Source organism: Mustelus asterias, chromosome 24, assembly GCF_964213995.1.
Source record: "Mustelus asterias chromosome 24, sMusAst1.hap1.1, whole genome shotgun sequence".
Taxonomy (NCBI): domain Eukaryota; kingdom Metazoa; phylum Chordata; class Chondrichthyes; order Carcharhiniformes; family Triakidae; genus Mustelus; species Mustelus asterias.
The window spans coordinates 32,011,657-32,300,014 of NC_135824.1; the positions used below are offsets into that span (position 1 = coordinate 32,011,657).

Below are 288,358 nucleotides of genomic sequence, written 5' to 3' on the forward strand. Positions count from 1 at the left end.
AATAGATAGCGTTAAGCTGGCAATAGACAGCAATAAACTTGTAATAGGCAGCAATACCAGAGCTTCAAGGTGAACACGGCCAGAAAATCCCACCCAGTGTAACTGGATGCATAGAGCATTCACAATAAGATAGACAAATTAACAGCGCAAATGGATATGACATGATTGCGATTAGAGACATGGTTACACTGTGACAAAGGCTGGGAACTGAATAGTCTAGGGTCCTGGATATTTAGGAAGAATGGACAAAAAGGGAAAGGAGGTGGGGTGGTGTCATTAGTTAATGATGAAATCAATGCAATGGTGAGAGAGGATAATGGCTCAGAGAGGTAGAGATAGGGATAGAGGATCAGCCATGATCTTACTGAATGGCGGAGCAGGCTCATAAGGTCCTACTCCTGCTCCTATTTTCTAAGATTCTAAGTATTGTGTTCCCATGCCAACTGAGTAATAAACAGACACTTTGAGCTGAAATTTCCTGGCTCGCTGGGACGGGATGTTGGGTGAGCAGGGGGAGGTGGGATGATGGTGTTGGTGGTCCTTAATTAGCATGCCAGAAAGCTGGATGTAAGTACTGCACATCCAACACCAGTGTTTTTAATCCTGCCATTATATTACTGTATCATTTCCAGGTTTCCCGACTAATTAGTCTGAGTGAATGTGGTAACAGCTCATGTGAGTCGCTTTCAACACCATTATTTGATGGGACACTTCGAACGTGCAATAGGATGGAGTTTGGAGTTGAGAATACAACAGAGGGAGTTAACAGAATGGAACTCAGTGCCACCTTGGCGTGCTGCAGGGAACTGGAAGAGGCCGCTGGGGGGTACTGGAGACATGAGGAAGAAATCTGCTGGAGAAACCATGGCTAGAGATTGCCCATGAGTTCAGCAGCTGGTGTGTGTGCCATGGTCATGCCTTCAGAGCCACAGCAGCTTAATAACCCGGGGAGTACAGTAACACACTCACCTACATCTTGACATGCATTTTGGTAGAACTAATGTAGGGAGGAGCTATACGATAAATGGCAGAACCATAAAGGGTGTAGATACGCAGAGGGACCTGGGTGTGCAAGTCCACAGATCCTTGAAGGTGACGTCACAGGTGGAGAAGGTGGTGAAGAAGGCATATGGCATGCTTGCCTTTATAGGACGGGGCATAGAGTATAAAAGTTGGGGTCTGATGTTGCAGATGTATAGAACGTTGGTTCGGCCGCATTTGGAATAGTGCGTCCAGTTCTGGTCGCCACACTACCAGCAGGACGTGGAGGCTTTGGAGAGAGTACAGAGGAGGTTTACCAGGATGTTGCCTGGTATGGAGGGGCTTAGTTATGAGGAGAGATTGGGTAAACTGGAGTTGTTCTCCCTGGAAAGACGGAGGATGAGGGGAGACTTAATAGAGGTGTATAAAATTATGAAAGGCATAGATAGGGTGAACGGTGGGAAGCTTTTCCCCAGGTCGGTGGTGACGTTCACGAGGGGTCATAGGTTCAAGGTGAAGGGGGGGAGGTTTAACACAGATATCAGAAGGACATATTTTACACAGAGGGTGGTGGGGGCCTGGAATGCGCTGCCAGGCAAGGTGGTGGAGGCGGACACACTGGGAATGTTTAAGACTTATCTAGATGGCCACATGAATGGAGTGGGAATGGAGGGATACAAAAGAATGGTCTAGTTTGGACCAGGGAGCGGCGAGGGCTTGGAGGGCCGAAGGGCCTGTTCCTGTGCTGTATTGTTCTTTGTTCTTTGTTCTATGTGCATCACTCCAAATACCTTACTCTGCTTATCAAGCCTATTCTAGCTCCTGACTTCTCACACCAACTCACCTAGCTCATCTCTCACTGTCATATTCCCATCTGTCCCTCCATCACCGCCGGGAACTCTCACTTTGATGCCATTATTTATTTATTTATTTTAATTCAATGTTAGTGTCACAAGTGGGCTTACGTTAACAATGAAGTTACTGTGAAAATCCCCCAGTCGCCACACTCCGGCGCCTGTTCGGGTGCACTGAGGGAGAATTTAGCATGGCCAATGCACCTAACAAGCATGTTTTTTTGGACTGTGGGAGAAAACTGGAGCACCCGGAGGAAACCCATGCAGACACGGGGAGAATGTGCAGACTCCGCACAGACAGTGACTCAAGCCAAGAATCGAACCCAGGTCTCTGGCACTGTGAGGCAGCAGTGCTAACCATTGTGCCACCGTGCAATGTAATGTCCCTCCTTCAAGATCATCCTCAACAAATGGTCTCCATCCCTCCATTCCCAAAACAAGCCATTGCTCTCGTTCGTTGGTCTCTTCTTTCCCTCTTGTAGAAGAGAGCAGAGAATATGAAAGAAAGGCAAAAGAACATTGAGACGCTCCAGCTATCTCTCAACTCACTGCTGCAGAGGGAGGGTGCTGGCCACAGCAGAACTGTCTACTTGACTGTCAGAGATGAGAATCACCAGGTTACCTGCTAACTAAGTTAAATATCAGATAGCCGCAGGTCACACAACACTCACTCATGTTAACCTGACAGTCAGCTGTGAGTGATATATGATCATATGGATATTTACAGCTCAATAGAAGTTTGCCTCAACAGTTTTAATTCATCATCGAATCCCTACAGTGCAGAAAGAGGCCATTTGGCCCATTGAGTCTGCACCAACTCTCCGATAGAGCATCGCATTCAAGCCACTTTTTCCCCGAAATCCCATGTATTTACCCCACTAATCCCCCTAACTTATACATCTTTGGACACTAAGGGCCCGATTTTACCATTTTCATTCTTAGTGCTGAATCTGGGCGCAATTCAGATCCGACTTGGAAACCTGCTTTCAGGCGCCCCCATACACACTTAGCCTGAAAAAAAAAATTGCGGGTCTGTATTGCACTGTGGGCGGGGCTTAGCGCGCCTGAAGCGATCGGAGCTCTGAACTGCGCATGCGCAGTGAGGAAAAAAATTGAAAAACGCGCCCCTGTCACATTGCTCCCGGGCCGCAAAAAAACGGATAAAGCGGCCCGGGAGCGATGGCCCCCACAGATATCGCCCCACCCCTACAACATAACCTTCCCCTGTATCCACCCACAACCCCCCGCTACCCAGACCGATCGTGACCCTCTGCCCCCTTTCCCCCCCCACCGATCGCCCACAGAGTGGCAGCAGACCCCCCTGTCCCCTCCCCCCATCCCGCCCCCGCCCCCCCTCCCCACACACACACCGCCCACCCCCCCTCCCCCCACCAGAGATCCATCTGGCTTCTCTCCCAGTATATTTCACATACTCACAGCCGAGTACTTTATGTGTAATGAAACATATAGGTGTGAGTAAAATAACCGTTGCTTGATTCAACAATCTTTGCAATTGTGTTTAGCAACAGCCAGTAAATTCTAAGAGCTGCATTTCCAAGTTCAGAAGATAATTTGGGAAATGGTAATAAGATAATTTCTACTTCTTCTGAAGTTGCTGGTGTCGGGGAAAAAAACAACTTTCATAGCAAGTGAAATATAATCTAAGTAGCATTTATAACAGGAATGATCAGAATTAGAAATGTGATGGGATAGAATTAACTCCCCCCCCCCCAGAATGATCGGGCCTCCCCCCCCCCCACCCCACAGAATGATCAGGGCTCCGCCTCCCCCCCAGAATGGTCGGGCCTCCCTCCACCAACCCCCCCCACCCCCAAGAGAATGATCGGGCTTCCCCCCCACTCCTCCCGAATGATCAGGCCTCCCACCCCCACCAAAGAGAATGATCGTGCCTTCCCCCCCCCTTCACCTTCCCCCCCAACCGCCCCCCCCCCCCCCCCCCCCCCCGCCAAATGATCAGGCCTCCCTCCCTCCACCAGACAACGATCTGGCCTCCCTCCCCTCCCCTCAAAGATACATCTGATCTGCCTCCTCCTCCCTCTCCTCCACCAGAGAATGATCTGGACCGCCTCCCCCACCCCCACCCCCACCCCCTCCCCCCCCCCCCCCCCCCCCCCAGCACCGATCTGAGTCAGAGAGCCGCTGGAAACTCTGAACTTTCCTCTTCAGAAGCTGGAGCGCCCAAAACAGACCTTTGCCGAGCATGTCTGTTTTGTGCCGAATCTGGACGCGCGAACGTGGATAAAGGGGCAAATGCTGGTAAAGTTGGGCGGGCAGTTCATTAATTCAATTTAAATGCATGCAAATGCACTTAAATTGCCGTTGCTCCCGTTTCGGGTTTGAATCGGATTGCGGCCATTTTCGGGCCTTGCTAAAGTGGGCATCTGCGCGGACGCGGGCGCAGATCACGTTAATGGCCTCACACCCGACTTTACCAAGTTTTTGCGCCCGATAACGGGCGCGACGCAATGGTAAAATCGGGCCCTAAGAGACAATTTAGCTTGACCAATCCACCTAACCTGCACATTGTGGAGTGTGGGAGGAAACCGGAGCAGCCGGAGGAAACCCACGCAGACACGGGAAAAACGTGCAAACTCCACACAGACAGTGACCCGAGGCCGGAATTGAACCTAGGTCCCTGGCACTGTGAGGCAGCAGTGCTAACCACTGTGCCACCATGCCACCCGCAATCTTTAATGACCCATGATGCCACCAGAAGAAGGACCAGGAGGACAATGACAACTCCTCAGAGGAGCTCACTCATTCGGGATGCACCATAACATTTATTATTTCTTTCTGCCTTGCTCCTGCATTGCTTATTATTGCCTGCTGCGTGACTAGTTGCGTTTTCTCTGATGAAGATGGTAAGACAAGAATTGATGCCAAGCAATAGGGGCTTGTGAAAGGGGTGCTTGGTTTCTTTACGGGACTGCTTTGTGTTGGGAATGGGAACCAGGGTGGGGGCAAAAATAACTTTCTATATGTTTGATAGATGGGTGCCCAGTGGAACCAAAGTGAACCTCACGATAATGAGGGCATTGCAGGCTGTATTGGACATCACTGCTGCTGCAGTGCCAAAACATTGAATGTATTCAAGAGGCGGTTGGATATAGCACTTGGGGTGAATGGGATCAAAGGTGATAGGGAGAAAGCAGGATTAGGCTATTAAGTCGGACGATCAGCCATGATCGTAATGAATAGCGGAGCAGGCTCGAAGGGTCAAATGGCCTCCTCTTGCTCCTATCTTCTATGTTTCTATGTTTCCATGCATCAGGTTACACACTCTCCTTGTTCCTCCTACTGTTTAGAGGACTCAATTAACTAGCAAGCCGCTCAGTTCAAGGGCAATTAGGGAAGGGTAAATGTTGGATATGCCAGTGATGCCCACGTCCCATGAGGAAATAAATAAAAGCCGAGATGCGCATTGATGGAATGGAAGTCTTTGTGGTTGATGGATGCTCCTGCGTGATCTATGGTGCTTAAATGCACCCTGTGCCAATGGAAAGCCAGCACGCTCATTCTGACTGGCATTCTCACAGGCGAAGCTCACAGCTCATTAGCCTCGTGCCTTTGTGGGTGGCTCACTGGGAGATCTCATAAATGTTGCCAGGACATTAAGGAAGATGGTGGCTTTGGCAGGCATTGGTGCAGATTGTGTCCATCATGTTTAGCTGGCAGCAGGTCTTGTTCCAGACTGTAAATGCTGACGTGAGATCCTGAGCTCCAAATGTTCTGACAGGATGAGGAAAGTTGTAGTTTCCCCCTTAAGATATGTGCGCATTATTAGCAAGGATGGTATTTTTAGTGAATCCTTGATTTCCCTTGAACTGGATGGTTTGCTAGGCCATTTCAGAGAGAATTTAAGATTCACAGAATTCATTGAAATCATAGAACTATAGAATCCCTTCACTGCGGAAAAAGGCTATTCGGGCTACCAAGCCTGCACCGACAACAATCCCACCCAGGCCATCCCCCTGTAACTCCACGTACCCTGCCAGTTCCCCTGACTCCAAGCATGGCCAATCCACCTAACCCACACATCTTTTGGACTGTGGGAGGAAACCGGAGCACCCGGAGGAAACCCACTCAGACACAGGGAGGACATGCAAACTCCACACACACAGTGATTGGAGGCTGGAATTGAACCCGGCACCCTGGTGCTGTGCTGGCACGGTGGCACAGTGGTTAGCACTGCTGCCTCACAGCGCCAGGAACTTGGGTTTGATTCCCAGCTTGGATCACTGTCTGTGTGGAGTTTGCACGTCCTCCCCGTGTCTGCGTGGGTTTCGTCCGGGTGCTCCGGTTTCCTCCCACAGCCTAAAGATGTGTGGGGTAGGTGCATTGGCCATGCTGAGTTGACCCTAGTTTCAGAGGGATTAGAAGGGTAAATATGTGGGGTTATGGGGATAGTGCCTGAGTGGGGTTGTTGTCAGTGCAGGCTCGATGGGCTGAATGGCCTCCTTCTATACTGTCGGGATTCTATGATTCTATTACTGTGCCGCCAGTCAACTGCATTGCTGTGGGTCTGGAGTCACATGTAGGCCAGACCGGGTAAGGACGACAGATTTCCCTCCCTAAAGGACATCAGTGAATCAGATGGGTTTTTGCAACGATCAATGATAGTTGGCATGCTCGCCATCACCGATGCTAACTTTATTTTCTAGCTGCTGTGATGGGATTTGAACCCATGTCCCCAAAGCATTAGCCCGGGCTTCTGGATTACTAGCCCAGTGACATTCCCACCACAACACCGTCTCCCCTGTGTTTCACACACTGTGCTGTGGGTGTGCGAACCTCACCTCTATGCTGGTCACCTCTCTCCTCTGAAGCTGCTCCTGATATCATTGGCACTGCTCCTGTAGGCCACCTTGATGCCCATCCAAGGTTTTAGGTAACATTTAGCACAAACAACACCCACTGCTGCCCTGATAGTTCAGAGCTGCAAAGTGCAGATCAGATGTACAAACCTCCAAAGCTGTAAAATAAACCTCTCAGCAAAAGTGCACCGTGAACAAGGCCTCTCACTCAAGCCGGCAAGAAAGCAGCTGGGAGCTTTCCGTATTTATTGGCACGGTTTCATGCCATGCCTCCAGCTCTCTCAATTGCCACTGTGTTCTCATCTTGTTTTCCCTGGCGTGTTCCAGGAAGCCGGTGGACCCACAGTTAAATTGCAAAAGTCATGTTAATATCGCTGTAGCTGAGTGATTAACATATTGGTATTGACAACCCGACTGTCCCGAGGGGGTTGCTCAAATACCGCCCGGCGCGCTGCAATCAGATGTGGATATTGACAGATTGGCTGCTAGTTTCTCAGGTTTTAACCTCCCACCCGCTCCCAAACATTCAGCCCCATGTTTTTTTTATCAGTGTCACAAGTAGGGTCACATTAAGGCTTTGTCAGGCTAAAGTGGGCTTTGACAAAGGGTCACCTGGACTCGAAACGTCAGCTCTTTTCTCTCCTTACAGATGCTGACAGACCTGCTGAGATCTTCCAGCATTTTCTCTTTTGGTTTTTGGCTTACGCTAACGCTGCAATGAAGTTGCTGTGAAAATCCCCTAGTCGCCACACTCCGACGCCTGTTCAGGTACACTGAGGGAGAATTTAGCACGGCCAATCCACCTAACCAGCACGTCTTTCAGACTGTGGGAGGAAACCGGAGGAAGCCCATGCAGACACGGAGAGGACGTGCAGACACAGTGACCCAAGCTGGGAATCGAACCTGGATCCCTGGCGCTGTAAGGCAGCTGTGCTAACCACTGTGTTGCCCATTGGATGATTTATGACTCTCAGTCAAATTAGATCCTTGCTGCCCCATCAAAGGGCATTCAATCAATACCGTAAGACATAGGAGCAGAATTAGGCCATTCAGCCCATCGAGTCTGCTCCGCCATTCAATCAGCGGCTGATATGATTCTCATCCCCATCCCCAATCAAATACAATTTGCTTTCCGCCTTGGGACGGTTCTGCTCCTGAGCTGCTGGCCGTGGTGTCCCGGAGACTGATCTTCAATCCCGAGGTCCCTGCTGGGTCAGCCACGTCCCCCTGAGCAAGGCACGCCGTACAGGAGGCAATGCAGGAGATGAAAACAGCAGATTTTGCAATGAGCGTGGAGGAGCTATTCATTTATTTGTCTGCTACTGAACGAATAATTCAATGTGGTCAGGAACACAGTTAGCAGGTGTTACGTTTCACATTTTGTTGAATGACCTCAGGGATATTATAAATCACCTCAACGTTCTCAGGCCACCCAAGTACCTCATAGCCCATTTAACTGTCAGCAGAATGTTAATGCTATGATTTAACATCGAAGGCCTCGCCACTTGACCCAGATTGCAAAATGAAGTACTTTATTTGGTTGCAGCCTGATCATACGGCAGATTTCAGTCCCCAACAAACAATAGTCAACAGAGATTAGAGCAGTAATTAAGTAATAAGGAGAACTGTTCTTCATTTCCTCCTGCACGTTTCCTTCCCTTCCACCGGTTACTTGACACCCCTGAGGCTGCAACCTCTGGTATCTTCAGCCAACTTAGAGAATATCAGCAGCCTTTTCAATCGTAAAGAAATGCTTACATTTGTATAGTGCCTTTCCCAACCTCAGCACCACTCAGTGTTTCCCAGCCAATAGAATGCTTTTTGAAATATAGTCACTGTTGCAATGTCGGAAGTGTGGCAGCCATTTTGCACACAGAAAGATCCCACAAGCAGCGATGTGATAATGAGCAGATAATTTTTTTTAAAAATGATTTTAGTTGTGGGTGAATATTGGCCAGGGCACCAGGGAGAATTGCTCCACTCTTGAGTGCTGTGGGATCTGAGGTACCAGGCAAGTCCTTGGCTTACTGCTGTAAGACAGCACTTTGGCAGTGTAGCATTCCCTCTTGACTCCTACTGGAGTGTCAGCTGAATTTTTCTGTTCAAATCTCTGGTGGGGAGATTGATCTTTTTTAACGCCGGCATTACGGCCTGCAGATGGAATTATCCAGTCCTGCTTCAGTGAATGAAAACTTGGCTGAGCGCCAAATTCCCCATTCCCTGGCAGTGAGAGTGGGCCATGTGAGACTGCAGTATTCCAGCCTATTCTTTCATTGATTGTGAGTGTCAATGGCAAAGCCAACATTTGTTGCTCATTCCCAATTGCTCCTGAGGAGGTGGTGCTGCCTTTCCGAGACACTGCAGTGCAATTTGTCCAGCTCACAGCTCATCATGACTCAGAGTGCTACTCATTGAGCTACGGCTGTTCACGGAGGCTATCACAACTAATTCTTGTCCCTGACATGGGCAGCACGGTGGCACAGTGGGTTAGCACTGCTGCCTCACAGCGCCAGGGACCCAGGTTCGATTCCCGGCTTGGGTCAATGTCTGTGTGGAGTTTGCACTTTCTCCCCATGTCTGTGTGGGTTTCCTCCGGGTGCTCCGGTTTCCTCCCACAGTCAAAGAACAAAGAACAGTACAGCACAGGAAACAGGCCCTTCGGCCCTCCAAGCCTGCGCCGCTCCTTGGTCCAACTAGACCAATCGTTTGTATCCCTCCATTCCCAGGCTGCTCATGTGACTATCCAGGTAAGTCTTAAATGATGTCAGCGTGCCTGCCTCCACCACCCTACTTGGCAGCGCATTCCAGGCCCCCACCACCCTCTGTGTAAAAAACGTCCCTCTGATGTCTGAGTTATACTTCGCCCCTCTCAGCTTGAGCCCGTGACCCCTCGTGATCGTCACCTCCGACCTGGGAAAAAGCTTCCCACTGTTCACCCTATCTATACCCTTCATAATCTTGTATACCTCTATTAGATCTCCCCTCATTCTCCATCTTTCCAAGGAGAACAACCCCAGTCTACCCAATTTCTCCTCATAGCTAAGACCCTCCATACCAGGCAACATCCTGGTAAACCTTCTCTGCACTCTCTCCAATGCCTCCACGTCCTTCTGGTAGTGCGGCGACCAGTCCAAAGATGTGTGGCTTAGGTTGATGCTAAATTGACCCTAGTGTCAGGGGGATTAGCAGGGTAAATATGTGGGGTTATGGGGATAAGGTGTGATTGTTGTAGGTGCAAGCTTGATGGGCTGAATGGCCTCCTTCTGTACTGTCGGGATTCTATGATTCTATGACACCCATTCGCAAACACCTTGATGTAAACATCATGAGATACTGTTCAGTACCAAGGGACTAATCCTTCTCCTTGGCACAAGGATACTGAAGCCAACCGCAGTACTCTGCAACCTTGTTCAACAGAGACCAGAGGAATCAAACCTGGAACTTTCTGATCTTAGAGCAAACCGTGGGTCATAACAACCAGTACATTTCCGTGCAACAGCGTAATGTCAAAATTAAAAGATGCGACTGTCCAATGATATAAATCCTATGGTGGGCAGGAATGCAAGTCTGCAGTTTACACAATTACATCATTTTACACAATTCTGAGACTGGGAGGATTTTTAAAAAGGTGCATGTAACAGGTTAGAAAAAAAAGTGTTTTTTAAAAGGAGCAATCAAAGACTTTGGGGCAAAGCAGCGTCGCCTTTGAATGTGATCTCACTTTGCCTGGAGTGTTTTCCATGCAGAACTCAAATCAGAGTCCAAATCGCAACGTTAATGTATTCATGCAGATTAAATATCTGACTTGAATTGTGCGGGAGAAGCAAGACAAAGGAATCTTTATAACTGGACAAATTATATTCTAATGCACCAATCTATCTTCAGCAATCAGGAGTTCTGTTAACAATATATAGTTGGATGATACTTACAGCCTGGAAAAAAGTTAATAGCTACTGTAGATAGATAGTTCACACGAACGCAGGCCACAGAAAAAGTCTCTCAACTTCCTCAGTATGGAAATTCTTGCTGCGCAGGTGGTTATAATTATAATCAGTTCTCGAAGCCACTCTGAAGGTTCATTTGGTTATTTTCATGTGTTTCGTTTCCACGTTTATGTGGACTTGGCTTCAGTGTAAGCTGTGGAATGTTGGTTGTATTTATATTTAACATGCTGGAACATTGGTGTTTGATGTCTTAATGAGAGGATTTTGTACAACTCCCTCCTCACAGCGTTTAGATGTTACAGTTTGAAATAAACCTTGCTGGGAGGGCAGCTACATCCCAAACCATGTCAAAACGGGGGTGGCACAGTGATTAGCAGTGCTGCCTCACAGCGCCAGGGACCCGGGTTCAATTCCAGCTTCGGGTCACTGTCTGTGTGGAGTTTGTACATTCTCCCCGTGTCTGCATGGGTTTCCTCCGGTTTCCTCCCACCAGTCCAAAGATGTGTGGGTTAGGTTGATTGGCCACGCTAAATTGATCATAGGGCAAGATCACCCAGCTGTTCATGCTGGCAGGATCTTCTGGTCCCATCAATGGTGCACTCCCACCACCGGATTCCCAACAACATGGGGTGGATTCAATAGGAAATCTCATTGACAGAGGCAGGACCAGAAGATCCCGCTGCCGGCCAGTGGCGGGTCGCCTTTTGCGGTTGAGAAACACTCTGCGGGGGGCAGAGGGGTAAAGGGAACTCCCCCCCCATAGTAAAATACCGCAAAATCAGAGTCAAATCATCATGTTAACATATTCATTCTTCACAGGTTCATAATTACTCAAAAAAAGGAGACATTCAGAAAGGTGACCGAACACTTGGGATGAAGTTTTCCCATTCTGCCCACCACGGGAACCATATTGGGCGGAGGGGGTGGCAGGGTGGGGGGGACACACAGACCATGCAAAGGTGCGTTGACCTTGGGCGGGATTTTCTGGTCTTGGGACGAGTGTGGCCGGAAAATTCCACCCTTGGCCACTCGGTTTTAAGCAGTATCTCAAAGGAGGTGAGTTAGAAATGTTTGGAGAGGGAATTCCAGAGCTCAGGGATCAGATAGCCCAATGGAACAGCCGGCTGAGAGCAGTGTGGGGGAGATGGGGGTTGCGCGTGTGGGCAGAATTGGGAAGTGGTCGGTCTGGAGAAGGCGACGGAGATAGGGAGGGGCGAGACCACAGCGAGATTTGAATACAAGAATGAAAATTTTAGCACGGGCGCACCAGAGGGGGGCAATGTCAGTCAGCGAGGACAGGGGCGGTGAGTGACCAGAACTTCATGGTGCGGGTGAGGGTAACGACACCCGAGCTTTGGATGAACCTGGGTTCATGGGGGGGTGGAAGATGGGAAGGCAGCGAGGAGATTATTGGAATACCAAAAGCTCAAAGCAACCTTTCAACAGCAGAGATAGGCAATGTTACAAATGTAGAAGCTTGGGAGGGCTTCATGATGGAAAGAATTTCAGCTCAGAAACTCACCTCAGGGTCAAATAGGAGACAAGGGTTAGAACTTTCCAGCCATTCACGTCCTGCCGCCACTGCGAGTGAGGACGGAGAACTTGGTGCTCAGCCAATTTGGAGAATTCCTCCTAAGGTTATAAACATTCTGGTTCAGATTAGACAATGACCAGGGGAGTGACTGGAACCAGTGCCTGGGGAACCGAGTTGTAGACAATACACATCTCTTTAACCTGTGCTTAATGCTCCCTCCACCCACATTGTCTGTATCTTTAAGATCTGGCTGGCTGTAGGGATTCACATTCTAATCAGTATTCTGTAACTTGATTTCTGAGTCTCTGTGCCCTGTTTGAGAGCAGATTTCCACTCCATCTGACGAAGGAGCAGCGCTCCAAAAGCGAGTGGTGTTTGCTACCAAATAAACCTGTTGGACTTTAACCTGGTGTTGTTAAAACTCTTACTGTGTTAACCGAGTTGGTGACAGAAATTAAAATGTTTGGCTTTGGTCTTTGCAATGTTTCATTTAAAGTTCGGTTTAGCATCATAATGCAGGAGAGATTGATAGTAACTTGCTGATAAGTTATCAGTAGAAATGGTTTAGGCATTGGTTTACTCTCTGCCGAAGCACCACTAAAGCGGAATATTATTGATGTCACTCGATATAATATTACACGTAAATATTAATATTGTATGTCATGTGTACGCTGCTTAATTTCCAAGCACGGAGCACAAGAATTGGCGACACGGCGTACTAGTGGTACCATGTGCCATCCTTCATGAGTTTCAGATCTCTTTGGTAAATTCGCCACCAAGGGAAGGGTTTTCCAACCATGCTTGTCCCAAGGCCAGAAATTCCCACCCAAAGTCTATGGAGTTTTGCACAGTCCGCTGAATTTTCTGTCCCGCCTGCTGCGCTTCACGTGGAAAGCGGGATGGGAAAATCCCATCCCAAGTATGAGTATGCATAAGACCAATTTTAACTGATAGAGAGGTCAGGTGGAGTTAGGTGGACAGGAAACTCTCGTGCAGAGAAAGTTCAGTATGAGACGCAGGCCATTTCAATACCTGGACCTCATTTAAATGCAATAGCATCGTGTCCTGTCCAAAACCTGTGACATCAGGGCCCTAGCGGCACAGTGGTTAGCACTGCTGCCTCACAGCGCCAGGGACCCGGGTTGGATTCCAGCCTCGGGTCACTGTCTGTGTGGAGTTTGCACATTCTCCCCGTGTGGGTTTCCTCCGGGTGCTCCAGTTTCCTCCCACAGTCTGAAAGACGTGTTGGTTAGGTGCATTGGCCATGCTAAATTGCCCCTCAGTATACCCGAACAGGCACCGGAGTGTGGTGACTAAGGGATTTTCACAGTAACTTCATTGCAGTGTTAATGTAAGCCTACTTGTGACTAATAAAAAAACTTGTTAACTTTACCCCTGAGCGCCAGATTGGACCCTAAGCCCTCGAACGCAGGAAAGTGAGGCAGGATCGCGAGGCTGCCAGTGGATGCTGGCACTTGGAGGGGAAGGGCAGGTGGTGGAAAGGCCCAAGCACCCCTTGGAGAGCCCAATGAAGCTCCCTGGTCCTCAATGTATCCTCTGAAACGTTAATAATTACACACTTTCCTTAGCTTCTTTCGACCACTTTGCTTGGCAGAATCTGCTTTCAAATGTAGTTCTATTTGGACCTCCAGAATTTTAATTTTAATTGGAATCTTGGCTTGATGACATCAACGTAAAGTTGGTTCTTCCCCACCTGTCTCCACTTCTTTCCTGTCTTGAGGTGAGCTAGAGTCCAAAGATGTGCGGGTTAGGTTGATTGGCCATGCTAAAATTGCCCCCAGTGTCCTGGGATGCGTAGGTTAGAGGGATTAGTGGGTAAATATGTAGGGATATGGGGGTAGGGCCTGGGTGGGAATGTGGTCGGTGCAGACTCGAAGGGCCGAATGGCCTCTTTTTGTGCTGTAGGGTTTCTAAGATTTCTAAGATTTCTAAGATGGTGTGGCACACAAACCCTCAGCTGTCTTAATCCCTCATCCACACTGCACAACATTTAATGTTCTCCCGTGAGTGGGGGCTATATGATGGGAGTGGAAAGGCTCAGACTGTAGAGCTCATCACCTTCCTGATTTCCCTCCCTCCACTCCCAATTAAATCTGGGATAGGAAATGTTGGGATCTCTCGGAGGTCAATTCCAAATCCTGCCGTAAGGAAGCTGGGAGGGCTTCCCAGCCACCGAGGCTGTGCCATATTGCCAAACCATCAGGTAAAGTCTGATGGGTATGTCTGTGGCCTGATTGTAGAGGACGGTCCCTCCTCGTGTACCCTGTGCCCAACAGATGGATTTGCTGATGGACAGGGAGGGACAGGCAGGAAGATACACAATAGGCAAAGATAGTTCAGACCAGTATTCTTATTTTCCCATTTTTGCTGTTTATCCCCCTCCTGGTGCTCTTGCCCTTTATACTGACCACTCTGCCCCCCTCGCCGGGGTCTCCCTGACCAGCCCGGTGATCCTGCCTCACTTTCCTGCGTGCCAGGGCTCCAGACACATTCCTCACCCTTGGCCTTGCTGCAGTGCCCACCACCATGCTTGGTGCCGCTGCTGGTATTGAAGAAATGTTAGCCCCTGATTGGACAGCAGCTCTCGGAGGCGGGTCATCTGCCTTGCGGAAGGAATTCCTGTGGAAAATCTCCCCCCCCCCCCCACCCCCCCCAGTCCCCGTCCCCCATCCCCACCCCGTGCAGGAGCTGGGAACCCTGATGGCAGCCAGCCCACTGCCTGATTGGGACTCAATCCTAACAGCATTCCTGGGAATAGCTGCAGTAGGATTGCTGCTGCTTCCCCAGCCAATGGGTGAGGTCATGCACAGGGACCATTAATTTCCACAACCTACCCAACGTGCAGAAACATTGTATTATATTGGAGGTGGGACTCTTTGGATAAATTCGTTTTTATTCATTCACGGGACACGGGCATCGCTGGCTGACCAGCATTTATTGCCCATTCCTAGTTGCCTGAGGGCAGTTGAGAATCAACCACATTGCTGTGGCTCTGGAGTCACATGCAGGCCAGACCAGGTAAGGACAGCAGATTTCCTTCCCTAAAGGACATTAGTGAACATGAGTAACAACTGACCAGAGAGATGGAATGGATATTAAATCACTAGTAATATATTAAAATTTACAGCTCATTCAGGACCCTAAAGTATCTTCATTTTAAATTATTTTCGAGAGAAGATCATAGAATTTCTACAGTACAGAAAGAAGCCATTCTGCCCAATGAGTCGGCAGCCACTCTCTGACAAGAGTATCTCACCCAGGTCCTCTCCCCCGCTCTATGCCCGTTAATCCACACATCTACCATGGCATGGTTAGCTGCATTGACCCGAACAGGCGCTGGAATGTGGCGATTAGGGGAATTGCAGTGACTTCATTGCAGTGTTAATGTAAGCCTTACTTGTGACTAATAAATAAACTTTACTTTAATCCATGTAACCCATCCATCTTTTGGACACGAAGGGACAATTTAGCACCCAACCTGCACACCTTTGGATTGTGGGAGGAAATGGAGCACCCAGAGGAAAAGTATGTGGACGTGCAGAGAACGTGCAAACTCCACACAGACCCCCAGACCGGAATTGAACCCGGGTTCCTGGCGCTGTGAGGCAGCAATACTAACCACTGTGTCATCTAGAACCAGGTCCTGGTGTATTTGAATAAAATCTGAAACAGGTGGTATTTCTTAAGAGTAATTTCAATAATGGTCCTCTTTTAAAAAAGCATATTTGGAGATTATGATCGGTAAGTTTAACACAAACCTGGTGTGAAAACCTAATTTGATCGATGCCCTGGTGTCTGAGTTTGATTATTAATCACGATATATTTTTGATATCGCAATGTATCACATGAAAAATGTTTCTCGCCAACCTAAACAAATTAATTTAATCAATGTCAATCCAAGTTATGGGCGTAATGATGATGTCATGTGACTGTGAACAATCGCAAGCAGCTGCGCAGATTATTTCTTTAATTAAAAACAGCTAATTTCCCAAGAAATCCTTGTTTTTCCTCAGTGTTTGAAGTATCATTTTCTCTCGGCTCCCTTTCTGCCAAATCACATGATTGAAACCCTGAGGAGAAACAGAAAAAAACTGGAAGGTATTTTCAAGTTCGATGTGAAGCTTGAAGAATTGGAACAGCGCAGTGTGCACAAAACAGCGCGAGACCAGAAAAAAAAAGGTTAGCTAGGGTTGTCACGCCACCGTGAAAATGTTAGTCACTTTTTAAAAAACGTTTATTATTGCTATTAACAAAAAGGAGGCAGTGAGCGCCAACAAAAATGCAAGCTTAATTATAACTGGAGGTTTAATTGAGAGGTCACTTGCCAGCCAGTTGTGGCACTGTGCTGAGGAATTTCTAGTTATGCTTATTTAGTTAGAAGTGGAACACTTGCTCCCTATTTTTGAGTGGTCAACCAATTTTGCAGAATTGCATTTAATAGCAGCCAATTTCAGATCATGGAATCCCTACAGTGCAGAAGGAGGCCATTCGGCCCATTGAGCCTGCACCGACCTCAAGCCCACCCAGGCCCTATTCCAGTAACCCCACATATTTACTCTGCTAATCCCCAACACTAGAGTCAGTTTAGCCTGGCCAATCAACCTAACCTGCACATTTTTGGACTGTGGGAGGAAACCGGAGCACCCGGAGGAAACCCACGCAGACACAGGGAGAACGTGCAAACGCCACACAGACAGTGACCCAAGGCCAGGAATCGAACTTGGGTGCCTGGCGCTGTGAGGCAGCAGTGCTAACCACTGTGCCACCGTGCCGCCCGATGATGACTACATTTTCACGCATGATAGAATCCTTTTTTAACAGCAAAAGGGGAGAAAAAAGATTTGCAATTTCCCACAAACAGAAATGTGATCGTGACAGGGCGGTTTGCTCTTTTAGTGATGCTGTTCGAGAGTTAAATATTGGCTCGGGTATCAGGGAGTGTTCTCCTGCTCGATTTGGAATCGTGCTGTGGCAACTTTCACCAGTACCAGAGTGAGCAGAAGGGGCCTTTGTGGAACATCTCCTCTGAAAGACAGCACCTCTGACAGTGCAGCACCCCCTCAGTACTGCGCTGGTGTGTCGGCCTAGATTCTTCTGCTTAAGTCTCTGGAGCGGGACTCAATCCACTGACTTTCTGCCTAAGAATGCTCTTGTGCATTGTGGCATTCGTATAATCGTCAGCACTAGCGGGTTTTATAGAGCCAGGAACAAACTAACAAGCAAAAGTGACTTTTCAACCCAGCAGTTATAATTAAGTTCAGATTTTTTCCTTCTTAAATAATTGGATACAACACATTTACATACATTAAATAGAAACAGCACATTTTAAAATCGTACATCGTTCAGTCTTACAAAGCAATATCTGGAATTAGCAAAAAAACGATCTTATTATTTCAAACAGAATTTGTTGCCAAGACTATTACTGGTTGATGTTTTTATTTACAGATTAGCACATTGGATACATCTTTGGCAAGCTGTGACGTTCAGGTATCTTGTGAGCAAGAGGATGCCCCAGTACCAAATATCTTTCAATATCACAAAAGCAAAAAGGTTGAACATTTACATTGTTATGGAATAAGTTAAAAAAAACCAACCAGAAACACATGTAACATTCTTACTTTCGACATACCTCACAAAGCCTTACGAACAACCTGAAAAAACTGTTCCAATTCAGTTCTTTCTGAATCTTCACCTTGCCAAAACACAACCTAGGAAACATCATTCAACAAAGGGACTTTAATTCAATGATTGTTTTTTGTGAGTGTGTGTCTATTGGGAGTTACATTCACAGTAACAGGATTTCAGGAAAACTTCCCGACGATAACATGATGGAAGTAACTCGGAATCGGAGTCGCTGAAGCCGCGAAGTGTTGTAAAGAATTCCACTCGCGGACACAGAGACGCGGGAGGGAAGTTCAGTGATTTTCTTTGGAGATACAAAACGTGCCTTTGTGCAAGTTGGGGTTCTGACTGTGCCGGTTTCGACTGCGAACAGACGAGAACATGGTGCTGCAACCGGGCACCTTGCACATGTGAAGCTGGCGAAGGTGCACAGTTTTGTAGTGAGCCCGGAATGTCCCTTTGTTGCTGTACATCTTCTGGCAAATGTTGCACATGATGGGCAAGTTAGCAGAAGGGGTTTGTATTAAACAGTCAGCAGGCTCCTTGGCCGCAGCAGCGAGCTGGTACAACTTATCTTTCACCATTAAATCAGGACGCTCAAAGCCGTCCTCGTCATTCAGGGGCACTCCTTGGTCGCTCCCAGCATCCGAATCCCAGGAATGGATACTGCTTCCTGACTTGACACTGGACGCGGTGCTAAGATCCAGCACAGTCCCATCGTAAAAACCATCCCCTCCATGGGCATCGCTGGACTGCTCCTCAGCATTGTTGAGGGAAAACACAAAATGTTCACTTTTGCTTTTTCCTTTCAGTATTACTGGAGTCTGTCCCATGTGAGTTCTTAGCAGAACATCTTTGCAAGGTTCCTTTGTTATGGGGGTGCTGTTGAAGAAGGTTTGCGTCTCATATGAGCCTTTGGTCAGAAGTTTGTGATGAAGATTGATGTTCGCACTATGTCTAAAGATGAGGAAAAGGAGACACCAAATAAATTAATCTATTTTCCGGCACTGGATTAAGACGCTGTTCTAAAAGTTGCAAATCATCTGCTAATCTGGCAAATTGGAGCCACAGTTACATAATCCCCTTTTGCATGGGTATTTCCCTTCAGTTTAATTAGAAGGTATTATTTTAATGAGTGGATCTCCGGTGATACCATTCACTAGTTTTAGAATGCACCCTTTATAAGTGCATTTATACCATGCAACACCATGTGCTACCTAGCCTGTCACTGCAACTGGGCAAAAGGCATATTCATTGTGCAATCTCCTGGATAATTACAGTTAGTAAATCATCAGGACAATAGAGGCTTTCCTTTTGAAAATTAAAGTGACACATGAAGTGTAATGGACAAAGGTGAACGTCAGATGTATTTATGCACTAGTGGATCTCCCCTGACACTGCATCTTGTTGTGTGGATAACTATTTGGATGGAGTGTTCATAGAATCATAGAACCCTACAGTGCAGAAAGAGGCCATTCAGCCCATCGAGTCTGCACCGACCACAATCCCACCCAGGCCCTACCCCCATATCCCAACATATTTTATCCATTAATCCCTCTAACCTACGCATCTCAGGACACTAAGGGGCAATTTTAGCATGGCCAATCAACCTAACCCGCACATCTTTGGACTGTGGGAGGAAACCGGAGCACCCGGAGGAAACCCACGCAGACACGAGGAGAATGTGCAAACTCCACACAGACAGTGACCCGAGCCGGGAATCGAACCCAGGTCCCTGGAGCTGTGAAGCAGCAGTGCTAACCACTGTGCTACCGTGCCGCCCGTGTTCTGACGCACAATGTACTCCATTAAGATGACAATAAGACTTTCGTCTGAAGTGCTGCTGTATAAATAGAGACATAGGTCTATCAAAGTTTAATTGTTTCATCAGGGAATTAAGTGTGAGAATCAATTTCAGTCTGTAGTTCAGGAGCCAAAATCAAATCTGTTTTGTAATACCCAGTAAACAGGGAAATTTTATTTGTGTGCTGGGGACTGAATTCTGCGAATGCCCATTTTGCCATGGAGAATTATAAAGTTGAAAGATTATTCTTTGTGTCACAAGCAAGCTTACATTAACACTCCAATGAAGTTACTGTGAAAATTCCCTAGTTGCCACACTCCGGCACCTGTTTGGGTAACACTGACGGAGAATTTATCATGGCCAATGGACCCTAACCAACACGTCTTTCGGACTGTGGGAGGAAACCGCAGCACCTGGAGGAAAGCCACGCAAATACGATGAGAATGTGTAGACTCTACACAGACAGTCACCCAAGGTGGAAATTGAGCCCAGGTCCCTGGTGCTCTGAGGCAGCAGTGCTAACAACCGTGCTACCTAGCTACCCTATAAATGGACTTAATTAAAGTATGTTCCCATACTTTTGAATTTAGCTTTCATATTATCTTTTTTCTTTAGGTTCAAAGATTTACAGTAGCCATGTGCATTTAGAAACTGTCAAGAAAATAACTTGCATTTATATAGCACCTTATTACATTCTCAGAGTGTTTGGCTTTTCACCTAAAGGATTGTCTTTGAAGTGCAGTCACTGTTATAGTGTCGTTAAATATACCAGTCAATGCTATGGGTTTTATTGTAATTAAGGCAGAAGGGTCACTGAATGTTGCTAATAGTATCACAGAGGAAGACTTGAGGTAGCTTGAGAAGAGGAAAAATGAGGTTTGACTTACTAGGTGAACACTGGGATCTGCTGATACTGGAAGAGATTCCATAAAAGAGTGGGAAGAGAAAGGGACTCCTGGGGAATGAAAATACAAAGGGGTGCGCTAACCAAAGGTCCAAGAACATTGCAGGAAGTGTTGGGGAGGGAGTCAAGATGATGTTACTGCCTTGAACACGAAGGGAATTTCAACTTATCCAGGAGCCATAAGTAGGGAATCTGGACTAACGTGATCCTGGGGAGGAGAGTTGGGAGGTGCGGTAACATTGGGCAGCAAAGACATCCTGCAGTGGGGGTGGTGGGAAGGTCTTGTATTCTAGCAGTATTGGATGGGGTAATAGGGTATGAAGTACTAGTGTCAGAAATGGAGGGGGAGGGCATTTCTATTGATTTTGTTGGCATCTCATCACCGGGAAGCTCCACCAACCATTTGAGTGAGATTTCAGGGGAGGAGGTAGCTTGATCAACCTATTCCCATCATATCAAGTTCCTCATCAAGCTATGCTTCTCTCATCAGCCTCTACACGAGGTAACTCCATGATTTAAATTTTGCCTTCACTTACCTTTCCTTCTCCATTCTAAATTCACTGACCTCCAGTCCTCCTTGAACCTTTACCTCCCTCTATGGTCTCCTACCGAGATTCACAAACTCCCCACTGAACTTGTCAAAGCCAGTGGCCTCTTTACTCCCATGGTATTGATCATTGACCATTTCCTGGTATTTTTTTACGACTGACGTTGAAGTTTAAAATTTATTTATTAGTGTCACAAGTAGGCTTATGTTAACACTGCAATAAAGTTACTGTGAAAACCCCCCAGTCGCCACACTTCGGTGCCTGTTCGGGTACAGTGAGGGAGAATTTAGCATGGCCAATGCACCTAACCAGCACGTCTTTCGGACTGTGGGAGGAAACCGGAGCACCCGGAGGAAACCCACGCAGAGAATGTGCAGACTCCACACAGACAGTGACCCAAGCCGGGAATTGAACCTGGGTCCCCTGGCGCTGTGAGGCAGCAGTGCTAACCATCGTGCCGCATTCTGCATCCTCCTGTGGGGGAAGAAAACCTCTGTCCCAAATGATTACAAGTGCTTGTAATCATTGGCCCGTATTGCAGTTTGTAACCAGTACTTGAAGCTTTTCTATGTTAATTCTCTGTGTGTCAGTTCCAAATGATGTGGAGGTGCCGGCGTTGGACTGGGGTGAACACGGTGAGAAGTCTCGCAACACCAGATTAAAGTCCAACACGCTTATTTGGTAGCAAATACCATAAGCTTTCGGAGCACTGTTCCTTCGTCAGATGGAGTGAAAATGTGCTCTCAAACAGTGCACAGAGACACAAAATCAAGTTACAGAATACTGATTAGAATGCGAATTTAGAATGCGAGTTCCAAACACAGAGAGATGGATTGGTGGGACAGTATTGGCGATGTGGGCAGGAAATGTTGGTAACAGTTTAGGATGGACACCGCAGATTTCGGGCCACAAGGTGATGAGCGAGGGCATATATCCGACAGGACTTGCACAACATGTGTGTAAAGTCTGACTGATCTTCTGTTGTAAGTGTATTATGGTTGTACAACATAAATTGTATTTTTTTCCCAAAGATAGTCAGCTAGCTGAGGTTTAAATAAAACACTTTGATTGATTTGTGTGTCTTTCTTTAAAAAAGTACAAACGACTGATACAGTTGTTTGCAATTTTTCCTTATTATTCATTCATGGGATGTGGGAGTTGCTGGTGGGGCCAGTATTTATTGCCCACCCCTGAGGGCATTTAAGAGTCAACCACATTGCTGTGGCTCTGGAGTCACATGTAGGCCAGACCGGGTAAGGACGGCAGATTTCCTTCCCTAAAGGACATTAGTGAACCAGATGGGTTTTTCTGACAATCGACAATGGTTTCATGATCACCATTGGACTATTAATTCCAGATTTTTTATTGAATTGCCCTGGTGGGATTCGAACATTACCCTGTGTCTCTGGATTAGCTGCACAGTGCCAATACCACTATGTCCCAACTCTCCTCCCCAGGATCATGTTAGTCCAGATTCCCGACTTATGGCTCCTGGATAACTTGAAATTCCCTTCGTGTTCAAGGCAGTAACGTCATCTTAACTCCCTCCCCAACAATTCCTGCAATGTTCTCCTTGATATTTGAAACAAATTTGAACTGAAGTTGAACAAATTGCAAGTGCAAGAGCAGGTAGAATACCAGAATAGGACACAAGACGGTGGCACGGTGGTTAGCACTGCTGCCTCACAGCGCCAGGGACCCGGGTTCAGTTCCCAGCTTGGGTCACTGTCTGTGCGGAGTCTGCACATTCTCCCCATGGCTGCATGTGTTTCCTCCGGGTGCTCCTGTTTCCTCCCACAGTCCGAAAGATGTGTTGGTTAGGTGCATTGGCCGTGCTAAATTCTCACTCAGTGTACCCGAACAGGCGCCGGAGTGTGGCGACTAGGGGACTTTCACAGTAACTTCATTGCAGTGTTATTGTAAGCCTCCTTGTGACACTGATAAATAAATTTAAACTGGAAATTTGAAACATGAATAAAAAGACACAGAAGTGCATGACATATATGAAACAGTCGGTCCAGTATTAAGCAGCTGGAGCCTGCTGAATGTATCAGTCTTCATTCCTGAATGTTCAAGAATGGCTGTGACATTGACTTCAACCCCTGCTAAGAACATTGGGATGGAGAGAAATAAATAAACATCCAGGCTTCCTGTCGTGCTGAGCCTTGACACGAAAGATGTGTGTGTGGCTGTGTGTATGAAAGAGAAACAGAAGACAGACTGAGACATTGGATATTGCAACAGCAATCGTCCAGCTCCTCTGTTATAGGGGAGGCTGTGGTGTAGTGGTATTGTCATTGGACCAGTAATTCAGAGACCCATGGTGACGCTCTGAAGACCCTGGTTCGGATCCCACCACGGCAGATGATGAAATTTAAATTCAATAAAACAATCTAGAATTCAAAGTGACCATTACTTGATTGTCGTAAAAACCCATCTGGTTCACTAATGCCCTTTAGGAAGATAGGAATTAGGAGTGAGAGTAGGCAATCGAGCCCATTCTGCCATTCTTTAGGGAAAGAAATCTGCCATCCTTGCCCGGTCTGGCCTGCATGTGATCCAGACCCACAACAATATGATTGACTCTTAATTGCCACTCAGTTCAAGGGCAACTAGGGATGGGCAACAAATGCTGCTTGCAAAGTCTCCCTGGCTGTCCTGTCTGGAGACAATACAGATCTCTTTAACCTGTGCTAATGCTCCCTCCACTCACATTGTCTGTACCTTTAAGACTTGATTAGCTGTAAAGGCACGCATTCCAATCATTATTCATTATTCTGTAAATTGAGTTTGTGTCTTTATATGCCCTGTTTGCTGCTTATGAGCAGATCTCCCACTCACCTGACGAAGGAGCAGCGCTCCGAAAGTTACTGGCGTTTGCTACCAAATAAACCTGTTGTTCGACTCCTTACTGTGTTTGCCCCAGTCCAACGCCGGCATCTCCACATCATGACCTTGCCATGGATTCAGGCCCAACCTTTCTTCATAAGATAAAAACCCCCATCCCAGGTATCAGTCAATTGCACCTTCTCTGAACCACATAGAATCCCGACAGTACAGAAGGAGGCCATTTGGCCCATCGAGTCTGTACCAACCACAACCACCCAGGCCCTATTCCCATAACCCCACACATTTACCCTGCTAATCCCCCTGACACTAGGGGCAATTTAGCATGGCCAATCAACCTAACCCGCACATCTTTGGACTGTGGGAGGAAACCGGAGCACCCGGAGGAAACCCACGCAGACACAGGGGGAAAGTGCAAACTCCACACAGACAGTGACCTGAAGCTGGAATCGAACCCGGGTTCCTGCTGCTGTGAGGCAGCAGTGCTAACCACTGTGCCACAGTGCCACTCATGCTTCTAATAGATTTTTATCCTTTTTTAGAAAAGGGGAGCAAAACTGTACACGGCAATCCAGATGTGGTCTCATCAGTGTACTGTACAACTGTAGCAAAAGATCCCTACTTTTAAACTCCATGCCACATGCAATAAATGACAAAATTACATTTGCCTTCCTAATTTGCTGTACCGACATCCTAACTTTTTGTAAGTCATGCATTCGGACCTGGATCCCTCTGTACTTCAGAGTTCTTGGGGCGGCATAGTGGTTAGCACTGCGGCCTCACGTCGTTAGGGACCCAGGTTCGATTCCTGGCTTCGGTCACTGTCTGCGCAGAGTCTCCCCGTGTCTGCGTGGGTTTCATCCGAAAGATGCGCAGGTTAGGTGGATTGGCCATGGTAAATTGCCTCTTAGTGTCCAAAGATGTGCAGGTTAGGAGGATTGGCCATGGTAAATTGCCTCTTAGTGTCCAAAGATGTGCAGGTTAGGTGGATTGACCATGCTAAACTGCCCCTTTGTGTCATGGGGACTAGCTAGGGTAAATGCATAGGGTTATGGGGAACGGGCCTGGGTGGGAGTGTGAGTCAGTGCAGACTTGATGGGCTGAATGGGCTCCTTCTGCACTGTAGGGATTCTATGATTCTGCAATATCTCTCAATTTAAATAATATGCTGCTTTTCAATTCTCTTGCCAAAGTGGACAGGTTCACATTTCCCACACTATATTCCATCTGCCAAACCTTTGATCACTGGTACACAGGTCACTGAAATTGATAACACAGGTGGAGAAGGTAGCCAAGAAGGCATAGAGCATGCTTGCCTTCATCGGCCGGGGCATTGGGTTTAAAAATTGGCAAGTCATATTGCAGCTTTACAAAACTTTAGTTAGGCCGCACTTAGAATATAGTGTTCAATTCTGGTCGCCACACTACCAGAAGGATGTGGAGGCTTTGGAGAGGGTACAGAAAATATTTACCAGGATGTTGCCTGGCATGGAGGACATTAGCTATGAGGAGAGGTTGGAGAAACTTGGTTTGTTCTCACTGGAACAGAGTTGGAGGGGCATGGACAGAGTAGATAGTCAGAAGCTTTTTCCCAGGGTGGAAGAGTCAATTACTAGGGAGTATAGGTTTAAGGTGTGAGGGGCAAGGTTTAAAGGAGATGTACGAGGCAAGTTTTTTTACACAGAGGGTGGTGGGTGCCTGGAACTCGCTGCCGGGGGGAGGTAGTGGAAGCAGATATGATAGTGACTTTTAAGGGGCGTCTTAACAAATATATGAATAAGATGGGAATGGAGGAATATGGTCCCCGGAAGGGTCGGGGGTTTTAGTTCAGTCGGGCAACATAGTAGGTGCCGGTATGGAGGGTCGAAGGGCCTGTTCCTGTGCTGTAATTTTCGTTCTTCTTTGAATTATATCTATACACCTTTTCTTTTCATGCCCTTTTCACAACTTACTTTCCCACCTATCTTTGTGTCATCAGCAAATTTAGCAACTATACATTCGATCCCTTCATCCAAATCATTGATATAGAATCCATGCATACAATGTAGAAGGAGGTCATTTGGCCCATCGAGTCTGTACCAAAAGAGCGTCTTACCCAGGCCCACCCCTCCGTTCTACCCCCATAACCCTGTGCATTTACCATGGCTAATCCACCTCACCTGCACATCTTTGGACAGTGAGAGGAAACCGGAGCACCCGGAGGAAACTCACACAGACACAGGGAGAACGTGCAAACTCCACACAGACAGCCACCCAAAGACGGATTCAAACCCAGGCAACTAGTGCTGTGAGGCAGCAGTGCTAACCACTGTACCACCGTGCCACCCATATAGAGTGTAAATAGTTGAGGATCCAGTACCGATCCCTGTGGCCCTCCACTCACCACATTTTGGCAATCTGAAAATAACCCATTCATGTTTATGTCTAAGCTAACCAATCCTCTATCCATGCTAATATGTTAGTGAATCACAAAACGTTAGTTTGCAGGTACAGCAAGTAATTAAAAAGTCAAATTGAATGTTTGCCTTCATTGCAAGGGGAATGGAATATTTAATTATGGAAAAAAGCAAAATACAGCGGATGCTGGAATCTGAAACAAAAACAGAAAATGCTGGAAAATGCAGGTCTGACAGCGTCAGTGCAGAGAGAATAGAGCCAAAGTTTCAAGTTTGGATAACACTTCGTCAGAGCCCCGTCAGCTCTGACGAAGGGTAATCCAGATTCGAAACGTTGGCTCTATCCTCTCTCCGCAGATGCTGTCAGACCTGCTGAGATTTTTCAGCATTTTCTGTTTTTGATTTAATTATGGAAGTCTTGCCACAGCTGCACAGGGCATTGGTGAGGCCGCACCTGATGTATTCTCCACAGTCTTGGTCTCCTCACTTAAAGAGCAGTGTACTTGCATCAGAAGCAGTTCACAGAAGGTTCACTAGGCTGATTCCTGGGATAAAGGTGCTCGCTAATGAGAAAAGGTTGAGCAGGTTGGGCCTATAGTCATTGGCGTTGAGAAGAATGAGGGATGTTCTTATTGAAACATATAAGATTCAGACAGGGCTTGACAGGGTAGGTGCAGGAAGGATTTTTCCTCTTGTGGGGAATCTAGGACTAGAAGAGTTCTTTCATTTATGGTGGCGATGAGGAGGAATTTCTTCGACCTAGGGCGGCACGGTAGCACAGTGGTTAGCAGTGCTTCACAGTGCCAGGGACCCGGGTTCGATTCCCGGCTTGGGTGACTGTGTGGAGTTTGCGCATTCTCCCTGTGTCTGCATGGGTTCCCTCCGGGTGCTCCGGTTTCCTCCCACATTCTGAAAGACGTGCTGGCATTGACCCGAACAAGCGCCGGACTGTGGAAACTGGGGGAGTTTCACAGTAACTTCATTGCAGTGTTAATGTAAACCTTGCTTGTGACTAATAAATAAACTTTAAACTTTTCTCTCAGAGAAGATCGTTAGTCATTGGAATTCTCTTCCACAGATAGCAGTGGAGGCTGGGTCATTGAATATACTCGAAGCTGAGTTAGATAGATTTTTGATTGACAAAGGACTTAATTGTCATGGGGAGGGGGGCAGAGTTAAAGCCACAGTGAGGTCAGCCATGATCTTATTGACTGGTGGAGCAGGCAAATGGCTTACTCCTGCGCTTAATTCTTATAATGTGCTGTGTTCTTACAAGGCAATACTTTTCCATCAATTCCCCTGCCCAAACCACGGGGTAGCACCATGGCCCTTATCACTCAGTCACATCTTGGTCGGTCTCTCTCTCTCTCTACTTTAGAAACTCTTCTTTTTGACCAACTTATATCATTCTTAGGATGTGGGTGACTTCGGCAGGGCCAGGACTTATTGTCCGTCCCGTAATGTTTGAGAGGTTGAAGGTGGTGGACCTTCTTGTTGAATCACTGACAGTGTGTTCTATACAACTGAACGGTTTTAAGACCACTTCAGAGAATGCAGTTAAGAGTCAACCTATAGGCCAGGCCGGGTAGTGATGGCTGGTTCTTCCTCAAAAGCCATGAGTGAACCAGTTGGGTTTTGGCATCAGTCTGGCAGCTTCATCTCCTTTTTTGCCCTTAGCATCTTGTGATTTTCAACTTTAAAAAAAATCTGCATTCAAATATAACTTTCAGCCAATATAATGGTGAGATTTCAACGGAAATTGACTGGATCAATACCCCAGGCCTCTGGATTACGATTCCTATAACATAACTACTCTGCTACTGTATCCATGTTTCATCCCTTTTATCCCTCCTTCAAAATCTTCATTTCCTCTCATGCCCCAAACCCAATCCAAGCTCTTCATCAAGATACGCTTCCTCCGTCAGCCTCTGCACTAAGCAGTTCCAGCCTCGACAGCTTAAATTCCACCCTCAACTCACCTTTCCCGCTCTGTTCAAAATTCACAGACCTCATCCTCCCTAATTCTAAATTTTAAGTTTAAATTTAAGCTTATTTATTAGTGTCACAAATAGGCTTACATTAACACTGCAATGAAGTTACTGTGAAAATCCCCTAGCCGCCACACTCTAGTGCCCTTTCGGGTAACACTGAGGAAAAATTTAGCATGGCCAATGCACCTAACCAGCACGTCTTTCAAACTGTGGGAGGAAACCGGAGCACCCGGAGGAAACCCACGCAGACAAGGGGAGAACGTGCAGACTCCACACAGACAGTGACCCAAGCCGGGAGTCGAACCCGGGTCCTTGGCGCTGTAAGGCAGCAGTGCTAACCCACTGTGCCACCGTGCTGCCCCCCCCCCCCTTGAGCTATATTAACAGTCAGCCTGTGGCTTCTTTATTCCGGTATTCTCAATTACTGGCGAAACCACCACCAACATTCCCATATCCCATTCCAAGCTGACTTGCTTTCCTTCTAGGACAAAAAAAACCATTCCTAAGCAATGCTTCTCCGAACTTCCAACTACCAGACTTTGACTTTTCCATTCACTACAGCATTTTTAAAAATTCATCTGTGGGACGTGGCGTGTCACTGGCTGGCCAGCATTTATTGCCCATCCCTAGTTGCCCTTGCTCAGAGGGCAGTTGAGAGTCAACTACATTGCTGTGGCTCTGGAGTCACATGTAGGCCAGACCAGATAAGGACGGCTGATTCCCTTCCCTAAAGGACATTAGTGAACCAGATGGGTTTTTCCGACAATCGATTCATGGTCACCGGTTGATTCTTAATTCCAGATCATTTGTATTGAATTCAAATTCCACCATCTGCCGTGGCGGGTTTCGAATCTGGGTCCCCAGGACATTAGCTGAGTGTCTGGATTAATAGTCCAGCGATAATACCACTGGGCCATCACCTCCCCCTCTTTCTGCAGCTGTTTATCTGCTTGCCCACTCCCTCACCTCCACCTTTGATGCTCTTGCCTCCAATAAGATCTTCACTCCATTCAGTCCCGGTCACTGTCAAGGGGAAGAAAAGGAAGAGGAGAAGATGCTGGTCCGGGGATCGGAGGAGGCTCGCGTGGAGCATAAACCAGCTGCTGCTTGGTGTACTGTGATGTAGCTCCCTCTATCAATCCTCCCATTCACATCCTCTGGGCTTGCTGGCCTGGTGCATATGGTCAACAGCTAACTTAGGCAGCCATTGAGACATCCCCTCTGTCAAAACAGCTCACTACTCGAGGATCAACCTGGAATACAAAACTAACCCCCCCCCCCAGTCCTGGCTCAAAACAGAAAATGCTGGAAAATCTCAGCAGGTCAGACAGCATCTGTGGAGAGAGAATGGAGCCAACCTTTCCAGTCTGGATGACCCTTCGTCAGAACTGATGACAAAGTAAAAAAGATAAGATTTATAGATTTATACTGGAAAGCTGCGGGGTGGGGGGTGGGGAAGGGGGGGGGGGGAGCTGAAATTGATAAGGATACATAGACAAAAAGACAAAAGGAATTGAAATTCCTTGTCCTATTTTCTTTGTCTTCAGCTCTGACAAAGGATCATCCAGGCTCGAAACGTTGGCTCTGTTCTCTCTCCACAGATGCTGTCAGACCTGCTGGGATTTTCCAGCATTTTCTGTTTTTGTTTCAGATTCCAGCATCTGCAGTATTTTGTGTTTCTCTCCAGTCCTGATGATCTCATCAATCCCTTCTCTGTGCCCCCTTGTTCATTGACTCTGGCAACAAGTGTGACAAATTGTTAAATGTGATCAGTCACTAGGATTGAGATAACCTGCCATTTCTTCACCCACCAACACAACCCTCCTCACAGGGTCCCATCCTCCCTCCTCAAATTGATTTTCTGTCTCTCCCTACACCCTCCTGAAGCTCATCCTGTCTCCAAGATCCACCTCTGCCCACTTGTCCCCTTTCCCACTCGAACTGCTGACATCCAACTTCCCTATCTGACCGACATGTTACCTGACATAGCATCATGGAATCTATGGTGCAGAAGGAGGCCATTTGGCCCATCGAGCCTGCACCGACAACAATCTCACCCAGGTCCCATCCCCATAACCCCATAAATTTACCCTCCTAATCCCCCTGACACTAAGGGTCAATTCAGCATGGCCAATGAACCTTACCCGCACATCTTTGGACTGTGAGAGGAAACCGGAACACCCGGAGGAAACCCAAGCAGACGCATGAAAAATGTGCAAACTCCACACAGCCATTCACCCAAGGCTAGAATTGAACCTGGGTCCCTGATGCTGTGAGGCAGCAGTGCTAACCACTGTGCCGCCGTGCCGCCCCGTACTTCCCCCTTTGAAAACAGCTGGCATCAATTCCATCTTCGAAAACCCATTCTTTGCCTTTACAAACTACTACCCCATTTCTAACCTCCCCTTCCTCTTCAAAGTTCTTTACATGTGTGTTATATATTTAAGTGGTTGCAGATTGCTTTAAGAGCTGATCAGATGATTTGATGTCATTGGGGTGTTGCACAGGCTGTTGTTTTACTTTCAGTTTGGAATCTGTTCAGGCCAGAGCTCCTGGAATAAGTCTGTTGTTGTTAGTTTGAATCTGTAGTTCGAAACCACATCTTTTCCTTTTGTTAAAACCCACATCCCCAAACATCATTAGGACATTACAATGTCTGTGCCCCTATTTCCCGCAACTGCACATTTGAACCTCTCCAATCAGCTTTCTAACCGACGTCACTGCGCTGAACCCGTCCTAAATATAAATCACATTTTTTTTCTCGTGGAGGTGCCCCCTTTCTTGATCTCTATCATCTTTTACAGCGTCAGCCACACCACCTTCTCCAATGCCCCTCCTCTGTTGTCCAGTTCAGTGGAATTACCCTTACGCCGCTCCATTTTAAATCATAACTAGAGAGATTCCAGCAATGGCTTCTTCATAGTTTCGTAGAATCCCTACAGTGCAGAAAGAGGCCATTCAGCCCATCGAGCTGCACCAGTAACTATCGCACCCAGGCCTTATCCCCGCAACTCCACGCATTTACTCTGCTAATTTCCCTGGCTCTTAGGAGCAATTTAGCATGGCCAATTAACATAACCCACACACCTTTGGAGTGTGGGAGGAAACCGGAGCACCCGGAGGAAACCCACACAGACACGGGGAGAACGTGCAGACTCCGCACAGTCACCCGAGGCAGGGAATCGGACCCGGGTCTCTGGCGCTGTGAGGCAGCACTGCTAACTACTGTGCCACTTTTTCTCAATGCAAGCTTGTTCGAACATCTTCCAATTGGGACACTTTACCGCCTTCTGGACATACCGTCATGTTCAATGACTTCAGGCCATGAACACTGCCCTCCACTTTATTCTTTTGTTTATTTTGTCAACTGCCAGTCTTACCTTGTTTTCATGTTTTTGACTTCCTATAGGGCCGTTCATTATCCTACCATTACCACGAACTCTGGACCAATAATTCTTTACAACCATCATCCCTCCCTTTGTCTTTTGTCATTTAATCTCTCCCACCCTCTACCCGATCCCAGACTTTCCCTTTATTCCTCTTCCCCCTCCCCTCCCCTATTTCCATCGAACCATAGCGACCCTACAGTGCCATTCAGCCCATCGAGTCTGTACCGATACTCCAAAAGAGCATCCCACCCAAACCCTCCTCTCTGCCCTATCTCCGTAACCTGGGCATTTACCATGGCCAATCCACCTAATTTACCCATCTTCAGACACTTTAGCACAGCTAATCTACTTCTCCTGTACACTTTCAGACTAAGGGAGGAAATCAGAGCACCCGGAGGAAACCCACGCAGACACGGGATGAACGTGCAAACTCCCCACAGACAGTCACCCGAGGCTGGACTCGAACCTGGGTCCCTGGCGGTGTGAAGCAGCAGTGTTAACCCAATGTGTCATCACGCTGCCTGCTCCAACAACATAAAACCCATCACATTTCTACCTCCCTTCAGTTCCGAAGAAGAGTCACATTCAACTGAAAAATTTAACTGTTTCTCTCTCCACAGATGCTGTCAGACCCACTGAGTATTTCCAGCACTTTGTTTCTGAGCTCACTTGTCTTGCTGCACTTGCACTGTTTTTTTCTGCCCCCCGCCCCACTATCTTATTCTTGGCCCCTTACTCCATATCATCTGCCTCCTCGCGACATCATCCAAAGATTTGGGATCCGCTTCCACATATTGCTGCTTTGCTTCTACACCACTGTCTTAACTCGTTCACTGCCTCTAAGCAGTCAGACTTCAGGGCTTGGATAAGCCATACATTCCTCTATTTAAACACCGGAAGGTCTATTGCTTTTGACCCCTGTCAGAAATTCCACAATGTGGAGATGCCGGCGTTGGACTGGGGTAAACACAGTAAGGAGTCTAACAACACCAGGTTAAAGTCCAACAGGTTTACTTGGCCAAATAAACCTGTTGGACTTTAACCTGGTGTTGTTAGACTCCTTACAGAAATTCCATAGCCATGCTGCTCATTCCATCCCTCTCCTCAGCCACTGTCTGAATTGGACAGATTACTAGAAACCTTTGTGTTCGATTTGACCCCGAGGTGAGCTTCTGATCTCAGATTGTTGTCCAGGGCAAGAATTGCTAACTCTGTCTGCCTCTGATCTTGCTGCTGAAATCCTTACCCCTAACCTTGTCCACCTCCAAACACAACTGTTTTGATGTTGACGCCCTCCTGGCTGGCGTCCCACTCCCTATGCTCTGGAACTTCGCACCTACATCAGGGTGTAGCTGCCTACGCTCTCGCCTGCACCAAGCCCTGCCACCCACCATGACTATTCTTACTGACCCTCTCACCCACACAAGCCCTGTCACCCCCTGTGACTATTCTTACTGACCCTCTCACCCACACAAGCCCTGCCACCTCCCATGACCATTCTTACTGACCCTCTTGCCTGCACCGAGCCCTGCATACCCACCAAGACCACTCTTACTGACCCACGCAATCTGCCCACCCAGAAGAAAACAAAAAGTTCAAAATTTTCAAAAAGCAAGTGTTCCTTTTTAAGGTATACAAGGTCAGTTTGGGAAAGTTTTGTTGGTTTTTCCTTCTGGGCATCCTGCGTTAATTCCAATTTAAATTTCTTATCCCCACGTTTAAATCTCTTCACGGTCTCATGCGCTCTATTTCTGTAACCTCTTCTAAACCTACAACCACTCAGCCTATCACTCCCTTGGAACTCTCTGTTCTGGTCTCTTGTGCACCCCTCTTCCCTCCATGGGTAGCTGTGTCTTCAGCCAATTAAACCTCTTGTTCTGGAATTTGCTCCCTGAAGATACATGGCTCTCCTTCTCCCCATTTTAGTCTCTTTGGCCTCCAGCTTTTTCTTTGTCCCTTCATTCGTTTTTGCCTGAATACATTTCTGTCAAGCACCTTGGGATCAATATTTACCCACGCAGCTCCAAATTTCTGATACCCTCACTCTGGCTGAATCTCACTCAGACTGCAGTCTCTCTCCCACTGGCGTGCACAGGCTCACTGGTCATGCGCTTGCTAAAACCACTGCCTTATATACAGCTGAGGTGAGCTGAGATGACCCACACACCATAACTATTGGTAAATCTTTCTCTTTTTTCTCTTCCAACTCGGGAAGGGGCTATCTTAGACCTGGTCCTGGGAAACGAGTCCGGACAGGTGATTGATGTCTCAGTGGGGGACCATTTTGGGAACGATGATCACAATTCTATAAGTTTCAAGATACTTGTAGAAAAGGATAGAAGTCGTCCCAGAATAAAAGTACTAAACTGGGGCAAGGCTAAGGAATGTAGACTGGGGGCGGCTGTTTGAGTGTAAATCTACATTTGATTTTCGGAGTCTTTTAAAAGTCAGTTATTAACAATTCAGGACAAGTATGTCCCTGTAAAAATGAAGGACAATGATGGCAAGATTAGGGAATTTCAGGAAATTGAAAACGGATAAAGCTCCTGAGGAATACAAAGATAGCAGGAAAGAACTTAAACAGCTACTTAGGAGTGCAAAAAGAGGCCATGAAATGTCCTTAGCAGGCAGGTTTAAGGAGAATCCCAAGACTTTTTATGCCGTACATAAGGAGGAAGACGGTAGCTAAGGAAAGGGTAAGTCCACTCAAGGACAGTGGAGGGATTTTGTGTTGGAGCCAGATGAGGTGGGTGAGGTCCTTAACAAGTACTTTGCATCTATATTCACAAAGGAGAAGGAGATGGTGGATGGTGAGTGTAGAAAGGAGGATGTTGACATTCTAGGACATGTTGAGATAAACAAGGAGGCGGTATTGGAGGTTTTGAAAAACATTAAGGTGGACAAGTTCCCAGGGCCAGATAGGGTCTTTCCCAGAATACTGAGAGAGGTGAGGGAAGAAATTGCTGATGCCTTGGCCAAGATCTTTGTGTCCTCTTTAGCCATGGCCTAGGTACCAGAGGATTGGAGAGTAGTAGGTGGGGAGATTATTGGAGAAGATTCTTAGGGACAGGATGTACTCACATCTGGAAGAGAATAGGCTTATTAGTGATAGGATCGTGTCTCACAAACTTGACTGAGTTCTTTGTGGAAATGACAAGAAAAATTGACCAGGGCAGGGCAGTAGATGTTGTATACATGGACTTTAGTAAAGCCTTCGATAAGGTTCCTCATGGCAGGCTGATACAGAAGGTGAAGTCATATGGGATCCGAGGTGAGCTGGTAAGATGGATACAAAACTGGCTTGGGCATAGAAAGCAGGGAGTAGCAGTGGAAGGGTACTTTTCTAACTGGAGGACTGTGACAAGTGATGTTCCACAAGGATCAGTGCTGGGGCCTCTGTTGTTTGTGATATATATAAATGATTTGGAGGAAAATGTAGGTGGTCTGATCAGTGAATTTGCTGATGATACAAAAATTGGGGGAGTAGCGGATAATGAGGAGGATTGTCAGAGGATACAGCAGGATATAAATCAGCTGAAGACCTGGGCCAAAAGATGGCAGATGGAATTTAACCCGGACAAATGTGAGATGATGCGATTTGGAAGGTCTACTACAGAAGGAAAATATATAGTAAATGGTAGAGACCTTAAAAATATTAGCATACAGAGGGATCTAGGTGCACAGATCCATAGTTCCCTGAAGGTGGCAACTCAGGTGGACAAGGTGGTCAAGAAGGCGTATGGCATGCTGGCTTTCACTGGTCAGGGCATTGGGTATAGGAATTGGAAAATCATGTTGCAGCTGTATAAGACTTTGGTTAGGCCTCATTTGGAGTATTGTGTACAATTCTGGCCGCCACACTGCCAGAAGGATGTTGATGCATTGGAAAGGAGAGATTTACCAGGATGTTGCCTAGTTTGGAGGATATGGAGTATGAAGAAAGGTTGAACAAACTTGGATTATTTTCATTGGAACGTCGGAGGATGAGGGGGACCTGATAGAGGTTTACAAGATTATGACAGGCTTGGATAGAGTCAGAGTCTTTTTCTCAGGGTTGAAGGGTCAATTACTTGGGGGCATAGGTTGAGAGTGAGAGGGGGAAAGTTTAAAAGAGATGTCAGGGGCAAGTTTTTCACACAGAGGGTGGTGAGTGCCTGGAACGCGCTGCCGGAGGAGGTGGTGGAAGTAGATTCTATAACAATGTTCAAGAGACACCTGGATAGATACATGAATAGGCAGAGATTAGAGGGATATGGACCACATAGAGGTAAGAAAGTATTAGATTAGAGAGGCATCTGTGTTGGCACAGACTTGATGGGCCGAAAGACCTGTTCTTCTCTGTACTGTTCTTTGGTACATTTTTTCAATGTTTTATTTAATTCATTCATGGGTGTCGCTGCCAAGGCCAGCATTTATTACCCATCCCTAATTACCCTTGAACTGAATGGTTTGCTGGGCCTTTCCAGAGGGCAGGTAAGAGTCAACCACTGTGCATCCGGAGTCACATGTAGGCCAGAATGGGTAAGAATGGCAGATTCCCTTCCCTAAAGGGCATTAGTGAACCAGATGGATTTTTAATGACAATCATGTCATGTCATCATTAGACCTTAAGTTCCAGATTTTCTTTATTGAATTCAAATTTCATCAACTACCATGGCAGGATTCAAACCTGGATCCCTGGAGTATTACCCTGGATCTCCGGAATACTAGTCCAGTGGTAATACCATGACACTACTGCCTCCTCTCAGTCCCAAATGTACAAATAACAAAGTGTGTGAGTGAGAGACATAAAATAGATGTGGGCTATATATTAGGCTTGTCTGTAAAGCCTTCTCACTGTTGGAAAAGTTCAGCAGTAGTTGCCCAGGCATTTAAATACAAAAAGACCACTGGGGACATCCAATTGTGCTCACCAAAATGACAGAAATCTAGTGGGCAGTGAGGTCAAATGGGGCACCTGTTAAGGTGTGCCAGTGTCCAAAATGGAAAAAACAAAATCATTGCTACAAATCTGACAGGAATTTTACCACCTCGCCCGCACAAGGCTCGTAAGATCCTGCCCGTGGCCAACAGAGAATGCCATTCTGCGAGCCTCGCCCCCCCCCCCAATTCTGGGGCGGGTGAGCCGGTACAATTCCGGCCAGTGGGTCCAACCTTCTCCTCACGGAATGCCTACGCAAAGATCCCACTTCCCAGACAAAAACTGCAAAAAAGAATCAATGCATGAGAGGCATTTCAAAAGCGATTTCCCTAAACTTGGTTAAATGCTGTGGGCCGTGTCAATAACACAACGGGCATTCTACACTCCAATGACAGTGTCGTGGACAAATGCCTCAGCTGTACCACCCCAGATTTCCCACACAGATTGCTGGGATATTGTCCAACAAGGTTCCAGGGGCCCCTCAATTCCCTGCACCCAAGTGGCTAGATTCTTCATCTGAGAGTCGATGTGGTTTCAGCAAGCTAGTCAACAGGGAAGGGCATCACACCAGTGGTGCAGTGGCACAGTGGCTAGCACGACTGCCTCACAGCGCCAGGGATCTGGGTTCAATTCTGGCCTTGAGTGACTGTCGATGTGGAGTTTGCACATTCTCCCCGTGTCTGCGTGGGTTTCCTCCGGGTGCTCTGGTTTCCTCCCACACTCCAAAGTTGTGCAGGTTAGGTGGATTGACCGTGCTAAATTGTCCCTTAGTGTCCCAAATAAATGTGTAAGTTAGGGAGATTAGTGGTGTAAATACATGGGGTTATGGGGTAGGGCCTGGGTGGGTGCTCTGTTAGAGAGTTGTTGCAGACTCGATGGGCTTCCTTCTGCACTATAGGGATTCTCCTCCAACAGGAGACTGTGTTTCTCTCTCCTTATAGTAAAGTTTATTTATTAGTCGTAAGTAGGCTTACATTAACACTGCAATGAAGTTACTGTGAAATCCCCCTCTGGCATCTGTTCGGGTACACTGAGGGAGAACTTAGCACGGCCAATGCACCTAACCCGCACGTCTTTCAGACTGTGGGAGGAAACCGGGGCACCCTGAGGCAACCCAAGCAGACACGGGGAGAACGTGCAAACTCTACACAGACAGTGAGGCAAGCCGGGAATCGAAACTGGGTCCCTGGCGCTGTGAGGCAGCAGCGCTAACCCGCTGTGCCAGCGTGCCGTCCCAACACGGGCACTAAGGCTGACACAGATGATCAGACTGGATATATTCTTGGGCTCAAATACTCATTCACTGAACTCATTAGAGCAGCAGGGAAATCTCTCTAAGCTTTGATTGAAAGCTGTAATTCTGCCCCCAAATCATCCGTTAGATATTATTTTAAGCGGGCACTGTGCACAGCATTGTACATTAGACCCTCCCAAAAGTATTGGTGATCTTTGTTGGAACGTAACAACTAGAAGGTAAAATTGAAAGTCAACCACTTGAAGGGTCGATCTCCCCTCGGCCATCATTCCCTCCTGACCCCCCAGTTTTATTAGCTTCCCGCTCCTCTGCACCTCTGCAGCTGCAGCTCTGCCTCCCCTGGGCCAACGCAGGTGGAGCAGCCAAAAATTCCAAGAGCACCGTCTCAGACATAACTGTGCTTTTTGTCGCCATGCCAGACACGAGCACAGCTCGCCAAGGAGAATCCAGGCAAAAGGTTTTCAAAACATGCAAATGTGTGGACCAGTTTGAGAATGCAAGATGAAGCGAATCAGAACATTATTGAAGCAAGTGCGTTCAGCTTTTAAAAGACAAAACAAGACAAGAAGCAACTTTTCACTGACCTGTCCCTACTGCGCCTTGAAGGGAAAGCTGCATTACAACCTCCAACTGTGCACACGTGCATCTCCTTTAGATGCACATTTTTGTAATGCAACTTAACACTGTAAGAGCTTTTAAACACCTTCTTGCAGACATAGCAATAGTTAGGATTAGATGTACCCTGATTATCTCCCTTATCTGCAACGGGCTGTGGACATGTGCAGCCATTGACTGCTGGACTGTCGGAGCATGGGGAACCACCTCTCTGATGCAGTAATGTACTGCTGAAGCCTCCATTCAGCCTGCACTGAACTTCCTTATAAACGTCCGTCGGCTGCAACCAACCTTCTGCTTTAGATACCAAGCTCTCGCCACTGTCCGGTTCAGACTCGCTTTGTTCTTCCCCATGGGCTGAAATGATTACAGTTCTTGTCTTCATGTAAGCATCTCCATTTTCCAAGTAGAGCAGGCCTTTCTCTGCCTTTCTGCCAACACTTGCTTGGCTATTGTCAACCATCAGGTCTTCTTGCTGCACTTTGAGGCTCTGTTCCTCTGTGTCAGACAAATAGCTCGTTCCGCTTTCCGTCCCCTCAAAGCCGTTCCTCATACCCTTAAACTCGCTGTTGCTTCTAAGCGGTGCCCCCGTGCAGCAGTCACCAGCTCCGCTGTCGGGGTCCTCCAGTTCCTCCATGGTTTCCTTCTCGATCTTGACAGGCATGCTGGATTTGCGAGACTTCTTCTTCGGCACAGGGTCTCTTGCCGGGAGCTGCTCCGGGATCGACTGGGCTGCGGCAGGTAACGGAGGGAGGGCGCCTGGAGAAACGGCAAGCTCAGATGGTGTCACCAGGCTACGGTAGAAAGGGAGAACGGGCTGAACAGTCTTCAGGTTCTGAAACATGGTCCCATGTCCGACATTGCAAATGTTGCTCTGAGCACTATTCTGAAGGTTTGACTCCGTACGAGGATTATCCAATCCTGTGAGAGACCGGGGGTCCGTGCCAGGGCAGCTAGTGGCTTCAAGCCTTTTGTTACTGACTTGGATAACTGTTGCCAAAGAGCAGTTCCTCAGATCCTTGTCACGATTGTTTTTCATGGTTGGCACATGAAGCCTGGGGTTAGGATTGGAGCTGTGACGATTACGGCTACGCAGGGAACTGAAAACCATATTGCAACCCTCGACGGTGCATCTGTGTTTAATTTTCAGGTGAACCGCATTGTAATGAATCTTCAATGTGCCTTTATCGTAAAAGGTCTTCTCACAGGCGCTACAGTAGACTCGTCCCTTGGTTGTGAGGCAACCAGTCTTTTCCATAGATTTGACCCTGGTATGGGAAGGCACATGAACTTGTTCTGGCTCATGCTTTGGTGTCACACTGAGTGAAGGAGATGCCACAGCGCTGGACTCATTGGTGGAGCTATTCTTCAGATCTAGGTTCATGTCATCTTGGGAATTCTGGCTGTTCTCCTCAGCGCTCTGGAAGGAATCAGCGTGAGCGTTTAAAAGAAAACTTCTGCTGATAGGAATGGGAATTTCTTGCTTTGTTTCTCGTGGCCGGTCTTGGGATTGATCGAGGAGGAAGCTGTTCGGAGATGTCCCCAACAGGGGCATGGGGATAGGGTTAAAGAATTGGAATGGCAACATGAAAGCCAGGTTGTTCACAATGTTCTCAAAGTGATGAATACTGCTCACGTTGACCTTTTCCGAGTGAGTGGCTAGGCCCGGGTTTCGGGTCTGGTTGCTGCTCTCAATAAACGCCCGGATGTCGGAGTTGGCTTTGGTAGGCGGGACCACAACAGCATGTCCTTCCTTCTCCTGAATCGCCATGAGTTCCACGATGGATTTGGTTTCTCCGAAACGAAGGAATTGGTGCAGGGAGACCATTTCTTCCTCGTAAGTCATTATGCTCCACCGATCAAGCACTTTTCCCGAGGCATCCTGCAACACAAGAATCAGTAGGGAATAAAACTCTATCACAGTCTGGCACGACTTACTTCACTGATAATGCCTATAAAAGTGGTTTCATTTTTTTTCTCACTGGTGGTGGGGACCTTCTCAACTGAAGGGCAGGTGCTGGGATGCAAAAGAAGCCCAAGATTTTCATGGATGTCAGGATTGACATATGAGGAGATATTGAGGAGATTGGGCCTGCTTTCTTTGTCATTTATGACCACAGGTGACCAGTGTTTGAACAGACATTTCCGATAATCAGAAGAGAAAATGCTGGAAAATCTCAGCAGGTCTGACAGCATCTGTAAGGAGAGAAAAGAGCTGACGTTTCGAGTCCAGATGACCCTTTGAGAAAGAACAAAGAACAAAGAACAATACAGCACAGGAACAGGCCCTTCGGCCCTCCAAGCCCACGCCGCTCCCTGGTCCCAACTAGACCATTCTTTTGTATCCCTCCATTCCCACTCCGTTCATGTGGCTATCTAGATAAGTATTAAACAGCTTTGACAAAGGATCATCTGGACTTGAAACATCACTTCTTTTCTCTCCTTACAGATGCTGTCAGACCTGCTGAGATTTTCCAGCATTTTCTCTTTTGGTTTCAGATTTCAGCATCTGCAGTGGTTTGCTTTTTAGACATTTTCTATAGTTTTCTGGCAAGAAAGGTGAGCTTACAAAATTCTTAGAGGGCTCTTCAGGAAGGATGCAGGAAGGATGTTTCCCCCTGCTGGGGGGCAGGGATCTCGAGAGGGGAGGAAGAGTCTCAGAATAAAGGGTTGCCCATTTAGGACTGAGAAGAGGAGTGCATTCCTTCACTCAGAGGGTGGTGAATCTTTGGAATTCTCTACTTCAGAGAGCTGTGGAAGCTCAGTCATTGCGTATGTTCAAGACTGAAATCGATAAAGTTTTAGATTTAAAGATATCAAGGGATATGGGGATAATGCGGAAAAATGGCCTTGAGGTAGAAGATGTTGAATGGAGGAGCTGGCTTGAGGGGCCAAATGGCCTATATTCCTGCTCCTACTTCCCATATTCCTCTGCATGTTCCTATGTTCTTTATTATTAAAGTTTATTTATTAATGTCACATGTAGGCTTACTGCAATGAAATCACAGTGAAAACCCCCTAGTCGCCACACTCCGGCACCTGTTCGGGTACACTGAGGGAGAATTTTGCATGGCCAATGCACCTAATCAGCACGTCTTTTGGACTGTGGGAGGAAACCCACACAGACAAGGGGAGAATGTGCAGACTCCACACAGTGACCCAAACCGGGAATCGAACCCAGGTCCCTGGCACTGTGAGGCAGCAGTGCTAACCGCTGTGCCACCGTGCCACCCAGCAGTGAGTGAAGGCCCCTGTCATCAGCACAGACTCAGAAAATTGCCCCCATTACATCAACTACAGCAAACAGTTGATCAACCTTTGAACAAACATTCCCTATAGCTCTCACAGAATTTATCAACTGATTAATAAGTGCGAGGTGATTCATTTTGGTAGGACAAATTTGAATGTGGATTTCAGGGTCAATGGTAGGGTTCTGAGGAATGTGGAGGAACAGAGAGATCTTGGGGTTCATATCCACAGATCTCTGAAGGTTGCCACTCAAGTGGATAGAGCCGTGAAGAAGGCCTATAGTGTGTTAGCGTTTATTAACAGGGGGTTTGAGTTTAAGAGCCGTGGGGTTATGCTGCAACTGTACAGGACATTGGTGAGACCACATTTGGAATATTGTGTGCAGTTCTGGTCACCTCACTATAAGAAGGATGTGGAAGCATTGGAGAGAGTGCAAAGGAGATTTACCAGGATGCTGCCTGGTTTGGAGGGTAGGTCTTTTGAGGAAAGATTGAGGGAGCTAGGGCTTTTCTCTTTAGAGCGGAGGAGGATGAGAGGCGACTTGATAGAGGTTTATAAGATGATGAGGGGGATAGCTAGAGTGGACGTTCAGAGACTATTTCCTTGGGTGGATGTAGCTGTTACTAGGGGGCATAACTATAAGGTTCATGGTGGGAGATATAGGAGGGATGTCCGAGGTAGGTTCTTTACTCAGAGAGTGGTTGGGGTGTGGAATGGACTGCCTGCTGTGATAGTGGAGTCGGACACTTTAGGTACTTTCAAGCGGTTATTGGATAGGCACATGGAGCACACCAGGATGATAGGGAGTGGGATAGCTTGATCTTGGTTTCGGACAAAGCTCGGCACAACATCGAAGGCCGAAGGGCCTGTACTGTGCTGTACTGTTCTATGTCTTTGTCTATTATTAAATCCAAGGTTTCAAATGCTCCAAGAGACAATCAAACATTCTTTGCTTCAACTGGATGAGGTCTAACTGGTTTCACTCAAGCTGTTATGTGGAACAACAATGTGGAGCAAGATAAAGTCAAAATCAAGTCTTAATTATCCCATTGGAGGGATACCTTTAATCTCATCATTCGACGTAACTCGGGTAAGAAGAGGGATAGTTTTTCCTCAGAGTTCATGCTTGTTCCCAGTTGAAGCAGTATGCTTAATTTGTGATGGCAATCATTAGGACAAAAGAAGATACTTCTTTTGGGAAAACTTACCTTTTCAAGAGTAAAGATGTTCCACCCTTAAGAGTGAAAAAGGTACCAAGTCAAAAATAAGTACTCATAAATAAATAAACATTTGTAAAATGACCTGGCATACGTAAAACCCTGAGCAACTCTACTCATATAACAATGGTCATCATGGTTCCTCTCTAATATATACTCAGAGGAGCCACTAACCACGGTGGCACAGTGGTTAGCACTGCTGCCTCACAGCATCAGGGAGTTGGGTTCGATTCCCGGCTTAGGTCACTGTCTGTGCGGAGTCTGCACGTTCTCCTCGTGTCTGCGTGGGTTTCCTCCAGGTGCTCTGGTTTCCTCCCACATTCCAAAAGACATGCTGGATAGGTTGAATGGCCACGCTAAATTCTCCCTCTGTGCACCCAAACAGGTGCTGGAGTGCGGCAACTAGGGGATTTTCAAAGCAACTTCATTGCAGTGTTAATGTAAGCCTATTTGTGACACTAATAAATTAACTTTAACCCAATTTGTATCTGTAACCTGATCAGAGGCTTTGAGGTGACTTTTGAAACCAGGGAGACGTAGCAAACCCAAAGGGTTCAGGAAGAGAGTTTGAGAGCACAGGCGTATGATAGTTAAAGCTGCCTTGCTGATGATGGAGTTGCCGATGATGTTTGCGGGTGGGGAGGGAGAGAAAAACAGGGCAGGCCTGCGTCAGAGGATTGGAAGATGCAACCTGGAATGGAGAATGATGCCGTGGTCGGGTGCGGTGGGAGCAAGAAGGGATTTGAAAATCAGGACCAGGATTTTGGAAGTGAGGCTGTGTGCAAGACCGGTGGATGGCAGAGTTATGCATTAGTGGAATCTGCGCGAGGCTGGGTTTGGGAAATTAGCAAAGCATGAGCTGAAGACGTTTAATCTAGAGGTAATCAGAGGTAATAAGCAGGATAAGGCTACTGAGTTGGATGATCAGCCATGATCGTGATGAATGGCGGAGCAGGCTCGAAGGGCCGAATGGCCTCCTCCTGCTCCTATCTTCTATGTTTCTATGACTGTGGGATGGCACGCTGTTGCAGGCTATCTGTAATGGGCATTGCTTAAGGAGAGGGTCTTACTTTAACTGTGGCTTCTAATTTCCTCCCCACCCTATACATGGGAGGGAGCTACAGCCATCAACACGAGTTTCTAAATACCTCTTCTCAGATCTCACAAGAGAGCATCTGGGGCAAATGAAAGCAGTTTCAGCTCCTTTGTTCCCCTGCATGTTCTCGTCATTTTTGTCTTCAGGGATGCTGTTGAATTGGAACCGGGAGGGAGAACGAAAGGCCATTGTCCGGTCTGGAGTTAAGGGCCACAGCATGAAGTCACTGAGTCAGTGAAGCCACAGAGGTCTCTCATACCTCTATGCAGAGGCTAGCACCAGCCCCTGGAGAGGTTGGTTGAAGGTATCAGATGAGGCAAAGAGGAGTCTCTTCCTCACTGCAGCAGTAACAACTTGCATTGCCATAGCACCCTTAATATAGCAAAGCATCAAAAGGAGGTTCACAGGAACATTATCATCACATCAAATCTGACACTGAGTCACTCAAGGAAATATTAGTCACACAAGGTGACTAAATGCTTGATCTAAGATGTAGGTCGGAATATTATGGCTGTTCATGCCGGGGGGATTTTCCCATCCCAGTGAACGGAGGGCGGGCGAGTGGCATTAACAGCCAGTGAGGTCACGCCTGTGGGCTTCGAGTACTGTCTTAACAAAGGAGATAGAGATAGAAGTGAGCAGAAGGTTCAAAGGAAACCATTTTGTCACACAGCTAGTGTGGTCTGAAAGGCTGGTCGAGGCAGATTCAATTGTGATTTCCAAAAGGGAATTGGATAAGCACCTAAACTGAAGGAAGAATTGTAGCACTGTGTCTAAGGCCTGGAGGAGGCTCTTTATGCTTCTCTGATTCTTTCACTCACCCGAGACTGAAGCTGCATGTTTCTCAGTCAGACTTCAGACTCAGGCCTGTAGCACAGCAGCTCTGGGAACAGCTGTGTCGGGGGGAAGGTGACATCACACCCCCCTTTAACACCATTAGCTGCCGTAAAGTGCTGTAAAATGTTCCAAACGCTTTGATGGGAGAGAAGTTAAGGGACGGGGGAAAGAGGTTAGTTAAATATCGGGCGTTAGTAGACAGGAGAGTCGGAGGGGTCACTTGGTCATGGGGCCCAGATGATCCGGAGAATGTGGGGTAGTCAGGGTGTTGAGAGGTAGGGGGCCGTCGGATAGTGGGCAGGAGTTGCTCAGGGGGAAGGGGGTCTGGATGGGGAGGTGTCATGGAATCCCTACAGTGCAGGAGGAGGCCATTCGGCACATCGAGCCTGCACTGACCACAATCCCACCCAGGCCCCATCCCCATAAACCCACATATTTACCTTGCTAATCCCCCTGATACTAAGGGGCAATTTAGCATGGCCAATCAACCTAACCCGCACATCTTTGGAGTGTGGGAGGAAACCGGAGCACCCGGAGGAAACCCACGCAGACACGGGGAGAAAGTGCAGACTCCGCACAGGCAGTGACCCAAGCCGGGAATCGAATCTGGATCCCTGGCGGTGCAAGGCAGCTGTGTTAACCACTGTGCCGCCCATGGGTTGGTACCAACGTTACCCAGGAGTTAACAGCAGTTTTCTGGGTGGCTATTCTGCTCAGAGAATCACAGCCATCTGGTTTTGTTCCCCTTTGAAAAAAAAGGGATGTAGTTTCTTGGCTGCATTTGTTTTTTTAAAATTCTGTTTGAGTGAGTTGTTTTCTGTTGGTGGGAAAGGTTCTCCATATCCAAATGATTAGCTTCCTTGCTCTTTCTGTGGCAGTTCTGGAATAAATTGGCCTAAGGTTGTCTATAATTCAGTAAGTGACATGATGGCAGGAAGTTCACAAATGCAGACGTACGATTTGTAAATATTCCTGTCAGCTTTTGGCTACAAGTCAGAACTAACTAACAGTTAGTGATGATTTTGCATTTGTCAGACTTCTGGAGTGTTGCACCTGTGAGCATTTGAGCATCATTGCTAATAGGCTAGCAAATCTCCTGTGGCACTGCTCATGGTGATTCAGACGACTTGATAATTACAGCAGGACAATCAGCCAGTTTCCCTATACTACTGGCAAACACTGTGTTGTTAGCTTCCCTGATATATTTGCAGGGAACAGCAATGTCATCTCCCCACAGCCATACCCCCCCACCCCAAGTCTCTCTCTAAGGTTGGTGGCCTGCACGATAATTTCATTTAGCTTGCAATGCCTTTATCTATTATCATTTCCCAATCCCAAGTAACACTTACCACTCTCAGCCTGTTGTACATATTATATATCTCAGAGAAACTGGTGCCAACATTGCTGCATTGCAAAATGAGCAACAATTGTACTTATTAGCGTTTCAAAATATCTCTGCGATCTCAAAATGCCTGCACCATTGTAATAAGTGTTCGGAAGTTCCTTCACCAAAGTCTCTTTATTTACAAACTCTAACAGCAGTACACAGAGTGCTAGCAGTCAGCAGTCTACCTCCGGGGGTGTCAGAGGAACTGACACTCCCAGTTAAGTACAAGGCAAAGACTCGCTGATTGGCCCATCAATTGGATCCTTAATCAGGTACCTCTTCGAGGGTACCAACCAAATAAATAAAATCAAATTAACTCAGGGACAACTCAAAAAGGGCAGCTCCCTAAAAGGAGGGGAACAGCCCGAAACAAAAAACGAAGTGGAAAGGAAACTTAAAGCATCAACTTAAAGTGTGATTAAAGGGGTCAATAATACACCCCAGTCCCTGCGGTGCCCAGCGGGCATAGAAGGCATCAACTGTGCCCTTGAACACCGCATGCTCCCTCTCCAGGGACGCCCGGCCACGAATGTAGCCACGGTAGAGGGGCAGACAGTCAGGTTGGATGACCCCCCTCGGTCGTCCGCTGCCTGGACCTGTAGATGGCATGCCTTGCCAGGCTCCGGAGCAGGTTCACGAGGAGGTCCTCCTCCTTGCCCGCCCTCCTCCGCACCAGGCGACCGTAGATCAGAAGCGTGGGACTGAAGTGCAAACAAAACATCAATAAAAGGTCAGTAAGGAAACTGAAAGGGTTGTGCAGCCAGTGACATGCAACATAGACATGGTCCACAGACTCCACAAGGTTGAAAAAAGGGCACACTTGGGAGCCCGTGAACCGGAAGAACCTACGGTTGTACAGTACTGCTGCGTGCAGCACACTCCACCCCAGGTCCCCAAAATAGTGTGGGGGGAGGGTCCCTCCGTAGAGGGACTTCCAATGGGGGATCCTTAGTCAGAGAGTTCATACTCCAATAGGCCAACCTCAATGGCCTGATTGAAGTCATTACAACCATGCTTACCCCAGCTCTAGTTTCCACTAGTTTCTGTGATGCCTTTTTCCTTTGCTCTGAGTCCACACCCAAGCTTAACCAATAAAGCACAGTGAGCATATCGATCAGTTAGTAACCAAACTCACACAACCAAACACAGGACTATTGAACAATTGAACACAACCCAGCCCAACTCCCCAATATACCCAAATACTTTTGTATTTGATTCGTCTTTTTTCCATATAGTTGGCAGTTCCTCACAATTTGATATCTTGCACTATACAAAATCCCTTCCCAACAACCAGTTGGTGTAAGTGGTCTCCAGTATCAGTTACAGCTAAACAATGAAGGGAAAGATTGCTAACTCGTAATGTGCAAAAGCTTCATATTAAAGTTGGAATAGTTGGAAGGAAGAAAGGAAATTATATGAATCATAAACTAAAATGTGAAAAATGTTTGGATCAGTTGACAAAAATTTGGTCACTTTTTTTCTAACTAACATTTTTTGTTTTGCTATGTCATAAAATCATCCTTAAAGTAAATTGGGAAAATTCTAAACCTTGCCTTAAAGACAGATATGAAGAGAGTTTCTGGCTTGGAGTATTGATCAGACTATAAGGCTACCCTACAATGGTCCCTACAGTGCAGAAGGAGGCCATTCAGCCCATCGAGTTTGCACCACCAACAGTCCCACCCAGACCACACATACTTACCCAAAATAATGTCTGTTGGAAAAATAAGTGATCAAATTTTTGTCAACTGATCCAAACATTTTTCACATTTTAGTTGATGATTCATATAATTTCCTTTTTTCCTTCCAACTATTCCACACCAACCTTCGAGAGGAACGTGGGGGGGTGGGGGCGGGGGTGGGGGATGCCGGGGGAGGGGGGTGGGTATGGGTGTGAGGGGATTGCGTTGTTGTTCCCTGCAAATTGATCAGTGAAGCTAACTGCACAGTGTTTGCTAACAGAATAGGGAACCAAGCTGATTGTCCTGCTGTAATTATCAAATTGTCTGACAGTAATGTTATCTTACAACGGAACTTTAGGACAAGAACTTGGGTTTCTTAATGCCCATTTTTTTGGGTGTGGCAAGTGCCCACAGAATTCCAAAATGGCGCCCGTAGTGCACATGCACCCTTGGGTGCTGTACTGCATCGGCCTCCATTTTGTGTCAGTGTGCGTGTCTGCCTAATCTTTGCATGGCAGATGTAGCATAAGATTAGTGAGTGTATAAAAGTTTCCAGCTACTATCCTCTCTTGACTTTATCCTAGCTGAACACACAATTAGCCATAGGAAGACGCCCTACTTTCTGGTCCAGCGTGATTTAAATTACTTACAGGTTAGATCCTGGTTGGTGTCTTCGGGGTTTTCCTACAATTGCTTAAGTTTTTTAAAAATGTATTTATTAGTGTCACAAGTAGGCTTACATTAACACTACAATGAAGTTACTGTGAAAATCCCCTAGTCGCCACACTCCGGCGCCTGTTCGGGTACTCTGAGGGAGAATTTAACATGGCCAATGCACCTAACCAGCACATCTTTCAGACTGTGGGAGGAAACTCACGCAGACACAGGGAGAATGTACAGACTCCGCACAGACAGTGACCCAAACCGGGAATCGAAGCCAGGTCCCTGGCGTTGTGAGGCAGCAGTGCTAACCACTGTGCCACCGTGCCGCCCCCTTATCTGACAACTGTCATGAGGGAGGCGGAGGGTTGGGGCATGGGGGGGAAGGGTTTCCCACTCGCTTGCAAACGCACCCAGGTGAAACCTGATGGAGGGTAGATGACATTGGCGTCTCGGCCTGACATTATTATCAGGGGCCTTAAACTCCCCACGCCCACAGAGGTTGGCCTGCCACTGGATGTAAAAATACATCCTCCTGTGTCCTCCCTGTAGATCACTTTCCCAACTTGCTTCAGCAAACTAAAATATATTGCTTGGTGACAAAGTTAGACAAAAACCATAGCCAAATAAAGTAGCAACTATCTGAAAGTACACAAATTTGCAAGTTTATGCAGTGAAATCTGCATCTGATCTCCAAGGAATGTAGAGGCTGTAAATGCCTCTAAATTAAATCAACGAGAACTTACCCTGAGCCATTGATGGAATAGCATCCCATAAAAGGAACTTTACTGAAATATTACAATTTGGAGCCAGCTCTGGATAATGTTGGCACCATTCTGTTTAACTTATTATTTTGCCTTTCTAGTAGGCAATGTTTTTGGTGCCATGAATGTATTCACCATTGAAAGTCACACATTTCGATTGAATTGTTTCTTTTTGTCTGGCGATGAATCATCGACTGCACTCACTGAGCACCTCCTGTGAAAATTCCTTCGTGGAAGATTACTGAGCGAAACATTATCTAGTAACAAGCACTCTGTCTTTAGATGGTCACAGAAGCAGCTGTCCCAAGCTCAACTGTGAGTCAAGATGGTGATTTGGGCTTGTGAGGAATATTTGAAGCTTGCAACACCAGCTTTCACCACTGAAGGTGATGTGGGGCAGGATTTTCCGGCCGTGCTTGCCCCGAAACTGGAAAATCCCGCCCAAAGTCAACGGATCATCTGCCCCTCGCCCGCTACGATTCCCGTGGTGGGCGGGATGGAAAATTCACTCCATTGTCTCACTTAATTGGTGACTGCTTATTCGAATCATTCACTCCCTGAGGAAGGCAAGGTCAAATGTTAAAACTTTTTAAAAGTATTTTTTATTCATTTACGGTATCTGGGTGTCGCTCGCCAGGCCAGCATTTATTGTCCACCCCCAATTGCCCTCGGGAAGGAGGGGTGAGCTGCCTTCTATAATCGCTGCAGTCCATATGGTGCAGGTACACCCACAGTGCTGTTAGGAAGGGCATTCCAGGATTTTGACCCAATGTCAGTGAAGGAATGATGATATATTTCCAAGTCAGTGAGTGGTTTGGCGGGGAACTTCCAGCTGGTGGTGTTCCCAATAATCTACTGTTCTTGTCCTTCTAGAAGGTAGCAGGCATAGGTTTGGGAGATGCTGCCTAGGCAGTCTTGGTGAGTTCCTGTAGTGCACCTTGTAGATGGTACACACTGCTGCTACTGTGCGTCATTGGTGGAAGGAGTGAATATTTGTGGAAAGGGTGCCAATCAAGTGGGATGTTGATGTTGTCAAACTTCTTGAGTGTTTTTGGAGCTGCACTCACCCAAGCAAGTGGGGAGTATTCCATCTCACTCCTGACTTGTGCCTTGTAGACGGTGGACTGGCTTTGGGGAGTCAGGAAGTGAGTTACTTGTCACAGGATTCCTAACCTCTGACCTGCTCTTGTAGCCACAGTATTTATATGGCCAGTCCACTTCAGTTTCTGGTCAATGGTGATGTTGAGCTTCCAAGCAGACTCATGCGGACTCGAAACGTTAACTTTCTTTCTCCCTCCACAGACGCTATTGGACTTGCTGAGTTTGTCCATCATTTTCTGTTTTTATTTTAAATGTCTAACAGCCAATTAATGGAGGAGGTTCAATTTTAGATTTATTCACAAAGCGAAGCATTACAAATATACTAACTCCTAATTTTAGCCCATAGCATCAGTGTCAATAAGTTTCCATTCATTTGTGTTCAAGCAATTGTCTAATGAATGTCCCCCCACCTTATTCTTATTTTGTACAATTAACATCAAAGTGCTATTCAAAGCCCTATTCGTTGGGTGGCACAGTGGTTAGCACTGCTGCCTCACAGCGCCAGGGAACCGGGTTCAATTCCCGGCTTGGATCACTGTCTGGGCGGAGTTTGCACATTCTCCCCGTGTCTGCATGGGTTTCCTCTGGGTGCTCCGGTTTCCTCCTACACTTCAAAGATGTGCGGGTTAGGTTGACTGGCTGTGCTAAATTGCACCTTAGCATCAGGGGGACTGGCAGGGTGAATAGGTGGGGTTATGGGGATAGGACCTGGGTGGGATTGTGGTCGGTGCAGACTCGATGGGCCAAGTGGCCTCCTTCTGCACCGTAGGGTTTCTATGGACACAGAAGTGATGAGTGAGAATTCCGAGATGTATCTGGGTGAGTGCCTGCATCTAACAGAATAGTTACATCAAGAAGAATATTTACAGTCTGTAAAACTTTCTATAACAGAGAAACTATGTTAGCATTTGCAGGCAGTTGGAGTCTCCTGGTATTGATTCAGTCAGTCACCATTTGCTGATGGGTGGACATTTACAGGATTTAATGACATGTATCAATCCGTCACGGGAAATGACCGTGGAAGTATGTCTCCCTGCCCCAGACATCCAAATTCTCGGACTTCTTGGATACAAACAGGGGTTCTTTCCCAGTCTGTCATCTGCACTTCAGTTGCCACTGACAAAACCAAGATAGTGCAAAGCAGGAGAACTCACCCTCTGGGATTCTGGGAGGTCTAGAGGCTGAATTTAACCAGTGGCGTGGTATTCCTGACGGCACTGGAAGAGGATGCCACTTCTGCTATGATGACGGGAGTCAGTACCCACGTGATTCATAGAGAAACGTAAAGAGCTGGTGTGGTGGGCCTGTGAAACACAGGCAAACGCATGGCAGGGTGGGATTCCAATGGAAGACCCTGCCATTAGATTACTTTTCAGTAAATCTGGGTGGGCAATAAAACCAGGGAAGCTCTGCATCAAGGCCATAGGTTGTTCACCTTGAAGTTTACTCCATTTTTATTCTCCAAAACATCATAACCCTCAGCTGCCTTTGAAAGCATAGAAACCATAGAATCCCTACAGTGCAGAAGGAGGCCATTCAGCCCATCGAATCTGCACCGACAACAATCCCACCCCAAGCCCTATCCCCACAACCCCACACATTTACTCTGCTAATCCCTCTCACCTCCACATCCCAGGACACTAACGGTCAATTTATCATAGCCAATCAACCTAACCCACACATCTTTGGACTGTGGGAGGAAACCGGAGCACCCGGAGGAAACCCATGCAGACACAGGGAGAACGTGCAGACTCCGCACAGACAGTGACCCAAGCCGGGGAATCGGACCCAGGTCCCTCGCAATGTTAACCACTGTGCCGCGGCTGCATAAGAGGTCACGTGGTGGGAGTTATACCTGAGATCTGAGGCAGGGCACAAGTACTGCATTGAGCTGATGTTGGTGATTCAAGGAATCCACAATATTATGCAACATTTAACTCAAAATCATGAGAAAAAAGTGTTGCAAAACACTGCCGAACTTAACTGGCTCATTCAGCCAAAATGTTTGACTGGAAACTTGTGGGGGGAGGAAACATTTTAAAATGAATTCTTTTTGCACTTGCGTTGCCAATTGCATCGAGAGTGGAAGTTAAGTTAAAGCTTAAAGTTTATTTATTAGTGTCACAAGTAGGCTTACGTTAACACTACAATGAAGTTACAGTGAAAATCCCCGAGTCGCCACACTCCGGGTACACTGAGGGTACACTGAGGGAGAATTTAGCCTGTTCGGGTACACTGAGGGAGAATTTAGCATGGCCAATGCACCTAACCAGCATGTCTTTCGGACTGTGGGAGGAAACCCACGCAGACACGGGGAGAACTCGTGGACTCCACACAGTCCCCCAAGGCCGGAATCGAACCCAGGTCCCTGGTGCTGTGAGGCAGCAGCGCTAACCACTGCGCCACACTGAAGAAGTATCTCAAATGGGTCCAACTCTCTGTAACTTTCAGTGCTGTGTTACCTGCAGAATGTAACCGCGGATGTAATCCTGAAGTGTCCATCCCAGAGAATGTAAGATCTGGAGTACTTCTTCTTGCTTGAGTACGCTAAACAGACGATCCAGCAGGATTTTGAGGCGGATGGGAATGGCCTGGGTACCGTAAAGCATTAGGCTACTAATGTCGAACACAACGTTAGACTGGACAAGCTCCACTTGACTCTGTGGGTAGAGGTGATTCACTCGCAATTTGTCCAGGGCTGCAAGAAGAAAACCAGATATTGGTACGCCATGAAAAGAATCAAAAGAAAAAAAATCACCTGGGACTTTAAACTGTGTAGCTCAGCCAAGCATCATTTTATGAAGCAACCTACATAAAATCCCTGCAGTGCAGAAAGAGGCCATTCGGCCCATTGAGTCTGAACCAACTCTCTGATAGATCATCCCACCCAGGCCCTATGCCCATAACCCCAACTATTCACCCCACTAATTCCCCCAACCTACACATCCCGAGACACTATGAGACAATTTAGCATGGCCAACCCACACAACCCGCACATCTTTGGACTGTGGGAGGAAACTGGAGCCTCCGGAGCAAACCCACGCAGACACGGGGAGAATGTGCAAACTCCACACAGTCACTCAAGGCCAAAATTGAACCCGGGTCCCTGGTGCTGTGAGGCAGCAGTGCTAACAACTGTGCCAATGTGCCGCCCTGATATTCAATCGTCAAATCCATACAGTGCAGAAGGAGGCCATTCGGCCCATCAAGTCTGCGCTGACTCTCTGACAGAGTTTCTTACCCAAGCCCTCTTCCTTGCCCCTGTGACCTCTCACTTTCCCCTTGGCTAATCCACCTAACTTACACATTTTTGGACTGTGGGAGGAAACCCTGGCATCCGGAGGAAACCCACGCAGACACGGGGAGAATGCGCAAACCCCACACAGTCCCCCAAGGCCGGAATTGATGCCTTGACTTTCAAGGCTTTTAATAGCCAAATCCTTATATCTATAGTCAATATTTCCATATATATTAAAGGAATTCAAAAATGTTCACTTTGAGCAGATATTCAGTGACTAAATACTCACACCACACATCACAATCATTCTCAGAATTCCCGATAAAAGGATCCTTCACTAATGTTACAGCAGAGGTTCTGGAAAACCACTGCAGAAATTCAATCTCCCTGTATCAGCTTTGAAAGGGGTTTTAAACATTTATGGGCATTTATGAAGAAGCGATTCAAGTTGAGTATCCAGCCTCGCTACAATAATTCGATGTATTAAGAAGCTATTCAATAGCTCACCATTCTAAACGCAAAGTAAACCGCACGGTGGCACAATGGTTAGAACTGCTGCCTCACAGCGCCAGGGACCCGGGTTCAATTCCGGCCTTGGATGATTGTCTGTGTGGAGTTTGCACGTTTTCCCCGTGTCTGCGTGGGTTTCCTCCGGGTGCTCCGATTTCCTCCCACAGTCCAAAGATGTGCGGGTTAGGTTGATTGGCCAGGCTAAATTGACCCTAGTGTCAGGCGGGCTAGCAGGGTAAATATGTGGGGTGACGGGAACAGGGCCTGGGTGGGATTGTGGTCGGTGCAGACTCGATGGGCCGAATGGCCTCCTTCTGCACTGTAGGGATTCTATGACTTATGCAAGTTTGTGAGATCTAACTGCACTCCGACTGAAACCAGGGACAAATGTGAAGGCTAATTCTCTAAGGGATTGGGTTGTGCAAAAGAATAAATACGCGGAATAATTTATCAGCAGAGTCCACTGCACAATAGGAGGGATCATCTATAAAATTAATCATAGCTTGTCAAATTCTGAAAAATGTAAAATACCACAGGAAATATATTGATAATTTGAATTATTAATTGCTTCAACCATGGATTGACATTTACATCAGTCCATCAGATAATTAAGTAAGAACTTTTCTTGCAGACTAAACACAGCCACATATTTCACTCTACATAAGACAGAAGGAAAGAACAAAAGAACAAAGAAAAGTACAGCATAGGAATAGACCCTTCAGTCCTCCAAGCCCGGGCCCATCATGACCCCCTAACTAAACTAAAAAAAAACCTTCTGCCCTTACTCTGTCCCTATCCCTCTATTCCCTCCCTACTCATGTACCCATTCAGATGCCTCTTAAATGTTGCTAGTGTACCTGCTTCCACCACCTCCTCTGGCAGCGCGTTCCAGGCACCCACCACTCTCTGCATGAAAAACTTCCCCCGCACATCTCCCTTAAACTTTCTCCCTCTCACCTTGAACCTGTGCCTCCTTGTATTTGACACTTCCACCCTAGGAAAAAGCCTCTGACTATCCACCCTGTCTATGCCTCTCAAAATTTTGTATAGAAATATATAAGTTTATAGTGCAGCTGCTGGAAGATGTAATGTTCTAATTATGTTTGGGTTTGTGGGTTTTAACCGAAAGGAAGACTTGGTTTGCACACATAGATTCAAAGTAACACACAACAGGTTTTATTGAAAGAGATGTTCTCTGCACTGCAGGATACAAAACTGAAAGTAAAACAGTAGCCTCTGCAAACACCCTAATGATATCGCCATCAAACCACGTGATCAGCTCTGAAAGCAACCTGCAACCCTTTTAAATATATTACAGGAGACTAGGATGTTCTCGGTAGCTGATTCATATTTATGCATATCTTTAAAAGTGGTACCTCAAATAATTTCACAATAGACTCTTATGCATGACATCCTGCACTCAAAACTATTGGCTATGCTTGGAGGAAATAATATTTAGGCTGCCACATCTATATGTTAGCACGGCTGCCTCACAGCACTAGAGACTCAGGTTCAATTCCAGTCTCGGGTGACTGTCTGTGTGGAGTTTGCACATTGTCCCTATGTCTGCGTGAGTTTCCCCCGGGTGCTCCGGTTTCCTCCCATGCTCCAAAGATGTGTAGGTTAGGTTGATTGGCCATGCTAAATTGCCCCGTAATGTTAGGGAATTAGGAGGGTAAATATGTGGGGTTACAGGGATAGGGCCTGGGTGGGATTGTCATTGGTGCAGGCTCAATGGGCCGAATGGCCTCCTTCTGCATGTAGGGATTCAATGATCTACCCTTTTAGAATCTCATCAAGAACTCATCATCTTCTTGAACAAAGCCTTAAGGATATCTGATGATGATATTCATAATGATGATAATTAAGCATCTGGGAAGGTCACGAAAATGAAGGATTGAGCAAAATAATCTTCAACTGGACTATAAGAACATAAGAAACAGAAGCAGGAGTAGGCCATCTGGCCCCTCAAGCCTGCTCCGCCATTCAATAAGATCATGGCTGATCTGATAGTGGGTTCAGTTCCACTTACCCGCCCGCTCCCCATAACCCTTAATTCCCTTAATGGCTAAAAATCTATCTATCTGCGACTTAAACACATTTAATGAGGTAGCCTCTACCGCTTCATTGGGCAGAGAATTCCAAAGATTCACTACCCTCTGGGAGAAGAAGTTCCTCCTCAACTCATTTCTAAATTGACTCCCCCGTATTTTGAGGCTATGCCCCCTAGTTCATGTTTCCATTGTAAGTGGAAACAATCTCGATGTTTCTACCCTGTCTAGCCCCTTCATTATCTTAGATGTCTCTATAAGATCTCCCCTCAACTTTCTAAACTCCAAAGAGTACAGGCCCAGTCTGCTCAATCTCTCCTCATAAGCCAACCCCCTCATCTCCGGAATCAACCTAGTGAACCTTCTCTGCACCCCTTCCAAAGCCAATAATCCTTTCTTAAATAAGGGGACCAAAACTGTACACAGTACTCTAGGTGCGGCCTCACCAGCACCTTGTACAGTTGCAGCATGACCTCCCTGCTTCTATACTCCATCCCTCTCGCGATAAAGGCCAACATTCCATTTGCCTTCTTGACCATCTGCCCACCTACCACCTATGAGCCCACGGGAGAGTTCCCGGTTTCTGGGGATGGTTTTCGCGTCAGCCATCTTTGAATAGCCCCAAACTGGCTGGAAAAGTCTCCGAATCAGAATTCCAATATTTGACCCCCCGCGCAGGTGCACGCACCTGCACAAACACAGACACACTGTTGACTACTACTGGGGAGCACTTGTTAAATAACTGAGGCCACTTCAAATATCAGGAAGCAATCTCATTCACTCAAACACAATCCAAGAGTTGATTGACTCTGTTCATTGTGTCTCTGATGTGCTTTGAAATCTCTGAAGGTCAGAGTCGGAGCTCTGACAAAGGGTCATCGAGACTTGAAACGTTGGTTCCATTCTCCCTCCACAGATGCTGTCAGACCTGCTGAGTTTTTCCAACCTTTTCTGTATTTGTTTCAGATTCCAGCACCCGCAGTATTTTGCCTTTGTCAGGTTTCAGTGCGACTGACCCTGCTGCAACATGAGATGTGTGACTCTCTGTAGAACCTCCGGTTAAGTGGTGCAGCAGGTCACTCAGAAACCATGCCTGTGCTGAAACCTGCTAATGAGTTGTTTCTATAAACATACTTATTTTACCTGGGTCTTTGCTTCCATGTTTCTTGCTAATCTAATCACTGTCACTGTTTCTTTTGCCATTTTTCCATTCCCATTGTCTGTTCACCTTGCTCCAGCCCTCACTGTTTCTGGAACACATCAACGCAAATCCTTTTTTTCTACTATGTTGTGTTTTCATGTAAAAGTTTGCTTAGGCCAGTTGACGTAATTTAATTTTCTGCATAGTAATCATTGAATTTAGAGTACGGGGGGTAGTGGGTGGGTGCGGGGGTGGGGGGGGGTGGGGAGGGGCGGGGTGGTGGTTGGAAGCATTCAAGTGGTCGGGCCCAGTGCCAGTCTATAATTGAATTCCAGGCCGATCCCATTTACTTGCCTTTTTCATGTAACCTGTTTTTATTCCCTTATCCAGTTCCCTTCTATAAAGCATCAGAATGTCTATCTCAATGGCAAAGCATTCCATCTCCTAATAAGCCTCTGTGTAGAAAGGTTCATTCACATTCCTGTCTATTCTTCCGATGGTAATCCCAAATCCACTTTCTCAGAAGACTAAGGAAATTTGGCATGTCAGCTACGACTCTCACCAATTTTTACAGATGCCCCATAGAAAGCATTCTCTCTGGTTGTATCACAGTTTGGTCTGGCTCCTGCTCTGCCCAAGGCCGCAAGGAACTACAAAAGGTTGTGAATGTAGCCCAATCTATCACGCAAACCAACTCCCATCCATTGACTCTGTCTACACTTCCCGCTGCCTCGGCAAAGCAGCCAGCATAATTAAGGATCCCATGCACCCCGGACATTCTCTCTTCCACCTTCTTCCTTCGAGAAAAAGATACAAAAGTCTGCGGTCATGTACCAACCAGCTCAAGAACAGCTTCTTCCTTGCTGCTGTCAGACTTTAGAATGGACTTACCTTGCATTAAGTTGATCTTTCTCTACACCCTAGCTATGACTGTAACACTACATTCTGCACTCTCTCATTTTCTTCTCTATGAACGGTATGTTTTGTCTGTATAGTGCGCAAGAAGCAATACTTTTCACTGTATGATAATACATGTGACAATAATAAATCAAATCAAACATTCCCTTCCTGCAGATTTTAAAATCTCTGGAAACAACATCCAGGATTTTTAATGGGTCGGGGGTTGCGATTTGGGGTGGGTGGGCATGCAATTTGCTGGATTGGTCTCCATGCTGTTCCACCATCACCGTTCCGAGTCTGGGACGTTTTCCTTGAGGGGAGCAGGAACCAGGGAGCAGAATTTCACTTGGTAATGTAAGCAGCCCATGTGACCCAGACTACCTCCAGGCCAAGATGGTGGGCAGAGAGCAGGGGCGGAATGAAAGATCAGGAGAGGGACTCTCCCTATTCTATGATCTACCCCTTTAGACTCTCACCAAGAACTCATCATCTTCTTGAACAAGGCCCTGAGGACAGGGGTGGAACGAAAGGTCAGGAGACTCTGGGTGCTCCGGTTTCCGAGGCAGCGGGAAGTGTAGATAGAGTCAATGGATGGGAGGCTGGTTTGCATGATAGATTGGGCTGCATTCACAAGGTCAACTGTGCCCATGATGGACATTGAGCTGCATCTGTGTCTACTGGCCATTCCCTGGAGGGATTTTCCCTCCCGGATCCCAACCAGGCACTGTGGCTTTTTCAGACAGCAAAAATCACCTCACATGCACCCCGCCCCCACGCCACCACCCCCCCCCCCCACATCCCCGGCCACTCCTGGCAGTCTCCATGTTGAGATTGGCAGCTCCCACCTCAGCTGGTGGGGCTGCCAATTACTGATTGCTAGAGGGTCTCCCAGTAGCACTGTGGCATCTGGAGCCCAGGCATTATCCTTTATTGGACCATGATTGAACCAGCTCCCTGTCTTTTAATTAGCTGGAGCATTAAAGGTTGAGACGGGCGTGTCTAAAGCACACCACCCAGGCTCAGGGCCCAGAGCTAGCCTCCAATTTTGGATCCTAAATCCTGATTGAAAATCCAGCCAATCTTTCACGTCATGAAAATGTCCTCTGTGTCCAATAATGACTTGAGGTAAGAGGTAAAGATAGATATTCCATTCCACATTCCAATCCATTGGGATGGAATTAGCATGTCTGTAAAGACCCCTCAAGGACAATGACTTGGGGATTATGAGTGAACCACTTATCCCCATTTGCAAAGCATAAAGACAATTCAGCTAAGGTATTCAACTGGTGGAAACAAACCATCAAGCCTAATCACTTTTACAATAAGATCCTATCGGAATGGGAGACCCCAGGCACGCACTCATGGAGCTACAATGGGAATGTCTTAAACCCAATCGCTTGAACAACAGGATCCTTGCTGTGGGAGGAGGATTTCCAGACATGTTAGGTCGCAAAGGGGAATACACTAGTCATGACCATATTTGAATCACTGGGTGATTGTCATGTGACAGGCCCACCAGTAAGAGGGCAAAGAGTTGAGGCACTGCCCAGAGAAAACCCAAGTGGGGTTCTTCCTTCCTCTTTCTTTCTCCAACCCATCTTGAAAGCCTCAAATGCTGGTTGCTAACCATCAGCATCCGCCAACCCCTGCTGTAGACTGAGGCCTGTTAAAATAATTCAAACCAACACTATCCTCTCCAAGAGTACAGCAAAATCAGCATCTACAACGTTAAATCAGAAGCATTGGGACAACTGAAGAGAAGTTGCAAGGCTGCCTAATTAACCGTGAAGCCAGCTTAATCACCAAACTACAGACTACTAGCATCGGAGGACTCTAGGTCTGTACTCGTTGGGAAGGAGGAATCTCACTGAAACTTACAGAATACTGAAAGATCTGGATAGAGTGGATGTGAGGAAGATGTTTCCACTCGTAGGCGAAACTAAGATCCAAGGGCACAGCCTCAGAGTAAAGAGGCAACCCTTTAGAACCGAGATGAGGAGAAATTTCTTCAGCCAGCCAGAGGGTGGTGAATCTATGGAATTCATTCCCACAGAAGGCTGTGGAGGCCAGGTCATTGAGTATGTTTAATACAGATATAGATAGATTCTTGATTGGTAAGAAGATCAAAGGTTACGGGGAAAAAGTGGGAGAATGGAGTTGAAAAACCTATTAGCCATGATTGAATGGTGGTGCAGACTTGACGGGCCGAATGGCCTAATTCTGCTGCTTTATCTATAGTCTTATGGTACAACCCCTTTGATTTCTCTGGACTCTTTCTCCTTTCTACTGGTGTGCTTGTGTGAACTTCGAATGTGTGTTTAAGTACAACAAAATTCCTCCCCATCTCTATTAAACTTCAGAAAATCTGTCTGCTGGATGATGTTATGATAACGGCCTGTCAATAATGAAACACTCACTGAAATGGCATGTGCATCCTTTTCATAAAAACATTATGGCCATCAAACAAGGAAAAGGAAAAGAGGGAAGCTATTCATCCACTCTTCACCTGACTATGGGTGGGATACTCCGATCTTCTTCGCCCTGTCTCCCCCCAGATGCCAGCGAGAATGGCGTATTTGGCACTCAGCCAAAATTCCATTCGCTGCAGCGGGACCGGTTATTCCCAGCCGCAGGGCGAGTTCGGAGAATCCAAGCCCCTGGCGTGGTCGGAGAATCCCAGGCACGGGCGAGGTCAGATAATCCCAGTCATGGGCGAGATCGAAGAATCCCAGCCACGGGTGAGGTCGGAGAATCCCAGCCACGGGTGAGGTCGGAGAATCCCAGCCGTGGGCGAGGTCGGAGAATCCCAGCCACGGGCGAGGTCGGAGAATCCCAGTCCCTGGGTGAGGTCAGAGAATCCCAGTCCCCGGCGAGGTCGGAGAATCCCAGCCACGGGCGAGGTCGGAGAATCCCAGCTGTGGGTGAGGTTGGAGAATCCCAGCTATGGGTGGGGTCGGAGATTCCCAGCCATTGGTGAGGTCGGAGATTTCTGGAGCATAACTCACTATTTACTTTTCACAATTTTGAAATTCTCCGACTTCCCTACTTACTCTGAAAAATATCCCAAATTTCTAGGCTTTTCCAGTAAACTGCCATCTGTAGGCTTAATGTTATACAGTGAACTGTTCCAGTCCAATTTTCATGCTTCTGAAATCCTTCACTTAATGAGGTGCCCAGAACTATACGGACCCCCGTATGGCAAAGTCTGCAAGACATAACAGGCTACAAGATGAAGGCATGTCGAATCACCGGCACCAATGCACCTCTCCCTGATGAACTCAACGCATTCTATGCCCGTTTTGAGCAAGAGGTCAGCGAGAGCATACCTTCCACTCTGGAAGCCTCGTCCAAACCCGTATCCGAGGTCAGATGACAGATCAGCCCTCTTGGAAGTCAACACACGGAAAGCGATTGGCCTGGATGGGGTACCCAGATGAGCATTCAGATACCGCGCAGACTAGCTGGCATGGGTATTCATAGACATCTTCAACCTCTCTTTACAACAATCTGAGGTCCCTATTTACTTCAAGAAGACAACCGTCACCCGATACCAAAGAATAACTAGGCAGTGTGCCTTAATGACTATCGCCCGGTGGCTCTGACATCCATCATTATGAAGTGCTTCGAAAGGTTAGTCATCACCCTGGCTCTACACTCATTCCTGGTACACCTAGATAACAAAGACACCTATGTCAGACTCCTATTTATTGACTACAGCTCAGCCTTAAACACCATTGTTCCTACAAACCCAATCTCCAAACTCCATGGCCTGGGGCTCAGCTTCTCCCTCTGCGACTAGATCCTAAACTTTCTAACCCACAGTTAGCAATCAGTAAGGATAGGCAACAACACCTACTCCATGATCATCCTCAACACTGGTGCCCCACAAGGCTTGTTCTCAGCCCCCTAATATACTCATTATACACCAATGTGGCCAAATTCCCCTCCAACTCGATTTTCAAGTTTGCTGATGACACCACAGTAGTGGGTCAGATCTCAAACAATGATGAGACGGAGTACAGGAAAAAGAGAGAGAGAATCTGGTGAACTGGTACGATGACAATAATCTCTCCCTCAATGTCAGTAAAATGAAGGAGATAGTTATCAACTTCAGGAAATGTAGTGGAGGGCATGCCCCTGTCTACATCAACGGGAATGAAGTAGAAAGGGTCAAAAGCTTCAAGTTCCTTGGTGCCTAGATCACCAACAACCTGGCCTGGTCCCTCCATGCTGACACCACAGTGAAGAAAGCCCACCAATTTCTCTACTTTCTCAGGAAGCTAAGGAAATTTGGCATGTCAGCTACGACTCTCACCAACTTTTACAGATGCGCCATAGAAAGCATTCTTTCTGGTTGTGTCACAGCTTGGTATGACCCCTGCTCTGTTCAAGACCGCAAGAAACTACAAAAGGTCGTGAATGTAGCCCAGCCGATCACTCAAACCAGCCTCCCATCCATTGACTCTGTCTACGCTTCCCGCTGCCTCGGAAAAGCAGCCAGCATAATCAAGGACCCCACATACCCCAGACATTCTCTCTTCCACCTTCTTTCCACCGGAAAAAAGATACAAAAGTCTGAGGTCATGTACCAACCGACTCGAGAGCAACTTCTTCCCTGCTGCCATCAGACTTTTGAATGGACCTACCTTGCATTAAGTTGATCTTTCTCTACACCCTAGCTATGACTGTAACACTGCATTCTGCACTCTCTCCTTTCCTTCTCTATGTACAGTATGCTTTGTCTGTATAGTGCGCAAGAAACAATACTTTTCACTGTGTACTAATACATATGACAATAATAAATCAAATCAAATCAAATCAAATCATCAATGGCAATAGAACTTCAACATAACTTTGGTACTCTTATGTTCAATGTGTCTCTTCTCTAGTGACATTCCCACTATTAATCATCGCTCTGTCCGTGTCATTAGGTTTCTCTGTCCTGGCTAGGTAAACATGCATTGGAAAATGAGAGTCAAAGCCTAATCACTTGGACAATAGGATCTTAGCCGAGAGGGAGACCCCACACATGAACCCTAAACTGATTGTTTAAAATCCAAAGCATCTAAGGGCCTGGAGGGAATGGATGGGCGGAAGGAAGAGAATTGGGTTCTATGATGGTTCTTAAGGTGAATAAGTGTCATTCTACCAATCCCCAGGGACCATACAATGTGGGGGCCAGTTTAGCTCAGTTGGCTGGACGGCTGGTTAGTGATGCAGAGCGACGCCAACAGCGCAGGTTCAATTCCTGCACCGGCTGAGGTTATTCATGAAGGCCTCGCTTTCTCAACCTTGCCCCTTGCCTGAGGTGTGGTGACCCTCAGGTTAAATTGCCACCAGTCAGCTCTCTCCATCATAGTCCCCAATGGTCATCTGGGACTATAATGATTTTACCATTGGATTAGTTATCAACAGGGTGGGTAGATAGCTCACTCTCCATCTTTGCATTAGTCCTCAAACTGCTTTGGGGTGCACATCAACATCTTCAGTAGTTCTTACCATGTACCACCCATCCATGTTTACACTGGTCGCATTGACGAATATTGATCTTCCCTGCCTGAAAGCACTCGCAGTTACAGTTCACCAGTGTGCAGCGAATGGCCTGAAAACAGAGAAAGAATGAAGCGTTATCTACATTGGGTGTCCATTAACACAGCACAAACCACCAAATATACGAGTATCTCGCACACAATTGAACATGTCTTAAGCATTAAACGATAGGAAATGTATTTGTTTCACTCATCATTTCAACTAACTGGAATACTGAGAGTGGCAACTGGTGACCTTGTATTAGCATTCAAAAGAAGTAATACACTTTGCGGCAAATCGTGGAACACATCAACCACCTTGTTGAAATGGCTGCAACACGTTCTTACGTCATGGCTCAAGGGAACACTGAGCACACATCTCACTCCCCAGTGCAAGGAAACACTTCAGGTTTTACAGAACAAAAAAGTTGGAAAGAACGTTGTATTTGAATTTCAGAGTGACGCTTGTATTTTGGCAGGCACGATGGTGCAACATTTGGTCCAATTATCTTTCAACTGCTTGTTTATGGACTTTACAAGTATGATTTTGGAGTTTATATTTATGCAATTTTTCACTAAACATTTTAGGAAAGTGTTTCACCTCCAATAGTTACGCCACAAAACATTAAAGTAAGTACTGTCCTTACATATCAAACTTACTGCAGATTACTTGCAACACACCGCAACTCTTCAATTCTCAAGACCATAAGATATAGGAGCAGAATTAGGCCATTCGGCTCATCATGTCTGCTCTGTCATTCAATCATGGCTGATAAATTTCTCAAAGCCATTCTCCTGCTTTTTCCCCGTAAACTTTGACCCCCTTACCAACCAAGAACATATCTATCTCTGTCTTAAATGCACTCAATGACCTGGCCTCCACAGCCTTCCGTGGCAATGAATTCCATTGATTCACCACCCTCTGGCTCAAGAAATTTCTCCTCATCTCGGTTCTAAAGGGTTGTCCCTTTACTCTGAGGCTGTGCCCTCGGATCCTAGTTTCTCCCACTAACGGAAACATCTTCCCCACATCCGCTCTATCCAGGCCTTTCAGTGTTCTGTAAGTTTAAATGAGATTCCCCCTTATCCTTCTAAATTGCATCGAGTATTGACCCAGAATCCTCAAACGCCCCTCATACGTCAAGCTTTTCATTCCTGGGATCATTCTCGTGAACCTCTTCTGGACCCTCTCCAAGAGTCCGCTATCAACTTTCCTACCACAACCAGACACTGAGTTTATATTCTAAACAGTAAAGCGATGTGTAAAATTATGCCTCTAAAAGTGGTTAAATTCCATTGTTACTCAGTTGAAGTTAGGTGGGAGGCAGCTGGGTGTGGAGCATAAGAAGACACCAACTTAAAGCAGTTAGACTGAATTGTCTGTTTTACATGGAAAATTCAATGCAATAAAATGATCCCAGTCCAATTAATATAATCCCACTCTCTTCAGAGGAGTTCTTTTGCAATTGCTTTTCATACTGGGCTGATTGGTCGTCATTCAAAAACAACACAGTTTTCTGCCATCGATACTGATTTTGGACTCAAGTTTCAAACAGGACCAAAAAGTGAATGTAACGAGCAACATGGAAACATGAGTAGAACATATGGATGCTCGAATCTACTTGGCCATTCAGTGTTCGGTGACCTGACTCCCCTATCTCTTAATACCTTTACACATCCAAAATCCATCAATCTCAGATTCCCGATGATCTAGGGTGGGATTTTTCCGGCCTCACTCGCCCTGAAACCGGAAAATCCTGCCCAAGGTCAACGGACCTTTCCAAGCCTTCCGCCCTTCGCCCCCTCCGATTCCCATCGTGGGAGGGATGGCAAAATTCATAGAATCATAGAATCTCTACAGTGCAGAAGGAGACCATTCAGCCCATCACTGACAGCAATCCCACCCAGGCCCTATCCCTGTAACACCACATATTTACCCTGTTAATGCTCCTGATGCTAAGGGGCAATTTAGCATGGCCAATCAACCTAACCCGCACATCTTTGGACTGCGGGAGGAAACCGGAGCACCCAGAGGAAACCCACGCAGATACGGCGAGAAGGTGCAAACTCCACACAGACAGTGAGTCAAGGCCAGAATTGAACCCAGGTCCCTGGCGCTGAGAGGTAGCACTGTTAACCACTGTGCTACCACAAAATTCCAGCCCAAGTGTCAACTGTTAAACTCCTGCCATCGTTTGCGTGGAGACATGATTCCTCCCTTCCCCATGGAAATGTCTGGCTCAAGAGTTTAGATTTTTAAACTATGCCCCTGAATCCTGGGCCCCTAGGTTTTCTACTCCCCCTAATATCTCAAAAACTCTGATCAAATCATCCCATAGCCTTCTAAATTGCAGGTATTATGACTCCAGTTTGTGCAATGATTATACGGTTGTTTTGGATAATCTTATCAATTAAAAATTTTAACATGTAAACTTGTGTATTGATTTACCATGCGTTCCTTGTAAGGTAATGACAAGCTTAGCTCAGTCAGCTAGGCAACTAGCGTGTGCGTCAGATTACTGCCACTTTCAGGGGTTTAATCCCCATTCTGGCTGTGATAGACTTGGGATCCGGAATCTTAAACAAATCATGGGACTTTTCCAAATGTGTGGATAATTGCGAAATGCCTCTCTGCAGACAGAGGGCTAAAGAGGAAGAACAAAGAAGCTGCTTTCAGCATTTTTTCTCCCTCTCCAGATCCTTCTGTCCAGTGAAGAAGAAAAGAGGCCAAATGGAAACTGGTTACGTTTGATTCAAATGTGTGCTACACACCTGGGTGCTGGGGGTCTCTGAGTGATGGGGAGTTGGGTAAAGTCGCCATAGCCCCAGATGATCATAGCCTACTCTCCCCTTTTGAGGGGCAAGAGCTGACTGGTACCTGAGGTTCACCAAACCTCAGGTGAGGGCTGGAGAGCTCACTGCAGCCATACGAACAGATACTGAGGGCAGAACTCTACGCTTCCCCGTAGGAGGGTTTTTGTAGGCAGGGATGCACATAAAATGCTGCCTTTCCGGGCACCTACTCACCCACTCCTGCCCGCAGCACAATTTTACAATTGGCAGACAAGGCATCAGATGGTCAGACCTGCCCTTGTGCCAACTGAGCCCCTCAGGTTGCCTATTAATGGCCACTTAGGGGCCACGTCCCATCCCCGATGCTATTTCACAGGCACCCGAGCTGAGGCTGGAAATGGGTGCGAAATACTCAAAATACTGGTAATTCTGCTTGGGCACGTGGTGGGAAGGGTGGGGGAAATTGTGTCTTCTTTACAAGGCCTCCTGTTTCCATTGGAGGACTCCTTCCCACGCTTTGATCGACCTCACATTTCCCCTCCTTTCCCCATTTCTTTCTAAGCCAATCCTCGCCTGGCCCTGGCAATGTGCCCCTTCACTCCATTCCCCCGAACACCAACTTGCCTTTTCATGCAGCTCCCATGGTGAACCTCACTGAGGATTGCAGCAGTGGCCACCATTCTGTTAAATAGTTCTTACATGAGATATGGGAGTTACTGACTTTTTTTGCCTGATTTGAATTGAAGTGGCTTACAGAGAGCAGTTACCATGGATCCGGAGTGAATCACATGCAGACCAGACCAGGTAAGGACAGCATTAGTGAACCAGATGGATTTTTATGACAATCAACAGTGGTTTCAGGATTTCATGGATTTTTACAAAATTCAAATTTCACCATCTGCCGTGGTGGGATTCAATCCCAAGTGCCCATTGCATTACTCTGGGTCTCTGGATGAGTACCTCCCCAAAAGGAAAAAACATTTCAGACCAGTATTCTTATTTCCGCATTCTACTATTTTTTCTTTCTGGTTCTTTGCCACTGCCTCCCCTAACCTAATAACCTGGGTTGGGACGGCACGATGGCGCAGTGGTTAGCACTGCTGTCTCACAGCGTCAGGGACCCGGGCTCGATTCCCGGCTTGGGTCACTGTTTGTGTGAAGCCTGCACATTCTCCCCGTGTCTGCGTGGGTTTCCTCTGGGTTCTCCGGTTTCCTCCCACAGTCTGAAAGATGTGCTGGTTAGGTGCATTGGCCGTGCTAAATTCTCCCTCAGCGTACCCGAACAGGAACCGGAGTGTGGCCGACTGGGGGATTTTCACAGTAACTTCATTGCAATGTTAATGTAAATCTACTTGTGACACTAATCAATAAACAATAAACAACAGGGTTTCCAGATTACTACTCAGTGGCTGGAATTCTCTGGCCATTCACGCCCTGCTGCCGCTGCCAGCAAGGATGAAGAATTTGGCACTCAGCCAAATCTCCATTCACCACAGCAGGACAGGAGAATCCCGGCTGAGAACGAGGTCGGAGAATCCGGCCCAGTGACATTACCACGAGACCAACATCCCAATTAAGGGTTATGGCGAGCGGGCGGGTAAGTGGAGCTGAGTCCACAAAAAGACCAGCCATGATCTTATTGAATGGCGAAGCAGACTCAAGGGGCCAGATGGCCTACTCCTGCTCCTAGTTCTTATGTTCTTATCCCCCCCTAAATTGCTGTCGGATGATAGGGCTGGGTGGGAGTGAATGATACACCCATTTCCATCCGTGTCACCTGCTTGCTCCCCGTAAAATTCTGCCCTATGTTTGGTTTTCATTCCATTAACTACTCTATTTGCCAAAAGTGCCCAAGTTTCCCTCATACAACATCAGAGCAGTGGGACCTGTCTTCACCGAATATGTTAGACTTTTGGGGAGAAATCTCAATTGTGTTCATTCGCAAGACTCCAGATCAGAAGCGCAACAATCTAGCTCCAAAATGGGCTGCACAGTAAATCGTCAGAAACCCGGGTTTACAAACAGCTACGCGCCAAAACCGAAAGCAAAATTGTCAATTGATCGCGTATCCCGATAAACTCCTGCAGCATCTCAGAGATACCAAGTTATTATACATCGGCAGGGGAGAAAAAGAGTTGACTGAAGTTCTAGCGCTTTAATGCGAACTGCAGGTTTTCTGGTTACTTTTCAATGAAATTTCAAACAGATGTGGCTCTTAAGAATGTCCCTTCAGAAAGCAATCAACGCAAAACAATTCAAGACAGAAACCCCTCCAATAATTCCACTTATTTTGATTAGTAATAATAAGTAATGACATACACACCAACCTTTAATCTAATGCAGCGTACATTACTGTCAAGTACTATATGTAGCCTTAATTTAGAATTAAGAATGACACTGCATCAGTTTTATCTCCTCACCAAAAATGGCCCTTACCCGTTGCTCTGTAGCTTTTGCATTGCTGAAGTTTGGTTCCCTACGGACTTGCTGTACAATGGGAATATTTCCTCAATAAAGCACATAGTTCACAGTCTGAACTGAGTGAACACTCACCTTCTGGCACCAGATTCATCCAAAAAGAGACAATAAAAATGGTTTTCTCTCCAAGACTTACTAAGGCCCACGAGTAATGGAGCTCCCAGCATTTCCAAGTCTGGGCCCTCCAGTAGTTTGCAAGAACGGGGTTACAATGTAGCAACTCAGATTAAAGTCAAGAATGGTGGTTGAAAATACAGACCATTACTAGTAGCAGAGAGGCAAGGAACAGCCGTCGCATAATGTAAATGTTGCCAGGACCATAGGTTGTTCTCCCCTTTTGAGTTTAAAGTTGAAAGTTTATTTTATTAGTGTCACAAGTAGGCTTACATTAACACCGCATTGAAGTTACTGTGAAAATCCCTTAGCTGCCATACTCCGGCACCTGTTCGGGTACACTGAGGGAGAATTTAGCATGGCCAATGCACCTAGCCAAGCACATCTTTTGGACTGTGGGAGGAAACCGGAGCACCCGGAGGAAATCCACGCAGACACAGGGAGAATGTGCAGACTCTGCACAGACGGTGACCCAAGCCGAGAATCGAACCCAGGTCCCTGCTAACCACTGTGGGGCTGCCCCAGCTTTTAAGCAGAGAGAGCTGATTGGTGGTGATTTAACTTGAGGGTTGCCACTCCTCAACTGAGGGGCAAGGTTGAGAATAACCTCATGAATAACCTTAGCCAGTATGGGAATTGAACCCACGCTGCTAGGCATCATTCTGCATCGCAAACCAGCTGTCCAGCCAACTGAGCTAAACCGACCCCCGACATTTCACAATGACTGGCACTGAGTTCCATTTTGGGTTTGATAGACAGTTTATGATGCTTGGACTCTGGGTATTAAATAAAATGATGCTTTGAACTTTTACGTAGTCAGTTACATGTCATAAAGCCACATTCCTACATTCATTTAGTATCAATACCTTGCAGTAGATCTGAACAACAAATGATGGTGGGGTGTTTGATTTTGTTGCAAAGAAACAAGTTTATTCAACTTAAAGAAAGGCAATTACAAAAGTATAAAGTCAGAGTTGGCTATTTGGAAAAATAGTGCCTGCCCGTCTGTCATATCTTGTGACAGATTAGTATCGTACAGTGGTTAACACTGCTGCTTCACAGTGCCAGGGACGTGGGTTCGATTCCCAGTTTGGGTCACTGTCTGTGTGGAGTTTGCATGTCCTCCCCGTGTCTGCGTGGGTTTCCTCCGGGTGCTCCGGTTTCCTCCCACATTCTCAAAGATGTGCTGGTTAGGTGCATTGACCTGAACAGGCGCCAGACTGTGGCGACGAGGGGAATTTCACAGTAACTTCATTGCAGTGTTAATGGAAGCTTTATTTGTGACTAATAAATAAAAATTTTAAACTTTATGTTAGCCTAAATGACCTGAAGTATTTTGGGTTTTGTATCAGAAGTCTTTAGAAGCATAGAATCATAGAATCCCTACAGCGCAAAAGAAAGGCTATTCAGCCCATCAAGCCTGCACCAACAATTATCCTACCTGGGCCCTATCCCGTAACCTCATGTATTTTCCCTGCTAATCCTCCTGACTCTAAGGGGCAATTTAACATGGCCAATCAACCTAGCCTGCACATCTTTGGAGTGCAGGAGGAAACCAGAGTGTCCGGAGGAAACCCACGCAGACACCGGGAGAACGTGCAGACTCCACACAGACAGTGACCCGAGGCCGGAATCGAACGCACACCCTGGCGCTGTGAGTTTGAAACATTCTGCCAATGAAAAAACTACTCCACGAGTAATCCCTTTGAAGGTGGATCTCTATTTGTCTATATTTGCTGACTGGGTAGCTTCACTGATGAAATATCAAGAAGAGTCTCATTAAAGAAGTCGCTCCTCCTTTGTCAATGAATACAGCATTCGCACTTCTGAGCAAGAAATTTCTGGGTTCAAACTCCCAGTTTGAACTCCCAGATATCGATACATAACATAGGGTGAAACATCTCTGCAGTACTGAGGGGGTGCTACATTGTGGGAGGCTGTACCTATCAAATGAGTGGTTAAACTGAAGCCCTATTTCTTCCAGAACTAATGGATGTTCATGCCAGTGAGATCTTCTGGTCCTGCTGATGGTGTACCACCACCACGGGTTTCACGGTGGCGAGGGGGACGGGGGGCATTCAACGGGAAACTCCATTGACAATGGCAGGATCAGAAGATCCCCGCCATCGGCCAATGGTGGGCTCCCGCCGCTGTGAAACACGCAGTGGGTTGCATGGTAAATCCCACCCCATGTTTCTCCCTTAACCAAAATCACCAGAACCGGTCAACAGGTTACTCACCCCGTTTGCTAATTAGGGAACATACTATTTATCAAATGGGTACCATGTTGCCCAATCTACATGACAATAGGAACTATTCACCTGGTTCGAAATGCGATTTATCGATGCCAGATTTTTCTCTACCAGTATTTAGTACAACTTGAAAGAAACAGAAGAGCAGAAAAACTTAAGGAGCACAGAGCTTTTGCTGGGACAAGGTGGCACGGTGGCACGGTGGTTGGCATTGCTGCCTCGCAGCGCCAGGGACTTGGGTTCGATTCCTGGCTTGGGTCACTGTCTGTGTGGAGTTTGCACTTTCTCCCCATGACTGGGTGGGTTTTCTCCGGGTGCTCCGGTTTCCTCCCACAGTCCGAAAGACATGCTGGTTAAGTGCATTGACCCGAACAGGCCCAGAATGTAGCAACTAGGGAAATTCCACAGTAACTTCATTGCAGTGTTAATGTAGCCTTACTTGTGACTGAAAAAAATAAGAAAATAAAAATCATAGAAAGAAATCATAGAAACCCTACAGTACAGAAAGGGGCCATTCGGCCCATCGAGTCTGCACCGATCACAATCCCACCCAGGCCCTACCCCCATATCCCTCCACATTTTACCCGCTAATCCTTCTAATCTACACATCCCAGGACACTAAGGGGCAATTTCAGCACGGCCAATCAACCTAACCCGCACATCTTTGGACTGTGGGAGGAAACCGGAGCACCCGGAGGAAACCCACGCAGACACGAGGAGAATGTGAAAACTCCACACAGACAGTGACCCAAGCCGGGAATCGAACCCGGGTCCCTGGAGCTGTGAAGCTAAACTTTAAGCTTTTAAACTTTAATAAAGCTGCCAAAAAATAAAGACCAGCCCAAGAGAAGAAAAGCAGGAGTAATGCCAAGCCGAGACAAACCATCAGCTAGGGAGCAATTGGGATATTGGACAGGGTTTTTCCAGAACTGGTGAGTTATGCTGGAAGACAGAGCAGCAGGAAATTAACGGGCAGCCACATTAGGATAACTCCCTGATGCAGCTCTATCGCTGGGGAGGTTTCCACTGGTGGCACTGATTGACATGGTATGGAAAAGGTGGAAGCGGAAAGTAAATTTCAGTAACTAAAGACATCATAAAAGGTGATTTTCTCAGGATACCCGTCATCTGCCATTAGCAGAGTGGGCACAAAGCACTTCATGGAGGTGGCATCCATGTGGCCAACTGGGACTTCAATGTGGGGCTATGAATACAAGTGTTTGTTTTTATACAGGATTAAGTACTTGAAGGGGTTTAAATGTCTTGAATGGGCTTTCATCAATAAATGTGTTATTGCAATATAAAGAGAAATCTCTAATGAATACTTAATCTTACATCTCACCATTGCTCCTGAGAGTTGTCCATGGGTGGGTACTGTGTGAGTTGGCATGAAGGGCATAAGGGGCCATGTGGATGAGTGAAGGGGCATGGAATGATATAAGTTGGCACTAATTTGGCATAAGTGCTGTCAGGGCCATGTGGATGAGTGGGTGGGGGGTGTTCATGAATTTGCCTCGGTGGCTGCATCTGCTCTGTTTCAGGGGTGCATCGGCACAACCCAGCACACATCCCTGTACCGCCCCCCCTCTCCCCACACTTCTCTCAACCCCACCTTTGAAAAAAAATCCAGTCATTCCAGGCTGTTTCTCCATAGAATCATAGAATCTCTACAGTGCAGAAGGAGGCCATTCGGCCCATCGAGTCTGCACCGACAACAATCCCACCCATGCCCTATCCCCGTAACCCCACATATTTACCCTGCTAATCCCTCCAACCTATGCACCCCGGGACACTAAGGGGCAATTTCGCCTGGCCAATCAACCTAACCCGGACATCTTTGGACTGTGGGAGGAAACCAGAGCAGGCGAAGGAAACACACGCAGACATGAGGAGAATGTGCAAACTCCACACAGACAGCAACCCAAGCCGGGAATCGAACCCAGGTCCCTGGAGCAGTGCTAACCACTGTGCCACCGTGCTGCCCAGAGGCAGAGGCAGATGCACGAAGCTGGGTGTTTTTCTACTCTGCACGTCTGTCTTGGGAATGATAATCTGGGCCCGAGTGTCTGCAACACAGTCGAGTTGAAAACATTTCATTCTGTCTTGCCAGAGAGTGGCAGGCGGAGCAAACACGTGGTTTCAGCTGAATGGCAGTGTGATTGACCGCACAGGTGTTACACGTCAACTCTGAGACATACGGCAAGTGCGTAGAAGTCTACTCTCTCAATGTCCAGCTGGTTTGTGAGCATATGTAGCATGTCATGCAGATCAATACCCAGTATCTTTACAGCAGTCACAAAGCCTTCATCCTGGGTCAACCCACTGTGTCATTTACATCTGAGCCATGACAAATCAGAGGGTGTCTACCTTGGATAATAAATGGCTCTTCACTCTGGCACGCAACCTATGCACACCTGGACTGGATGTACACGGTGAAGGTTGTGTTGCCAAATGAAATGGGACTAAGCGCACCGTTATGTGTGAACAATGCTTCCCCTGCCTGGGCCAGTCTGGAGGAGTCCTGTACTACTAAGCAGAGCACATGTCAGGACACGTGGTGCTTTGGTTTTTGCTGTACAACCTCACCAACTTTTAAAATTTTTTTTACTCCATCCTTAGAGTTAAAAAGCCAATGTGCAGAATAGAACATAGAACATAGAACATAGAACATTACAGCGCAGAACAGGCCCTTCGGCCCACGATGTTGCACCGACCAGTTAAAAAAAAACTGTGACCCTCCAACCTAAACCAATTTCTTTTCGTCCATGAACCTATCTACGGATCTCTTAAACGCCCCCAAACTAGGCGCATTTACTACTGATGCTGGCAGGGCATTCCAATCCCTCACCACCCTCTGGGTAAAGAACCTACCCCTGACATCGGTTCTATAACTACCCCCCCTCAATTTAAAGCCATGCCCCCTCGTGCTGGATTTCTCCATCAGAGGAAAAAGGCTATCACTATCCACCCTATCTAAACCTCTAATCATCTTATATGTTTCAATAAGATCCCCTCTTAGCCGCCGCCTTTCCAGCGAAAACAATCCCAAATCCCTCAGCCTCTCCTCATAGGATCTCCCCTCCATACCAGGCAACATCCTGGTAAACCTCCTCTGCACCCTCTCCAAAGCCTCCACATCCTTCCTGTAATGTGGGGACCAGAACTGCACACAGTACTCCAAGTGCGGCCGCACCAGAGTTGTGTACAGTTGCAACATAACGCTACGACTCCTAAATTCAATCCCCCTACCAATAAACGCCAAGACACCATATGCCTTCTTAACAACCTTATCTACTTGATTCCCAACTTTCAGGGATCTATGCACACATACACCTAGATCCCTCTGCTCCTCCACACTATTCAAAGTCCTCCCGTTAGCCCTATACTCAACACATCTGTTATTCCTACCAAAGTGAATTACCTCACACTTCTCCGCATTAAACTCCATCCGCCACCTCTCGGCCCAACTTTGCAACCTGTCTAAGTCTTCCTGCAAACTACGACACCCTTCCTCACTGTCTACCACACCACCGACTTTGGTGTCATCAGCAAATTTGCTAATCCACCCAACTATACCCTCATCCAGATCATTAATAAATATTACAAACAGCAGTGGCCCCAAAACAGATCCCTGAGGTACACCACTTGTAACCGCACTCCATGATGAATATTTACTATCAACCACCACCCTCTGTTTCCTATCCGCTAGCCAATTCCTGATCCAATTTCCTAGATCACCCCCAATCCCATACATCTGCATTTTCTGCAGAAGCCTACCATGGTGAACCTTATCAAACGCCTTACTAAAATCCATATATACCACGTCCACTGCTTGCTCCAAAAAACCAAGTTCAAAATCCAACTGAATCCAATTCATGGCCCTCACAAGGGAGACAAATAAGATAGAACATAGAACATAGAACAGTACAGCACAGAACAGGCCCTTTGGCCCACGATGTTGTGCCGAGCTTTATCTGAAACCAAGATCAAGCTATCCCACTCCCTATCATCCTGGTGTGCTCCATGTGCCTATCCAATAACCGCTTAAATGTTCCTAAAGCGTCTGACTCCACTATCACTGCAGGCAGTCCATTCCACACCCCAACCACTCTCTGAGTAAAGAACCTACCTCGGACATCCTTCCTACATCTCCCACCATGAACCCTATAGTTATGCCCCCTTGTAATAGCTCCATCCACCCGAGGAAATAGTCTTTCAACGTTCACTCTATCTATCCCCTTCATCATTTTATAAACCTCTATTAAGTCTCCCCTCAACCTCCTCCGCTCCAGAGAGAACAGCCCTAGCTCCCTCAACCTTTCTCAAAGTCTTAAACGTTCCTAGTGTGTCCGCCTCCACCACCTTGCCCGGCAGCGCATTCCAGGCCCCCACCACCCTCTGTGTAAAATACGTCCTTCTGATATCCGTGTTAAACCTCCCCCTCCTCACCTTGAACCTATGACCCCTCGTGAACGTAACCACCGACCTGGGAAAAAGCTTCCCACCGTTCACCCTATGGGTTTCCTCCGGGTGCTCCAGTTTCCTTCCACAGTCCAAAGATGTGCGAGTTAGGGGGATTGGCCTTGCTAAATTTCCCCTTAGTGTCAGGGGGACTAGCTAGGGTAAATGCATGGGGTGGAGGGGATAGGGCCTGGGCGGGATTGTGGTTGGTGCAGACTCGATGGGTCGAACGGCCTCCTTCTGCACTGTAGGGATTTTATCAAACCGGAGCACCCGGATGAAGCCCACACAGACACGGAGAGAACGTGCAAACTCCACACAGACAGTGACCTGAGACTGGAATTGAACCCGGGTCCCTGGCGCTGTGAGGAAGCAGTGCTAACCACTGTGCCACCCATAAATGTTAAGTAAAACTTGTACCGTCACTGATCTGCATTAAACAAAAATTACTGGCTCTCCTCCCCAGATGGCCCTGCATATAACCGTAAAATACAAAACCAACACAACACATCTGTTTTCAAATGGTCTGGACGATTATTTTCTGCACCATTATTTATTTCCCTGTAAAGCTGCAGACTTGCTCCAGAACAGTTGAGCTTTCAGTCCCATCCTTAGCCACAAAACAGTTCACCATTCCACTCGGCTGTGATTTAGTGTTGAGGAGGGTTCTGTGCGATTAGGAAAGTGTAATCCCTTGGTATCTCTGTTTGGCAAGATTAGCAGTTGCTGTCCCCACCAGCACCCCACCCCCGCCAAAGATCCGCAGGGCTGTTTTATCTCATTTACTCCGGCAAGGAGGAATGCTCAGACGCACATCGCTGCCAATGATGAGAACACTAGCCATGCTTGCAGACCACGTTCGTAAGACTTATTGCAGGCAGGTTCCTGCTCCAGTTGTGGTCGGTCATGGGACACAATGAATTTGTTACCACGTTGCTTTCGACTGAAAGAGTGCTATTCTTCACGGCTTCACAAGCAGCTCCTGGATCACACTGCGGCTTTTAAAGGGAGCCAATCTCTACTAACTATACTCGGCTATGCAGCTGGAAACGCAGACCATGAGTCAATGGGGGGTCCATGCTGAAGAGAGGGTACTTTGGTACTTTTAAGAAGAGTAGAATCAAGGAAAATGGGCCATTCAAGAGGTTCAAAGCCAAGTGGGTGTCTCAAATTTGCTGCCCAACTGGTGGTGCATGCAGAGGCCCTAAACTCTATTAAAAGGTACCTGGATCTACACCTGAAGTACTGTAAGCTACACGGCTATGGGCCAGGTGCAGGAAGGTGGGATTAGAAAGGATGTGGAGACACTGGAAAGAGTGCAAAGGAGATTTACCGTGATGCTGCCTGGTCTGGAGGGTAGGTCTTATGAGGAAAGGTTGAGGGAACTTGGGCTTTTCTCTTTGGAGCGGAGGAGGTTGAGAGGAGACTTGATAGAGGTTTATAAGATGATGAGGGGGATAGATAGAGTGAACGTTCAAAGACTATTTCCTCGGGTGAATGGAGCGGTAACTAGAGGGCATAACTATAGGGTTCATGGTGAGAGATATAGGAAGGATGTCCAAGGTAGGTTTTTTACTCAGAGAGTGGTTGGGGTGTGGAATGGACTGCCTGCAGGTATAGTGGAGTCAGAAACTTTAGGAACATTTAAGAAGCTATTGGATAGGCACATGGAGTACTTCGGGATGATAGGGAGGAAATAGCTTGATCTGGGTTTCAGACAAAGCTCGGCACAACATCGTGGGCCGAAGGGCCTGTTCTGTGCTGTACTGTTCTATGTTCTATGTTCTATGTGGGTGTCCTCGGGCTGGCATGGACAAGATGGACTGAATGGCCTCCTTCTGTTCTGTAACTTTTCTGTGGTTCTACGTAACCCTTTCTTCTAATGAAACTCCCTCTCCCCCAATAGGAATAATATCCTAAACACAATGATATGAGACTAGAATAAAACAGGAATTATTTTCACTTGTAAAACAATCAAAAGTGATCATGTGATGTACTGCAACTGACCAAATTTTCCACCCTCTTGACAAACTGCTGTGGAGGCTGGAAATTGGTTTTGTAAATTGGAATTGTGTTATTCCCAATCATTTTCAGTTGGCTCTATGGAAATTTGAGCATCTTCAAGAGAAACTATTTGCTTCGCCAGCGTGCAATGCTGTATTGGGAAAACCACCTCGATCATTAATCAACCAGCTCCTGCAACTCTCATCAAACGTTGACTTTTTATGATTACTTTTTGTCTCCCTGGATTGCTCGTAGCCGTGCCCTGCAGACCCCCAGGCGAGCCTGTAGGGTTGGGAACCACAGCCCTCAGAAGTCAACTTCTACAGATGCACCATAGAAAGCATCCTTTCTGGTTGTATCACAGCTTGGTATGGCTACTGCCCTGACCAAGACAGCACAAAACTACAAAGGTTCGTGAACATAGCCCAATCCATCACGCAAACCAGCCTCCCATCCACTGACACTGTCCAAGCTTCCTGTTGCCTCGGAAAAGCAGCCAGCATAATTAAGGACCCCACTCACCTTGGGGGACGTTCTCTCTTCCACCTTCTTCCGTCGGGAAAAAGATACAAAAGTCTGAGGTCACATACTGACTGACTCAAGAACAACTACTTCCCTGCTGCCATCAGACTTTTGAATGGACCTACCCTGCATTAAGTTGACCTTTCTCTACACCTTAGCTATGACTGTAACACTACATTCTGCACCCTCTCCTCTCCTTCTCAATGAACAGTATGCTTTGTGGCAGGAAACAATACTTTTCACTGTATACTAATACATGTGGCAATAATAAATCAAATCAAATCAATAAACCACTGGTTCAGCCGCAGGGCACCATTTCTGGGCACCTCACATTCAGACGGAAAACAAGGGCTTAGAGAGGATGCAATGGAAATTTAACAAGATGATACCAGGGATGAGAAATGCCATTTCAACAGAGAAATCGGAGAAACTGGCAATTTTCCTTAGATCCCAGAAGGTAAGGGGAGATTTAAGGTTAAGGGGACAATTCATAGAATCATAGAAACCCTACAGTGCAGAAAGAGGCCATTCGGCCCATCGAGTCTGCACCGACCACAATCCCACCCAGGCCCTACCCCCATATCCCTACATATTTTACCCGCTAATCCCTCGAAGCTACACATCTCAGTACACTAAGGGGCAATTTTAGCATGGCCAATCAACCTAACCCGCACATCTTTGGACTGTGGGAGGAAACCAGAGCACCCGGAGGAAACCCACACAGAAACGGGGAGAATGTGCAAACTCCACACAGACATTGACCCAAGCCGGGAATCGAACCCAGGTCCCTGGAGCTGTGAAGCAGCAGTGCGAACCACTGTGCTACCGTGCCGCCCAAATTAATAGAGGTAAAGTCCTGTCATTCGCAAACGACAAACATGACTTACAGTTGGAGTCCATTAGATTGGTTGCAGCCTTCTGTAATTTGGTATGTTCAAAGGGTCAAAGACAATTAAAACTATGGCTGGGATTTTCCAGTCCCCCCGTGGCAGGTTTTCTAGCAGTAGAGGTGGCTCACTATTGGCTCGCTTGTGGGATTTTCCAGTCCTGTTGATGTCGATGTCGTTTTGTACGGCTTTCCCGCCCTGCTGTCAGGCAGTTCACCTTCGACGGTACCGGAAAATCCCGTCGGCGGGAGGGGCTGGAAAATCCCACCCTATGTTTTTAATAAACTTAAAAAAATTTACTGGAGAAATTGTTTAATAAAACAATAAAGAGAAAAGTAATTGTAAAACTTTTCAGACATACAGGGCTTTATTTGAGAGTGGCAGTGGATCAGGAATTGAACCCCAGCAACAAGGAACACTCACTTGCAAATGTGGCATGGTGGCACAGTGGTTAGCACTGCTGCCTCACAGCGCCAAGGACCCAGATTCGGTTCCCGGCTTGGGTCACTGTCTGTGTGGAGTTTGCCCATTCTCCCCGGGTCTGCCTGGGTTTCCTCCGGGTGCTCCGGTTTCCTCCCACAGTCCAAAGATGTGCGGGTTAGGTAGATTGACCATGATAAATTGCCCCTTAGTGTCAGAGGGACTAGCTAGGGTAAGTGCATGGGCTTATGGGGATAAGGCCTGGGTGGGATTGTGGTTGGTGCAGACCCGATGGGCTGAATGGCCTCCTTCTGCACTGTAGGATTTTATGAAACAACAACAGGCGACACACACGCATGTACTCTTTCTCCTGCAGAAAATACATTTAGTGCCTCACAATGTCAGGTTCAGTTCCGGCCTTAGGTGACTGTGTGATGTTTGCACCTTCTCCCCATTTCTGTGTGTGTTTCCTCCCAAGGTCCAAGGTTAGGCGGGTTAGGTTGATTGACCATTCTAAATTGCCCTTTCATGTCCACACATGTACAGGTTAGGTGGATTGGCCATGGCAAATGCAGGGGGTTACAGGGAAAGGGCAAAGGGCTGTGGACTTGAGTTAGATGATTTTCCAGAGCATTGGTGCAGCCTCGATGGGCTGAATGGCCTCCTTCTGCACTGTACGGATTCTATGGTTTAGGCCTTGCTTTTTGGAATTTTCCACAGTTGACTTCCACTTTTTTATTTTTAAAACTGCACATAAACATTTAGGCCCACAATGTATGATCAGGTGTACAAAGATCTTTACGCGGATAATCAGATTCATGAAAGAGGAAATCGCGATTGGTGGCACTTTACTGCAGTCAAAATCATGAGGGGTTATGATAGGGCAATTAGGGACAACTATCTTCTCTGGTAAGTAATGGTCACTGATTTTAAGTAATTGGCTAAAAAAGGAAAGGGAACAATGAGAAATTTATTCATGTAGAGAGCTGTTAAGATCCTGAACACTATATGAAAGAACGGCGGGATCAGATTCCATCGGAGCTTTGAACAGGCAACTGGAGATCTGCTTGGAAGAGGGTTAATATTCAAGGCTACCAGTATAATGTTAGGTTAACAAAGAGAACAACAAACAAAGAAAAGTACAGCACAGGAACAGGCCCTTCGGCCCTCCAAGCCCGTGCCAATCATGATGCCCTAGCTAAACTAAAAAAAACTTTCCGCCCTTACTTGGTCCATATCCCTCTATTCCCTCCCTATTCATGCACCCATCCAGATGTCTCTTAAATGTTCCTAATGCGCCTGCTTCCACCACTGAACTTCCACCACTGTAACCAAATCAGATAGCGGTGTCGAAGAGCTGGCATAGCCATTACAGGTCGAGCAACATCCTTCTGTGCTTGAGAATCCATTGTTCGATGATTCTACCTGTGAAAGGTGGAGAGGGGCTAGCGATGGTTATGAGTCCTCTGTCAAAAACTGGCTGGAGGCGTGAACAAAACCCAGGACATCATAAAGAGCAAAATGGTAAAGCATAATAATTCAAGTAAAATAACAACACAGGACATAGATGCAGATGCTAAAAGCTGCAAGAGTAAAGAGTGTACTGTAAAAAGATTAATATTATGAAGAATGCAGCTGGTTAGGTATTAGAAATCAATATGCTTATGTGAATGGAACATCCCAGCATTGAAACTGTCCTTTCAGTCCATCATATGTGCATTGAAACCAAAAGGGAAAATGCTGGAAAATCTCAGCAGGTCTGGCAGATCTGTAAGGAGAGAAAAGAGCTGACGTTTCGAGTCCAAATAACCCTTTGTCAAAGCTCAACCCAACTTTGCCAAAGGGTCATCTGGACTCGAAACGTCAGCTCTTTTCTCTCCTTACAGATGCTGCCAGACCTGCTGAGATTTTCCAGCATTTTCTCTTTTGGTTTCAGATTCCAGCATCCGCAGTAATTTGCTTTTATTATATGTTCATTGATATGTTTTTCTCCACATGTTACTGAGTTTAATCTCAGGCTTCGGCTTGCTTCCCAATCCCTCGGGATGTATAAGTTAAGTTAAATTGTGCATGTCTTTGTGGTAGAAAATTTATGTACAATTTCCATGGCCAAATCATTGTGTCCAAGAGCACTAAAAGCAAAACTCTGCGATAGTTGGAGGATGCAGGGTGAATAAGGTCAAAAACAGTTTGTCACCGCCCATGGGAACCGATGGTTGATTTGTGTGACAGGGAGGTTTTGAAAAGAAAAGGTCTGTGGAGACTAGCGGGAAGTTCAGAAGTTGTGGTAGGCCCTATATTATTCAGATGTTAGATGATTTGCACAAGGCTTTTTGGGTGTATGATTCCCCCAGCCAATCCAGGAACGCTTATCCACTGAAGCGCTGTCTCTGGAAGCAGTCACACAGATAGTGATGTTCAAGAAAAATGCCTTGATGGATTAGTGAGCAGGGGTAAGGCAGGATTATCAATGTTGTTTGATAAAGGACCAGCAGATGTAGAGCACAAGCATAGCATACAGAATGTCCTTTCTGATTTATATGGAGATATGGACTTCACTGGCCCTGCTTTTAAACAGAAGCTGATACAGTAGCAGAACTACACAGAGGAATGACTTGTTCCTTCATTCAGAATAGTAGAAGGTGGTCTGGCTCCCGTGGGAGAATCCGTCACCTAGACATGCATTGCCTTCTCACACATGGAGCACTGCTGTGTGTCAATGAGCATATGGAAAGCCTGCGGTGAAGATCTTGGCCACTCTTCAGTCTGATGGAACAATTTGCGTAATTAAGGAAGGATGTAAAATGTTGGCTAGAGCTTCTGTTATCCTTCAAGATCCCACGGTGCAGCCATCAGATCCTGGTGTCTTATTTACCTTGGGTTCTACCCATTTCTACAGAACAAATTTCTTCTGCAGAGTTATCATAGAAGAAGAATCATAGAACCCCTGTAGTGCAGAATGGTGGCACAGTGGTTAGCAATACTGCCTCGCAGCACCAGGAACCAGAGTTCAATTCCCGGCTTGGGTTACTGTCTGTGCGGAGTCTGCACGTTCTCCCTGTGTCTGCGTGGGTTTCCTCCGGGTGCTCTGGTTTCCTCCCACAGTCCAAAGGATGTGCTGGGGTTAGGTGCATTGGCCATGCTAAATTCTCCCTCAGCGAACCCAAAGAGGTGCCGGACTGTGGCGGCTATGGGATTTTCACAGTACCTTCATTGCAGTGTTAATGTAAGCCTGCTTGTGACACTAATAAATAAACTTTAAAAGGAGGCCATTTGGCCCATCAAGTCTGCACTGACTCTCCAACAGGGCATCTTACCCAGGCCATAACCCCACATATTCACCCCACTAATCCCCCTAACCTACACATCTTGGGAACTAAGGGGCAATTTACTATGCCCAATCCACCTAACCTGCGCACCTTTGGACAATTGTTCCATTTCCTTTTTGACATCTTCTAGTTATATTCTTCTATCAAACAAAAGCCAATGGAAAATATTTGTCTCTCTCACAGCTTAATCCTTTATAATTCAAACCCTTCTTTCACCCCCCAGTGCTAACATCCTTGAGCAGTTCTTTTACTTTTCATATCTAATTACTATTTCCTTTTAAAAAACCATACCAACAAAACACGTGAAAAATATATGGCGCCAGAAATTTTTAAAATTATTCTTTCATAGGGTATAAATGTTGTTGGTAAAGCCAGCATTTGTTGGCCATCCCTAATTGCCCTTGAACTGAGTGGCTTGCTAGGCCAATTAAGAGGGCAGTTAAAAATCAACCACATTACTAAGGGAAGGTGATGGTCTAGTGGTGTTATCGGTAGACTATCAATCCAGAAACTCAGCTAATGCTCTGTGGGCCCTGGTTTGCATCCCGCCATGGTAGTATCCGAATTCAAGTTTTTAAAAATGGAATTAAGAATCTACTGATGACCATGAAACCATTGTCAATTGTCGGAAAAACCCATCTGGTTCACTAAAGTCCTTTAGGGAAGGAAATCTGCCGTCCTTACCTGGTCTGGCCTACATGTGACTCCAGAGCCACAGCAATGTGGTTGACTCTCAACTGCCCTCTGAAATAGTCTAGCAAACCACTCAGTTCAAGAGCAACTTGGGATGGGCAATAAATGCTGGCTCGCCAGCGACGCCCGTGTCCCACAAATGAGTAAAAACAAAAAAAAATACTGTGGGTCTGAAGTCACATATAGGCCAGACCAGGTAAGGATGACAGACTTCCTTCCCTAAAAGACGGGGTTTTATGGCAACTGATGATAGTTTTAAGGCTAGCTTTCAATTCCAGATTTCTAGTGCTAGGATTTGAACCCAAGCCCCCACAGAATCTGGATTACTAGCCCAGTGACATTACCAGCTACGATCACTGAAGGAATACAGGTAGAGAGGGAAAGAGATTTGATGAGGAAATAGAGCTTTGGCAGCTGATAGGTCGGTCTCAAATGATGGACTGATAGAAACTGGGAATGTACAAGAGGCCAGAATTTGAGAAGCACCAGAGATCTCAGAAGAGATTCTGGGCATCATACAACAGAGAACAACATCATTGCAAATCTCCCCTGGGCTAAAGCCTAAGGTTGCTTCCTCTGCCCAAGCTGAATATCTAAAGAATTGCTTTAGCACCCCATGCATATACCTAGAACCTTGGTGTTTAGGACATCAGTGACGATAACTGCAACATATTTCTGCAAGTGTCTGTGTTCCTAGTCTTCTTCAACACATTATGCCATGCTCAATTTTTTTCAGAATGAAGATCATAGAATCATGGAATCCCTAACGTGCAGAAAGAGGCCATTTGGCCCATCAAGCCTGCACCGACAACAATCCCACCCAGACCCTATGCTCGTAACCCCAAGTATTTACCCTGCTAATCTCCCCGACACTAAGGTGCAATTTAGCATGGCCAATCCACTTAAACCACATGTCTTTTGACCGTGGGAGGAAACCAGAGCATCCAGAGAAAACCCACGCAGACACGGGGAGAACGCGCTGACTCCACACAGTCAGTCAAGGCCGGAATCGAACTCGGATCCCTGGCGTTGTGAGGCCATTTGTCTCCTGTGAGAACTACATACTGAAGTGTGTACCACTAGCACATGAATGGAATAATACTCCTCCTATCTAGATATGCGATGGGACGGATAGGAATTTGACAGTCTACACTGGGAACACCATCAATCTGGAAGAACTGACAGATTATTTTACCGAGACCGTCTCCCCCTAACCCCACACATTATCCAGGCCTAATCTCTCTAACCTACACATTTTGGGGCACTAAGGGTCAATTTAGCATGGCCAATCCACCTAAACTGCACATCTTTGGACTGTGGGAGGAAACCGGAGCACCTGGAGGAAACCCACGCAGACACGGGGAGAATGTGCAAACTCCACACAGACAGTGACCCAAGCCGGGAATTGAACCCGGGTCCCTGGCTCTGTGAGGGAACAGTGCTAATCACTGCGCCACTGTGCCTGGAGACATTCATGACTGAAAAGGGGTAATTACACCAGTCCAACACAAACACTCTTATTTCACTTTTAATATGTCTTATATTCTGCCATTTATTTTTATTGTGCTGTCAGCCTCTCAGAAGTAAAGCATATTTAATCGATTCAATCCATGTTTGTGCTTCCCCGGTGATTAACAAACTTTGACCAAAAGCCATTATGTGTTACTATTATGTGCTTTAAATGAGGTTATGAAACCATTCTTCTGTTCCACAGTTAAACAGAGAACATGTTCCAGCTGCATTCCTGCAAGCAGAAATTTCACAAAATATCGTCTACTCCTAATTGTTCAAGTCATTTCTTCCGATAAAAATGCAAATCATCAAAAAACTTTGAATCATAGAATCCCTACATTGCAGCAGTAGGGCCATTTGGCCCATCGAGTCTGCACCAACCACAATCCCACCCAGGCCCTATCCCCGTAACCTCACTTATTTACCTTGCCAGTCTCCCTGACACTATGGGGCAATTTAGCATGGCCAGCCAACCTAACCCACGCATCTTTGGATTGTGGGAGGAAACCGGAGCACCCGAAGGAAACCCACGCAGACACGGGGAGAATGTGCAAACTCCACACAGTCGCCCAAGGCCGGAATTGAACCCGGGTCTGGTGCTGTGAGGCAGCAGTGCGAACCACTGTGCCAGTGAAGAAGGGGCTTGCAGCTCCGAAAGCTTGTGTGGCTTTTGCTACCAAATAAACCTGTTGGACTTTAACCTGGTGTTGTTAAACTTCTTACCAGTGAATGAAACCACACATGCAGTAGTGCAATAATTTGGTCTTCATGATATTGCGTTCCCAGGTGATGTGAATGAAGTGGCTTTGAATTGAGGGTAGTGGGCTGTATGAATACTGGAATGGTCAGGACATGGGAACAGCTCAGTGGTCCATTGTACTGGTCTTAAATGGGACATCCTGAGGGAGGAGGAACAGGAGGAGGAGTGAAAACAAAGCCAAGGGAACTCTCAATCCTAACCAGTGAGTACACTCATGGATTCTCCGTTCAACTTTGAAAATCAGCAACCAGGAATGGTGGATTCTTCACGTCTGAAAGGGTGTGAGAATCCTGCCGGAAACATTCTTTCCACAATGAGGAAAAGGAGAAGAGTGCCTGAGGACTAACCTTTCAAAAGCTGCGATTTCTGACACTTTAATCATTGCACTTGGCAGCACTTTAGAGGGCTGGGCAATTACATTTTCGCTGTCAGCATTCGGAGCTCTGGATTCCAGGCCACAGATGTTCCAATACTCTGCACACACTTTCCAAAAAAGCTTCAGGCCTCACACCATTTCACGATGCTACTTAAAGTCTCCCGGATAAGCTTTCTTCAACAATTCTTTACCAGGGAAAAATTCAGTCTTCCGACATTTCAATTGATCCCACCTCACTCAGTTTATAGACTACATTTGTTTTGATGTGTCCTTGGTCCTTGGAGAGGCAATGGCGTAGAGGTATCGTCACTGCAGTAGTAAGCCAGGGCAATGCGCTGGGGATCCGGGTTTGAATCCCACCATGGCGGATGGTGAAATTTGAATTCAATAAAAAAAATCTGGAATTAAAATTCTAGCAATGACCGTGAAACCATTGTCATAAAAACTCATTCACCAATGTCCTTTAGGGAAGGAAATCTGCCATCCTTACCCAGTCTGGCCGACATGTGACTCCAGACCCACAGCAATGTGGTTGACTCTTGAATGTTGTCTGAAATGGCGTAGCCAGCCACTCAGGGCAGAAAGTTCTCATCCCACCCCCCACGGGAATCATAGCAGGCGGGACAGAAAATTCGGCAGACCATGCAGAGGTCTGTTGACCTATGGCGGGAATTTCCATTCTGGGGGGGGGGGGGGGAGCGCAGCCAGTAAACCCCGCATTCAGTTTAAGGGTAATAAGGGATGGGCAACAGATGCTGGCCCAGCCAGCGACGTCAACATCCCATGAACAAATTAAAAAAAAAACAAAAGCACTGAACACCCAATTCTTAAAACTGAAAGCAACTAATTCAAATTGAGAGTCCGGGTGCTTATTATATCACAAATAAGGATCACATTCGCAAACATAGTGACAAAAGCCGTCTCTTTGGTCTGTCATTTATTGTCCATTCAGGTTGTTTAGAAGTAGTTCCTGAAATTACATCTATTGAAATAGGAGGTATCAGGGTAACTAAGTATGGTGAGCCAGTAAGATACTAATTAGCTTTTGATAATACAGATTAAGAACTTAAAGGTATCGGAAATAAGTTAGACTTTTGCATTTTTCCATGACTTTAGATGTAAATGTAGAACTATTGAACTTTGTAGAACTATTTTACCATATGCATTTATACAGAGTAGAGGAAAAGACAAAATATATGGCGGAAGTTTCTGGTCTTTCCCACAGGTGGGATCTTCTGGTCCCGCCAAACGCAAACCGCACCCCACCTCCCGTAGTGGGTTCCCTGAGGGTGGGGAAGGTGAGCCATAAAAACACCATAGACCTCAGCGGGACTGGAAGATTCCACTGGCAACCAATGGCCTCCACCGCTGAAAACACACCGCGGGCTGGAGTGGAGTGGGGGGTGGGAGCAGTGCAGAAGCCCGGCCACGGTGTGGGGACACTGCACCGAACATACTAACATTGAGAACCTCAGCCTAATACCTGGTTTCACATGTATTCTAGGCATAGGCCTCTGGTCAGAGAGTCAATATTCTGAAGTTGAACTTTGGCACCTTTTATGTAAGAGGTCGGAGGTTTCAGCAGAGCAGAAGCGTCAGCCGTGAGGTCAACCAGTTAACAAATAGGCCGGAATAGCAGCTTACAATGTCCCTAAGAGCTACTGCGTCATCCAGCAGTTTGAAGTTAATTGTCACCTAATCTACAATTGCGCCTCCATCTTAAAGTATCCCGTCATGATGATATAATCGCGATCTTTGTCTGATTTTCAGCCCGTCAATTCCAATGGGATGAGAATGCAGCGAGTTCAGCAAAGAGCAGCTAAACTGCTTCACCGGATTGTAACCCACGTGTCTGAACAAGCAAATCTATCGCGTGAAATTTTACATCACGATGAATTACGCATTTATCAAAGCTGATTATACAGAAACTGCAGACAGTGTTAAAAGTTAATGTCTCGTTCAAAGCATTCGAGAAGAATGAAGAGTTCTGTCAATAGGGACATTTCCTTGGGGGCAAAATGGGATTTTCCTCCTGGTTTTCCGCCTCGCTTGCACAGAATTATGTGCTTCACAGCCGGATGAATGAACTTTCTGACACTTCCAACAGTTATGTTGCATGTTAACTGATTAAGTATGAGAAGGCCATTACTACCGATGCCTCACAATTAGCCACAAGTTCCTCATTTTCAGGAACAAAACCTCACAAGCATTAAACCTTCTGCATTTTTTGTCTGTGGATCAGGAATACTGAACAGGGGAAAGAAAGGGATTCAGCTCCCTGACCTGCGGGGTGCCGGCGTCAAAGTCGGAAGTTGCATCAGTAAATTAGAATCAACTTCCCGCCACCAGGAAGTCAGAGGTGGAAATGCCGCTGATGGTTCGACAATGTTCAAGACCATTCACAACTCACAACATCAAGATTCAGTCGAGTCTTGCATTTAAAGTTTATTTATTAGTGTCACAAGTAGGCTTACATTAACACTGCAATGAAGTTACTGTGAAAATCTCCTCGTCGCCACGCTCCGGTGCCTGTTCGGGTACACTGAGGGGGAATTTAGCATGGCCAATGCATCTAACCAGCATGCCTTTCGGACTGTGGGAGGAAACCGGAGCATGGCGGCACGGTAGCACAGTGGTTAGCACTGCTGTTTCACAGCTCCAGGGACCTGGGTTCGATTCCCAGCTTGGGTCACTGTCTGTGTGGAGTTTGCACATTCTCCTCGTGTCTGCGTGGGTTTCCTCCGGGCGCTCCAGTTTCCTCCCACAGTCCAAAGATGTGCGGGTTAGGTTGATTGGCCATGCTAAAAAAAAAAATTGCCCCTTAGTGTCCTGAGATGCGTAGGTTAGAGGGATTAGCGGGTAAATGTGGAGGGATATGGGGGTAGGGCCTGGGTGGGATTGTGGTCGGTGCAGACTCGATGGGCCAGATGGCCTCTTTCTGCACTGTAGGGTTTCTATGATTCTCCCTCAGTGTACCCGGAGGAAACCTACGCAGACACGGGGAGAATGTGCAGACTCCGCACAGACAGTGACCCAAGCTGGGAATCGGACCCGGGTCCCTGGCGCTGTGAGGCAGCAGTGCTAACCACTGTGCCACCGTGGCTTCACACTGCATAGTCAGAACCATTCTGTGGTAAAAGCTGGGCATGAAACAAGGCTATGCAGTAAAGACAAAGGCCGGAATTCTCTGACCTTGCCCACGACTGATTTTCTCCAGTCCCGCTGCAGTGAATGGAGTTTTGGCTGAGCGCCAAATTCTCCATTCTCGCTGGCAGAGGCGAACCCCAGCCAAAGTCATCCTGTTTATAGCATCATAAAGAGAGTGCCAGATTTTTTTCCCCATGCTCTCGGAATCCCTGTAAATTGGCCAGGTGCTTTGTGATCCCACGAGTCATCCAAGTTCGCAGAAGGTTGTTGGCAGCCACATCCTCCTTCCTCTGCATTTAATGTGAACTATCACCATGCTCTGTAGTAAATGAAACAATTTAAATGTTGTGTCTTGTTCCTGGACTCCATTACCTCAAACCTGTTGCTTGTGTTGGAGCAACTGCAGTTAGAATCCCTACAAGTGCAGAAAGAGGCCATTCAGCCCATCGAGCCTGCACGGACAACAATCTAACCCAGACCCTATCCCTGTAACGCCACGTATTTACCCTTCTAGTCCCCCTGACACTAAGGAGCAATTTAGCATGGCCAATCCATCTCACCCATAGATCTTTGGAGCGTGGGAGGAAACCGGAGCACCCCCACACAAACACAGAGAGAATGTACAAACTCCACACATTCAGTGACACAAGGCAAGGATTGAACCCGGGTCTCTGGCTCAGTGAGGCAACAGTACTAAACACTGTGTCACCGTGCCGCCCCATGGCAGTTGATGTTCTCCAAGTTCCATGATGCCTATTACAGTCATGTTTTTAGTGGGTATGGCACATTTTTCAATCCCCCTGCTTCCAAACTTCACAAAATATTTTGCTGGGTCCTTTTGACCCTTCAGATCACTCTCTGGAACCACTGATCTTCCTCTGTCTCTGGATCTTTTGGTTTCCAACACTCCTTTTGATCTCATGACCTGTCCATCAAGTTCTTGGGCCTTGTTGTTAGTCATGTAAAATAATTCCTGTAGAACTCCGAATGGCAAGATACGAAGATTTATCAAACAAACCACCTTATGAGAAGCCAGAAGAAATTTCAAATATATTTTTAATAAAACAAAAAAGGCAATTAAAGATGGGCAGCAAATTCTGGCCTCGCCATGAAAACCCTTCATTCTGTGAAGAAAAATTAAAAGTTGAATTTATGGAAAAAGCAGCTGGGAGGTTTGATTCCTCACCTTTCCTTCCCCTCTCTCCCTCCCTGGTAGATCACACTGCAATTAGAAGGAAAAAACCCCACTGAAAATCCCAAATATTAAAAAATATATATTCTTTCGTGTCATGTTGGCAGGATTTATTGTCCATTCCTAATTGCCATTGGACCGAGTGGTTTGCTAGGACATTTCAGAGGGCAGTTAAGAGTAAACCACACCACTGTGGCTCTGGAGCCACATGTAGGCCAGTTCAGGTAAGAACGGCAGATTTCTTTCCCTAAAAGAACAAAGAACAATACAGCACAGGAACAGGCCTTCGGCCCTTCGGCCCTCCAAGCCCGCACCGCTCCCCGGTCCAGGATTGAATCCTGAATCCAGGATCCCCGCCCAATTTTCCAGCCTATCTACATCCTAATATCCTATCCACCGAGCTATCCCTCACAGCTACGATGCTTTGTTCATCACAACCTATTAACTCACCCCCACCCCCCCATTCCAGCGAATCAGATGGGTTTTTACAATAACTGATTATAAGGTTCATGGTCACCATGACTGACCAAGGCTTCATGTTCCAGATTTGATTCACTGAATCTGAATTCTATCAGCTGCCAGAGTGGGTATTGAACCCATGACCCAAGAGCATCAGCCTGAATTACTAGCCCAATGATATTACCACTCCAGCTCTGTCTTCCCTTAAGATATAGGGCCATCAAGTCTGCTCCACCATTCAATCATGGCTGATAGGTTTCTCACCCCCAATTCTCTCACCTTTTCCCTCGAACCTTTGATCCCCTTACCAATCATGAACCTATCTATCGCTGTCTTAACTACACTCAATGACCCGGCCTTCACAGCCTTCTGTGCAATGAATTCCATAGATTCACCACCCTCTGACTGAAGAAATCCTTCCTCATCTCAGTTCTAAAGAGTCATCCCTTTACTCTGAGGTTGTGCCCTCAGATCCTAGTCTCTCCTACCAATGGAAACATCTTCCCCACTTCACTTTATCCAGGCCTTTCAGTATTCTGTGAGTTTCAGTGAAATTTCCCCTCATCCTTTTAAACCCCATCGCGTACAGAGTCCTCAAAAGCTCCTCATACATCAAGTTTTTCATTCCTGGGATCATTCTCATGAACCTCCTCTGGACCCTCTCCAAAGCCAGCACATCCTTCCTCAGGTACAGGGCCCAAAATTGCTCACAATATTTCGAACGTGGTCTGGCCAGAGCCTTATAAAGCCTCAGCAGCACATCCCTGCTTTTGTAGGTGGGAAATGTAGCAATGAGCCGGCTATTCATTTGGGAAGAGCAAATTGATGAGTGGGATACAGCACTTTGCTCACGGGCCCAGCGGTTAAGTGCCGGAAACAAGTAAACTAAACAAACGCGCTCTAGGAATATCAGTGGAAACCAGCTGTATCATGCAATGATACATCAGTATGATGGGAGCAAAAAGGCACTATCTTGGATAGAGTCATAGAGGTTTACAGCATGGAAACAGGCCCTTCAGCCCAACTTGTCCATGCCACTCTTTTTTTTAACCACTAAGCTAGTCCCAATTGCTCACATTTGGCCCGTATACCTCGAAATCCATCTTACCCATGTAACTATCTAAATGCTTTTAAAAATACAAAATTGTACCCGTCTCTACTACTACCTCTGGCAGCTCTTTCCAGATACTCACTACCCTCTGTGTAAAAAAATTGCCCCTCTACACCTTTTTGTATCTCACCCCTCTCACCTTAAACCTATGCCCTCTAGTTTTAGACTCCCCTACCTTTGGGAAAAGATGTTGACTATCTAGCCGATCTACGTCCTTCATTATTTTATAGACCTCTATGAGGTCACCCCTAAGCCTCCTACACTCCAGAGAAAAAAGTCCCAGTCTATCCAGCCCCTCCTTATAACTCAAACTATCAATGGTGGAGAGAGAGAATTATCAATTCTTTAATGCACACAAAGGAACAGCTACCTTGGCACAAGATGTACCCCTCAAGCCTATAAGGCTCCCTAGCAAAACAGCCAGCCAGGCAGGACCAGGCGAAGGAGACAGGATTGATCCGATTGGACAATTCCACTTCATTTCCCATCAGAAAATCTCAGCGAAGCTTGGGTACCAGGTCAATGACTAACAAATTGCAAAGTGTACAGAAAAAGACCCTCAGCAACCACAACCTTCAGAAAAATACGTAAGCACCAATTCGCAATTATACACTTCACGATTTGCACTGCGCACAGCTTCAGAAATTCCACCTTCCAATGTTGGAGCAAATGTGGCATTTTCCCACTTACATTTCACTCAAGGCCAGGCAGAGAGCTGTTCTGCATTCTACTCTGAGAATCCACAATGATCACAACCAGCCTCTCAATTTAAGGTTCAATATAACGCTTTCCAAGCTCACTCATTGGAGGATGAATTCCTCACATCGAATAGACTAGTATGGCTTTCAATCATGTGACCAACTGTTCCTTGTTTTAAAGTTTCAGTTGGTTTATTAGTGTCACAAGAAGGTTTAGATTAACGCTGCAATGAAGTTACTGTGAAAATCCCCGAGTCGCCACACTCCGGCGCCTGTTCGAGTACACTGAGGGAGAATTTAGCATGGCCAATACACCCTAACCAGCATGTCTTTCGGACTGTGGGAGGAAACCGGAACACCCAGAGAAACTCACACAGACATGTGCAGACGCCGCACATACAGTGACCCAAGCCCGGAATCGAACCCGGGTCACTGGCGCTGTGAGGCAGCAGTGCTAACCACTGTGCCCCCACCCTAGTTTTTGCTTTGCTCATTCATGGGACATGGGCATCACTGACTGGCCAGCATTTGTTGCCCACCCCTAATTGCCCTCGGAGGGCAGTTGAGAGGCAGCCACATTGATGTGGCTCAGGCCAGGCCAGGTAAGGATGGCAGATTTCCTTCCCTCCAGGACATTAGTGAACCAGATGGGTTTTTCTGACAATGGTTTCATGGTCATCAGTAGACTCTTAATTTCAGATATTTTTTATTGAATTCAAATTCTAATAGCTGCAACGGCGGGATTCGAACCCAGGTCCCCAGACCATTAGCAGAGCTTCTGGATTAATAGTCTAGTGATAATACCACGAGGCCACCACCCCCCTTAATGTGTGATGACGATGAGACTGAAGCAACAGTGAGGCGCATCACTGATAGGAAGCAAAGTGGTACACAACCTCCACCTGGAACCTGGAGATAGAAAATGCAGCCTGGAGTCTGCTCCTGGGAACTCGAGCAGCGCAACATCCTGCCCTCACACCTACACGTTTATGTATCCCCACCCCCCCCCACCATAAACCTTCCTCAAAGCGGGTGCAACCTTACTGCTGGCAATTTAGGAGTGAAATCAGGCATCTCTTCCATCCACAGAATGGGTGGTGGAAATCTGGAACTTTCTCCCCTAAAAGGATGGGGATTCAGAAGATCCCCCGTGGGGTGGCACAGTAGCACAGTGGTTAGCACTGCTGCTTCACAGCTCCAGGGACCTGGGTTCGATTCCCGGCTTGGGTCACTGTCTGTGTGGAGTTTGCACATTCTCCTCGTGTCTGCGTGGGTTTCCTCCGGGTGCTCCGGTTTCCTCCCACAGTCCAAAGATGTGCGGGTTAGGTTGATTGGCCAGGTTAAAATTGCCCCTTAGTGTCCTGGGATGCGTAGATTAGAGGGATTAGCGGGTAGAATATGTAGGGATATGGGGGTAGGGCCTGGGTGGGATTGTGGTCGGTGCAGACTCGATGGGCCGAATGGCCTCTTTCTGTACTGTAGGGTTTCTATGATTCTATGATCAATTGGAATTTTAAAGTTTGAGATCGATAGGCTTTTAGTAGGTATCAAGAGAAAAGGCAGGAAAATGAAACTGAGGTATGGATCGGGCATGCTCTGACTGAATGGCAGAGCAGGGAAAAGGGACAGAATGGCCTCCCCCTGTTACTTTATCCAGGAAGAAAATCAGCAACAATAACTTACCCACAAATAGGAAAGGACAATATTCCCAAACAAAGCGACAACTCATTTGCAAGACTCAATCTCCTGTTCCAACTCAACTAAATCCCAGACATCAAGATCAAATTGCCTCGATCCAGAAAGCTTTGTTGCTTCCAGTTCAAGCACACCCAAGCCAAGAAACCTGAATGTATTACTTCACTCTTCCCACAAGTGTGTAATCAAAACGTACAGCTGCCTCATAAAATCTAGTGTCAGCTTTTCTTTTAAAAAAATGCATTCTCATTGCCGGGGGCATTGCTGGCAAGTCCAGCATTTGGTGCCCATCCCAGCAATACCTCACAGCACCAGGGACCCGGGTACAATTCTGGCCTTGGGTGACTGTCTGTGTGGAGTTTGCACGCTCTCCCCATGTCTGCGTGGGTTTCCTCCGGGTGCTCCGGTTTCCTCCCACAGCCCAAAAATGTGCGGGTTAGGTTGATTGTAGAATCCCTACACACACAGTGTATGGATTCTATGATTCTATTCCCTTTTGACCCTGAGAAGTGAATGGTGAGCTGCCACCTTGAATTATAATCACTGAATCCCTGCAGCGCAGAAGGAGGCCATTCAGCCCATCGAGCCTGCACCAACAACATTCACACCCAGGCCCTATCCCCAGAACCCCTGCACCGACTCTCCAACAGAGCATTTTACCAAGGCCCAATCACCCACCCACCCCCCCGCCCTATCATCGTAACCCCATGTACTTACCCTGTTAATCACACTAACCTACACATTTTGGGATACTAAGGGACAATTTAGCATGGTCAATCTATCTATCCTGCACATCTTTGGACTGCAGTCCATGTAGTGAAGGTATTCCCACAGTGTTGTTGGAGGGGGAATCCTGCCCACGCCCCTAATAAGACTCTTGCACAGCCATTTAACACCTTTTCCTGCCCAACCTCAATTTCCAGGCTGGCGGGCATTGGCCGGACCAGGCGGCCAAATAAAAACAGTTAACAATCTCGGTTCGGGTGGATAGGAGGGGGTGACCTCAAACTGAAGGCCCATTCAGATTTGGGGCTCCCTGTCCTCAGGGCTCTGGGAGCTCTGGTCCTCCCTCTCCCCCTCCAGCGTACACCAAGATTGCACATCCTCCCAACCCCCCCATGGTACCCTCTTTCCTCCTGCCCCCAGGACCACTGGCACACAACAGAAGTGCAGTCCCTGGAGTTAGGCTCAGGGATGCCACTGCAGTACCTCTTTTGGCCAATAGCTCTCCAAGGTGGGACTTCTGTCAAGGACTGAGGGAAGTCCCGTCTGTTGTCAATCAATGTCTAATTGAGCATAAAACGATAGTGGGCCTGTCAGAGTCGGTGAGCATGTGTTCCCCACTAACTCTCAGGATGGCAGGCACTGAGCACTCACTATCCTGCAAATTCAGGCCAGTGAAACACTTTCTACTTTTGAAGTGGTACCTTAGCCTCAATAGTCAGCTTTGTAACTACATAACCGAGGAATTTCTTAGTGCAGCAGGAGACAGGGCTCAGTGTGACTATGAAAGCAATAGGTGCCACTATCCAGACCAGATCTTCTCATCTTAACAACAAAACTATAGAGAACCGATGTTCCCAATGATAATATATAATAATAGAGAAAAGCTATTTCCATTGGTAAGGTAACAAGTATTAACTTTGGATTTTTAGCAAAAGCACAAAGAGAGAGATTATCATTGTTATTTGTTATCCAGACCTGTTGGAACACTGAATATCCGAACAGGTATGGTGGCACAGTGGTTAGCACTGCTGCCTCGCAGCGCCAGGGACCTGGGCTCGATTCCTCGCTTGGGTCTCTGAGTGGAGTTTGCATGTTCTCCCCGTGTCTGTGTGTATTTCGTCTGGGTGCTCCGGTTTCCTCCCACTTGTTGGTTATGTGGATTGGCCATGCTAAATTCTCCCTCAGTGTACCCGAACAGGTGCCGGAATGTGATGACAAAGAGATTTTCACAGTAACTTCATTGCGGTGTTAAGCCTACCTGTAACTAACATATAAACTTTAATTTTAACTTTAGGTAGAATGGGGGATACAGGTTCCATCGTGACTTTCAAGTGGAGGATAGTCGGCTCCATTGGCTACATGGCTAGAGAGTGGAGCAGAATGATACCAATGGCACACAGGTTCAATCCCTGTACCAGCTGAGAAACATTCAGGTCTGCCTCGTGCCCATTCTTCAAGTTGTATAACTGTTCGAACCATCACCATTTGTCTCTCTTCAACAGAGTCCCTTCTGGACAGTGGCTAATTAACTTACCTTAATCTATTCCTTTTAAAAAGGGTGTCGTTCATTTTTAGTAAGTAAAAATCCAAACAGGACAGGACAGTGAAATGGCATCATTTCCTTAAAAAAACAGCTGTGGGCAAATTGCATCTCTCAGTTTTTATCAAATACTCTACACACATAGAATCCTACAGTGCGTAAGAGGCCATTCGGCCCATCAAGTCTGCACCAACCACAATCCCACCCAGGCCCTATCCACATATCCCGACATATTTACTAACCCCTCTAACAAATCCCTACATATTTACTAACCTCACTAACCCCTCTAACCTATGCATCCCGGGACACTAAGGGGCAATTTAGAATTGCCAATCAACCTAGCCCGCACATCTTTGGACTGTGGGAGGAAACCGGAGCACCCGGAGGAAACCCACGCAGACACGAGGAGAATGTGCAAACTCCACACAGACAGCGACCCGAGCCGGGATTCAAACCCAGGTCCCTGGAGCTGTGAAGCAGCAGTGCTAACCACTGTGCTACCGTGTCGCCCCGGTTTCTGTAGTTCAACATTGAACTACAGAAACAATTACAAACTCGAAACGCAGAGCTCGACTGTGTAGCATTTTTGACAATTGCCAAGGATTAGAGAAGAAAACAAATCATCCAATACCTGGGCTGAAAGAAATTAAACTTTTCTGCACTCATGCAAAGTTCAGTGGGTCATTGGGTGGGCACTTGATGCCCATACAATCTGCAATCCTCCTCCCCATATTGTCAACGAACAATTTAGGGCACTTGAACATCAAGTCATGAGATGTTGGAATTAAAAGCAAATTACTGCGGATGCTGGAATCTGAAACCAAAAGAGAAAATTCAGGAAAATCTCAGCAGGTCTGGCAGCATCTGTAAGGAGAGAAAAGAGCTGACGTTTCACGTCCAGATGACCCTTTAAGGGTCATACAATCTTTAAGTCCAGATTCCAGTGATTTAAGCCCAGTGATTTAAGCCCACTTATAAGACCATAAGACCATAAGACATAGGAGCGGAAGTAAGGCCATTCGGCCCATCGAGTCCACTCCACCATTCAATCATGGTTGATTTCAACTCCATTTACCCGCTCTCTCCCCATAGCCCTTAATTCCTCGAGAAATCAAGAATTTATCAATTTCTGTCTTGAAGACGCTCAACGTCTCGGCCTCCACAGCCCTCTGTGGCAATGAATTCCACAGACCCACCACTCTCTGGCTGAAGAAATTTCTCCTCATCTCTGTTCTAAAGTGACTCCCTTTTATTCTAAGGCTGTGCCCCCGCGTCCTAGTCTCCCCTGTTAATGGAAACAACTTCCCTACGTCCATCCTATCTAAGCCGTTCATTATCTTGTAAGTTTCTATCAGATCTCCCCTCAACCTCCTAAACTCCAATGAATATAATCCCACGATCCTCAGACGTTCATCGTATGTCAGGCCTACCATTCCTGGGATCATCCGTGTGAATCTCCGCTGGACCCGCTCCAGTGCCAGTATGTCCTTCCTGAGGTGTGGGGCCCAAAATTGCTCACAGTACTCCAAATGGGGCCTAACCAGTGCTTTATAAAGCCTCAGAAGTACATCCCTGCTTTTGTATTCCAAGCCTCTTGAGATAAATGACAACATTACATTTGCTTTCCTAATTACGGACTCAACCTGCAAGTTTACCTTTAGAGAATCCTGGACTAGGACTCCCAAGTCCCTTTGCACTTTAGCATTATGAATTTTGTCACCGTTTAGAAAATAGTCCATGCCTCTATTCTTTTTTCCAAAGTGTACGACCTCGCACTTGCCCACGTTGAATTTCATCAGCCACTTCTTGGACCACTCTCCTAAACTGTCTAAATCTTTCTGCAGCCTCCCCACCTCCTCAATACTACCTGCCCCTCCACCTATCTTTGTATCATCGGCAAACTTGGCCAGAATGCTCCCAGTCCCGTCATCTAGATCGTTAATATATAAAGAGAACAGCTGTGGCCCCAACACTGAACCCTGCGGGACACCACTTGTCACCGGTTGCCATTCTGAGAAAGAACCTTTTATCCCAACTCTCTGCCTTCTGTCTGACAGCCAATCGTCAATCCATGTTAGTACCTTGCCTCGAATACCATGGGCCCTTATTTTACTCAGCAGTCTCCCGTGAGGCACCTTGTCAAAGGCCTTTTGGAAGTCAAGATAGATAACATCCATTGGCTCTCCTTGGTCTAACCTATTTGTTATCTCTTCAAAGAACTCTAACAGGTTTGTCAGGCACGACCTCCCCTTACTAAATCCATGCTGACTTGTCTTAATCCGACCCTGCACTTCCAAGAATTTAGAAATCTCATCCTTAACGATGGATTCTAGAATTTTGCCAACAACTGAGGTTAGGCTAATTGGCCTATAATTTTCCATCTTTTTTCTTGTTCCCTTCTTGAACAGTGGGGTTACAACAGCGATTTTCCAATCCTCTGGGACTTTCCCTGACTCCAGTGACTTTTGAAAGATCATAACTAACGCCTCCACTATTTCTTCAGCTATCTCCTTTAGAACTCTAGGATGTAGCCCATCTGGGCCCGGAGATTTATCAATTTTCAGACCTTTTAGTTTCTCTAGCACTTTCTCCTTTGTGATGGCAACCATATTCAACTCTGCCCCCTGACTTTCCTGAATTGTTGGGATATTACTCATGTCTTCTACTGTGAAGACTGACGCAAAGTACTTATTAAGTTCCTCAGCTATTTCCTTGTCTCCCATCACTAGATTACCAGCGTCATTTTGGAGCGGCCCAATGTCTACTTTTGCCTCCCGTTTGTTTTTAATGTATTTAAAGAAACTTTTACTATCATTCCTAATGTTACTGGCTAGCCTACCTTCATATTTGATCCTCTCCTTCCTTATTTCTCTCTTTGTTATCCTCTGTTTGTTTTTATAGCCTTCCCAATCTTCTGACTTCCCACTACTCTTTGCCACATTATAGGCTCTCTCTTTTGCCTTGATGCATTCCCTGACTTCCTTTGTCAGCCATGGCTGCCTAATCCCCCTTAAATATTTTGAGTCCAGATGACACTTTAAGGGTCATCTGGACTCAAAACGTCAGCCCTTTTCTCTCCTTACAGATGCTGCCAGATGTTGGAATTACTTAGCCTCATATTTTTTGGAGCAGCTATGCCCATTGTGTGGCTATTTTTGGGAAAAGAAAGTTAATCAAGAAGTTATCTATTATCCATTATTTATGCCCACTGTGTGGCTATTTTTGGGAAAAGAAAGTTAGTCAAGAAGTTTTGGGTATTTATTAGTTTTATAGAATCATAGAAACCCTACAGTGCAGAAAGAGGCCATTTGGCCCATCGAGTCTGCACCGACCACAATCCCACCTCGGCCCTACCCCCATATCCCTACATATTTACCCGCCAATCCCTCTAACCTACGCATCTCAGGACACTAATGGGCAATTTTATCATGGCCAATCAACCTAACCCACACATCTTTGGACTATGGGAGGAAACCGGAGCACCTGGAGGAAACCCACGCAGACACGAGGAGAATGTGCAAACTCCACACAGACAGTGACCCAAGCCGGGAATTGAACCCAGGTCCCTGGAGCTGTGAAGCAACAGTGCTAACCACTGTGCTACTGTGCCGCCCCGGTTTTAAGTTGTTACACAACAAAAGCAGTTTGCTGAGCTACACTGGCCAAAAAAAGTTCCAGGTTCGATCTCCAGACTATGCTGAGGTATCCTTATCAGGGCAACGCCACAATTAGCCTGTATCGTAATATTGGGAAAGGAGGTAAATGCTGTCTGGATTCTAATCCTTGCTGGAAAGTGCACATGGATGGACATCTAGTTCATTACAAGAGCATAACAATGAATGCTGAAGGTAAGATTGGCATTGGTTATTAGTCCCTTACGGTTTCAACAGCCTCTTCATCTAATTTCGGCTCATGGTGAAAAATAGTCGCTTGGTTGAGGTTACTATTTGAAGAATTGTAAATCAACGTAAGCCATCACCTTCAGGTTGGGAGTAGGAGGTGGTGGGGAGGGGTGCAGGGCGAAATTATCTATGTCTGTAACACCCCAAATTCACTGAATATTATTAGAACTTTGTCTTGTATTCAAATAGGCAGTGGCATAGTGGGATTGTCACTGGACTAGTAATTCGGAGACCCAAGGTCCAAATCCCACCACGGCAGATGGTGAAATTGGGATCTGGAAATAGCTGGAATTAAAAGTCTAATGGTGACCATGGAAACCATTGTCGATTGTTGTAAAAACCCATTTGGTTCACTAATGCCCTTTAGGAAAGGAAATCTGCCGTCCTTACCCAGTCTGGCCTACGTGTAACTCCAGAGCCACAGCAGTGTGGTTGACTTTTAAATACCCTCTGAAATGGTCTAACAAGCCACTTAGTTCAAGGGCAATTATGGCTGGGCAATCAATGCTGACCCAACCAGAGACACGCACATCCCACAAATGAATAAAATAAAATCTTTTCAGTTTTGTGAGAATTGAAAGCAGAGGTGCTTTACTAGCAAGCGCTTCGTTATACTCCGACTTTGGAGATTTGAACACATTTTTAAATTTTGTTTGATATCTACGAGCAATGGATTGCTTCCCAACTCCAATGGAAAGAAACCCATAAAAACTTTTGGCATCGCAGTATAAATGACAGTGAAATTTCCATTTCCTGATGTACTATAGAAGGCGTCAGCCAAGCCTAGAACACCTTAGGCACAGCCTTTCCCTCCAACAAGAGTTTCAAGGGAGCCGTGTAAATTAGTTCTACTTTTTTCCTTCTCCTCCTGGGAAGATCATCCTGTCCTTCTCACTCCACAACTCCGAGTGATTTTCACAAGTCCCTGCAAGTTATGTTCCTGTGGCATTTCTATCCTTTTTTTCATTTTGGCAGCATTAAATCTACAGTCAGCTTGTACTAATTAAGCACCTACCGACTAGCAAAAGTGGCTGGAAAGCATAAGTATCGTCCAGGTTATGGTCCACAAAATCTCTAAAATATAAATATTCATAAAGCCCTTTCTCTTCAATCCATCAGTGTAGGTAAACAATATACATTATTTTATAGTGGAAGCATTTATTACCATCGCCCAGTTTTTGTGACCCTCAGTGTTCTAAATTCTGCCTCCTCCCCTCCCACTGTTTGAAAGCACAGTAGCCTAATATATCTTGGGAGAAAGTTTGCATGTTCAACATGCATTGTTAACACTGCCAATCGCCTATTTTTAGTTTTGGGCTCCAACAGTTCTACCCAGTGACTGGGGGATGACAATCAGACAAAGATGGGGGTCTCCCAGTTTGTGTCTTCATGTCTTTCCTCTTGAATCAGTGCATAGGCCACTGGTGAGTTCGCCCAGTTCATCCATTTCCAACCAAAGAATTGTTTATTACAAAACTAAGATCAGTTGGGCGGCACGGTGGCACAGTGGTTAGCACCGCTGCCTCACAGCGCCAGGGTCTCCAGGTTCAATTCCGGCCTTGGGTCACTGGCTGTGTGGAGTTTGCATATTCTCGCCGCGTCTGTGTGGGCTTCCTCTGGGTGCTCCGGTTTCCTCCCACAATCTAAAAATGTGCAAGTTAAGTTGATTGGCCACGCTAAATTGACCCTAGTGTCAGGGGGATTAGAGGGTAAATGCGTGGGTTTACGGGAATAGGATCTGGGTGGGACTGTGGTCGGTACAGACTTGATGGGCTGAATGGCCTCCTTCTGTACTGTAGGGATTCTATGGATTAAAATATCCTAAAGGAAGACATGTACTATCACTTTGGAGTGGGGGAAAATTAAACTGAGCATGAGGAACACAGTGTGGCAAAATAAGCATGTGAGTCAGTAATGTGTAAAAACAAATCGACTGTAGGAATAAGGGCCAAGAAAGATTGGCCAAAAGAGAAAATGGAGTTGGAACCAGTTTTGGCAGTTTGCTGCTGACACAAAGCGATTCCCTCTCGGCTGTGACATCTACCACGGAGCTTCGCTAACATCTTGGAGGTCACCTTGCAGACTTCAAACAAGTTACCACTTGAAATTCTGCTCCCTGATCAAAGATTGATGAGTCTACGCCTGCAATGACAACTGCAGTTGCTGCTTTTTACTTCCAATGCAAATTAACTCACCAAGTAGGACTTTAAGATTTCAGATTCATGCACTATATAACTTGTTTGGAAAGTGTTGTGGTGTTTATTGGAGTTGCCACCTCAATAGTGGCTGTATTGATATTTTGAAAAATGATATACGCCACCAAATCTGGGCCAGGATATGCAAATTGTTGTGTATTTCACCCAAATACGCTTTCAACCTAAATGGCCATTGTGTGGTGTCAACTGCGGCTCAGTAGATAGCATGCTTGCCTGCACGTCAGAAGGTCGTGAGGTCAAGTGCCACATCAGAGCTCTAATCACAAAGTCTACATTGACACTTCAGTGCAGTATTGAGAGAATGCAACATTGTCACAAGGTGTCACCTTTTGGATGAGATGATAAACCGACCTTGTGCCTGTCCTATTGGTGGACATGTAAGATCCCAGGTCATTGTTTACAAGGCGAGAGTGGGATTTGCCCGTGTATTCTGGCCAAAATTTATCCCTCAATTAACATCACTGAAATAAGTAATCTGGCTATTATTACTTGACTGACTGTGTACAAACCACCTGCTATGTTTCTTACTTTACAACAGGGGCTGACTACATTTGAAGTATTTAATTAATTGTGAAGTTCTTTGGGAAAGCTGGAGGTCAATTTGAGGACATTGTGGGTGGGGTTTTCTGGCCGCACTCATCCCAAAACTGCAAAATCCCACCTGAGGTCAATGGACTTTGGCATTGTCCGCCGCCCCCGGCAAAAAGGTTTCTCCAGGAAGACATCAGAATTAAGAAGTTGTACCCAACAGGTTCAATCTCTTTTCACCAAAGAGAAGACTAAAGGATGACCCAATCGAGGCCTTGTGTGGTGTCTTATTATGAAGGATTACGAAAGAGTTTGGGTTGGGCAGATGTAGAGAAGCCTTTGCAGAGGAGACCAGGGGTAGGGGCCATAAATAGAAAATAGTCACCAGTAATTCCAATCGAGAATTCATTGGAAATGTGCTTACAATGAGCAGTGAGAATGTGGGCCGCACAACCACATGAAGTGACTAGCGTAGATGCATTTAAGGGGAAGCTGGATAGGCACATGAAAAAAATAAATCAAAGACTCTGCCAACAGGGTTTGCTGAAGAAAGGTGGAAGAAGGTTCGTGTGAAGCATAAACACTGGCTTGGACTTGGGCTGAAAGGTCTGTTCCTGTGCTGTAAATACTGCGAATACTCCAAGGTTATACTGTGCCTGAGCCCCACCTCCTGTTCCCTTAACCCTATTCCCATTTAAATGCCTCCCGCCTAACTTCCCTAGTCCCCATGTTAAGCTGATGTTGTTAACGGTTCTTTCTCTTCACAGTACCGTCAGTGTACCTTAACAGGTGCCGGAGTGTGGCAACTAGGGGATTTTCACAGTAACTTCATTGCAGTGTTAATGCAAGCCTACCTGTGACACTAATAAATAAACTTAAACTTAAACTCTTCCCAAAGACTGGCAATCAAGAACTTGTAACAAACAAAGCTTCATTTACTAGCTGAGTTTATACTCTGGCTCATGCTCTGGGGAGAACTCCCATGTTCCAGTCATGTGACCCCTTTACGAGCTGCACCATCCCGTGACCACTCAGTCCACACCCTCATTCTTTCAAATCTGCCATCATCACCTCCCTCTCCTCCAAAAAAAAATCAACCCTTCACCATGTTATCCTTGCAAGCTATCATCCCAGTTACAACCCTCCTTACCCCTCCAGCAGCCTTGAATGTGTTCTCATGCTGCCCTCTTCCCTGGACCTCCATGTTTGAGTTCCTCCAATCAGGTTTCCATCCCTGTCACAGGGCCAGAACGACTCTCTATCATTGTCCAGCTGGGCGGGACTGCATCTATCTAATTCCGGTGGCACAGTGGTTCGCAATGCTGCCTCACAGCACCAGGGATCCGGGTTTAATTCCTGGCTTGGGTCACTGTCTGTGCGGAGTCTGCATGTTCACCACGTGTCTGTGTGGGTTTCCTCCGGGTGCTCCGGTTTCCTCCCACAGTCTGAAAGATGTGCTGGTTAGGGTGCACTGGCCATGCTAAATGCTCCCTCAGTGTACCCGAACAGGCGCCAGAGTGTGGCGACTAGGGGATTTTCACAGTAACTTCATTGTAGCGTTAATGTAAGCCTACTTGTAACACTAATAAATAAAGAAATAAAATAATCGTAGCCTGAATACCACCCTGCTTCCTGCTCTGCCTTTGGTGTCCCCAAAGATCTCTCTTTGTACCCCGTCCTATTTCTAATCCATATGCTACCAAAGACACTGCAACACTTTCCACATGTTCACTGATGACGACCAGCTTTACCTCAGCGCTGCCACCTCTCCTCATTCCTCTATTGTTGCTCCAAAATTAGACTGCTTGTACACACACACACACACCCCCACCCTCATCAGGTGACATAGCGGTTAGCACTGCTGCCTCACAGCTCCAGGGACCCGCGTTCAATCCCAGCCTTGGGTAACTGTCTTTGTGCAGTTTGCACATTCTCCCCGTGTCTGTGTGGGTTTCCTCCCACAGTCCAAAGATATGTAGGTTAAGTGCAATGACCATGGTAAATTGCCCCAAGATGTGTAGGATAGGGGAAGTAGCAGGGTAATTTGTGTGGGGTTATGGAACTAGGACCTGGGTAAGATACTCTGTCGGAGAGTCAGTACAGACTCAGTGGGCCGAATGGCCTCTTCTGCACTGTAGGGGTTCTATGAATGGTTTACATTATACAATACACACAGGCCAATGGTCATCACGCACGGTTAAATATTAAATATGTTAAATCCCTTTCTCAAAAAAATTTTAAACTCATGACTACTCCAACACACGTCCCATTTTCTTTCCAAAGCACAACAATTCCACAATTGTAGTGATCGGAATGTTCAAATATTACCATGCACACCAGGAAATATCCTTATCTCAAACAAAAAGCAAGCCATCTTTTCTGAAAATGAGAAAAGTATGTCTCTAAAAGATCTTTTGAGAAAGCAGCTTGTTTTATGCAGATTTGGAGACAAAGACAGGGGAGTGGGACTAGGAGAGTAGCTCTTGCAGAGAACCAACATTGACACAATGGGCTGAATGGCCTCTCCTGAGCTTCTTTGGGCGGGATTCTCTGGCCGTGTTCGCCTGAAAACCAGAGATTACCACCCCGGACTTCAATGGGCCTTTACATGATCCGCGCCCCCACCCCGCCCGCTAGGATTCCAGTGGTGGGCGAGATGGGAGAATTTTGGCCTATGAATGCGAAATAAATATATCTTGCTGCTGTGGAGGTCAAACCGTCAGCTCATCTTGCAATTTTACTGACTCAAATTCATAGGCAATCTGCAGTTGGGGAAAGTGTATGACTGATTGATTGGAATGTGTAATGTTTTAAGTTCTGCCTCCCTTCCAACTTTGGTTCACATTGCTAACCTCCAATCCCACAGAAAAATAGTTGACTTTTCTTCTGAAATTCTGAAAATCGACATGGAAGTGGGTTTTAAACAGCGACAATCAATTAAAAAGGTTGATGTTTGCCATGCACAGATTGCGCACCTTCAGTGACCGCAAGGCCCCGTCATTTTTTAAAAATATAATTCATTCCTAAGACGTGGACGTCCAGCATTTATTGCCCATCCCTCGTTGCACTGTGAGAAGGCGGTGGTGAGCTGCTTTCTTGAATAACTGAGTGTCTCGCTCAACCATTTCAGAGGGCAGCTGAGAGTCAACCACATTGCTGCAGCTCTGGAATCAAATGTAGGCCAGACCGGGTGAGGATGGCAGATTTCCTTCCCTAAAAGACATTAGTGAACCAGGTGGGCTTTTCCGACAATCGACAATGGTTTCATGGCCATCCGTAGATTCTTAATTCCAGATGTTTTTTATTGAATTCAAATTCCATCATCTGCCGCGGTGGGATTCGATCCTAGCTGAATTAGCTGAATTTCTGGGTTACTAGTCTAGTATTTTAGTAATCTATCTAGTAATTTCTGGATTACTAGTCTAGTATTTTAGTAATCTATCTAGTAATTTCTGGATTACTAGGCCATCGCCTCCCTCCATTCCTCATTCTGAATGACTGGATCTTACAGCTTCCACATGCACTCCAATGGGACTCAAGAGTTCTACATTTTCCAACTCCTAAAAGATTCATGTTTTACAAGCAACCGGAGCACCTCTGACCAAGACTGCAAGACACTGCAAAGGATGGTGAATGTAGCCCAGTCCATCACGCAAACCAGCCACCATCCAATGACTCTGTCTACACTTCCTGCTGCCTCGGAAAAGCAGCTTGCATAATCAAGGACCCCATGCACTCTGTACAAACTCTCTCCACCTTCATCCATCGGGAAGAAGATACAAAAGTCTGAGAACACAAACCAATCGATTCAAGAACACCTTCTTCCCTGCTGCCATCAGACTTTTGAATCGACCTATCAGATATTAAACTGATCTTCCTCTGCACCGTATCTCTAACTGTAACACTATTCTGCACCCTATCCTTTCCTTCTTCCCTATGTACTCTATGAAGGGTATGTTATGTCTGCATAGTGCGCAAGAAATAATACTTTTCGCTGTATCCCAATACATGTGACAATAATAAATAAAATCAGATCAGAAAGGGAGGGGTTTGTGGAGTCAATGACTGCCTCCTAAAGAGCAAACTGAGAGTGGGCATGGAAGGAAGGAATGGTGAGTTTGAGGGGGGCAAAATGAGTCAGTAAGGTGAAGGTACATTGGTAGCAGTAGAAGGTGTAGTGAGGGCTGTTAGTTAGGAGGCAGGCATTAATCTTGGGGGTGGGAAGGAGGAGGTGGGGGTGGGAAGGAGGAGGTGAGGGAGGTCAATATGGATGGAGTGGGATGTTCAGGGAGGTAAGGAGTGTGCATGTTGACCTGGACATTGTTGAAGGGGATGGGGTGGGGCTGGAGGGCAATCATAGAAATCATCATAGAAACCCTACAGTGCAGAAGGAGGCCATTCGGCCCATCGAGTCTGCACCAACCACAATCCCACCCAGGCCCTACCCCCACATATTTTACCCACTAAGCCCTCTAACCTACGCATCTCAGGATTCTAAGGGGCAATTTTTAACCTGGCCAATCAACCTAACCTGCACATCTTTGGACTGTGGGAGGAAACCGGAGCACCCGGAGGAAACCCACGCAGACACGAGGAGAATGTGCAAACTCCACACAGACAGTGACCCGAGCCGGGAATCGAACCCAGGACCCTGGAGCTGTGAAGCAGCAGTGCTAACCACTGTGCTACCGTGCCGCCCTGGAGGGGAAGTCAAAGGTGGTGCCGGTGGAGGGGGAGTGATGGTGATGGGGGAAAGGACATGGGTGGTGGGGGGGTTGGGGGAGAGGGAGAATAGAGGAGAGCTGATAAATTACGACACGATTGGCATCTTTCCAACAACTAAAGTAATGGAAGCCATGTATTGGACAGACACAGGTGCTGCCTGGGAGTGGGTGGGCAGCGTCACTGCTCAGTGCTGATGGACAACTGAAAGAGAAGTCCAGCGGCAACATTGGAAAAGCTCAGAAGCATCCCACAGATGGGGGCATGGGAGAATTTCGCCAATCCTTTCAAAATCTCAAAATGTTTATTTTCCTCACTGGTATTATAATCCTTAACTCATCTGAATCCAACCTCCAGGTCCCTTTGTCATCACTTCCTGATTAATACACTGTCCTAACACACATCAGGAGAACAATTTCATACTTTAGGGAAAGAGAGTGCCGGTTGGTTGGGAAATGAATTTTGATTGGAGAGGTGTTGCCATGGAGAATGCACCAGCTGATGGTGATTGACAGTTAACTGCTGAGAACTATTGGAAATTTAAACTTGGTAGTTTGACTCTGCTCGGTCAAGACACTGTCCTGTGGAATGAACCAGCGAATGGCTATTACTTTGGTGTTCTGAACCCTCACACTAAGGGCTTCCATCCTGACCCATCACAAACCTTCTTCACAGTTAATCTGGTAGCAGAGGAAAGAAGTACGAACCAAGCCTGCTAAAAGGTGTGGTTACACATATAAGACATTAACTTATATTGTTAGTGTTTTCAGTTAAACAGTTTTGCCGTTTTAATTGCAGTCTTAGAATGTTTTTGACAGTACACATACTTCAATGGTTAATCTCACTGGAAGATGCTCCTAAACCATTTGAGGAGTATCAAAAAATTGTGTTCACTGGGTTACAGGTGTTGCTGTGGGATAATTTATCAAAAATGACAGTATCCCATATTGTGAAGACCTTAAAAATTGACTAACGGCTGCTGGTGCTTTTAAGGATTTCACTTCTATAGTTTCCTTCATAACCTCACGATATCCCAAAGTGCTTAGGAATTAAGTACTTTTGAAGTTGTCATTTAGTCGTACAGAACTTCAGCGTTGCTGTAAAAGAGGTTTTGTCGAAGCTTTTCATCTCACACTCATCATGAAAATTACAATGTTACCAACATCAGGAGAAACAACAGCTTCATACTTTAGGGTAAGTGAATTTTGATTGGTAGGAGGTGTTGCCATTGGAGAATGACCAGTTGATGGTGACTGACAGTTAACTGCCAAGCACTGTTAGAAATTTAAACTCAGCAGCTTGACTTTGATAGGTCACTGCCCTGTGGAATGAACTAGTAAATAGCTATCACTTAACTTGTTTAGCTGTAACAGGTTTGGGGAATTTTCGGGTCCCGCCCACCCCAAGGCCGGAAATTTCACCCGAGGTAAGGAGACCTTTCACCGGTCCGTCAAATGTTTTGTCCCACCCACCACAGTTCCCGCATCGGGTGAGACCGGAAACTTTAACCGAATGTGTGCACATGTTTTCTCTGTCTGCATTCTCTTCTCATACAGTATAAAGTTGTTGTTTCTCCTGACATTGGTACTCTTATGATTGACCTGATGAGTGTAAGCTCCAACACAATGAGTGGGATTTTCCAGCTGCATTTGCCCCAAGACCAGAAAATCCCATCCCAGGTCAACGGAACTTGCATGGGCCTGTCCAGCCCACTACGATTCCTGTAATGTGTGAGACAGGAACATTTTGCCCAATGTCTTTTTTCAGCAATGCTTTTACAATTCATTATGCATGTGTCACTGGCTGGCCCAGCATCTATTGTCCATCCTTAATTGTCATTGAAATGATTGGTTTATTATGCCATTTCAGAGGGTATTAAGAGTCAACCATATTTCTGTGGCTCTGGAGTCACATGTAGGCCAGACCAGGTAAGGACGGCAGATTTCCTTTTCTAAAGGACATTAGTGAACCAGGTGGGCTTTTTCGACAATCGGCAATGGCCATCAGTAGACTTTTAATTCCAGATTTTCACTGAATTCAAATTTCCACCATCTGCCTTGGCGGGATTTGAATCTGGGGCCTTTGGGTCTCTGAATTGCTTGTCCAGTGACAATACCACTATGCCACGCCTCCACTGAAGTAGTCACTGTTGTAATGCAAAAACACAACAGCTGGTTTGCACACAGCAAGCTCCCACAAAATTGCAATGGAACAATAACCAGATAAACTCTTTTAGAAATATTGGTTGAGGGATAAATGTTGGCCAGGACAGCTGGGAGAATTCCTCTGCTCTGATTTCAAAATATGCCATGTGATCTTTTGAGTCCACGTGAGACAGTTTAATGTGTCTCATCCCAAGCAATCTGGTGAGATAGAAGTTTGTGGGTTCATGTCCCATTCCAGATGTTTGAGCACACAAATTTCAACTGATTCCAGTGCAGTACTGCAGGAGCGCTGCACAATCAGATGCTGCTCAGGTGGAGGTTAAATGACCACGGGTGGGATTTTCCCGTCCCGCCTGCCACGGGAATTGTAGCGGGTGGGGGCTGACCATGCAAAGGTCCGTTGACCTCCGGCACGAGATTTCCAGACTTGAAGCGAGAGTGGCTGGAAAATCCCACCCTCCCCAGCCCCCATGGCACCTTTTAGAAGAAGATCAGGGGAGTTTTCACACTGCCCTGTGTGGTGGAACCATAGATGGTTACCACTATGGGTACTTGTACATATGTTACTTTTGTTACTGTTGGGGTTAGGGTTGGGGGGTTCCACCTGTTAGCATTGTTCTGTGGTACACTCCATTTGGCTCCGCCTTCTTACAGGAGTATAAAGGTCACTGCTACTTCCTAGTGGTCCTTAGTCTGGGATAGTATTGTTAAGCAGTATGCTCTATTCATGTTGTGAATAAAAGCCTTTATTCCCGGGTACGACCTAGCCTCCCGAGTGAATTAATCGCGCATCACCCTGGTCAATATTTATTCTGCAATCAACATCACTATCAGAAGAAATGACGTGGTGATTATCACATTGCTGCTTGCGGGAACTCCCTGTGTGAAAACTGGCTAGTGTGTTTCCAATGTTACACCAGCAATGACACTTTGAATGTATTTTATTGTTCTGCACTTTGGGCTGTCTCGTGGTCGTGAATGGCTCTTATGTAAAGGCAATTTTTTTTAATGAAGCCAATTTAAAATGGGATTGAAAAGATCATGGCTTTAATTTGGAGTGGCAAGGTGGCACAGTGGTTTGCACTGCTGCCTCACAGCGCCAGGGACCCAGGTTCAATTCCACCTCGGGTCTGTGTGAAGTTTGTATGTTCTCCCTGTGTCTGCATGGGCTTCCTCTTTTCCTCTTTCCTCCCACAATCCGAAAGACATGCTGGTTATGTGCATTGGTCATACTAAATTCTCCCTCAGTGTGGCGCCGGTGTGTGGCGACTAGGGGATTTTCACAGTGACTTCATTGCAGTGTTAATGCAAGCCTATTTGCGACACTAATCAATAAACTTAAAGTTAAAAACTTAATTGAGGCTCTTCTCCAATCAAGCACAAGACTCTTTTAGAACTAGGAAAAGGGACAATCTTAAGAATCAGAGTCCACCAAAACTTTATTGGAACAAATTATTTTCTGGGAAGTAATGAACCTGCAAATGCTGAGTATGAAGCACTTGCTTCAATAAATTATTTCTTTTCCATGTGTTCTGGAGAAGAGAAAAATACTCCTGCCGTACGGTAGAAGGACACAGTTAAGGATGGGGCCATTATTGAGGAGGTACCACCTGGTCTTGTGATCCAGTGGGTAGCGTCCCAGTCAGAAGCTCCAGGTGGAAGTCCCATTCCAGGAATTGATGGTCATGGGAGGGACATTCATAATGTAGCCAAACAGATTATCAATTTGTAAATCCTTCCAGTATGCCTACGGCAGTAGGTAGAAGCCATGCTTTGGGGTGGCACGGTGGCACAGTGGATAGCGTTGCTGCCTCACGGCACCAGGGACCTGGGTTCGATTCCAGCCTCTATGTGGAGTTTGCACGTCCTTCCCATGTCTACATGGGTTTCCTCCGGGTGCTCCGGTTTCCTCCCACAGTCCAAAGATGTGCAGGTTAGGTGGACTGGCCACTCTAAATTGCCCCTTAGTATCCAAAGATGCTTGATGTGGAGTGACATCCCTCAAGCTTTGGTCTCTGGTGACCTGTTTCCCAGAAAAACTGGCTATGGAAACAGACATAGGGATGTTCCTTGTCTGCCCTATGCTTCAATGGATGTGGGAAGCTCCAAAGTCTACATACCATAGAAGCCAGAAAATTAGGACACTGTGGATTGACAATTCATAGCAATCACTTACTTTAGGGTGGAGTTTGAACAAATTGAATAACCTGCAGCATTGAAACCGTCTGTAGATATTGCAATTTTAATGTTTAATGTTGTAAATGAGCTATTTTGATCAAAACTATTCTTAACAGGCTTGCATACTGAAGTACAGCCATGCAGAGCAGATTACATGAACTAATGGCAAAGGTTATATTCTCAACTGCTCAACTGCGCTGCTGCAAGAAATATTCTGAGCTGTAGAGTGTGGACACAAGGATGAGTGATCTAAGGGGACCCCCACCTTTAAACATCTCCAGCAGCCCGTCTCTCTGGGGATTTTCCTTAAACCACTTTGCAGTTCAGGAAGACCAATAGACCGCTGTAGATTTATTTTGATGTGGCAGCCTCCAGAAAGAAAACGAGTGCAGTGTTGTAAAAATTGACTCAAAACATGTGGTAACATTTTTAGTGCCTACTGTATTTGTCAAGCCAACTTCAATCATGACATCCTGAAACAAAACTGCGTTTAAAAAAAATATAGCAACCCACACTGAGGGTTGTGACTCCAATCTCTGAGCGTACTTTCAAACCAAATTTTGCACAAGCTTTGTTTCTAAATGCAGGTGGAAAGATTCAATAACTCCCCAAAAAATAAGCTTGTGTCAGACAACTAGGTTTTGGCAACTTCTAACCAGGGATGGATCAACTAACCCCAGATAAGATTAACAGATAAACTGTAAGGTTGGAATCATGGAATCCCTACAGGATTCTATGGAGACCAGTCAGCTCATCGAGCCTGCACTGACAACAATCCCACCCAGGCCCTATCCCTATAATCCCACGTATTTACCCTAGCCAGTCCCCCTGACACTAGTGGACAATTTAGCATGGCCAATCAACCTGACCCGCACATCTTTGGACTGTGGAAGGAAACCAGAGCACCCGGAGGAGACACGGGGAGAACATGCAAGCTCCACACAGACGGTGACCCGAGACTGGAATTGAACCCGGGTCCCTGGTGCTGTGAGGCAGCAGTGCTAACCACTGTGCCACCGTGCTGCCTGTAGGTTAGTAAAAAGCAATTATAGCTTATATTTAAACGGCATCTTTAATGTAATGAAACATCCCCAGGTACTTCACAAGGGCATTATAAAGCAAACAGCCATATAAGGAGATATTAGGTCAGATTTCCAAAAGTTTGGTCAAAGAGGTAGGTTTTAAGGAGTGTGTTAAAAGTGGCAGGCGAGGTAGAGAATGTAAGGAAGGCATTCCAGAGTTTGTTTCCGAAATAACTGAACGCGCAGCCACCAATGGCAGTGCAAATATAATTACGCAAAATACCATAATTAACAATGAAACGGTACTTACTTGGCCAAACACTGCAATAACCCAAATATAAACTTGTACCAGATGATAAGTACATTTTGGCCACTTCTAACCAATCGTTACTCATTGCATTTACTCTTTTCACTTTCATCGTGATATTTTCCATCAGTTACAGTTGTATGGACACAAGGAAGGGGGAAAAGAATACAAGCCAGGAATTTGGAATATCCCCATCAAGGATCCACTCTTGAAATAATGAGCGAGATATATAAACATCTCACAAAGCTGTGACGAAGGGTCATCATGACTGGAAACGTTGGCTCTATTCTCTCTCCACGGATGCTGTCAGACCTGCTGAGATTTTCCAACATTTTCTGTTTTTGTTTCAGATTCCAGCATTCGCAGTATTTTGCCTTTCATTTATATATAAAGTTGTTATGGATTTTCATCACAACGGCCAGAAATATTGGGCAGAATTCTCCGGCCGCGCTGGTCTAAAAGCCGGAAATTCCTGCCCAACCGTCAATGGCGTTTCACATTCTCCGCAACCCATCCGCTAAAATTCCAGTGGCGGGTGGGATGGGAGAACTCCGTCCATTGAATCCCATTCACAACTGTGAAATCATGGATTGCACAATTTATGAATGTTCTGTGGGACTGATTTACAGTGGGAGATAGGACACCAGCTATACTAACATTTCCCTGTGTCACCTATTTATTTCCTTTCACTGCTCCGTTCGCATTCACTTCCTTCCTCACTGCTAATTTGACGCTTTGCGTTCTTTTACTCACTGCGTTTCTTTGTGTGTATAAATTTGAATCAAATATGTCAGCTACTTTCACTTTGATCAGCTGAGCACTGACCCTCAAGAGCGAAAGGGAGGTTAAAAAAAAGGCCACAACTGTGTTAGTGGATTGTCAAGAATACTTTATAAGAAAGTAAAATGCGGGATTAAATTGGAGAGTCTGATGTGGGATTAGATCCTGATCATTGCACTCCAAGAGATGGGATGGGTTTGATGTTTGGCCCACTGGGAATGAAAAATCAATGGTTTTATACACCAGCTGTGGGACAATGAAGCTAGCAGCCGTTATACATGGGGAAAACTAAAGGAATTGAGACTTTTCCCTTGGTTCATCTAATGGAAATTTGATGCTAGTTTTGCTTAATATAGAGAAAAATATTGTTTTTTTCCCTCAAGTCCCATTTTTGAAAATGACGTGCAAGATCACAAATTAAGTATTTTTAAAATATACATTGCATAATGCCTGCACATGCGGGTGGCATAGTGGTTAGCACTACTACCTCACAGGGCCAGGATCCCGGGTTCAAGTCCGGCCTCAGGTCACTGTCTGTGTGGAGTTTGCACATTTTCCTCGTGTCTGCGTGGGTTTTCTTTGGGTGCTCCGGTTTCCTCTCACAGTCCAAAGATGGGCGGGTTAAGTTGATTGGCCATGCTAAATTGACCCTAGTGTCAGGGGGATTAGCAGGGTAAATATATGGTGTTACGGGAATAGGGCCTGGGTGGAATTGTGGTCGGTACAGACTCAATGGGCCAAATGGCCTCCTTCTGCACTGTAAGGATTCTATGGATTCTAAGATTGCATTGGGATTCTCTCCTGCCAACCCCACCCAAGTTAAATGGAATAGTTAAATATATGTTGCCATTATCATTCAGAATGAACAATTTAAAAACTATTGTTATTGATATGTTACCAACTTACTGTTTCCTAGTGAACTCGAGAAAATGTTGCTGTATTCAAGGAAGTATCCACACTTCCACTCAATTCTATAATTTTGCTTCAATGCTTTCAGTATTAGTGATTTAAGAGGAAAAAAATGTACCAATCATCATTGGACAGATTCTGAAGCACATCAGACACCTGAAGGATCACCCACTAATATTTTTCAAGCAACATGTAAGGCACAGTAACATGCAGTGAATGGTGTCTAAATGGAAGTTCCTTATGGGCATTTAGAGTAAGACTTTAAAAACATTTAGAGTGATGGATAACCTAAGTTGCTCATATTAATAAGTGTTGGCACAAGAGGCCATAATTAACAGTACCCACAAGCATTTTACAATATAAAGTTTCTGCCATGCACACAATCATAAGAACTCCATCAAAGGCACACTTCTGAGGCATTCCAAACAATAATTGCCTCACACCCAAAAGAAATAATCCTGACAATTTGTTTCCAAAATAAAAGATCATTCTTAATAACCTATTGGAATTTGAACAGTACTTTGCAAGAAGCTCAATCAAAAAGTTACACTGACTTTTATCTCAAGGTGGCTGAAGCAAAAAAGTGAAGAGGTGTTGCTGCAACTGTACAAGGTGCTCTTGAGGCCACATTTAGGATACCGTGTGCAGTTTTGGTCCCCTTATTTAAGGAAAGATGTATTATCATTGGAGGCAGTTTAGAGGAAGTTTATTAAGATGATCCTAGTGGAGTGATTGCAACATGAGGAAAGGTTAAACAGGTTGAGTCTGCACTCCTTGGAGTTCAGAGGAAGGAGAGGCGATATGATTGAAACATGTAGAGCGGGAGTTTCCGGACTCGCTCGCCCCGAAATCGGAGCGGGTGAGGCTCGCAGAATGGAATTCTCCGTTGGCCTCGGGTGGGATTTTACGAGCCTCGCCCGAGCGAGGTCATAAAATCCCAGCCGTAGGGTGGAATATTCCAGCCTCGCTCAGCCCGAAACCGGAAAATTCCACCAGAGGTCAATGGACCTTTCCATGGTCCGCCCCCTTGCCCGCTCCGATTCCCGTGGTGGGTGGGATGGTAAAATTTGCCCCATAAGATTTTTAGGGGGTTACATGGAGTAAATGTCGGGAGAATGTTTCCACTCATGAGGGAGTGTACAGGGCATAGACGCAGAGTAAAGGGGAGCTCATTTAAGACACATTTGAGGAAGAACTTCTTCTCTCAAAGAGTGGGGAATCTTTGGCATTCTTTACCCCAGGAAGCTGTGGAAGCCAAGTCCTTGAACATTATCAAAGCTGAGATCAATAAGTTGTTAATCAGTAGGGGAATTAAGGGTTACAGAGTCAATGCGGGAAAGTGGATTTAATGAGTGCTAGATCAGCCATGGTGGAGCAGGCTTGAAGGGCTGAATGGCCTACTTCCATTCCCAATTCTTATGATCTTATGGTCTTAAATCAAACTCTTAAAAAGTGGAAGGAACAATAGACGTTTGATTTAGAAAATATTTAATAGAAAAGAAACCACTCTTTCACAGCTCACTACTGAACACAGCGTTCAACAATATCAATAAGTTTTGCGATAATTAATCTCTTTTTCTTACTAAATCCAATGTCCAACTAGTGACTATTTCCCTTGGGGGTGGGGGTGGGGCAGGTAGTGGAAGGAAGAGGCACCTACACCTCAGGGACTGCAGCCATTCGAGAAGGCAGCTCACCACCACCTTCTCAAGGGCAATTAGTGATGGGCAATAAATGATGACCAGGCTAGCGATGCCCACATCCACTGAATTAATTAAAACAAACTTCACGGTCAAAAGATGCTCGCCCTGCTGGATATGTATATCATCAATGTCCATGTGGCTATTTTGCATGTACGTATATCACATAAATATGTACACTTTCTACCTCAGGTGGGTGGGAGATATGGTCAGGTCTGGCCTGCGGGTTGCAAGGGGGAGGGAGAGTCGGGCAAGTGGGAGTCGCCCCATGGGAGGGATGGCAATCTGGGTCTTTACAAAAGTTACCCAGAAGTTAGAAGAAGTTTTAATTCTTCTAACTCTTTCTGGATAACATAGCTGGAACCATCCAAAGTTTACAACTTAAATTGGATCCCAGCACGGGGAAATTGCCCAGAGGAAGTTTCTTCTTAGACAATAAGACATAAGACATAGGAGCAGAACCAGGCCACGTGACTCATCGAGTCTGCTTCACCATTCAATCATGGCTGATATTTTTCTCATCCCCATTCTCCCGCCTTTTCCCCATATCCCTGATCCCCTTATTAATCAAGAACCTATCCCTGTTTAAAGACACTCAATGACCTGGCCTCCACAGCCTTCTGGGGCAAAGAATTCCACAGATCCACCACTCTCTGGCTGAAGAAATTCCTCCTCATCTCTGTTTTAAAGGATCGTCCCTTTAGCCTGAGGTTGTGCCCTCTGGTTCTAGTTTTTCATACTAGTGGAAACATCCTCTCCACATCCACTCTATCCAGGCCTTGCAGTATCCTGTAAGTTTCAATAAGATCCCCCCCTCATCCTTCTAAACTCCAACAAGTACAGACCCAGAATCCTCAACCGTTCCTCATATGACAAGTTTCAGGGCAATTGCCCTACAAGCCTTTACCTGGGGAGATCCAAGAGGGATTCCCCAGCGTATCTTTGGGGTACCATCCCAATCCAGTAACGTTACGGCCAATAATTATTTTCTGTGTGGTCTTTGTTCTGTAAATCATTCCTTTCTCTGTCTGTCTTGTATGACATGAGTGCACAGAAGGCAACGTTGCTACCCTCCTACTCTTAGAGTTCATCTCAAGTTTGCTGCTGGATCCAGGAAGTCGTTAGTCGCGTCCCGGAAATCCTGAGGTGGGAGGGAGAGGAGCCTGAGGTAGCGGTACATATTGGTACCGCTGATGTGGGTAGGAAGGGAGAAGGGGTCATGAAAAAGGAGTACAGGGAATTAGGGAGACAGCTGAGAAAGAGGAAAGCAAAGGTAGTAATCTCAGGATTACTGCCTGTGCCACGGGAAGGTGAGGGCAGGAATGGAGTGAGGTGGAGGATGAATGTGTGGCTGAGGGACTGGTGCAGGGGGCAGGGATTCAGGTTCCTGGACCATTGGGACCTCTTTAGGGGCAGGGGTGATCTGTATACAAAAAACGGGTGGAACTTGAATCACACGGGGACCAATATCCTGGCCGGTAGGTTGGCTAAGGCTACTGGGGAGAATTTAAACTAGATAGGTTGGGGGGAGGGGAGCTAGAAGAGTTGACTAGGATCAAGGAACTAATTGATGGGGGGGAGGATGCAGGGGTAAGGGGAATTACAAAATTAATGGTAGAGGAGAGGGTGCAAGTGAATGAAGGCGGTAATTTAGATAAGGGAGTAGAGGGAGAGGGTGTTCGCGACTCATCAAAGCGGGTCCAGATAAAAGCTGGAATAAGGACACTTTGCCTGAATGCACGAAGCATTCGGAACAAGGTGAATGAGTTGATGGTGCAAATCAGCACAAGTGGGTACGATCTAGTGGCCATTACAGAAACGTGGCTGAAAGGTGACCAGGACTGGGAGATGAATATCCAGGGGTATCAGGCGTTTAGGAAGAATAGACAGGAAGGAAAAGGTGGTGGGGTCGCGCTATTAATAAGAGATAATATCAGGGTAGTACTGAGGGATGACATAGGCTCTGAGGAACAAAACGTGGAATCATTATGGGTAGAGATGAGGAATAGTAGAGGGAGAAAGACACTAGTAGGTGTGGTATATAGGCCCCCAAATAATAATGTTGAGGTAGGGAGGGCTATAAACAAGCAGATAAGGGATGCGTGTAAAAACGGAACGGCAATAATCATGGGGGACTTCAACATGCACATTGACTGGCAGACTCAAGTCGGTAAGGGTGGAATGGAGGAAGAGTTCTTAGAATGCTGTCGGGATAGTTTCCTTGAACAGCATGTTACGGAACCGACGAGGGAACGAGCTATTTTGGATCTGGTATTGTGTAATGAGGTAGGTAGAATTAAGGATCTTATTGTGAAGGACCCTCTTGGGTCTAGTGACCACAATATGGTCGAATTTCTGATTCAGATGGAAGAGGAGAAAGTTTGGTCCCAAACCAGTGTCCTCTGTTTGAACAGAGGGAAATATGATAGGATGAGGGATGAATTGGCTAAGGTAGACTGGGAGAGCAGGCTGGCAGGTAGGATAGCTGAGGAACAGTGGAGGATTTTTAAGGAAATCCTTTTCAGTTCTCAGCAAAAATATATTCCAGCAAAAAACAAGGATTGTAAGAAAAGGGAGAACCAGCCGTGGATAACGAAGGAAATAAAGGAGAGTATTAAAATAAAAACAGCTGCGTACAGAGTGGCCAAAAATAGTGGAGAAACAAGTGATTGGGAAAAATTTAAGAAACAACAAAGAGAGACTAAGAAAGCGATAAAGAAAGGAAGGATAGACTATGAAGCTAGGCTAGCAATTAATATAAAAAATGATAGTAAAAGTTTTTATAAATATATAAAAAGGAATAGAGTGGCTAGAGTGAATGTTGGACCCTTGGAGGACGAGAGGGGGGAGTTAATAGTGGGAAATGAGGATATGGCTGAGTCTTTAAATAAGTTTTTTGTGTCGGTCTTCACGGTGGAGGACACAAATAGTTTGCCAAATATTAACGATAGAGGGTTGGCAGCAGGAGAAATACTTAATACAATTAATGTTACCAGAGAGGCAGTGCTGGGTAGACTAATGGGACTGAAGGTGGACAAGTCCCCGGGTCCGGATGGAATGCATCCCAGGGTATTGAAAGAAATGTCAGAGGTAATAGTGGATGCGTTAGTGATTATTTATCAAAACTCGTTGCATTCTGGGGTAGTGCCGGTTGATTGGAAAACGGCTAATGTTACGCCGCTGTTTAAAAAAGGAAGGAGACAAAAGGCGGGTAACTATAGGCCGGTCAGCTTAACGTCTGTAGTAGGGAAAATGCTGGAATCCATTATTAAAGAAGAGATAGCAGGGCATCTGGATAGAAATGGTTCGATCAATCAGACGCAGCATGGATTCATGAGGGGAAAGTCGTGCTTGACGAACATGTTGGATTTTTATGAAGATGTGACTAGGGCGGTTGATGGAGGAGAACCGGTGGATGCGGTGTTTTTGGATTTCCAAAAGGCGTTTGATAAGGTGCCCCATAAAAGGCTGCTGAAGAAGATTAGGGCACAAGGAGTTGGGGGTAGTGTGTTAAAGTGGATTGGGGACTGGCTATCCGACAGGAAGCAAAGAGTCGGAATAAATGGGTGTTTTTCCGGTTGGAGGAAGGTAACTAGTGGCGTGCCGCAGGGATCGGTACTCGGGCCGCAACTGTTTACCATTTATATAGATGATCTGGAGGAGGGAACGGAGTGTAGGGTAACGAAGTTTGCAGACGACACAAAGATAAGTGGAAAAGTGAATCGTGTGGAGGACGGAGAAGATCTGCAGAGAGATTTGGACAGGCTGAGTGAGTGGGCGAGGATATGGCAAATGGAGTATAACGTTGAGAAATGCGAGGTTATACACTTTGGAGGAAATAATAACAAATGGGATTACTATCTCAATGGAAACAAATTAAAACATGCTACCGTGCAAAGGGACCTGGGGGTCCTTGTGCATGAGACGCAAAAGCCCAGTCTGCAGGTACAACAGGTGATCAAGAAGGCAAATGGGATGTTGGCCTATATTGCGAAGGGCATAGAATATAAAAGCAGGGATGTCTTGATGCACCTGTACAGGGCATTGGTGAGGCCGCAGCTGGAATACTGTGTGCAGTATTGGTCCCCTTATATGAGGAAGGATATATTGGCATTGGAGGGAGTGCAGAAAAGGTTCACCAGGTTGATACCGGAGATGAGGGGTTTGGATTATGAGGAGAGGCTGAGGAGATTGGGTTTGTACTCATTGGAGTTTAGAAGGATGAGGGGGGATCTTATGGAGACTTATAAGATAATGCGGGGGCTGGATAGGGTGGAGGCAGAGAGATTCTTTCCACTTAGTAAGGAAGTTAAAACTAGAGGACACAGCCTCAAAATAAAGGGGGGTCGGTTTAAGACAGAGTTGAGGAGGAACTTCTTCTCCCAGAGGGTGGTGAATCTCTGGAATTCTCTGCTCACTGAGGTGGTGGAGGCTACCTCGCTGAATATGTTTAAAGCGCGGATGGATGGATTCCTGATCGGTAAGGGAATTAAGGGTTATGGGGATCAGGCGGGTAAGTGGTACTGATCCACGTCAGATCAGCCATGATCTTATTAAATGGCGGGGCAGGCTCGAGGGGCTAGATGGCCTACTCCTGCTCCTATTTCTTATGTTCTTATGTTCTTATGGATTATTAATAAAAAATTGGATGACACCAAACCTGAAAGGTTGAGAAACACGCCACTGCTTATTATAAAGGGGTAAGCAAATCAAAACACCTTTCTGTTTATGGACGGGAGACATTAGTGTGGTTTAAATCAACCCCCATCCTGTCATTAACAGGAAAAACGTTTTGTTTGTATCCAGTGGTAATGACCTAGAACTTGCCGTCCATGAGATCTGGCATGGACTCAACGGGCCAAATGGCCTTCTTCTGTGACGTAATGACATTGTGTAAAGATAGTGGGGCGGCACGGTAGCACAGTGGGGCGGCACGGTAGCACAGTGGTTAGCACTGCTGCTTCACAGCTCCAGGGTCCCGGGTTCGATTCCCGGCTCGGGTCACTGTCTGTGTGGAGTTTGCACATTCTCCTCGTGTCTGCGTGGGTTTCCTCTGGGTGCTCCGGTTTCCTCCCACAGTCCAAAGATGTGCGGGTTAGGTTGATTGGCCATGTTAAATTGCCCCTTAGTGTCCTGGGATGCGTAGGTTAGAGGGATTAGCGGGTAAAATATGTAGGGGTAGGGCCTGGGTGGGATTGTGGTCGGTGCAGACTCGATGGGCCGAATGGCCTCCTTCTGCACTGTAGGGTTTCTATGATTTCTATGATTTCTATGATATCAGAGATAAAAAGGAGCCTAAAGATCCCTAATTTCCATAAGAATCAGGCTTAGAACATGGGAGCCCGAATTCACATCATGGCTGCATGCCATCTGGACTGGATGCTTCTGAGCATGTTGTAACAATTTAAAGTAATCACCATACAGGCCAGACACAAGTTCCCATAAAGAAATATTTAAAATCTAGTCTTTTCTGATTTACACAAGGCAGACCTCCAATCCATCACTATCCATCTTACTCAAGAATCTTGTTGCTCTCGCGAGTTGTAGTTCATTTCTGGAGGGTGAGTAGAACTCCATTTACCTTCTTAACACAAAGAGCCAGGGCAAACTCAAGCAATCAACTCTCTTAAACAGCCAACACAGTTATACGTTACATAAATCAGATAAAATTTACTAGAGGCCATCGAGTCCATGCTTTCGTTTCTGTGACTCATTTCTATTTGCATGTAACTCTTAGTCACTGGTTGACCTGGTAATGGTCTGACATTGTAAATATTCCTCATCACAATAGACGGGAAACATGGCAGGGATTCTATGTATTCTCCATGAAGCAATTCATCATGGTTAACCTTTGTTGCTAGACTAGACATGGGCTGTTTTAGCTCAGTTATTGACTCCTGTTTCAGTTCGGAATCGCTGTTATCTGCTACCACAAACGGTTAACCCATTGATTTGGTTAAAAGTGAAGTGCGATCCCTTTCAGGTTGAAGTGAATTGTTGATGATACACCCACAATGGACATCTGAAATCAAATCCATCTTTTGACCCATAACCAGGTATTTGAGCCAAACGGCTCTGAAATACCCCCAGGGTGTCATAGAATCTCTACGTGCAGAAGGAGGCCATTCGGCCCATCAGGTCTGCACCAACTCTCTTAGAGTATCTTATCCGGGCCCCCTCTCCCACCATATCCCCGTAACCCCAGACATTTACCATGGCTAATCCATCTAACCTAAACATCTTGGGACCCTGAAGAGCAATTTACCATGGCCAACCCACCTAACCAGCACGTCTTTGGAGCATGGGAGGAAACCAGAGGATTCGGAGGAAACCCACGCAGACACAGGGAGAACGGGAGAACATGCAAACTCCACACAGACAGTCATTGATGACTGGATGGGCAACATTAGAGGGGCAACGCTGTAATGGTGAGTTGGTGGGGCGGGGGGGGGTGGGGGGGGGGGCGGAGGAGGAGGAGACCAGAGACGCTGGAATTTGATAAACTCAGCCACAGCCAATTTCACAAACTAACTTCCTGCTTCCTAAAGTGACTCTGGGGTGCTGGAAGTGCAATGTTCCGCAATGGTAAGATTCATGACCAACTGGTTAAAATCCAGTACTCTTGGGAGTCACCGTGCCTTGGATAGTAATAAGCCATCCCTAATGATCTTTGTGATAAGGTAAATGGGGGTGTTACACCAGGGGCGTATATGAACTTTGTATTGGGCAAGGATAGACTGTATCTGTTACAGATTTCACAACAGTGTGATTCGAGAGCGATAGTTTTCTGTGTCAGGAACCCCAACAGATACAAATTAACAGGTAATTAACACAATGGTAGCACTCTATCTTCGTGAGGCAATGCTATATAACACAGCAAAGCAATTTTCCTCCCACGAATGTCCATACATGATGTGGATTCTTGTGGTTTTCCAGATGCTGATCATTGGGTTCGATTCTGGCCTTGGGTCACTATCTGTGTGGAGTTAGCACGTTCTCCCCGTGTCTGCGTGGGTTTCCTCCAGGTGCTCCGATTTCCTCCCACACTCCAAAGATGTGCAGGTTAGGTGGATTAGCCATGGGAAACGTGTGGGGGTTACAGGGTTAGGGCAAAGCGGAGAGCTTGGGCGGGATTCTGTTTTGGAGATTCAGGGTAGACTCGATGGGCCGAATGGCCTCTTTCTGCTTTGTAGGGATTCTATGGTTCACTTCCATCGCCTGCCATGTTCCTGATGGTAACTCTGTCTGGGCCTTGCATAATTTACCAATGCTCCTTGTATCTATTCCTGGAGCTTTCATCACATGCCCCCTCCGCCACCACCCCTCCGCCACCACCCCCCCCACGCCACCCCACCCCCCCAGCCTTTTTCCCTATCTCCAACATTTAGAAAAATAAAGGTGTTTAAAAAGTAGAAAAATAAATGTCTCAATAATCTTTCTCCTGTGTTGCTCATAGCAATGTTCAGAAGTTTAATCTTCAATTTCTGGAGACTCCAGGGTAATCCTAGGATGTTGGAAACAAGCAAACCAGTGAAAAGCAGGGTCTGGTGGCTATTAGAATAGAATAATAGAATCCCTGCAGTGCAAAAGAGGCCATTCGGCCTAATGAGTCTGCACTAACTCTCTGTCAGAGTATCATACCAGGCCCTCTCCCCGCCCTATCTCCGTAACCCCACACATTTACCATGGCCAATTCATTTAACTTTGGGACACTTAGGGGCAATTTAGCATGACCAATCCACCTAACCTTCACATCTTTGGACGGTGGGAGGAAACCGGAGCACCCGGAGGAAACCCACGCAAACACGGGGAGAATGTGCAAACTCCACACAGTCACCCGAGGTCGGAATCGAACCTGGGTCTCTGGAGCTGTGAGGTAGCAGTGCTAACCATTGTGCCACCCCATTTATTACTGATAAACAGCAGCCAGAAGGCCACAAGACCCAAAGATGGAGCACTTCATGAAGACTCAGATCCCAGGAAGCTCACGATCTTCCGCCTTGCTCTGCTCTGCAGAGGTCTTGACAAAAAAGCCAACTTTCTTCTGGTACCCTACTTGATGGCTCGACCAACAGACAAACAGAACTAGACAGGGGGCCTCAATCTCGCATGGTTAACATTGTCGCGTGGACCGTGTGCCTACTACAGGAGTAGGCTGAGGCGGGTCCCAGGAAATCCAGGGCATTGAACAGAGGCGAGACCTGGCGGAATTCTTTCACCGAGTCTAAGGAATGCCACAGGAAAATTTCCCATGCCTACGCCTGCAGCGATATATCTACAGGGCCACCGCAAAGGAAACTTCCAAAACATTTATTCTGCAGAGTTAAAACCAACAGATGAATAACATTATAACAAATGTTATTATTGGAAGTGTTAGCACATCCCAGTCAACATTACCAACACATTTTACAGCAATTAAAGCATCACATCCCATAATATTGATTAATGCGTTCATGTGCTTTCAGAAAAAGATAGTTCTCATGAGAAAAACATAAGTGCATGTAATGGGTTTCAAGTGCTTACATAGTAAACATTTATTCAATTTGGAATTTAAATACACTCTAAAATCAAAAATTCTGGTTACAGCTTGTAATGCCAATAGTTTTTAGTGACATTAGCTAATAATTTATTAATTCTGCTTGATATAGTTTCACATTTATGATACCACAAATAAATCTGGAACTTGCCCTATGCAAATAATACTAACAAAGAGATCATTGCTGAGATATGACTGCTGAACTTTCACAATAAACGTCCTGACTGCTAAATAGTGCACAATGAGGTCAAGTCAATCGGTGGAGTGGTTTCCTTAAAAAAAAAATCTAGCTTTGTAAAATTAAGATAACAGCTTCAATGAACCTTTTTCTTGGCTGGCACACTTCATTAAAGAATACTTCAACAACTTGGCATCGAGGCCACCCCATTTGTTCATTCGCTTGCAGCCAATGTTACCTCACAGCACCAACAAGGGTGATTGGGGAGCTTGGAATGGACAATCAATTTTGTTTCGCATAGCATTTCATAGAATCCCTCCAGTGCAGAAGGAGGCCATTCGGCCCATCAAGTCTGCACCGACTCTCTAACAGAGTATCCCACCCAGTCCCTATCCCTGTAACCCCACGTATGTATCCCTGTTAAGGGATAATTTAGCGTGGCCAATGCACCTAACCAGCATGTCTTTCGGACTGTGGGAGGAAACCGAGCACCCGGAGGGAAACCCACGCAGACACGGGGAGAACGTGAAAGCTCCACACAGATAGTCACCCAAGGCCGGAATTGAACCCAGGTCCCTGGCGCTGTTGAGGCAGCAGTGCTAACCACTGTGCCACCATAGCGCCCAATGTACGATATGTTTCTCAAGTTAATGCATTCAAACAATTCACTTGTTATAATTCTGAGCACAAAACGTGTTAAAATATCAGCAGCTCTGGATGAATTATGGACGTATTTGATGCCAGACTCGAATGTCAGATCATGAAGCAATGACTTCACATAAGATAGACACGGCATAGGCAGAAAGAACATGGATTTGAACACTGCATCAAAAGATACTGGAGTCTTCTCCAACTAAAGTTAGCTTTCCTCGTATATAAATGTCACTCCGGAGATAGTACACTCATTCATCTCAACCATAAATGTCTGCTCAGTTGTTGGTTGTACTCTTTCCTTGCTATTGCTGTAACCTCAGCATATACACTTCCATCAAGTGGCAGAGCACCCATGGCAAGCTCGGAAACATTGAAGATTTGATTCAAAGCTGAAACAAAAAGCAGAAGCTTCAAAGAATAAAGAACAAAGAAAATTACAGCATGGGAACAGGCCCTTCGGCCCTCCAAGCCTGCACCGACCATGCTGCCCATCTGAACTAAAACCCCCTACCCTTCTGAGGATCATATCCCTCTATTCCCATCCTATTCATATATTTGTCAAGCCGCCCCTTAAAAGTCACTATCGTATCTGCTTCCACTACCTACCCTGGCAGCGAGTTCCAGGCATCCACCACCCTCTGGGTAAAAAACGTGCCTCGTACATCTCCTTTAAACCTTGTCCCTCGCACCTTAAACCTATGTCCCCTGGTAATTGACTCTTCCACCCTGGGAAAAAGCTTCTGACTATCCACTCTGTCCATGCCTCTCATAATCTTGTAGACTTCTATCAGGTCACCCTCAACCTCCATCATTCCAGTGAGAACAAACCAAGTTTCTCCAACCTCTCCTCATAGCTAATGCCCTCCATCCCAGGCAACATCCTGGTAATTATTTTCTGTAGCCTCTCCAAAGCCTCCATTTGGAATACTGCATCCAGTTCTGGTCGCCACACTACTAGAAGGACGTGGAGACTTTGGAGAGAGTACAGAGGAGGTTTATCAGGATGTTGCCTGGTATGGAGGGGCTTAGTTATGAGGAGAGATTGGGTAAACTGGGGTTGTTCTCCCTGGAACGACGGAGAATGAGGGGAGACTTAATAGAGGTGTATAAAATTATGAAAGGCATAGATAGGGTGAACGGTGGGAAGCTTTTCCCCAGGTCGGTGGTGACGTTCACGAGGGGTCATAGGTTCAAGGTGAAGGGGGGGAGGTTTAACACAGATATCAGAAGGACATATTTTACACAGAGGGTGGTGGGGGCCTGGAATGCGCTGCCAGGCAAGGTGGTGGAGGCGGACACACTGGGAACGTTTAAGACTTATCTAGACAGCCATATGAATGGAGTGGGAATGGAGGGATACAAAAGAATGGTCTAGTTTGGACCAGGGAGCGGCACGGGCTTGGAGGGCCGAAGGGCCTGTTCCTGTGCTGTATTGTTCTTTGTTCTTTGATTGTTCTTTGTTCCACATCCTTCTGGTAGTGTGGCGACCAGAATTGAACACTATATTCCAAGTGTGGCCTAACTAAGGTTCTACAAAGCTGCAACGTGACTTGCCAATTTTTAAACTCAATGCCCCGGCTGATGAAAGCAAGCATGCCATATGCCTTCTTGACTACCTTCTCCACCTGCGTTGCACCTTTCAATAACTTGTGTACCTGTACACCCAGATCCCTCTGCCTCTCAATACTTTTAAGGGTTCCGCCATTTACTGTATATTTCCCACCTGTATTAGACTTTCCCAAATGCAAACTTGATATGATTTCACACAAATTCACATGTAATGATGTGTTGTAAAAAAAAGCAAAGACTGCATACATTCTATGTCTGTTTCCGGAGCATCCAAATTAAAAAAGCTGCAAGGGACGGGGTGGTGCAACTGACTAGAAATGTCCCTCCAGTCTTGACCCGAGCCCAGGCTGATGGCATGAATGTCTTCTGTCCAGGAGGCTGCGAGATCCGATGTGACATAAGCTTGGGCAGCCTCCGTCATCATTGACCACAGCCTCAAAACTAGAGAAGCCGAATCAGGGAGCTCACAGGACAGCCGGTGAGTGCAATGGGGGGAAACAGGTCACACGGACACTGTAAGGAGTACACTGAGGGTGGAGGCTTAGCCATGTTACGGAGCAGTCTGTGGACCTCACTTTACATCTGACGCTAAGACTGAGATCAAAGATATTCCGTTCTTCAGATACTCTGTCACCTTTAAGCACAGCATCATGAAGAAAAGGTTTGAGGCGGCCAGTATGGGTACACAGGAATGGAGAAGGTATTTCATCCAAGGCATGCGGAAATTGCCCACAGCCACTGCAACAATAGCTGCTTGCATTTCTGCAGACCACTGTACATTTACGAGCTTGAAGACCCGCACAATATTTAATTACAATTCAGTTAGGGCATGTTCCCACGTTAAAATGTAATCTGACCATTGGCTCCAGATGTAGAAAAGGAGATTTCACAGGATACATCTGACAACTACTGCAGTTGACTATAACTGCAGCAAGGTCCTACATTTAATCATTTATTTATTAATTAGTGTCACAAGTAGGCTTACATTAACACTGCAATGAAGTTACTGTGAAAATCCCCTAGTTTACCACAGTCTGGCGCCTGTTTGGGTACACTGAGGGAGAATTTAGCATGGCCAATGCACCTTTCGGAGTAAACCGGAGCACCCGGAGGAATCTCACGCAGACACGGGGAGAACATGCAGACTCCGCACAGACAGTGACCCAAACCAGGACTCAAAACCTGGGTCCCTGGCACCATGACACATCAGTGCTGACCACTGTGCCACCATTAAAGCAGCAATTTGCAAGACTGAAGAAATATAACCTTCCCTCAAACATTAAACTTTATCTTTCAAGATGTTTGAAACTGCAAGTAAGTGGTGGCTGGGGGATCACTGTCAGATTCACCATAGGTTACAGGTGAGAACAGTCAGTTTGTTAAGGTTATTTCATGCAGGAAGTACATTTTTTGTAACAAAAACAGGAGCAGTCAAACAGGGGGGAAACATACCTGCAATTTTACATGCCAGTGTCAGAATAAAGGGGCGCCAATTTAAGACTGAGATGAGGAGGAATTTCTTCTTGTTGAGAGTCTTTGGAACTCCTTACCACAGAGAGCTGTGGGGGAGTCGGGGCGGGGGGGGGGGGGGGGGGGGGGGGAGCAGAGTCCCCCTTATGTATATTTAAGGCTGAGATAGATAGATTTTTGATCAATAAGGGAATCAAGGGTTACGGGGAGAGGGCAGGAGAGTGGATGTGAGGAATGTCAGATCCTAGTGAATGGTGGAGAAGGCTCGAGGGGCCAAACAGCCTACGCCTGTACCTATTTCTCATGATCTTATGATTTAGGTGACGGATCCAAACTGCAAGTCAAACTTGTAAAAAAAAAATTCTGTCTCCAACCATAATAAATACCATTCCAATATATTTGGGGCACATGTTTGGTCATACAAAAACTCTGTTTCTGTGCTCCACAAATATATAAAATGACTCTGCACTTCTTTTTCATTGTATTGGCAAAAGAAATATAAAAGCTAAAGTGTAAATGGTCAGTCACAGAAGAGGTGGCCAAAATTACTGACTGAGAATCTGAGATTTTTAAATGATCAAAAACCGTAATGTGGATCTCTTCGTCTCAAGACATTGCATTCTCTGCCTGCAACTGATTCTGTGTCCACATGGTTTCTCAGAGATCCTTGCAAATATTCCACAAATTGCAAATATTCCTCAAATCCAAATATTCTTTAATTGCTAATGGTACAGTTTACACACGAAAGCAAAACCGGCTGAGAAAGGCAGCGGACTTCAAATGATATGCATCGTGCCACCTTTTTAATACTTTTGATGTTCACGTGCAATGTTTCTATTTTGTGCATCCAAGTTTTAATTTTAATGTAAAAAATGCCCCTGCCTATGTCTCACTCTGGTCCGTCACTGGCTTTTCAATTGCAGATAATTATGGAAACTACACCAAATGTTTCATTCTTCCACAAACCCCCATAGTCTGCTTAAAGTCACTTTGATCACAGTTCAAACTGCAATCTATGGTCCATCTCAGTCAACAGCTACGATAGTCTTTGATATTGAGCCATTTAGCAGTTAACACGCTTTGGCACATTGATAACTTGGAGCTGCGAGTGGAAATCAAATGCATCTTAGGAAACACTGGATTTGTGAACCCTTACAGATATATATTATTACAGATGTACTTTAATGGAATTGAACAAAGACATACTCCCACATTCTCCACTTTGATTTCATGGGCGGCACGGTAGCACAGTGGTTAGCACTGCTGCTTCACAGCTCCCGGGACTTGGGTTCAATTCCCGGCTTGGGTCACTGTCTGTGTGGAGTTTGCACGTTCTCCCCGTGTCTGTGTGGGTTTCCTCCGGGTGCTCTGGTTTCCTCCCACAGTCCAAAGATGTGCGGGTTAGGTTGATTGGCCATGCTAAAATTACCCCTTAGTGTCCTGAGGGATTAGCGGGTAAATATGTCGGAATATGGGGGTAGGGCCTGGGTGGGATTGTGATCAGTACAGGCTCGATGGGCCAAATGGCCTCTTTCTGCACTGTAGGGTTTCTATGATTCTATACCGTAGTTCTGTTTCTTCCCATTAATATGGAAACTGGCATTAATGCCTTGAGCAAGTGACCTATCTGTGCAAGATTGTAATACTATGAGGTTTATGCTACTTGGATTACAGGTCCATTTTAGGGTTATTGTGCTGTGTAAAGCCGTACTTCAGTCCATTTTAATGTAGCCTATGCATAGCAATATTCAAACTGATGTCCCAGCTTCATAACGTTTGAACATGCTAATTGTCAGGCTTGCAGTAGCAAGATACCAGTGAAGAAGCCTAAAGAAATACACTCACAAAGTATTAAAACGGATTAAGTCGCAGCAACTCTCACCATCAGCATCTGCAAATTTGCCCGGCCATAACATGGGACAATATCAACTAATGACTGGCGGCCACAGGGCTTCTTACGTCTAAACTTTTCAGAAACAAATTTACATCAGTAACATCACATATTTGGCATAGCGGCGATCCATTTATTTCAGCAGGCCGTAAAGCTACGCATATTAAACTGAGTTAGAGCTGCAGGTACTACAGATGCATCTGTTCCGACTGAACAGATGTCAGTTCATAGCTGTTCAGCGAGAGGTTTAAACGCCTTCAGCCCAGTCTGAGAAAAGTTTTACACAGAAACAAAAAAAAACGCTATGGGGACAATTAAAAGCTTTTCAGATTTACTGAAGCTCCACCTGCTAGCCACAAGTGAGTTAATCTCCCCCAATCTAATAATTGAGGTGTGTAATGACAGTTAAGTAAGGGGGTCTGGTTAATCTAGCATATTTTACCGACAGTGCAGGGTCTGTGGATGTGATTCTGATGTGAAACCCGAACCCAAGATTGCTCGAGAGAGAGAAAAAAAAGGGTTACAAGTTGAAACTATCGTGTGCAATTGATAAAACGTTCGACTCAGGCTCTGGGGAGATTGGAAAATAGCCTCACATTTGGGTCTTCTTGTGAACTCACTGCAGAATAAGCAATGTACACAGCAAGTTGTCACCTGCATGTTGTACAGTCAGCTTGCTGCTGCCACTATAGAAAGGGAGAGAGAGAGAGAGAGCACCCAGTAAGACTGTGGCAGAGTGGTAAATGAGAAAAACATGTTAGTGCATAGCACATCAGAAAGTTTAGCTGGGAGCTATGTGCTGATTAATATCAGAACCACCTCCCCCCCCTCCCCCCCCGACTCCCTCCTTCCCCAATCTCTAGATGATCTTGTCACATCTGGGCTGACAAATCCATACAAGCTCACAGAAAATCCGTTCAGATCAAGGACCCGGCTCAAGGAGTTAAAAAACACCAGCAAAGCGCATTCTGTTAGGCTTAACATGAAACTAATGAAGCTGATTGCTTCGGTAAACTGTGAGACCTAAAAAGAGAAAAACATACACACACACAAACATCCACACTCAAAAAGAAATACACCTCGCCCCGAGGATATTTCAACACAATTTTACCCCCAAACAAAATAAAGTTCAGGACAAAAAAAAAATGGGAAGACAGATAGTCCCAAATAAATGGCAAGTGAAAAAGAACCAAGTGAGGTGTTGGAACAGACAAATGATATTATTTTCACTGGATATCCATTTTTGTCTCCACACACACACACACACAGCAGGAATTAAATCCCTGGTAAAGAATTCAGCTGACTCAAGAATCACAAAATCTTGGTGGCAAGTTGTCCCGCACTGATTCAAAATGAGCAGGAAGTTTCTTTTGAGAGATAATTCCCACATATTAAACTTTCACCGCTTCCCCCCCGCTTCGCATGCTGCCAGTTTCACCCCACGGACTGAGTTGAGAGCAGATCACTCACCTCCGACATTGTCAGCAGTGATCACCGTGAGCAGTCACCATCCCACTCTGCCATTCCTCGCCGATTTAAAATGATTTGCATCGGCTCTGCCTGCCCGTACAAGCAGCCAGCAAACCCTTGGTGGTGCCTGAACCTCAGTTTGGATTCCTGTTCCAAGCACTGCACAGGGGAGTGGACAGGAGACCCTCCTCCTTGGTATTTTCTCTGGAGTGAGTTTTTTTTTGCGGGGGGGCGGGGGGGGGAGAGAAGCTGTATTTCCTGCTCACCTCTGGAGCAAACTCTCACCTCAGTGCCCCCAGCCTTTGAGCCAGCCTCCTTCAGTCACAGGGCACTCCCTCCGCAGCTGCAGGGAGCAGGGCATGACACTTATCTTTCACGGAGATTTGATCAAAAGGAATTGCAGAGGCTGTTTGGCTGTTTCCACATCCCAAGCAATGCAGTCAGAACAGATTGTACCTCAGCCTTGTCTGCTGGAATGACATATCAATGCAGCTATTTTTCTGCTTTCTTTTCCCAGAAAAAAAAATCTCCCCCCTCCTGCTCACTGCAACAACTCCATCTGGCTCACATTCACATCAATCCACACACTAAGAACTTTTTTTATAAATGCTACATTTATTAGATTAGCCTTTTATTAATTAGTGTCACAAATAGGCTTACATTAACACTGCAATGAAGTTGCTGTGAAAATCTCCAAGTCGCCACACTGTTCGGGTACACTGAGGGAGAATTTAGCATGACCAATGCAACTAATCGGCACGTCTTTCGGACTGTGGGAGCAAGCCGGAGCACCCAGGAGGAAACCCACGCAGACACGGGGAGGACATGCAGACTCCGCACAGACAGTGACCCAAGCCGGGAATCGAACCGGGTCCCCAGCACTGTGGTTCAGTATAACGCTTTCCAAGCTCACTCATTGGAGGGTGAATTCTTCCACGTCGGATAGGTTAGTATGGCTTTCAATTGTGTGGTCAACTGCTCCTTCTTTTAAAGTTTAAGTTCATTTATTAGTGTCACAAGTAAGGCTTACATTAACACAGCAATGAAGCTATTGTGAAAATCCCCGAGTTGCCACACTCCAGCATCTGTTCGGGTACACTGAGGGAGAATTTAGCATGGCCAGTGCACCTAACCAGCGTGTCTTTCGGACTGTGGGAGCAAACCAGAGGAAACCCACGTAGACACAGGGAGAACGTGCAAACTCCACACAGACAGTGACCCAAGCTGGGTCCCTGGCACTGTGAGGCAGCAGTGCTAACCACTGTTCCAATTTAGGAGTGATAAGTTAAATCTTTTCACTAATTCATTCTAGGAATGCAAGAAGAAATATTTTTTTGAACCCTGCAAGCACTGTGCCAGGAATAGTGATGTGTGCCAGGGCTCGTGGTAGATTGATGAGTCTTTCCTATGTCGAAGGGACTGAGTAAAGGATTTACAGGCCATATGCAGCCCAGGTGAACACTTTAACAACCGTCTATATCAAACTAAATGCAGGCACAAGCAGCAATGGTTTCACACAGAAAGTCTGCTTCACACCAACCTGAACGACTGCAACCTGTGTGACCTGCAAGTAAATGCCAGCAAAGATCTGACAGCTCTTTGCAAATGCTTACAGATTAAGATGAATGTATCGAGTGGCAAAGCAGTCACTTACTACAGGGTGTGTTTGCATATCCACTCTTTGAGGAGGTTGTGTATAAACAGTGAAGAGAGGACACACTAAGCAGGAGACTGGCCGGCCTGTTTCCTTTGTAGACTGTTGCCCTTTGTGGCTGCAAGCTCTCACAGCCGGGTGAAACGGCAATGGAGAGGCAGTAATATTTACTCACTCTTCAGCTGAAGTTTCAGAATGTCAGCACTCTCTGCTTTTCCTGTTGAGTTGATCTTCTTGATGTAAAGAAGGGTTTTAGGGGCTCCTTAGCAATCGCTTAACTCCTGGCTGCACCTAGAACAACTTTTTTTTCAATTCGACAGGTTCACCAAGGAGGATAAGGAAACACAGAATCCCGACAGTGCAGAAAGAGGCCATTCGGCCCATTGAGCCTGCACTGATCACAATGCCACACAGGCCCTATCCCTGTGGCCCCACTTATTTACCCTGCTAATCCCCCTGACACTAAGAGTGAATTTAGCATGGCCAAACAACCTAACCCACACATCTTTGGACTGTGGGAGGAAACTGGAGCACCCGGAAGAAACCCATACAGACAAGAGGAGAATGTGCAAACTCCAGACAGTGACCCAAGTCAGGAATCGAACCCTGGTCCCTGGCATTGTGAAACAGCAGTGCTAACCACTGTGCCACCGTGCTGTTAATGACGCCAAAGAACTTACATTTATATAGCACTGTTCACAACTCAGGTGGTCCCAAAATGTTTACCAATACAATACTTTAGAAGTATAGTCACTGCTATGATGTAGGAAACGTGGCAACCAATTTACTCACAGCAAGCTCCCATAAACATAAATGCGATAATGACCAGATGTTCTTGTGGTGAATGTTGGTTGAGGGGTAAATATTGGCCAGGGTTCCAAAGAGCGCGACCCCTGCCTATCTTGCACAGGATTGTTTAATGTTCACTTGGTAAGGCAGATGAAGCTTTGATTTAACCTCACCCCTGAAAGTTTGCACTCCAACAGTGCAGCACTGCCCACATCCGTCACTTCACTTGGGGGTCAGTTTGCTGAGTTGGCTGGACAGTTAGTGAGTCAGGTGGAGCGATGCCAGCAGTGTGGGTTCGATTCCCAGACCAGCTGAGGTTATTCATGAAGACCCCGTCTTCTCAACCTTTCCCTTCACCTGAGGTGTGGTGATCCTCAGGTTAAATCACCACCAGTCAGCTCTCCCTCTCAAAGGGAGAGCAGCCTGTGGTCACCTGGGACTATGACAACTTTACCTTTTACGCCCTCGGTGCTACACTGGATTAGGTGCTCAAATTACTCAATTGGGGCTGCAACCTACAAGCTTCTGATTCAGAAACAAGATGTACCCACTGCACCAAGGCGGAGAGCTAAATGAACATGCATGAACTGCATGTTAAGCCACACTTCAAACATCTCTCACACAGACGCATATTAGTCAATTTTCTGTTTATTTTTCTGATTTTGATAATCTGGCCTTTCTTCAAAAGTGACATGTCATGAATTTAGGAGTAGCTGCCACCCAATAGACACATCCAACTAACCTTGAACATACTGCTGGATGTACACATTCAGGCTGCTCCACCACAAGAAGCAGCAGTGACCTTAAAGGGACATACTAGGTTAACTACAGCTCCATTTTAGCAGCCAAACATCACAACCATAGACCCACCCATAGACAACACCATGGAAAATTAGCCAGTAATTTCAATTTATGCCAAGTCATATAGACTGGAACGATTCACTGACTGGAATCAGTTACTTAGTCTCAGGGTAAGAAAGAAAGACTTGCATTTATATCATGTGTTTCATGACCTCAGGACATCCCTAATCACTTCACAGCCATTGGAATATTTTTTTTGAAGTGTTATCACTGTTAGAATGTGAGGAACACTGCAGCCAATTTGCACACAGGAATTTCCCTCAAGCAAGAACTTGAAAACTGACCCAGGGGCAGCACGGTGGCACAATGGTTAGCACTGTTGCATCACAGCACCAGGGACCTGGGTTCAATTCCCGGCCCACTGTCTGTGTGGAGGCTGCACATTCTCCCCGTGTCTGCGCGGGTTTGCTCCGGGTGCTCCGGTTTCCTCCCACAGTCAAAAGATGTGCGGGTTGGGTGGATTGGCCGTGCTAAAATTGCCCCTTAGTGTCCCGAGATGTGGAGGTTAGGTGAAGTAGCCATGGTAAATGTGTGGGGTTACGGGGGGTAGGGCCTGGGTAAGACACTGTGTCAGAGAGTTGGTGCAAACTCGATGGGCCTTCTTCAGCACTGTAGGAATTCTCTGATTCTGAAGTGATGAACATTAGCCAAGACACCAGTGAGAACTCTCCTGCTGCGTTGCAAAATAGTGCCATTGGTTCCTTTATGTTCACCAAGGCGGGGTGGACAGGGCTGAGGTTCCAAGTCTCATTTGGCAGTGCAGCACTCCTTCAGTACTGCACTGGAGTATCTGTTTAGATTATGTACTCAAGTCTCTATTGATTCAGAGAAGAGCATTGCTGGCTGAGCCACACATGGGATTTTATGAGGTGATTGTAGAGGGCTCCGGTTGCTGTGATGATCAGAGAATCATAAAGCCCCTACAGTGCAGAAGGAGGCCATTCAGCCCACTGAGTCTGCACAAGAGTATCTTACCCAAGCCCATCCCCTCCCTCCGCCCCCCCCCCCCCACATATTTACCCCGCTAATCCCCTAACCTTTGCATTTTTGGGGCAATTTAGTATGGCCAATCCACCTAACCCACACATCATTGGACTGTGGGAGGAAACCGGAGCACCCGGAGGAAACTCAAGCATACATGGGGAGAACGTGTAAACCCCACACAAATAGTCCCCCAAGGCCAAAATTGAACCCGGGACCCTGGCGCTGTGAGGCAGCAGCGCTAACCGTTGTGCCGCAGTGCCTCCCTGATCAGTCCTGGTTTGCTGCTCCTGACCACTGCCTAGTGAGGCTTGTTGGAAACATGGATGAATGGCTGTTGAGGATTGAATTATATCTGGCTGCACAATCAAAAGCTTGCTGGTGTCACTTCCTGGGTTCAGATGGCCAACTGGCCAATGTTACTGTCCATGGCATGGTGTTGACGATTTCAATATTAGCCACTGGGGAAGGAGCTCCAGGCAGAAGCTTCGATCAGGCAGTGTGACTGGGCCTGCTGACTGGCTGGAACTCCAGCTCAAGCTGCTAGCTGCAGGCTAAGTGCTTCCTAACGCCTTGCATTTATTAGAAAATGCATTCTTCATGTAGACTCGGGACTTCCACAGGTTGTAGGTTTGCCAAGTTTTTTTCTTTTAGTGAATTTAAGACAGTATGCAAAACAACAAAAAAATCTTCATTATTCTCAGCAACCAAATAAAATCCTCACAAAATCCCAACTCGGACTTTTTACAAAAATCAGTGCACTCAAAAAATAGAACGATTAAGGCAAGACTTATCTGCACAGAACCCTCCACTGAATTAGTAATCATCAGTTCTAAACAGACCTGGCCCATTAGTGAAACTGAAGAAGAGAATCCATTTCTGTTCATCCCACGCTCTTTCTACACATTTAATATTCACTTGCAATGTAGCCTTGCATTCGAAACCCCTCACTGCTAAATAAAGTGTCATGATTCACAGTTAAATCCACACCTTAGCTATGACCGTAACACTATAGTCTGCACCCTCCCCTTGTGGGCAGCACGGTGGCACAGTGGTTAGCACTGCTGCCTCAAGTGCCGGGGACCCGGGTTCAATTCCAGCCCCGAGTCACTGACTGTGTGGAGTTTGCACGTTCTCCCCGTGTCTACGTGGGTTTCCTCTGGGTCCTCCAGTTTCCTCCCACAGACTGGAAGACCCACTGGTTCGATGCATTGGCCATGCTAAATTCCCCCTCAGTGTACCTGAACAGTGGCGACTAGGGGATTTTCGCAGTAACTTCATTGCAGTGTTAATGTAAGCCTACTTGTGACACTAATAAATAAACTTTAAAAACTTTCCTTCTCCCCAAGTACTCTATGAGCTGTATACTTTGCCTGTAACAGCTTATAAGAAACAATATGTATCCCATTACATGTGACAATAATAAATCAAATCAAATAAATGCTGGACTTGTTTTGATCCATTCTGGCTCGGTAGAACAAGAGTTAAAATACAGTGAGGTTCAACTGCATGTCTCTCTACACTGCACCCACTGGCCCAGGCTAAGCCCAACTGTGATAAAGTCAATATAATTAGCTGCATGCTGGGCAACATACTCATGAGTGGGATGAGACCTGCTGAAACATAGACCAAGATACCCCATGGTATCTGTAACTAGCAGAGTACCTTGGGTTTTGGAGGTCACTGTATCCAGGCCGTGAGGGGAATCGACTGAATTGCTTTTGCCGTGTTTTTCAAGGCAAGGAGCAGAACATGAGCTGAACACGCTGAGCCAATGAAGTGCATCTAAGATACAGCAGCTAGTTCATTTGGTCATGAAGTTGTCCGCAACAACAAAAAAAATCAATGCCTTTCATTCTGACAGCACCTCCCGGAGCAATGCCAACCGTCAAGGGTAATGAGTGCAACAGAATAAGCCATCATAAGGAAAACTCCAAGGTGTTTAAGTTTAATAATTCTGATCGTGTTGTGCTTTTTCTTTTGCACTATGAACCCTGTTATATTCTCAGAGAAGAACACCCCAACCCAGCAAAGTCACCTTTTTGATTTGATTTGATTTATTATTGACACATGTATTAGTAAACAGTGGAAAGCATTGTTTCTTGCGCACTATACAGACAAAGCATATCGTACATAGAGAAGGAATGATGTGGAGATGCTGACGTTGGACTGGGGTGGGCACAGTAAGAAGTCTCACAACACTAGATCAAAGTCCAACAGGTTTATTTGGAATCATGAGCTTTCGGAGTGTTGCTCCTTCACCTGATGAAGGAACAGTTCTCCGAAAGGTTGCGATTCAAAATAAACCTGTTGGACTTTAACCTGGTGTTGTGAGACTTCTTATAGAGAAGGAAAAGAGAGAGCGTAGAATGTAGTGCTACAGTCATAGCTGGGATGTAGAGAAAGATCAACTTAATGCGAGGTAGGTCCATTCAAAAGTCTGATGGCAGCAGGGAAGAAGTTGTTCTTGAGTCAGTTGGTACGTGACCTCAGACTTTTGTATCTTTTTCCCGACGGAAGAAGGTGGAAGAGAGAATGTCCGGGGTGCGTGGGGTCCTTAATTATGCTGGCTGCTTTTCCGAGGCAGCGGGAAGTGTAGACGGAGTCAATGGATGGGAGGCTGGTTTGAGTGATGGACTGGGCTTCAGGTAGAATAGAGGAAATCGTAACCTGGGCTCCAATAATAAACTGCAGTAGTAATAAGAAGCCCCAAACACAAAACAAAATGATTTTGCTGGAGCTTATATTGCGGGACAGGGGGAAACAAAAACTCCAGTTGATTGAGAAAGCTGGTGTGGTGTTTGTTATTTCTTGTCAAAAATGTCAGAAATCGTGGGGCCAACTTCCACCCACATGCAAAGCTCAAATTCTGCTTGTGCTGTGTGTAAATACAAAAACAATTCCGCTTTGACAAAGGGGATCAGGATCCAGGGGAAGGGGAGGGAGAAGAGAAGGCAACAAAGCAGATGAAATGGGCTCGTTGCTGACGTCGTGTGTCCAAATCTGCCACCTTTCTTCCTCCCTGACAAGGAACAGGACAGGTGCAGTATCCTTCAGGGTGCCAATTGGAAAATAAATAATTCAGACTGGAGTTCAATCAACGTTGGCACGGACAGACCTCATTCCCAACACTTCCTTTAAAAATAAATTATATTTCTCCATAAAGCAGTGAAAATGAAACAAAACAGAAGGGCAGGTCACGGAGTGCTGTGCATTCCCCAGTCAATCCTCCTGCTGCACAAACCAAACATCTGAAGAACTGGGGTCAATGGTGCATCGCTGTGTTGCATACAGGGGAGGGGGGGGGGGGGGATGGGGAATAAGGGATTAGATACTCATTTAACACACACAATTCTGACGACGGAATCCAACTCTTGTAGCCAAAGGGAAAACAGCTGAAAAAAAGCAAACTTCAGAACAAAGTATAAATCACACTAATTTAACAGTTTTTTGCAAATTGTAAATGCCTACAAATGGATTGGGATAAGATCGTTTCTTTCATTTTTTTTGCATTCTTGGCGATCCTTGTCATTGTTTTATTTTATTTATATGTGGGACATGGGTGTTGCTGGCTGGCCAGCATTTATTATGTGGAGATGCCGGCGTTGGACTGGGGTGAACACAGTAAGAGTTTTAACAACACCAGGTTAAAGTCTAACAGGTTTATTTGGTAGCAAATACCATTAGCTTTCGGAGCGCTGCTCCTTCGTCAGATGGAGTGGAAATGTGCTCTCAAACAGGGCACAGAGACACAAAATCAAGTTACAGAATACTGATTAGAATGCGAATCCCTACAGCCAACCAGATCTTAAAGATACAGACAATGTGGGTGGAGGGAGCATTAAGCACAGGTTAAAGAGATTTATTGCATTTATTGCCCACCCCTAGTTGCCTGAAGGCAGTTATTAGTCAACCACATTGCTGTGGCTCTGGAGTTACATGTGGGCCACACCAGGTAAGGACAGCAGATTTCCTTCCCTAAAGGGCATTAATGAACCAGATGGGTTTTTCCGACAATGACAATCGTTTCATTGTAGATTTTTAATTCCAGATTTTAAAAAAAATTGAATTCAAATCCCGCCATCTGCCATGGTGGGATTCGAACCCAGGTCCGCAGAACATTAACTGAGTTTCTGGATTAATAATCTAACGATTATACCACTAGGCCATCACCTTCCCATAGGGTGAATATTCCTGATTCCGTGCCTGGCTGCAACACATGGGGAATACAAGATAAGGTAAGAAATGGGAACACTGATAATCCTTACCATCCCTTGAGACTGCTCTGCCATTTAATAAGATCACGGCTAACTCTCCACCGCAACTTTACTTTCCTGCCTTGATTCCCTTAGCCTCCAAACCTACCAACTTCAGCCCTCAAAGGTAGAAACAACTGAATATCCACAGCCCTCCTGGTTGGAAATTCATAGAATCATAGAAACCTACAGTGCAGAAGGAGGCCTTTTGGCACATCGAGTCTGCACCGACCACAAACCCATCCAGGCCTTATCCCCATAACCCCATGCATTTACCCTAGATAGTCCCCCTGGCACTAAGGGGCAATGGTGTGAAGATGCTGGTGTTGGACTGGAGTAAGCACAGTAAGAAGTCTCACAACTCCAGGTTAAAGTCCAACAGGTTTATTTGGTATCACGAGTTTTCGGAGCGCTGCCGCTTCATCAGGTGAGTGATACTCGTGACACTAAGGGGCAATTTAGCATGGCCAATCCACCTAACCCACACATCTTTGGACTGAGGGAGGAAACCGGAGCACCCGGAGGAAACCCACGCAGACAGGGGGAGAATGTGCAAACTCCACACAGACAGTGACCCAAGTCAGGAATCTAATCCAGGTTCCTGGCGCTGTGAGGCAGCAGTGCTAACCATTGTGCCACCGTGCCAAAGAACATTTCACAACATTTTGAACGAAGAATTTTCTTTTCATCGCAATCCGAACAGCTAGTTCCAGCAAAATGGCGGTAGAGGTTAAGATCACATACCCAAAACTAAGAAAAATTGGGCTCGGACCTTGGGGCCAGCTGATCCTCCATATGCCACTGTGATGCTGCATCTAGATGATCCGATACATGCAGGTCCAGAAACAGAACAATTTCCCCAACTCATAGAACCATAGAATCCATACAATTCAGAAAGAGGCCATTCGGGGAGGCGATGGCCTAGTGGTATTATCGCTAGACCATTAATCCAGAAACTCAGCAAATGTTCTGGGGAACCTGGGTTCGAATCCCACCACGGCAGATGGTGGAACTTTAATTCAAAAAAACATATCTGGAATTAAGAATCTACTGAAGACCATGAAACCATTGCCGATTGTCAGAAAAGCCCATCTGGTTCACTAATGTCCTTTAGGGAAGGAAATCTGCTATCCTTATCTGGTCTGACCTATATATGACTCCAGAGCCACAACAAAATATTGACTCCCAACTGTCCTCCAAAGGCAACTAGGGATGGGCAACCAGCGATGCCCATGTCCCATGAATGAATAAAAAAAAGTCTGCACCAACTCACTGAAAGAGCACCTCCCCTCTACCCTCTCCCTGTAACCCTACGCATTTACCATGACCAATCCACCTAACCTACACATCTCTGGACACTAAGTGTCAACATTACCGATCCACCAGTGCTAATGGTTGGGTGCTCCGGTTGCTCCGGTTTCCTCCCACCGTCCAAAAATGTGCGGGTTAGGTTGATTGGCCGTGCTAAAAATTGCCCTTAGTGTCCTGGAATGCGTAGGTTAGAGGGATTAGTGGGTAAATATGTAAGGATATGGGGGTAGGGCCTGGGTGGGATTGTGGTCGGTGCAGACTCGATGGGCCGAATGGCCTCTTTCTGTACTGTAGGGTTTCTACGTTTCTACGTTTCTACCTAACCTGAATATCGTTAGATCATGTAATGCCATAGAAAGTCAAAACAAAAGCCGGTGGTTTGATGAATTCAGAGAGGCCAAGTTTCCAAGTCTGGTAATAACCTGCTCTCCTCTGGTAAAGCAATTCCACTTGCAATGGAACTGTCTTTCAGTTTTCAACATGGGTTTAGGCAGCATCTAAGTGATATGGAAACAGCAATTCAAGTCATTACAGAGTGGCAGATTCAATTAATCTTAACTACTCTGTAATTTCATGTCAAGATCTACATAGTCATTAATGAGCTGCATAATTCAGCAATCCCAATAAAAGGGTAGCAACAGGCCCTATTGTTCCTTCTGTTGTAGAGAGGAATGGGATGAACTGAAGGCTCGAGAAAGATTCAGTAAATTCATCGAACTGAAATGGATGCCAAACACAACAAGGAGAAATGTTCTGAGTGTGTCTGGCTGATATCAAATCATATATTCCTGACTCACTGCATCAACCCTCCACCCAGTGAAATATATTTCAATGATTGTAGCGCTAACTAATCTGTCATTTACTACATTGAGCCACTGCCGTTACCCAAGTCTGCTCTTTTGTCAGAGGGTCAGATGACTGAAGGGAAAATTGTGCAACAGATAATTTAATGTGTGCTGAATGTGGCTTTTCACACACTATGCAGTCTTCCTCATGATACACAGCGACACCGCACTCTTTGGTATACGTATCTCGTGTGATAATGCACAGGACAACAGCAATCTCTGTCATGGGCGGGATTTTCTGCCGCGCTCGTCCCAAAACCGGAAAACCCTACCCAATGTCAATGGAACATTTTCCTGTCTCGTCCGCCCACGAAGATTCCCGTGTCAGACACTTTAATGAAATGCCAGAGCTGCACTCTCAGCTGTCCATTGTTCATGCTGCTTCAGAACCCGTCTGAGCTTCTGAGCTTCAGATACTCCTTGCATTTCTCAGCCTGAGCAGAACCCGCTGTCCCATCCACTCCAAGACCATTCAGACAGCAATGCATGCATCAAATTCAGCAAACAGTACAGGGGCTTCACCTCAGGATCAGAGGGAAAAAGAAAGAGCACGCTCCCTCCATCGAACATCACCGGGGTGCACCGCGATCACTACAATGGCTGCAATTAAAGAGATGATGTAATGTCAACATCTTTAGCCAACCAGGGCAGGGTAATAAATGCTGCTCTCGCCAACCTCACTCACGTCTTGAGGTTATGTGAGGTTATCCACTTTGGAAGAAATAATAGTAAATTGGAATATTATTTAAATGGAGAAAAATTACATCGTGCGACTGTGCAGAGGGACCTGGGGGTCCTCGTGCACGAATCGCAAAAACTCAGTCTGCAGGTGCAGCAGGTGATCAAGACGGCGAATGGAATGTTGGCCTTTATCGCGAGGGGGATAGAATATAAAAGCAGGGAGGTCTTGCTGCAACTGTACAAGGCACTGGTGAGGCCGCAACTGGAGTAACTGTGTGCAGTTTTGGTCCCCTTATTTGCGAAAGGATATATTGGCCTTGGAGAGAGTGCAGAGAAGGTTCACCAGGTTGATACCGGAGATGAGGGGTGTAGCTTATGAGGAGAGATTGAACAGATTGGGTCTGTACTCGGAGTTTAGAAGGCTGAGGGGTGATCTTATAGAGACATATAAGATAATGAAGGGGCTGGATAGGGTAGAGGTGGAGAGATTCTTTCCACTTAGAAGGGAAACCAGAACTTGAGGGCACAGCCTCAAAATAAGTGGGGGCCGGTTCAGAACAGAGTTGAGGGGGAACTTCTTCTCTCAGAGGGTAGTGAATCTCTGGAATTCTCTGCCCATTGAAGTGGTGGAGGCTACCTCGTTGAATATGTTTAAATCACGGGTAGATAGATTTCTGATCAATAAGGGAATTAAGGGATATGGGGAGCAGGCGGGTAAGTGGAACTGATTCGCTTCAGATCAGCCATGATCTTGTTGAATGGTGGGGCAGGCCCGAGGGGCTAGATGGCCTACTCCTGCTCCTATTTCTTATGTTCTTATGTTCTTATTGAGAACCAAATAAAAGCAACCATCCCAACCGAACATCCTCCTTCCAACGCTGACTTCAGAACGCTGTGATTGGGAGCCAAGTCACCTTTATTTCTCCGGGATCCAGCCTGAATCCAGTCAGATCCAACCGCCTGGCTGGTGGGTGGGAAGCTGAGTCCAATGGATGGTGGCTGCAGTCAGGGACCATTGGGTCCAGCCTCCTCCAATCATTCAGGCTCCTCCTGCCTCACATGGAAGCCTAAAATTACAGTTTAAGTGTTATCCACCGTGGCCTTTTCTTTCCGATGAAGCCCCTTCCCAGCAGGCCTGGCCTGATGTTGCAACCACCCCCTGTCTCGCCCCAATCTGCATATTTCAAGATGGACCTTCCTCCCTTCCTGTTGGCACCTCACTCAATGCTCTCGTATCCGCTCCCATCCACCTTAGAATCATAGAAACACTGCATTGCAAAAGCAGGCCATTCAGCCCATTGGGTCTGCACTGACTCTCTGACAGAGAATCCCACCCAGACCTTACTTAAACCACCAATCCCCCCTCTTGGGACACTGAGGGACAATTTAGCATGGTCAATCCACCTAGCCTGCACATCTTTGGACTGTGGGAGGGAACCGGAGCCTCCGGAGGAAACCCACGCAGACACGGGGAGGATGTGTGAACTCCACACAGACAGAGACCCGAGACCGGAATCGAACCTGGGTCCCTGGCGCTGTGAGACAGCAGTGCTAACCACTGTGCCACAGTGCCGCCCCTTCTGGTCCCTGATGAAGTATTGACGCCACCTCTGTCTTTGTGCGTTGTTCAGCCCACACACAGCTGTTTCTCTACTTAAAAATAATCTGAGGGTCTTGTGGAACATTGGATGCCCTGCAATTAATCTGGACGTGTAAGCTTTGCAGATGACAAAGTTGACACTTTGATTTGGAAAGCTTCGATTGTAAGCAAAACTAAGGATTGGATCCTTAATTGAAAAGAAAACAGAAGATTGTTTTATCCTGGGAGATCTGCACTTTAGTCCAGTTTCTGTGACCAGTGTTCCCCCAAACCACAGGTCAAATCAGTGACTGATCCGACCCATCTGTACGGAAATACCAACTTATGAGGCTTTTACTTTATTACTAATAGAATTACAATATTGATTAGTACATTAGTAAATTATAATGCTTTTAGTACAATCTGATAACACATAATAATGGACACATTTGCACCAGCCTACTTATAGCTGTCAAATGAATCATCAGACATGGAGGCAAGGTTCAGACATTAATTTTAAAATCAGATTGTTGCTTTTAAAATGGTTGAAAACATATTTTTCCAAGAAATGGTGTACTTTCTTTCATGTCGACCAGAGTATATTTATATATGCCCTAGTATATACCCCTGTATAGGGCGACACGGTGGCACAGTGGTTAGCACTGCTGCGTCACAGTGCCAGCGACCTGCGCTCGATTCCCAGCTTGGGTCACTGTCTGTGTGGAGTTTGCACGTTCTCCCCGTGTCTGCATGGGTTTCCTTCGGGTGCTCCGGTCCCCTCCCATACTCCAAAGATATACAGGTTAAGTGGATTGGCCATGCTAAATTGCCCTTTAGTGACGGGGGACTAGCTAGGGTAAATGCATGGGGTTATGGGGATAGGGCCTGGGTGGGATTGTGGTCGGTGCAGACTCAATGGGCCGAATGGCCTCCTTCTGCACAGTAGGATTCTATGATTCTATATATAGGTCGATTGCACAGTTAAATGGGGTGGCCAGGTGGCATAGTGGTTGCCACTGCTGCCTCACAGTGCCAGGGACTGGGTCACTGCGCAGAGTTTGCACGTTCTCCTCGTGTCTGTGTGGGTTTCCTCTGAGCGCTCCAGTCTCCTCCCACAGTCTGAACAATGTGCTGGTTAGCTAAATCCTCCCTCAGTGTACCCGAACAGGCGCCAGAGTGTGGCAGTTAGGGGATTTTCACAGTGACTTCATTGCAGTGTTAATGTAAGCCTACTTGTGACAACAATAAATAAACTTAATCTTAATCTAAATGATAAACCATTCAAGAATGGCATAAAATGCACTGGACTTCACCACATATAGCGAGGCTTGTTGGACACAAAATGGGAGGGATCTTGAGCCTGCATTCGCCATCCTCAGAAGCGGCAGGGGAGACTTGGTATCCAGTGAAAGCCGAAAATTGCGAATCCGGCTGGCAAGATCACGATTTATGATGTTCTTTGCCCTCTTTGCCGGAGATGTAATAAGGTCCACGCCCACAATGCTGTGAACTAGATTTACATACATGACAATATGTTTCCATCTGATTAACGACCCACCCCAGCGGATATTGAGCTCCTCCCGTACTTACAAACCTCGCCGATGTGATGTCATGTCTGTGCGGTTTCCAACAGGTTCACCCAGATAGGAGCCTGTGGTGGATTTCACCCTCAGGGGGCATAAAGAGCACAGCACTCGGGGAAAGGGACATGGCCAGGAAGTGGTCTGGCAATGCCCCTTGGCACTTGTCCTTCGCACAGATTGGCACTGCCAGGTTGACACCATGTCAACCTGGCAGTGCCAACCTGAACCACGGGGAAGTGTCAGGGCCAGAGTCCAGTGGGAGCCTTGTGGATGGGGGTGGGGATTCATTAATATGTGGCGGGGGTGGAAGTGGCAGATGGGGAAGCTGGCAGTGGCCATTGTGGGGGGAGGGGTCGTGTCGCTGATGGCTGTGTGGTTAGGGGAAGGGGTCTGATGTTTGGCAGTATGGGGGTAGTGGCGGTTGCCGGCACTGACTGCTGGAGGGGAGAAAGGGGTCCGATGTTCGGGGTGATGGGGGGGGGGGGGGTAAGAAACGCTCGCTCCTATGATTGGGGAGTGGCGGGTAAATGTCAGTTCCAATCGGTGGGGGTGTCGTTGTGAGCCCTGAGACCTCCATGGTGGAGTGGGGGGGGGGAGTTACCTTTCGCTTTGATCGGGCACCCTTTAAACATGATGCCCCAATCTCAATGCAGCTGGGCTTTGCTGGTGTGTTGAGACCCTCCCTCCCTGGTGTCACATGATGGCATGAAATCTGCCAACTGGTTCTTTGTGACAGAGTGTGGTAAGATCTGGAGAAAAACAAACCATTTTACTTGCCGGAACCAACGGTCTGCCATTTTTTGGTAAGACTCCCCCCTCGTGTCTTTGCACACTGTTGACAAAGTCAAAATCTAACGCCGATAATTTCTTGACCAACACTGTTGCTCTAACTCTAACTGCCTACAAACTTGCTCCAGTGAATGGGGTTAACTTAAAACTATAGATCAAGAAATCACGTGAAAAGGTGATGACACAGCTACATAAGAGGTCATGTGGTGAGAACACGGGAGTTATCCCGAAGATTTTGGGCAGAGTACAAGCACTGTATGTAGCTACTGAGCTTAGTAATAAACCACCTTGACTGGAAGTCCTGGATGTCATTGATTGGAGGAACCCAAAACATTCTACATGGTGTTAGAAGTTGGCACAAGGACCTTGGTGCACTGACACACTCGCCTTTGATGAAAATATTGTGGATAGTTTCGAAAGGTTCCAGAAAGAGTAGCGTATTTACTGCAGTGCTGCACTCTCTGACATGTTGAAAAATGGTAAAACGCTGCTGTGAGAGGATCTCCAAGAAGATCGCGCATATCGACACAGACATCAAGTTTCTACAAACATGCAAAGACCTGGCTGGCTGTAGGGATTCACATTCTAATCAGTATTCTGTAACTTGATTTTGTGTCTCTGTGCCCTGTTTGAGAGCACATTTCCACTCCATCTGACGAAGGAGCAGCACTCCGAAAACTTATGGTATTTGCTACCAAATAAACCTGTTGGACTTTAACCTGGTGTTGTTAAAACTCTTACTGTGTTCACCCCAGTCCAACGCCGGCATCTCCACATCATGTTCACTCTATTAAAACTCGCGGTCCAAAGGTCATTGAAATATTTGAGTTGTTTGTTTTCCAGACTGAGGTGCAAAAAGAAGACCCTGAGATAATCCTGAAACAATTCGAGGACATTTGCCTCCTGGAAAGAAACCTAATTCCACAAACCAGAAATCAGATGAGTCAATACAATCTTACATGGCGACCCTAAAACTATTGGCAAAGAAATGTACATTCGAAACTCTCACTGAGGGCAGCACAGTAGCACAGTGGTTAGCACTGCTGCTTCACAGCTCCAGGGAGCTGGGTTCGATTCCTGGCTTGGGTCACTGTCTGTGTGGAGTTTGCACATTCTCCTCGTGTCTGCGTGGGTTTCCTCCGGGTGCCGGATCCGGTTTCCTCCCACAGTCCAAAGATGTGCGGGTTAGGTTGATTGGCAATGCTAAAATTGCCCCTTAGTGTCCTGGGATGTGTAGATTAGAGGGATTAGCGGGTAAAATATGTAGGGATATGGGGGTAGGGCCTGGGTGGGATTGTGGTCGGTGCAGACTCGATGGGCCAAATGGCCTCTTTCTGTACTGTAGGGTTTCTGTGATTCTGTGAAGACCTAATCAGAGATCGCATCATTTGTGGAATATATAGTGATTTAGTCTGTAAGATGCTGCTGTGAGAAAAAGACTTACATTACAAGCAGACATTGATATCTGTATGTTAAATGAACAATTTGAGATTTTGGGTGGGACACTGAGGTAGTCGCAGGATAAGGGGTGCCTGGCTCCAACTGCACTCAGCGCCCACCGAACAGAACTTGTTTTGTATATGGTAATTTACCATATATTTTGCGGGAAATGGAACCACTTTGCCAAATGCTGCAGATCCAATCACAGCAGCTCTCCTTTGCCATCAGTAACGTGGCAATGGCTCAGTCCTCCAGGGGTAGGACTGTCAGTAAGTTGAATGAATTGGAGTTCAACCAAGACAGTGAAGCTACAGAGAGAGCCTCCAACAACACTCCATTCTGACAGTGTTGGCAACATCACAGGACAGAGTGAGATCCTCACTACTCTTAACATAATTAATAGCAGCGCCAGACTTAAAGTCAAGATTGATTCTGGAGTGAAGGATAATGTACTATCCAACCAAAGATTATGGGAAGTAGCCACATATGCAGCAGATCCCAGCACCCAGACGCACATCATGGCATACAGGCAATCCACTCTGAAGGTGTAGCAACCATCCACTGCATACAGGGAGATTTCAAGTTCATATAGTTGACCAGAACATAAAGCCTTCACTCGGGCTTCAGGGCAGCATGGCATTGGGTCTCTTTTGACTTGGTCCAGAACTGCATGCTCCACAACTCTAAGCCCCAGAAATGACAACATATAGAGACCTCTTCAACTGCGTCATCAGCGGTAAGCTACCAGATGTATATAACATGAGACTAGATGGTTCTGTACCACCAACCGTCGGTGCTCCAAGAAGAGTACCAATAGACATGAAGCAGAAAGCAATCGATGAACTCCATTGGATGATGGCACTATGTAGCATAACTCCTATAGACAAGACAAGTGGGTGCAGTAAAAGAAAATGACATGGTCAGGATATGTGTTGACCCAGTTCCCTTGAATAAAGTGCTGTTCAGACCACATCGCCCTGTGAAGATAGTGGAACAGGTGATAGCAGGCATGGCGTTCAGCATTCTTCATGTAAAATGTGGGTTCTGGCAGATCTCACTAGATGTGGAACCCTCAAAACTAACCATATTCATGTCTCCAATAGGCAGATATTGTTTTCTTCACATGCCCAATGGGATCTCCATGGGTAATGAGGTCTTCCAGTGGTGCATGAAGCAACTCTTTGCAGGCCAATCTTGTGAGATTATTGTTGATGAGGGTCTATGGCACTGGATCCCTGCGCTCGGGGACATGCAGACTCCTACAGAGGCTAATGCAGCTACTCCTGCACCTGACAGTCACACAAATGAAACATCTCATGTTGCTACCAGTCAGGACACTGGTCACAGAAAGACTACAACCCCACTTAGCAGAGTGATCACATGCTCAGGGCACCTGAGCAGCCGAACACAAGATTCCAGGGCTTTATTATCATCTAGCCTTGAACTGACTTTCCAACAGAAAATGGGGAGGGGAGAAGGAAATACAATCGGCTATGCACCAGTTGCCACTGCCTTACCCGTGCCTTCATATGTATATGTTAATTATGACAATATGTATTGTCAGTTTGTTTTATTCCATGTCACACAATGGCCTGTACATAGTGTCCTGTGGCGTACACCATTACATCTCATGTAAAGGGTGTCACAGCTAAATGCGGAAGATGCAGAGCAAGTAGTCACATGAGAATGTGAAGACACGGCTACATAACTCCCACCCCGCTCCTGGGATGGGAGTTATCCTCAGGCAAAACACAATTACTGTGTGTATCTGTTGAGTTTAAGAATAAGCTACCTTTGTTGGAAGCCCTTGATGTCGCAATTTGAGGAACCCACAACATTCTGCAAAAACTACATTCCAAGTTTAAATTCAAAGGAGCGCGCTCACAAGTTGAAAACAAAAGCAAATCCTCCCAATTACATTGTGCGCACTCCAAAATCGTTAACAGGGTGATACACATAATCCTGCCTTAAAATAAGAAGCAATTATTTACTTACGAGCTTGGTGAGTTTGCTTTGTTTTTGAAATAAAAAACATTTTTACATACACGAGCCACAGATATACAACACCCATCCTCCAACATCACAATTCATTAGCCCTGACTGTAAGTGCAAACGTGTAGTTTTGAGAAGCATACCTTTTCCTTAAGTCAAAAAGCCATCTCTCTAATAGTCCTGTCACATCAGCCCAGCACTTGGAGATACAACAGATGCATCTGACATACCATTCCATGTCTGGACAGATAGCCTCTTAATAATTAGGCCGGGGCACATTAATCTTCTGCTTTCAGGTATGATATTCATCAAAAAGCAACTTAACACTGCTGCCCTGAGACCGTTGGTGACACACTAATCAAGAGGAGATCTCGTATCTCAGCTCCTGCGGACATTTTCTATTAAATATTTCCAAGGTACGGAAGGCTAGAAACAGCCATCAACATCCCATTCCTATCTTCAACACATGGCAGAAGTGCAATGCCAAACTGAACCATCTGGCGATGATTACATATTCTAGTGAGGACCTGAAATGCAACAGTCGGAGGTACAGATTAGACATAATCCTTTATTCATCGCAGTCTGAGCATAGCTCCAAAATTCAGAGGATGACTTGCTCTTCAAATCATATTGCTAAAGAGTTTTCACTTTGGGATTTACCTTAAAAGCTGGATAATTCAACATGATCGACTCTCAGGTAATTTTGGACTATTGAGCTTAGTTCTTCTATGTTTCCATCTGCAGTCTGTCTCATGCAACATAACAAAAATACTAAATCAAAGAAAAGTTAGAGAGTACGCTACGTTTCGAAACCTCACATATATATTATATGTAAGTTTTTTGATTTGATTTATTATTGTCACATGTATTAACACACAGTGAGAAGTATTGTTTCTTGCAGGGAGTGCTGCTCGGGCTGCAGTAGAGTGTGACAGTTGGTGTCTCAGTGAGGGAGTGCTGCTCGGGCTGCAGTAGAGTGTGACAGTTGGTGTCTCAGTGAGGGAGTGTTGCTCGGGCTGCAGTGGAGAGTGACAGTTGGGGAAGTGTGGGGAAGTTTTTTGTTTTCTTTTTTTCTTGCTGGTAATGGCTTCAGGGATGGCAGTTCAGGCAGTATGCTGCATCTCCTGTGGGATGTATGTGGTGAGGAAATCCAGTAGTGTTTCAGGAGATTTTAGTTGTAAGAAGTGCATTAGATTGCAGCTTCTGGAGGAGCGTGTAAAGGAGCTGGAGGGGGAGGTAGAGGAACTCCGCATAATTCGGGAGGCGGAGGTGGAAGTTGATAGGAGTTATAGAGAAATAGTAACTCCTAGAAATGAGGCTTGGGTCAATGCCAGGAGGAGGGGTAAGAAGCAATCGGGAAGACAATCCCCTGGGGCGGTTCCCCTCCATAATAGGTTTTCGGTGCTGGAGGCTACAGTTGAGGAGGAATCAACTGAGCATAGAGAGCAGATCTCTGGGGGTGAGCCGAGTGAGAAAGCTCAGGTGGTTAGGGGCTGTAAAAGACTGGGCCTTGTGATTGGGGACTCCACAATTAAGGGGACAGATAGGAGGGTCGGAACTAAAGGTAGGGACTCAGGGTTGGTGTGTTGCCTACCAGGGGCTGGGGTCCGGGATGTGTCTGACAGGGTATTCAGGACTCTTAGGGGGGAGGGAGATAAACCACAAGTTATTGTACATGTGGGGACACACGACATAGGGAGGATAGGGGAAGGGGATATTAGGCAGGGATTTATGGAGTTGGGGTGGAAACTAAAGGCCAAGACTGACAGAGTGGTTATCTCTGGACTCTTGCCTGTACCACGGGATAGTTTAGAGAGGAATAGGGAGAGGGAAGGTTTGAATTCATGGCTGAGGGGATGGTGCAGGAGGGAGGGGTTCAGGTACTTAAGCAATTGGGGCTCGTACTGGGGAAGGTGTGACCTCTATGAGAAGGATGGTCTACACCTTAATCAGAAGGGGACCAATATCCTGGGGGGTAAATTTGCTAAGGCCATGCAGGGAGGTTTAAACTGATTCGGGGGGGGCGAGGGATCCTGAGTAGTGGGGCTGAAAGTGAGGGATGCATGGATGGGGACTGCAATGCACGGCATTGCAGAGGTGGGGTGGAGCAGGGTTTGAAATGTGTATACTTCAATGCCAGGAGTATTCGCAATAAAGTGGGTGAACTTGCAGCGTGGATCAGTACCTGGGACTTCGATGTTGTGGCTATTTCAGAGACATGGATAGAGCAGGGGCAGGAATGGATGCTGCAGGTCCCGGGGTTCAAATGTTTTAGTCGAAGTAGGGAAGGAGGTAGAAGAGGGGGAGGGGTAGCATTATTGGTCAGAGATTGTATCACAGTGTCAGAGAGGAGGTTTGATGAGGACTTATCTGTTGAGGTAGTATGGGCGGAGATTAGAAATAGGAGAGGAGAGGTCACCCTGTTGGGAGTCTTTTATAGACCTCCTAAAAGTTCTAGAGAGGTTGAGGAAAGGATTGCGGAGTCAATCCTGCTTAGGAGTGAAAGTAATAGGGCAATTGTTATGGGGGATTTTAACTTGACTAATATTGACTGGAATTGTTATAGCTCTAGCTCGTTAGAGGGGTCAGTTTTTGTTCAAAGCGTGCAGGAAGGTTTTTTGACTCAGTATGTAGACAGGCCAACTAGAGGTGAGGCTATATTGGATCTGGTGCTGGGAAATGAGCCAGACCAGGTGCTAGACTTGGAAGTTGGTGTGCATTTTGGTGATAGTGACCACAATTCGGTTACGTTCACCTTAGTGATGGAAAGGGATAGGCATGAACCTCGGGCCAGTGGTTTTAGCTGGGGGAAGGGTAATTATGAGGCTATTAGGAGAGAATTAGGAAACATAGGTTGGACTAGGAGATTACAGGGACTGGGAACGTCCGACATGTGGAGTTTTTTCAAGGAGCAGCTACTGCGAGTCTGTGATAGGTATGTCCCTGTCAGGCAAGGAGGAATTGGTAGGGCTAGGGAACCGTGGTGCACCAAAAAAGTTTCTTTGTTGGTTAAAAAGAAAAAGGAGGCTTATGTTCGGATGAGACGTGAGCACTCGGGTAGTGCACTAGAAAGCTTTAGATTGGCTAAGAGGGAGTTGAAGAGCGAGCTTAGAAGGGCTAAAAGGGGACATGAGAAGACTTTGGCGGATAGGGTTAAAGAGAATCCTAAGGCGTTCTATAGGTATGTCAAGAACAGAAGGTTGGTTAGGGCAAGTTTAGGGCCAGTTATAGATGGCAGAGGGAAGTTATGTGTGGAACCGGAGGAGATTGGTGAAGCATTGAACCAATATTTCTCTTCGGTGTTCACGCAAGGGGACATGAATATAGCTGAGGAGGACACTGGGTTGCAGGGGAGTAGAATAGACAGTATTACAGTTGATAAGGAGGATGTGCAGGATATTCTGGAGGGTCTGAAAATAGATAAATCCCCTGGTCCGGATGGGATTTATCCAAGGATTCTCTGGGAGGCAAGAGAAGTGATTGCAGAGCCTCTGGCTCTGATCTTCAGGTCGTCGTTGGCCTCTGGTATAGTACCAGAAGATTGGAGGTTAGCGAATGTTGTCCCATTGTTTAAGAAGGGGAACAGAGACTTCCCCGGGAATTATAGACCGGTGAGTCTCACTTCTGTTGTCGGCAAGATGTTGGAAAAAATTATAAGGGATAGGATTTATAGTTATTTGGAGAGTAATGAATTGATAGGTGATAGTCAGCATGGTTTTGTGGCAGGTAGGTCGTGCCTTACTAACCTTATTGAGTTTTTTGAGAAAGTGACCAAGGAGGTGGATGGGGGCAAGGCAGTGGACGTGGTATATATGGATTTTAGTAAGGCGTTTGATAAGGTTCACCATGGTAGGCTTCTGCAGAAAATGCAGATGTATGGGATTGGGGGTGATCTAGGAAATTGGATCAGGAATTGGCTAGCGGATAGGAAACAGAGGGTGGTGGTTGATAGTAAATATTCATCATGGAGTGCGGTTACAAGTGGTGTACCTCAGGGATCTGTTTTGGGGCCACTGCTGTTTGTAATATTTATTAATGATCTGGATGAGGGTATAGTTGGGTGGATTAGCAAATTTGCTGATGACACCAAAGTCGGTGGTGTGGTAGACAGTGAGGAAGGGTGTCGTAGTTTGCAGGAAGACTTAGACAGGTTGCAAAGTTGGGCCGAGAGGTGGCGGATGGAGTTTAATGCGGAGAAGTGTGAGGTAATTCACTTTGGTAGGAATAACAGATGTGTTGAGTATAGGGCTAACGGGAGGACTTTGAATAGTGTGGAGGAGCAGAGGGATCTAGGTGTATGTGTGCATAGATCCCTGAAAGTTGGGAATCAAGTAGATAAGGTTGTTAAGAAGGCATATGGTGTCTTGGCGTTTATTGGTAGGGGGATTGAATTTAGGAGTCGTAGCGTTATGTTGCAACTGTACACAACTCTGGTGCGGCCGCACTTGGAGTACTGTGTGCAGTTCTGGTCCCCACATTACAGGAAGGATGTGGAGGCTTTGGAGAGGGTGCAGAGGAGGTTTACCAGGATGTTGCCTGGTATGGAGGGGAGATCCTATGAGGAGAGGCTGAGGGATTTGGGATTGTTTTCGCTGGAAAGGCGGCGGCTAAGAGGGGATCTTATTGAAACATATAAGATGATTAGAGGTTTAGATAGGGTGGATAGTGATAGCCTTTTTCCTCTGATGGAGAAATCCAGCACGAGGGGGCATGGCTTTAAATTGAGGGGGGGTAGTTATAGAACCGATGTCAGGGGTAGGTTCTTTACCCAGAGGGTGGTGAGGGATTGGAATGCCCTGCCAGCATCAGTAGTAAATGCGCCTAGTTTGGGGGCGTTTAAGAGATCCGTAGATAGGTTCATGGACGAAAAGAAATTGGTTTAGGTTGGAGGGTCACAGTTTTTTTTTTTTTTTAACTGGTCGGTGCAACATCGTGGGCCGAAGGGCCTGTTCTGCGCTGTAATGTTCTATGTTCTATGTTCTATGTTCTATGCACACTATACAGACAAAGCATACCGTTGATAGAGAAGGAAAGGAGAGAGTGCAGAGTGTAGCGTTACGGTCATAGCTAGGGTGCAGAGAAAGATCAACTTAATGCGAGGTAAGCCCATTCAAAAATCTGACAGCAGCAGGGAAGAAGCTGTTCTTGAGTCGGTTGGTACGTGACCTCAGACTTTTGTATCTTTTTCCCGACGGAAGAAGGTGGAGAGAGAATGTCCAGGGTGCATGGGGTCCCTGATTATGCTGGCTGCTTTGCCGAGGCAGCAGGAAGTGTAGACAGAGTCAATGAATGAGAGGCTGGTTTGCGTGATGGATTGGACTACATTCACGGCCTTTTGTAGTTCCGTTTGATGCAGTTTAAACTGTTTCCTAAAGGAGGATCAAGCAAATGTGGCTATTTTCCCAATTTTACATTTTTAGAGGACAACTGGGCTTGTATTCTGATTTTGGAAATTAGAAGAACGAGGTGGGATCTATTTGAAATATAGGTAATTCTGGCAAGGTTGGACAGACTGGATGCAGGGATATTGTTTCCTCTGGCTTGGTGGGGGGATGGGGTGGATTCTAGAACAAGTGAGGTCACTGTCTCAGGATATGGATTGGCAATTTAGGACTGAGATAAGAAGAAATCTCTTTATTCAGGGGATGGTGAACCTGTAGAATTCTTTACCCCACAAGGAAATGGAGGCCAGGTTAGTGAATATATTTAAGAAAGAAATAGATTTCTAGACTCTAAAGGTATCAAGGGGAGAGTGTGGGAGTATGACATTGAGATAGAGGATTATCCATGGTGATAATGAATGGCGGAGAAGGCTTGAAGGGCTGAATGGCCTACTCCTGCTCCTACTTTTGATGTTTCTATGTTCCTATGGCATGCAGCTGGTTAAGAGGTCAAAAGGCTGTCTTGTCCAGGTAGGCATTTGCACCATGAAGACAGCTGATTTCCGTGGTGCCACTGAGGGTGAATGAGTGCAACCCAGAGGGTGGGATTTTCTGGCCGTGCTCGGCCCAAAGCCAGAAAATCCAGCTTTGTAATCCGGACCTTTGTATGGTCCGTGTCCCATCCGCTATGATTCCCGTGGTGGGCAGGATGGGAAAAATCCGCCAAGAGTGTCACCTTCTTCTGTTCAACATAAATGTGCAAATCCTACAATGAGGAATGGTAGAACAATAATGTGGGTTCTTCATTTGAAGATAAGACTACATACTGCGGAAGCTAGGAATATATGTCTGACTAGTATGTCTGCTGCTGTATTCTGAGTACAGGGCCATGGGATTACTACATCACAGCCTGTCTCGATAGCAGTGATTGACAGCAGTTTAAGATACTAAAGCTAGAGGTACAAATGCAACATCTCCCTTTTTTATCTAAACTGGAGGTTTACCTGAAAGGATCAAACTACTTACAGGAAAGCAAAATAAAATATCATGGGTTTCACCAAGTCAGATTTTAAAATGGTGGTTGGGTCCCGATTCTTGGATAGCCGACCCCATTCCCAAGTTGTGTGATTTCTGGGAGTGCTGTTAAACGGTGTGTGCTGCTTCCCGTCAGAACCTCTATCCGGTAATCCCGACTTCACCGGCTCCATTGCAGAGATTGGTATCTCCTACGCCTTCGCATATAGAATGGTTTAGAGTTTTACCCTTGAGGTGGGTAAGAGAGTCAGGAAAACTCCTGGCTCACTATGTCCACCTCGGGAGAGGGCGTTTGCCAACGTGGGATCTGCATTGTTGGGGGAGGGCCAGGTTTTTAAAGAATTGTGGTTCACGACCTCTTAGAGGAGTCGTGCACCCTAGTCTGCATAAGGGGTTCTTTTAAAAAGTAAGCTGGAAAGTTCCTCCTCATGTCCCCTATGCCAAGTTATGCCACTCTAACTGGCACCTGAGATCCCAGACATCCATTAGAATAGCAAAACACCTGCGCCCCAAAGGAAGCATTATTTGAATCACACCTCAGGATCACTAATTTCTGTGTCAATTTCACGATGTTTGTTTACATAAATCAAGTGGTTTCAAGTGTTTGTGGTTTTTCAAACTTCAAAGGATCTGAATGATTGACATTTTTATTAGTTTGTCCAGCATTTTATAAAAGAAGAGGAGAAAGTGATGAAAGGATTACAGTTTTTTAAAGCATTTTTAAAAATATACCACTTTACACTGTGGTGTTCAATGATTCTAGAAAGTGCACACTGATATATAGGAATATAGGAGCAGGAGTAGGCCATTTGGCCCTTCAAGCCTGCCCCGCCATTGGATAAGATGACTCTTTTTATTTAACACAGACTTATCATAAAATAGAATCCCGACAGTGCAGAAGGAGGCCATTTGGCCCATCGTGTCAACAATCCCATCCATGCCCTATCCCCACAATCCCACTTATTTACCCCACTAATCTCTCTAATCTACGCATCCTGGGACACTAAGGGACAGTTTAGCATGGCCAATCTACCTAACCCGCACATCTTATGGATGAGGTTGAGTCTGATTCTTGGAATGGAAATGATTTAGTATTCCTGTTCCTTTTCACCAATCCATTAGTTCTGCCGCATATTTAAAACTAGTTATCCAATGGGCAAGGAAGTCTAAGAGCTTGGCTTAAGGGCATGAAGGGTCATAATGGGTGGGTGGAAGGGCAGAGCTTGGCATGGGGGCATGAGGAGTCATGGCTGGGGGGATGCGGGGACATGAGGTGGCATGAAAGGGGCATGAGGAGTGCTTGGAGGGTGAAGGTGGTGTGAGGGGTGAGGACTTGAGCAACGTCTCACAACACAGAGGCGGGCCTGTCAGACAACCTGCCCCTGCACCCAACAGCCCTTGTGGCTGCTTCCACACTTCTTCCCAGGTCAGCTAGCCCGGCTAGGTCGGGCGGCACGGTAGCACAGTGGTTAGCACTGCTGCTTCACAGCTCCAGGGTCCCAGGTTCGATTCCTGGCTCAGATCACTGTCTGTGTGGAGTTTGCACATTCTCCTCGTGTCTGCGTGGGTTTCCTCCGGGTGCTCCGGCTTCCTCCCACAGTCCAAAGATGTGCGGGTTAGGTTGATTGGCCAGGTTAAAAATTGCCCCTTAGAGTCCTGAGATGCGTAGGTTAGAGGGATTAGCAGGTAAATATGGCCTGGGTGGGATTGTGGTCGGTGCGGACTCGAAGGGCCGAATGGCCTCCTTCTGCACTGTAGGGTTTCTATGATTTCTATGAACTCCAGTTCCCACCCCCCCCCCACAACAATGCAGATCCCACCTTGGCAAGCACCCTCTCCCGAGGTGGACATAACGAGCCAGGAGTTTTCCTGACTCTCTTACCCACCTCAAGGGTAAAACTCTAAGCCATTCTATGGTATATGCATTTCACAGTGTAAAGTTAAAGGATATTTGCATTTGCACCTACATCCAGGTTTTGCTTCCAGGTTATGCTGCCCCTGAATTATTATCTGGATAGTGGCAAAATCCGACTGTGCCCATACATTATTCATCATGTGGAATGTCTGCTCACTTTGTGTTTCAGTAGTCTGGTTATCCTCATCATCTGACCATATAACTCTTGTAGACAGAGTGTTTGGTATGGCTAGTTCAGTTCAATTTCTGGTCAATGGGAAACCCCAGGATGTTGCTAGTGGGGGAATTCAGTGATGGCAATGCCATTGAATGTCATCCCAGCAAGTCCTCATTCATGGGTCACTGAAAGTAAGCGCGCAGGTACAGCAGGCAGTAAAGAAGGCAAATGGTATGTTGGCCTTCATAGCGAGATGATACGACTATCGGGATAGGGATGTTTTGCTGCAATTGTATAGGGCGTTGGTGAGGCCACACCTGGAGGATTGTGTGCAGTTTTGGTGTCCTTATCTGAGGAAGGACGTCCTTGCTATAGAGGGAGCGCAGCGAAGGTTTACCAGGCTGATCCTGGGATGGCAGGTCTGTCATATGAGGTGAGACTAAGTCGGTTAGGATTATATTCACTGGAGTTTAGAAGAGTGAGAGGGGATCTCATAGAAACTTATAAACTTCCAACAGGGTTGGACAGGGTAGATTCAGAAAGAATGTTCCCAATGGTGGGGGAATCCAGAACTAGAGGTCATAGTTTGAGGATAAGAGGTAAACCTTTTAGAACTGGTGAGGAGAAATTTCTTCAACCAGAGGGTGGTGAATGTGTGGAATTCACTACCACAGAATGTAGTTGAGGTCAAACCATTATCTGATTTCAAGAAGAAATTAGATATAGCTCTTGGGGCTAAAAGAATCAAGGAATATGGGAGGAAGGGGAGAGTCAGGATATTGAATTCGATGATCAGCCATGATCATGATGAATGGCGGAGCAGGCTCAAAGGGCTGAATGGCCTCCTCCTTTTTTTAGTTTCTATGTTTCTATGTCATGGGACGATGGCTAGATTCTCTCTTGTTGGAGGTGGTCATTGTCTGGCACTTGTGTGCTGTGAATATTACTTGCCACTTGTCAGCCCGAACCTGGATATTGTCTGGGTCTTTCTGGACATGGACTGCTTTAGTATCTGAGGAGTTGTGAATGGTGCTGAATATTATGCAATCATCAATGACCATCCCCACTTCTGATCTTATGATGGAAGCAGCAGAAGATGGTTGGGCCGAGGACATTACCATGAGGGACTCCTGCAGCGATGCTGTGGAACTGAGATGAATGAACACCAACCACCACAATGATCCTCTGGCTTTTTGCAGATTTATTAGGTGTTTCTGGTATAGTCATAACTATTCACACTTTATACAGCTCTCCAGAGCTTAATTTGGGCCCCTGAATTGCTGTATCTTAAGTGTACCTTTGTATAAGAATTCGGTTAGGCCGCATTTGGAATATTGTGTACAATTCTGGTCGCCACACTGCCGGAAGGATGTTGATGCATTGGAAAGAGATTTACCAAGGCATTGCCTGGTTTGGAGGATATGGACTATGAAGAAAGGTTGAACAAACTTAGATTGTTTTCATTGGAGTGTCGGAGGATGAGGGGGGACCTGATAGAGGTTTACAAGATTATGACACAGTAAGAAGTCTCACAACACTAGGTTAAAGTCCAACAGGTTTATTTGGAGTCACTTGAGGAAGGAGCAGTGCTCCGAAAGCTCGTGATTCCAAATGAATCTGTTGGACTTTAACCTGGTGTTGTGAGACTTCTTACTGTGCCCACCTCAGTCCAACGACGGCATCGCCAGATCAAGATTATGACAGGCTTGGATAGAGTGGATAGTCAGAGTCTTTTTCCCAGGGTCGATTACTTGGGGGCATCGGTTAAAAGTGAGAGGGAGAAAGTTTAGAAGAGATGTAAACAGCAAGTTTTTCACACAGAGGGTGGTGAATGCCTGGAATGCGCTGCCGGAGGAGATGGTAGATTCTATAACAACGTTCAAGAGGCATCTGGATAGATACATGAATAGGCAGTGAATAGAAGGATATGGGCCACATAGAGGCAAGAAAATATTAGATTAGCGCGGCATCTGTGTCGGCACAGACTTGATGGGCCGAAGGACCTGCTCCTGCTGTACTGTTCTTTGTTCTTTGTCCACAGCCTTAGCTGATTACAGTTTGTTTCTTAACTGCAATGGTGGAACTATTTTATCAGGCTGGGTTTAAGGTCTGCCCACAAAACACTGATTTTGGCATGAAAAGGAACTTCAGACTTCAAAGGGGAAATTAAACACATAAAAGAAGACGTTTTGCGGCCTTCTTCTAGTTGTTAAGGCATTATGGGAGCTGTTACTGGAAGGACTCATCTTCCCTCACTTATCTTGCCCAGTGTTCAATCAATCGCCAATCCCCCCCATATGGGATATGTGGTGTTGTGATGACTTGCACTTAGCGGGTGCATCTTAAAGCACTGTCAACTATTACACATATGGACAGGATATGACGCATTAGTCCCATGGCTTGAAGACAGTCTACAAGATGCAGTGGTAGAAATTGGATATACTATCCATAGTTTCTCAGTTAAATCTATCTGTGTGTACGCTTATCTTCAAATAAAGAACCCATTCTTACACGGGTCCTTGTGTATGATTGATATGTTTATGCCAAAGTGAAGAACAACATAACAGCAAGAGGCAATAATGGATTCCTCTTTCTGTGGAGTTCTGTTTAAAGCTTAACCCTCCAGAGTCAACTGTTTAATTTCTGTTCCTACACAAACATTGCAGTAGGTTGACTTATGTCAATGAAACTCTCCAAAATTTGAGCATTCTTCCTGGGACCCAGTGCCTGCTGGCTGGAGTGAGGTGCCTTGTCCCAGAACATTGGTACAGTGTCTCGGACCTCTACACTACTGCTGGTCTCTTTTACACAGGGTGAGTTGTTTCACTTTCACACCAGTTTTTCTGCTGCATGTGAAATCTTCAAAAAACACACTGCCACCATATTGTATTCTTCTATTCAATGTAAATGTGCCAATCATGCAACAAGGATTGGTAAAACAATAATGCAGATTCTTTTTGGGAGATAAGTCTATAAGCATATTCTTGTTGGGTAGATATATACGTTACTTCTGCAAATGCTGCTGTATTCTGAGCACTGAATCATGGGACAACTACATCATATCCTGTCTCAGTCGAAATGATAAACAGCAATTTAAGACAAACTCCCTTAAAGGAACATGTGCACCATATCACAATACAGAACAGGCTTTCCATTTTTGTAATCATTCATGGGACACATGGGCATCGCTGGCTGGCCAGCATTTGTTGCCCATCCCTAGTTGCCCTTGAGAAGGTGGTGGTGAGCTGCCTTCTTGAATCGCTGCATTCCACATGCTGTGGGTTGATCCACAATGCCATGAGGGAGGGAATTTCAGGATTTTGACCCAGCGACTGCGAAGGAACGGCAATATATTTCCAAGTCAGGATGGTGACTGGCTTGGAGGGGAACTTGCAGGTGGTGGTGTTCCCATGTATTTGTTGTCCTTGTCCTTCTAGATGGAAGTGGTCGGGGGTTTGGAAGATGCTGTCTAAGGATCTTTGGTGAATTGCTGCAGTGCATCTTGTAGATAGGACACACTGCTGCTACTGAGCGTCGGTGGTGGAGGGATTGAATGTTTGTGGATGCAGTACACATTAGGTGGCTGCTTTGTCCTGGATGGTTTCAAGCTTCTTGAGTGTTGTTGGAACTGTACCCATTCAAACAAGTGGGGAGTATTCCATCACACCTGACTTGTGCCTTGTAGATGGTGGACAGGCATTGGGGAGTCAGGAGGTGAGTTACTCGCCGCAGTATTCCCAGCCTCTGACCTGCTCTTGTAGCCACTGTGTTTATGTGGTCAGTCCAGTTGACTTTCTGGTCAATGGTAACTCCAAAGATGTTGATAATGGGGGATTCAGTGATGGTTACACCACTGGAAGTTAAGGGGCGGTGGTTAGAGTGTCTCTTATTGGTGATGGTTATTGCCTGGCATTTGTGTGGCATGAATGTTACTTGATTTTGCATCCAGGACAAAGCAATCCACTTGATATGTACCTCTTACACCACTTTAAAGCATTCACTCCCTCCACCAGCGACACAACAGCAGTTGTGCCACCTACAAAAATGCACTACAGCCACTCATCAAGGCTCCTTCGGCATTTTCCAAATGCACAATTTCTCCCACCTAGAAGAATAAGAGCAGCAGACGCATGGGAAAATTGCCACCTGCAAGCTCTCCCCCAAGCCACTCCTGATCCTGTATTGCTGCCGTTCCTCCAATGTCACCAGGTCAACATCCTGGAACTCCCTCTGTAACAGCACTCTGGATGTATCTACCCTATAAGGATTGCAGCAGCTTAAGAAGACAGCTCACCATCACCTTCCGAAGGGCAATTAGGAATGGGTAACAAATACTGGCCTAGCCAGGGATGCCCACATCCTGTGAAAGACTAAACAAAGTTCTTTGAGGAAAATAATTGGTGTCTCCCAGTGCAGCGTGGCAGAGCTTTGGAAGCTTAGGAACTAAAGATCAATATTTCCAATATCTCACTGTTCCCCCCTACCATGAAGAGTATTTTTAAAGTTATGATTCAACCATGAAGTTCCAAGTTGATCGAAAATTTCCAAGTTCAATTTTACATTAACCTGACATATTGTACAACCCAATCTCTCCAACATCTAATATTTGAACGTGGCAAAATAACATTACTTTATTCTTCAAGTAATTACCGACATTTGTAAATTGGAATTAATTTTGAAAGGGTCACACAGGATGTCAGAGCAAATTATCTGCAGAATGTATTCCTGCAGCCCATCGAGACTACACCAACTCTCCGAAAGAGCATCTTACCCAGGCCCTCCCCTCTGTTCCTTCCTGCTCTATCCCCACAGCCCAGCACATTTATCATGGCTAATCCCCATAACCTACTCGTCTTGGGAAACTAAGGGGCAATTTAACATGGCTAATCTCCGACTCATCTTGGGAAACTAAGGGGCAATTTAACATGGCTAATCTCCGACTCATCTTGGGAAACTAAGGGACAATTTAACATGGCTAATCTCTGACTCATCTTGGGAAACTAAGGGACAATTTAGCATGGCTATTCCCCCTCAGCTGCACATCTTCGGACATTAAGAGGCAATTTAGCATGGCCAATCAATCTTTGGAGTGTGAGAGGAAACAGGAGCAGTCGGAGGAAACCCCAAAAAAACATGGGGGGAATGTACAAGCTCCGCACAGACAGTCACCCAAGGCTGGAATTGAACCTGGGTCCCTGGCGCTGTGAGGCAGCAATGCTAACCACTGTGCCACCATGTCAGCCCTCATATTGTCCTTCTTCCTTAACCAAATTGCTACTTATTTACACCTTGATGACAGTACGCATATTGAAATGTGTCATTTTCCTAGCAAATTCGTGGCCAACAATAATGTCATGGGCAGAATTTTACCAAAAAATGGCAAAATGTCGGGAAAAGCGGTGTGCCCCTCTCCAGAGAAAAAGGCAGATTTTCTCGCCAGATCTTCTGGCACTTTGTCAAAAAGAAACAGGGGGGCATGATAAGACCCCACCCCTCAACATGACGGCATGTTGAGGGGGCAAGGTCTAAACATGCTGGCAAAGCTCGGTTGCACTGAGATCGGGCACTATATTTGGATCCACCCCTTGCCCCTGCGATCAAAGAGGACATTGCTCTCTCTCTCTCCCCCAACTCTTCAAACAATCATTGCCAGCATCAGACCCCTTCCCCCCGCGAAACTTTCACCATCAGAATCAGACCCCTCCTCCTCAGTCATTGCCAGCATCGGAGAGACAAATCTGTGTGCTTCCCCACTGGATGAACACTGCTTATTGAAGTCCAGGTCTGAGGCGTTCAAGTCAGGCGACCCTGACCTATACAAGAAATCCAGATACGATCTACAGAGATCCATCAAAGGTGCCAAGGGACAACACCGGACCAAGCTAGAGTCCGAGGTTAGTCACACGGACTCTCACCGACTGTGACAAAGTCTGCAAGATGTAACAGGTTACAAGATGAAGGCATGTAGAATCACCGGCACTAATGCACCCCTCCCTGATGAGCATTCTATGACCATTTTGAACAAACGATCAGCAGGAACACACGTTCTGCTCTGGAAGCGGTGGACGAACCAGTTTCAGAGATGGCAGATTAGCCTTCTCAAACCCAACCCATGGAAAGCGACTGGCCCGGATGGGGTACCTAGATGAGCACTCAGATCCTGCACGCACCAGCTGGCAGAGGTTATCGCAGACATCTTTAACCTCTCCTTACACCGATCTGAGGTCCCAACCTGCTTCAAGCTGACCATCATCCCAGTACCAAAGAAAAGACAGGCAACGCGCCTTAATGACTATCGTCTGGTGGCTCTGATATCCACCGTTATGAAGTGCTTTGTCGCGGCACAATTCAAATCCTACCCCCAGACTGCCTGGATCCACTACAGTTCACCTGTCGCTGCAGAAGGTCCACAGCAGATGTCATCTCCCTGGCCCTACACTCAACCCTGGAACACTTAGGTAACAAAAACACTTATGTCAAATTTCTGTTTATTGACTACAGCTCAGCCTTTAACACCACTATTCTTAAAAGTTAAAGTTTATTTATTAGTCACAAGTAGGCTTACATTTACACTGCAATGAAGTTACTGTGAAAATCCCCCAGTTGCCACACTCCGGCGCCTGTTCGGATACATGAGGGAGAATTTAGCACGGCCAATGCACCTAACCAGCACATGTTTTGGACTGTGGGAGGAAACCAGCGCACCCGGAGGAAACCCATGCAGACACAGGGAGAATGTGCAAATTCCACACAGACAGTGACCCAAGCCGGGAATCGAACCCGGGTCCCAGGCGCTGCGAGGCAGCAATGCTAACCACTGTGCCACCGTGCCACCCTTACAAAATTCATCTCCAAACTCCGTGGCCTAGGGCTTGGCTTCTCTCTCTCTACGACTGGATCCTAGACTTCTTAACCCACAGACCGCAATCAGTAAGGATAGGCAACAGCACCTCCTCCACGATCGTTCTCAATACCGGTGCCCCACAAAGCTGTATCATCAGGCCCTTACCATACTCCTTATACACTATGACTGTGTGGCCAAATTCCCCTTCAACTCAACTTTCAACTTTGCTGATGACACCATTGTAGTGGGTTGGATCTCAAACAATGATGAGAGGAGTACAGAAATGAGATAGAGAATCTGGTGAGCTGGTGCGATGACAATAATCTCTCCCTCAATGTCAGCAAAACGAAGGAGATAGTCATCGACTTCAGGAAGTGTAATGGAGGATCAATGGTGATGAAGTGGAAATGGTTGAGAGCTTCAAGTTTTTAGGTGTCCAGATCACCGATAACCTGTCCTGGTCCCTCCATGCCAATGCTATAGTTAAGAAAGCCCAACAAAACACCTCTAATTTCTCAGAAGGCTAAGGGAATTCGGCATGTCCACTACGACTCTCACCAACCTTTACAGACGCACCATAGAAAGCATTCTTTCTGGTTGTATCACAGCTTGGTGCGGCTCCTGCTCAGTCCAAGACCACAAGAAACTACAAATGGTCATGAACGAAGCCCAGTCCATCACTCAAACCAGCCTTGCATCCATTGACTCTGTCTACATTCCCCGCTGCCTCAGAAAAGCAGCCAGTATAATCAAAGTCCACACACACCCCGGACATTCTCTCTTCCATCTTCTTCCGTTGGGAAAAAGATACAAAAGTCTGAGGTCACGTACCAACCGACTCAAAAACAGCTTCTTCCCTGCTGCCATCAGACTTTTGAATGGACCTACCTTATATTAAGTTGGTCTTTCTCTAAACCCTAGCTGTGACTGTAACACTACATTCTCCACCCTCTACTTTCCTTCTCTATGAACAGTATGCTTTATCTGTATAGTGTGCAAGAAACAATACTTCTCACTGTATACCAATACAGGTGACAATAATAAATCAAATCAAATCCCTCCCCCGCCTCACACAGTCATCGCCGGCATCCCCACTACTCCCACATCTGCTCCACCACCCCCATATATAAATGAGTTCACCCCCGCACTCCCCCTCCCCAATGAGGTTCCCACCAGGGTGCAGATGCATGGGAACACCACTGGCTACAAGGTCTCCTCCAAGCCACTCACTATCCTGACTTGGAGCTATAGGGCTCCATGAGATTCCCACGTCTGGGTGAACCTGTTGTAAAATACACCGAGGGGGGATCATTGTGGCGTCAGGGGGCCTTTAATTACATTGAAATGTATGGAAATGTATTGAAATTTGGGAGTGAACCTGATTACATAACTGGTAAGGAGCAGCGAACATTTAGTTTTGCCAGATCTGGACCCTCCACTGCCAATCCCGTGGATGGAGACAATGGGCTCGGGATCATCCCCAATATAATTCAAATCATTGTCCTGTTAGTCACTTTTGAGAAGTCTCACAACACCATAGAATCCCTACAGTACAGAAAGAGGCCATTTGGCCCATTGAGTCTGCACCAACCACAATCCCATCCAGGCCCTACCCCCATGTCCCTACATATTTACCCACTAATCCCTCTAACCTACGCATCTCAGGACACTAAGGGCAATTTTTAGCATGGCCAATCAACCTAACCCGCACATCTTTGGACTGTGGGAGGAAACCGGAGCACCCGGAGGAAACCCACGCAGACACGAGGAGAATGTGCAAACTCCACACAGTGACTCAAGCCGGGAATCGAACCCAGGCCCCTGGAGCTGTGAAGCAGCAGTGCTAACCACTGTGCTACCGTGCCGCCCAAGTTAAAGTCCAACAGGTTTATTTGGTAGCAAATACCATAAGCTTTCGGAGCGCTGCTCCTTCGTCAGATGGAGTGGAAATGTGCACTCAAACAGTGCACAGAGACACAGAAATCAAGTTACAGAATACTAATTAGAATGCGAATCCCTACAACCAGCCAGGTCTTAAAGGTACAGACATTGTGGGTGGAGGGAGCATTAAACACCTGTAACTTGATTTCTATGTCTCTGTGCACTGTTTGAGAGCACATTTCCACTCCATCTGACCAAGGAGCAGTGCCCCGAAAGCTTATGGTATTTGCTACCAAATAAACCTGTTGGACTTTAACCTGGTGTTGTGAGACTTCTTACTGTGTTCACCCCAGTCCAACGCCGCATCTCCACATCAGTCACTTTTGATTCAGGGTGATTTTGTTTAGCCCTTCATTCCAAAATGCTTTGGAAATAGGGGCGGGATTCTCCGGCCTCCCAGCCGCGTGTTTCCTGCCGGCGGGAGGTGGCACGGTGTTTGCTAGCGGCGGGATTCCCTGGTCCTGCCGCTGTCAATGGGAATTCCCGCTGAAGTCACCCCACGCCGGTGGGGAAACCACGGGCGGGGGTGCAATGCGGGAGGGGGGACCGGAGAATTCGTCGGCGTAAATGGCCGGAGAATTCCAGCCCAGCTTTTTCCAAACCATGCGCTCCAAAATAACCTGTTACTCAGAACAAATCAAATACATAAAATAATTAAACAGCCCAGTCTGTGGCGGTCAGGGAAGATAAACAAATAGTGGTCTGCTGGCTGGGGAAATATGTCCAAATTACTTGATCTCAGAACAGATGTGCGGTGATGATATTTCACTTGTCCACTTGTGATAATACAAAGCCATGTCTTGTTATGTGTACAACGCAGCAGTGTCGGAATTTAATGCTGGAATTAATGATCATATAATTTATATTGAACAACTTTGAAGACAAGGTAGGGAAGCCACACTCAGTCATAAGGCTAAAAGGGGCTGAGTTATTTATATACAAAAATGTAATACCAAATAACTATTAGCGCAGTGATTTCCGTACTGTGATGATATATACGCAGATTCCAATCTCTCACCAAATAGGTTGCTTTAATAATGTGGCCTGTACAGACAATTTGGTTCTTCGTTCTGTCAACCAATAACTGCCCCAGGGGAGGGAATATTTGGTGGCAGGCCACCCATACCTGGCACAGGAGATGTGGGGGGTGGGGGTGTTCTACACGTAACCTCCAAGAGGATCTGTGGGCGGTCAGGCAGAATGAAAGCATCATTGTGCTAAACTGAAGGAGGTCTTCACTTCACAGCAAGGTGCTGAGATGAAGGAAGTGATTGTTTTTATTAATGTTGTGCCCAGATAAGGGCACATACTTTGTAGCGTCCTCTGAAGCTGCACATGAACTGCACAGTTTAAGATCTCAAGTTGCTGTGAGACAGTGTCCTGGAACTCGAGGGCGCTTGGCAGTCTTCCGAGCTACACTGCGATCTCTGTGCGGATATGAATCTGAAACTTCTTGCGACGAGACAGATTTCCAGCATAAATGCAGCCTGACTGAGAGCTTTTGAACGTTATGAATTCAAATAAGATGAAAATTGATCAGCAGTTCATGTTGGCACACGTACGGCCACTTCACACTGAAGCCAATATTCTGAACCATTAAAAAAATCAGATGATCCACACCACAGATTTCAATCTCCCTTCGATAGGAAGGGAGTAGGTTACTGTTGTGAATCATCTGTATAAAACAATTAAATTATTACAGCCTAAAACTCAACTGAGGGTGGATAGTGATGGTTTAGAGCCACTTTTGGGATGTAGGCTGGGTCAGTGCTTATTGCCCATCCCTAATTGTCCTTCAACTGAGGGCAGCTGGGAGTCAACCACATCGCTGTGGCTCTGGAGTCACATGTAGGCCAGACCAGGTAAGGAGGGCAGATTTCCTTCCCTAAAGGACATTGATGGGTTCTCCCCCATTATCATTAGACTTTTAGATCCAGATCTTTAGTTCCAGTGGTTAGCACTGCTGCCTCACAGAGTCAGGGACCCGGGTTCGATTCCCGGCTTGGGTCACTGTCTGTGTGGAGTCTGCACATTCTCCCCGTGTCTGTGTGGGTTTCCTCCGGGTGCTCCGGTTTCCCCCCATAGTCCAAAGATATGTAAGTTAGGTTGATTGGCCATGCTAAGTTGCCCTCAGTGTCATGGGGATTAGCAGGGCAAATATTTGGGGCTACGGAAATACGGCCTGGGTGGGATTGTGGTCAGTGCAGACTTGATGGGCCGAATGACCTCCTTCTGCACTGTAGGGATTCCATGATCTTTTTGTATTGAATTCAAATTCCACCATCTATCGTGGTGGTATTCAAACCTAGAAATGGAAGCGCAAAATGTTGCGTAAGCTAAAAATAGGGGATTTGCGGCAGTGAGATTTGCCAGAACAATTGTTCCCGGTCCCCATCAGTGGTGTGACGGGGTTCCCACCATGCAGTGCTTCAGGGGTCAGGGTGCAACTGGAGGGGAGGTTTGGGAGGCCATGCAAGCCAACCATTTTCTGGGGCACGGGGGGTTTGGGGTTTCCATTACACGCATGTGCAATGGGGGGAACGCATCATTGGGGTGGGTGGGGCAGATGTATGGGGAGGATACAAGAGGCGGTGGATTATTCCGGAGAAGGGGGAAAGGTTCTGGCCTCTGTAGGGGGAAAATGACTCAATGGTGAGAGAGGAAGGGAGCTACTTTCGAAGCTCACCCACCCTGAGGCTGAAATCTTCAACTGATGGGCCTCTACCTTCTTATGGAACCTTGGGATTGGGACAGGAAGCTTGGGCTGGTGAGTTGGGTGGGTGCCCCATAAACAAGGCCTGAATGATCCACCAGCACAGGAGGGGGATGGGGCGATGTGCCTGTGAGTTTAAGACTAAGCATGTTCGCTCTAATAGAGAAGCATGGCACCAACGAGCATACCTTTGATAATCAGATTAGTGATCCACTGTCTGTTAACATTTGTCAACTTTGATAACTGAGCCCATTATGCCCACTTACTCATCACTGGTGTCTATGAGTGCCATGATCAGCAATTAACCCTTAACGTGCTGCCCTTCTCATTATATGAATGCCATGGTATCCCTTGATCATTTGCTGAGAGGGCGAGAACATGCACTCTCCCTGACAAAGGTCAAAAACGCTGAAAGATGCCCTCATAAGAACAGGATATGGCGCTCGACTCATCGATCGATAGTTTCGACGCGCCACAGCGAAAAACCGCACCGACCTCCTCAGAAGACAAACATGGGACACAGCGGACAGAGTACCCTTCGTCATCCAGTACTTCTCCGGAGCCTTCAACATGTCATTGATGAAGACGAACATCTCGCCAAGGCCATCCCCACACCCCGACTTCTTGCTTTCAAACAATCGCACAACCTCAAACAGACCATTGCCCGCAGCAAACTACCCAGCCTTCAGGAGAACAGTGACCACGACACCACACAACCCTGCCACAGCAACCTCTGCAAGACGTGCCGGTTCATCGACACGGATGCCATCATCTCATGTGAGAACACCATCCACCAGGTACACGATAAATACACTTGCAACTCGGCCAGCGTTGTCTACCTGATATGCTGCAGGAAAGGATGTCCCGAGGCATGGTACATTGGGGAGACCATGCAGATGCTACAACAACGGATGAATGAACACCGCTCAACAATCACCAGGCAAGAGTGTTCTCTTCCTGTTGGGGAACACTTCAGCGGTCACGGGCATTCGGCCTCTGATCTTTGGGTAAGCGTTCTCCAAGGCGGCCTTCACAACACACGACAACGCAGAGTTGCTGAGCAGAGACTGATAGCCAAGTTCCGCACACATGAGAACGGCCTCAACCAGGATTTTGGGTTCATGTCACACGATCTGTAACCCCTACAACTTGCCTGGGCTTGCAAAATCTCACTAACTGTCCTGGCTGGAGACAATACACATCTCTTTAACCTGTGCTTAACCCTCTCTCCACTCACATTGTGCCATGCTTCTCTATTAGAGCGAACATGTTTAGTCTTAAACTCACAGGCACATCGTCCCATCCCCCTCCTGTGCTGGTGGATCATTCAGGCCTTGTTTATGGGGCACCCACCCAACTCACCAGCCTAAGCTTCCCGTCCCAATCCCAAGGTTCCATAAAAAGATAGAGGCCCATCAGTTGAAGATTTCAGCCTCAGGGTGGGTGAGCTTCGAAAGTAGCTCCCTTCCTCTCTCACCATTGAGTCATTTTAAGACTTGATTACCTGTAAAGACTCGCATTCCAACCATTATTTTGTAAATTGAGTTTGTGTCTTTATATGGCCTGTTTGTGAACAGAACTCCCACTCACCTAATGAAGGGACAGCGCTCCAAAGGCTAGTGGCTTGTGCTACCAAATAAATCTGTTGGACTTTAACCTGGTGTTGTGAGACTTCTTACTGTGTTTACCCCAGTCCAACGTCGGCATCACCACATCAAAGGTCTAGGTCTACATGGGTCAGCAGACCACACTGCTCCATCAGGTGTGGTTGCTGCGGCGTCCTCTAAGATCTCTCCCTTACTTGGGTTGTGCACAGGGCCACACAGTAGCCCAAGGGGCAGATGCCTGTGCCTAACATACAAGCTCAGGGGACAGGAGGGTTTCCCAAGTAGTGGCCACTCGATCATGCAGAGTGGGGGAAGGGTGGTGTGGGGTCTTGTCCATTCTGGGAGACTGTAAGAGAATGGTATTCAATGTGATGGTTAGCACATAGTCAGAGAATCATAGAATCCCTACAGTGCAGAAGTCTGCACCGACCACAATCCCACCCAGACCCTATTCCCGTAACCGCACATATTTACCCTGCTAATCCCCCTGACAGTAAGAAGTTTAACAACACCAGGTTAAAGTCCAACAGGTTTATTTGGTAGCAAAAGCCACACAAGCTTTCGGAGCTCTAAGCCCCTTCTTCAGGTGAGTGGGAATTCTGTTCTCCGACGGAGCATCTTACCCAGGCCCACACCCCACCCTATCCCCGTAACCTCAAGCATTTACCCTGCTATTCCCACTAACCTACATATCCTGGTACACTGAGAAAGAATTTAGCATGGCCAATCCACCTAACCCACCTAACCAATCCCCCTGACACCAAGGTCAATTTATCATGGCCAATCCACGTAACCTGCACATCTTTGGACTGTGGGAGGAAACCGGAGCACCCTGACGAAACCCATGCAGACACGGGGAGAACATGCAGACTCCACACAGACAGTGATCTGAGGCTGGAATTGAACCCGGGTCCCTGGCGCTGTGAGGCAGCAGTGCCAACCACTGTGCCCCGTGCCGCCCCACTGTCCCTGGCGGTGGATGAGCTAAGAGTCAAATCATTAATGTTCACTCTGTCTCTTTCCCCTCTTGCAGTGAGTAGAGTGAGGGAGATAGAAAGAGAGAGAGAGATGGAGGCTGTGGAGCTGGCTATCATCCTTCTGGAGCACCAAGAGGAAAGGCAGCAACAGCGGCATCTGTCTCGGGTCACTGTCTGTGTGGAGTCAGAGTCATAGAGTCATGGAAACAGGCTCTTCGGCCCAACGTATCCATGACACCTAGAGTTTGCACGTTCTCCCCGTGTCTGCGTGGGTTTCCTCCGGGTGCTCCGGTTTCCTCCCACAGTCCAAAGATGTGTGGGTTAGGTGGATTGGCCATGCTAAATTCTTTCTCAGTGTACCAGGATGTGTAGGTTAGTGGGAATAGCAGGGTAAATGCTTGAGGTTACGGGGATAGGGTGGGGTGTGGGCCTGGGTAAGATGCTCTGTTGGAGAGTCAGTACAGACTCGATGGGCCAAATGGCCTCCTTCTGCACTGTAAGGATTCATGCTTGCAGGAGAAGTCTTCACTTGTCCAAGGACACAGTAACCCAACTGTGCCACCGTTCTTCTCTGGGCCCGCTAGCATCTGCCCGCACCACCCCCCCTCCGCACCCCCCGCTCCCTCTTGCCAGAATGGTTCATTCCAGTGAGGATTACAGTAGCTCCCCACTTTCGGGGAGTGAAGGGGGGAAAATTGGGGCCCCCTCGAGGGCCAGGCAGCAGGGGATGTCTCGCGGTCATTGGCACCCTGGCAGTGCCAGCCTGTGCCCCCTGGCACTGCAAATGGGGCAAAGTGCCAATGCCCAAGGAGCACTGTGCACCGGGCATGGGGCAGTGCCATGGGGGGACAGGTGGGGCCGGGGCCTGATGACGCAGGGCCTAGGGGGTGATCAGTGGGGATAGGGGGTCTCGCTGCCACTCTGCATGGGGGTCGGTGGGGGAAGGAGCGAGGTCAGCAATGGGGCGGGCTGGGGGCTGGGGTAACTGTCGGCAGGGGGGATTTGGTGAGGGAGGGGGCTGGAGATCGGGACAGGACGGGCCAGGAGGGGGGGGAGGGTCAGGTTTGGGCCCAGGAATGGTTGGGGGACCAACGATTGGGCCTGGGGGACACAGAGAACTGGCATTGCGGGGGTCACGGAGCTGGCCAGCAATCAGGAGACCAGCAGTGCAGGGCCACATGCGCTGATCTCAACACGCTGATTTCAGCCTCTCCGGCGGGAATAGGTCCCGCCCCCTAAAAGTTATTGATATTTGCGCTGGTGGCCTCTGCAGTGCACAGAGTGTGGGAGATTCTTCTCTGAACTCCCACTGTAAAAACCAACGTGAATTACTCCAGTTTTCCTGCAAATTTGACACTTAGAATCTTTTTGGAAGAATTCCTGCCCTTGACTTTATGACTTGCGAAGGAGAACCTTTTGCACTGAACTTTACTCATCTTTTGAAGTAACATCTCCAGTATAAGCGTCTGGGGCTTAGGAAACCCAACAGCTAAAGGGAGGCTGAGAGGGTAAGTGGGCTCCTGGCATTGTATGTGTGCCAGGAGGAGAGACAGTGCTTCCCTCACACTACCCTGCTTCCCTCTCCTCCCATTTATGATCTCACCCCCTAACCATCCATCCGTTACACCTCACAGCCTGTGATCTCTCCCCCAAACCCTCAATCCATAATATCGCCAGCCTACCCTAATTTGATTCAGCTGCTCCCCTTCTGCTGCCCAGTTGCAACATGCCAACGTTGGCTTGCAGTCCTTGCCAGTCTCTTGTCCATCTGCTTGCTGGCAGGGAGGCAGAGAAGAACATCAATCAGTGAGAACCTGCTGTTAAATTTGCCCCCCCCCCATCCCCCTGTCAATATTCCGACACGACCTATACCACACTCATCAAGGAAACGATAAAGGGTGTTCATTTGACTTTAAGTTATTCTGTAATATTTTAACTATCAATCTGTCAACGTCAACATTGACCACTGAACACTAAAGGAGCAAATACAGTTTTCTTTGATCCGCTCGCGGAGCTGGGGAAGGGAAAATGCCTTTTCCAGTCTTCACTGCTGCCTCACAGCACCAGGGATCCCCCGGGTTCAATCCCCGGCTTGGGTCACTGTCTGTGCGGAGTCTGCACATGCTCCCCGTGACTGCGTGGGTTTCCTCAAGTGGCTCTGGTTTCCTCCCACAGTCTGAAAGACGTGCGGTGAGGTGCATTGGCCATGCTAAATTCTCCCTCGGTGTACCTGAACAGGTGCCGGAGTGTGGCAACCGGAGGTATTTTCACAGTAACTTCATTGCCTATTTGTGACACTAATAAATAAACTTTAAAACTTTATTCTAAATTTTAGAAGCGTAAAAAGCAATGCCGAACATAGGAGCTCCAAAAAGTTGTCAGTATAAGAGACATGCAATTTTAAAAAGTTTACCTTTTTATTTAAGACTATCATTTTTAATCAGATTTCCATAATATTGGCTCCTGATTTATTCAACAAGTTATTGCAAAATATTAAAGGAAATAAACTTGCACGAGAAACCACCCTTTTTGTTTCTCAGATGGGGGGAAAAAGCCTTCAGAGAATTGCTGCTCGAATGTTTGAGAGTCTCATAATGAAAGCACACATAACTGTGAGCAGGGGTACCAGGGCACGACACAGTTAGGTTAGAGGTCAGACATAGCTGGTCAGTAACATAGCACTGAAAGGAAGCCACCTGGATGTCATCAGTCTCCTGCAGCATAAACAGCACTGACATCTACCCTGGCAAGCCAACCAGCTCAGGTTAGAGGTCAGGACACTGGGACCGGCTTAACAGCCCTAGAGGTGGAGATGGTTCTGGAATCTTTCACTGAGAGATGACACTCACAACTTCAGAAGGAATAAAAAATGAAGGGTGACATCTCAGTATGTTACACTGGTCTGTCAAGGGCTGAATGGAACGTGTAAAACTAATCAATAGTGTTTGTTCACTGTACGACTTCCACTCGCATGTGTCGGCTTTTCATCATTGCATACGGTTAGCTTAAAGTGAAGAGTTTATTTTATTGGTCACAAGTAAGGTTTACATTAACACTGCAATTAAGTTACTGTGAAATTCCCCTCGTCGCCTGTTCGGATCAATGCACCTAACCAGCACGTCTTTCGGACTGTGGGAGGAAACTGGCGCACCCGGAGGAAACCCACGCAGACATGGGGAGAATGTGCAAACTCCACACAGACAGTGACCCAAGCTGGGAATTGAACCCAGATCCCTGGCGCTGTGAGGCAGCAGTGCTAACCACTGTGCCCCTGTGCCGTCCCATATACAGCTTCTATAGATATAACTATCGTTTTACATGTATGCAGCCATTCCATATGCATAATGCCTGTCAGTCCATGCAGTTAATTAGTTAATAACAGAAAACACCTTAAAAAGTTATTATTTTGACAATTAATTCCTCTGTTTTTGTAAGAATGCTGGAAAAATCGTTTTTCATACTTCAACTACAATGCTCACTGTCCAATGACAATTGAAATAAAAATCGGAGTTCCACAAGAGAAGGGCAGGCACATTCTCGTCCTGTCTTCTGTGTAGATATGCTGGCTGGTGGTGACTGATAATGCATCATTTTCTAATGCTCAATGAATAGAGGTCGATACTGGAGCTTGAGATAAGGGTCCCAATAGACTCCACCATTGCTCTGGCCTCCAACTCCCAGTGATCCATACATCCACATTTTACCCTGTAGAAATATTAATTTCTATCGCCTGCACTTAAGAAAGCCAATAAAGGAATGTGGAAAGTCAGCTGTGTAGAATATGAATTGAATTCTCTGGTTTTTTTAATTCATTCATGGGTCAAGGGCGTCGCTGGCTGGGCCAGCATTTGTTGCCCATCCCTAGTTGTCCTTAGAGGGCAGTTGAGAGTCAACCACATTGTTGTGGCTTTGGAGGCACGTGTAGGCCGGACCAGGTAAGGACAGCAGATTCCTTCCCGAAAGGACATGAGTGAACCAGATGGGTTTTTCTTACAATTGACAATGGTTTCATGGTCATCAGTAGATTCTTAATTCCAGATATTTTTAATTGAATTCGAATTACACCACCTGCTGTGGCGGGATTCGAACCCGGGTCCCCAGAACATTAGCTGAGTTTCTGGATTAATAGCCCAGCGATAATACCACTAGGCCATTACCTCCCCTTTTTGTCCAGGATTGAGCTGATATAATAAGCACATTTTAAAAGTAAGCAACCACAGTGACTGAATGGACTGACATTCAGAGAAAAAGCTTAACCTTTATGTACGTTATAATAATCTTAGAAGATTTGTACCACTGTTCAACTATGAAATGAGTTTCACTGATTTCCGTTGCATGTAGAGGCACAACAGAACACACTCAGGATATAATAGTCTCTCCACTGCCCAAATAAACAAACAGCGCACTAAAACAATTGCTCTAGCAATCATGTTGAAAGCAAGGAGCCCTGAAGTAACCAATTAAAAACAGTCCTTGTACCACAACCATTTTGATAAGACAGCACAGAATTATTGCTTCTCTTTCCATTGTGTCAGGGGAATCACTCCCCCAATACAATGAAGAGGTAAAATAGAATGGTGACCTTACATCAACTCTCTGGCTCTCCTCCACCAGCCCGGAGCTACTCATGAATTTCGCAGGGGGTTAAACTGTGTCTATATCTGCAGTATGCACAGCCCTGGTTTTCCTATTGGAAGGTACAGTGGCAGCACAGTGGTTAGCACTGCTGCCTCACAGCGCCATGGACCTGGGTTCGATTCCTGGCCCAGATCATTGTCTGTGCGGAGTCTGCATGTTCTCCCTGTGTCTGTGTGGCTTTCCTCTGGGTGCCTCCGCTTTCCTCCCACAGTCTGAAAGATGTACTGGTTAGGTGCAGTGGCCATGCTAAATTCTCCCTCAGGTACCGGAGTGTGGCGACTAGGGGATTTTCACAGTAATTTCATTGCAGTGTTAATGTAAGATGTGCGGGTTAGGTTGATTGGCCAGGTTAAAAATTGCCCCTTAGAGTCCTGGGATGCGTAGGTTAGAGGGATTAGTGGGTAAATATGTGGAGGTAGGGCCTGGGTGGGATTGTGGTTGGTGCAGACTCGATGGGCCGAATGGCCTCCTTCTGCACTGTAGGGTTTCTATGATTTCTATGGTAAGCCTACTTGTGACGCTAATAAATAAACTATAAAAATGAGATGGCAGTGGTTCCTGCCCCCTGCCTCGTTTTGTTGGGAGTTGAGAACTTTACGGGTAGCTGGAGGTAACAGAGGCAGTGGCCTGCTTCAGGACTCCTGCTGATTTGGTTGAGGACTTTTTAGGGAAGTAACTGGGTCTTCCTTAACTGCTCCTCCAGCTCCCCTCGATTGTGAATGATCTTAAGATCTTGGGCATTTTTAGCTGGTTGGACCCTCTAACATCCCTGGTGCTTGCAGCCAGGAGCATTGCAGCAGAGTTTGTAATTTCCTCATTAATCTTTGGGCACAAGAGGCAGGGCTGTGCCTGGGGTGCACTCGATCTGTGCAAAAACCCCCAATGCAAAAGAATCTACCCGTGGACCTTCTCTGATATGGAGTAATTCATGAAGGTCACCCTTTCCTGCTGAGGTCTGCTAATACCCCTCAATTCATAAATCTAATGGAGGCCGTTTGAGTTTGCCGTCTAATTTCTTGTGAGCGTAATTTTGCTGTAATTCTTAAAGTTTATTTATTAGTGTCACCAGTCGGCTAACATGAAAACTGCAATGAAGTTACTGTGAAAATCTCCTAGTTGCCACACTCCAGTGCCTTTTTAGGTGCACTGAGGGAGAATTTAGCACGGCCAATGAACCTAACCAGCACATCTTTCGGACTGTGGGAGGAAACCGGAGCACCTGGAGAAAACCCACGCAGACACGGGGAGAATGTGCAGACTCCACACAGACAGTGACCCAAGGCTTGAATTGAACCTGAGTCTCTGGCGCTGCGAGGAAGCAGTGCTAACCATTATGTCACCGTGCCACCGATGTACTAATTCATCAATATACTAATAACACAATGTTCAACTAAACCCATCTCTCCCGCCAAAGATAAAAAGCAAAATACAGATGCTGGAGATCAGAAACAGAACATGTTGGAAAAACTCAACAGATCTGGCAGCATCTGTGAAGAGGGAAACAGAGGGTGGAATTCCCCTGTTCTGACACTAAGTGCTCCTGCTGGTGTGTATACGGGAGTGATTCATATTGCCGCCAGCAGCGCTCAGCAGAGGCCATATTTAAATAGGTCAGCCCGCACCCCCCCATTCGCCCCTCATCCCCCCCCCTCCCCCGCCCCCCGCCCCCCACCCCACGAGAAACACATGGTTCCTCCAACTCCAGCAGCAGCAGATTCGCTGGAGTCAGGAATCGGCTTCATTTGATTTGATTTATTATTGTCACATGTATTAACATACAGTGGAAAGTATTGTTTCTTGCGCGCTATACAGACAAAGCATACCGTTCATAGAGAAGGAAAGAAGAGAGTGCAGAATGTAGTGTTACAGTCATAGCTAGGGTGTAGAGAAAGATCAGCTTAATGCGAGGTAGGTCCATTCAAAAGTCTGATGACAGCAGGGAAGAAGCTGTTCTTGACTAATAAGCGGGAGCAGAATCTAAACACTCCCTGGACACTGCACATTCAGTGCAGCAACGAAGACAGCAGGAAGAAGAGTATGTTTCAATAGAGGAACCATATCCTCAGAAGGCCTATGCACCACTTGATGGTGCATCTGGTGGCAGAGTGTGCCTCACTGTAACAGTTCTCCGCCTTGGTCTTGGGCCTCCGCACAGGCATCATTAGCCACGATCTCAGCGAGTAACCCTTGTCCCCCATTAGCCAGCCCCTCAGCTGAGGGTGACCCTCATAGCCTCCTATCCCCATCATCCTTCCCTTCACAACAGCTTCATGACCTGGTTAAAGTGGTGGACTGGCTATTTATTCTGTGCAGCCAAGCGTCTCCTCATGAAGAGGCTGCAATGCTGCCACAGATCGAAGGATTCCTTCAGTCAGAGATGTGAACCCACAGTGGGAGCTGGGCTGCAGGGAGAGATACAGTCACTGCTTCAAATGTGAGTCAAAAGTTTGGCTGAGATCCAGCAAGGTTCTGATGGGGTTAACGTTGGCCAGTGGGATACAGAGGAGACCAGGGGGAGCAGCTGCTAGGCAGAGGCTGAAAGCAACATCCTTCCTGGGGCATTCCCTGACTGTCTCTGTGATGAGGCTTTTTATGTGATACGGGTGGCCAGGCAGAACATTGTTCACCTGCCATAGGGCCACCTGATCATGTGTTTACTCATCTTTCTGAATCCCCTCCCTCCTCTGGTATGGGACTGTCAGTGAGGGGGGGCTCCATGAGTTGCCTGCGCTAGTTAAGGCTTTCAAGGGAGAAAGGCCCTGGGTCACTGACACTTGCTGAGTGTGGGGGAAGTTAAGGGAGGGCTGATCTGAGTTCAGTGTTTCTCCATGAGGCCAAGGCTAGGCCAGACTGTGAGTGGATAATTGGTACAGGTTTACAGGGGTGCAGATGGCTTTGGTGCAGAGGTTTTTATCGAGCTTACAGCTCAGAGCTGAGAGAGGACGCACAGAGATGGGGCGGCACAGTGGCATAGTGGTTGGCACGGTGGCACAGTGGTTAGCACTGCTGTCTCACAACGCAAGGGACCCGGGTTCAACTCCCGGCTCGAGTAACTGTCTGTGTGGAGTTTGCACATTCTCCCCGGAGTGTGCTCCGATTTCCTCCCACCGTGATGATTCCCATGGTGGACGGAGTCTGGAAAATCTACGCCCATTTCTTCCTCCACAGATGCTGTCAGATCTGCTGAGCTTCTCCAACACTTGCTGTCTCCTGCCAAGTAGTCTGGGCTGGCTGTCAGTCGTTGCAAGATGCAAAGCATTTTCTTCTGATATTCACACATTGCATAAATCTACAACTTGTTCAAGTTAACTCTGTGAAAGCAAACTCACTGATATTCCTGTTTCCTAACCCATACTCAGTTTAAAAAGTTATTTATATCAATACTACGAATAACAACAGAAAGTACATCAAGTACGTTGTTGAAGCAATGTAGGTTGCTAACCATGCATAATTTATGGCACTATTTGATATGCTTTTCAATTTGTTTTATGATGTTTTCATGGCTGTTCAATCTCATGTAGTGACTGAGACAGATTGAAGTAACAGAGATGAAACTACAGAGACTGAAACAGCAATCCTACTGCGAACAAGCAGAGCAAAATGCCCTGGGTAAATAACGCGCATTTACAAAGAATCAAACGCAAAGATCTCAAGACCAGTTTGAGCATGAGAACATCTCCAAGCTCCTCGCCAAGTCATCCAGTCCTGACTTGGAAATGAATTGCCGTTCCTTCATTGTTACCAGGTCAACATCCTTGAACTTGGTCCCCAGCAGCACCTTTGGAGTCCCTTCACTATACAGACCACAAAGCTTTGAGTCGGCGAATTATCACCATCTTGGAATCATAGAATCCCCACAGTGCAGAAAGAGGCTATTCAGACAACAATCCCACCCAGGCCCTATCCCTGTGACCCCACGGCTGGGATTTTCCATCCGCACTCGCCTCAAAATCGGAAAATCTCGCCCGAGGTCAATGAGCCTCTCCATGGTCCGCCCCTCGCCCGCTACGATCCCCGTGGCGGGCGGGACGGGAAAATCAGCCCCCATGTATTTACATTGCTCAATCTCCCTAACACTAAGGGGCAATTGAGCATGGCCAATCAAGCTGACCCGCACACCTTTGGACATCTCCTCAAGTGCCATTAGGATAGGCGGTTGGTCTTGCTAGTGACTTCCACATCCCACGGATGAATGACAAAAACCTGAACATGGTGGTATTACAAAATTAACCGTCTTTGATATCTAAAAAGAAAAGTTGCTGCCAGAAGCAATTAGTTTATGAAGTACTGATACATTATTCAATGTTGCTGCAAGTGCTGGCTCCATTGGCAACCAAAATCTGGACAGACTGACAGCAGAACAAAATTTAATGCATTTTCATTGCAGTATAAAGGAGGGAAACTAAATATGGACATATCTGATCTATTCCGTTAGGCATTAAATTGTATGTCATTCCTCAGGAATGTGGCCAGTTGTATGTGACAGTTAGTAGGAGGTATTATTCAAGTGCAATCCTGCCATTATGACATTGCTAAGGAACAAAGTCTGTCTCAATTTCTGTCTGTGTTGGTCACAATTCTCTTCAGAGGCTGCATGTTTCACCCCAGGGGAAAATAGCTCATCAATATCACCTTACAGTCGCCTCCTGTCATCTTAAAAGGAACGCTAACGCGTCGTGCTATGTATTATTGAAGGGAGGCAGCCTGCAAGCATTTTTCGCCTACACTTTCAAACATAATACTCTTAAACTGCTCATCAGACAGTCAAGGGTTGAGTCCGTCGCTCTTTGAATACCACAATTCCCCGAATCAAGCAGTGCCCGGTCTCAGCTGACTAACTGGGGTTGGGTCAACGAAAGCAAAGCACTTTCTCCCCAGAGGTGGAGGGAGAAAAATTTCAGAGTGAAATGGTTGAGTTAAAAAAACGAAGATACATGAGTCAGTTAAAGCAGTGGCACGTGTAAACGGATAGAATCAGGTCACTTTCATTAATATCGTTAAAAGAATTATGGCACAAGCAGATGTCTTTTTAAATAACAAAAAAAAAGACAAAAAATAACTTTGGTAAACCTTGAGGGGACCGGGGAAGGGGAGAACACAGGAGTAAGAAATTTGAAGCAGTTTAATTTTCTTACATTGAGGACAGAAACGTTTTCCATTGGACCAGAGCCCATTTGGAATCAACTCATAGAATCACACAGCACAGAACGCACTCGGACCTTTGTGCTTGTTTCAGCTCTTTTGAAAGAATTATCCAGACAGTCCCATGACCCTACTCTTTCTCCACAATCCTTTCATTTTTATTTTGCCTTTTCAAGTGCTTACCCAATTCCCTTTCGAAAGTTATTGGCCGGAATTCTACCACCTCACCCAGAGTTGGAGCGAGCGAGGGTCCAACGACGGAAATCTCCGTTGACCTTGGGCGGGAATTTCCAGTCTTGCCCGAGTGAGACCGTAAAATCAGGCCCATTAATCTGTTTCCACTGCCCTTCAAGGCAGTGCATTCCGAATTGTATCAAGGACACACGATACAAGCAACATTAGACACAAGGTATGTTGAAACTGTTGTGTCCAACATGACTATGAGATAGAGGAACAAGAGTAGACCATCTGGCCCTTCGACCATGCTCCGCCATTCATTACGATCACGGCTGATCTTCGACTTCAACTCCACTCTCCCGCCCGATCTCCCTATCCCTTGATTACCTGAGTGACCAAAAACCTGTCTATCCTAATGTTTCCAACAATGGACGGCTTTCACCAAAGGAGGTAAAGGGACTCTCCAGCCCAGGAACCCCTATTGCCTCTATTACATACTGACGATCATCTCTGCTTCTACAACCTTCAATAAGCAGCGGGTTCCAGGTCATTACCATAGAATCATAGAATCCCTACAGTGCAGAAGGAGGCCATTCGGCCCATTGCGTCTGCACCAACCACAATCACTCCCAGGTCCTATCCATGTAACCCCACATTTTACCCTGCTAATCTCCCTGACACAAGGGGCAATTTAGCATGGCCAATCAACCTAACCCACACATTTTTGGAGTGTGGAAGGAAACCAGAGCATCTGGAGGAACCCACGCAGACACGGGGAAAATGTGCAAATTCCACACAGACAGTCACCTGAGGGCCAGAATTGAACCGGGCTCCCTGGCACTGTGGGGCAGCAGTGCTAACCACTGTGCCACTGTGCCGCTCACACACTGCACTAAATAGTCCTTCCTCATTCCTGCCTGCATCCCTGACCAAAACCTTGAATCTGTGACCTCCAGCCCCTGTCACATAAGTTAGTGGGAGCACCATTTCTTTGTCCACCTCATCTAAAATTGCCATAATCTTGTACAATAAATTAATAACCATTAATCATCGTGCTCTCAACTATGGGGAGAAAAGGAGAGAAAGCGAATAGTGCAAGTTTCCAGCCTCACGAAGGTTTGCAGTCACCATCCTAAGTGTTTCACTTTTCCTGGTTATCTTATTGGGAAAGAGTAGCATGTGCGAGCAGTGCTGTGAGGAAAAGAGCTGGTCTCAGGATTGATCCTGGATGAAAATGGCTTGTGAAAAGTATCAAAAGGGGCAGAGAAGTGAAAAGTCAAGAGGGTGAGCGAAAACCAGGAAAAAAAAGCACATTCTCCAGGTCAAATGTCGCATTAGCAGTCATAACAAAGGCATTCCCACAACAGTGACAGTGGTAAGTACAGTCTACTCCTGATAAGTCAAACTAAATAGTCATCGACTGATTACTCAAGTTGTCCACCCTTGATAATACAAGTAAACACGACTGCGTTTCTGCACTGAAAATGGGGTAATCCAACAATTTATTAAATCATCATAAATAGCACAGCAAACTGGGATTTTTAGACTTAAAAAACTTGAGATTGATAATATGGATGAAGCAGTGTTGAACGAAGAAGAATGGAACGCCAACTTACAAGGTGAAAGCCTGCAAAGAACAAAAGGAGAAAGGCTTGTTTTTATCTTTCACAACCTCAGGTCACCTCAAATGATTTGATATCAAATTATGGATGAGTAATGAAATACCTGGTGTTGTTAAACTTCTTATAATGAAATACCAACAGGGAAGCTATGTTCAGGCAAGAGATAAGTGAGTCAGGAACTTGTGAGCGAAGAATTTTGAAAGTGACAATTAATACTCTGTATTTACAAGGATAGATTTACTACCTGCATTACCTGTATCTGCGCAATAAGCTGCGATTGATCTATTTACACAGAAACATAGGAATTTGGAGCAGGAAGACGCCATTTGGCCCTTCGAGCCTGTCCTCCATTCAATATGAGCATGGTTGAGCCGTGATCTCAAAGCCATATTCCCGCTTTCTCCCCATATCCCTTGATGCCATTAACATGTAAAAAAATCTCTTTCTTGAATACATTCAGTGACTTGGTCTCCACAGCCTTCCGTAGTTGAGAATTCAACAGATTCTCTTTGAATGAAGAAATTTTTCCTTATCTCAGTCCTAAACTCCCTATCCTGAGACTGTGCCCCCTGATTCCAGATTCCCCAACCAGGAAAAATGACCTCCCTGCATCCAGTCTGTCCAGCTCTGTTAGAATTTCAATCTGATCTCCTCTCACCCTCCTGAACTCGAGTGAATACAGGCCCAGTCGAGCCAATCTCTCAATTTGTTTTGGAGTTGGACACTGATGTCCAAAATGAAACAATGATAGACCATAAGATAAATTGTTGATAAACTTAAGTTTGTGCTTAATGCATATGTAAGATGCTCTGTCGGAGAGTCGGTGCAGACTCGACGGGCCGAATGGCCCCCTTCTGCACTGTAGGGATTCTATGTGCTTAATGTATTGTGCCATTAACCTCCACATGCAGTTTGCTGATGTGACACATTATGATGTAACCCTGACTACGCCCTTAAAGAAATACTATTAAATGGAAGAATGTATACTCCCCAACTGCGTGGGGGATTTAAAGAAATCTTTTGCATGAATGTGCAATTAATCCTCCTCCTGGAGTCTCTAAACTGACGGCACACAATTACCATCAGCATTAGAGGCAACCGGCTATTCCATAAGAACAATAACCCACCAATCGGTAACTGCCCAATGTCCATTGCTTTCTTCCTTGAACGCATTCTTCATAACTGTCCATAATCATTCCTCAAGTAGGCTGGAACTAAAAATGATTGCAGTTTGGAACTTCAAACACACACCCTTCATAGTAGCAGATAAATGCCTTCTGCTAATGCAAGCAGTTGTGATTCCCAGTTCCTTTATCCAATATAGAATCATAGAATGGGGACAGCACAGAGGCAGACCATTCAGCCCATTGTGTTTCTGTCAGTTCACCTTTAGAGGTACTCAGCTACTGCCACTCACCACCCTTTCCCCACCAATGCCTCTACTTTCTCAGAACGTCAAGTAAATTCAGTATGTCCACTATGACTCTTACCAATTATTACAGATGCATCATAGAAAGCATCCTATCCGGATGTATCACAGCTTGGTGTGGCTCCTGCTCTGACCAAGACCGCAAGAAGCTACAAAGGGTTGTGGACGTAGCCCAGTCCATCATGGAAACCAGCCTCCCATCCATTGACTCCGTCTACACTCCTTGCTGTCTCAGGAAAGCAGCCGGCATAATCAAGGATCCCACCCTGGACATACTCTCTTCCGACTTCTTCCGTCGGGAAAAAGATACAAAAGTCAGTGATCACGAACCAACTGACTCAAGAACAGCTTCTTCCCTGCTGCCATCAGACTTTTGAATGGACCTACCTCACATTAAGTTGATCTTTCTCTACACCCTAGCTATGACTGTAACACTCTCTCCTTTCCTTCTCCCCTACATACTCTATAATCGGTATGTTTTGTCTGTACAGCACGTAAGAAACAAGACTTTTCACTGTATCCCAGTACATTTGACAATAATCAAATCAAATCTTCGGTATGGGCAGATTAATATTTACACTGACCTGAGTTTTTGACTTTAAATGCAGTAAAACACAAACTGCAAATAATCGCTCAGAAAATAACATTTCCAGTCATTAGAATCATAGAAACCCTACAGTGCAGAAGGAGGCCATTCGGCCCATCGAGTCTGCACCGACCACAATTCCACCCAGGCCCTACCCCCATATGGGTTGGTGTCTCACTGTGGGAGTGCTGCTCGGGCTGCAGTGGAGAGTGACAGTTGGGGAAGTGTGGGGAAGTTTTTTGTTTTCTTTTTTTCTTGCTGGTAATGGCTTCAGGGATGGCAGTTCAGGCAGTATGCTGCATCTCCTGTGGGATGTATGTGGTGAGGAAATCCAGTAGTGTTTCAGGAGATTTTAGTTGTAAGAAGTGCATTAGATTGCAGCTTCTGGAGGAGCGTGTAAAGGAGCTGGAGGGGGAGGTAGAGGAACTCCGCATAATTCGGGAGGCGGAGGTGGAAGTTGATAGGAGTTATAGAGAAATAGTAACTCCTAGAAATGAGGCTTGGGTCAATGCCAGGAGGAGGGGTAAGAAGCAATCGGGAAGACAATCCCCTGGGGCGGTTCCCCTCCATAATAGGTTTTCGGTGCTGGAGGCTACAGTTGAGGAGGAATCAACTGAGCATGGAGAGCAGATCTCTGGGGGTGAGCCGAGTGAGAAAGCTCAGGTGGTTAGGGGCTGTAAAAGACTGGGCCTTGTGATTGGGGACTCCACAATTAAGGAGACAGATAGGAGGGTCGGAACTAAAGGTAGGGACTCAGGGTTGGTGTGTTGCCTACCAGGGGCTGGGGTCCGGGATGTGTCTGACAGGGTATTCAGGACTCTTAGGGGGGAGGGAGATAAACCACAAGTTATTGTACATGTGGGGACACACGACATAGGGAAGATAGGGGAAGGGGATATTAGGCAGGGATTTATGGAGTTGGGGTGGAAACTAAAGGCCAAGACTGACAGAGTGGTTATCTCTGGACTCTTGCCTGTACCACGGGATAGTTTAGAGAGGAATAGGGAGAGGGAAGGTTTGAATTCATGGCTGAGGGGATGGTGCAGGAGGGAGGGGTTCAGGTACTTAAGCAATTGGGGCTCGTACTGGGGAAGGTGTGACCTCTATGAGAAGGATGGTCTACACCTTAATCAGAAGGGGACCAATATCCTGGGGGGTAAATTTGCTAAGGCCATGCAGGGAGGTTTAAACTGATTCGGGGGGGGGGAGGGATCCTGAGTAGTGGGGCTGAAAGTGAGGGATGCATGGATGGGGACTGCAATGCACGGCATTGCAGAGGTGGGGTGGAGCAGGGTTTGAAATGTGTATACTTCAATGCCAGGAGTATTCGCAATAAAGTGGGTGAACTTGCAGCGTGGATCAGTACCTGGGACTTCGATGTTGTGGCTATTTCAGAGACATGGATAGAGCAGGGGCAGGAATGGATGCTGCAGGTCCCGGGGTTCAAATGTTTTAGTCGAAGTAGGGAAGGAGGTAGAAGAGGGGGAGGGGTAGCATTATTGGTCAGAGATTGTATCACAGTGTCAGAGAGGAGGTTTGATGAGGACTTATCTGTTGAGGTAGTATGGGCGGAGATTAGAAATAGGAGAGGAGAGGTCACCCTGTTGGGAGTCTTTTATAGACCTCCTAAAAGTTCTAGAGAGGTTGAGGAAAGGATTGCGGAGTCAATCCTGCTTAGGAGTGAAAGTAATAGGGCAATTGTTATGGGGGATTTTAACTTGACTAATATTGACTGGAATTGTTATAGCTCTAGCTCGTTAGAGGGGTCAGTTTTTGTTCAAAGCGTGCAGGAAGGTTTTTTGACTCAGTATGTAGACAGGCCAACTAGAGGTGAGGCTATATTGGATCTGGTGCTGGGAAATGAGCCAGACCAGGTGCTAGACTTGGAAGTTGGTGTGCATTTTGGTGATAGTGACCACAATTCGGTTACGTTCACCTTAGTGATGGAAAGGGATAGGCATGAACCTCGGGCCAATGGTTTTAGCTGGGGGAAGGGTAATTATGAGGCTATTAGGAGAGAATTAGGAAACATAGGTTGGACTAGGAGATTACAGGGACTGGGAACGTCCGACATGTGGAGTTTTTTCAAGGAGCAGCTACTGCGAGTCTGTGATAGGTATGTCCCTGTCAGGCAAGGAGGAATTGGTAGGGCTAGGGAACCGTGGTGCACCAAAAAAGTTTCTTTGTTGGTTAAAAAGAAAAAGGAGGCTTATGTTCGGATGAGACGTGAGCACTCGGGTAGTGCACTAGAAAGCTTTAGATTGGCTAAGAGGGAGTTGAAGAGCGAGCTTAGAAGGGCTAAAAGGGGACATGAGAAGACTTTGGCGGATAGGGTTAAAGAGAATCCTAAGGCGTTCTATAGGTATGTCAAGAACAGAAGGTTGGTTAGGGCAAGTTTAGGGCCAGTTATAGATGGCAGAGGGAAGTTATGTGTGGAACCGGAGGAGATTGGTGAAGCATTGAACCAATATTTCTCTTCGGTGTTCACGCAAGGGGACATGAATATAGCTGAGGAGGACACTGGGTTGCAAGGGAGTAGAATAGACAGTATTACAGTTGATAAGGAGGATGTGCAGGATATTCTGGAGGGTCTGAAAATAGATAAATCCCCTGGTCCGGATGGGATTTATCCAAGGATTCTCTGGGAGGCAAGAGAAGTGATTGCAGAGCCTCTGGCTCTGATCTTCAGGTCGTCGTTGGCCTCTGGTATAGTACCAGAAGATTGGAGGTTAGCGAATGTTGTCCCATTGTTTAAGAAGGGGAACAGAGACTTCCCCGGGAATTATAGACCGGTGAGTCTCACTTCTGTTGTCGGCAAGATGTTGGAAAAAATTATAAGGGATAGGATTTATAGTTATTTGGAGAGTAATGAATTGATAGGTGATAGTCAGCATGGTTTTGTGGCAGGTAGGTCGTGCCTTACTAACCTTATTGAGTTTTTTGAGAAAGTGACCAAGGAGGTGGATGGGGGCAAGGCAGTGGACGTGGTATATATGGATTTTAGTAAGGCGTTTGATAAGGTTCACCATGGTAGGCTTCTGCAGAAAATGCAGATGTATGGGATTGGGGGTGATCTAGGAAATTGGATCAGGAATTGGCTAGCGGATAGGAAACAGAGGGTGGTGGTTGATAGTAAATATTCATCATGGAGTGCGGTTACAAGTGGTGTACCTCAGGGATCTGTTTTGGGGCCACTGCTGTTTGTAATATTTATTAATGATCTGGATGAGGGTATAGTTGGGTGGATTAGCAAATTTGCTGATGACACCAAAGTCGGTGGTGTGGTAGACAGTGAGGAAGGGTGTCGTAGTTTGCAGGAAGACTTAGACAGGTTGCAAAGTTGGGCCGAGAGGTGGCGGATGGAGTTTAATGCGGAGAAGTGTGAGGTAATTCACTTTGGTAGGAATAACAGATGTGTTGAGTATAGGGCTAACGGGAGGACTTTGAATAGTGTGGAGGAGCAGAGGGATCTAGGTGTATGTGTGCATAGATCCCTGAAAGTTGGGAATCAAGTAGATAAGGTTGTTAAGAAGGCATATGGTGTCTTGGCGTTTATTGGTAGGGGGATTGAATTTAGGAGTCGTAGCGTTATGTTGCAACTGTACACAACTCTGGTGCGGCCGCACTTGGAGTACTGTGTGCAGTTCTGGTCCCCACATTACAGGAAGGATGTGGAGGCTTTGGAGAGGGTGCAGAGGAGGTTTACCAGGATGTTGCCTGGTATGGAGGGGAGATCCTATGAGGAGAGGCTGAGGGATTTGGGATTGTTTTCGCTGGAAAGGCGGCGGCTAAGAGGGGATCTTATTGAAACATATAAGATGATTAGAGGTTTAGATAGGGTGGATAGTGATAGCCTTTTTCCTCTGATGGAGAAATCCAGCACGAGGGGGCATGGCTTTAAATTGAGGGGGGGTAGTTATAGAACCGATGTCAGGGGTAGGTTCTTTACCCAGAGGGTGGTGAGGGATTGGAATGCCCTGCCAGCATCAGTAGTAAATGCGCCTAGTTTGGGGGCGTTTAAGAGATCCGTAGATAGGTTCATGGACGAAAAGAAATTGGTTTAGGTTGGAGGGTCACAGTTTTTTTTAACTGGTCGGTGCAACATCGTGGGCCGAAGGGCCTGTTCTGCGCTGTAATGTTCTATGTTCTATGTTCTATATCCCTATACATTTACCCGCTAATCCCTCTAATCTACACATCTCAGGACACTAAGGAGCAATTTTAGCATGGCCAATCGACCTAACCCACACATCTTTGGACTGTGGGAGGAAACCAGAGCACCCGGAGAAAACCCACGCAGACACGAGGAGAATGTGCAAACTCCACACAGACAGTGACCCAAGCCGGGAATCGAACCCAGGTCCCTGGAGCTGTGAAGCAACAGTGCTAACCACTGTGCTACCGTGCCGCCGTATCATTGCTGTGCATTACTCATCACATATGGAATGAAGTGGGGTGAGCTTGCACCTCACATTTAAACTATGGCTATATTTTTAATGGGCGGGATTCTCCATTCTTTTGGTGGCCGGTGATTCTGCTGGTGCCGTTCCTAGCGGCCAGAATGGTGGGAACTCACGCCCGATACCACGCTTGGAGCCTCATGTACGAGCGAACACCTCTCCGAATCACTTGGGGAGTCGGAAGCTGATTCGTTCACCCGCTGTCAGCTAGGGGGTTCAAAGGTCACGCCGCCATATTTAAACACCAGTCCACCTCACTCATATCACTCTCTCCAAGCCTCCTGTCTGTACCAGACTGTGCAGGGTGTCAGCAACCCAGAGGCAAAAGGTTAGCAGCCTCAAGAGGAAGTCTGCAAGCCGTCTCAACCACCAGGCCCTCGAGGCCTTGATTCAGGGAGTCTTTGCACAGAGCATGTCCTCAACCCAAGGTGGGGGGCTCCAGGTAGCACACCAACCTCATCTCTGCAGCCTGGGAAGCCATGGCCCAGGAGGTCAGTGTGACTGGCACCTGTGCTGGAAGCGGCACACTGTGAAGGAAATGAATCATCTTCACTGCCAGGGTCAGCCCTCTCTCAGCTCCCTCCAGTCTCAACATGTACTCCAACCGTGACTCTCTTTGCGGATCTCATACATCCATTAGCAGGGGACACAAATCAACACTCGTTCTCTCATGGACACTTTCACATCACTACCATCCTGTCTGTCACATTACTCACACTCCATCCTCGGGTGCTTTGCATAGGAAGATTACGCTGGGCACAGCAAACTGCGACTATGCAGGAGATCCTCTCTAGTGAGTATTGCAGAGAGCCACCCGAGTGGTCCAGGCATCTGAATCATATCTTCAGCAGACTGCTCTATGAGGGAGCTGTGAGCTACGTTGTATCTCTCCTCAGCATGGCTCTGAGGACATGACGCCAGGGACATCAGGCAATGTTTAAGCTTATCTTCCCTTATCTCCCAGCAACCATCCCTGCAAACATTCTGAGCCGGTCATTGTTGTGGTGAACATTCTCACCCTTCACCCCGAACTCATCACCTGCGAGGAGGCACCCATGCCCCACTTGGACTGCTACCCACCACATCTGAAGTCTGTGTGGATCCCCTTCCAATAAAAAATGTGACATCCCTGAGGCTCCCTTGTTTGTGAACGTTTCATGCAGCCTTGTCAGGATCCAGCTTCTCTCCTAGAGTCATAGAAACGTAGAATAACTACAGTGCAGAAGGAAGCCATTCAGCCCATCAAGTCTGCACCGACTCCCTGTCAGAGCATTGCATCCAGACCCTATCCCCGTAACTCCATGTATGTACCCCGCTAATCCTCCTAACCTACACATCTTGGGCCAATTTTAACATTTCCAATCCATCTAACCTGCATAACTTTGAACTTTCAGACTTTTCTCTGCCTTCCATTGTTTGACATCCTCATCCACCTCCTTGCCCCTTTGCCTGCCATCCTGACCCCTCATCCTTCCCCCACCACCCTTGCACAGTTCTTCCTCCACATTGCCCCCTTGTCTTCACCAGCCCCACTCTGTCCTCACCTTGCGCCCCACTCTGACTGAACTTCTGTCTATTGGAGTGGAAGGACCATGAATCCAGCAGCACAGTGCTGTCCATAGAGACCAGCTGGGCGTAGAGCTGGAGGGCACGATCCAGTTTGCCCGGTGGAGTGCCATTCAGTGCAGTGGGAGCAGTGCAGCACTGTGGTACATAGATAATGTATGTTGCACTTACCTCAAAGTTTCGAGTGAACTGAGGTCCGCCTTTTGTAAATCAATCCTTTTCAAACAGGATTGAGGTCGAGGTGATTTCCCGCTGGTGTGAGACGCAAGACAGGAAGACTCGCTAAGATTCCAACGAGCAGCTGTTTTAATGAGCATTCATGAGATGCAAATGAATGGCTTTCTCAACACCAGGCAGCGAGACAACTGACAGCCATTAACCATCCACTAGGGGAATTTCAAACCACTTCTATACCAGTGGGTTTCTGACTTTTCGGTTCCCATTAGATTGTCCTCTCTCACTTATCACCAAGCCACCACGGGCAGGATGGGTGAATTCCACCCAATGTATTAATTTTTTTACCTTTGTTTCAGGCCCCTATTCATACAGTCCGACCATCTCTGAAGGCTCAAGATAGACTCATTGATTTGAAAAGAGGAAAGAGTGAAAAGTCCCTCAAACAATAAATGAAGCTTTGCAAATTGAAAAATAACTGTCCAATTCAAAACGCTACCAACTTGCCATTGAATTAGACAAATCACACAGCATGTTAGCACTTAAAGTCTGTTCAGAAACTAACCGCAATAATTTAGAGTAAAAGTTATAGAATCATAGAATCCCTATGAAGCAGAAGAAAGCCATTCGGCCTATGAAGTCTGCACTGACTCTCCGACAGAGCATCTTACCCAGGGCCACCCTATCCTATCCCTGTAACCCCACATATTTACGCTGCTATTCCCCCAAACCTACACATCCTGGGACACTGAAGGGCAATTTAGCATGGCCAATCCACCTAACCTGCACATCTTTGGAGTGTGGGAGGAAACCAGAACACCCGGAGGAAACCCACACAAACTCCACACAATCACCCGAGGCCGGAATTGAACACAGGACCCTGGCGCTGTGAGGCAGCAGCGCTAATTTTGTGCCACCATACCGCCCCAGTCCATCTGATTTCTGTGACGCTTTTGTGAATCTTCCATGCACTCTGATACAGTTTTGAAAAGCTATTGTCAAACTGGAGAAGATTCAGAATATTAATTTTCAAAAGCCCATGGTCTAAGTTGCTGAGAGTGATGACGTATGTTTGATCTCTGCCAAATAACTTCTTGCCCTCTTAGACACCCACTTCCTTTATCATCAATGACCTATTTCCTCAACACGATAACATTTACACTCTCAAACACGCCAGAGAACCGAGACCCCAAAATATTCAACAATTATCTTATTCAGAGAGGCTATCAAGGGGTACAGTTCAAGACATGCTCAAGTTTGGGCCCTTAAGTAATGTGAACATTCTCTTTTCATTTTAAATAGAAGAGCTGCGTGGACTGATGCAGTGGGGCTGGTCCCATGGGATTCCTTTCCTGTAATGCATGCTGTGTCATCCATGCATATTTGAACCCGTTCGCCTCATGCTGCTCATGTCACTTGTATATGTTGCTTGCTACGTTCTTCTAAACATTTCTCTGTGTCAATACATTCCTTCATTGTATTTATCATTTATGGTTGTGCCTTTCTTTCACGTTCTTCCTTCATTGCAACAGTGACTAAACTTCAAAAGTTCTTGTCTGGCTGTGTTAAGAGCTTTCAGATATCCTGTGTTGTGAAATGCGTGATATAAGATGGCAGACTTTCAGCTTCTTGAGCTTTGTACTGGCGCTTCATAGTTCCAGCCCTCCTTTACCCATTGCGCAACTTTGCGTCATCTATCACCCACTGAACCTTCTGCCAGGGACTACATCAGTAAGTGTCCACCTCCCACAAATGTACTCGAGTGGTTTACAAATTATAAATGATTCTGAAATGTACACAGTGACTAAGTTGAAATGCAATAGGTCAATGTAACAGTCATTTAGTGGAGTTAAATTCTTGGGTAGAATATTCCCAGAAATGCTGTTAGCTCCGGCGAGGAAACCAGTGTGATTCACACCATCAGCTGGGGTGGCGGGGATTAAGAAAGTTGGCAACGCCAGGCATCCCGCTGCCATTTTTAAAGGGTGCCCCAATCTCTGATTTAAATAAAAGAAATCCTTCCTTCAAAGAACACCAAAAACCCTCATGGAGAAGGGCAACTATCCCACCCCCGACCCCCACCCCCCGACCCCCTCACATGTAGAAGGGCACCTTGGCAGTGTCAGGGTACTCTACCAGGGGGCACTGCAGGAGACACTGCCAGAATGCTAGGGGGCAATGCCCTGGCACGTCCCTCATCACCAGGGGGGTGGTGGGGAGGACACAATACTTTTCTTTGCGCTCCCAACATGTTCATCTTGACTGGTTTTCGCTTTTGACAAGCAGTGGTGATTCGCACTGGCGTGACATCATGCCCGCTGGATGGGAAGTTAGGATAAGGGCGCAAGTATCAGCATCAAGCCCGCTGCTGTAATGTTAATTCAGGCAAATCAGGCTCATGCCCTCACTGGACATGAACCTGATTACATCACCAGCAGGGAGCGAGGAAGATCTCATTCTGAGATCTCGCCAACACAAATCCTGTTTTTGGGCTCTCATGACATTTAGCAACATTACAAGACTTGCACTAACAGTCAACAGGGCATTTATATTGCGGCCAAAGAAAAATAATTGGATGAATGACCAGGGGAAGACGCTGGCCTGGTGGTATTATCACTAGACTATTAATCCGGAAACTCAGCTAATGTTCTGGTGACCCGAGTTCGAATCCCATCACGGCAGATGGTGGAATTTGAATTTAATTTAAAAAAAATCTGGAATTAAGAATCTACTGATGACCATGAAACCATTGTTGGAAAAACCCATCCGGTTCACTAATGTCCTTTAGGGAAGGAAATCTGCTATCCTTACATGGTCTGGCCTACATGTGACTCCAGAGCCACAGTGGTTGACTCTCAACTGCTCTCCAAGGGCAACTAGGGATGGGCAATAAAGGTTGGCAAACCAGCGGAGCCCATGTCCCATGAATGAATAAAAAATGTTAATCTGGTTTTTGCATTGCTGGCCATACAATATTGACTTTGGAAACCTCTCTGCATCTTTCCTGTCTACCCGAAACCCCGATCTAGGCACCTGTTAAAAAAGTAGCTGCTGTAATTCCTATGTTTAAAAAGCGGGATAGAACGGACAGGATTTTATGGTCTCATTCTTAACTGCCCTCTGAAATGGCCGAGTGGGACACTCAGTTCAAGGGCAATTAAGGAGGGACAATAAATACTGGCCCAGTCAGCGGCACCCACATTCGTGAAATGGATAAAAAAATGTTATTGCAGTGGATATAATTTATCTGGATTTTCAAAAATGACTTTTGATAAGGACTAATGAATAAGGACAGAGAATGTGGAGCCAGGGGTAAGTGACAGAATCATAGAAACCCTACAGTGCAGAAGGAGGCCATTCGGCCCATCGAGTCTGCACCAACCACAATCCCACCCAGGCCCTACCCCCACATATTTACCCACTAATCCCTCTAACTACACATCTCAGGGACAATTTTTAACCTGGCCAATCAACCTAACCCGCACAACTTTGGACTGTGGGAGGAAACCGGAGCACCCGGAGGAAACCCACGCAGACACGAGGAGAATGTGCAAACTCCACACAGACAGTGACCCGAGCCGGGAATCGAACCCGGGACCCTGGAGCTGTGAAGCAGCAGTGCTAACCACTGTGCTACCGTGCCGCCCCTTTTGAGATTATATTGAGAATGTATTGCAGGTTGGCCTCAAGGAGTAAAGGATGTGTCCCATCAGGATAGCTGCTGTTCAGAATTTCCATGATTGACTTGGAACATGGAATCACAATTTCAGAGGTGGGGCGGAGACAGTGCACTTTCGATAAGGTACCCCACAGCAGACATTCATGATGGGATTTGAACTCTGGCCTCCAGAACATTACCCTGGATCTCTGGATTACTAGCCCAGTGACAATACCACTACACCACAGCCACTCCCTCTCTCTTCATCGCCCACTCTCTCTGGTAGGAAGAATAGGGAGGTCAATTATTCCTCAGAAAGTACAAGTCTAGCTGGGGTAGAGGAGCAAGGGGAACAAGAGTACAACTATATCAATCAGGAAACACAATGCCACAGGTTGCCAAGGCCACAAGAAAAACAAACCAAGCATTAGACTTTGTTTCTGGAGGGATAGAATTGGGTGATCATACTAGACCTATATCGAACCTTGGTTAGATCACTCTGAGAGTACTGTGTGCAGTTCTGGTCACCGTATTATGAAATAGATTGTGAGGCACTGGAGACAGTGCAGAGAAGTGCGGCACGGTGGCACAGTGGTTAGCACTGCTGCCTCGCAGCGCCAGGGACCCGGGTTTGATTCCCAGCTTGAGTGACTGTTTGTGTGGAGTTTGCACATTCTCCCCGTGTCTGCGAGGGTTTCCTCCGGGTGCTCCAGTTTCCTCCCACAGTCCAAAAATGTGCGAGTTAGGTTGATTGGCCATGCTAAAGTGTTCCTTAGTGTTAGGGGGATGTCAAGGGGATTAGTCGGGTAAATATGTGGAGTTGTGGGGATAGGGCCTGGGTGGGACTGTGGTCGGTGCAGACTCGATGGGCCGAATGGCCTCCTTCTGCACTGTAGGGTTTCTATGATTCTATGATTCTATGAACTGCATAGATGTATTTAAGGGGAAAATAGACACGTATATGGGGGACGGGAATAAAGGGTGACATAGAAACATAGAAACATAGAAAAACTACAGCACAAAACAGGCCCTTCGGCCCCACAAGTTGTGCCGAACATATCCCTACCTTTTAGGCCTACCTATAACCCTCCATCCTATTAAGTCCCATGTACTCATCCAGGAGTCTCTTAAAAGACCCTATTGAGTTTGCCTCCACCACCACTGACGGCAGCCGATTCCACTCACCCACCACCCTCTGTGTGAAAAACTTCCCCCTAACATTTCCCCTGTACCTACCCCCCAGCACCTTAAACCTGTGTCCTCTCGTAGCAGCTATTTCCACCCTGGGAAAAAGCCTCTGAGAGTCCACTCGATCTATGTCTCTCAACATCTTATATATCTCTATTAGGTCTCCTCTCATCCTACGTCTCTCCAAGGAGAAAAGACCGAGCTCCCTCAGCCTATCCTCATAAGGCATGCCACTCAATCCAGGCAACATCCTTGTAAATCTCCTCTGCACCCTTTCAATCTTTTCCACATCCTTCCTGTAATGAAGCGACCAGAACTGAGCACAGTACTCCAAGTGGGGTCTGACGAGGGTCTTATATAGCTGCATCATTATCCCCGGACTCCTAAACTCAATCCCTCGATTGATAAAGGCCAGCACACCATACACCTTCTTAACCACCTCCTCCACCTGCGGGGCCGATTTTAGAGTCCTATGGACCCGGACCCCAAGGTCCTTCTGATCCTCTACAGTACTAAGAGTCTTTCCCTTTATATTGTACTCCTTCATCCCATTTGACCTGCCAAAATGGACCACTACGCATTTATCTGGGTTGAAGTCCATCTGCCACTTCTCCGCCCAGTCTTGCATCCTATCTATGTCCCTCTGTAACTTCTGACATCCCTCCAGACTAACCACAACCCCACCAAGCTTCGTGTTGTCAGCAAACTTACCAACCCATCCCTCCACTTCCTCATCCAGGTCATTTATGAAAATGACAAACAGCAAGGGTCCCAGAACAGATCCCTGGGGCACACCACTGGTGACCGACCTCCATTTAGAAAAAGACCCATCTATACACACTCTCTGCCTCCTTTGGGCAAGCCACTTCTGGATCCACCGGGCAGCAGCACCTTGGATCCCATGCCCTCTCACTTTTTCTAGAAGCCTTTCTATAAACCTTATCGAACGCCTTGCTAAAATCCATATAAACCACATCTACCGCTTTCCCTTCGTCAACGTGTTTAGTCACATTTTCGAAGAACTCTCCCAGGCTCGTAAGGCACGATCTGCCTTTGACAAAGCCATGCTGAGTATTCTTGAGTGTACTAAACCTCTCTAAATGCTCATAAATCTTGTCCCTCAGGATCTTCTCCATCAGCTTACCAACCACTGAGGTTAGACTCACCGGTCGGTAATTTTCTGGGCTATCCCTATTCCCCTTCTTGAAAATAGGAACCACATCCACAATCCTCCAATCCTCCGGCACCTCTCCCGTCTCCATCGATGACGCAAAGATCATCGCCAGAGGCTCTGCAATCTCTTCCCTCGTCTCCCACAGTAACCTGGGGTACATCCCATCCGGACCCGGTGACTTATCTATCTTGATGCCATTCAAAGATGCCATTCAAAGATGCCATTCAACCTCTTTGTTAAAGTCCACATACTCAATCTTTTCAGTCCACCGCAAGCCTGCAGTACATCCACCCATGTCCTTCTCCTCTGTGAAAACTGAGGCAAAATACTCATTAAGCTCCTCTGCCATTTCTAGTGGAGTTATCTTTAGTTTCACTTGAACTCCCTTCATTAAGCCCAGTGTCTCTTTGAATACACTCTTGTTTTTATCCAGAAGGTGTTGTAGGTCTGTTTTGGCATTGACCAATCTGTTGACAGCATTCCAGTTAGGCTTTATCATCTCCGACCATGATCTCCCAAATAGAGCTGGAAAATTACCACAGACCAGCTGGAGAGGCAACTCCGCTGTTTGTCCACAATGTAACCTATTAATGGCACAATCTCTTCCGTGTATATCCTTAAAGTCTCATCAGCTGGTTATAAAGGAAGATGCTTCAGATTTTGTTGGTTATGTAGTCTCAAGAATTCAAGGTACAGCAGACCAGAATCAACCTCCGTCCTAATATGTTGTCCACTTCGGAATCATCCAGAATCTATATGATTCACCCTGTAGGGATAAGATTCTCTTTTTCACAGTCGTAATTCTTTTCTTCTATGTTATAAATTATTTTTGTAGAATGCAACTTGTTCTTCTTCTTGAAGATATCCAGGTTCTTCTTCTGAACATGCTTCTTGCTGTTTTGACATTTTCCAACTTCTGGGCCTTCATTCCTGCACTAAATGGTGAAGGCGCTTTAACAATCATTTCCCTGAACACTGCGATTTACGATGGCAGATTTAGAGGGAAAAGATGGAGGAGGCTCAAGTAGAGGAATGAACTGCTTGAGCCAAATGGCCTGTTTCTGTGCAGTTTATCCTATATAACTAAGCATTTGAATTTTATTTATTGTCACAAGTAGGCTCACATCAACACAGCAATTAAGTTACTGTGAAAATTCCCTAGTCGCCACACTCTGGCATCTGTTCGGGTACACCGAGGAAGAATTTAGCATGGCCAATGCACCTAACCAAGTACGTCATTCAGACTGTGGAAGGAAACCGGAGCACCCAGAAGAAAGCCACGTGCAGACTCCGCACAGACAGTGACCCAAGCTGGGAATCGAACCCAGCTCCCTGGCGCTGTGAGGCAGCAGCGCTAACCACTGTGCCACCGTGCCGCCCTGATATAAGCTTTAGCTCAAATCTCTCACCAGGGCTGGCATAGAGCTGATGATACAGTGTCGAATGGGCTTGTGAGAGTTGTCAGCTCGTCCTGAGGTGAGGGTTGGGAGAACAAGGATGGTGCACCCTTCAGCCACCTATGTCGCCTCCAAAGGGCATTTGGCAGGAATCTAAAACACACGGCCAATTCAATAAACACAACTCACAGCCACGTGCCGGACTTTCAAAGGAAAGTCAAGCTTTTTGAACTTGCTGCTCAGAGATTTCACGAAACATACTGCACACTCCACAGTCAAACTACTGAATACTTCTATTTATTATAGTTAAATGGCTCATTAGCTCCTTGAGATGTGTTAAAGGAGCATTACTATCAGAGTCATTGTTGGTTTGTCTTTCATTACCCGCAATAAAATTACGTTCAATAAAACCACTTGTCAGAACAGCAGGTTGCTGTCACTATGTCTGCCGGACATAAACAATGAAACAAAAAGTGCACTTAACCCTTTTTGAACATGGTAGGAACATATTTGCGTCTACGCTTGTTGATTTCGTTTTGTTTAAATAAAACATATGACCCGATGGCTTGAATAAAGCAGCTTTCATTTCCTCCGAGCTGCCAGCAGGTATGCGATGGGAACCCCATTATACACGTAAATGTGATCTCCGGTTAAGTTCTGGCACAGCAGGGGCCACTGGGAGGAAATTCCCAGCCATAATTCAAACAAAGGCCAGACTGCAGTGCCTGATGACAAAGCGTTAAAACAATAGTTGCCACCATTTAAGAGAAACATCCACTTTAATATTGCCACGTTGAAATGGTAAACACCACTGAGGTTGAGAGTCAAAGCACCACTGGGCCTCAGATACAAGTTTCCTTCAATAGGGAGAAACTCATGGGAAGTTTGGAATAGGGGGCCATTAGCCCTTTCAGCATGTGCAATCATTCAGTGAATTTGTGACCAATCTGTGACCTAACTCCATGGAATAGAATAGAACCATAGAATTCCTATAGTGCAGAAGGAGGACGTTCGGCCCATCGAGCCTGCACCGACTCTCCAAAAGAGCATTTTACCCACCCCATCGCCGCAACCCCACACATTTACCACGACTAATCCACCTGACCTACACATTTTTGGACATTAAGAGACAAGTTAACATGGCCAATCCACTTAACCTGCCCATGTTTGGAGTGTGGGAGGAAACAGGAGCACCTGGAGGAAACCCACGCAGACACGGGGAGAATGTGTAAACTCCACACAGTCAGTGACCCAAGGCCGGAATCGAACCCGGGTCCCTGGCGCTGTGGGGTAGCAATGCACCACTGTGCTGCCCCATAACGCACTATCCCTTAATATCTTTGGTTCACAAAACCCGACCAACCACAGATTTAAAATTAAAAACTGACCCAGTATTGACTGCTGTTTGCAGAAGAGAGTTCCAAACTTCCAGCACTCTTTGAGAGAAACCTTTTCTAACTTCGTCCTCGACAAACCTGGCTCTAATATTGAAGAATATATCTTCACCATGGACCTCGACTCGCCAACCCAGCAGAAGTGATTTTGTTCTATCTAATCTGTCAGCACCCTGAGAGTACAGGGTGGCACAGTAGCACAGTGGTTGGCACTGCTGCCTCACAGCACCAGGAACCCAGGTTCAATTCCTGGCTTGGGTCACTGTCTGTGTGGAGTCTGCACATTCTCTCATTGTCTGTGTAGGTTTCCTCCCACATTCTGAAAGACGTGCTAGTTAGGTGCATTGACCCAAACAGGTGCCAGACTGTGATGACTAAGGGAATTTCACAGTCATTTCATTGCAGTGTTAATGTAAATTAATTGTGTCTAATAAATTAACTTTACCCCTTGATATTCTTTCGTAGTGCTATTTATTTCACTCTATATTCAACTTATTTTCATTCTGTTACTGTGAATCCTCAGCTGTGACAGTGAGAGGTGACTTGATCAAAACTTTTAACACACTTAGGAGTGTTGACAGGGTGGATGTGAAGAGGAGGCTGGAATTTTCCAGTCTCGTCCGGCCCACTGCCACTGCCAGCGAGAACGGAGAACTTGACGTTCAGTCAAATCTCTATTGACTGCAGTGGGACGGGAGAATCCCAGCTGTGGGAGAGGTCGGAGAATTCCACCCCCTCGGGTGTTTCCTCTTGTCGGAGAATCTGGAGCTAGGGGGTCACTGTTTCAAAATAAGATGTCGTTTATTTAAGACGGAAAGGATGAAAACATTTTTCTCTCAGAGGGTGGTGAAGCAAAGGGCGGAATTTTCCCACCCTGCCCGCCCTGGGAATCGTAGCGGGCAGGACACGGACCATGTAAAGGTCCGTTGACCTCGGGCGGGATTTTCTGGTCTTGGGGTGAGTGCGGCCAGAAAATCCCACACAAAGTCTTTGAATATTTCTAGAGCTGGAGAGATTCTTGATTAACGTGGGTGGTTGAAGGGGTGGGCGGGGTGGGGGGGGGAGCATGGTGAAAGGTTATCGGGGAGGTAGAATTGGCAATTTAGAAGAATGAGAAGTGATCTCATTGAAACATATAGGATTCTTAAGGGGTTTGACAGGGTAAATGCTGAGAGGATGTTTCCCCTCATGGGAGAGTCTAGGGCCAGAGGGCACAGTCTCAGAATAAAGGGGCACCAATTTAAGACTGAGATGAGGAGGAATATCTTCTCTGAGAGGGTAGTAAGTCTTTGGAACTCCTTGCCACAGAGAGCTGTGGGGGCAGAGTCCTTGTGCATATTTAAGTTTAATTATTACTGTCACAAGCAGGCTTACATTCACACTGCAATGAAGTTACTGTGAAAACCCCCTAGTCGCCACACTCCGGTGCCTGTTTGGGTACACCGAGGGAGAATTTATCAGCATGTCTTTTGGACTGTGGGAGGAAACCGGAGCACTGAGAGAAAACTCACACAGACACGGGGAGAAGGTGCAGACTCTGCACAGACAGTGACCCAAGCCAGGAATTGAACCTGGGTCCCTGGCGCTGTGAGGCAGCAGTGCTGACCACTGTGCAGCAATTTGCAAGACCAAGAAATATAACCTTCCCTCAGACATTAAACTTTATCTCTCAAGATGTTTGAGACTGCAAGTAAGTGATGGTTTGGAGAATCACTGTCAGATTTACGGAATTGAACCCGGGTCCCTGGCGCTGTGTGGCAGCAGTGTTAACCACTGTGCCGCCCTACTGCAGACTCAAATCCTGTACAAAAATCTATCCGTTTATGTTCTGCTTATTTAAATATTAGAAAAAGGTCACAATGTTTTTACAAAAGTTCTAGACGCTCTCCACAGATAATTTAAAGTCCTTACACACACATATATTTGCATCTGAAATTACATCATGAGGCCCACCATACAGCGAGCTACATGTTGCAGCCAGTGCCTGCATTTTGTACAGTACAATGAAACTGAGTGCATGGGCTTGGCAGAAATGTTTTTGTTCTCACAAGGTGGCTACAAAGGGAAGTGGTCTTCATCGCAGCAAAGTGTAAAAATAGGCGAGAAGTATTGATGGCGATTAAACAGAATGTAGAGTGAGCTCCATACTGATAGCGATGACTTACTACTGAGGTGTGGATTCTCTTAATAGCAGGTCACATGTTTTATTTCCAGCCCTTATTAATTTTTTATCGAATGCAACTATCTGTGTCCAAATTAAGTGCTAAATCGCCGTGCGTTGGAGTTTCTGCCGTCGGTTTAGTAGAACGAGGAAATTGTAAAAAATCGGCCAGTTATAAAGCTGTTTGCTGTTTGGTTCTCTCCCCCTTGTCTAATCCAGTGTCTTGCGATCTGCAGCTATTGAAACATTCTCAAACATGCCATTTTTTTTGATTAGCCCATCAATCAGAGATGTGAGGAAACCATAGGGGAAGAAAGGCTCAAAACACACTCACGTTCCAACAAAATATCGAATACATCACTCGTTAAATGCCCAACGTGCGCCGCAGCAATCATTTCTGCGCTAATCTAACATTATTACCCGCACGTAAGCTGATGTGCGCAATGAATCAAGTTTATTTTTTCTGATTGATGATTAATTATCGTAACCCACTTTCATGTTCTCTGATGTTACTCCATAAGCCCCCTGGACAAACCTGTCACAGGGTTTGTCAAGCCTCCATTCTTACATCAAAGGGCTGGAGCAAGCTCTGTGCGCTGGGAGCCCAGCTCAGTCTTCTGCCAAACCAGGTGGATTGTCTGTGAGCTGTGGGCTTTTCAACTGCCAAGTGACAGCTCCCATCAACAGGGCTCTAATGAAGGGGGCGAAAAGAAGGGATCTTAATCGCACCGTCGTACTCACTTCTCGCGTTTATTACGCTCATTATCATTGAGGGAAAAAAAAGCCCTCCCAAAAAAAACTTCATCTGTTCAACTATCTGCATATCTTAACACTGGTTGAAGTACGAAGGCTGAATTTTAAGTAAATAAGCAGAATTTTAACTAATAACTGCAATATTGTTTTGGCCCTACAATCAACTAATTGTGACACTAATACATGTTTATTTATTAGTGTCGCAAGACATTAACACTGCAATGTAAATCAGAAAAAGTCTGGAAAATCTCAGCAGGTCTGACAGTATCTGTGGAGAGAGAATAGAGCCAACGTTTGGAGCCTGGATGATCCTTCATCAGCTCTGACGAAGGGTCATCTAGACTCGGAACAGTAGCTCTATTCTCTCTCCACAGACGCTGTCAGACCTGCTGAGGTTTTCCAGCACTTTTCTGTTTTTGTTTCAGATTCCAACATCCGTAGCGTTTTGCTTTTATCAAATTCCCTCGCCGCCACACTCCAGTGTATCCAGTTGGGGTTACACTGAGGGAGAATTTGCCGTGGCCAATGCACCCTACCAACGCATCTTTTGGACTGTGGGAGGAAACAGGAGCACCCGGAGGAAACCCACGCTGACACAGGCAGAATGTGCAGTCTCCGGACAGACAGTGACCCAAGCCGAGAATCGAACCCTGGTCCTTGGCACCATGAGGAAGTAGTGCTAACCACTGCGCCACAATGCCACACAATATTTCAGTGGTTTATTGACAACCATACATCTTATGACCCACAGCCTCACCAATTAATATTCACTGCTGGGAATTATAGGCTGATAAATCATATTTGCATTTTTAAAGGCATATTTATCAAATGCTTGCATGGTTAAATCTACGCATCTGGATATAGTGTGCCATCGAGAATCATTCACTGATGTCTATATGAAGTGTATGGGAGGGGAAACATAATAGATTACAGAAATGCGGGCAGACTTGTCTGAAAGCTATTGCTTAGCACTGCCTTTAGACAGCTACTGGATTTCTCAATCTGCTTAACCCTTTGTCTGCAACAGAATACTTTCACATGAAGGCCATAACAGATAGCCAGTCAAAGTGGGGAGCCAAGGTTAAACAAACCTCACCTTGTTAGTGTATGTTGTTCCCTCAGACAGACATCCCACAAGTGAAAATGCCCTGTTTTCAGTGATATGACTTATTAATTATTCAGCTTATTTGTTGTCACTGGGCTCACTGAGCTAGTCACAGAGAAAGGATCCATTGTAGATCACAGTCACACACCAAACACCATTAACACAAAAAGCATCTCAGTTTTGACTTGGACCATATATCATCATCGTTATCCTATTCGTGAGTTGCACTATGTTCAAATGTAAATGAAGGCTAAACTATCTACTCTTGATTCACAGATGCTATCAGATAATTTGAATATTTTCCAAGCACTATATTTTGACTTCTTTTAGCCCAAAATGTACCTGAGAGTTCAAGAAGGCACACGTCTCCCTCTGGAGTCATCACCAATGCATGGGCAGTTTTGCTAAAAACAAATTATGGGTGAGATTTTCCGGCTGCGCTTGTCCTAAGGCCAGAAAATCCCACCCGAGATCAACGGATCTTTGCATGGGCTGTCCCCCACCCATTACAATTCCCATGGCAGCGGGACAGGAAAATTGCGCTCATATGTTTATTGAATATGTGGGCAACATGATGGCACAGTGGGTTAGCACTGCTGCCTCACAGCACCAGGGACCCTGGTTCAATTCCCAGGTTGGGTCTGTATGGAGTTTGCATGTTCTCCCCGTGTCTGCATGGGTTTCCTCCGGGTGCTCCTGTTTCCTCCCACAGTCCAAAGATGTGCAGGCTAGATGCATTGGCCATGCTAAATTTTCCCTCTGTGTACCCAAACAGGCGCCGGAGTGTGGCGACTAGAGGATGTTCACAGTAACTTCACTGCAGTGTTAATGTAAGCCTGCTTGTGACTAATAAATAAACTTTACCTTTACTTTAAACTATTAAGAGAAGCAGTCACGCTCTGGGAAGGTGACCATTCTGAACAATGCAATTTATAAAAAGGGGAAGATTTCATCTACTTTTAAAGCAACTTGATAAATAGTTAGATCACCACCGTGCAGAACACCAAGTCCAATTGTACATTGAAGGAATTTTTCCCATTTTCTCTGCAGCACACGGATTTTCTGCAAGTTGACATCTGAAAAATACAATGTGACGATACTCAACAATGAATACAACTTGTTGCAATATGTTTAAAATAATAATTACGTTCCACAGCTTTTCAAAGCCACTAATGTAAATTAATGGATCATTAAATGCATTCCACCAGAAATACATAAAATATTCACTATCATGCACTCCCACAGGCGTCAAACCTTCCTGTCCAAATTTTTATAGATAACAAATCAATTTCATTGCAAAATGTAAGATATTTTAAAGCAGTGATGTATTTTTATGCTTGGGCAACCTGAATCTCCTCACAGTGCAGCATTAAAGACCCAGGCTGCAATTCTCCAACCTCCCCTGCGACTGGGATTCTCCAGTCCCGCTGCACTAGAGTTTTGGCTGAGTGCCAAAGAGAAAAATAGAAACATGGAAAATAGTAGCAGGAGGAGGCCATTCAGCCCTTCAAGCTTGCTCCACCTTTCATTTTGATCACGGCTGATCATCAAATTCAATACCCTGATCCCGCCTTCCCCCCATATCCCTTGAGCCCCAAGAGCTAGATTCCAATTTCTACTTGAAATCAAGCAATATTTTGGCCTCAACTACTTTTTGTGGTGGTGATTTCCACACATTCATCAATCTCTGGATTAAGAAATTTCTCCTCACCTCAGTCCTCAAACTATGGCCCCTAGTTCTGGACTCCCCCACCAAATTCTCCACTCCCTTTGGTAGCAGGTGGCAGGGCATTGCGAGACCGGAGAATTCATAGGATCATAGAAACCCTATAGTGCAGAAGGAGGCCATTGGGCCGATTGAGCCTGCACCGACAACAATCCCAACCAGGCCCTATCCCCCTAACCCCATGTATTTACCCTGCTTATCCTTCCGACACTAAGGGTCAATTTTGCATAGCCAATCCACCTGACCTGCGCATCGTTGGAGTGTGGGAGGAAACCAGAGCACCCGGAGGAAACCCACGGAGACACGAGGGGAACAGGCAGACTCCGCACAAACAGTGACCCAAGCCAAGAATCGAAACTAGGTCCTTGGCGCTGCACTAACCACTGTGCCGCCGTGCTGCCCCACTCAGTGCGTCTCTTCCTCAACCCAAATTGATGGTTGTTTACACCTTGATAACAATGCATTGAAATTTTGGCTCCAGTCTAAACAAATCTACAGAGTTCAAATTGTGGTCGAAAAGACATACAAGTCCAACTGGTCCCAGAAATAATGTTGGTTCCTTTATGGCTTTAAGTTAAACACAGTGTAATGGCAAAACATTCCAGGTGCTGGGAAGGAACAGTTAGCATCTATGTTGGGCTAGACATCACAAAGCATTTCACAGCTGATTAATTATTTTGAAACGGGGCTGGATTTATACATGAAGAAAGTCAGACAGCAGCTTACGCACCTGGAAGGAACCCACCCCACAGCCACCAACCACTCGGAAAGCTGCCCCCGCACCCTCCCTCAGTAGGAGGAAAGCCCACCCTTGAGAGTTGCCGGCCAATCACACGCAGCGCTGCTGCTTAGGCAAGGAGGAGCAGAAAGGTTGTCGGAGACAGCTATGTACTGGGCTTTCAGTGTGGGGAAAGGTCTGAGAGATCAGGGTTGTGGGTGGGGAAGGGGGTTTAGAGGGCAGATGGCAAGGAAAGAATTAGGGAGGTGACATTTTGGGATGGGGTTGCCTCCGATGCGCAGAGGACACTCTCCCCCCCACCACACCCCATCCCGCACCTGAATGATGTGCCCCCTCTTCCTGTCTATTTTCAACTCAGCCTGCCCACTCCCGCCCATCTGTCCACACTAACCATACTATGGGTTGGGAAGAATAGTATCCTGTTCAATTGGCTTGGTTACAAGTTCAATTAACCTTTATCATCACCCACCACCACTGTTATGGTGTACAGCTCTGGAATGGATGAGAAATTGTTGGGCTGGGAAGTCCTTGGAGGCAATCTTACCGTATCATCATGACGGTTGATCAACATGGTGAGCTGGGTGATATTGCGGGGGGTGCGGGGGGTGAGGGGGGGGGGATAGGAGGTGGGGGGGGTCGATGTACGGGGGCGGTGAGGGGAGTGACAGATCACGCAGTGCACTGTGTACACACTGTACACTGTGCATTGGGAGACTGGAGCGCCTGCACAATGGTGCCAATAGAGCTCAGCAGCCGGCTTCCTAGCGTGAATAGGCTCTGTCCACTCCCCGACTGGCGAGAATCATATTTCAGCTCATTTTTTTCTAAGTGCCTTACGATTGCGTCTGGGAGCCTACCCAAAAAATGGGCACAACTTCCTCCCCTTTTCACACTCGTTCAGCACTTAGAATTGTTTTGGTAAGCTCTCCCCCGTGTATTTTTGAAATTCCTTGTCCCTTCCACTGAAAACACGCTGCAGAGGCTGGGAAGGGGAGTGGAGGGTAGGGAAGTTGGGGGGAGGAGTGGGTGGAGGAGGGAAGGTTGAGGAGAGCATGAAATACAGCCCATGGAGGCAAAGTTGTTACCCAATCTATTTCCAGAGCAGCAACAAGATAGGAAGGTTGCAGGCGATTGAGGAAGGTGAGGGGACAATCTGGAACAAGAGGAGGTATGGAGAAGCATCCTCAACCCAAGGTGAAACCTAAAATTAAACAGTAAAATGTATCCGCCTGGACTTTAATCTGACCCACCATCACCTGGCCCTACACTAGCGCTCCCCTGCCCCCCAATGGTCTCAAGCTTTCATTGCAAATTGGACCATGTTGTTGGCATTAGGCAGCATTCACCCTATTACAGAAAGGATGCTGCTGCCTTCTTCTGAGTGTCCCACTCACGGGCTCAAAAAAGAGTAGGTGTCAATTGGAACAGGGGAGGAAGGCCTTGGGATCAGAGGAGGCTAAACGATGGCCATCGTTTCAATGGCCCCAATCTCGCCAAGCCCAGTCTCCCCAGAAGTTAAAATCAGAGGGCTGGTGTTTCCACACCTGGATTGCAGCCATAGGTCTTAGAAAGTATCAATGGCCTGACACCAATTTTGTGGAGTGAAATTTGGCATCCCACTGTTATTCTTGGTCAATGAGTTGAAACAGACGCCAAAGATATCTTTTTGGAGCATGGTGTCAGGGCGAAATTGTCGGGAAGCAGAAAGGTTTTTAACCTTTTAATTTGCAAATTAGATGGAAATAAAACGGAGACGGATAATTATTGGATTCTTGTCCTTTCAAGGATGGGAGTGGCCATATCATTTCACAAGAGCTCAAACTGAATGCAGAGTTGTGAAGATGAGGTTCGACACATTTAACAGTGGCCTCACAAATGCATTCCAGTGACCAAGTATGATTCTTGCATTCTATTCCCTATTTGCAAGGGCCTGCTTTGTCTGATTAAGAACAACACCAAACTCCAATTCCCCCGAGAGCTAGGATTCTTGCTCTCCCAGATGAGATTTGCTAAATGATTGCCAGCTTTTCGTGCAGCAGCCATGTGTGCATCAGCAAAAAGAGTGAATTAATTTCGCCCGTAATTCCAAATCCTTGGACAGGAAAGCTTTATCCAAACAGGTCTGCTTGGATTTGTACCAAACTGCTGCGATATCTCAACTCTTCAACATCATCCCGCATTCCCAAACATGAGGCGCTGTCCACACGCAAACATGGCACCAGTGTTTAGCTGGGAACGCGTTCTAAGATCCAAGACGTGCTCGAGTTAAATGCAGACACTAGACCCATAGTGAAGCCATGTGAGATTCGCTCCAAGTCCCGGTTAAAATGACCTGTAAATGTTAGTAGTGGTGCCAACACACACAGAACCGCTCACAGCTGTGACCAAAGTCAATTAAAACCAAAACTACATAGAAACTATTCATGAACACCTTGTGCTGTCATTTATTAGCACTAACCTCTTCTCAAAACAGCAGTTTCTACCCCTGAAATGGAAACAGTCCACTTCACTCACTGAGTAAAGATTAACATTTCATTTAGTTTATTTATTAGTCACAAGTAAGGCTTACATTAACATTGCAATGAAGTTACTGTGAAATTCCCCTAGTCGCCACATTCTGGCACCTGTTCGGGTCAATGCACCCTAACCAACACGGCTTTCAGATTGTGGGAGGAAACCCACGCAGACACGGGGAGAACGTGCAGACTCCGCACAGACAGTGACCCAACCAGGAATCGAACCCAGGTCCCTGGCGCTGTGAGGCAGCAGTGCTAACCACTGTGCCACTGTGCCGCCCCCATTTGGACAATGGGTGGCATGGTGGCACAGTGGTTAGCACTGCTGCCTCACAGCGCCAGGGACCTGGGTTCAATTCCCAGGCCACTGTCTGTGTGGAGTCTGCACGTTCTCCCCGTGTCTGCATGGGTTTCCTCCGGGTGCTCCCGTTTCCTCCCACAGTCTGAAAGATGTAGTTATTTATCAAAATTCACTGGACTCTGGGGTAGTGCCAGCTGATTGGAAAACGGCTACTGTTACGCCGCTGTTTAAAAAAGGAAGTAGACAAAAGGCGGGTAACTACAGGCCGGTTAGCTTAACGCCTGTAATTGGGAAAATGCTGGAATCCATCATTAAAGAAGAAATAGCAGGCCATCTGGATAAGAATGTTTCGATCAAGCAGACGCAGCATGGATTCATGAGAGGAAAGTCGTGTTTGATGAACTTACTGGATTTTTATGAAGATGTGACTAGTGCGGTTGACGGAGGGGAACCGGTATATGTGGTGTTTTTGGATTTCCAAAAGGCATTCGATAAGATGCCTCACAAAAGGTTGCTGCAGAAGATTGGGGCACACGGAGTTGGGGGTAGGGTGTTAGCGTGGATTGAGGATTGGCTATCCGACAGGAAGCAGAGAGTTGGAATAAATGGGTGCTTTTCTGGTTGGCAGATGGTGACTAGTGGCGTGCCGCAGGGATCGGTACTGGGGCCTCAACTGTTTACTATTTACATAGATGATCTGGAGGAGGGGACTGAGTGTAGGGTAACAAAGTTTGCTGATGACACGAAGATAAGTGGGAAAGTGAATTGCGTGGAGGAAGCGGAAGGTCTGCAGAGAGATTTGAATAGGCTGAGTGAGTGGGCAAGGATCTGGCAGATGGAGTATAAGGTTGGCAAATGCGAGGTTATTCACTTGGAAGAAATAATAGCAAATTGGATTATTATTTAAATGGAAAAAAATTACAACGTGCTCCCGTGCAAAGGGACCGGGGGGTCCTTGTGCATGAGTCGCAAAAACTCAGTCTGCAAGTACAACAGGTGATCAAGAAGGCAAATGGGATATTGGCATTTATCGCGAGGGGGATAGAATATAAAAGCAGAGAAGTCTTGCTGCATCTGTACAAGGCATTGGTGAGGCCGCAGCTGGAATACTGTGTGCAGTTTTGGTCCCCTTACTTGCGATAGGATATATTGGCCTTGGAGGGAGTGCAGAGAAGGTTCACCAGGTTGATACTGGAGATGAGGGGTGTAGATTATGAGGAGAGATTGAGCAGATTAGGTTTGTACTCGTTGGAGTTTAGAAAGCTGAGGGGTGATCTTATAGAGGCATATAAGATAATGAAGGGGCTGGATAGGGTAGAAGTGGAGAGATTCTTTTCACTTAAAAAGGAAGCTAGAACTAGAGGGCACAGCCTCAAAATAAAGGGGGGTCGGTTTAGGACAGAGTTGAGGAGGAACTTCTTCTCTCAGAGGGTGGTGAATCTCTGGAATTCTCTGCCCACTGAAGTGGTGGAGGCTACCTCGTTGAATATGTTTGAGTCACGGATAGATGGATTTCTGATCGGTAGGGGAATTAGGGGTTATGGGGATCAGGCGGGTAAGTGGAACTGATCCACTTCAGATCAGCCATGATCTTATTGAATGGCGGGGCAGGCTCGAGGGGCGAGATGGCCTACTCCTGCTCCTATTTCCTATGTTCTTCTTATGTGCAGGTTAGGTGCAATGACCGTGCTAAATTCTCCCTCAGTGTCCCCAAACAGGCGCCGGAGTGTGACGACTAAGGGATTTTCACACTAACTTCATTGCAGTGTTAATGTAAGCCTACTTGCGATACTAATAAATAAACTAAAAATAAACTATGCAAATCAACTTTGGCAGATTTGCATAGGACCTAACATCTGGATTAACAGTGCAGTGATGTTGTTCTTTGAAGCTTTTCTGTAAGGGACCATTACTATGTGTACCTATTCAACTTTGTGCTGAGTTACTTAATCACTTTGAGCTTGCCGCAGCACTCCACAAATATTTGCTTTACATAAAATTGTTGACAGAAAATGCTTTTGACCTTTTCTTTAAAGAGCAAGATAGAAAGCAAATTGCTTGATTCTTTAATTATTTGGCCAAGGTTTTGCTGGTTAATATCCATCCCTCGCCACAGTATTAAGCTCCTGAAGCACAACTTGATCTGGACTCCTAATTGCCTTTTTGTGCCCATGACATGAATCTTCAAGGGTCAGAGGCGATTCCTATCAATCGGCCTGCAGCTTGTTTCTGGCTGATTAAACCGTGTCACTTAGAATGTACTGCGAATGTCTGATGAAATTGGAAAAGCATGTGTAGACAAAAATCGCCCTCGGAGGGGCTCAGACACTTCCTGCCACTCACGCCATTCCCTGCAGATGCCACAAAGCTGCAAGTCACCCTCCCAGGAGAAATGATTCACCTGGAAGCAGGGCCAAGCACTGCCAGATGTGTAGGAAACTGCGGAGGACCGACACACTAACACTGTCTCAATTGTGTGGAGCATATGCTTTCAGTCAAGGGTGAAAAATGCAGGCACCAGCACATGCCAAAAGTCTTTTAAGCATGGCCCACCAGTCAGCCTGAAGCTTAGCACGCCGAACCTTCGAGTCAGCAGATGCGTGTCACCACAATGCAAGTCAAGGCTGGTTAAACTATAAAGGAGCTGAGGGACCTGATCCATCTATTCCATTCTGACAAACAAACCATAACACTGTCATTCATTACTGAACTGTACAAAATGTGTTTGTATTGAATGTGTGTTCTTTGCAGCAGGATTCCTTCTTTCCATGACAAAACTGAGTTCCAAAAGTTTGAAACTAAAATGCAGTCTTTGATTCTCCGAATATATTTCACTGACTTCGACATTTCCCTTATCCGACCCCCCTGCCTCAGAAGCCTCTTTGAATAGCTCCCAGAAAGGTGATGTATAGTGACTTTATCCTAGCCTGATCTAGTCTGTCCAAGGCAAATCTTTGTGGGACTATGTAGGAAGGTTACCCATTCCGTAGTAGAGGGGATGTAAAAGCTAAGCCTCTCAACAGTCAAACTGCTCACAGAGCACATCATTACCATTCAGTCAAGTCTTGCATTTATTGTCACAAGTCGGCTTACATTAACACTGCAATGATGCTAGTTCCTACGCAAATCTGCCAAAGTTGATTTGCATAGCTTGTTTTTAGTTTATTTATTAAAATCGCAAGTAGGCATATATTAACATTGCAATCAAGTTACTGTGAAAATCCCCAGTTGCCACACTCCCCGGCGCCTGTTCGGGTACACTGAGGGAGAATTTAACATGGCCAATGCACCTAACCAGCATGTCTTTCGGAGAAAACCAGAGCACCCGGAGGAAACCCACACACATACGGGGAGAACGTGCAGGCTCCGCACAGACAGTGACCCAAGCTGGGAATTGAACCCGGGTCCCGGGCACTGTGAGGCAGCAGTGCTAAGCACTGTGCCACCTTGCCTACCCGGGAAGAGTAATTATGTTAGTATTTGATTAGTAATACAGCCAACATTCCCAAACTGGAAATATAACATTACCATCACTCAGGTTTCCCACACATTATGGTTGTATGTCGATAATTAGATAGCTTAAGGCAAGCCATTCATTCCAAAATATAAGGTCCTAAACTACAACAAACATCGTATGGTCAACGTGCGCCCCATGTCCCAGGATCCCTGGACCGATTTGGCATGAAAAACAATCCCAACTTTTAAAAAAGTCCCCTATTCAAAAACAAACACTTGCTTTTCCTTCAAATTCTTTTCTTTGAAGAAGTGACGGAAGATTTCTTCAGATTTTAATTTGTTCCAAGCGGGGGGGGAAAAAAGCAAAAAACAAAAAAGGTGACGTGTTACTTGTAGTTTATTTTTGTACAAGGCATATAAAGATTAATGTGACACATCCCAGGAAATGTACGCATTTGCATGACTGCTGGGGACTGAAGTCTGTGTTATTTTAATATAAATCAACACAGGCCAAAGTAGCCTTTTGCATTAATGGTGTGATTTTATTAAAGGGAACATGAACTCCAATTATTCGGCGACCTGATGTGTCATATAAGGAGCTCGAACAGCGTACAATAAACCAAACATTACAGATAAATTTAGTGATGACGACAACTTGCATTTGTGTCGCAACTTTAACATCCTTCGGCGCGCGATCACACAAAATTCAACATGAAGCCACCTGAGGGGATATCTGATGAAAACTTTGCGTACAGAGGTGGATTTTAAGAAGCGTCATAAAGGAGGAAAGAGAAGCAGAAAGGTGGAGAGGTTTAGAAGGAAATGTTGGAGCTTCAAGCTCGGGCGGCTGAAGGCACGGCCGATGGTGAAGTGATGAAAATTGAGGGTGCCCTGAGAGCTAGAATGGAGGAATGCAGAGATCTCGGAGGGTCGTAGGGCTGGAAGAGGTTAGAGGGAGAGATGAGGCAGAGAATTTGAAAACAAGGCTTGGGAAGCCACATCTCTCAGTGACATTTTTTTGAGAAGCTACAATATATTTTCTTTCTTTACAAAGTTCATTGAGCTCGAAATCACAGATACAAATGAAGACTGTAGTCTCTTGATCTCTAACTCAGATGAGTTTTCAGATGCTTCTGTAACTGTCCATGTGATGTCCATGAGCTGACGTGCTTTAAAGCTGCAAGGGTAGCCATCATGTTTTCTTTCACGCATTTTGTGTTCATTTGGCATCGTAAGCTTCACTTCACTTTCCTCCTTCTGGCTCTTTAATGTGTTCATAAAATGGATCTTGAAGGTCTTTCCACAAGTTAAAGTTAATTTATTAGTCACAAGTAAGGCTTACATTAACACTGCAATGAAGTTACTGTGAAATCCCCCTGGTCGCCACACTACGGCAGCCGTTCGGGTCAATGCACCCAACCAGCACGGCTTTCAGACTGTGGGAGGAAACGGGAGCACCTTGAGGAAACCCACGCAGACACGGGAGAACGTGCAAACTCCACACAGACCGTGACCCAAGCCGGGAATCGAACCCAGGTCCCTGGCGCTGTGAGGCAGCAGTGCTAACCACTGTGCCACCCAGACGAACACTTGGAACATTCCTGGTTTCCATGTCGATACTTTCGGTGTCTCTTTAAACAGACATTGCTCATAAAGGTGCAACCCTCAGAAAAAAGAACAAAGAAAATTACAGCAGAGGAACAGGCCCTTCAGCCCTCCAAGCCTGCACCGACCATGCTGCCCAACTTAACTAAAACCCCCTACCCTTCCGGGGACCATTTCCCTCTATTCCCATCCTATTCATGTATTTGTCAAGATGCCCCTTAAAAGTCACTACCGTATCCGCTTCCACTACCTCCCCCGGCAACGGGTTCCAGGCACCCACCACCCTCTGTGTAAAAGATCCGCCTTGTACATCTCCTTTAAACCTTGCCCCTCGCACCTTAAACCTGCGCCCCCTAATAATTGACTCTTCCACAAGCTTCTTGCTATCCAAAAGCTTTTGACTAAGCTGTACATCGGAAACATTTCTGTCGCTGTAGATGAGACCTTCAGGTAAAAGTCTTTGGACATTCCTTCTGATAACATTTGTAAGTCCTCTGCCCATGTGGAGACTAAGATGTTTGTTGCCTTCAACTCAGCAAAGGAATGGAAACACGATAAGGAACTCAACTTTGGATTTAAAAGCGAATATTTTGTCAGACCCTCACCAGGTCATCATAGTGAGTCTGGGTAATGCGTTTAAAAGCTCAGGAACAAAAGAGAGAGGATACGATGTTGTCAGATCTGCTTTATATCTTAATATCACAAACAGAAATCAAGGCAGCATAGCTTGTATACTCAGTTCAAACCCCTTAAAAGGGAGAATCTTTCTTGAAAATAACCAACTCTGCTTCAAGTGATTAACATTCTTAAAAACGGGTCCTCCCACCATCCACCCCAAAGGAATGCTTGCTTTAATGCGAAGGCATCATCCTCCAATAAGCGATTTTACAGAGAGAGAAATAAATCTCGCATTAATGTTTGGTGATGATTTTGCAATGGACCTATTTGCCTCAAGGGTGTCAAGAGTGGAGTTCCAACTGTGTTATGCCACTAATTATTTCCAGAGGATTTTTTATATGAATTTTTAGCTTGGACAATTTACCAAAAAATTAAATTGTTTGTGCTTTACAAATCAATTCCTTTGTCAACATCATGAGGTCCTGTGTGAGATACACAATTGTCACCTAGAGCTGACCGTGAGATCATTATAAATTGGAGTCTTGGAGTTAATTAAAACATTACACATTACAGTCTGGAGTTAATGTAATCATTACACATTACAGTCTGGAGTTAATTAGATCATTACACATTAAAGACTGAGTTAATTAGATCATTACACATTACAGTCTGGAGTTAATGTAATCATTACACTTTACAGTCTGGAGTGAATGTAATCATTACAGATTATAGTCTGAAGTTAATTAAATCATTACATATTACAGTCTGGAGTTAATTAGATCATTACACATTGCAGTCTGGAGTTAATTAGATCGTTACGCATTACAGTCTGGAGTTAATGTAATCATTACACTTTACAGTCTGGAGTGAATGTAATCATTACAGATTATAGTCTGAAGTTAATTAAATCATTACATATTACAGTCTGGAATTAATTAGATCATTACACATTACAGTCTGGAGTTAATGTAATCATTACACTTTACAGTCTGAAGTTAATTAAATCGGTAAACATTGCAGCCTGGAGTTAATGTAATCATTAGACATTGCAATCCGGAGATCATGGCTGGAATTTTACTGGCCCACCTGCCGTGGGAATCGGAGCGGGTGAGGGGTGGATCATGGAAAGGTCCGTTGATCTCGGACGGGATTTTACAGTGTCAGGACGAGTGAGGCTATAAATTCCTGTCCCTTGTAACTCTTACGTATTGCAGTCTTAGGTTAATGTAAATGTTACCCATTGCAGTCCAGGACTAATGTAAACATTATACATTGCAGTCTGGATTTAATGTAAATATTACACATTGCAATCTGGAGTTAGTGTAACAATCACACATTGCAGTTCAGAGTTAATGTAATCATTACACGTTGCAGTTATGAGCTGACTCTGGGGAAGCATCCACAGTCCATATATCTTCAGTTGCTTCATTAATGATCTTCACTCTGTCATAAGGTCAGCTTGGGCTGCTTGTTTATGATTCCAGGGTCCACTTCCTCTCATAACTCTGTCAATAATGGTCTGAATATTAAAAGGGCAGGTCACAGAGGCAGAGGGTGGGGATGGGCAGAGTTTTGGATAGGAAAGCGGAGGTCTGGGTTTCACTCATGCTGATGGAGATTTTGCATGTCCATTAACCCTGACAAGTTCCCAGCCTGAAAGTCAGTGTAATTTACAGGCTTGGCCTGCAGTCAGGTGCAAAGCAGGCCACAGAACCAGGTATGATCCACAATTCAGACAGGCAGGAATCCAACCCTTGACCCTGGGAGGATGTGCGATGCGCTACCTCCGTGACCTTTGTATGGAGGAGTGAGTCCCCTGAGGAAGGGTAGTTTAGGGGCCGGGGGGGAGAGCGTTCCTCTTCCAGGCCCACAAGCAGTGCTGTGAAGGCAATTCCCTTTTCCCCAAAGCTATCCTCACTTTCTTTCGGCTGTTGAGTGCCTCAAGGTTTGAGAAACCTTGAGCCTGTCCACTGTAAAACCAGGCGGCATGGTGGCACAGTGGTTAGCACTGCTGCCTCACAGTGCCCGGGACCCTGGTTCAATTCGGGCCTCGGGTCACTGTCTGTGTGGAATCTGCACGTTCTCCCCGTGTCTGTGTGGGTTTCCTCCGGATGCTCTGGTTACCTCCCACAGTCTAAAGATGTGCTGGTTAGGTTGATTGGCCATGCTAAATTGCACCTTAGTATCAGGGGGACTAGTAGGGTAAATATGTGGGGTTACAGGGATAGGGCCTGGGTGGGATTGTTGTCGGTGCAGACTCGATGGGCTGAATGGCTTCCTTCTGCAGCAGTAACTGTGAGAAACTGGGAGAAAACCTGAATAGCTGGTAAATTAAAGGCTGTCAGTCTCATTAATAGACTAACATTAATGGTGTGTGTCTCAGCTGCCCCTAATCCCCTACCCCGCAATTCTGCTTCCAAAAAATCCAGAACTTGGCAGGTTGGGCCTGGCTTCCAGACAAGCATGAAAGTTTTCCTGATTTAACCCCTTACCCACCCCTATTCCTACACTTTGACGCATGTTAAAAATTATCAGCAGTCCTTGTCAGTCTATAACAGGGCCTGAAAAACATCCAAACAATGACTTTTTCTAACTAGACCATTCCCCTCCACTCACTAACTTTACAATGACACCACCACCGAGTGCCCCCCCTCCCCGTCAAGATGTTGGAGGTCAGTGTATGACAAAAACAGGAATTCTATTGCCTTTTTAACCTCGGGACATCCCAAGGTGCTCCAGGGAGATGACAGTCACTGTAATAATATTGGGAAAGGCAGTAGCCACATTTTATACAGCAACCCTGCACAAAGCAGCAATTGTTTCATTAATGTTAATTAAGGAATAAACTTTGGCCAATAAACCAGAATCTGACCCGATCATCCATGTCAACATAGCATAAGGACAGAGACCTTTGGTTTGACTTTCTGACCTTCTGACCCCCTCAAAGCCACCCCCACATGATTCAGGAGAGTGATGGAATATTCAACAGTCATCTTCATCTAGAATTTAGAACCCATGAGTCACTGTTTAAAAATTAAGGGGTCACTCATTAAAGACGGAGATTAGGAGAATTTTTCTTCTCTCAAAAGGCATTGGAAGAAGAGTCTCTGGGGGCAATCATAGAATCCCTACAGTGCAGAAGGAGGCCATTCGGCCCATCGACCACAATCCCACCCAGGCCCTATTCCTGTAACCCTACACATTTACCCTGCTAATCCCCCTGACACTAGGGTCAATTTTCCATGGCCAATCAACCTAACCCGCCCATCTTTGGATAATTTTGAGCCATTGTTCACTGCCTGCGGGAATGGCGATGGGGGCTCAAGGCTTGGCGAAACCTCCAAAGTCGCGGAACTTGCCGGCAAGATCGTGACTTCCAATTTTCGCTGCCTCTCGCCAGTTCACGCCCACCACAGCCCAGAAGTGAAATGTGTTGTGGGGATCTGCCCCGGGGGTGTAAAGGTGAATATATCCCCCGGGGGAGAGGGACATGGCCAGGCAGTGGCCTGTCCATGCCCCCTGGCACTGCCCTGGCACAGGTGGGCACTGCCAGGTTGGTGCCATGCCAGCTTTGCCAGTGTGTTGAAGCCCTGCTCCTGTACCTGATGGCGTGAAACCCATCCAGCTGGGGTTTTTTTGACAGAGTGTGGTAAGATCTGAGTAAGTATTCTCGTGGGAACCAACACTCAGCCATTTTTTGGGAAGATTTCACCCATCTTAACAGAATTTGCCAACGTGTCAGTTCCGGTGAGGAAGTGAATCCAGTGGGAATTCTCCCGCAATTTTCACCCACTTTCACATTTTTTTTTAAACACGGTTATTCACGCTGCACTCGTGGTGACCTCCTGTTGGTTTGTTTGGCCCGGGGAATCTTATCTCTGCAGCCAGTGGGAGCTCCATGTTAATGCCCCCCCAGCACTTGCTCTGTGTCCACTGGAGGGAATAGCTGCCAGGAAGCCGGCACCACCAGTCTCAGAGGGAGCACTGAACAAACTTCTGGGTGATGTGTTCTCTATTCACCGTCACCATCTCTATTCCTCTCCCTCTCTCTCTATTCCTCTCCCTCTCTCTCTCTCTCTCTCTATTCCTCTCCTTCTCCCTCTATCCCTCTCTCCCTCTCTCTATTCCTCTCTCTCTATTCCTGTCTCTCTATCCCACTCTCTCTCTGTCTATCCCTCCCTCTCTCTCTATCCCACTCCCTCTCTCTCTATCCCTCTCCCTCTCTCTCTACCCGTCTCCCTCTCTCTACCCCTCTCCCTCTCTCTCTATTCCTCTTCCTCTCCCTCCCTCTCAATCCTTTTCGCTCTATCCTTCTCCCTTTCTCTCTACCCCTCTCCCTCTCTCCCTATTCCTCTCCCTCTCTCTCTATCCCTTTCTCTCTATCGCTCTCTTATTTCTCTTTCTGTCTATCCCTCTCCCTCTCTATTCCTCTTTCTACCTTAATAATATCCTTTCCATAATAGGGTGGCTAGAATTGTACACAGTATTCCAAGTGTGGCCTTACCAATGTTTTGTACAACTTCAACAAGACATCCCAACTCCTGTATTCAATGTTCTGACCAAGCATGCCGAATGCCTTCTTCACCACCCTGCCCCACCTGTGACTTCAGTTTCAAGGAGCTATGAACCTGTACCCCTAGATATCTTTGTTCTATAACTCTCCCCAATGCCCTACCATTAACCAAGTAAGTCCTGCTCTAATTTGATCTACCAAAATGCATCACTTTGCATTTATCTAAATTAAACTCCATCTGCTGCCCCCCCACGAACGGTCTTGACAAGATGAATGTGGAAAGAATGTTTCCTCTTGTGGGTAAGTCCAGAACTAGGGAGCTCTGTGTTAAAATTAGGGATTGCCCATTGAGGGCAGAGTTGAGGAGAATAATTTCTCTCAGTGGGTCGTGCGGCTTTAGAACTCTCTGCCTCAGAAAGTGGTGGAGATGGAGTCACTGAATATTTTTAAGGTTGGGATAAATAGATGCCCGTTAGGCAAGGGGATCAAAGGTTATTGGGAATGTGGAATTTGTAACACTGACAGGCCATGTTAAATGGGTGGAGCAGGCTCGAGGGGCCGAATGGCCTCCTCCTGCTCCTATTTCGTATGTTCGTATCACCATTCCTTCATTGCCGGGTTAATACACCTGAACTCACAACAGAATACACTTGTGGAAACACCAACATCACAAAGTCTACAGCAATTAACCTTCTCAGGGGAACCAGCAATGGGGAATAAATGTAGAGCGCCCCTACAAACATGGGAACTATTTTAAAGGCGAAATACTGAGGATGCTGGAATCTGAAACAAAAACAGAGGACGCTGGAGAAACTCAGCAGGTCTGACAGCATCTGTTGAAAACTATTTCGTTTGATGCCTTATGCTCACACTCTTGTTGCTTGTTCTGAGATGTGATGAGGCACCCGGCCTGATACAAACATTTTTTTCTCCTTAAAATAGATAAAATCATTCTCAAAATGCCACAAAAGAAACTGCTTATCTCCCTTCTTTCATTGCAACTGACTTGGCCTAACAGAGCTGCATTAGCTTTATCCCGGACAGTGAATGGCATTGGACATCTTGGCCATTGGCGCTTTCACACTCAGAGCAAGGTCGCAGAGTTCTGAGGTTATAACTTTTCATCACTCTGCTCATTTGTTTCCTGTAAGAGAAGAACCGACAATACAAAAAAGTATTGTCTGGAAGACCTGTTCCAGATGGATTAACTGTCACCAGAATGTAAACACTTTAATGATGGGACAACATGGGAAATCCAAGCACTCAGCCAAAGGAAATCTGATCCATGAACAAAATAAGTACAGCTGTCCACTTTGGTAGCTTTTCATAATGTCACGGTGTCGGTGGCTAGCCATTCCATCTTTGCACTGTCCAGCAGTTTTGAGAGTGTGGTAGCCACAGGCATGCTCCGAGCAGGAAGGGTGTTTTTGCTTACATAGGCAAAAGAAATCACTACCTATATTTGAGATTTCACTTCATGCGATCAACATCATTTTCATCGAAAAGAATTGCATTTGACCGTCAATACGTCCAGGAGAAGATCTTGCCCCACGCACTGGAAGCATTGTAGTCAGCTATAAAGTTGTACTATATAAAGACATGGGGGTGAACGTTCCCGTTCTGCCTGCCACGGGAATCGAAACGGGCGGGGGGCGGACCATGGAAAGGTCCATTTGACCTCAGGCGGGTTTTTCCGGTTTTGGGGCCAGCGCGGCCGGAAAATCCTGCCCATGTGGTTCCCCCTCGATTCATAGGATCAGGGATTCTTTACAGTGCAGAAGAGGCTATTTGGCCCATCGAATCTGCACCGACTCTCTGACAGATTATTTTACCCAGGCCCTCTCCCCCACCCTATCCCTGTATTTACCACATTAGCCATTTACCATGGCTAATTCTCCCAATTTAAACATGTTGGGACACTGAGGGGCAATTTATCATGGCCAATCCACCTAACCTGCACTTTTTAGGACTCTGGGAGAAAACTAGAACACACGGAGAAAACCCACACAGACATGGGGAGGGGGGGGCAAACTCCACACAGACAGTGACCCGAGGCCGGAATTGAACCCCGGTCTCTGGAGTTGTGAGTCAGCAATGCTAACCACTGTGCCACCGTGCCGCCCCTTTAAACAAGCTGGGCTTGCCCGAGATTTGAACCCAGGACCTTTCTCATTCTGCTATTTGTCCCAAAGTGAGAATCATACCCTTAGCCCATGAGCCAACTGTCTATTATTAAACATTTCCCTGGCTCTCTGAATTACTGTCTGGATTACAAGTCAGTTCTGAGATGAGGTTCATGCAGGTTTATGAATTCGCTTTTGCAACAAAACAAACAGATTTTACAGGGAGGAGCTCTTCCCTGTAAAGCGGGATAATTAACTTTAATGATCAGTAATGCAAATTCAAATTTTGGTAATTAATACTTATTTTTAAAGGTTAAAACAAACAATTAGCCGCACTGAACAAGCGCGTGCGTGCGTGCATGTGTGTGTAATGTCATATCCAGTCCAAAACCTTCTTTTCATTTGTTTGTGTTCAATACATGCTGCAACTTGCAGGAAACAGCATTTATCAATCAATTTCTAAATCTGTGCTTTTCCTCTTGTTGTCCAAGTACAGAATAGCTGTGAGATTCCAGAATGTGGACAAAGTGATGGTAAAGATGACTGAGAGAGAATCTGAGGGAATTGTAGCACTTTTGGGAAAGACATTTGAATCATAAATGTGCTTTGTAATCACAAGGTGAGCTTTTAAGAAATAGTTTAAAACAAAAACAGAGCGAGAGACAATTGGTACACATTGCAAAGATGCATTTTCGGACTTCACTGGCACAATGGTTAGCACTGCTGCCTCACAGCGCCAGGGACCCGGGTTCGATTCCCAGCTTGGGTCACTGTCTGTGCGGAGTTTGCACGTTCTCCCCGTGTCTGCGTAGGTTTCCTCCGGATGCTCTGGTTTCCTCCTACATTCTGAAATGTGCTGGTTAGGTGCATTGGCCGTGCTAAATTCTCCCTCAGTGTACCCGAACAGGCGCCGGAGTGTGGAGACTGGGGGATTTTCACAGTAACTTCATTGCAGTGTCAACGTAAGCCTACTTGTGACACAAATAAACAAACTTTAAACTTTTGTCATTGGTGAACACAAAAGATATTTGTGTCTCAGAATTGTACAGCAGCCACATGGCCGCAGCTAGTTCCTTACGTGCCTCATGCCTAAGAGGCCTCCATCCTCTGGGGCAATTCCCCACTCTGAATCCCAATTGGTCCCCCAGGCCAGGTGACCTGTAATTCGCTGTGTTGACCTTAAAGGGGCAACCATCACACACGTTGGCCGGAATGTTATCACTGTTCATGCTGGTGGGATTTTCCCATCCTGCTGCAGTGGACGGAGATTTGGCTGGGTGCCAAATTCTCCGTCCTCACTGCGGGAGCATGGTGTAAGCGGCCGGTAAGATCACATCCAGAATGTGTTGAAAATGCCAGTTTAGAGAGGTAATCATGCATAATGCCACCCAGTACATCAGTATTATAAATATGCTTACATTCGTACACTAAGCACTACACTAAATACGCCTTGAAATGTTCAAAGTAGAAAATTATTATATAAAATAAAGAGGAAACTTACTCAGGCAGTTTAAAGTTTATTTATTAGTGTCACAAGTAGGCTTACCATTAACATAGCAATGAAGTTACTGTGAAAATCCTCTAGTCGTCATACTCCGGTGCCTGCTCGGGTACACTGAGGGAGAATTTAGCATGGCCAATGCACCGAACCAGCACGTCTTTCGAACTGTGGGAGGAAACCGGAGCACCTGGAGGAAACCCACACAGACACGGGGAGAATGTGCAGATTTTGCAGAGACAGTGACCCAAACCGGGAATCGAACCTGGCACTGCAGGGTTGTTACAATATCTAGTGGATAATGAAAGGCCTTTTGGCTCATTAATCCCATTTCTCCCAATAGGCCACGTGCAATATGACAGGGCATGAGGCTGAAAATGGCAAGCTTCTTTTTGCTCTTGAATGGAAGGGTCGTGTGGGGCCCCAGATTGATGTCGAAGATTGGGATGGAGAGTGGGTGCCTAAACACAATGAGTCTACCTGTCTTGTCTTCCTTATTTGGTGGATGCACATATATCTCAAAGTAATGGGGGAAAACCTTCCACACCACCATGGGGAGAGCTCTCACAGCAGAGGGTACACAAATTTCTCCCCAAGTTGCTATATCCAACTACCATCCTTGAGGAAACCAAGTGGAAACCTTAGAAAATTAATCCCAATGCTACGGCTACGTATGCTTTGTTGGTACTCAATGAGACAAAACCACTCCCCATGTGATACAGAATATAAATCCCTCATTTGTAGAATTAATGGATTATTGTGCTGGTACATTGACTTGCTTCTGGAACTACACATGGGCTCCGATTTCCGCTCCCACATTGGGTGCACAAAGGAGTAAGAATTCCGCCCTCATGACCTTTAAAGATGTCTGCCCAGGCATCATTTTTGGAACAGACAGGCGAGCTGGTTTAGATGTCGAGGCCCTGGAGGAACTGAGGAGGCTGGAGAGGTGGGCTGGGTGGAAGGCTTGCCTCGGGACTCTGGCATCATGCCCAAAATATTTTTAAAAAGACATCACCTCTTACCTCAGCGCCACCACGCCCCCACCATACCCATATACCCTGTGCCTCATACATACAGCATATGCCCTCATGAACTCTGCCTAGCTATGTCATCTACCCATCCTCTTGCCATTAATAACACCATATACCCTTCCACTCATCCCCCTCTTTCTAACCCCATGCCAGTTTAGTGTCAAATCATACCCTCATCCAACGTCCCATGCCCTTAGAATTACCATGGCAACTTACCTTGTACTTATCATGACCAGATCTCAGGGCCCAATGCTGATGAGATAAATAAAATCTATATAACAAAATTGTAGATTCACAATGTTAAAAAAAACTCTCTCATTCATAAACATCTATTTACTACATTTGCATTCTTTCAATGAAATATAATCTAGTAACAACAGATACTTCATTCAACTGCACAATCCCCATAACAACAAACATTAGAATTAGCAGTCTCACATAAAAGAGTATATAAACCCTTGTGGCTATTAAGCTGTGTAATGGCAGGTACCCTACTGTGATAATGGATGGTTATGAAATCAGTTACACAGCAGTAATCCTGTAATGGACACCCTTCGGCTTAATGTTAATGCAAAGTGAAAGGGCAAACTTTTGTTTAAACACTCCAGACAATTTTTCCATGAAGATTTAAAGAGCAGGGCATTTAAATGCCTTGACAGCTCTCTTTAACAGGTGCTTTTGACAGGTCCTCTTGACACTATTGACAGGTCCTCCTGACAGGTGCTTCTGACAGGTTTGACAGTTCTGTTACAATGAGTTCCAATGAGCTTGACAGTAATGTGTTATGCATTCTTTTTATGCATATTTATGCTTTTTTTAACAATCTGGGCTATGTTATGGATGTACAGGATTTCATACCTGATTACTTATGTTGGTGGAAAAACACCATGCAGCAAGACCTCAATTAGAAATTAATTAAATTTATTGGACCATCCATGGATTTTTCATGTTTTTGTTTATTCATAGGATGTGGGCTTTGCTGTCTAGACCTGCATTTATTGTCCCTTGAGAAGGTGGTGATAAATAAAATTTATATAACAAAATTGTAGACTTCACAATGTTAAAAAAAAAATTCCCTTGAGAAGGTGGTGATAAGCTGCTACAGCCTTGAGGTGTTGTTAGGGAAGAGTTCTGCAATCTACAGTACTGTTGGGAAGGGTTTCAGAATTTGACCCAGCAGCAGTGAAGGAACAGCGATATATTTCCAAATCAGGATGTTGAGTAGCTTAGAGGGGAAATTGCAGATGGTGGTGTTCCAGTGTGCCTGCTGCTCTTGTCCTTCTAGACGGTAGAGGTTGTGGGTTTGGGAGGTGCTGTTTAAGGAGCCTTGGTGAGTTCCTGCAGTGCATCTTGTCGATGGAACTCACCTGGTTAGGTGCATTGGCCATGCTAAATTCTCCCTCAGTATTTCTGAACAGAGTGTGACGAATAGGGGATTTTCACAGTAACTTCACTGCAGTGTTAATGTAAGCCTACTTGTGACACTAATACTTAAACTTAATCAGATTTTCAATTGCAGATTTCCATAGGATTCAAATTTCACCATCTGCTGTCGTGGGATTCAAACCGGTCCCCGGACTAATTTGGTTTTGTCCTTTTCTAAAAGTTTAGGACACTGAGAAAGGTGGTGGGCAAGAAATCTTGGGTTGCACAGAGGTCAGCGATAGCCTCAGAGAGTGCAAGTACCATCGAGGAAGGACATGAGATGCACTCAGCTTGGCAATGCTCACTATGTGGTGCTGGGATCCCAATACTTTAAGAATAGGGATATGAGGGAATGGGCAAAAGGGAATGGCAGCTCATGGATATCTGTTACATAAGGTGGAGGTGCAAAGATCCAGCTGAAGATAAGTTCTGGGTACACTGTGTAAGAGCATGGCAGAGTATGCTGGATTTTGGCCAAATCATGGAAGCACTGGGCACAGAACCCCAGGATATCTCACTGGGAGATTATAAATCAGCATACAATATTTAAAATTCTTTTCTGGATAAAGCAATCTACTTTAAGGCGAGAGATCCAGGTTGAGAGCACAGGATCTTGTCCGTGGGGACTGTCTTATCCCTAGCTCAGGAAAGGAATGGATTGCAAAGCTTGGAGGGGGATTAACAAATAGCCAATGTGGGAGGAGTTATTGCCTACATTTGTATCAGGCCATGGGCTGTTTTGAACAATTTGCAGATAGTAACAGCCCAGGAAATTGCGGTAAGTCAAGAAATGCTTCCAAAAACATTCCTGAATGACAAAAACCACTGCTTATTTCGATGGTTTCAGAATCACTTGGCTCTAAAGAGCTCATTATAACAATTCGGTCGGTGATGACATGGCCAGAAATGTCTGGGCCCTGTAATAGTGGGCAGTAAGGAGTGGCACAGGTATCATTATCATCGTATCATAGAATCCCTACAATGCAGAAGGAGGCCATTCGGCCCATTGAGCCTGCACCTACAACAATCCCACCCAGTAACTATCCACGCATTTTACCCCACTAATACCCCTGACATTAAGGGGGAATTTAGCATGGCCAATCAACCTAACCCGCACATCTTTGGAGTGCGGGATTAACCCGGAGGAAAGCCGCACAGACATGGGGAAAACGGGCAAACTCCACAAAGACAGTCACCCAAGGCCGGAATTGAACCTGGGTCCCTGGCGCTGTGAGGCAGCAGTGCTAACTATCGTGCCACCGCGTCACCATTAGTTCTTGAGCATGTTTACTTAAGGACACCGTCCAATAAATTTTTCAGATGTCGGGGGCTTATTGATGACTCGATCAATGTGCATTGATTGGCAGCAGACAGCGGTTCCATCCGCAGAGAGCTGTCAGCCAATTAGATTAGAGATTTAATGATAATCAACTCCGTAAATGGAAGAAGCAGAGAGCATTGTAATTTCCAGCTCAGCTATTCTCCCAAGGCACAGCACCCAGCTTGTGGCTGACAAAGGGAGGTAGCGTGGCTTCATGCCAACTATTACACAAGTGGAGCTGCACAAGGGGACTGACTCGCCAGCCTCTCAGATTGTTGCCCGTGGTATGCTGTAGGAATATGGGACAAATGGCATCCTGACAAGACAAAAAAACGGAGCACAGGACAAAAGACAAAATTACAGGCCTGGGCAGATGGGAACCCAAAGGAAAGTCCACCCACACAATTTCATAGCCTCCCCATTCCACCCCCCGCCCCCCCCCGCCCCCCCCCGCCCTCCCCCCCCCCCCCCCCCCTTTTAGCTATAAATATCCAGAGTGATAAAAGGTAAAAGAAACCCAAAAATATAAAGGCTGTCTTGATCCAAACATCAGAACCTAACAAGTGTGGACCTAAGAGGTGTCAACGACTTGGTCACCCCACGGATGGAATGCCTGCCTCCATTTTTGCTGGGACACTGGCCCAATTTGAATGCTGAATATCAGGCCCTTAAATCCCTGTCCCTCACCCCTACCCAGCCTGCATGCCACTCCACACCTGCCATACCCACTCCAGCAGGTCAGGCAGCCTCTGTGCAGAGAGAGGGGCATGGCTAATGTTTCAGGTGTGTGAGCTTTCAACTGAACCAAATGTTGGGGTGTGCAGTTTGTGACCTCAGAGCGAGACTTCCTGCAGGAACCATCCTGACTGCCAACAAATTTAACCACCTGGCCTCTCTGAACTACCTTCGGGTCCACTTCCCAGCATAGAGTTGACTGTTGAAGATTTGTTGTTCCCCAACTTGCAGGTTAGCGGCAGAGAAGATGTTTGGGCGGCACGGTAGCACAGTGGTTAGCACTGCTGCTTCATAGCTCCAGGGACCCGGGTTCGATTCCCGGCTTGGGTCACTGTCTGTGTGGAGTTTGCACATTCTCCTCGTGTCTGCGTGGGCTTCCTCCGGGTACTCCGGTTTCCTCCCACAGTTAAAAGTTGTGCAGGTTAGGTTGATTGGCCAAGCTAAAATTGCCCTTAGTGTCCTGGGATGCGTAGGTTAGAGGGATTGGTGGGTAAATATGTAGGGATATGGGGTAGAGCCTGGGTGGGATTGTGGTTGGTGCAGACACGATGGGCCGAATGGCCTCTTTCTGCACTGTAGGATTTCTAAGATATTTCAGGAGGGCCCTGCAGGAGGGTGGTGGAGGAAGTGGCGGGTGGAAAAGAGAGAGTGCAGAGGAAGGAGACTATGATTTTCCTTCTGCTCATCCAGTCCTCGCGCAGAAAGCTCACTGACTGAACTTTTCATCCTCTTCCATCATCTTCATCCGCCTCAGGCAACTGGCAACCTTTCACCCCACGAGACAGCCACTTTCCACCAAAGTTCAACATTGTCAATGAGTCCCAAATCCAAAAGTGATTCCGTTCTTGAGTTGGTATTAACTTTATTCTGCCTGTTTTGCATCCAACCCCAACATCTCCTCCACCATCCCTTTTGTTCTTGTGTCGATCCATTTAAATTGATGCTGTCCAGTTATCAACTCCTGAATAAGTGGAAATACCTTTCCCCTGACTGACATGACCAAAATAACTCTCAAAATGTTCAACATCTTTGACAGTTCTTAGGTCCACGCTTGCTACATTCTGTTTGATGTTTGGAACAAGACAGCCTTCATATTTTTGGGTTTCTTTCACCTTTTATCACTCTGGATATTTATGATTTGCATGGTTTGAATTTTACACTCACCCTGCCCCCTGGTGGGTTCTGAGGCAGAGTGTGGGTGGGGGTGGGTTGGGTGGGTGGGGGGGGGGGGGGGGGGGCATGAAATTGTATGGGTGGTGTTTCCTTTGGGAAAGCTACTGGCAATTTCATGCTGGGTGGACAGAGGTTTCAGACAAGAAGCCGGCTCTTGTCCCATTTAAGGCCCTTAAGTTGCCACTAAATGGCCACTTAAAGGCTGTTCTCTGCCCATGCTCAATTTTTAGGCTGGTGAATGGATGGACAGCTAGGGGAGGTAAACGCCTGAATAAAGGTAGTTGGATCTCAGGCAGAAGGGCGGTTGGAGGGGTCTATCAGCTTATCCCCTGAAACCTCAATCGCTCCACCCTCTCTCCCACCTTGCAATGTGAGAAACGAAGCTCACTCTTTAATAATTTTACATGAGTCAAATTCTGAAGAAGCGTCTTTTAATCGATCTTGCAAGAAAGGGTGTCGCTGAGCAGGCACACTTTAACATAATTACAGCATGTATTTTATACAGTTTCTCCAAAGCCCCCGGTACCTACCCCCCTGCCCTTGATTATGTTATGTGATTATGTTTCCTTTGTCAACGTTATGTGATTATGTCTCCTATTTCTCGCCTATGTGGTAGTTTCTTAACTGCTGCTATGTTCAGATAAGCCACTTTCTTTGTTCCTTCTTGTTTCGGTCCCATGTTGTGTATCTTCGGTGGTTTCTGTGTTCAGACTGATGTTTGCACACTATGACCTGCTTTAAAGCCTGCTTATGGTTCTACAATTCAGCTTCATGTAGAAGCAACATTATGCCATATCTCACAATTCCCCCTTTTCTTCTTTTCACCATTGTTGTCTTCTACATTCTACCAGAAGGTTTATTGTGTGTCCTCGAATCCTTTAAGCATTATTTCAGCTTCCTTTTCAACATCCGTCTCTCCATCCATATTATCCATCTCTCCCTCATCTAGTAAATACACATCCTCGCTGTTTCCTTTTTTCTTTTCCATTGATATCTGTCTTGTCAAGGCCGTTTCAATTAATCGTTGGGTCAATCCTCTTACACATGGAATGATACAACACCCAATTGCCACCAATATGCCGAACACTGTTATTAGGGAGGTGAAAATTGATATAATCATTCCCTTCCATTTTCCAAACCAGGAGTCCAGCCATCCTGTTAGGGATGTATCTACTCCAGCATTTTCCGCCAGTTCTTCCGCTAAGGTCCTTAATCCTTGCAGGGCCCGAGTGATGGACCCGTCAGGTGCCGTATAGTTTGGGATGAAGGTACAACACCTGCCTCCCAACATCACACACACACCTCCTTTTTCTGCCAAAATCATGTCGAGTGCTAGTCTGTTTTCCCAAGACATTCTACTGGTGGCATCCAATTGCTCGGCTATTCCTCTCACTGCATCCCTGGTATAGTTTACAAATCTCTGTTGGTTGTAGTAGATATAATTTATCCAGTCCACATTCTTGTTAATGGTAGCCCACCAAAAGAGGGTCGATTCAAAACCGGCCCCGATCTGATTGCGGGCCTTAAATTCATCTGGCACCCCCCTCGATATTCCTATGGAGTCTAAGTATATACGGTCATCAAAGGAGGTCTCTATGACTGATCATTTGCTTCTTCCTCTTTTCACCACCCTCTCTTTCTCAAATGCCAGGGTAAATGGGATAGCCAATTGAACAATTGCGTAAGTCCCCTTCCATTTTGGGGGCAGGATCGCCCTTAGGGTTTTCCCTCCACAATACCACCACAAATCCGCTCTGGGAACACTCAGTGAAGAGTAGTTTCCCTCCCCATTCATCTCGATTACATTCTCAACCTCGGTACATGTTTCCAATTTTCCCAGGCTCTTGGCTAGGCCCTTACCCTGTCGGTGTACACACGAGGTGTGGTTCCCAACAGTGGCGGTGAATGCAGGAGGTATCCTCAAATCCTTTGCCTTGAGGGGAGGGAACACCAGGGACAATGACGTGCAGCTGTCATTGTTCCAAGCCGTCTTATCCTGATATAGGGCAATCATGCACTCCATGCCCCGTCGGTCTCGTTCCCACCCGAGCGGAAAGGGCACCACTTGGGTTATCGGTCTGCCGGAGGCACAAGCATAGCAATTGCTTTTGTTCAAACTTTTTACAGTGTACTTTACCCATTCTACCCAGGCATTTGTATCTCCATATCCTGTTTCTACTTCAAAAGTTTGTCTTAAATCTTCTATTTCTATTACCCTAACCACCTTCGGGTCATTAGGAGGTGTGAATGGTTGTATCTGTGGCGTTTGAGTATTCTGATCTGTCTCCTCTGGTACCCTCTTATTTTGTTCCACTCTAACCTGGAAGCAACAGCCTAAGGGATCCTTGCCATTCACACTTATTCCCATTCCGAAGATCCTACCGTCCATTTTTAATTCATATGTTTTCCCGTTTACTTCCTGCCACCATTTAGTTCGTTTTACTGTTATATATACTGGGTTACAATTTTTATCCTGACAATTTGGTCTGAAGGGGCCTTGAAAAATGGAAATTTGGTCTTTTATACGCTGACGTGTGCTAGCTGTCCATCCCCTTGCTTCAGTGGTCCACAATACATCATTCCAGTAGGGACAGTATCTATCCTCACACATATATTTATTTAACCCACTTTATTGTCGCTGTGTTCCCAGATCCCCACAGTCCACTAGGTTACAAACATCTAACTCAATCACTTGTGGGCGCACACTTTCGAGAATAGTCACTACAAACTTTGTGGGTCCCCCATAGTCAGGTTCCTTTCCTGGCCACACTGGAGTGTGCATCCCTAGGGAAAAGGGAATAGAAATGGCCAACAATATTGTGCAAAGCATGGGGTGACACATATCAGTTTTTACCCTCCCCCTGTGTGGGTAGGAGACGAATCCTTTCAGTGGTTACCACTACCCGGGCTCCCGCGCCAGCGTCGCAACTGTACAGTCAAACACTTATAGTTCAGAGTCTTTTTAGTTTCAACTTCAAGGGTTCCTTTGTTGGCTCGGCTGTCCAGGTCCCCCTTCTGGCCGATGTTTCCACAGGTCCCTTGATTCTTGTGTAATGAGTCCAGCCCTTTTCCGCCGTTCTTATAGCGGTCTCTGTAGTCAGAAGGGCCTGGTATGGTCCGTCCCAATCCGGTTGCAATTTGGCCTCTTTCCACGATTTTACCAATACCCAGTCTCCAGGTTTGATCTGATGAGCTGGGAACTCGAGCGGCGGAGTTTGTGCTAACAGCCCTTGTTTCCTGAGGAACGACAAGGAGGAGGAGGACAGCGCCAGAATATATTTCTTTACATACAAATCCTTAAGTTCTACCATAGGTAGTTCTCCCACCGTTCCCAGGTACGGTAATCCAAATAACATTTCATACGGGGACAATCCTAGATCTTTCCTGGGACTCGTTCGGATGCGCAATAAAGCGACCGGGAGACATTTAGTCCAGGGTAGTCTGGTTTCTAATACCAGTTTGGAGATGTGTTTCTTCAATGTTTGATTCATTCTTTCTACCTCATTATTTCCTGTAATACCTTGGAGGTAAAGTGCAACCCCTGATCAGAATCTATGTGTTCCACAATCCTGTATCTGGGGATTATGTTTTCAAGAATTATTTTGGACACCTGGCTCGAGGTCGCAGCGACCGTGGGTTAGGCTTCCACCCACCCCGTCAAGTGATCGACTAACACTAGAATATACTTCAACCTCCCCACTTGGGGAAGTTCAGTATAATCAACTTGTATACTCTGGAAGGGTCTTAGGGCAGGAATTCTCCCCCCTAGATTACTCTTCCTCAATCCTTGTTTGTTAATCTTTTTGCACGTGAGGCAACCCTCACACACCTGTTTGGCAATTGTGTATATTCCCTTACACCCGTATTTCCTGAGAACCAAATCACACATAGCCTGGGTACCCCAATGTCCTCCCTGGTGTAAGTGTGTCAATATTTGTCTCATTATAGGTCTGCTGACCATCTCTCGTCCGTCCGGTAACCTCCATCTCCCAGGTTCATCTGGCTCCACCCCTAACCCCTGGAGTTCCGTCATTTCCTCAGTAGTGAACACCGGTGGGACAGTAGTGTCCATCACCGTGGGTGTCAGTATTTGCATCCTAATGATCTCCTCCTCAACTGCCGCCTTTTTAGCTTGTTCATCCGCCAAATTATTTCCTCGTTCTTCCAGTTTCCCCCCTTTCTGATGTCCCTTAACATGGACGACTGCAATCTCTCGAGGCAGCAGTAGGTTCTCAAGGACTTCCTTTACCAATTCCTCATGGACCAATTGTTTTCCCCTACTGTTTATTAATCCCCTCTCTTGCCAAATTTTTCCAAATGTATGTACTACTCCAAAAGCGTATTTTGAGTCCGTGTACACGGTCCCATCGGTCCCCTGTAGAATCTTTAGAGCCTGATTTAGAGCGTACAATTCGCAGGTTTGGGCGGACCAGGAATTGGGGAGTCTCCCCCTTTCTATTGTTGAGGTGTTCTGACCGTCCACTACCACATACCCGTTATGTCTTTTTCCCTGTATTACTCGGGAGGATCCATCTATAAAAATCCTCCATCCCGTATGCAAGGGCAGGTCACCCAGATCCTCTCTTACTTTGGTTTGATAGTCTATTATATCTAGACAATGGTGACTCAGATCTTCTTCTGCCTCTTCCTCACCATTTTTCCACAAGAAATTGGCGGGATTTAAGCAGGAGTCTACTTCAATAGTCAGGTCGTCCCGTTCTAATAGGATGGCCTCGTATTTCAGGATTCTCGAGTCGGTTAACCATCTCCCTGCCCTTTGGTTGAGGATAGTTCGCACGTGATGGGGGGTACTTACTACCAATTTCCCCCCAAAGGTTAATTTCCTACTTTCCTCTACCAAGAGGGCGGTTGCCGCCACCGCCTGGACACATTCTGGCCAGCCTCTGCTAACGGGGTCCAGGACTTTGGACAGGAATGCTATGGGCTTTCTTTTTCCCCCTTCCTCCTGTGTCAATACTCCTAGGGCGGTTCCCTTCTTAACTGTGACAAATAAGTGGAATGGTTTGGTCAAGCAGGGTAGTGCCAGTACTGGTGCTCGTATCAGGGTCTCTTTTAGTTTTTCTATTAGATCTTTTTCTTCGTCTGTCCACTGCAAAAGGTTGGGTTCCTCCTCTAATAATTTCAGATATAGTCCCTTTGTGAGGGGGGCATAGTCATTCATCCAGAGTCTACAATACTCAACCAAACCCAAGAACTTCCGAAGCTCTCTCTTGGTCTTGGGTAACCCTAATTCTACTATTCCCTGTATCCGTTCTGGGTTAATACGGCGTTTACCTTGACTTATTAGATGACCCAGATACCTCACTTACTTCTCAACATATTGCAATTTGCTTTTTGATACTCTGAGTCCCCTTTCGGCTAGGAAGTTCAGGAGATTGTTGGTTTCCTCTTCAACCTCTCTTTTGGTGGGTCCTGAGACCAGCAAGTCGTCTACATATTGTATAGTGGTGGTCCCCGGGGAATGGTATAAGTCAGATAATACTTGTTCTAACATTTGTCCAAATAAATTGGGAGATTCTGTAAAACCCTGGGGAAGTACTGTCCATCTGTACTGTTGTTTTCTTCTGGTAAGGGGGTCCTCCCATTCAAAAGCGAACAAGTCCCTGCTTTCCTTCGCTAGTGGACATGCCCAAAAGGCATCTTTCAAATCTACTACGCTAAACCAAGTATCCTTGGGTGGAATTTTACTCAAGAGGGTGTAGGGATTGGGCTCTACGGGGTGTCTCACTTTCACCATTTTGTTCAGAGCTCGTAAATCCTGGACAAGGCGAAAGCTTCCATCGGTCTTTCTAACTGGGAGGATAGGTGTATTAAATTGCGACATGCAGGGTTCGATGAGACCATCGTCCACCAATCCTGTAATCACTTTCCTCAGTCCCTTCCTGCCCTCCAATGATATCGGGTATTGTTTAATTCTCACTGTCTCATCCTTATTTTTCAACTCTATTTTTAGTGGCTGCACTTTTAGCCCCCCTCTATTTCCTTCAGAGACCCACACTCTGGGGTCTATTTGTTGTTCTTGTTCGTCCGTTAATACTGCCATCGATACGGTCAACTGATTCTCTTTTACCTGTATCCTAAGCCCACATTTAATGATTAGATCCCGACCCATCAAATTACTACCTATTTCGGGGATATATAGTAGTTCAGGCCGAACTGTGTCGTCATCACACGTTATCTTCATTTCCTCGAAAATGGGGACTTTAAATCCTTCCCCTTTTACTCCTGAAACTATTAATGACTTTTCTTGGAATTTTGTGTTTTTGGGCCTAAAATTCAGAGAGGATCTAGTTGCTCCAGTATCGACCAAAAATAGAGCCTCCTCCCCCAGCGGACCCACCTTTAAAGTTACCAAGGGCTCCCGGTGACTCCTAATTTCTTGGAGCCCCTGACCTCCCTATTCGTCATCAAAATTCATCTGTTCAATTCCCCTCCTTTCTCGGCGTAATTCTGGACATTCACGTTTGAAATGGCCAATTCGTCTTGATGCGCGTTATCACACACGAGGCTTGAGATGCTCAGGAAATAAAGGCTTTTATTTGCTGTTACAACGAAGCTACTAAGTATATACACGATCCCAGACTGAGGGGTCCCAGACAGAGCAGTGACCTTTATACCTCTCCCAGGAGGCGGAGCCCGACTGGGATGTACCACAATAACTATAATACAAGGTCTAACAGCCCAACCCTAACCCCAACAGCAACAAGTAGAACAACCCATCCCTAACCCCAACAGCAACATATATACATACTTGTAGTACTGGCCAGACCCTGGCTCAGTACTATCTAGTGGGAACCAACGATGGTTCACCACACGTCTGCAATGGTAACATCCTGCCTGTGGAGTATTTTCTCGATATGGACCCTGACCTCTTCCTCGTCCTCCCCTGATTCCCCGGAGACTCCCTCTCCCCCTTCCGAAGTATCCCTTTCCTCTGTTTCCTGAACTAGACGGTTGCCAGTCCTCAGTTCTCTTTTTGACTACGGTATCAACGGTCTGAATCATCATTTTGGCCTTTTGTTTTTCTCTAGTATTCTCCCGATTTACGTATACCTTCTGCGCCTCTTTTAGTAATTCATCCAATGGTTTTTCACCCCATCCCTCAATCTTCTGTAATTTCTTTAATATGTCTGGCCATGACTTTGTGACAAAGTGTATCTTTAATAATCCCTGGGCTATTTGTTCGTCTGGATTCAATCCTGAATATTTTCTCATGGCTTCCCTTAATCTCTCGAGAAACGCTGTCGGCGTTTCGTCTTTGTCCTGTCTTATCTCAAATGCTTTATTAAAGTTTTGGGACTTGGGAACACATTCTTTGATTCCTCTAATTATTAAATTCCGCATGTCTTCCATATTGCGTCTATGATTTAAGTCACCATTGTCCCAGTTAGGGTCTTGGAGGGGGTACTTAACGTCCCCCTGTTGACCCGCATGTTCTCTTTCCCACACGGCCATTCCTGCCATTCTAATCATGCCGCGTTCTTCGTTACTAAATAAAATGTTTAAAATCGACTGTAGTCCCAGCCAGGTATATAAATTGGGACCCAAAAATTGATCGACCTGGTCAGCCAAGCCGTTAGGATCCTCAACAAGAGCTTTCATTTCTTTCTTAAAGGTCCTCACTTCAGTCGATGTAAGGGGAGCCGAGACAAATCCGATTTGACCAACCCCTATTGGGACCTCTCTAAGGGGCAACATTTCCTGTGGGTTCCCGTCTGAGTCAGTTTCAGAACCAGACTTGTTTTTTTGTTGTTGTTGTTTTAATGACTTCTTAAGTGCCAATCTCTGAGAATTTTGAGTTCCCGGGTTGGAGTCTGGTAACCCAGGATAAATAGATGTTCCACCTCCGAGTGCCTGTGTCAGACCGGCCTCAGTTGTGCCAGTCAGAGGGGGTTGTTGGGGTGGTGGAGCTATTGCGAGAGAGGCCTGTGGTCCCCCATAGGGCGGTGGAAGATGTTCTAGAGGGTCCCAGGATTTATCTAGTGTTCCCTTATACGGTGGCCTTGTTGGACTATCATTTAATTTGAGGGGATAAAGTTTACTTTCTCCCTGCCAACACATTGCATAAGTATGTTCTTCTGGATTAAACGGTTTCTTATCGTTCACATAGATATTTAATATTTGGCAGACCCAATCTTCATCCGATCCATCTTTTGGCCAGAAAACGGATGGACTTTTGATTGGTTCTTTCGTCCATGTAAAACAACAATATTTTATCATTTTCTTTTTATCTTTGTCTTTTGTCTTACTTTCAAATTCCCAATTTGCTAACATCCGACCCAAAGGACTTTCTGGAGGGATGTCCCTTGGGACTTTTCGCTTGGGGTTTCCCTTGTTTTTGGAACTTTTACCTCCCATTGTAATTTTTCTCAACTTTCGCTTAATTTTAAGTAAAGTGTCTCGTTCAACATCAATATTCAGTTAAACAATTACAACAAAGTGATTATATCATCAATCCGTCATCTTACGAGATTTCTAGATATATATCACACTGGTCATCAAGGTAATACTTAAAAGTCTGTTTTCTTACCTTGATCCGTGCACGGAGTTGCCTGACCGTTCTTTATGCCTACCCCAAGGTCCCCACTAACTCGTTCAGAATGACTCCCCTAGGATTCCTATCAGTCTACCGAAAGAGAGCTCGCCGATGAGAGCATGAGACCGTTTAAATAAACGGGACGCGTCTTCCCGGCTGTCGGCGGCGATCACTCTGTTGGTGATGACACGATCCCGGACGAGCCCCCAATTGTGAGAAATGAAGCTCACTCTTTAATAATTTTACACAAGTCAAATTCTGAAGAAGCGTCTTTTAATCGATCTTGCAAGAAAGGGTGTCGCTGAGCAGGCACACTTTAACATAATTACAGCATGTATTTTATACAGTTTCTCCAAAGCCCCCGGTACCTACGCCCCTGCCCTTGATTATGTTATGTGATTATGTTTCCTTTGTCAACATTATGTGATTATGTTTCTTTTGTCAACGTTATGTGATTATGTCTCCTATTTCTTGCCTATGTGGTAGTTTCTTAACTGCTGCTATGTTCAGATAAGCCACTTTCTTTGTTCTTTCTTGTTTCGGTCCCATGTTGTGTATCTTCGGTGGTTTCTGTGTTAAGACTGATGTTTGCACACTATAACCTGCTTTAAAGCCTGCTTATGGTTCTACAATTCAGCTTCATGTAGAAGCAACATTATGCCATATCTCACAGCAACAACCCCCCCATCCCCCAGGTGATCCCTAGCCTCCCTGCCCTGGGACTCCTGCCACTTACCTCATGCTCCTCCAGTTCTTGGGACTTCGTGCCAGTCTGTTCCCTGCAGTGCCTCTTCTGGCCACTGCAGCACTGTGCCTGGAGGTACTGGAGAGCTGCTGGACAATCTAATTGACCTGCAACTCTCCAAAGTGGGAGTTCCGACTGAGTGAGGGGCAGAAGTCCTGCCTTATGCCAATCAATGCTCATTAGGGCATAATATGGCATTGGGACTGTTGGGGAGCGCCTGCTATCCTGAAAACTCAGGCCCATGTTTTGAACTACTCAGTAACTGGCCACAGATCCTTGCATCCACCAGCATGTTCCTACTTTTGATATGATTTGATTTATTATTGTCACATGTATATATCGTGAAAAGTACTGTTTCTTGCGCGCTATACAGACAAAGCATACTGTACATAGAGAAGGAAAGGAGAGAGTGCAGAATGTAGTGCTACAGTCATAGCTAGGGTGTAGAGAAAGATCACCTTAGTGTGAGGTAGTTCCATTTAAGAGTCTGATGGCAGCAGGGAAGAAGCTGTTTTTGAGTCGGTTGGTACATGACCTCAGACTTTCGTATCTTTTTCCCAAAGGAAGAAGGTGGAAGAGAGAATGTCCGGGGTGTGTGGGGTCCTTGATTATGCTGGCTGCTTTGCCGAGGCAGCAGGAAGTGTAGACAGAGTCAACGGATGGGAGGCTGGTTTGCGTGATGGACTTACCCTGATTTCCAGCTAAAATACTCAGGATAATGAACAGAGAAAGCTTCTTCTGTTTTAGGATTACTTTAACTCTATTCCATACCAACGTAGGAGTCCTGTCTTCAGAAGGGAGCGGAGCAACACTCCATCCAGTTTTGGGTTTCAATGACCGATCAAACATATTAAACAGAAACACAGAAAGAAAATCGAAATCACAAAATCATAATTTCACAGCAGTTATCGAACTTTGTGAGCCAAATCACAAACAATGCACAGTTCACAGCTCTAACACAGAACTATGCTGCAAAACATTTTCAGCATAGCTGTCCTCTTACTTTCTTGATATCTATGCAAGTTATCTGGGTTAATTACCTCTTCAGAGATTCTGCACTGAAACTCTTCAAAGACTCCAGATAGACTTTCTGATTTGAAGGCAACTCGGCTGCTTGCATTGGGATTTAATGAGTTTAAGTAACTGCCACTTCAATTCAAACAGAAGTTCCCAATTAACCACACATATTTGAACAACTCACACCGCACATTTGTAATTATGTTGAATAGCTTGGCCCTTTCCCCAGGATAGAATAATAATTGTCACTGAGCAAATACCAAGTTAAAGCAGAGCCAACATAGCTCAAGCTTTGCCGCAGCCCTGTGTAGGAACCTAGGTGTCCTGTGTAGTGTCCAGCTAGGTTCATTCAACGCATTGGTTGTGTCGTGCACCTCATGTTAAATAGCACCAGCAATAGTTAACTATTTCAGCAATACTGTAAAGCAGTAGTGTACTGGATGGTGGTAGGACATTGAGAAACCTCCCTATGTATCTGGGCTGTACCCAATAATTAAGTTTAAACTTATTTATTTATGTCAAAAGTAGGCTTATGTTAACACTGCAATGCAGCTACTGTGAAAACCCCCTAGTCGCCACACTCCGGTGCCTGTTCGGGTACACTCAGGCGCAATTTAGCATGACTAATGCATCTAGCCAGCACATCTTTCAGACTGTGGGCGGAAACCGGAGCACCCGGAGGAAACCCATGCAGGCACGGGGAGAACGTGCAGACTCCACACAGACAGCGACCCAAGCTGGGAATTGAACTTGGAACCTTGGCGCCGTGAGGCTAATCACTGTGCCCCCGTGCTAATTTAACACACATTCAACATTAACACCTATCAACATAAATCAAATAACTGGGCATTGGCAGGACTCAATATCCCTATAGATTAGACAGATCCAAATAGATCAACTGAATAATACCAAACCTTCTGGTTTGATCCTCCAGACAGTATTAGTTTTTATATATAAGACAAGGACGTCTTTTCCCCTAAAGGAAACAATTTGTAAAGAAAAATGTCTCCAGTTCATTTAGACGACATTTTACATATCTGGCTGATTCTGTGCAGTGAGTCTCTACTGATATTGTAGCGTCCAATTTCTCTGAGGCAAGATGTATCACACCACACATTCTTTTCAGAGCACAAGATCCACTGTTCATTTCTTTCAGCTGCAGTGTTTTGTCCTGTTTAGAAAATGACTTAATTTCCAATTTCTGTGTTCTATTTGTGAAACCTGCTTGAGGGAAAGTAACACATCTTCAGGAAAAAGGACAGATGTATGGCTTTTAAATCGCCTACGCAATCTTTGCTAACTTGCAAATCATACACTAAATGAACAAGGATTATCACCAATGAGAACCCAAATGTTTTTCTCTGAATCTTTCAGAATAGGTGGCACAGTGGTTAACACTGCTGCCTCACTGCGTCAGGGGCCTGGGTTCGATTCCCGATCCCGTCTGTGCGGAGTCTGCACGTTCTCCCCATGTGCGTTTCCTCCGGGTGCTCCGTTTTCCTCCCACAGTCCGTTAGGTGCATTGACCGTGCTAAATTCTCCCTCAGTGTACCCGAACGGGCGTCGGAGTGTGGGCGACTCGGGGATTTTCACGGTAACTTCATTGCAGTGTTAATGTAAGCCTACTTGCGACACTAATAAATAAGCTTAAACTTTAAAAGAATACATGTGGCCATCTGTTTTTACTACTGAAAGGATTATGCGCTTATTTTCCTGTTGACGTTGCCTCCCTGAGACAGTTCTGCGGTTAGACATGTATTACAAAGGTCAAACACGTATCTGAGTGGGAACACTGAGGGAAACCAGCACCGTACTGAAGACAGTGAATTCTTCTGGAGAATGAGAAGCCAGTGCGGGAAACAAATTACATCTGTTGCAGTTCACACCAGTGTCGAGACAACACCATCCTTACAGTCGTCGGAGACCAGACCTATTTCAAAATAGCAGAAGGAAAATTGATGGACCCACGTAGCACTTGCAAGCAGTGTCACATTTCGCAGTAATTCAATAAAATCTCAGCATGCACAGGAAAACTGCTGAGGCAGTTCTAATGCCCCGGCACTTCTAAGAGCTGCTTCTTTCAGTGCATTTCTAAATGTTACTTTAATTTTTAGTGCTTTAGGAAGGTCAGGAAGTTGATGGCTGTGATGCGCATTGACATGACTGCAAGGTCTTCATACTTACAAAGGATTGCACTAGTTAGACCATAATGAAAATTGTCCGTGGAACTGCATTGAAATTCACAGCCGGATTCAAGATCAAAACCTCTTACTTAATGAGTGTGCCAATGCCCAGTTAGTAGATGGCAAATGGAAGTTAATTATATGTAAAAATATTGAAGCATATTCAAAATATTTAAATGTAACTAATAAGGATATTGAAAACTCTTTAATATTTCGCACGGTGGCACAGTGGTTAGCACTGCTGCCTCACAGCGCCAGGGACCCGGGTTCAATTCCCCGGTTTGGGTCACTGTCTGTACGGAGTTTGCACGTTCTCCCCGTGTCTGCGTGGGTTTCCCCCGGGTGCTCCGGTTTCCTCCCACAGTCCGAAAGACGTGCTGGTTAGGATGCATTGGCCATGCTAAATTCTCCCTCAGTGTACCCGAACAGGCGCCGGAATGTGGCGACGAGAGGGAATTTCACAGTAACTTCATTGCAGTGTTAATGTAAGCCGACTTGTGACACTAATAAATAAACTTAAACTTAATACTGGCATCTCCAACCAACCAAAGCCAAACAACCAATCTCTTCAAGGAACTTACAAAATAATCTTGGATTTAAGTAAAAGGAGAAACATGGTTAATTTTAATTTTAGATAATGTCGAAATAATTTTTACAAAAATGCACAATGACCTGACATCTTCCCCGAAGAAGTGCTTTCTGGGAGAGGACTTGTATATTTCTGGAACTAATCCCCAAGCCAATGCCATGAATCATCACATCATTAGACACTGACTAGTATGCTGCAGATCTTGGTTATTTTGTGTATTAGCCACAGTTGCTATTATGCCAGCACGTAGCACGAAGTGATGATAAATCAAGGGGGCGACAACTACCTTGTACAGACTGGTACGGTACTAGGAGCTGCCACGGTCGACACCCACAGCTTTTGCCAGATGTCTTCCCATGTTGTTAACTCTATGCTACTCGATTTAACAGAGGCATGACCATGTTTACAAAGCAAACTATGCGGTCAGCTAAAAGAACAATGGATGGAGGCTCTTTAGAAATGTGATTTCCAGCTCAGACTGTCACAATCTGCTCATAAAGTAAACTGTTTGTTTTGGTTAGTTCACATTTGATTCTTAAACTGTGGCCATTATCCTAAGAATAAATGCTGCATTTTAGTGCAAACTCCCAGGTCTCGATGTGTTGCCCCTCACTTCACGCCTCGCTTATTATATATTCCCTAAGAAATGGCGTTCGGTTACAGTCTCGGCGTAACACCCGTGAATTTAAACAAAAGCAGCAGGTTCAAGTCAGAATGTGTCAGTGTTGTGGACAGGCTGGCTTTCTTCAAAGAACTAGCAGTCTTTCAAAGAGATAGTCTCGAATGACTCTCACACTCATCTTTAAGTGATCAAACCACTAAGACATACACAGACCCATTTGTTTTCATTTTTGAACTCTGGGTCAAAAATAAAATCTATATTATATTTTGGAAGGGGAAAGGAGAAGGGACTTAAATAATGAATAACCGGTTTACCATAATGCACATGTCCTGCGCCTTTGTCAGTTTCACGGTATTCACGGCAATGCAGTACTCTGGACGTTTATTGGTTTTCTTTAATCAACATGTAAGATATATTAGTTAGTTTGCATTCAGTTTTATATACCTTCTGACACAAATCACTTCCTGAATAGATCAGAGGACCCGGCAGCAGAGAAAAGTTGTTTTTTTATTCATTCGTGGCACAAGGGCATCGCTGGCTGGCCAGCATTTACTGCCCATCCCCAGTTGCCCTTGAGAAGGTGGTGGTGAGCTGCCTTCTTGAATCGCTGCAGTCCATGTTCTGTGGGTTGATCCACAATGCCAATGGGGAGGGAATTCCAAGATTTTGACCCAGCCACTGCGAAAGAATGGCGATATATTTCCAAGTCAGGATGGTGAGTGGCTTGGAGGGGAACTTGCAGGTGGTGGTGTTCCCCTGTGTCTGCTGCCCTTGTCCTTCTCAATGGAAGTGGTCATGGGTTTGGAAGGTGCTGTCTAAGGATCTTTGGTGAATTGCTGCAGTGCATCTTGTAGCTGGTACACACTGCTGCTACCGTCGGTGGTGGAGGGAGTGGATGTTTGTGGATGTGGTGCCAATCAAGCGGGCTGCTTTGTCCTGGATGGTGTCAGGTTGCTTGAGTGTTGTTGGAGCTGCACCCATCCAGGCAAGTGGGGTGTATTCCATCGCACTCCTGACTTGTGCCTTGCAGATGGTGGACAGGCTTTGGGGAGTCAGGAAGTGAGTTACTCGCCGCAGTATTCCGAGCCTCTGACCTGCTCTTGTAGCCACTGTGTTTATGTGGTGAGTCCAGTTGAGTTTCTGGTCAGTGGTAACCCCAAGGATGTTGACAGTGGGGGATTCAGTGATGGTTACACCATTGAATGTTGAGGGGCGGTGGTTAGAATTTCTCTTATTGGTGGTGGTCATTGCCTGGCATTTGTGTGGCACAAATGTTACTTGCCACTTGTCAGCCCAAGCCTGGATATTGTCCAGATCTTGTTGCATTTGAACATTGACTGCTTCAGTACCTGAGGAGTTGCGAATGGAGCTGAATATTGTGCGAACATTCCCACTTCTGACCTTATGATGGGGGGACGGTCATTGATGAAGCAGCTGAAGATTGTTGGGCCTAGGACACTACCCTGAGGAACTCCTGTTTTACAGTTTCATTAGTTTATTTTTTTATTTATTTATCAGTTGAAATAACTGTGAAAATCCCCTAGTTGCCACACTCCAGCGCCCATTCGGGTACACTGAGGGAGAATTTAGCATGGCCAATGCACCTAACCAGCACATCTTTTGGACTGTCGGAGTAAATCCGAGCACCCGGAGAACACCCACGTGGACACGGAGAGAACGTGCGGACTCCGCACAGTGACCACAGAAAGTAGTTGAGGCCAAAATATTGAATGTTTTCAAGAGGCAGTTAGATACTGCAAGTTGAGATGAAAGGGATCAAAGGATATGGTGGGAAAGTGGGAACAGGTTACTGAGTTGGATGATCAGCCATGGTCATAATGAATGTTGGGGCAGGCTTGGCGGGCCGAATGGCCTCTTCCTGTTTCTATTTTCGATGTTTCTATACGGGATTGAATGGCAGAGTAGGCTCCAGGGGTTGAATGGCCGATTGCTGTTTCTCTTGTTCCTAACAGCAGCTTTGGGAACAAGTCCATTTTGTGCCAGTAATTGATTTTACAACCAGGGCCAAAAGGAAATGTTCATGAAGCAATTTGATGTGGACCCTTGTCATTACAGCTTCCAGCCCATCGCTCAGCCAAGTATATATGAATAAATAACTATTCAGGTGCTGGCCATTTGAGACTGAGCAGTGGTAAAAATCTGTCTGCACTGTGTTACATAAAAGCAGTTTGAATAACACTAAACCCACTGCTGAAGTAAGGGGAAAGTCCCTTCCGCTAAATAACAGAGAGAGAAAAGTAGATTTTAGCGAGGGCAAAGTGAAGAATAAATAAACAAGTAAATAATGTACTTTCATCTTAAACAAAACCAGGAAAACTGCTGATTCTTATATTCCTAACTGCTAATCCAGACCAGAAACTAAATAAATACCAGCAGGAAACAACGGCAAAGCAGTGTAGATATGTCCTGTGACTCAGAGGGTGCCCAAACTTTACTTATTGTATTGTGTACCCACTTCCAGATCTGGCAGCTGACCACACATATCCTATATTAAATGAATGGCGCAGCAGGCTTGAAGGGCTGAATGGCCTACTCCTGCTGCTATTTTCTATGTTTCTGTATCAGCATACATATGTAGTCTGAGGGGTGGTGGTGGTGTAGTGGTATTGTCACTGGACTAGTAATCCAGTGACTCACTGTAATATCTGGGAAGCCGGGTTCCAATCCCAAAATGGCACGTGGTGACTATTCAGATGATAATTAAGGACCCCACGCACCCCGGACATTCTCTCTTCCACCTTCTTCTGTCGGGAAAAAGATACAAAAGTCTGAGGTCACGTACCAACTGACTCAAGAACAGCCTCTTCCCTGCTGCCATCAGACTTTTGAATGGACCTACCTCGCACTAAGTTGATCTTTCTCTACACCCTGGCTATGACTATAACACTACATTCTGCACTCTCTCCTTTCCTTCTCTATGAACGGTATGCTTTGTCTGTATAGTGCGAAAGAAACAATACTTTTCACTGTTTACCAATACATGTGACAATAATAAATCAAATCAAATCAAAATGACTATTGTCGATTGTCATAAAAACCCAACTCCTGCTCTTACCTAGTCTGGCCCACATGGGATTCATAGAAATCATAGATTCAGATTGATTCTGAAATAATCAATTGTCAGCTCAGCCAGTGATGCCCAGGTCCCATGAAAGAATAACAAAACTGTTTTAATGATTTCATTGTAGAAAATGTACAAATCATAATGCACCTAACTTAAACAAGTTCATAGCTCTACTCCCCATTAAAGTCAAGATGAGTTAGAATCCCGACAGTGCAGAAGGAGGTCATTCAGCACCAACAACAATCACACCCAGACCCTATCCCCATGACCCCACGTATTTACCCTGACACTCAGGGGCAATTTATCATGGCCACTCAACCTAACATGCACATCTTTGGTCTGTGGGAGGAAACCAGAGAACCCGGAGGAAAGACACGGGGAGAACGTGCAAACTCCACACAGGCAGTGACCTGAGGAGGGAATCCGACATGGCGCTGTGAGACAGCAGTGCTAACGACTGTGCCACCGTGCCGCTTGAGCAGAATCACGATAGTACTTGGAGTGTTTGGAGGGACGGCAATTGTCTGAGTGGTAAGTTGCTCAGGGATGGGCAATAAATGCTGGCCAGTCAGCAACGCCCATGTCCCACAAATGAATAAATGGACACTGAAGCACAATGCCAATCTTTTGTCCATTTTTCAGACTGGTGAACAACACAACGCCCCCCTGCCCCAACACCCAGGCTATCCCTCCTCTTTAATTTCTTTCAGTTATAGTTTTTCAATTTGTTGTCAATGATGTACCTATGGGATTAATCTCTCACTGTCTAAGATCACTGTTTGCCATACTGTCAGAGCTAACAAAGATTACTGTGGCAGTCCTAATTCCATGGCCTTCGAATCCCAGAATCTTACAGAACAGAAGGCGGCTGTACCAAGTCCAGATCATTTACATTTCACAAGAATAACACTGAGCCTAATTCTCAGCCTTGGTGGAGTCATAGAATCTCTACGGTGCAGAAGGAGGCCAATCGACCCATCGAGTCTGCACCGACCACAATCCCACCCAGGCCCTATCCCCGTAACCCCACATATTTACCGCACTAATCCCTCTCACCTACGCATCCCAAGACACTAAGGGGCAATTTAGCACGGCCAATGCACCTAACCTGCACATCTTTGGACTGTGGGAGGAAACCAGAGCACCCGAATGAAACCCAGACAGACACGGGGAGAATGTGCAGACTCTGCACAGACAGTGACCCAAGCCGGGAATCAAACCCAAGTCCCTGGAGTTGTGAGGCAGCAGTGCTAACCACTGTGCCATCATGCTGCCCATAAAACTTTTAATAGTTAATGATATCCAATGAAGATAGAATCATAGAATCCCTGCAGTGCAAAAGGAGGCCATTTGGCCCATCGAGTCTGTACCAACACCAATCCTACCCAGGTGCTATCCTTGTAACCCATGTAATCCCCCTGACACTAAGGGGCAATCCCACCCAGATCTGTTCTCCGTAACCCCACACATTTACCATGGTTAATACATCTAACCTACACATCTTGGGACACTAAGGGGCAGTTTAGTATGGCCAATCCACCTAACCTGCACATCTTTGGGGTATGCAAGGAAACTGGAGCATCGGGAGGAAACCCACAGCTTTTGTAACAGAAAAACATCCATTCACCACTAATCCCTGGCCTTAGTCAGTCTTGTACCCAAGTTATCACCATCCCTTCCAAATGCTTCTATTTTCGGAATAAGCAATAAGCTAGAAAAAGGGGAAACATCTATATTGGACATTCAGCCCACCATTTGCTGTGACCTAAAGAGATTCTCACATCCCTCCAGTTGAATGCGGATTGCAGTTTGGGAACCTTGTAACTGAACTTAGATTGAAACTTTAACAAAGTACAATTCTAAGGTCAGGTCAGTGCAGTTTGTTGAGCAGTTTGTTTTACTTTAAGACATTAGTTTCCATTGACTTGAGGTGAGAACACACAATGCAAGATGAGTAGAATAAAATAGCAGTAAGAACAGTTACAGAAACCTCGCACTAAAACACCACACCGCTGATGCTGGGCATCTGACACAGAAACTAATAAATTGATGAGGATTCAGAACAAAAAGGCTTTATTGTTAAAGCAACGATTGACTATATACACATATACTAGTGACTGTACACCACTCTTCCCGGCTCTGACTGCAGATCCTTCTCAACCCGAGAAAGGCACCCTTGCAGTATATTGGCTCAGCCTCACACCTCAACACTCCATAGGGTCTGACCCGACCATGTGGCCCTCAGGGACCTCCCCCTTAAAGGGACCACGCTACCACAGAAACAGAAAATGGTGGAAATACTCAGCAGGTCAGGGAGTATCTGTGGAGAGAGAAGCAGCGGGCAGGATCTTGTACCCACTCTCATCAATGTAACCTGACTTTAATACATTTCAATACATTAACATATTATTAACCACCTCGCTCACCATCCAAAATAAAAGATACATAGGCATAGATTATGACCTGGAAATAACTTGAGATTTATTTTAATTTACAGTGATGGCATAAAATGAGTGATTAAGGGTGGGATTTTCTGGCTGCGCTCACCCCAAAACCGGAAAATCCCGCCCAAGATCAACGGACCTTTGCATGGTGTCCCCCACCCATTACAATTCTCGTGGTGGGCGGGACGGGAAAATTCCCCCCAATATCTGATCAATGGAAAAGAGGAACAGGAGGGATGAACAGACAACCAATCTAATATCATCTGTTAGGAACAAAGGAATGGAGTAGGCCATTCAGCCCATCAAGCCTGCTCCTCCACTCAATACGATCATGTCTGATGATCAACTTAAATGCCTTTTTCCCACAATAGCTCCATATCCCTTTATGTCATTGGTAGTTAGAAATCTGTCAATCTTTAAATATACTCTGATGACTGAGCTTCCACAGCCCTTTGGGATAGAGAATTCCAAAGATTCACAACCCTCTGAAGTACAAACCATTCTCCTCATCTCGGTCCTAAGTGACTTCCCATTTATTCTGAAATTGTCTCCTCTGGTTCGATGCTACCCATGATGTGGAGATGCCGGCGTTGGAGTGGGGTAAACACAGTAAGAAGTTTAACAACACCAGGTTAAAGGTTCTCGATGCTACCCAACCCGGGGAACCATATCTGCATCCACCCTGTCTATGCCTTGAAGTACTTTGTAGGTTTTAATGAGATCACCTCCCTTTGAAATTCGAGAGAAACAGGCCCAGTTTTCCAAACCTTGCTCCATCCCAGGAGCAGGTCTGGTGAACCTTCATTGCACCCCCTCTATGGCAATAATATCCTTTTTATATCTTTGGCAAACATTACAGTTTCCTACATCTCTCCGTCTGTACTATTTGACCTAGAATCTAGGAAACAAATTGAAATCATTTTGTATGTGACAAATTTAGTGCAAAAATTTTGTATTTTGAATGAAGCAATGTTGAATTCAAACTGGACTATGTATAATAGAATGTCAGATTCAGTGCCTTTTACCCACTGCTATGACGAGGTTTGCTGTGGGAATAAATAACATGAGAATATAGTAGAATCCCTACATCACAGAAGGAGGCCATTCAGCCCATTGAGTCTGCACCAACTCTCCGATGGAACATCTTACCTGGACCCTATCCCCGGCACCCCACTAATCCCCCTAAGAGGTAATTTAGCATGGGCAATCCATCTAAACTGCACATCTTTGGACTGTGGGAGGAAACCGGAGCACCCGGAGGAAACCCACACAGGCACGAGGAGAACGTGCAAACTCACATAGACAGTCACCCAAGGCCGGAATTGAACCTGGGTCCATGGTGCTGTGAGGCCGCAGTCCTAACCACTGTACTACTGTGCTGCCCCAGTCAGCTGTAAATTGAATACTGTTGTGTTACTTCTAGAACAAATTCAATGATAATTGACTATTTCCTAGATGGGGAAAGGCTTCAGAAATTTGAAGCACAAAGGGACTTGTACTACCTCATGACCTTGCCCCCAGGGGTAGTGTCAGCAGGCAGTACCCAGGCTCTGCCAAGGTACTGCCCAGGCATGACCATCTCTCCCTGGAAGCGGAACTTACCTGTGGGTTCTCTTTGCCTGATCCCCATTTGTCAAAAGATATTGTAAACCCCGCCATTATCCAATGTGGAGGGATAACAGGGCAAGGAAGCCCGCCAATGATATTAAAATGTATAGTAATGGGGTTTTGACCTTGCATGGTGGGAACCCCATTACATCATCTGTAAGGAGAGAAAAGAGCTGACGTTTCAAGTCCAGATGACCCTTTGTCAAAGCTAAAAGGCGTAGAAAGTGGGGGATATTTATTTATTATTTATAGTGTCAATATCTCCTACTTTCCATGCCTTTTAGCTTCGACAAAGGGTCATCTGGACTCAAAACGTCAGCTCTTTTCTCTCCTTACAGATGCTGCCAGACCTGCTGAGATTTTCCAGGATTTTCTCTTTTGGTTTCAGATTCCAGCATCTCCAATAATTTGCTTTTATCCATTACATCATTGGTGGCGGGGGTCGGTGGCGGGTTGGGGGGGGGGCGCACGGGGACAGTTGTTACGATAAATGCAGACAGCGCAAAAGTCATTTGGGAACTCCTGTTTAATTCTCCACCCTCACTGCCATTCCCGCCCTCTGAAAGCTCCCTTGTGCTGGGCCTGGAGAGGGTCCAGAGGAGGTTCACGAGAATGATCCCAGGAATGAAAAGCTTTTCGTATGAGGACTCTGGGTCTGTACTCATTGGAGTTTAGGAGGATGAGGGTGGATCTTATTGCAGCTTACAGAATACTGAAAGGCCTGGACAGAGTGGACGTGGGGAAGATGTTCCCATGAGTAGCAGAGACTAGGACCCGAGGGCATAGCCTCAGAGTAAAGAGACGTCCACTCTATCCAGGCCTTTCAGTATTCTGTAAGCTGCAAATAACTCACCTTCTGACTGCCCAAAACCTATCCGCCATCTACAAGGCACAAGTCAGAAGTGTGATGGAATTCTCCCCACTTACCTGGATGGGTGCAGCTCCAACAACATTCAAGAAACTTGACACCATCCAGGTCAAAGCAGCCCGCTTAATTGACACCACATCCACAAACATCCACTCCCTCCATCACCGACGCTCAGTAGCAGCAGTGTGTACTATCTACAAGATGCACTGCAGCAATTCACCAAAGATCCTTAGACAGCACCTTCCAAACCCATGACCACTTCCATCTAGAAGGACAAGGGCAGCAGATACAGGGGAACACCACCACCTGCATGTTCCCCTCCAAGCCACTCACTGTCCTGACTTGGAAATATATCGCTGTTCCTTCGTAGCTGCTGGGTCAAAATCCTAGAATTCCCTCCCTCACGGCATTGTGGGTCAACCCCTGCAGCGATTCAAGAAGGCAGCTCACCACCAGCTTCTCAAGGGCAACTAGGGATGGGCAACAAATGCTGGCCAGCCAGCGACGCCCATGTCCCACAAATGAATAAAAAGGCTCCTTACTCTGTGAAATAACGGACCTACTTTTCTGTGGCAAGTTTAGTTTGTATTTTTGATGCAAATCCAGCATTTTTTAACACTCACAACTAATAGCAGAGCAACGAAAATCAGTGAACAATTTGTCGTGATTTGTAACTCACAGCGTAGGCCTCACTCACGACAAATGGTTGGACGTTTTGCATATTAACAACATAACTCTTTGTTATTTTCCCCACGGGCGGCATGGTGGCACAGTGGCACAGCGGTTAGCACTGCTGCCTCACAGCGCCAGGGACCCGGATTCAATTCCGGCCTCGGGTCACCGTCTGTGCAGAGTCCGCACATTCTCCCCGTGTCTGCGTGGGTTTCCTCCGGGTGCTCCGGTTTCCTCCCACACTCCAAAGATGTGCGGGTTAGGTTGATTGGCCATGCTAAATTGACCCTAGTGTCAGGGGGATTAGCAGGTTAAATACGTGGGGTTATGGGGATAGGGCCGGGGTGGGATTGTTGTCGGTGCAGGCTTGATGGGCCGAATGGCCTCTTTCTGCACTGTGGGGGATTCAATGATTTTACGAAAATTCGTGGCCATCATTTACACTTGGCCCATGAATTGTGGGGGTGGCCAACATTGATACTGGGTCTCAAAATAACATTCTGTCAGGGGAAAGAAACGGGGAACAAAAAAGGAATCGCCGGAGGAGAGGAGAGAGGGGTGTGAAAGAGAAGAAAAGCATCCGATGGAACAGCAAGTAAAAACAGCAGGAGGATAATGAGTGAATGCACGCCCACATGTGAGGCAGCCACCATGCATGAGACAGAGCTTGACTGTGCACTAGACAACTCCCAGTGTTGTGTCTTTCTCAACACTGACGTCACTTTTCGGTTGGCCACTGGACCAGCTGGCTGCACAGTGGGCAGCACTGTGTAAAACTGAAGTCTGGGTTAATTTGCTGACAAGCGGAGCACATGTTCACTGTACAAAGTGTCTGCTAGACACTATAACCAGCCAGGATCCTTCCTGTCCCCTCAGGCAAACTGTGAGAACTCTCTGTGTCTGAGCTGAGGTGATATGGAACATGCAGATTTTAAACATAATTACAAAAGTAGAATAACAGGAGAACAAAGGACACAAAAATCAACAGGACGGCCAGCCCCTCCAATGGAAAGTCAAATACAGCAGATGGTTCGTGGCACACGGTTAGAAATATGAAATGTGTGGACCATGAGGCTTGTGGTGTAGCAGAGTCCAGCGACATGATTGGGAGATGCATCAACAGTGACTTGGGATGGAATCTTCCCAAAATATTGCGAAGGGGGCGATCTTCCCAAAAGAAAGTGTAATAAAAGTCTGAAAACGGGAGTGTTCCATGCCGGTTTTTTGGGCGGGTTTGGCACTCCGCAAGAAACTACAAAGGTCGTGAATGTAGCCCAATCCATCACGCAAACCGACCTCCCATCCATTGACACTGTCTTCACTTCCCGCTGCCTCGGAAAAGCAGCCAGCATAATCAAGGACCCCACGCACCCCGGACATTCTCTCTTCCACCTTCTTCCGTCGGGAAAAAAATACAAAAGTTTGAGAACATGCACCAACCGACTCAAAAACAGCTTCTTCCCTGCTGCCATCAGACGTTTGAATGACCTACCTCGTATTAAGTTGATCTTTCTCTACACCCGAACTATGACTATAACACTACATTGGGCACTCGCTCCTTTCCTTCTCTATGAATGGTATGCCTTGCCTGTATAGCGCACAAGAAACAATACTTTTCACTGTATACTAATACATGTGACAATAATAAATCAAAATCAAATCAAATCCAATCTTCCCACATTGTTCAGTTTTTCTGGGAAATTTACGTCAGTTTTGGGTGTGGGGGAGTGGTGGGGGCGGGGGGGGGGGGGAGCGGGGGGGGGGGGGTGCGGGGGTGGTTGGACAGAGATCAAGTAAAGCCGGTGAAGCTGGCTGCAGAGCGCTCGGGCACCATTGTGCAGGGTGCCCCGGTCTGTGTGAAGAGCTGTGTTAATACCTGATACGTTCCCTTGATTGAGGCAACAGTTGCCAGCCCTGGTGCTTGTAACTGTTAGTGGGGCCTGGGACGGAATGTCCAAAATAAACTACAGAGCCTTTCAAGCAGGGTAACAAGTGAGACGTTAGCAGGTTTTGGTAATTGGCATCAAAGGCAGTCCCTCAAGGGCTTCTCAAAAGCCAGTGAGAACACTCGCGACATGAGCCCCAACCCAGCGGTGGGCCCTGACCTGCAAACCCCTTGTCCAGCCAAGCCCCCCTCAAGTCCCTGAAGCCACCCACCCCAAGAGGGCTGACTTGCCCTCTTGCACCCTGGAGATTAGTGCTGAGCGATACTCACCTCCTCACTCACCCTCACAACCCATGGCGCCTGGTCCACCTTTTAAGAGACTAGTAATGATTTGTGCCTGTGACTTCCCACTGGGGGGGGGAAGAGGGAATATTCCGGATGTGGGGGGGGGGGGGGCAGGGAGAATGATCGCATATCAAACTCACTAATGAGATTGAAATCAAGTCAATCTCATGCTAATGAACCTCGTCTCCTTTCCGAGCGAGGTCCAGTTTGCGTCAGCAGACAGGAACCAGGAAGATTGCAAACTGTTTGGCGCCAGGCGCAAAACTTGTCTTTGGGCCCGCACACAATTTTCCCGGATTTGCACAATCTGCATCAGGTGCAACGCGGCTGGTAAAGCACAGCCTTGGAATCTGAAATTACAACGCAGCTTTCAACAGACTTTCTCTGAGATGGGATATTAAACATGAACATGTCACTCAGGAAGCAAGCACAGAGTGGAGAAGAGGAGTGTGACATGCATCATATCTTACATTGATCCACATTTTGAAGTCTGCAATAAAGGAGCAACACTCCCACTGACTCCAAAGTTTTTATGGGCTTCAGATTGGTGACTTGCTTTAACCTGGATTCTGTTTCAGCATGACACCCTCTCCAATTGTCTTCTCCAGCGTCTGGGTGGGATTGTTGTCGGTGCAGACTCAATGGGCCAAATGGCCTCCTTCCACACTAGGGATTCTATGATTAAATGTCTATGAAGCATGGTCAAAATCTGATAAGATTTCAAGACACATGGTCATTCTAAGGAATAAGATATCATTGACTTTGATAGATGGCATAAAAAGTTGAAAAAGCTCAAATTGTGGATCCCAGATCAGTTCTTGCAGTTATTTTACTAGATTGTGTGACGGTGACATAAATGGACTGGCAAATTGTTCTCACGGCAGTTTAGTCATGGAGTGGGAACAGATGTCTGCTACCTTGAAACAAAACGCGGTCACTCCCTACAGCCTTTATGGAACAAATGAGACATTCTGATGTGACATAAAAGCGAAAGACTCAATGATTACCAGATTTCAACATCGTTCAGTTATAAATGCAGGCGTCGATACGCCAGAAGGATTAAAGACAGATAGAATGAGGGTGAAAGTGCCTTGAACAGATCTGGCTGTTACTGCGGGAGAGGGAGCTGGAACAACAATAATGGGTGAATGGACCTCAGGAATGCTGAAAGAACAGTTAATACACGCTTTGCGTGTGATTCTAAGTATCACTGTGTGGTAAACTGCCCAAACTGAAGAGGCAGCATCATCAAAGTGACACATGGCAAAGAATTCTGAGAAAGGGGATGCAGATAATTACCAATCTGAACAAATTATACCGATCACAGGGAGGTTTGGTCCTGCGGTGAGCGTGTTAGTCACATATTCCTTTAATTGCACAGTTTTAGTGTTTGCTCTTCAGAAAGTATGTGGGACGTTGGTCAAATCAGGATTGACACAAAGTTAAGGAATATAAAAGTGCTGCTTGTTTTAGCTATGGTGAAGATAACACACTGAGGTCACGATAGTGAGTGGTAATTCCCATGTGAAACCGTTTGAAGAAGCTACTGATGTGGGCATGAGTCAGAGATACTCTTGAATAAACAACCTATGAAAAAGGCACAAATAAAATTTGACATGGGGCATAACATGAAATTAGCTCTTTTGGAACATCAGATGTTTGGGAGTTTACCCTGTTTTAATAACATCAAGTGCTTAGAGTAAGAGAGAGAGGATTGTCTTAAAGTTATATATCCCAATCCTGACATTTCCCTTCATTGGTGGCATGGTGGCACGGTGGTTAGAACCACTGCCTCACAGCACTGGGGACCTGGGTTTGATTCCCGGCTTGGGTCACTGTCTGTCACTGTCTGGGTAGCGTCCCTACACATGAGTCTGAAGCTCCAGGTTCAAGTCCCACCCCAGGACTTGATGGCCAAGGAAGGTGTGTCACGTCCTCCCCGTGTCTGCGTGGGTTTCCTCCGGGTGCTCCGGTTTCCTCCCACAGTCCGAAAGACGTGCTGGTTAGGTGCATTGACCATGCTAAATTCTCCCTCAGTGTAACCCGAACAGGCGCTGGGGTGTGGCGACTAGGGGATTTTCACAACTTCATTGCAGTGTTAATGTAAGCCTACTTGTGACACAAATGAATAAATTTTAAACAATCTGATCACCCTTTGGCAACGGCTAAAAATGTTACTGAAAAAACACCAGTGTAACGGATGTGGAGCACATGAGACTAACAGAAGAGATTGGTGAAAATTGTGAAATCTGTAAAGAGTGTTGAAAGATATTGTCACATCCTGTGGTAGGTAGTTGCCATGGATGTGAGCGTATGAAATAAAGAATATGTTTATCCTATATGTTAATGACCTGGCTACTACATTTACTAATTCTACACAAGCATTTAGTGTGACATGGTGGTTAGCAGTGTTGCCTTGCAGCGCCAGGAGCCCAGGTTCAATTCCGGCCTCGGGTCACTGTCTGTGTGGAGTTTGCACGTTCTCCTCGTGTCTGCGTGGGTTTCCTCCGGGTGCTCCAGTTTCCTCCCACAGTCCAAAGATGTGCAGGTTAGGTTGATTGGCCATGTTAAACTGATCCTAATGTCAGGGGGAGCAGCAGGGTAAATGTATGGGTTTATGGGAATAGGGTCTGGATGGGATGTAGCCGGTACAGACTCGATGGGCTGAATGGTCTCCTTCTGTACTATAGGGATTCCATGAATTCTATGAATCTAGCGAGGAGGTCTTGTGGCACAGTGGGTAGCCTTGAAGCTCCAGGCTCAAGCCCCACCCCAGGACTTGATGGCCAAGGAAAGTGTGTCCATAACACTGCCAAACAGTGGCTCAACCTGTAAATCCTTCCAAACATGCCAATGGCTGGCATTAAGAGTGGGAGAGACTCCTGATCGGCCACACTTGATGTGGAGTGGCACCGCTCGAGCTATAAACCTCTGCCGACAGACTAGCAAACTATTCCAGGAATTACTAGCAATGCAAACAGATGAAAGTTTGCCTTAGTCCACCACTAGGTGCAGGAAGGGAACTGGAATTGGAATCTAGTGAGGACATGAGGGTTGTTATGGATAAAATTATGGAGAAATGGATAGGGACAGGACTTTGTGACACCATCAACGATAATAAAAGCAAATTTGCTAATGATGGGCTCAGAGATATGTGAGAAAATGGAAATATTATCGGAATGTACACAGGAGCTGAGTGTCCTGTTAGCAATAGTCTCTGCAAAATGAATCAGGCGGTGATCAATGAAATGATGCATAAGATTTCAGCTGATCAACCAGGCTTTAAATTGACAACTGCCTTGACATGGGCAGTTCATGCAACAAATTCACTCCAGATGGTTGGAGGATATAGTCCTTATCAATTAGTCAATGGGCAAAATCCCAAACTGCCTTCTCTTAATTGTGCTAGTCTGCCTGCTCCAGAAACTATGATAGTTAGATCGATTCAGGATACAGGCTTTTATAAAGGCTGAGGTCTTTGAAACAATCTTTTGGAGCAGAGAAACATCAGACCATCTGAGACAGAATTGCATTCAGGAGATTTGACACACAATAAGACGGTCACCGGAAATGAAAAGACCGTCGCAAGGTCATGATGGTAAGCACTTGTCAAACATGACAATCAAACTGTGAAGGTTCATCTCTCATGATTAATCCAAATTAATTACAAAATCCCAAATCCTGTGCAGCTGACAGAAGAAGACAAGACTTTATAACGCAAACGCTCATGGACGGGATTTTATGGCCTCGCTCGACCCAAGGCCGGAAAATCTCACCCGAGGTCTATGGACCTCCCCATTGTCCGCCCCTTGCCCGCTCCAATTCCCATGGTGGGCGGGGAGGTAGAATTCTGGTGCAAGTGTTTTTCACTGAGGTGCCCCGAGGAACAGAATGCAGTAGATCAGGGCTGGATATTGTTAACGTGGGTGATCATGACACAAAGGCCAGAATTTCACATCCACAGACCAATTGCCCAGGGTGGATATTTAGCTGACGTGTATCCAAGAAGGGTTCGGTGAATAGAGGGGTCAGGGGTACAACAATTGTGGCACTTACAGGAAAAGCTACTGTCAAATTTAAGTATTTGATAGACAGTCTGGTGAAACGACCCTCACCAACTTTTACAGATGCACCACAGAAGGCATTCTTTCTGGTTGTATCACAGCTTGGTATGGCTCCAGCTCGTTCCAAGGCTGCAAGAAACTACAAATGGTCATGAACGAAGCCCAATCCATCACGCAAACCAGCCTCCCATCCATTAACTCTGTCTACACTTCCTGCAACCTCAGAAAAGCAGCCAGCATAATTAAGGACCCCACACACCCCGGGACATTCTTTCTTCCACCTTCTTCCATCAGTAAGTAGTCTCACAACACCAAATTAAAGTCCAACAGGTCTATTTGGTAGCACGAGCTTTCGGAGCGTTGCCCCTTCATCAGGTGAGTGAAGAGTTCAGTTCACAAACAGGGCATATATAGATACAAACTCAATTACAAGATAATGGTTGGAATGCGAGTCTTAACAGGTAATCAAGTCTTTACAGGTGCAGACAATGTGAGTGGAGAGACGGTTAAGCACAGGTTAAAGAGGTGTGTATTGTCTCCAGCCAGGACAGTTAGTGAGATTTTGCAAACCCAGTCAAGTCATGGGGATTACAGAGAGTGTGACACGAACCCAAGTTGAGGCCGTCCTCATGTGTGCGGAACGTGGCTATTCTGCATTATCATGTTTCATGAAGGCCGCCTTGGAGAACGCTTACCCAAAGATCAGAGGCTGAATGCCCTTGACTGCTGAAGTGTTCCCCGACAGAAAGAGAACACTCCTTCCATCAGGAAAAAGATACAAAAGTCTGAGAACATGTACCAACTGACTCAAGAACAGCTTCTTCCCTGCTGCCATCAGACTTTTGAATGGGCCTACCATATATTAAGCCTATCTTTCTCTACAACCTATCTGTAACTGCAACATTACTTTCTGTACCCTCTCCTTTCCTTCTTCCTGTATGCCAGCGGTTCCCAAAGGGTGCGGCGCGCCACACTGGTGCGGCGAGAGAGGATGGCAAGTGTGGCGGGAAGATTCAAGGACAATCAAAGAAACATTTAAACATGGTTTAAACAAGCATTGTTTTATAATTTCTGGATGTCCCATGATCATATTATAAAGTAGTTGTGTTCTATGTTATGAATCAAGCACTGCTAGGAGTTGTTTTTCTTTGTTTTTGAATGTATTTCTTATCAATAAAAAATTCGGTGAGGCGCGAGCAAATTTTTATTCTGAAAGTACAGCCCAGTGAAAAGAATTTGGGAACCACTACGCACTCTATGAACGGTATGTTTTCTCTGTATAGCGCGCAAGAAACAATACTTTTCACTGTATCCCAATATGTGTGACAATAATAAATCAAATCAGAATCAAATCACATCAAATATTGGTTGAATGTTGGTGGGGTGTGGGTGGGTCACTCAGAGGTCTTACCTTCCCTTCACATCGACCAAGCCCCTTGCTCCGAGGGGATGTGCTGGCTGCCAAACAGGCATCGCCTCCCAGTTCTTCCGTGCTGGGTTAGGGCTCAAACAGTAGCTGAGTGGGTGCTCTTCCTTGTTGGAGCTGCAAACTGGGTGGGAGGCGGCCACAACAGAGGGGCAGTACTGGGTGCGACTACGAGGTTCTGGGGTTCTGCCTTGAGAGAGGTCAGGCTGCAAGGGCAGTGTAGGGGTATGAGTGATGGGGAGCTGCCCTTCTTCATGAGGCATAAGGCCCTCTCTGAGCCGCTCTGACGAAGGGTCATCCAGACTCGAAACATTGGTTCTATTCTCTCCCCACAGATGCTGTCAGAATTGCTGAGATTTTCCAGAATTTTCCGTTTTTGTTTCAGATTCCAGCACCCGTAGAGCTTTTATTATAAAGGTGCTCTCACTTGGGGATGGCAGTGAAACCTACAACCCTCACTCTGTCAATGGTGTGAGGCCAGTGGGAATCACATTGTGGGACAGGAAGATCCCACCACGTGAAGGGCTGGAAAATTCCGGCCAATGTGTCTAGAAATGAAAATCAAAAAACAATCACAGACTGGATAAGTAATCTTCAATACTGCAGGAAGATTTTGTGAAGCAGACCTGACAAACAAAGGAGTGGAAGCAGTAGAGGCCACAGCTTGAACTGATTATGAAAGAAAGGTCACGGAACAGTCAACACAACTAGAACCAATCGTTCCCATGACTGGGAAATCGTGATGGCTGCCAATAAACTTGAGGATGAACTAATAAGAGAGGGGGAAGGTGGATGGTGGGACCTTGAGCCCGCGTTCACCGTCTGCAGGAATGGCCGGCGGCATGGGCTTAAAATGTGGAGAGTTTGGAAAAGCGTGAGTCTCGCGGGCAAGATCGCATTTTCCGATTTTGAGCTAATCTCGCCAGCGGAATGATGTGGAACATGCCGAGGAAGGTCACCTAATTTGAATGCATCAGTGGCACAGTGGTTAGCGCTGCTGCCTCACAGCGCCAGGGACCTGGGTTCGATTCCCGGCTTGGGTGACTGTCTATGTGGAGTCTGCATGTTCTCCCCATGTCTATGTGGGTTTCCTGCGGGTGCTACGGTTTCCTCCCACAGTCTGAAAGATGTGCTGGTCAGGTGCATTGACCTGAACAGGAGCCAGAGTGTGGCAACTAGGGGATTTTCACAGTAACTTCATTGCAGTGTTAATGTAAGCCGACTTGTGACACTAATAAATAAACTTCAATTTAAACAGCGTCATGAGCGAGCACTCACTCCGAATATTGAGGCCATATCGAATATTCAGCTGATGCCAGTGCGACGTCACGTCGGCACCATTTACAACAAGTCTACATAAATGTGCATCTGGTGCTGTCACCTCTGAGGGGTTATCGGAGGTTATCAGACAGCCATTATATCTCAGGCAGTGCAAAACTCAAGGGGCACCAGGGAGAATGTTGGGGATACACACAAGCACAGCTCGGGGCGGGGGGTGGGGGTCATCGGTGGGGTGGGGGGGGGGGGGTAGAGGTGGGGCGTGGGTGGGTCGCTCAGAGGTCTTGCCTTCCCTTCATATCGGCCGTGCCCCTTGCTCCGAGGGGATGTGCTGGCTGCCAAGCAGGCATCACCTCCCAGTTCCTCCGTGCTAGGTTAGTGCTCCAAACTGGGTGGGAAGCGGCCACAACAGAGGGGCAGTACTGGGTGCAACTACGAGGTCCTGGGGTTCTGCTTTGAGGGAGGCCAGGCTGCAAGGGCAGTGTAGGGGTATGAGTGATGGGGAGCTGCCCTTCTTCATGAGGCATAAGGTCCTCTCTGAGCCGCTCTGACGAAGAGTCATCCAGACTCGAAACATTGGTTCTATTCTGTCCCCACAGATGCTGTCAGATCTGCTGAGATTTTCCAGAATTTTCCGTGTTTGTTTCAGATTCCAGCATCCGCAGTATTTTGCTTCTATTATAACGACGCTCTCACTTGGGGATGGCGAGTGAAACCTACAACACCCAATCTGTCAATGGTGTGAGGCCAGTGGGAATCACTGGACTGGAAGTTTTAATCCAATTCTCTGCGAGCTCTGGCTGTCAGGTACAGCAGTGAGACTGCGTTGATTGCTCTCATGCAAGGCTGCTTAACTGCACAACATTGAAGTCTCAATAGAATGCGAATACCCTTCAGGGAACTGCTTCAAAACTAATTGCATACCTCTCAGAATTCAGCTGTGTCCGGTGAAGATGAATGTTGTTGCCAGAGTGACTGACGAATCTTGGAGGAATCCAGCATGCCAATTTAATATCCAGAGCTAGATCTAGTTGCACAGTCTGGGGACAAAGATTAACCCTTTGGAACACCAAGCCCCAAGAATGTAAACATATCTTTAAATTCAAGCCTTGGCAATACACAGCTCACACTGTGGAGAACCCTGTGGCAAGGTAGGGTGGTGGTAGCAGGCACCACTCCCCCTGTTCAATATCATGTCTGGGACCACATTTGAGGTGCCACATCGGGACGTGAATCTTGTTGTCACGCATTCTCTCGAAGGAAGATGGCTGATGCAGAATTGCAGAGCAATTTTCAAGTTCACAGGACATTAAAAGCGGCATCTCAAGTGTGATACTACAAGAGAAAGATAATTGACCAAAGGTAATGAATAGTTAAGGTGGGACGTAATGGCAACTCTATTAAAAAGAACCTTAATATGGGCGGCACAGTGGCACAGTGGTTAGCCCTGCTGCCTCACAGCGCCAGGGAACTGGGTTCAATTTCCAGCTTGGGTCACTGTCTGTGTGGATTCCGCACGTTTTCCCCGTGTCTGCATGGGTTTCCTCTGGGTGTTCTGGTTTCCTCCCACAGTCCAAAGATGTGTGGGTTAGGTTGATTGACCAGGCTAAATTGTCCTTTAGTGTCAGGGGGAGTATCAGGGTAAATGCATGGGGTTATGGGGATAGGGCCTGGGTGGGATTGTGGTCGGTGCAGACTCAATGGGCCGAATGGCCTCCTTCTGCACTGTAGATTCTATGGCTGCGATTCTCCCAAAAAAGTTCTAAGTGCTGAATTCGTGAGAAAACTGGTGTAAATCACGATTATTTTTTCAGTGGGGGTCCAGGCTAGAATCTCCCACACTCTGTGCAATGCAGAGGTCACAATGGTGAATCTCATTAAATATCAGGGGGCAGGGCCTATTCACACCGGAGGCTGAAAGTTCCTGCGCAGAGCAGTGGCCCCGAACTGTCAGCCTCCTGTTTGCCGGCCAGCGATTGAGCTGGCCAGCCCAAGACCCCCACAGTGCTGCCCCCTGAAACCCCCATGGTCTGACCACAGTCCCCAGGAGCATTCCCGGGCCAGCGCGCCGACCACCCCCCGTCCCGGAGCGTTCCAATATCCAACTCCCCAGCCTCAGCAGTGATGATCCCCTGCTAATCACATTAAAAATATATGCAAAATATATTATATCGACTTACCTGATGTTTCCGCCGGTTTCTAGCGTGGTTCCGATGGCACCGGATGTCCGGCGCTGAGAGATGCGCGCGCGTTGGGGACACATGCGCGAATCCCGCAAATCGGCCGACACGCAATTCTCCTGACCTCCCGTGCTAAAAAATTAGCGCGGCAGGATGGGGGAATCGCCCCCATGACTCTAAGATAACAGCCATTTTGGGATCTACATTACAAGATGGATGTTAAGGCAATAGAGAGGGTACAGTACAAATTCAATAGGATTTTGCACTGTTGGGAAAGACTTGAAAAATTGGAGATGCTTTCGTTAAAACAGAGGAGATTGAAGTGTTTCTTTTAAATTATGAAGACATGGGACAGAGTTGAACCAAACAGATTGCCTTAGGTGCTAAGGGGTCAGATCTAATGAAGGATCGCTGACTTAAAGACTTTCTTTCCCTCTCCATTCAAGCTGCCAGGCATGCTGAGTATTTCTTGTTTTTAGCGCAAGAGTCTGCTTTTTAATGATGTACACAGAGGAGTATGGTTGTGGAGTCAGTGACTGAAGCAGAGACCATGCCAATTTGTAAGGGTAGGTTATGTACATGTGGTAACAGAAAAGGGAGATAAAGGGACATGCGAACAGGATGTCATATGGAGTTGGCACTGCTGTTTGCACAGAGGATAATCACCACAACACATTATTCAGGCTGAGCAATTGGTTTCCGGGCTGCAATTTGTATTTAATTTTATATAACTCTATGCTTCAGAAATCCTAGGTGTGCAATGGAACCATCTTCCTCCATGCACGTGCAAAATCTAGGACTGAGAAATTGTCATAGAGTCATAGAGGTTTACAGCATGGAAACAGGCCCTTTGGCCCAACTTGTCCATGCCGCCCCTTTTTTTTAACCACTAAGCTAGTCCCAATTGCCCGCATTTGACCCAAATCCCTCTCTACCCATCGTACCCATGTAACTGTCTAAATGCTTTTTAAAAGACAAAGTTGTACCCGCCTCTACGACTGTCTCTGGCAGCTCGTTCCAGACACTCACCACCCTCTGTGTGAAAAAATTGCCCCTCTGGACCCTTTTGTATCTCTCTCCTCTCACCTTAAACCCATGCAAAGAAAAGTGTTGCAGAGGGGAAAGAAGTCAAAGCTGTGTTTAGCCGAATGACATCAACCCACATCCTCTGAGGCAATAAACCAACAGATCTCACTGGGCGGGATTTTACCACCTCACTCGTCCCCAAACCCTAACATCCTGCCTGAGGTCAACGGACCTTTCCATGGTCTGCCCCTCGCCCACTCTGATTCCTGTGGCGGGCGGGACGGTAAAATTCTGGCCATTGAGTGATGAAGCCAGCTTGATTTGTACAGTTAGCATGGTGCCAGTCTATCATCAAAAAGTCGGTTCATGCATTGTAAAGTCAGCGTGACTCTAATTTTGGTCCTAATTGGCTGCCCCATTTTCTTATTCCTCCACAAATTAGCAGCCACCAAGCCAGGTGTCTCACCAAATTAGTTCAAAGATCTTTCAAATGAACTTATTCGTTTTTGCCTTTCTGCTGTGGCAACTTAAAACGTTAAAGAAAGACATCACTCCTCCAACAAACGCGGATAGTACTGTCGGGAGATGAGCATTTTGGCCTTATGCAGAAAGAGTTTATTTTATTAGTGTCACAAGTAGGCTTACATTGACACTACAATGAAGTTACTGTGAAAATCCCCTAGTCGCCACACTCTGGCGCCTGTTCGGGTACACTGAGAGAGAATTTAGCATGGCCAATGCACCTAACCAGCACGTCTTTCGGACTGTGGGAGGAAACCAGAGCAGCCGGAGGAAGCTGAGGGAGAACATGCAAACTCCACGCAGACAGTGACCCAAGCTGGTAATCGGAACTGGGACCCTGGCGCTGTGAGGCAGCAATGCTAACCACTGTGCCACCGTGCAGCCCCAGAATACAGGAACACAAGGAATAGAAGCAGGAGTTGGCCACCAGGCCTTCAAGCCTGCCCTGCCATTCAATACGATAATGACTGATCTATACCGGCCTCGGCTCCTTTTCTGTGTCATTTTCCCATAGCCCTCTATTCCTCGATCTATCAAATATTTATCCACCTCCACTTTAAATGCTTCCAATGATCCAGCCTCCACTACCCTTTGGGGCAGAGAATTCCACAAATTCACTATGAGAAGAATAGCAGGGGCGTGTATAAGCTAGATGAAGGGGTTGGTTGCGGTAGGTATTCGGGAGGCCACATACACACGTGAAACCTCAAATCAAAGTTTAATAACTCTAACTTCAAATGGTGGGAGATGAACACACGTTTTAAGAAAGGTAAAAGCTAAAGGTTAATAGTGTTGGAGCTGTCCTTGTTTTAGTGCAAGAATTGAGACAAATAACATGTGAGCTGGATGGTCTTACAAACATTGATGGATTGGATGTTGGCAGCACCACAGAGGTATGGTGAAATAATCCTGACCAATGGTGTCCATATCAAAGACTCACAGGCCGGAATTTTAGTGCCCCACTGTAAGTTTTAGGATAAGTCCTCCATGATTAAAGAACCCAGGGATAAGGAAAATGGCCGGCTGGCTGTCAGGCCACATGAATATGCAAGAGGCTGGGAATAATGAGAAGGTCGAGACAGGGATGATCTAATCAACAGGAAACAAAGGAGAAACCATGGCCAGCAGACAAGGAGTAAATAGCCCAGCAGCAAGACAATGAGAACAGAGATCATTCCATCCATGGACAACATCAAGACTCAGCTCGCTGATGGGATTCCAATCAGGCTGACTCAGAGAACATTTAAAAGACATTAAAATATCAATTAAGGGCGGTCCCGACAGTTCCGGCCCTTTTTGTTCCAATCAATCGAAACTACCAAGGACCAGAAACTGTTTTGTGAGAGAATGACTGGTTCAGGTTTTAAAAAGGGACAAGCAAGCTCTGGTCGCTCTCTCTCCTCTCTCTTCTCCTGTTCCTGCCTGCCTCTCGTTCGTCTCCAGCACGCAGCCCGAAGCCCACTGAGCAATTTAAACTAGGATTGTGAGTATCCTCCGGTAATTCGCGAAGTTCCCGAGATCATCATAGTGGATGAGGCTTTGGGGAAAGGGGGGGCTTTTGCATGCACCTTTCATAGTTTAAGACACAGGTAAACTTGTGTAAAGTAAGCATTCCCCTTGTGCCCGTTTTAGTATTCCTTCCATAGCTACAGTCTTATAGAGCATAAGGTATTGTGTGTTGTTTTCCTGGTGTTTGGTGATCTTGACCTTGATGTTTTAACAAATATATCTTTGACTTCCATTGGAGTCCGTTTTGATCTTTTCAATTTCTCACCAACGATCTCTGACCAAGTCACAATATTAAATATCCCTTACCATAATTCCGGAGTCCAGAACTGAGGGTACTCTGGGTGCTTCGAAACCGCCCACTCAGGAAAGGCTGCCAGGTAGTGGATAGGCAGCAGTTTCCTTTTCTCTCTCTTGGGAGCGCTACTCTAGTGAAGTAGGCGCAAGGTGGCCGTTGTTCCATCGGCGAGAGAGAGAATCACTCGGGCATTGGTGGGGTTTGGGTAACGGAGAACCAAACCTGAGATAAGCCCACGAGTGGAGTTAAAAAGGGGATCCCGCTACATCCACCCACCACGGGAATCGGAGCAGGCGAGGGGTGGACAATGGAAAGGTCCGTTGACCTCGGGTGGAATTTTATGGTTTCGGGATGAGCAAGACTGCAAAATCCTGCCCATAGAATTATAGAATCCCTACAGTACAGAAGGAGGCCATTTGGCCCATCGAGCCTGCACCGACAACAATCCCATCCAGGCCCTATACCCGTAACCCCACATATTTACACAGCTAATCCCCCTGACACTAAACGGCAATTTGGCATGGCCAATCCAGCTAGCCTGCACATCTGGGAGGAAACTGGAACACTTGAAGGAAACCCACAAAGACACGGGGAGAATGTGCAAACTCCATACTCGAGGTCAGAACCGAACCCGGGTCCCTGGCGCTGTGAGGAAGTAATGCTAACTACTGTGCCAGTGTGCCGGGTATTAGAAGAGATCATTTTTTGGAGATAAGGAGATGGTGTGACGGTATATATAAACTCCAGACTAGAGAGAGAGGATAGAGGACAGCCACAAAATGACTTTGGATAGAATTAATTGATAATAAGAGAGGCTAAACACCCCCCAGGCCAGAGTGAAAGCCTTGATGTGGAACTGTGGCTTGAGATGTGGAAGGGGCCTAATAAGGGACCAATTATATATAGAATATAAAAGCAGGGATGTCTTGATGCACCTGTACAGGGCATTGGTGAGGCCGCAGCTGGAATACTGTGTGCAGTATTGGTCCCCTTATATGAGGAGGGATATATTGGCATTGGAGGGAGTGCAGAGAAGGTTCACCAGGTTGATACCGGAGATGAGGGGTTTGGATTATGAGGAGAGGCTGAGGAGATTGGGTTTGTACTCGTTGGAGTTTAGAAGGATGAGGGGGGATCTTATGGAGACTGACAAGATAATGCGGGGGCTGGATAGGGTGGAGGCGGAGAGATTCTTTCCACTTAGTAAGGAAGTTAAAACTAGAGGACACAGCCTCAAAATAAAGGGGGGTCGGTTTAAGACAGAGTTGAGGAGGAACTTCTTCTCCCAGAGGGTGGTGAATCTCTGGAATTCTCTGCCCACTGAGGTGGTGGAGGCTACCTCGCTGAATATGTTTAAAGCGCGGATGGATGGATTCCTGATCGGTAAGGGAATTAAGGGTTATGGGGATCAGGCGGGTAAGTGGTACTGATCCACGTCAGATCAGCCATGATCTTATTGAATGGCGGGGCAGGCTCGAGGGGCTAGATGGCCTACTCCTGCTCCTATTTCTTATGTTCTTATGTTCTTATGTTCTTAATTAGAATAGTTGGAGACTTGGACAAGACGAACTATGGTCTTCTGTCATTTAGTAACAAATATGGCTATAGCTGCTACTTGGACGATTCGGAAAGTCATGTTTCACTGCACCCACTCTGCATGTATTAGTGAATGAAATGCTGGATCACCAGCAGCAAGTATTTAGATTAATATTTCGGGTTATGTAGTAATTAAGGGCCACTGCACAGGAGGAGGTGACAAGTTCTGTCAGTGGTGTGTCTGAAATGAAAATAAATTCAATGGCATCTGGAAAGGCACTAAGGCGATTGGAACAGAAACTCTTCCCTGCCCTACACAGCATCATATTTCATTCATCCAGTGGGATTAGAGGAATTTTGTTTCCAAAGCCATGGCTAGCAAATGTTTTTAAAAATTGAGTGAAAGAGTAAATCCATCACATAGAATCCCTACAGTGCAGAAGGAGACCATTCGGCCCATCGAGTTTGCCGCAGAGCAATTTACCCAGGTTCTGTCCACGTAACCCCATTAATCCCCTAACCTACACATCTTGGGACAGTAAGGGACAATTCAGCATGGCCAATCCACCTAACCTGCACATCCTTGGACTGTCAGAGGAAACCGGAGCAAAGAACAAAGAACAAAGAACAAAGAACAGTACAGCACAAGAAACAGGCCCTTCAGCCCTCCACGCCTGTGCCGCTCATTGGTCCAACTAGACCATTCATTTGTATCCCTCCATTCCCAGAATACTCATGTGACCATCCAGGTAAGCCTTCAACGATGCCAGCGTGTCTGCCTCCACCACCCTACTTGGCAGCGCATTCCACTCTCTGTGTAAAAAACGTCCCTCTGATATCTGAGTTATACTTCGCCCCTCTCACCTTGAGCCCGTGACCCCTTGTGATCATCACCTCCGACCTGGGAAAAAGCTTCCCACAGTTCACCCGATCTATACCCTTCATAATTTTGTACACCTCTATTAGATCTCCCCTCATTCTCCATCTTTCCAGGGAGAACAAGCCCAGTTTACCCAATCTCTCCTCATAGCTAAGACCCTCCATACCAGGTAACATCCTGGTAAACCTTCTCTGCACCCTCTCTAAAGCCTCCACGTTCTTCTGGTAGTGCGGCGACCAGAACTGGACGCAGTACTCCAAATGTGGCCGAACCAGCGTTCTATACAGCTGCAACATCAGACTCCAGCTTTTATACTCTATACCCCATCCTATAAAGGCAAGCATACCATATGCCTTCTTCACCACCTTCTCCACCTGTGCTGCCACCTTCAAGTATTTGTGGACTTGCACTCTGTGTTTCTATACTCTTGATGGCTCTGCCATTTATTGTACAACTCCCCCCTACATTAGTTCTTCCAAAATGCATCACTTCGCATTTATCTGGATTAAATTCCATCTGCCATTTCTCCGCCCAATTTTCCAGCCTATCTATATTCTGCTGTATTGTCCGACAATGTTCATCGCTATCCGCAAGTCCAGCCAACTTCGTGTCATCCGCAAACTTGCTGATAACACCAGTTACACCTTCTTCAAATCATTTATATATATCACAAATAGCAGAAGTCCCAGTACAGAGCCCTGCGGAACACCACTGGTCACAGACCTCCAGCCGGAAAAAGACCCTTCGACTGCTACCCTCTGTCTCCTGTGGCCAAGCCAGTTCTCTACCCATCTAGCCACCTCTCCTTGTATCCCATGAGCCTTAACCTCCTTAACCAACCTGCCATGAGGGACTTTGTCAAATGCCTTACTGAAATCCATATAGACGACATCCACGGCCCTTCCTTCGTCAACCGTTTTTGTCACTTCCTCAAAAAACTCCACCAAATTTGTAAGGCACGACCTCCCTCTTACAAAAACATGCTGTTGGTCACTAATGAGATTGTTCCGTTCTAAATGCGCATACATCCTGTCTCTAAGAATCCTCTCCAACAACTTCCCTACCACGGACGTCAAGCTCACAGCCCTATAATAACCCGGGTTATCCCTGCTACCCTTCTTAAATAACGGTACCACATTTGCTATCCTCCAATCCTCAGGGACCTCACCTGTGTCCAATGAAGAGACAAAGATTTCCGTCAGAGGCCCAGCAATTACATCTCTTGTCTCCCTGAGCAGTCTGGGATAGATGCAATCAGGCCCTGGGGATTTGTCAGTTTTAATGTTACCTAAAAAACCTAACACTTCCTCCCTTGTAATGGAGATTCTCTCTAACGGGTCAACACCTCCCTCTGAGACACTCCCAGTCAACAAGTCCCTCTCCTTCGTGAATACCGATGCAAAGTATTCATTTAGGATCTCCCCTATTCCCTTGGGTTCTAAGCATAATTCCCCTCCTTTGTCCCTGAGAGGTCCGACGTTTTCCCTGACAACTCTTTTGTTCCTGACATATGAATAAAATGCCTTAGGATTCTGCTTAATCCTGTCTGCCAAGAACATCACGTGACCTCTTTTTGCCCTTCTAACTCCCCGTTTGAGTTCTTTCCTACTCTCTCTGTATTCCTCCAGAGCTCCATCTGTTTTCAGTTGCCTGGACCTAACGTACCCCTCTCTTTTCTTTTTGATCAGATCCTCAATTTCCCTGGTTACCCACGGCTCTCGAATCCTACCTTTCCTATCCTTCCTTTTTACAGGCACATGCCTGTCCTGCAGCCTTATCAATAGTTCCTTAAAAGACTCCCACATGCCAGACGTGGACTTACCCTTGAACAGCCTCTCCCAATCAACGGCCACCAATTCCTGCCTAATCCGGCTATAGTTAGCCTTCCCCCAATTTAGCACCCTACCCTTAGGACAACACTCGTCCTTGTCCATTACTATCCTAAAGTTAACAGAGTTGTGGTCACTATTTGCCACATGTTCCCCGACCGAAACTTTGACGACCTGACCGGGCTCATTTCCCAGAACTAGATCCAGTATAGCCCCCTCTCTAGTTGGGCTATCTACATACTGATCCAAAGAACCTTCCAGTACGCATTTTACAAATTCCTCCCTGTCCAGACCCCCAGCCCTCAGCACTTTCCAGTCTATACCAGGGAAATTGAAGTCTCCCACTACAACAACCCTATTTTTTCTGCTCATATCCAGAATCTCCTGACATATCCGTTCCTCCACTTCCCGTGGGCTGTTGGGTGGCCTGTAGTATACTCCCAGCATAGTGATTGCACCTTTCCTGTTTCTGAGCTCCACCCACAGCGACTCAGTACATGACCCCTCTAAACTGTCCACCGCCTGCACCACTGTAATATGCTCCTTAACTAATACCACTATTCCCCCACCTTTTTTAGCCCCTCCTCTGTCTCGCCTAAAATACTTATACCCTGGAATATTCAGCTGCCAGTCCTGTCCTTCTTTTAACCATGTCTCCGTCACCGCAACCACATCCAAATTCCGCGTAAGCATTAAGACCCTAAGTTCGTCTGTTTTACCCGTTACGCTCCTCGCATTGAAGCAGATGCACTCCAGACCTCCAGGCCCTCTCAGGTCATCCTGCTCCAGAATGCTCTTCTTATCTAGCCTTGCCCTGGCCCCCAGCTCGACCCCAGCCTCCGTACTTACTGACCTATTGTTTTGATCCCCACCCCCCTGCCACACTAGTTTAAACCCTGCCGAAACACTCTAGCAAAACTCCCAGCCAGGATATTTGTGCCCTTCCAGTTAAGGTGTAACTCATCCTTTCCGTACAGGTGCCATCGTCTCTTGAAGACTTCCCAAAGATCTATGAATTTGAAACACTCCCTCTTGCACCAGTCCTTTAGCCACGTGTTCAATTGTAGAATCTCCCTGTTCCTGGCCTCACTAGCACTAGGCACCTGGAGCAGTCCAGAGATTGCTACCCTAGAGGCCTTATTTTTTAGCCTAGCACCCATCTCCCTGAATTGCTCTCGTATGACCCCCCTGCTCTTTCTACCTACGTCATTTTCACCAATGTGTACAATTACATCTGTTTGATTATCTTCCCTTTTTAATATGCTTCCTATCCTCTCGGAGACATCCAGTGCCCCGGCACCAGGGAGACAGACTACTATCCTGGAGTCTTGTTCGCACCCGCAGAACCGCCTGTCCGTGCCTCTAACCATCGCATCCCCCACCACTATTTCTCTCCTAATCCCCTTCTTTCCCTTCTGGGCCTCTGAGCCTGTCTCTGTGCAGGCGATCTGGCCCTCGTGGCTTACCCCTGGAGGGTCATCCCCCTCCACAGAATCCAAAACAATATACCTATTTTGGAGGGCAACCACAGGGGATCCCTCCACTGACTGCTCACTCCCTTCCCCTCTCCCACCTGTTGCCCAGCCCTTACTATTATGGGAGACTGCCACTGGGGTACTTTCTGGTACATCACCCTTATGACTTTTACCCTTCCTAACTGTGACCCACTTGTCTTCCTTCTGAGGCCCCGGTGTGACTACCTGCTTATAACTTCTATCTATTATTTTCTCATTTTCCCTGACTAAACTGAGGTCATCGAGCCGCAGCTCCAGCTGCCTTACACGGTCCCTCAGGAGTTGCAGTTCCATGCATCTGGCACAGATATGGACCTCCGGGAGGCAAATTGTCTCCAAGAACTCCCACATCCCACACCGAATGCAGCAAACTGGCCTCTGACTCATACCTGCCATTTCCTTTATAGATTTTGAAAGAAAAACAAAAAAACAACAACCTTCCTTGCCTCCGCCTGTTTTCGCCGAAGCCCTTGTAGCTCTCACTCTGCTTCCTGCTCACTCCACTGCCCGCTCCCGACGCTGCCCGCTGTATACTGCAGCCTACCTTTTATACTTCGCGCGCTTAAAAATAAACCCTTCCCAGACTCCTTAGCGGCCCACTTCTGGTTTTCAGTTTAAAATTAAGAAAAGAAAAACCTACTCGAAAAATTAAGGCAAAAAACACACTAAATAAATAAATAAATAAATAAATCTCTCACCAGCATTCCTGCCACAAATCACTCCCTCTCTGCTTGTTCCAGTGGAACAATGAGCACCCGGAGGAAACCCACACAGACATTGGGAGAACGTGCAAACTCCACACAGACGGTGATCCAAGGCTGGAATTGAATTTTTCTTTTATTCATTCATTCATGGGACACGGGCGTCGCTGGCTGGCCAGCATTTATTGCCCATCCCTAGTTGCGCGAGGGCAGTTGAGACTCAACCACATTGCTGTGGCTCTGGAGTCACATGTAGGCCAGACCAGGTAAGGACGGCAGATTTCCTTCCCTGAAGAGCATTAGTGAAACAGATGGGTTTTTCCAACATTCGACAATGGTTTCATGATCATCAGTCGATTCTTAATTCCAGATTTTTAAAATTGAATTCAAATTTCACCACCTGCCGTGGCGGGATTCGAACGCTGGTCCTCAGAACATTGGCTGAGTTTCTGGATTAATAGTCTAGCGATCATACCACAAGGCCATCGCCTTCCCATGAATCCGGATCCCTGGCGCTGCGAGGCAGCAGTATGCCACAGTGTGCCACTGTGCCACCCGAGAGTTGGGAACAAATTGAACCTAACCCACTGACTGGGAAACTGATGGGATCGAGTGCCAGGCTGATTTTATATCCTCCCCAAATTTATTGTCCAATTTACTGATGGAATGTAAAACCAATATGCATTTTCCACTCGGCAAGATTACCTCCAAGGTGCCAACATTTATGAATGAGTGAGGAAATAAGCAAGGGAGGGTAGACCTTAAAATAGCTGAACATGGTGAATATGAAAAAAGACAATATAGGAATAAAGCTGATGAAGGCAAGCTGGCAGCATTGTGAATGACAATTCAAAAATGAATCAAATAATCAGTTACAGGATGGCTAAAATACTCAGCAGACATGCAATTGAATAAAGTATAACCAGGGTGAGGTTAGGGCTGGTCAAGGACAGTAGTGGGAACTTGTGTATGGAGTCAGTAGAGATAGGCGAGGTGATGAATGAATACTTTTCTTCAGTGTTCACCAAGGAGAGGGGCCATGTTTTTGAGGAAGAGAAGGTGTTACAAGCTAATAGGCTGGAGGAAATAGATGTTCGGAGGGAGGATGTACTGGCAGTTTTGAATAAACTGAAGATTGATAAGTCCCCTGGGCCTGATTAAATATATCCTAGGATTCTTTGGGAGGCAAGGGATGAGATTGCAGAGCCTTTGGCTTTGATCTTTGGGTCCTCACTGTCCACGGGGATGGTCACAGTAAGACGTTTAACAACACCAGGTTAAAGTCCAACAGGTTTATTTGGTAGCAAAAGCCACAATGGTGCCAGAGGACTGGAGAGTGGCGAATGTTGTTCCTCTGTTTAAGAAAGGGAATAGAAATGACCCTGGTAATTATAGACCGGTTAGTCTTACTTCGGTGGTTGGTAAATTGATGGAAAAGGTCCTTAGGGATGGGATTTACGACCATTTAGAAAGATGCGGATTAATCCGGGATAGTCAGCACGGATTTGTGAAGGACAAGTCGTGCCTCACAAATTTGATTGAATTTTTTGAGGAGGTAACTAAGTGTGTTGATGAAGGTAGGGCAGTTGATGTCATATACATGGATTTTAGTAAGGCGTTTGATAAGGTCCCCCATGGTCGGCTTATGATGAAAGTAAGGAGGTGTGGGATAGAGGGAAAGTTGGCCGATTGGATAGGTAACTGGCTATCTGATCGAAGACAGAGGGTGGTGGTGGATGGAAAATTTTCGGACTGGAGGCAGGTTGCTAGCGGAGTGCCACAGGGATCAGTGCTTGGTCCTCTGCTCTTTGTGATTTTTATTAATGACTTAGAGGAGGGGGCTGAAGGGTGGATCAGTAAATTTGCTGATGACACCAAGATTGGTGGAGTAGTGGATGAGGTGGAGGGCTGTTGTAGGCTGCAAAGAGACATAGATAGGATGCAAAGCTGGGCTGAAAAATGGCAAACGGAGTTTAACCCTGATAAATGTGAGGTGATTCATTTTGGTAGGACTAATTTAAATGTGGATTACAGGGTCAAAGGTAGGGTTCTGAAGACTGTGGAGGAACAGAGAGATCTTGGGGTTCATATCCACAGATCTCTAAAGGTTGCCACTCAAGTGGATAGAGCTGTGAAGAAGGCCTATAGTGTGTTAGCTTTTATTAACAGGGGGTTGGAGTTTAAGAGCCGTGGGGTTATGCTACAACTGTACAGGACCTTGGTGAGACCAGATTTGAAATATTGTGTGCAGTTCTGGTCACCTCATTATAAGAAGGATGTGGAAGCGCTGGAAAGAGTGCAGAGGAGATTTACCAGGATGCTGCCTGGTTTGGAGGGTAGGTCTTATGAGGAAAGGTTGAGGGAGCTAGGGCTGTTCTCTCTGGAGCGGTGGAGTCTGAGGGGAGACTTAATAGAGGTTTATAAAATGATGAAGGGGATAGATAGAGTGAACGTTCAAAGACTATTTCCTCGGGTGGATGGAGCTATTACAAGGGGGCATAACTATAGGGTTCATGGTGGGAGATATAGGAAGGATATCAGAGGTAGGTTCTTTACGCAGAGAGTGGTTGGGGTGTGGAATGGACTGCCTGCAGTGATGGTGGAGTCAGACACTTTAGGAACATTTAAGCGGTTATTGGATAGGCACATGGGGCACACCAGGATGATAGGGAGTGGGATAGCTTGATGTTTGTTTCAGATAAAGCTTAGCACAACATTGTGGGCCGAAGAGCCTGTTCTGTGCTGTACTGTTCTATGTTCTATGTTCTATAACCTCTGTTCCATAAACATGATCATCTTACTGTCATTCTATTTCATGCATACTATGACTGCACAACATGTTAGAGTAGAAGCTTTGCTCATTACGAAGTTAAGTCCCTGAAATCTTTATAAGATGGCCTTGACTTTATCAGCAACACACACTGGAGTTGGCACCCAGAGGTAAAAGGACAGAGGTACGCGTTCAAACAGTGATGGTGCATGAGAGGAGGACCATCGCTCCATGCAACCTCCAGAATAATTCTTGTTCCCTTTACATTAATGGTACTGAGGTGATCAGAATTAGGTTGAGCCACTTACACCAGTTTGTTTTTCTCCTTGTTCTCTCCTGGCCAGCTGGGCATCTCTGCACTTCTTACTGAGCTTACCCTAGTCCAACGCTGGCATCTCCACATCACCTCTGCACAGCCATGTGTTACGTCACAGAGGTTAATCCCCTTCACCTCGTTTCGCAATCTGGTAAAAGTGTTTGGAAAGGTGTTAACTGCTCTACATTAATGTTTAGAGTTTCATTAATATAAAGACCTGGCACTCACTTTTAATGAATAATTAACAAATTATTTTATTCAACCAGCCAGGAATTTTAACTAAACCACTAACATTTTAATTAAAGGATGGTTTATCTGAAATGCTGTTCAAATAAAGACAAGGACCATTCAGCATTAAAACAGTAATAACAGAATCTTAGTCACTGTCAAAAAAACTATATGCAACCAGGTCTGATAGCGTTCGGAAGTTTTGGATTTCTTCGGTAGTTGTCCGTTGTCTATAAGCGCTGCCTGATTTGGTACTTTATGCTGGTTAGAAGGTGAGTTACCTTAAGACCTATTTGAAGCTGGCAGAGTTGAGAACTAACTTCTTCAGTTGATCCAACTGCCCTTAACTGCCTTTAAATGCTTCAGGTGGTGTGGTCCTGCTTCTGCCTAAACCCCTGGCTCAACCTCTGGTGGAACTGCACTCAAGGCAGTTGAGTTCCTTTTTATAATCCGAATGACCTATCACCAATCCTGTACTCAGATTGGTCTGAGATTGACAACACGAGCAAATTCAGATCTGATAGGGTCGCTTTAGCTGAGTGTCTTCTTTAAACTCATGGGCTAACAAAATGCAAAAAGTCTGAAAGTCAACCCTGATGCTTGGTCCTTTTGAAACAAATGTTCATAGAAACCCCACAGTGCAGAAGGAGGCCATTCGACCCATCGAGTCTGCACCGACAACAATCCCACTCCAGGCCATATCCCCACAACCCCACACATTTACCCCACTAATCCACACATCCTGGAACACGAAGGGGCAACTTAGCATGGCCAATCAACCTAACCTGCACAGCTTTCGGACTGTGGGAGGAAACCGGAGCACCCAGAGGAAACCCACGCAGACACGGGGAGAATGTGCAAACTCCACACAGACAGTGACCCAAGCTGGGAATCGAACCCAGTCTCTGGAGCTGTGAGGCAGCAGTGCTAACCACTGTGCCACCATGCTGCCCAAATGTTGCAACCTAGAGTCTGTGTGTGCTCTGCATTTTAGCACAGAACTCAAAAACAGCTTTTAAAGGGGACTACACACTGTTTTCTTACCCTTCAGCAGTTTTTACAATTCTTTTATATCTTTACAAACTCAACTTCACAACACATGCAATCACTTTCCAAATACCTCCAAACAATCCTCGGAACACCATTGCTTCAGCAAGATCACTTGGAAGGGGACTTTAACTGCTTCCACTTTATAGATACCCCTCCCTCAGTTAGGATACATGAGCTACCTTGTGTCCCTCTGATTGGTGATAGGATGGTCATGCGGCACACGGTGATGAGGCAGACCTAAGATGAAGTGAAACAGGGTTTTTGTGAAGGGCTATGTCACCCGTTGCCACCGAGTGTTGCATCGATGGAGATATTTATGCAGAGGCCATGGGAGAAGCTGTCATGTTGAGATGATGTTTTGGTTCCATGCAGCACTGTTTGAGTTCTGTATATGTGTTGTGTGGGATGGCTTGACTCAGATATCCACTCGAATTGGTCATTGAGTAGAACCATGGAGCAGCAGTTCTCCAAGACACTTGCAGATGTTACATATTGCATCTATACCCACTGACTCAGGGCACATATCTCCACTCTCATCAGCACTGCACTCAAAGCATAAGAATGGGGGACACAATGGAAAGCTGCAAGGAGAAGGAATGCTGCGAGTTGCACAGTCACAAAGCCTCTTTCTATAGACACTGGAAGCACCATCCTCTTGTTTGCCCCCAAGATCCGGCATCAATTTAAAATTTTTTATTTGCATTCACATCCTTCCATGGACCTTGCCTATTTCTATAACTTCCTTAACCCTAATCTCTCCAAGATCTCTACACTGTTCCAATTCTAACCTCTTGTTCACCTCCAATTTTCATTATTCCACCATTAGCAGTCGTGCCTTCAGCTGCCTTGACTCTACATTCTGGGCGTTGCTCCCATACCTCATAGAATAGAATCATAGAATCCCTACAGTGCAGAAAGTGCTCCATCGAGTCTGCACCAACAACAATCCCAAACAGGCCGTACCCCTGTAACCCCATGTATTTACCCTTCTAATCTCCATGACACTAGGGTCATTTTAGCATGGACACTCCACCTAAGCTGCACCTCTTTGGACTGTGGGAGTGTGGTGAACCATAGATGGTTACCACTATGGGTACTGAACCATAGATGGTTATCACTATGGGTACTTATACATATGTTACTCTTGTTACTGTTGGGGTTAGGGTTGGGGTGTTCCACCTGTTGGTATTGTTCTGTGGTACACTCCGGTTGGCTCCGCCTTCCTATAGGAGTATAAAGGTCACTGCACTTCCTAGTGACCCTTTAGTCTGGGATTGTATTGTTAAGCAGTATGCTCTATTCTTGTTGCGAATAAAAGCCTTTATTCCCGGGTACGATCCAGCCTCCCGAGTGAATTAATCGCGCATCAGGGAGGAAACCAGAGCACCCGGAGGAAACCCATGCAGACACAGGGAGAACGTGCAAACTCCACACAGTGACCCAAGCCGGGAATCGTACCTGGTTCAATTCTGGCCTCAGGTGGCTTTTTGGAATTGCACGTTGAAATTCTCCCGTCCTGCCCGGGAATTGTGATGGGTGAGACAGAAAATTTGATGGACCATTCAAAGGTCCTTTGGGCTGGAGTGGGAATTTCCGGTCTTCAGGCACACACGGCTGGAGAATCCTACCCGTTAACTCTGTTCCTCTCTGCACAGATGCTGCCGGATCATAGAATCCCGACAGTGCAGAAGGAGGCCGTTCAGCCCATTAAGTCTGCACTGAAAACTACCCCACCCAGATCCTATCCCCATAACCCCACATATTTACCCTGCTAATTCCCCTGACTCTAAGGGACAATTTGGCATGGCCAATCAACCAGCATTTTCTGTTTTTATTTCAGATTTGCAGCATCCACAGTATTTTGCTGATTTTACCTATTGAAGTGTTTGTCCTGATGAAAGATCATTGGCCTGAAACGTTAACTGTTTCTCTTTCCACAAATGCTGCCAGATTTGTTGAGTATTCCCAACATTTCCTGTTTCTATTTTAGGATTCCAGCGTCGACAGTACTCTGTTTTTTGAAGCACATCGAGCTCTTGGAATCTTCATGGTCATTTTTCTGCAGAGCAAGAACCATCCAACACGACGACCTGGCAATCGCACTAAAATAACCAAGTCGAGAAAAGAGCAGCAAATATAATTTGCTGACTTTACAATGGAGGAAGTTCATGGTTATTTTAAGTTTTTTTTCGCCAGTAGCTTTGAGATATCAAATGCTTTCGAACCGGCTTCTTTTCAAATCGGTTTTACAGCCTCTGGTTCCATTCATTGAGTTACAAAAATAAGTTCTTCTTCAGCAAAGTTCCAGGACATGGATGACTGCAAAAGCTGTGCCACATGTGTGTTTTATCTGAAGAAGGATGGCCTTGCTATAGAGGGAGTACAGCGAAGGTTTACCAGGCTGATTCCTAGGATGGCAGGTCTGTCATATGAGGAGAGACTAAGTCAGTTAGGATTATATTCATTGGAGTTTAGAAGAGTGAGAGGGGATCTCGTAGAAACTTATAAAATTCTAACAGGGTAGATTCAGAAAGAATGTTCCCAATGGTGGGGGAATCCAGAACTAAGGATCATAGAACAAGAACAAAGAACAATACAGCACAGGAACAGGCCCTTCGGCCCTCCAAGCCCGCGCCGCTCCCCGGTCCAGGATTGAATCCTGAATCCAGGATCCCCGCCCAATTTTCCAGCCTATCTACATCCTAATATCCTATCCACCGAGCTGTCCCTCACAGCTACGATGCTTTGTTCATCACAACCTATTAACTCACCCCCACCCCCCCATTCCAGACCATGTGATCTCCAGGGAGAGGCGAAAACCCAGAGTGAAAACCCCAGGGCCAATATGGGGAAAAAAAAAATCTGGAAAATTCCTCTCCGACCCCCTGTGGCGATCGAAACGAGTCCAGGAGATCACACTGGCCCTGATCAGAAAATGCTTCCCAACCTTATTCATTTCCACTTCTGCTTTACGAACACCATCTGAATTCCCTGCCCCCGAGACAGGTTCCCAACTATCCGCAGTCTCGCTCTGTACTGGCACCAGCAAGATGATCATAGAATGAAGCCTTGAAACGTGAAACAAAGAACAATTAGCCCGCGCCGCTCCCTGGTCCAAACTAGACCACTCTTTTGTATCCCTCCATTCCCACTCCGTTCATATAGCTGTCTAGATAAGTCTTAAACGTTCCCAGTGTGTCCGCCTCCACCACCTTGCCCGGCAACACATTCCAGGCCCCCACGACCCTCTGTGTAAAATATGTCCTTCTGATATCTGTGTTAAACCTCCTCCCCTTCACCTTGAACCTATGACCCCTCGTGAACGTCACCACCGACCCGGGGAAAAGCTTCCCACCGTTCACCCTATCTATGCCTTTCATAATTTTATACACGTTTGAGGATAAGGGGTAAACCTTTTAGGACTGAGGTGAGGAGAAATTTCTTCACCCAGATAGTGGTGGATGTGTGGAATTGACTACCACAGAAAATAGTTGAGGTCAAAACGTCTGATTTCAAGAAGAAATTAGATTTAGCTCTTGGGGTTAAAGGGATCAAGGGATATGGGGGGAAGGCCGGTTCAGAGTGTTGAATTTGATGATCAAAATGAACGGTAGAGCAGGCTCGAAGGGCCGAATGGCCTCCTCCTGCTTCTAGTTTGTATGTTTCCATGACTCTTGGTGCTGAGCTGAAGTCTCTGCTTTCCTACATTCCAACACCAATTACATTTCCAAAGAACTTCATTGTCTGCAATGCACTTTGCAACGTGCTGAGGTCACGAAAGATGTGGCAGAAATGATTCTTTCTTCTGGATTTGGATACCCAGGAAATGACACAAAAAATACTGGTGTTCATCTGAACTTGGGAAGTCAGTGCCAGTAGTATTCACACATGAAGCGTGTACCCTTTGTCTAATTTGTATGTTCGATTCGATCAAAACATGTAAATCTGTCTATCCACTGCCACATTTTATACTGACTGACTCTCATATTTCCAGAATTGGTTCAGTATTGAGACATATATTTTTATAAATGACATGAAATAACAGTACCAATGATGCAGAGATTTTACTGTTCCCAAACCGTTAGCATAGTAGTTATAAACATGTTATTTTCTACTACACAAGGAGCTGACATAGATAAATAACTACTGTGAGAATATATGTTGCATTACTGTTGTTGACTGTTCTACAAATTGGATGGGCAGTCACAGGCTATGTTGTGCTATTATAAGGGGTAACAGGGGAAAATGAGAGGTTGTTCATTTTGGCAAGAAGAATAAAAAAAGAGACATATTATCTAAATGGTAAGAGACTGCAGAGCCCTGAGATGCAGAGGAATCTGGGTGTCCTAGTGCATGAATTGCGAAAGGTTAGTTTGTAGGTACAGCAAGTAATTGGGAAAGGTAATAGAATGTTATCACTGATTGTGAGGGGAATTGAATATTTTATTTATTTGTGTCACACGTAGGCTTACATTGTGTGGTGAACCATTGTTGGTTCCCACCAGGTAGTGCTGAGCCATGGTCTGGCCAGTACTATGAGTCTGTAGATATGTTACTGTTGGGGTTAGGGTTGGGCTGTTCTACCTGTTAATATAGTCCTATGGTACACCCCAGTTGGCTCCGCCTCCTGGGAGAGGTATAAAGGTCACTGCTCTGCCTGGTGACCCTTTAGTCTGGGATCGTATACAGTATATAATAGCTCTGTTATTGTTGGCAATAAAAGCCTTTATTTCCCGAGTACATCCAGCCTCTCGTGTGTTATATCGCGCATCAATTTTATTGCCAACAAGTAAATTCTTTTTTTTGAAAAAAAAACGACAAAAGAAAACATGGAGCAAATGCTTAAACCCGAACGGCTTACGTTGGACCCACGTGCGGCGGGAGCATCGAACACTTTCGACCACTGGTTGAAGTGTTTCCAAGATTACCTCGACGCCTCCACAGCGGTCACCGACGACGCCGACAGACTCCGGGTCCTCCACGCGAGGGTAAGCGACGCTGTATACTTAGCGATCCGTGGGGCCACCGACTACAAAGGGGCCCTCGAGCTTCTCAAGAAGCGATACAACAAACCGCCGAATGAGGTCCATGCTCGACACCTTCTAGCCACTCGACGGCGGCAGCCCGGCGAAACGACGGAACAGTACGCGTGCGAGCTTCAGCAGCTAGCCAGAGCCTGCAACTGCAAGTCAGAGTCGGCAGACCAGTACATGAGCGACCTAGTTCGAGATGCGTTCGTGCGGGAATCGGCTCGTCGTACATCCGCCTTCGGCTGTTGGAGCAAGGTAACCTCGATCTCACTAAAACCGTAGAGTTAGCTGACACTCTAGAAACGGCCTCCAAAAGTCTGGAGATGTACCCCGACCACCACGTGGAGACAGTGTGGCAGGGGCAGTCGCAGACTCCACTTTATTCAGCGGGACCGAAAAACTGCGCGATTGCGTTTCCAGCCTCGGACCTGACGACGGCAGCAGCTCCAGGTGGCCCGCAGTGTTACTTCTGTGGGGGGGTGAAACACCCTCGGCAGCGATGTCCAGCTAAAGCTGTGTTGTGCTCCGCCTGTGGCAAGAAGGGGCACTATTCCAAAGTATGCCGGTCCAAACCTCCATCCAAAAACAGCAGTGCGGCGTGTGACTCCCCAAAGCCGGCCTCCTTGTCTTCTGCGTCTTCAAGGTCTTCTACCACGTGCGATTCCAGGACGTCGCCATTCCGAACGACTGAGTCGCAAGACACGTGCGACCTGCAGGGGCCGCAGGTTTTGGCGCCATCGTCCACATGCGACCTATGGGGGCAGCCATTTTGGTCGGCACCGACCGCGAATGACCAGCAGGGGTCGTCATCAACCATCTCAGCTGCCTGCAGTTGCACCCACGAACCAACGGTGGCGTCGATCATCCTGGACCAGGCCAAGCCTCACAGACTCGATAAGTCCATGATGGACATACAGGTCAACAGACGCCCGATTTATTGTTTGTTTGACAGCGGGAGCACAGAGAGCTTCATTCACCCGGACACCGTGAAGCGGTGTGGTCTCCAGATTCGGACTGTCAAGCAGACAATTTCGATGGCGTCAAGGTCCCGGTCTGTCACCGTGCTAGGGAGCTGCGTGGTCAATCTGACGGTGCAGGGCACGGTTTACGAGAACTTCAGGCTCCTTGTGTTACCGCACCTTTGCGCGCCGATACTCCTAGGACTAGACTTTATGGTCCACTTGAAGAGTGTAACCCTGCAGTACGATGGGCCATTCCCTCCGCTTTCAGTGGGAGACCCGCAGCCTCTAAATTGCCCAACACGCTCCACATGTAGTCTCTCAACGCTTAGGATTACCACACCCTCCCTATTCCAGAATCTCATGCCAGGCTGCAAGCCCATCGCAACAAAGAGCAGGCGTTACAGCACTGAGGACCAGATCTTCATTCGATCTGAAGTTCAGCGGCTCCTCAAGGAAGGGATCATCCAACCTAACGCTAGTCCTTGGAGAGCGCAAGTCGTGGTGGTTAAGAATGGGAACAAACCCCGGATGGTCATAGACTATAGTCAGACCATTCACAGATACACGCAGCTGGATGCGTATCCCCTCCCGCGCATATCTGACATGGTCAACCAGATTGCGCAGTACCGGGTGTTCTCCACCATCGACTTAAAATCTGCTTATCACCAGCTCCCCATTCGCACAGAGGACCGACAATACACGGCCTTTGAGGCGGATGGTCGCCTGTACCATTTTTTAAGGGTTCCTTTTGGTGTCACGAATGGGGTCTCGGTCTTCCAGCGTGCTATGGACCGAATGGTGGACCAGAACGGGCTGCGGGCTACCTTCCCGTACCTGGATAACGTCACCATCTGCGGCCATGACCTGCAGGACCATGATGCCAACCTTCTTAGATTCTTATGCACTGCATCTCGCCTGAATCTGACCTACAACAGGGAGAAGTGTGTATTTCACACGCGCCGCCTAGCTATCCTCGGATACGTGGTGGAAAACGGGGTCCTTGGCCCTGATCCAGAACGTATGCGTCCTCTCCTCGAACTTCCCCTGCCCACTAGCATCAAAGCACTGAGAAGATGTTTAGGCTTCTTCTCATACTATGCACAGTGGGTCCCCAATTACGGGGACAAAGCCCGTCCGCTCATCAAGTCTACCTCTTTTCCCCTAGCAACAGAGGCTCGCTTAGCCTTTGCAAGAATAAAAGCCGACATCGCGAAAGCCACGATGCACGCTATCGATGAGTCCATCCCCTTCCAGGTGGAGAGTGATGCATCTGATTTCGCCCTGGCCGCCACACTTAACCAGGTGGGCAGGCCCGTCGCCTTTTTCTCTAGCACCCTCCAAGGCCCTGAAATTCGACATTCGGCGGTGGAAAAGGAGGCCCATGCCATTGTGGAGGCCGTTCGGCATTGGCGCCATTACTTGGCGGGAAAACGGTTCACTCTACTCACGGACCAGCAGTCCGTGGCGTTCATGTTCAACAACACGTTACGAGGTAAGATCAAGAATGATAAAATCTTGAGGTGGAGAATCGAACTCTCCACCTACAATTATGATATCATGTACCGTCCAGGGAAGCTCAACGAGCCCTCGGATATCCTATAGTGTGGAACATGCGCTAGTACGCAGGAGAATCGATTGCAGGCTCTCCACAATGACCTCTGCCATCCGGGGGTCACTCGGCTCTTCCACTTCATAAAAGCCCGGAATCTACCCTACTCGGTGGAGGATGTCAGGTCCATAACCAGAAGCTGCCGGGTATGCGCGGAATGCAAACTGCACTTTTACCGACCTGACAGGGCACACCTCGTTAAGGCCACTCGTCCCTTCGAAAGACTGAGTGTGGACTTTAAGGGCCCCCTTCCCTTGACAGATCGGAACGTGTACTTCCTCAATGTGGTTGATGAGTACTCACGATTCCCTTTTGTCATTCCCTGTTCTGATATGACCGCTGCCACGGTTATCAAGGCATTTCGTGATCTTTTCACCCTGTTCGGTTACCCCTGTTATATCCACAGCGATAGGGGCTCGTCGTTCATGAGCGATGACTTGAGGCAATACCTGCTCTCATATGGTATTGCCTCTAGTAGAACCACGAGCTACAACCCAAGGGGTAACGGACAGGTCGAACGAGAGAATGCTACAGTCTGGAAGGCTGTCTTACTGGCGTTGAGGTCTAAAGGTCTTCCAGTCTCCCGTTGGCAAGAGGTACTCCCTGATGCGCTCCACTCCATACGCTCACTCCTGTGTACGGCAACCAAAGCTACTCCTCATGAGAGAATGTTTTCATTCCCTAGGAAGTCTTCCTCTGGGACCTCATTACCGTCTTGGTTGACGTACTCAGGACCTGTCCTCCTGCGGCGGCATGTTAGGACTCGCAAGTCCGACCCTTTGGTTGAACAGGTCCATCTCCTCCACGCCAACCCTCAGTATGCCTACATGGCATATCCTGACGGGCGAGAGGACACGGTCTCGATTCGAGATCTGGCGCCAGCAGGGGGCTTGGAAACCCCTGTCGCTCCCACACCTCCTGTTAGGGACCCCCCGACCATTATTTCCCCTCCTGACACGGTGCGGGCAGTATCGGGACCACCACTTAACCCTCTTACTCCCGTGTACAGCTTGCCTGAGTCCAGGGGATGGTCGCCACTTCAAGGCGTGCCCGAGTTCAGCGGATTGTCACCACCTCATGGTCTACC

The 288,358-nt window shown here is 46.4% G+C and overlaps 1 protein-coding gene and 1 pseudogene across 1 annotated transcript; both read right to left on the bottom strand.

The window, feature by feature from the left end:
- Positions 1 to 16,386: 16,386 nt before the first annotated feature.
- bnc1 (basonuclin zinc finger protein 1) lies at positions 16,387 to 133,281 on the bottom strand. The gene is made up of 5 exons (XM_078241029.1): positions 133,189 to 133,281; positions 63,794 to 63,896; positions 52,917 to 53,152; positions 38,431 to 40,343; positions 16,387 to 18,748 (listed from the first exon to the last, which is right to left on the bottom strand). The coding sequence occupies exons 1-5, from the start codon at positions 133,195 to 133,197 to the stop codon at positions 18,085 to 18,087; spliced, it is 2,925 nt and encodes a 974-aa protein (XP_078097155.1). The 5' UTR covers positions 133,198 to 133,281; the 3' UTR covers positions 16,387 to 18,084.
- A 99,501-nt stretch (positions 133,282 to 232,782) lies between these two features.
- Positions 232,783 to 234,515, bottom strand: LOC144511027 (uncharacterized; annotated as a pseudogene).
- Between the last annotated feature and the right edge of the window lie 53,843 nt (positions 234,516 to 288,358).

What these genes read in the sequence shown, in the direction of transcription:
- bnc1 (XM_078241029.1), bottom strand. An exon ending in ACATGGATGGGTGGTACATG is followed by an intron (nt 53,153 to 63,793) that starts GTAAGAACTACT and finishes TTCTTCTTGCAG; the next exon opens with CCCTGGACAAATTGCGAGTG. An exon ending in TCCGCGGTTACATTCTGCAG is followed by an intron (nt 40,344 to 52,916) that starts GTAACACAGCAC and finishes CTTGTGTTGCAG; the next exon opens with GATGCCTCGGGAAAAGTGCT.